The 215046-nt window shown below is 33.8% G+C and overlaps 4 protein-coding genes across 5 annotated transcripts; 2 read left to right on the top strand and 2 right to left on the bottom strand.

The window, feature by feature from the left end:
* Nucleotides 1–36188: 36188 nt before the first annotated feature.
* Nucleotides 36189–105603, top strand: LOC129231149 (glycine receptor subunit alphaZ1-like). The gene is made up of 8 exons (XM_054865396.1): nt 36189–36272; nt 54176–54255; nt 68242–68306; nt 77789–78015; nt 83872–83954; nt 85830–86057; nt 103663–104036; nt 105345–105603. Exons 1-8 carry the CDS (start codon nt 36193–36195, stop codon nt 105528–105530), a joined length of 1323 nt encoding a protein of 440 aa, XP_054721371.1. The 5' UTR covers nt 36189–36192; the 3' UTR covers nt 105531–105603.
* LOC129231574 (glutathione S-transferase Mu 1-like) lies at nt 95899–97084 on the bottom strand. The gene has a single exon (XM_054865931.1). It carries the CDS (start codon nt 97031–97033, stop codon nt 96374–96376), a length of 660 nt encoding a protein of 219 aa, XP_054721906.1. The 5' UTR covers nt 97034–97084; the 3' UTR covers nt 95899–96373.
* An 18774-nt stretch (nt 105604–124377) lies between the features above and the next one.
* On the top strand, nt 124378–154966 carry LOC129231150 (glycine receptor subunit alpha-1-like). Its single transcript, XM_054865397.1, has 8 exons — nt 124378–124559; nt 126905–126990; nt 127922–127989; nt 130228–130454; nt 143198–143280; nt 146739–146882; nt 151393–151724; nt 154799–154966. The coding sequence occupies exons 1-8, from the start codon at nt 124486–124488 to the stop codon at nt 154964–154966; spliced, it is 1182 nt and encodes a 393-aa protein (XP_054721372.1). The 5' UTR covers nt 124378–124485.
* Nucleotides 154967–162664: 7698 nt separating this feature from the next.
* LOC129231797 (vacuolar protein sorting-associated protein 26B-like) lies at nt 162665–204924 on the bottom strand. Of its 2 annotated transcripts, XM_054866173.1 has the most exons (8): nt 204667–204924; nt 194973–195116; nt 190606–190681; nt 179862–180021; nt 179605–179769; nt 176695–176870; nt 171340–171482; nt 162665–164877 (listed from the first exon to the last, which is right to left on the bottom strand). In XM_054866173.1, the coding sequence occupies exons 1-8, from the start codon at nt 204667–204669 to the stop codon at nt 164803–164805; spliced, it is 942 nt and encodes a 313-aa protein (XP_054722148.1). In that variant the 5' UTR covers nt 204670–204924; the 3' UTR covers nt 162665–164802. The 2 variants fall into 2 exon arrangements, with proteins under 2 accessions (XP_054722148.1, XP_054722147.1); XM_054866172.1 differs by lacking the exon at nt 204667–204924 and having other exon boundaries at nt 194973–195125.
* Between the last annotated feature and the right edge of the window lie 10122 nt (nt 204925–215046).

The raw sequence follows: 215046 nt of genomic DNA on the forward strand, positions 1-215046 counted from the left end.
TACACTAGATAACAAAAAATATTGGTACATTTTCGAAAATTCGAAGTTGTTTTGTAACTTTTGTCACATAAAAGGTATGTTCCAGCTGTCATGTTTCAATAAAAAATAAATCACTCGTGCATTTAGGGAACCAGCAACAAATTTTGGAAACGAGAAAAGATTTTTGATCATCCTTCATCGATGCAACAAAATTCAGTATATCATTAGTATTTTTATTTTTAATTTAGAAAAAAATGTATTTGAGTTGCTTGTACTCGTGTTAAAATTTAATCTCTTTAACGAGATCATGCAAGTGAAACGCTCGCAGATTGCAAACCGGGTTTTGCCGTTATTCTACAATTCGCGCCATGTTTACTGTAAACTGAAACAAATTTTTAGCCTGCGAAGCCACAAATCGCAACTCAAGTTTGCAAAAGCTAAAACCTTCTCGTAATGTTCTTAGCGATTAAGAATCATGGCGGACGTTTTGTTATTAAGACTTCAAACTAACAGATTGACATTCGTCGGCGGTTAAAGAATGTTGCAAAACGTTTTTCAAATAAAAAAAATATAATTCTGCAAGCAAATGCCGATTATTTGCATAGCTTTATAATAATTTTGTTCGTCGATTTAAAATGATGAAGGAAACGGATGCAAATGTGTTTACATTGAAGACGACGTGAAGAAAATAGATATCCTATTCCTGTCAAGCTTCAAGTAAGTGTATTCTGCTTTTTTTTTTAACATTAGCAATGTTTAAGATTTACTCTTTTGCCCTTCAACAACAAATAACGCAGTATTACTACAGGCTAATTCATATCAAAATCACTCGAAGAAAACTTTAAAAAAATTTCAAAGTTTTTAATGCTTAATGATTTTAGTTGATTAATGCTTTTCTCTTAAAAATTCTGTTTTCATTTTCAGGCCTTTTTTACGTTTTAAATTATTTGTTCTTGCCATCTCACGTTCAGTTGAAAGTACGCAAAGAGTGCGCTATTTTCTTTAGGGAAATGTAAAGATGTTGACAACAGAAATAGATCCTTTGCTAGAGCTGTATTGCCACTTGGGTACCCAATTCTATTTATATCGCCTTACAGGAAGAGAAAATATATATATATATATAATCTATATATATACAAATTCAGGGCTTAACTTCTGCTCAAAGAAGTGTAGGAGTTGTGAGGAAGAGGCCTTTTTTTTACGCGTAAATAGTCTGAATTTCGCCTAAAATGTTAAAAGTCAGCATAAAATCGAAAATAAGTAAACTAAGCCCTGTGCTAATTACAAATTACAAGGTAAATATATATTTCTTCACACTTACATAGAAATGTATCTCATGCTAGGAATTCTTAGAATGATTATACAGAGTTCAATGTTCCACAATAAATAAACTGTTTTTCAGTTAAACGCTAGTTTAACGTGCTCAACAGCTTACTTCTTACTCAAATGAAATATTTAATGAATGTAAAGTTGCTAAAATGTTTGCACTGCTTATAGTTATTAAAATACTGTATCATAAGTATGTATTGCAGTCTTTGTTTAAACTATTAGTAGTTTCTAAAACATATTAGTGTTAAAGTTGCAAAAGCAAAACCTTCTTGTTGTTCAGCTTGGTACAAAATATAAAAGCAAATGATTATTTACTCTGCCAATCAACTTTTTATCAACCTAACCAGGTTTTTTTTCTTTCTTAAACTAGATTTTTGATAAAAGTAGTTTCGAAAATGATAGTATTTCTTCTTATAGTTAGTTAAAAACCATGACAGTAAACCTATGAATTGCATTGTTAGTTAAAATTAGCTGAAGCTTCTAAAATAGTCCTTTGACGATTTTGCAAAAGTGTATCCAACTTATTATTCTGTTGAAGTAGTTTTCTAGTACCGGTAACTTGTTAATGTATCTTTTTCTATGAAATTGCATCCAGCTTTGGATGAACGTATGTTGAAGAAAGTGCGCCTCTGTAACCCTCCAATACTTCATACAAACCGCTCAAAGTAGAGAAACATAGTAATACATTTTTACTTCCTTTTACAAAAAAGGAAGTATTGTACTCGCGAAAATATTTTCACTCAAAATTCGGCCTTAATTTCCATTTTGCTCACCCCCGAATTGATGTTGAGTTTCTTTTTCAACCCGACCACACGCGGATAAGCGCCTAAGAACGTATAAACACTCGAAATATACATTTTGACATTCCCCGAGTTAACCCATTACCCGCTGGTGTTGCGTTGACGCAACGGTTATAATAAATATCCATAGAAACTAAACTAGAAATCTAATTTTTGTTCTTTTTTAAGCATATTGCTATTATATAGGTTCAGAATGATAACTTTTATGATTTTTATCCAAAAAAAATAACGATTTCGAGTTTCGGCGGTTAATGGATTAATTACAACGACTTTTCTTGTGACGTCCGTACACTGTTAAAAAAAACCTGAAAATTCAGGTAGTTTTCTGACTGATTTTAACAGAATAGTTCCGTAATGCTTCAAAATGTATTTTTTCCTTACAAAAACGTAAACATCCCGACGAAAACGGAATTTTTCCATTTCTAGGGTTGCCGCTGTGCTGTACTTTGCTCCGATTAGTCTTCAAGTCATGATAAACATCACTTATTGATAGTGCTTATTAATCGCACTGTTACATTCTGCTAATTAAAAGCATATTTAGAATAACAACTCAGATGCTGTAGACAAAATACATAGCTTGCTATTTCATGTCTGGAGAGTAATATACTCGTATGTCGAAATTGTTTATAAGCATTTGAACTTTGTAGGTTTGGAAAAATGTTCGCGCCATTTTTAGACTGGCAGATGTGTTTTGATCGCCCTGGTGATTTGATGTGGGTTTTACCGAGTCAGTATTAGAATATTTTTGTGGTTTTAATATTTTGCTCAATACTTTGAACAATTCTATTCGTTAGTCATATTGTGTGCTCTAGCAGTGAGAATAGTTTAAGGATCTCGTGTTATCAATTTAAAATAAAGCCTATTGGATTAGCTGTATCCAGATGCATTTAGCACCGCTGGTCATACGTAAGTGTTGTTGAATATCTTTGTACATGTTAATACAAATGTATTTTCCTTGTTAATATGCATTTGATAGAATTCCGATGATAGTTTATTTAGAATTTATACAACTATTATAGAGTTATTTTTTATTGCTCTTACGCATTCTTGAAAGTTAATACACTAAATGCCATTTCGTATCTATACCGGAGATTATCGTGGTGTGCGAGCAACATAGGAAAAATCACTCTTCTTTGGGGGGGGGGGGGATTCGCTTCACAGGTTTGGAATACTGAAAGTAACTATTTTAAATCTCTAAATAAAGGTGTATTGTTGATCTTTAATATATACAATGAAAGTTTTGGCTACAATAAGTACTTAATTTAATTTATTAAGATCTTATCCAACAACTTATTTGAGATTATTGCAAGTTTCTTGGAAAAACAGTTCGGGTAAAACGAACTGATTGATATATGCTTCAGTAATAATGATTATGTACTAAAAATCTACGTTGCGATTCCAATGAGTGAAAAATTTGGATATCATTGGGGGGGGGGGGGGAATGTAGCATCTGGAACCAAAAATTCTTCACATGCATGTCAATGATTCTGTTTTTAAACACAATAGATATGCGGTACTCTCTATCAGGTATATTATTATATGATAACGTCAACCTGCTTTTAATAGCATTTTATTTGACATATTCTGCAAATAAAAATATCATATTTTTCATGTATGTTTTTCCATGCCACCCCAGACAATGTACGACGAAGGGAATATCGAACAGTATCAGCAGGGATAATTGGTGTCCTATTCAAATCCATCAATTTTTCTGCTAGTACTATTTGATTAATTTGACTCATCTGAAGTTGATATAAAAAGTTTTGGTCAGCAAATGGATGCTTGGTATGTTAGGTAAGTTGTCTCTCCAGATGTTAATTTAAAAAATCTTTGAGTAACAAATGCAAATAAAAAAAAGTAATATTTTTAGAACAGTTAACTATATCTGTATTATATATCATTTTAAAGAACTAAATTTTTAATGAAACGAAAAGTCAATACTTGACATAGCTTTTTAAATATTTTTTTTTAAATAAAATCTTTTTATATAAATACGGGAAAATGAGAAATGGAAAAAATATCGCAATGAAAAAATAAGGAACGTAAATTCTGTTAAAACACAGAAAGATCGTAAATGAACGGAAAAATAAGAAATGGAATTTTCGTTCAGTCACGAGAAATTTATAAACGGAAAACTACAACTACGGAGAAATAAGAAATGGAACTTCTGTTAAATCACGGAAAGTCATTGAACGGAAACGTAATATTTACGGCAACTTTGCTGCCGGTACTTTCTCCGTTATTTTCAGGAAATTTTTTTAACAGTGTATGTACGTACACTGTTAAAAAAATTTCCTGAAAATAACGGAGAAAGTACCGGCAGCAAAGTTGCCGTAAATATTACGTTTCCGTTCAATGACTTTCCGTGATTTAACAGAAGTTCCATTTCTTATTTCTCCGTAGTTGTAGTTTTCCGTTTATAAATTTCTCGTGACTGAACGAAAATTCCATTTCTTATTTTTCCGTTCATTTACGATCTTTCTGTGTTTTAACAGAATTTACGTTCCTTATTTTTTCATTGCGATATTTTTTCCATTTCTCATTTTCCCGTATTTATATAAAAAGATTTTATTTTAAAAAAAATATTTAAAAAGCTATGTCAAGTATTGACTTTTCGTTTCATTAAAAATTTAGTTCTTTAAAATGATATATAATACAGATATAGTTAACTGTTCTAAAAATATTACTTTTTTTTTATTTGCATTTGTTACTCAAAGATTTTTTAAATTAACATCTGGAGAGACAACTTACCTAACATACCAAGCATCCATTTGCTGACCAAAACTTTTTATATCAACTTCAGATGAGTCAAATTAATCAAATAGTACTAGCAGAAAAATTGATGGATTTGAATAGGACACCAATTATCCCCTGCTGATACTGTTCGATATTCCCTTCGTCGTACATTGTCTGGGGTGGCATGGAAAAACATACATGAAAAATATGATATTTTTATTTGCAGAATATGTCAAATAAAATGCTATTAAAAGCAGGTTGACGTTATCATATAATAATATACCTGATAGAGAGTACCGCATATCTATTGTGTTTAAAAACAGAATCATTGACATGCATGTGAAGAATTTTTGGTTCCAGATGCTACATTCCCCCCCCCCCCCCCCCCCCCCCCCCCCCCCCCCCCCCCCAATGATATCCAAATTTTTCACTCATTGGAATCGCAACGTAGATTTTTAGTACATAATCATTATTACTTAAGCATATATCAATCAGTTCGTTTTACCCGAACTGTTTTTCCAAGAAACTTGCAATAATCTCAAATAAGTTGTTGGATAAGATCTTAATAAATTAAATTAAGTACTTATTGTAGCCAAAACTTTCATTGTATATATTAAAGATCAACAATACACCTTTATTTAGAGATTTAAAATAGTTACTTTCAGTATTCCAAACTGTGAAGCGAATCCCCCCCCCCCCCAAAGAAGAGTGATTTTTCCTATGTTGCTCGCACACCACGATAATCTCCGGTATAGATACGAAATGGCATTTAGTGTATTAACTTTCAAGAATGCGTAAGAGCAATAAAAAATAACTCTATAATAGTTGTATAAATTCTAAATAAACTATCATCGGAATTCTATCAAATGCATATTAACAAGGAAAATACATTTGTATTAACATGTACAAAGATATTCAACAACACTTACATATGACCAGCGGTGCTAAATGCATCTGGATACAGCTAATCCAATAGGCTTTATTTTAAATTGATAACACGAGATCCTTAAACTATTCTCACTGCTAAAGCACACAATATGACTAACGAATAGAATTGTTCAAAGTATTGAGCAAAATATTAAAACCACAAAAATATTCTAATACTGACTCGGTAAAACCCACATCAAATCACCAGGGCGATCAAAACACATCTACCAGTCTAAAAATGGCGCGAACATTTTTCCAAACCTACAAAGTTCAAATGCTTATAAACAGTTTCGACATACGAGTATATTACTCTCCAGACATGAAATAGCAAGCTATGTATTTTGTCTACAGCATCTGAGTTGTTATTCTAAATATGCTTTTAATTAGCAGAATGTAACAGTGCGATTAATAAGCACTATCAATAAGTGATGTTTATCATGACTTGAAGACTAATCGGAGCAAAGTACAGCACAACGGCAACCCTAGAAATGGAAAAAATTCCGTTTTCGTCGGGATGTTTACGTTTTTGTAAGGAAAAAATACATTTTGAAGCATTACGGAACTATTCTGTTAAAATCAGTCAGAAAACTACCTGAATTTTCAGGTTTTTTTTAACAGTGTATGTATGTAAGTGCGGATTTGCGTATGTATATCGCATAACTCAAGAACGGTATGTCCTAGAAAGTTGAAATTTGGTACGTAGACTCCTAGTGGGGTCTGGTTGTGCACCTCCCCTTTTGGTTGCATTCGGGTGTTTCTAAAGGGTTCTTTTGCTCCTTTTTTGGGGGAAATCATTGTTAATTTCGATGGATACTCAAGTGGTGTTATAATTTGGCGGACACTTGGCGATTTTTCGCCAGTCGTTTGGTCGCCAAGTTTTGTCGCCAAGCTGGCGACGAATTTGGTGATTTTTTTTTAAAAATCTGGTTTCAATTCGACCACTAGTGGTGATATTTAGAGAGTAAACTATTGAATCACATTAAAATTGCCAATAATGGGAAAATGATATTAAATTGGAGTAAAAGGAAGTTATGTGATGCACACATCAGCTCATTTTTTTTCATTTCATTCTGATTGCGTCTGCGATTTACGATCATAGGGGTTTCTTATTACTTTACTAACTCAATCATTTAGCATAAATTTTACGATGTTTTAGTAATTTCACTTTTATTAATACAACAAATGGATTAGTAATTGTTTAGGAAAAAAATTCAGGTGTTTTAGTGATGGGTATAAACAAGACGTTATGATATCGAACTATCGGATAGTGAGATGTTCGAATAATTGAGTGATCAGCAATGGATTTATTTGAGTTGAGCGAACTTCTCGAGTTGTATATGAATTGAGTAAATCTCTACACCGTTTATCTTCTTGAGATATTTCAGAATTGAGCGAACTTCTCGAATTACATATGAATCGTGCAAATTTCTAGGGCGTTTGCCTTCGTGAGATGTCTTTAAATCAAGCCAATTTTTCGAGCTGTTCAGTTCTTAAGATATTTAGGAATCGAGTTGGATTTCTCCAGCGGTTGATTTCCTAAGTTGTTCCAGAATCAAGTGAACTTCTCGAATATTGTACTTCTTGACTCTGTCATTGAGTGATTTCTGAATTGAACATGCAGCAATGCTCACGAGGGAGGGGGGGGGGGGGCATGACTGTGGCAATAAAGTTTTGAAGATGATTTGTCATACGGGTACTTGATCTCATTTGGGGAGGGGGGGGGGGCTCCGTAGGTTTTGTGGGTGTGCGACATTTCTTTTTTTTGGGGGGGGGGGAATACCCAAAATTTAAAAAATATATTTATGTATTTAAAACTGATCTATATCTGTCAACAAAACTCAAAAACTCTTTTTCATTCATTTTCTAAGCCAGAATTTTCTGCTAAAGGTGGTGAGAAGAAAATCCACCAGTTCGGGGCGATAGTTCAAATAGAATTTGCCCGAAAGCTCTAATCTGAACATTTCTCAAATTGTTCATATTAAAAAAAAAAATGTTAAAATAATAATAACAATAATAAATGATATGAATGAGGAGTCTTGACGCAACCATTTGTTTCAAATAGGACTATTACAGCAAATGTTACTATTCAGGAAGGGGCAGCTTTATGATCAAATTTTCCATATTTCAATGTGTATTGAAATAATCAGTTTATTGATAACTTACGTATGCTCTTCGTGGTATTTCACAGAGATATACAATTCTTCCATGGGGACATTTTAATAACTTAAACAAAAAGTAAAGTAATATCATTTTTGCTTCAGTAAAATTTGAAGGAAAAAAAAAGCCTCACATTTTTGGGGAATTACCCCCCCCCCCCTTTTTACTATTTCCGTAAAACTATCACTGCTATGTAGGGGTAAGAGTACATTTTTAAGCACCTTTTGGGTGATTATTATTTTCTTTTTAGAGACACTAGTCGATTACTATCATAACTTTTTTTACATTTTTCTTTATTTTTTCCTTTCTTTTTCTTTTTGGCGAGAATCATTGCATTTGCATTATTAACCCTTGTTACCGCGATAATTATTGAAAGTTAAATAAGTAATATTTGAAACTAAATGATCGGTTAAAATTGGTGGTTGATTCCTCGCAAGTATTTTTTTTTTTCATAAACTGAGATTGAAGCCTTTTTATGTCAATAATTTGAATCATGCATACTTTCATGTAATCAGTCAATATAAATTTTTCTCTGCCCAAATCCGCCAGGTAGAAAGGACATTATCGCTTATGACCAATTTGTGGACTAGCGAAAAAGCAGTTTAAAATCACAATTCCTAAAGCATTGTGGATTGTAAATTTCTGTGAAATCTTGCCTAGAATTTCTTTCTTATTTAAAGTCAGTACTCACGCAAATTTGTGCATAAATTGGTCATTGTACAAAAAACGTAGGTTTTTGAAATTGAAATTCATTTAAAAAAAAAACTTCAATTTTTTTTTTTTTAAAGTTCATTTATATTGGTCCTTTTAGGCCCCTTTTTATTCTCACATAGTCACATTCTTTTGATTATTTTGTAACTTTTTTTTTGTAGTTAAAATTTTGGACCTGGAACGGAGGGTACCGGATAGTAAATATATATTTTAAATATTATTTTTAAACTTTTCATTTAAATAATCTTGCATCTTGTATGTGGAACATGATTTGAACTGATTAAAATTTACACATCTTTCTTAAAATAGATTTTTAAAAAAGTTGTATGTTCCATTTCTCATTGTATATCCTCCATTACATATATACTGTAACGGAGGATTCATAAACGGAGGATACAAATTCTTATGTTTTGCTATGCACAATGTGTTGATTTACGGTTAACGCAACATGTTACTTAGATTTTACTTTAAAAAAAAAGTGATTCAATTTTAACTATAAAAAATTTAGTACACAAACAATTCTTTCCTTTTGAATTCAAGAACGGAGGATACACAAAGTTAAGGACCTATTTGACTTCAAAGAAAATAGTGCTGAAATTCTTTTTCACTAAATTGTTTAGCTTCACTATGAAGACCCAGAGTTGAAAAGGGCTACTTCTGATTCTAAACCTTTGTAATGAGCTGCAAGTACTGCTGTCCATTGGAAATTCTAATATACTTAATTAGATCGTGAACGGAGGATACAAGAAAAAGACTGTGACAGTGATTCAAAAGATTATGAATGCTATATATTTTTTTATTTTACAACATAATTCTTTTAAACTACATTAAAAAAACATCAAGTGATTCAAATTTCACTATTAAATCTGTTATATATATATATATATATATATATATATATATATATATTTGTATTAGTAAATAAATGAAAAAGTACATGGGAGGAAATGTGTTGGGATATGTAACGGAGGCATATAAGTATCCCTCCGTTTCAGTGAAAAAAACATTAAAAAAATTATAACATTATTAATTTGTATTGATCATTTTCAAAATTTGTTATACTTTTTAAAATCTCATAAAAATGTGTTTCAAAATAAATATATTTGAAACTAACCACCCTTAACCTAAAAAAGCGCGTTTTTTGTAGAATGACCCTAATAATCCAATACTGCATCAATTCTTTTTTAAGTATTCACTCTTTTCTGTAAGGAGCCACATCTGTAAAACATATGCGACATTTTCTTAATAGTCACGTACTTGTCTAGATTTGTTAACTGTCCCGTTTTGAGGGGAAAAAGAAATGGTTATTTTAATTGTCATCTATTTCAAATATTTAAGTTGTACTTAGCTTTCAATTCACATTCCCCCTCAATCACTGGGGAAACCTTGGATCATTGGGATCTCTCAATTAAGGGGGGAACACACTCATTCTACAACCTTTGTTTCCTCAAGCAAAAGTTATATGTTTTTATGTCATTGGCGTTAAATCATTGACGGTTATTGAAAGGGCTTGTTAGTTTCCCTTAGTTAATATAATTGTCTCAGCAATACTACCCACATTAAATATTGTATAACACATTCATAAGCAGTCTTTAGCAGCAGGCCCGAATCTATAGTTTTTGGGTCCTTCCGCAACAAAATCTCTAGGGCCCCTCCCCAGAGGCCAGCAGTGTACATTTTTAACGTTGTTGAGTCTTAGTGCTAGTTTTTTTTCTTCAATTTCTTGGGCCCGGACTTGGTCTTTAGGTTTCCTTTTCGTGATGAATTGCTGCGGGGGTTATCTCCCTAAAATTCTAAAAAGGACTCTCTCCACAAATAAGGCCTCAAAAGCCAAAAGCACCACCCCCCTTTCCGCCCCAGATTCAATGATGCAGTCTGAGCCATGCAATTTCCATTTGTTTGGTCCACTGAAGGAGGCATTACGGGGGAGGAAGTTTCAGGATAACGAGGATGTCAAGAAATTTGTGGGCAATCGACTCCGACACCAACAAGACTGAGTTCTTTTCAGCCGGTATAAAAAAGCCAGTAACCCGTTGGGACAGGTGCATAAATGTTGATGAGAAATATGTAGAAAAGTAGAAAAAAAAAAAAACCTTATTTTGCGGAAATAAGTGGTTTTTTCTTCAGGTCCGTCTTTTTTTACTTCCTTTTACAAAAAAAAAAGGAAGTATTGTATTCGCGAAAAAATTTTCACTCAAAAATCGGCCTTAATTTCAATTTTTCTCACCCCCGAATGAATGTTGAGTTTTTTTTTTTTTTCGACCCGACCACACGTGGATATGTGCCTAGGAACCTACAGACACCCGAAATATCCATTTTGACGACCCCCGAGATAATTACAACGAATTTTCTCGTGACGTCTGTATGTACGTATGTGCGTATGTGTGTATGTATCTCGCATAACTCAAAAACGGTATGTCCTAGAAAGTTGAAATTTGGTACGAAGACTCCTAGTGGGGCCTAGTTGTGCACCTTCCGTTTTGGTTGCATTCTTACTTTCCTAAGGGGGTCTTTTGCCCCTTTTTGGGGGGAAGTCATTGTTAATTTCGATTTAAACTCAAGTGGTGTTATAATTTGTCGGACACTTGGCGATATATCGCCAGTCTTTTGGTCGCCAAGTTTTGTCGCCAACTTGGCGACAAATTTGGCGATTTTTTTAAATTCTAAATTTGGTTTCAATTTGGCCACTGTTGGTGATATTTAGAGAGTAAACAATTGAATCACATTAAAATTGCCGATAATGGGGAAATGACATTAAATTGGAGTAAAAGGAAGTCATGTGATGCACACATCAGCTCGTTTTTAATGACCCTTGTAGCATGTTTTACCATGGACGCCCATATGCAAAATTTAAGGGGGGGGGGGGGGCTCAGATGCTTCCCCGATGGTTTAGCAGGATATTTTTCCCGTGGAAACCGATTTCAATACAGATTAGAGTTGGTAAAATTTGACATTTTTAAAAGCGTGATTTTATTGAATGCAATTACACAGCCCCCTAATTATCTTCCACAAAACTGTAAGTAAGCAACATTGTTTTGATTTGCACAAATTGCAATAACATACCTTCATGAAATATGAATAGTTAAATTTAAAAAATGTAAGTTTTTCATCTGTTGAGCCAACACTGCTTTTTTTTTGTAATTACAATAACTAATTGAAGAGCAATTTCATCAGTAAGTAATTACTGTAGCTATTTGAAAAACTCAGTTTGTTCCATTAATTTGGTAATATTATTCAGTTCTTTTTTATCAAATTTTCAACAATTGGTAACAAAATAAGAACGGTTGTTGATTTGGAAATAAAACATTGCTAAAACTTTAATAAGCATAAGGATTTAGATTGAAGAACACTAATTAGTTAAATATTGATAAGAATAAATTTATAGTTATGTAATACTTTCAAGATCCCTGCTTTTTAATATTGTTGAAATGTTCTACTTAACATATTTATTTCTGCCCAATTTTTAATTGGAATTTCGCCATTCTCCTTTTATTATTCCTCAAATTTGAACAAGCTATAACATCAACTAAGTTATGATATCACATTCCACTAAAATATGCATTAAGTTTTAAATTCGCATTTTCTTACTTAGTTTTTATTTTTAAGTGCAAAAACTTAGAGGCATTTAGGAGGCTACAAGCACAAAATAGACAACCTTCTTCAAAAAATTATAAAAGTGTTGTAATAACCAAAGCCAATTTCTTCCCAAATGCATGTCATAGACAATTAAAAATAAGATGCGAAATATATTCTGAAGCTTCAGGGAATGATATATATTATGTAAAATAATATAATACCTTGAAACAAAGTAAAATTGTGTGAATACATTTTCAGTTTATCCTCCTTTCTGTGCCTATTTGCAATTGATGTCCCAGCAGACGAAAATTACATTTAAAAACAACAAAAAAGGTTTCATTTAAAAATAGGGTTGGTTGGGGTAAGTGGGACCCCTTTTGAGAACAGTTCGTTTTTGAAACCTTATACATAAGTTTTGAAACAATTTTTTTTTTTATCTTGGACATTACTAATAAACATAAGTTTATCATTATTTTCTAAAATATTGCTTTATATTCCTAACAGTTTTAATGGCATTCAGGGTGTCCCACTAACCAGGAAACACTTCTTTGAAAAAATGTTGCTTAAACTGGCAAAAAAAATATTTTTCAGATTTTTTTTTTTTTTTGAATAAATTCTATGATCTAGAAAAAAATTCTACAAAACCCAAATACATGCAAAACCAATCACTGTGATGAACTATGACATGATCAATGTAAAAAAAAGCATAAAAACCATGTATATATTTCAGTTTTAGGGGGGTAACCCACTTCCCCCAACCAACTCTACTGTTTATGAATAAAGTGTAGTCCTATTATGTACAATAAAAAACACAGTATAAAAATGTTTGCACAAAACTAAACATTCATGAGGAAAAATAAATATTTCTTCAAAATTCTTGATATAATTAATAGTTTTATATTTTATCATTTTTTTAAACAATTATCATATTAAATGATGTCTTTTGCATACAAAGTAATAAGTATGTGTCCACTGAAAAGTTCCAACAGAGGAATTGATGGAGTACAACACACCAAATCTCTCTGTTATGTAACCATTCGGTATCAACACATGAAGAAGAAGCAGCAGTTCTTCAAATATTCTTATGAATTTCACACCAACAGCAATTGATGGCCAAGCATGATCTTAAAACAAACCCAGGAAAAGAGAAAATACAGAAATTAGTTGCATATAAAATAAGTATTTTTATCGAAATTATGTACATATTACACAACAAGGAAGCAAATATCCTAACATAAAGAGACTGTCTTGCAAAAAAATAAATAAATAAATAAATAGCTTAATATTAACATATCTTTTAATTAGAGCTACAAATAAAACTCTTGATATTTCAAATTTTCTTTCAAGGTCTCTTGAGTTTTGAATTATTGAGAATCTACTGTCGTAATCTAACATACTTGTGAATATGCATACAAAAGGAAGTTCATCTAATGTAGTGGTACGCGAAAATATCAAACCAGAAGAAGCAGCTCTAAACTACTTTGTGTCCTCTGAAAAGCCACAACAGAGGAATTGATGGAGTACAATAACACACCAAATCTCTCTGTCAACAGCAATCGCTTGCAAAGCACGATCCTAATACAAACATCAGGAAAAGAGAAAATGCTGTCATTAGTTGATTAAAATACATATTTGCTTCGAATTTATGTACTACATTTTATTAGTAAGCAAGCAAACATTCATGCATACAGAGAGATTGTCATGCCAAAACAGTGAATGGTTGCATAATTTGAAAATGATTAATGAATCATTACATACCTACTTTTTGAATTTAACTTTATGACATTAGTTAACTATATGTTCCAACTTTCTATTTTCAATACTTACGATTGCTAGTTGTGACTAAAAATTTTGGATAACATTGAAGATTTTCTTTTCCAATTCATTGTGGTCAGGAAACTAGTGTGGTTAGGACTAGTGATTGACCCAAAACATAAATTTGTAAAAGCAATTTAAAAATGTGACTAATTTTCATTTTTAAAAACTACTTTCTTTTTGTATGTTTTGCAGATCTTCTTAAATAGGCTATCGAGCAGTATGATAGCATTTCTATTTCAGAAATACTAATTTTGTTATAGTAGGAAACTATCTCATCAAAAACAACCCTGTTGTAAAAATTTCCCCGCCAAGAAAACCTTTAACTTTTCCGCACACAAAAAAGGCCTTCATTCTAAACCCCAAAACCCTCAGCCTTAAAAAGTTATGATATTTAGTTTGCCCGCCAAGTATCTGCCAAACTATCATCCTCCCTGTTCTCCTCTTTCATCACATCTACTTCCGTTAGAACCTCCTCCCACCTTCAACTCTTCAGAAATATGGATAGATCCTTTAAATTGTTTATTCTGTTTGACGAAAAGCTTTTTAAAGTGAAGTGGTTGCTTGGTGAGCAAAAAGCTTCTCATTGATTCCAGAAATTTAAATTGGATCAAATCAATTTAACTATAATAACCTAATTAACTGATAGTTTTGAAAGTATTAAATTTTGAAGTGATTTGATGAATTAAATGTTTATTTATCAATGAATATACTGAATCTGTTATAAGGTCAACCTGCTTATAAGGTCAGTTTCGTGAAGTCCCGAGGGGTGACCTTATATCGAGGTTCGACTGTATTATACTTTCCTTCGTGTTAGTTTTTCTAATTTTTTTCCGGCAATTGAATTTCTCTATTTACCATGTTTCTTAATTCCTTACATCTTATAACATGGGAATTTTTTTTAAACAAAATTTCTGCTGATAGACCTTGTTTGAATTCTTTTAGAGTAAAACAGGCTTTAAAGCAGTAGTTAATTTTTTCCTCTCGTCAGGTATTTTTTGCTACACCTTGTGTGAATGTGACTAACTTTCACGGTAGAGCGCGTATTACGTTAGACTCTACTGCTCTCCTGACTGGCTGACATAAACCTTTTAAAATTTTAAGTCAAGTGTTTCATAAAATTTGTGACAAATTTTAATTCACTGTCTTGTCACAGGGCACAAAATTAAATTTTCAGTAAGGAATGAAAAATAATTCCATGTTCATCAGTAGCTCAAAAAAGTAATTATTTTTGCATTGTGTATGCAACGTGTGTAAACCTACTTGCCCCAAAAAAGTTTCCTTTGTCCTCCATTTTTTAAACATGTCCTATATTTCGTGAATCGGTCGCTTTGAGCCCTATGTAGTTTACAACCTTGACTTGGTGCACTAAACCTGAGATCATTTTTGAGCTCAGTGAACTTAAGTTAGTCAAAAACAAGTCAAAAATCTAAGCTAGTTACATTGCTGTTCCTCACTGTAATAGTACAATTCCCTTAATTCCATGCTTCCTTATAACCTGGAATTGGTTATATCGCAGATGACATAAGGATCTCTCATGTGGAAATTGTTCAAAGAAATATATTTAAAAATATATTTTCTTCCATTCGAGAAGACGAATCAATCATCACAACCCTTTTGTACTTCGTAACATCCCAAAATGTCTTTAATTTATAATATTACAATGTATTAACATCACTTTCAACGACTTCAAAAATAGCTTCCCAACAGTAACTTCACATCGCTGAATTTTGCAATTAGCTTTGTAGAATATTGCCAATTTTTTAAGTGAAATAAAGAGTATAGAGAACGCAATATGTCCTAAATGTAAGTGAACATCCCCCCCCCCCCTTTTTTGTAAAATAAAGAGCAGAAAACTTTTTCTTTTTTTTTAATTTTTAATTATTATTTTCAATTCAGGCGTACAAAACAAAAAAATGATGTGGTGTAAATTGGCAGGGCTTAAAAGTTGCTCTGAATGACAGTACGTGAGCATCTTGGTTATTTTTTACTACTTTTGAAAAAAAAAAAGCTATGCCGATACGTTTTTATTTAATTAAATTACTACATTACTTTTTTTTACAGTTATGTGGTGTTTTGCTATCAGCTCGCAGTGTTATTGCTCTAGAAGATAAAGTCGAAGATTTTTGGAAGAATAATAGCCCCCCGAACAAAGTAATTCATCTCATTCCCACTACTCACGTTTATCAAATTCCAGATCCTAACAGCAAGGATAAGAAAGGATCAGCTGCTACTGATCCCCCAAAACCGAACTAAGTTTTAAGTTATTTATATTTGTTTCGTTTGTACCACTACAAAGGAAGATAATAAAGTTGTTGTTGAATGTTAATCAGCTGTTTTTTTATGTAGTAAGTAAAAACCATTACTAAAAAAGCATGTTGGGGCCATTACAAAACTTCCTTCTATACCTTATTTATGAATACGTGGCTCTAACGTAAAATTGCTAAATACCAAATTTTGCTATTCGCGAAAACACAATCAAGACTGGAAATTGAAAATCATTTTAATAGCCTAGATTAAATTAATTACTAACATTTTATTTGTTAACAAATAGAAAATGGCAGCAGATTAAAATTTTAATCCTTTGAGATTTGCCGATCGTCTGCAATAATTAAGTCGAGGGAAAGGCTTGGCTTTCTCGATGCAATAAAAAGTGAAAGTTTTTTAATGTGATTTTTCTTTCAATATTGATTGAATTAAGCTGTATAACTCGAACAAAATATGACCAAAGTCAACCGTCCTTGGAGCAATTGGCGTCAAAATTAAATCAGCTTTTACTTCCATGTAGATTCACTTGTATTCGAAATTTTATCTAAATCGCAACATTACTTCTTGAAATAGAGCAGTCAAAATGAGCAAGAAAAAACGTTTGAGCGTAACATTTCCCTTGAAGCTACACTAGATAACAAAAAATATTGGTACATTTTCGAAAATTCGAAGTTGTTTTGTAACTTTTGTCACATAAAAGGTATGTTCCAGCTGTCATGTTTCAATAAAAAATAAATCACCCGTGCATTTAGGGAACCAGCAACAGATTTTGGAAACGAAAAAAGGTTTTTGGTCATCCTTCATCGATGCAACAAAATTCAATATATCATTATTTTTATTTTTAATTTAGAAAAAATATATTTAAGTTGCTTGTAAACGTGTTAAAATTTAATCTCTTTAACGAGATCATGCAAGTGAAACGCTCGTAGATTGCAAACCGGGTTTTCCCGTTATTCTACAATTCGCGCAATGTTTACTGTAAGCTGAAACAAATTTTTAGCCTGCGAAGCCACAAATCGCAACTCAAGTTTGCGAAAGCTAAAACCTTCTCGTAATGTTCTTAGCGATTAAAAATCATGACGGACGTTTTGTTATTAAGACTTCAAGCTAACAGATTGACATTCGTCGGCGGTTAAAGAATGTTGCAGAACGTTTTTTAAATAAAAAAATATAATTCTGCAAGCAAATGCCGATTATTTGCATAGCTTTATAATAATTTTGTTCGTCGATTTAAAATAACGAAGGAAACTGCTGCAAATGTGTTTACATTGAAGACGACGTGAAGAAAATAGATATCCTATTCCTATCAAGCTTCAAGTAAGTGTATTCTGCTTTTCTTTAACATTAGCAATGTTTAAGATTTACTCTTTTGCCCTTCAACAACAAATTACGCTGTATTATTACTGGTAATACATTGTACGCTGTATTATTACAGGCTAATTCATATTAAAAATCACTCAAGAAAACTTTTAAAAATTTCAAAGTTTTAAATGCTTAATGATTTTAGTTGATTAATGCTTCTCTCTTAAAAATTCTGTTTTCATTTTCAGGCCTTTTTTTACGTTTTAAATTGTTTGTTCTTACCATTGTTCGTTCTCACATTCAGTTGAAAATACGCAAAGAGTACGCTATTTTCTTTAGTGAAATGTAAATATGTAGAAAACTAGAAATAGATCCTTTGCTAGAGCTCTATTGCCACTTGGATACTCAATTCTATTTATATCGCCTTACAGGAAGAAATATATATATATATATATATATATATATATATATATATATATATATATATATATATATATATATATATATATATATATATATATATAATCTATATATATATGCAAATTCAGGGCTTAACTTCTGCCCAAAGAAGTGCAGGAGTTGTGAGGAAGAAGCCCCATTTTTACGCGTAAATAGTCTGAATTTCGCCTGAAATGTTAAAAGTCAGCATAAAATCGAAAATAAACAAACTATGTCCTGTGCTAAATACAAATTACAAGGTAAATATATATTTCCTCACACTTACATAGGATGTATCTCATGCTAAGAGTTCTTAGAATGATTATACAGAGCTCAGTGGTCCACAATAAATAAAATGTTTTTCAGTTAAACTCGAATTTAACGTGCTCAACAACTTACTTCTTACTCAAATGAAATATTTAATGAATGTAAAGTTGCTAAGATGTTTGCACTGCTTATAGTTATTAAAATACTGGATCATAAGTATGTATTGCAGTCTTTGTTTCAACTATCAGTAGTTTCTAAAACATATTAGTAACAAAGTTGCAAAAGCATAACCTACTTGTTCAGCTTGGTACAAAATATAAAAGCAAATGATTATTTACTCTGCCAATCAACTTTTTGTCAACCTAACCAGTTTTTTTTTCTTTCTTAAACTATATTTTTGATAAAAGTAGTTTCGAAAATGATAGTATTTCTTCTTATAGTTAGTTAAAAACCATGACAGTAAACCTATGAATTGCATTGTTAGTTAAAATTAGCTGAAGTTTCTAAAATAGTCCTTTGACAATTTTGCAAAAGTGTATCCAACTTATTATTCTGTTGAAGTAGTTTTCTAGTACCGGTAACTTGTTAATGTATCTTTTTCTATGAAATTGCATCCAGCTTTGGATGAACGTATGTTGAAGAAAATGCGCCTCTGTAACCCTCCAATACTTCATACAAACCGTTCAAAGAGAAAAATAATAATACATTTTTTTTTCATTTCATTCTGATTGCGTCTGCGATTTACGATCATAGGGTTTTCTCATTATTACTTTACTAACTCAATCATTTAGCATAAATTTCACGATGTTTTAGTAAGTTCACATTTATTAATACAACAAATGGATTAGTAATTGACTAGTCGACCCGTGCGGAACTCCGCACTGTGCTTCGAATCGTTTCATAAGGCATTTCGCTCTTTAAAAATTTCAAAGGAAGAACATTATGAAGAAGAACCGAAAAAAAAGTAAGCGCAAAAGAGAAGGCATGTAATTTAAAGACATCAGTAACAAAATCTCCTTAAATACAACATTGTAATAATTTGATCATCGCTCACCTTTTGGTTGTAAGTATTTTCAATGCAAACATAAATTTCAATAAAAGTGTGGCTGAGTAGCAATAATTGTGCATGTGAAAAAACAGGTTGTGGCAAATACAGTCCTGCCCATGTGAGCATCTGACGGAAAAAAAAAGAAACATTAAACATATTTATTGGCACGGATTCGAATTGGCGCCATTCTAATTAACAACCCGACACCCCAACAAACCTAGAAATTGCGCCTTCCTTTTCGAAAGCTATTCATTGAAGGAATGCGTAATAAAAAACAGCAAAAAATCATCTTGCTGAAAAAAAAATTATAACATCATGCTTCTATGTTTTGTCATTGACCAGCATGATACGATTTAAAATTATTCGTAAAGCATGGAATTTGATTAAAGAATGACGAAAATCTCGCGTAGCGATTGTAACAAACATTCAAGAGAAGTAATAAATTAGATTGAAAATACGAGTTTTTATTTTTGAATATTGAACTCTTTAACATAGAAGGTTGTTTTAACCGTTACGGCTTAAATGCCTGCACATGTTTCTCTTTTAATCGAACACTTAAAGTTGAAAACCAAAACCAGTTGAACCGAGTTCGTTTTTTAAGTAATTTTTCGAACGTAGACAAAATGTATTTTTTTTTTCAGCAAAAAGGAGAGGAGTAGAAAATGATTTCTTACTAATGAAGTTGATATTAATTTTAATGGTTTATATCGTATTCGCACGACTAAAAAATTAAATGTTTTTTGGGTGAAACTCGTAGTTTTAATTTGGCGTAGTATTTTTTCATTTGTAAAGGTCGAACACAGCTATTAGAAACATGTACATTTCAGCATGCAATGCAAATGTTTTTCTGCCCAAAAAAGATTTCCTTGAGGTAAATCTAATACTTTTTTATGCTTACATTATGCTGAGTGGTCTGGATGGAGTCAAAGCTTTAAAAAAAAAGGAAGAACACCCTTCGATTAACAGTCAACTTATCCGAATGATAACTGTAGCCTGCATAAAGGAGTCGAAACACCAAGTAGCATTCCCAATGCATTTATTTTATTACGTGTGTTATCTGTTAACGTTGCGTTATGAGCAGGGCTGTGGAGTCGGAGACGGAGTCGAAGAGTCGGAGTCGGATTGATTTTGGGGTAAAGGAGTCAGAGTCGGAGTCGTTAGAAAATGTGCCGACTCCGACTCCGGGCTTCTATTTTTCATTCCTTTTCACTGACTCTCCTTGAAATTTTTAAATACTGACTACCAATTGGTTCGATTACATGTATAAAAAGATACTAATGAGAAAATAACTGCCATTATGGCAACCAGCTAGCTTGAATGCTTACCGAACTTTCTGTAACCGTCCCCTAGTTTGCTTGCTTTTTAACTTAACTAACAGCAACTGTCAGCAAACGGTTTTGTTGCCTAACATTTTCGAGTAATCACTTTCAAATAAAAATAGAAATATAGTGTTTAGTTCGATCTCAGTTATGAAATAGTAAAAGAAACGTAACAAATTAGTAAGTCGAGGCCCGTAGCTAAGGTTGAAACGTTTAAGGGTGATCGGCATATTCAAAGAAGTTCTGGCGCGAAAGCACGAATCCAAAAGATTCGATGAAATAATCTAATGTTTTTTTTTCTTTATTAAGAGTATTTCTATAAACTTGGTTCTCACTAAATAGTATGGAACAAAATAAGTGTAAACGATTTCTTGATTACAATACTCAATAATTGCAATTAACCTTAAAATCTTCATATTAAGGTTAATTCTAAAGCAGCCAATAAAATTTAAATTAAAAATTTAGCGAAGAAGAAATATAGGTATAGTAAAAGCTATTCGTACAAATTTGTATACCGCCGCATTTTGTGTAAAATTAGCTCCTGACATATATTATGACGTATAGTTTCGTTGAAATTTTATTGATGAAATATAATTTAATATATATTAGCGAAAATTTTCAGAATTAAAATATTTATATTTTTTATAAATTCTGAAATTAAATTTGGGTGTCATCTACCAGATCGGTGTCACCCGGGGCAAACCACCCCCTCTCAAGAACTTGGATTTAGAAAAAAAAAAAATTTCTTCTCAAATTACAGTTTTCAAAAATTGAAAGCATACGATTTGATCAATATCTATTTGTTAAACATTAAAGGGTGAAAATTACAGATAATCCTTTTCAAATTTTTTAAAAGGTATTTTTAAGTCATCCCACTTTTTAACTCGTAACTATTGGAAAATTTGATTTTTAAATTGAATTTCCAACGTTGTATGCGTCTTGAGTTTACAATAAAAAACAAAATGCAAAATTTTCATAAAAAGGAATTAATATTTAAATCTCTGTTTAGAGGTTTTCCCCCTTCCCCTGAAGGGAGAGAGGGAGTTGAAAAAATACGATTTAAATTTTTTTTTTTTAAATTCACAGTCGGAGTCGGGCGTTTCAAAATCCATTAGTCGGAGTCGGCCATTTTTCCTTCCGACTCCGCAGCCCTGGTTATGTAATACACATGTAATGTGTAACATGATTCAAAATTTGCTATTATGTCGGACAGCTCGAGCTTGCCCGAAGTTCAGTTAGTTTATAGCTGAACGCTCTACCGAAAATAACTTATCAATTTAACCGAACAACTAAGTCCAGTGCTTTTAAGCTTTATTATAAAAAAAAGAAAAAAAAAAAAAACAGGTCAATTTTAATTTTTTTTCTTGCCGAAAGCGACGCAAAAATTGGAAAATTGTGTTAGAACTTTGCTTTTAAAAAAAAAAAAAAAAAAAAAAAAAAAAATCTGCATAAGAACTTCAGGCTGCATCAAGATTTTGAAACAGCAAGGGGCGTTTCCAAAAACTTGATTTTTCGACCGTAAGTCTATTTTTCGTATTAGCCAGCCTGATAAGTTTTAAAATGAGAGGGAAATAATACATAGATGAGATATTGAAGAGAAATGTTTTTAGTTTTGAAAATATTTACAATTTGTTACCGCGGGCTGCTTGAACCGTTATAACTTAGATGGCAGCACGTGTTCATCATTTAACAGCACGCTTAAATAAAATTAATTTGAACTAAGATCTTTTTTAAGCGTAGCTTTTCGAATGTAGTAAAAATGTGATAGGCTATTTGTTTTTTACAAAAAGAAGAAAAAAATGTAGTTTACCCTTCAAATTAAAGTAGTAATTTTTTTTTATTTGTACAAAGAGTCAAAAACTCATTAGAAGAATCTATATTTCAATATACGATTTATTATTTTTTTCTGAACAAAAAACAATTCCATTTTAGTCCGAAATCTTAAACCTGATACTTATATTTTCGCTTACATTATGCTTTAATTTTCTCACTGGATCCAAAACTTAAAAAAAAAAAAAACCTTACAATTCAGAAGTAATTTAGCACAATATTACATCAACTTTTCATAACAGCAATGAGCGTTTCCTTCTCATTTATTCTATTCCCTCATATTTGTTACGGACTTTATTAAGTGTTTATCTAATGCGCGATATTTCTCTAATTTTTTTGATGCAGATTGTCCGGACGTGGGCCCGAACACTTATTATCCTGGTTACCAGTCGAACGCTCTGCCGATCAAGCTATTCAGCTCTGTCAGTCATCGTGCAAGTTAAAGTTATTAATTTAACCGAAAACCTCATTCTGGTTCTTTAAAACAGGTTTTTTGGCAGAAAAAAACAATTTTTAGATCGTGGGTCTATTTTTCGTCAGTAGCCAGCACGATAAGCTTTAAAATAAGGTGTAAATCAAAGCAATCGATCAAGAATTGAGGAAAATCTCGCGTAGAAACCAAAAACAGGCTACAAAAATATTAGTAATTGATTAGGAAAAAATTTCCGGTGTTTTAGTGATGGACATAAGCAAGACGTTATGATATCGAACTATCGGATAGTGAGATGTTCGAATAATTGTGTGATCTCAGCAATGGATTTATTTCAGAGTTGAGCGAACTTCTCGAGTTGTACATGAATTGAGTAAATCTCTACACTGTTTATCTCCTTGAGATATTTCAGAATTGAACGAACTTCTCGAGTTATATATGAATTTAGTAAATTTCTAGAACGTCTGTCTTCTTGAGGTGTCTCAGAATTTAGCAAACTTCTCGAGTTACATATGAATCGAGTAAATTTCTAGGGCGTTTGTATTCGTGAGATATCTTTAAATCAAGCAAATTCTTTGAGCTGTTCCGTTCTCAAGATATTTAGGAATCGAGTTGGTTGATTTCTTGAGTTGTTCCAGAACCAAATGAACTTCTCGAATAGTGTACTCCTTGACTCTGTCATTGAGTGATTTCTGAATTGAACAGCAGCAATGCTCATGAGGGGGGGGCATGACGTAGACTGCGGCAATAAAATTTTGAAGATGATTTGTCATGCGGGTAGTTGATCTCATTTGGGGAGCGGGCGCTCCGTAGGTTTTGTGAGTGTGCAACATTTATGTTTGGGGGGGGGGAGAGGAATACCCAAAATTTAAAAAATATACTTATGTATTTAAAACTGATCTATATCTGTCAACAAAACTCAAAAACTCTTTTTTCATTCATTTTCTACGCCAGAATTTTCTGCTAAAGGTGGTGAGAAGAAAATCCACCAGTTCGGCGATAGTTCAAATAGAATTTCAATTTGCCCGAAAGCACTAATCTGAACATTTTTCAAATTGTTCATATTAAAAAAAAATTAAAATAATAATAACAATAATAAATTATATGAATGAGTAGTCGTGACGCAACCATTTGTTTCAAATATGACTATTACCGCAAATGTTATTATTCAGGAAGGGGCAGCTTCATGATCAAATTTTCCATATTTCAATGTGCATTGAAATAATCAGCTTATTGATAACTTACGTATGCTCTTCGTGGTATTTCACAGAGATATACAATTTTCTTTCATGGGGACATTTTAATAACTTAAACAAAAAGTAAAGTAATATCATTTTTGCTTCAGTAAAATTTGAAGGAAAAAAAAGCCTCCCATTTTTGGAGGAATTACCCCCCCCCCCCCTTTTTTTACTATTTCCGTAAAACTATCACTGCTATGTAGGGGTAAGAGTACATTTTTAAGCACCTTTTGGGTGATTATTATTTTCTTTTTAGAGACACTAGTCGATTACTATCATAACTTTTTACTACATTTTTCTTTCTTTTTTTTTCTTTCTTTCTTTTTTTTTTTTTTTTTTGCGAGAATCATTGCATTTGCATTATTAACCCTTGTTACCGCGATAATTATTGAAAGTTAAATAAGTAATATTTGAAACTAAATGATCGGTTAAAATTGGTGGTTGATTCCTAGCAAGTATTTTTTTTTTTTTTTTTTCATAAACTGACATTGAAGCCTTTTTATGTCAATAGTTTGAATCATGCATACTTTCATGTAATCAGTCAATATAAATTTTTCTCTGCCCAAATCCGACAGGTAGAAAGGACATTATCGCTTATGACAAATTTGTGGACTAGCGAAAAAGCAGTATAAAATTACAACTCCTAAAGCATTGTGGATTGTAAATTTCTGTGAAATCTTGCCTATAATTTCTTTCTTATTTAAAGTCAGTACTCAAGCAAATTTGTGCATAAATTGGTCATTGTACAAAAAAAAAGAAAAAAAAAATAAATAAATAAATAAATAAAAAAAAAAATAAAAAAATCGTAGGTTTTTGAAGTTGAAATTTATGTAAAAAAACCCCTTCAATTTTTATAAAAGTTCATTTATGTTCGTCCTTTTAGGCCCCTTTTTACTCTCACATAGTTAGTCACGTTCTTTATTGATTATTTTGTAACTTTTTTTTGTAGTTAAAATTTTGGACCTGGAACGGAGGGTATCGGATAGTAAATATATACTTTAAATATTATTTTTAAACTTTTCATTTAAATAAACTTGCATCTTGTATGCGGAACATGATCTGAACTGATTAAAATTAAACATCTTTCTTGAAATAGATTTTTAAAAAAGTTGTATGTTCCATTTCTCATTGTATATCCTCTATTACATCTATACTAACGGAGGATTCATAAACGGAAGATACAAATTCTTATGTTTTGCTATGCACAATGTGTTGATTAACGGTTAACGCAACATGTTATTCAGCTTTTACTTTAAAAAAAAAGTGATTCAATTTTAACTATAAAAAATTTAGTACACAATCAATTCTTTCCTTTTGAATTCAAGAACGGAGGATACACAAAGTTAAGGACCTATTTGACTTCAAAGAGAATAGTGCTGAAATTCTTTCTCACTAAATTGTTTAGCTTCAATATGAAGACCCAGAGTTGAAAAGGGCTACTTGTGGTTCTAAACCTTGGTAATAAGCTGCAAGCACCTGTTACCGTATTAATCTGTTGATTAGTTGATTGAAGCACGTGATCATTAGCTTTCACGTGATCGGTTAACCGGTAGCTACCGGTGAGCTCGTCGAACGCAAGCATTGAGAGCGTTTCAAAATTCGCCGTCGGGAACATTGGGCGCCGAGCATTTTGGGCCCCGGTAATATTGGGCACAATATGCTCGGCGCCCAAAATGCTCGTCGACCAAAGTTCCCGGCGCCCAATCTTCCTAGACCGAGCGCGTTCTAATAGAGTTACCAGTGAGTGAAAATAATTAAAACATCCTATCGCGGCTTTAATTATGGACACTCACCGGAAAGTCATCAAATCAACTAACCGGTTGTTTTATGCGAACATACCCATAATGTCAGCCTGCAGAAGTATTTAATACTTATGGACACGTGAATATTAACTTTCATTTTAGATTATGTAAGAAATAATTTTGGTGAGTTTTTTTAAAAAAATCTTCGGGAAATCATTGTTAAGATTCAAAGTTTTTTTATTGAAATAAAGCCTATAGCCTTTCATTTTCCTTTATTCTTGGAATGCGTCTGGCGTCCAATCGCAGAAAAACAGAATGGGCGCATGCGCTCATAATTAATGATCGCGGTGCTCTTGAATTGATGCGCTACTTTTCAGTTCTAAATTCCAATTTCCTTTTTTTATTCCCTTTTCCGTCAATTATCCAGGAATAGGTATGCTTTTATTTGTTCTACCCCACCTCGATAATCAAGGCAAAAATGTAAAAAAAAAAAAAAACGCACTTTTACCTTATAAATCCAAGAAATAATACTGTGCTCTCTTTAGCTCTTTTTCATAATCATAGATGGCAGCACTACGAAATATGACTTCCTTAGTGGAAACATTTTTTAAGTTGTTATCCGTGCGTGGAACCCCATTTCTTTTTTTATTGCATACCACATATCGTATAATAGTACAACAATTTCAGAAATTTCTAAAAAAGAAAAGTTTGCATGTTATGACACAAAACTCTGCTGGAAATGTAGGTTTTCTTCTTAATATTATTGGTATTGATTGTTGGCAGCGTTGCTAAATGCAAGTTTCTTTGTTGAATATATTACTTTTCAAACTTTTATTAAACTTTTCAATTTTATTTTTTCCCCTCTGAGGATTTTTTTTTTCCACAGCTTACAAAAAACCGATTCTGAGTCGTTAAAAAAAAAAAAAAAAAACATGCATTTGAAACAAAAAATATATAAAGGTGGGTAATATTTTGGTTCTGTTTCATAAGTGTAGATGTTAGCACTTCTAGATTAATTCCTGGGTTTCATGACCTTGCTTTTCAGTTTTATAACAGTTTCCTTTTTTTTTCCTGAGATTTCAAATTTTCATGGAGCTTAAAATGCTTTGTGCTGAAGCTGCCACACCTGGAAGATCATGAAAATAATTTTTGAAATGTTTTTTATAAACACTTTTACCTCGTGAACCCAAAATTTAATGTAGTGTGCCTTTTTTTATAATCATAGATGACAGCACTACGAAGCTCGGATTTTCCGAGAAATTCTAAGGAAATTCCGGACGGTCTAAGGACATGCACATTTTACTTCCTTGCACAATGAATTTAAAACTTTGTTTTCACAAAAAGGTTCAATCAAAAATTTCATTTTTTATTACGCCTAATCAAATTTTATTATTATTTTTTTAATGATGTTGGAGCGTATCTTCACGTCTGTAAACTTGTAGGTGACCAAAAACTGCAGTCACATCTATGTCTATATGTGCCAACAAGGTGGCAAGGAAGTGCACTTCCACCTAATACTTTTAAAAAGTAAAAAATTCTTTATGAAAAATATTAATTTCACTTCTATGTACTTGCAGTTGTCACTAAGGAGGTGCACTTTATTCACTCTCTGGTTTTTAAAAGTAAATTTTTTTTAAAAATGATTCTTTTTTTAATGTTCCTAATATTTCAATTTTTTAAAACTTTTTTTTATTAAATAAGTAAAATTAAATTCATTTTAAGCAAAAGTCAAATTACAAAATTACAAAAATATTTTGCTCAGACGGAAAACAATTCTGAATTAAATAGTATTAACTAAGCTGAAAATACAGCTCAGAATTCGATTTAAAATAAATAAAAAAAACAAATAAAATAAAAATTAATTAATTAAAAAATTTTAAGAAGAGAAAATGTTTTTTTAATTACTTTTTATTTATTTATTTATTTATTTATTTATTTATTTATTGAGCAATCACGAATTGCTTTCTTTTATCCTCATTCGACTAAAGTTGATGTTGCTCTGATTTTTTAGATTACCATAACAACGGTTGTTTTTGACATTTATTTAGGCAGCGAAACTTTCGTCGTCATTGTTACAAATCGCCTGCAATTTGATTTTATTTAAGCTTTTTTCCAGGGCTTAACTCAAGCAGACTTTACATTTAAAAAAGGGTTTTGGTGTAAAATTACGTTTCTTCAGGGAAAAAAAAAAAACTCTTATATGGATGAATTTAAACAGCAAAACTTCATCCCAATACAAAATTTTCAGATTACTAATTCCCATCACTTAAGATTGATAAGAATATTTTTTAAAAAAATTCACAACGTTATGCGCTGTTAATAATCTTTATAGTAAGTGTACTGGTGGATATCGGCGATAGAATTTTTATCTTTATAACTGCATCCTAATCACTATTTCTTTTTTATGGATATGTCTGGTATTACCTACATAATTTGAAATCAAAACATCAAAATTCAAATGAACGTTTTAAATTTATATATATATATATATATATATATATATATATATATATATATATATATACACAATACACTGCTCGACATTGAAAATGCAACACCAAGAAGGAGTGGTCAGAAAGTGATGAAAATTGGAAAAAAGACGGAGACAGCAAGGAATTATAAATGATCTTAATTTCAAAATGATAGGCAGAATACAGAGCGAAAACGGCGTCAGCTCAGTAGGATGTAGGACCACCGCGGACAGTGATACATGAAGAAACACGTCTAGGCATACAGTCGATAAGGGTGCGGATGGTGTCCAGAGGGATGGCTCTCCATTCCCTTTTTCAACCGTTTGCCACAATTCGTCTTCTGAACGAGGCAGGGACAGAGTCTGCAAACGGCGTCCAATCACATCCCACACATGTTCGATTGGTGACAGATCAGGAGAGTATGGTGGCCAGGGAAGCATCTGAGTGCCTTGGAGAGCATGTTTGGCAGATGCGAGCACTGTGTGGTCGGGCGTTATCCTGCTGAAAAACTGCATTAGGTAGCCCTTGAAGGTAAGGGATTGCCACCGGCCGCAGCACATTATCCAAATATCGTTGGGCCGTCATAGTGCCATGAATACGAACTAGAGGTGATATGGAATTGTACGCAATGGCGCCCCAAACCATTATTCCACGTTGTCGTGCGGTGGGACGTTTCACAGTTACTGCCGGATTTGATCTGTCTCCACATCGACGCCACACACGTATGCGGCGAATATCACTGGCTAAACAGAAGCGGGATTCATCCGAGAACACGACATTTCGCCATTCTGTCATCCACGTCGCTCTAGTCCGGCACCATACTAAACGTTGCTGTCTATGCTGTGGGGTCAATGGCAGTCTTCTTAGCAGACACCGTGATTGCAGACCACGTGCGACCAAACGACGGGAAATGGTTCTGGTTGACACGGGAACATTCAGGGTATCTTGCATCTGCTGCAAAATCAAGGAAGAAGTGACTTGTGAGCGGGGCCGCGACAAGCCTGATTGGCGCCGTCGTGCAAATGTCTTTTAAGCGCCTTTATGCACTGGCGTTAAAGCAAAATATAGTTAACTCCTGGAGTCAGGTTTTGTAGACAAATGTAATATGAAAAAAATACGTTTGGCATTTAATTTATTAAAAGAAAAACAATCTGTAAATTTTCAATTTCGGAACACAGTGTATGTTTTTACTGCACATCTCAAAGTTATTTCGAGTAACTTTGTCGGCGGTTGTAAGGGAGGGACAATTGAAATTGACTTTTGGAATCTGACTTTTTCTCTTGGAAACCGTGCATTGATCTGCCGTTAAAAAAGTGATTGCCAGTTTCAGTTAATCAAAACATTTTACCCCAACAATTAAAAAAAATCTTGGAATATGATCGAAATAATTATTGCTTGCAGCTTAAATTTCTAATACTTGATATAGGTTAACTGACCTACTGTCCTGAAAGCAAGATGTCTACTTTTGGACTTCATATTGATCAATATTTAAATTGTTTCAAAATGTAGAAAATTGTGAAAAACCCACTTTACTGAGCGCAAACCTAATTATTTCTGCTCTCGCAAGAGGCCTGAACTTTGAGAATTTTATGCATAAAATTCCTTAAATACCAGTGACACATTACAAGGTAGCTAGCTACATACCTAATACGCTGCAATACTACGACTTTTTAATCACATCAACGCTCTCAGACCACCCCTTGAACCAGGTCCGTCATTTAAGGGGTTGGGGGAAGGGGTCAATGGCCCCTCTTCGTTAAGAAACTAAAGTTTTTACATATAAGTGGGCGTGGTTTCTAAGTTTTAAAAATTAAGTTTTCTAGATCTAGTTTGTAAAACTTGAAAGCTATTTGTAGTTTAAAATTATATTTTGTAAATAATATTTATATGATACTTGCTTAATGCTTAGATGGTATTTTTTAAGGTATTTATCTATTCTACTATTCTATATTTTAAACTAGTCTGCGAAAGTTATTAGTGTATTACTTTAAAGGCTTATTTCTCTTCTACACCTTAGAAAAAAACCAGACTTCTCTTTTGTTTAGTTTTAAAGAGCGACTTAAGAGTTTCTCACCCTGTCATTTTAAAATTTTTGTTATTTAACCTACAAGTCGTTTTGGGGAAGCGAAAAAATTCATTTTTTTTCACTTTTTATTTTAAGTTAAAGCATTTTTTTCATAATAAAAGACTTATTTTATTTTGTACTTCTCGTTCGCGTAACTAACTGCAACAGGAAAAAAAATAGCCTCCTACTGTTAGTCCTACATCGACTTTTTCACCCGAAATGACGAAAACGACCTAATTAAAAAAATTCTGAGGTCAAATCGTGGCTCAAAAAAGTGCCGTTTTCATCACTTCTAGCATAAAAAAGCCGATACAGTAGGAGGTGTTTTTCTGTTCCAGTTTGTTACGCTCACTAGAAGTAAAGTTAAATAAGCAGTTAGTGGCGGCCTTTTATCATGAAAGAAATGCTTAAACTTAAGAAAAAATGAAACAATTGATTTTTTTTTCTTCCCCAAAACGGTCTTGAAGTTAGGTAATAAAAATTTGAAAATGCTAGGGTAAGAAACTCTTACAAGCTCCCTTCAAAACCAAACGAAAGCTATCTTGTTTTTTTCTCTAAGGTATAGAAGAGAAATAAGCCTTTAAAGTAATGCACTAATAACTTTTGTATGCTACTTAATGAGGCTAAGTCGAGTAGATAAATACCTTGAAAAATACCATCTAATCAAATTTATTGTAATATGTTTGCAAAATATAATTTTAAACGACAAATGGCTTTCAAGTTTCATAAACTAGATTTACAAAACATAATTTTTCACCAAAAACAAATATTTTACTTAAAGGCTTACATCTCTTTTACGCATGAGCAAAATAAGACAGTTGTCATGTTTTAAAGGGCAGTGTAATAGTTACTTACTCCAGCATTTTCAAGTTTTTATCACCTAACCTACATTCCGTTTTGTGGGAGTGAAAAAAAGCCCAGTTTTTCATTTTCCCTGAACTTAAAGCATTTCTTTTATCATGGAGGCTGTGCTTCTGGCATGCGTAACTAACCGTAGCAGGAAAAAAAAAGCCTCTTACTGTAAGTTTCTCATCGACTTTTTTAAGCTCGAAATGGCGAAAACGGCCTTTTTTTAACCATAATTTAACTTCGGAAAATTTCTAATTAGGCTTAACTTAAATCGTTTCATTTTGTGCACAAATAAAAGTTAATTTTTCAGCTTTACAATAAGCCATGTTTGATGTTTCTACTAATTTAATTTTTTTAAACCTATAAATAATAGGGTGGTAAGAAAAAAAAACCTTTTTACGGAATACGGAAAAAGTGCCATTGGAGCGGCAAAGTGTGCATAAAGAATTTGAAATTTCTTGAGCCATGTTTTGATTTGCCGCAATTGTGTTTAAGTTTAGACCAATTGCTGTTTTTTGATATTTTTAGTAAAATGAGTAAGAGAAAGGTATTTTCTACTTTCGGTGATGATTAGTGCGAAAAAAGTGCCATTAGTGACTACAAATTTCCATAAAAAACTTCAGTTGTGCTTCCTTTGCCACAAATGCGTAGAAATGTTGGCCATTGCTTGTGTTTTAACATTTTGAATAATGTTTTTCAAAACGCTAAAATAGTTTTTTCGCCGTACTTATCTGAAATAATTACATAGTTTGCTACATATCTGCATAGCTATTATTGCTTTGCGTTCAAAACTGAAGTAAAACAGCCCAAAACTCACCAAAGATGGGGTTGATTACAGAAAACAACTTACTTATAGCTGATGTAGGACTTGTAAAGCCGACTGTTGATGCTGAAATTGTTTTGGACGCTATATTTATATCTAGGATATATATTTGCTGTCTTTTGATTAAAGAGCAATTAAATAAATATTGTAATTAAGATGCATTTTTTGTATTTTATCACGTTTAAGATCTCGCGGTTCGAAAGTGGATTAGCACGGTCTTTAGCGATTTTGGCTTTTGAGCACGTGGTTCAGGGTTCGATACCCGGTTCGGTCGATTTACCTCTCAGTATTTTTTTTTTCTAAATGTAAAATTCCAAAAAAAAAAAAAAAAAAAATCATTTTTTTCCCAGAATTATAAATTTATACAAGGAACAAAGTTCTACAAGGAACAAGGACCTACATGTTATGTATTTTGAGTAAAGAACAATTAAATAATTAGGTTACATTTTTTTTTCATTTTCGACGTTTAAGAACACGAGCTTCGGACCCCGACTAGCGCAGTGGCTTTCGGTGAGGTGCAAAATTTCAGTATGTTAATGTGGGAGGGAAGGGGGGGGGGGGAGAATAAACTTTAACCAGTTGGAACACTTTTTGGAATAATATTTGTATCATAGGCAAGTTTTATCTCAATCTGTGTAGAAATTACAAAAGTGTCCCCGACCAAAAAATGGAGGGCCCCGAAATGGGACTGAACTTAAACTAATTTGATATGTTAATCGGACTTTGTCATTACAGTAATCTCTCGTTTCATCGTGTTTCGTTATATCCCTCATTCGGATAGATCGATCTTCTCTTTTTTTTCCCGAAAAATTTCATTTAAAAAAATGATGCTTTACATATGGCATCACAAAAAAAAACAAAGTTAAATATTTCTCAGAAAAAGTATTTTCTTCTTTATTTTAATCAATGAACAAAACTGACATGTTTTCCATACACATAATTCCTCACAATTTAATCTGCAACTTTCGATTCGTATTCCACCATAAAATAATACAAATATTTTAAAGTAATATTATTTTTATTTTAAAAGACAAATTCGTAGACTAATATTATTTGTTTTTGCCTCGAAAATCGCGTCCTGATATTATACTAAATTCATCTTTTTGTATGTGCACTTGTCGTTAATTTTTACGGTACTTAAAATTGTTACTTTTTATGACATCGTTTATAGCGCGTTTTCAGATACATTGCTCTTTGTTGTTGTCTCTTTATTAACGCGATATAACTGTACAGTTGATTTTGTTTGCAAAAAATCAACTGTACATAACGAGGGGTTGCTGTACTAAGTTTCGATATTTTTTACAAATGAGGACTAATTTATCAAAAGGGGAACATATCCATTTTCCAAAAATGTTCAGGAGGTCAGAAAAATGAACTAGGTAGAATCAAAATAGTTTTATCAACTTCTCTGACTGAGTACAGAATTGAGCACAAAATCACAGCAAATCATGGCATAGAGTAAGAAACGTTTGTGTGAAAAAAAAAAAAAAAAACAAGGAGATATCGCCCTCTTAATTTTGGATATGTGCCCTTTTGAACGAAAACCTGAATGTAAAAAATTCAAATTTCACCAAAATTCTAATATTTCACCTTCTTATATTCTCGTATCAAAGTACATGAACCTAAAAGTAGTGGATTAAAATTTGAGGATTTTGGACATGTGTTCCTTTGGATCTAAAAGTCTTCGTACTACATTTTCTCTTAGGATATGTCCCCTTTTGTTCAAAATAAAACGTGACGAGGATGGATTTGTTACCTTTTGATCAAAAAGCCACACTTTACCCTTAAGTAAAATATGATTTTCCACGTTTGGACTTCTTGAGAGTGAGTGATTCGATAAAGGGCATCTGAAAGATTTAGAAAATGTCATAAAAGGAATTTTTCTAAAAAGTGGATATGTTCCCTTTTTGGTAAATTACTCCTCAAATGATAGATGCTGATAGTATTGACCAAACATGGCCAACGGGGCACTTTGTGTTTCCAACAACATTATTAGCATAAGGTGGCCGGCGCATCCATTTACCGCGTAGGCATGGCAACCTGCCTGCAGTCACTTTCTAGTTTCTTGAGATCGCTTTTGATTCACAAATTTCTGCGGGACACCGAGTTGCGATCACAGTTCACTGCATCGGTCTTCGTTCTCGCGCTTTTCCAAGTTTGTACGATGGGACAAATGCCAATCCTGAAACTTTTCTTTTCCCATGGATTTCGAGTATTGGATGACGGTTCTCCGATACTACCCAAAGGATATAGCTTATAATTAGATACCGAATGCCAGCACTATTGAGTCTCTGATGACTATAAGGCAAGTACGTATTTTGGAAGAAGTACTGGGTAACGAAAATTTTAAATTTATAGGTTTATCTTTCCCCCTGCGTTTCTCAACGTGTTAGCATTTGCGAAACAGTTCACAAACTTAACTCTCATTGCGCTTACTTCCTTATAATTTACAGCATAAATGAAACGTATAGCTGCTGCAGTAAGTATCGCCAAGGGGGGGGGGGAGGAAAAATTCACGTAATTGTTGCTTCAAAATGATGAGATACAATAAATTTTCTGTTTCGTTTAAATTGCTTAGGAGACCATTCGGAAGCTCCCTGACTGCCTCAGGTTCTTAGCCACCTAAGTATTGCAGTGAAATAACTGAAAAATACGCAGTTGCGCAAAAACTGTAATTAGAAATTCCTACTTTTGCAGCTACAACAATGCAATTGGAGTTGGGGCTAAGATATACTGCGATCTTATCTAAAAATCTGCACTAAATCTGTGGAAATTTTGTTTCTTCAGCTAAAAATTGGATTTCCCACACTTTCAATAAATTGCAATAATTTTAGTTCCGTATGAGTTTGTTTCCCTAATGCTAGCGGTCCCCTAAAAGTTATCGCGTTCCCTAGAGGAGAGCGTGCCACAGATTGAGAACCGCTCTCTGCTACAAATCGAATTAAATTAACGATTTGAACTGGTAGTGTATGACAGGTAATGCAAAAGCTTAGACAATGCAAACAACTTTCTGCAGGGGAGAGAGAAATTTTGTTTCCGAAAATTGCAGAGAATGCTTAAAACTGCTTTGACTACGCGTCTACCGTATTTTAAATCCTTTGGCGCTGCCACAGAAACTACCAGTTTATAAAACGCATTTCTTCTGGAGATGGATGACGAAATTTGGATTTATATTATTATTATGAATTTAAGGGAATATGATCTACGGTACAGGTTGCGACATTGAAATATTTATGGCGGGGGGGGGGGGGGTCGAAAGGGTTTTGATCTCATTTGGGGGGGGGAAGCTTCGCAACATATGAGGGGGTACACCACCCACAGGGAGATAGCACCCGTGATGCTTAACTCATACTTTTATACATAGGTAGTAAACACGCTGGCCACATTGAAACTTGACCCCCCTTATAAAAATTTCTGGATCCACCCTTGAACTACAGTGACGCTACATTATGTTTTTACATAGAAAAGAAGTTGGCACGTTCCTGTACTTTTCTTTTCTAGAAATGCGAAGCATTTTTCATGCCTTTGTTTTCTTTTTTCAAAATGTGTAGTCTTTCTCATTCCATATTTTCTTATTTCGGAAATGTGAAGTATTTCTCATCCCATACTAGTCTCTTTGGGAAATGAGAAGCATTTCTTACCTCGTACTTTTCTTTACGGTAAATATGAAGATTTTCTCGTCCTATACTTTTCTTGAAATGTGAAGCATTTCTCATCCCATACTTTTCTTTTATGGAATCGTAAATTACTTCTCATCCTATACATTTCTTTTTAGGAAATGTGATACAATTTCTGGAAAACTGGACAATGAAAAGCTGCACGAAGACATTGACTGAAATATAATCCAAGTGCATTGAAATTGTTCCTAATACTACTTTTAGTATTGTTCTGTGATGCAAGCCGAAAGATCCTCTTCTGGGGCCTGTTTCTCACGCTTCTCTTTGAAGAAACTTTTGTTCCGGATATCGCTGCAATATATACCGTCATTCTTTTAACTTAATGCAAAATGCTCACATGTATTATTGTGCAAGTATTCTGAAAACATAATTAGTGTCGGATTTTTCTGGCTTTAATGTGGATTTTATCCCTGATTGCAGCTTTTTTCTTGAAACTCGAAGTACCAACGTTTGCAAACCCTCAAGTCACAAACAGGTAAGCATTATTTTTTTTAAATTATACTTTCTTTTAGTACTATGGAGAGCATAATTTAAACTTGAAGCTTTAGGTAATGCAATGGAAGCATTTTGTACTAGTTTCATAAATCGGAGTCATTAACTGCGAAGATATATTTACTCTAAGTTCGGAATTGCCATTTTCTGTTGCAGCAATACCACACACACACTGGGGGTTGGGGTACGCCAGGTACTCAAATTGATTCGTTTTTCACTCTGAGGCATTTTCGTGCTGCATTATCGTTCTTTGTTTCATATTATGTTTAGTCAGTGGCGGATCCTGTCGATTGTTTTGGGAGGGGCCATCCGAAATTTCTGAACAAACTCCCCAGGGCCAAATTTAGCTTCATGTCGCCCCTAGGCAAATTTGAAATTTGTCGTCCCCCCCCCTAAAAGAAGCAAAATATCATTGACTTAAAAAAAAACGTTAAAAAGTGTTCCCCAGATTCAAACTGTCAAACTTATGAAGAAATGATGGTGTTTCGCATTTTGATGCGCCCGATGAAATGATCACAGTGATCTCCCAAAAAATTTTTTATTCGGCAAATACCATGATTGAAAAACATTTGACTTTCATAAGATGTGTGAAAGTAATCATTATTAAATTACGAGAAAAAATTGTCTCTGTGGAAAATGAAAGAATGCCAATAATTTACTTTCAAGAATAACAATTTAATTCAAAAAATGTGTATTATTATTATAATAAATTTGCCGCCCCTGAAAAGTTTGCCGCCCTAGTCTACTCTGCCTATTGGGAAATCGGGCCCTGATAACTCCCCATAAATTTTATTAAAATGAAGTTTTAACTCAATTTTCGGGGTATTGAGACAGGTGAGGGGGTGGATTTAGGAATCTCCCTCGAAAATGCTTCAAAATTTAAATTTTCGAGTAATTTTTGAAAATTAGGAAACTAAAAACAAATTTTGTCTATTTTTGATGATGTAGGGAGAAAGGTCAGGTTTCGGGCGCTGGCCCAAAATACTTTTTGAAAATAAAGTTTAGAAACCAAAATATTTTGTCAATATACATTGAGAAGTTAGAAGAGGAGGGGTGCTCTTCTAGCTCTTCAGCTGTCCAGCCTAAAAATGCACCTTTAGGTAATGTTGGCTTACATTAAAGGAAGTGTGAAGGTGCTTAGAATCCTTCCTTCCTGGAAATATTTTGCCTTCGAGGCTCTAAAAATTCGATTTTTAACTATATTTATGCATATTTTAGAAAGGGATGGAAGATTCGTGAGCTCCTCCAAAAAACCTCCTTTTAAAGCTATCATCACGCTGTAAACTAGGGAGGGAGGGGGTCCTATCAAAACTCGTTCGTAATTGAAGTCCCAAATAAATTCAATTAAGTTGCTTTTAAGCAAGTTAAGTGATAAGGGCTGTATAAGCTAGTTTCCGTTGACATTTTTTCCAAATAAAAGACTTAAAATGCAATTTTTTTTTGCTACATATCAAGGCATTTGTGAAAGGGCATGGGAAAAGGGGGTTCTCTTATTAGTTTCAAAATTAAAGCCATAAAAACAAAAATGTTGGGCTCTCTTTGGTCTTGTGAACAATAGGTATACTCTGAGAACAGCAGTATTTAGAGATCGTCCAAGTGTCTGTAGTTGGAATCAAGAAATGAAGTAAAAGATGGAGAAAATTTTTGGAAATAAAAGTTTTGTTTTGAGGATAGGGATATAATTTATCTCCCAATTAAGACCTATACTTCTTTTCCAGTAAAATACATGTGTTAAATTTTGTTATCTTCTCATAATATTTTTTTTCGTTTTTTTTCCTTAAAAAAATTCCTACAATCACAAGGCTTTGGGAGGGGCCATGGCCCCCATGGCCCCCCTCTAGATCCGCCCCTGTGTTTAGTATTAGTTTGGCTCTAATACTGGAACTCCGACGGACGAAGGATTTAACAATTTCATTTGCTATAATAGCTGTAGCATCTCTCAGCGACAGATATATTATTTTTAGCTTTACTTAAAATAATTAAATTTAAAGAATTTATTAGTACACTTTAACTAAACACAGCTTTAAAAAAAATCACCAGTTCGTGATAAAAATTAAAAATGCAATTGAAATAGCATTAAAAAAATGAATTAAAGTCATGAAAACTGCAATTGAAAATGCCGTTGGAACCGAGTTATTCTGGTGAAAACAGTACAAATCGACACTTTTGAATTTTTTAAAACAATTTTAATATTAACCACCAATTTAGCATTTTTTTAAATCCTCCATTAAATTGTGTTTTTACTAAATAGGGCTTTAAAAAAAGTCACAAATTTGAGAACGAATTTTAAAAATGCGTTTGAGATGGCATTAAAAAGTGAACGAAAGTTGTAAATGCAATGAAAACTGCAAATGTAAATGTTACTGGATTTGGGTCATTCTCGCAAAAACAGTGCAAATCATGTCTGACACTTTTGAATATCTTAAAACAATTTTTGTAACAATATTAGGTATCCAAGCTTCAAATTGTTAGGCGTTAAAATGTGATTTAAGATCATGTTAAAACGCCACAGGAATGAAAAAAAAAAAAAAAAAATCAGTTATATTTTTCACACAAAAAGTAATTTTAACGATAGAACTTGAAAAAAACCTCCTAAAAATCTTGTATTTTTTACGTAAGAACATTTTCTATAGTTTATATTTTCCAATTTTACAGCCGTTTTGAAAATGAAATAAACAGTTGAATTGGAAAGTTTTTTTTAAAATTTGTATGTGCTTAGTTAGCCATATTGCATTCTGCAGTTAAGAGACAAGGTAAGTCTTATTTTTTTCCCGATACTTAAGTCGAACTCTTGAATATCTACTACGTTACATTTGAATTAATGATTTAAAAAAAAAATCTTTTCATAAAATCAACAAATGACTGAGCTGGCGGTGTATTTCATGTAAAACTGAATGAGTTTTGAAATCATTATTTCATTTTATGTTTGTTTTGTAGTTGTTATTGTTCTTTATGATTAGAATGTTTTTTTTTTTCATCTCTTAGTTATCCACTCCGTTGCACTGTATAATAGAGTGGACAAAGTATTTTTAAAGTAAAACACTTATGTACAAACCATTGATACTTCATCGTACACAAATAAATGGGAAATCTATCTTTAAAAAAATGCGATAAATTGGTTGTAATTTAGAAAATTGCTGAAAACAATCAGAAGTGTCAGTCATAATCTGTTCCGTTTCCGCTAGAATGACCTATTTATTTAAGTAGACCATCAGCACGAACGTAAATATTTACCAATGTATTTTTATCTTCTCGACACAAGCTGTTTGTTCAAAGGAAGTTGTAAAATAATACTAAAGCATTAGTTTTTCTTGTTAGAATCCTTCTATATATGTACAAATTTCGATTTCTTTTTCAGTTAACCCGAAGTATTCCATACTTCGTCGCGTGCATGAAATATTAATGCAACCTTTTCTTAGAACAACTTTCAATAGCTGTTACATAAAAAAATGTTCTATTCTATTGGGATCCAGTACCATTGTCCTCCCTCAAAATTACCCACAAAACCTATCACGACAGGAAATCAATATGTGAGATAAAATTACGCGCAATAAACGTAGTAAAATATTGTTTGAATAGAATGATGAAAAATGACTTCTTTTCATGATATTCCTTTTATGTTTCAAAAAGAAAAGAATGACGTATATCGTTTCATCATTGCTTACATGGTGTAGCATTTTTAAAACAACTTTACATTTTGAGAGGCAGACCAAAAAGCACCTAGTTTTGAGGGGTGAAACAGCCACTTATGAACTAGAGTGACGTGATCTTCGTGACTTCTCTGATACGAAGATAATTTACTAAGACATTGTCAAAACCATTGCAAAAGATGACTCGACATTCTACAATTAGCACACCCAATCTTTCCTACAGTGTAAGAAAATTCGGAAAGTTACAGAATATTTCTGGGCAACCATCCGGGATTTTCCCGGTTTCCACCAGTTTCCTGTGAAAATCAAGTATACTTGCGACAAATTTTCCTAAATGCTGTTGTGAAAAACCAGCGTTAAAATATATTCAGCTACTTTACTAGATGTTTCTCTTCCAGCGCAGTTACGGCTCTTCCGTATGGACTGAGCCCCAAACTAGGCAAAATTCAGCCTTTGTAGGAGTTGCTGCTTGGTATTTGCTTGCTAATCTGTCTTAGCTTTGTTCATAATTGCTTCAGGAGTTCTCCTGATAAATAAAAAAGCTGCCAACTTATTACTACAAAAAATTTGGATTATTTTTTTAGGACAATTCTTGATTTATTCCAAAAGCGTGACTAGGTTTCATTTTGAGATGGTGTCTGAATTCTTCAGAAATATTCCTGGTTAATTTTAGGATAATTATGCACTTTTAACAGGAAACCGTCCTGTTTTTTTTCCCGAGATATGCTACTGGTAGAAACTAGACACAATAAATGGCCATTATTTTCCATTAACTTTTCTCCCCCCCCCCCCCTTTTTACATTGTGTAGTTTCATCTATTTAGTATCGATTATATTCAGAGACATTGCTAGGACTGTTTTCAAGGTGTGAAAATGCTCCTTGACATTTTGAATAGAAATGAAATTGATTTTAGAGAAGTGAAATATACGTTCATGAAACCCATAACAGTAATCAATTTTATAAAAAAAACTAACTTTCTAAGGATGGAAGATGACAGGAAGGAAGAGATATTCATTGGTTGCAGGGTTTTGCCACGATATATTTTAGAAATTAGCTGAACAATCAAATTTAATAATTCAAAATTAATATTGCTCTTTCGTCCATTTTCCACGATACCAATTTTTTATTTAAGATGCAAGGCGTCAAGATAGGCTTGAGTTTGACAATATTTTTGAGGCGAATTTCTGATTTTCAGTGCCTGAAATCTGCTTGTAGAAGCGTTAAAAAATGATCTGAGTGTATTGTGCTTTATGAACAATTCGCAGCTTCGGACGAAACTTTTTTTTTTGTATATTCGCTGTATTTTCTGTATATTCTGTATTCTTTATGTTTTTTCTGAACGTTTTTTCTGGGGGTTTTTACCGTGTTTTTTTTATTCTGTGTTCCGCTTTTTTTTTTCGGCGAGAAAAAGAACTACCCGTCGTCCCAGAGACTTAATGTCTCTGGGACGACGGGTAATTTTTTTTCTTCGCATTGTTCGCTTTCTAGTACTCTGATTCTTATGAAACTGTTTTGTTTATCTCCATTCAAATAAGATAAAATACAACAGATAAAATATTTTTATTTACAGTGGCGGGCCAAAAAAAAAAAAAAAAAAGCATCACATGCGAAAAATCGCATTTTAAAGAATTTCTCGAAAAATAATAGAACAACTGTTCTGTAACGTTTGTCACATGAAATGCATGCTTCAGCTGACATGTTTAAAAAAAAAAAAAAAGCCATGCATTAAAGGTTTCGGCAACAAATTAAAGGAACCTAAAACATTTTTTGATCATCTTTCGTTGCAAAGTGTAAGTTATAAATTTCAGCAATTAGTTTACACATTTTGTATAATAACTTCATAGATTTTTGTGAAAACATTTCTTTCAAAAATATAAATTTCATTTGCGTGTTTTTGGTTCATAACACGCAGAGTTTTCCAAGAGGGTGTACCAAACTTCCAGAAAAATTACAACATACAAGAGAGTAGTTATACCAAAGTTTGAAATTAATTTTTTGAAAATTTGATGAAAAATGAACAGTTGAAGCAATTAATTTCTCACCGCACATGCAAGAAAAATAACAATTTATAACGTTTGAAATTTCATAACCAAAAGAATTTGGCAGCTTATGAAAAAATTCCTGTTGAATATCATAGAAACTTAAAAATATATCATCAACCTAATGAGCTGCATTTCAATTATTCTCGAATGAACGACGAAAAGTTATAAATTAATATCTATTGAGGTGTGCGGTGAGATATTGCTTTAAATGTTTATGTTTCATCAAATTTTCAGTATTTCATTTCATATTTTAGAGTAATGATTCCCTTTGTGAGCTGCCAAGTTTTCTGAAAGTTTCGTATGCCAGGACGAAAACTCTGCATATTATGAACCAAAAGCATATGAACAAAATTGATATTTTTGAAAGAAATGCTTACATCTTCTTGAATATAAATGATACATTCACGAAAATCAATAAAGGTTATTGTGCATAGTAAGTATAACTTGCTGAAATTTACAGCTCATTCCCAACTATTTACGACGAAGGACGATCGAGAAAAAGTTACAGGACCAATTATTCTCTTACTTCTAAAGAAATTATTTAAAGTAGGAATTCTTGTAACTTCTATAACTTACCCCTAAATGCATGGGAGACTTAACTTTTATTAAAGCACGTCAGCTGAAGCATATACCTTTTATACTAAAAAAGGTAAAGAGCAGTTGTTCTAATGTTTCTAGAGAAATTCTTCAAAATGTGAATCTGTGCAAGCGGTGCAGCTTTTTTTCTTTTGTTCGTCACTGCATTATTCATGCTTAAATTATTCAAGTCTAATAAACTTCTATGCACAGCATCACTCATAAGCCTAACCATAACAGTCTAAGAGACGGACTATGTACCCTTCCGTCCGAATTATTAGTCGTTTTCCACCGTACCAATTACGCGTCTTAAATTTTAATTGAATTTTCACTCTCCTTTTTCACCTGAAAAAACAATATAAATTTCAAGTTTTGTAACTACTATTTAAATTAGTTGTATTGGGAGCGACTACTAAGCATACACTTTACGACCGTAAGAAAAAGATGTTCCGTCCGAAAGAGAATTGTAAAAAAAGATGTTACGTCCGAAAGAGAACCGTAAAAACAGATGTTCCGTCCGAAAGAGAACCGTAAAAAAAGATGTTACGTCCGAAAGAGAACCGTAAAAAGATATGTTCCGTTTACTCTCCAGGGGCACACCGAGCTTAAATATTTGGCAGAGGGAAATTTACAATTTGCCGAATGACACTCCGAATTTTACAGAATGATAAAATACGAGTATACATACCTACTACAACTACACAACACTTGCTGAGAAGAGACATTAGGCATTAAAAAATATTGCAATCTTGTCAATACTGATATCCAAAATTTCCGAATCGTAACACTAAATTTCCTGACCAAGGAACTTTTTGGGAGGTCATGGTGACTTTCCATCACGGTGCCTCTTGAATTTCACACGAATTTTCATTTTGACTTCTCATTTTAAAGATCAATCTAAGTTTCCTATTTTTTAATTGCTGTTTAATATCGCTATACTGAGAGTGAATGAACTGAAACCAGGGCAAGATTAAGGCATGGGCCCAGGGCACCAACATTTGAGGGGCTCCAAATCTGTAGGTAAAATTTTGATTTTGGACTCATTCAATACCGCACGATGTAAATACCGCAAGATGTAAATATTAAATCTAGAAATAAAAATCATCCCTGTAAAAATTTAATCTATTTCGCAAGTCCCAAAACCACTCCAAGTTCGTTCTATATTTACAACACTTTTTAAAGTTATACCATAGATAATTTTGATATTAATGGCTTTTTTCAACGGGCAAAGTTTGATGACAGCTTGTATTATCATGTTTAGTTATCGTAATACTATGTCACTTTTATTTTTTGTAATATAAGGTATCATCAAATTTAGTACAGATATGTCAATATGCAGGTGTTAAGATATATTACTGTTTTTGCATATAAAATAAGCTGAGTGTGCGGGGGGGGGGGGAGGGGCACCAAATAAATTTCGTGCCCAATGTCTTCAAAATCTTTAGTCGAGCCCTGACTGAAACAGTACTACTATGGAATCTTTACAACTCTTGCTACAATTTTCACCTCTTTCTAACCTCCTCTTTCTTTTCTTTTAAATTATAACTTCGACTTATACACGAGATAGTGCTTCATTTTCCCAGTATTTTCATTTTCACCATCATATCTGTAAATTTTCATATTTAAGTTCCTTTAAAAAAAATTAAAAAAAAAAAGTTTTTTTTTTTTTGCCTTTGTTAGGGAAACCTATTTGTTATAGAGTTTACATTACAATTAACCCTTTGAAGACCTATATCTTCAAAGGGTGAGAGTGAAGATATATATATATATATGTGTGGTGAAGATATATATCTTTGCCTCAGAGCAACAGTAGGGATATTTTAATGTTATTCCTGGGATTATATATATATATACATTATAATTTTTTATTTGTTGATTTGTAAAATAACGGTGAATGTAGGGGACATATGTGTACCACAATGTTCCTTTACATGGTTAAGCGTTTATTTAAAAGCAAAACTGGTTTTATTCAGCCGTTTTCTATCAAACTGGATGGAATGATCAGTAGCGGAATGAAGATAAGAGTTTTTGGCTGGGATTTGTGAACTAGTTTCATTATTTCCTAAGCTATGTTGCGCAATAGCAGTAATCTTTTGCAAGAGAAATAATTCCGCAGCTCGAAGGTAACAGCGGTAATAAATAACAGCATCAAGGATCTAATTCGGTTTGTTAAAAATACTGAAAAACTTCTAGCAATGCAGCTCCATAAAAGGACGAAAATGGAAGGAAACTGCAAAAGAAACTCATAATTCATTTGTAAAATTTCAACTAAATTAAGAGCATAGCTGTGGACTGAAAAGGCTGATTCAGTTAAACAGTTTGCAATTAATATTGCTGTTTTTTAGGATAAAAACTCGATTTTATTCAATGTAATTTTAATTTATTTAAATTGCAAAGATTTGAATTATCTTTTTTCTCCTATTTCTTTTGACCAAATCAATATTTGTCTTTTTCTGATCCACAAAAATAGACGTTCATTTTTTTTTGTATGAATAAATGTAGCAATTAAGCATCTTATTTCTGACTTCCATTTGTTTTCCGTTATACTCTTCACACTCCAACACGTGCAGCCAATTTTCATTGCAAATTTACGAGGGGGACCCAAAAGAAACCGGACTAATGGTGCAATGCAAATCCTAGATGTAGTAGAGTGTTCTCCAGCTAGGTGGCTCAAGTAGAGACCTTCGCAAACCAGCTGTGCAAGTGGTGTCAGTTTAAATGATAATGTCTGATCGTAGTGTTGGTTTTCTCAGGTGTTGTTGCTTTCCGCCTGCGAACTCGTTATGGCAGATTTGAAAGAACACAAACTGTAAACTTGAAATTTTACTTCCCGCTTGAAAAGTCGGCAACGGAATAGCTTACCAAATGTTTCAACAAGCTTTCAAGAACGATACTGTGCGCCGTAAGCAATTTTTGGAGTGGTTTGGGCGCTTTAAACGGTGGTAGCATGAGTGTTGAAGATCATGCTCGTTCTGAGCGCCCTTCAACGTCTCGAAATGATGAAAACGTTGAAAAAATCAGCCAAAAAATAAACGAGAATCGTCGTTTTACGATTCACGAAACTTTGGAAGAAACAAGAATGAGTTGGTGGTCGCGCGGGCGATCAGAAAAATGGTTCATTCACCATGATAACGCTCCCGTACACTTAGCCTTCACTATTAACCGCTACTTGGCCTCTCAGGGGTGGCCAGTCGTTCCTCGACCCCCGTAGTCGGCTGACCTAGCCCCCTGTGATCTTTTTCTGTTCTCGAGGATGAAAAAAATTTTGAAATGGAAGCGTTTTGATGATGTAGAGACTGTAAAAACTGCTTCGCAACGGACACTGAACATGGTCAAAGCTAAAGAGTTCCAGGGAAGCTTCTTACAGGGGAGAAAAAGAATTAACAAGTGTATTTCATCTAAGGGTGAATACTTTGAAAGAGACAAAAGAAATTTTGTGAATAAACTAATGTATAAATATTTTAGAACAAAAATCCGGTTACTTTTGGGTCCCCCTCGTATGTCTTATTTAAGTTGGTTTTCTTCGATTGTTCGATTATTTACAATTTCTCACTGTCAAAAATGAAACGCTCAATTTTGACGATTCGGCAATCCTCGAGCACTATTTCGTTATTTTCGACGATCCTTTCGTCACGGAATCACGTGATATTTGACGAAACCAGAAATCTCAAATTTTTCACGAAATTATTTCGTCCCGATTTCGTCACATTGCAGCGCATTCTGGGAGTTTTCGTTTCAATCTTGTACTTGCTCGTTAAATTATCTTACCTCAATTTATTCTAAAGGATTCATAAAAAAGGTTAGTATATATTGAAATTTGTATGTGCAATGTGCCTTCTTTTCTGTATTGTTACATTTTTGCTTAGTGTTGTGTTTATAGTTGTATTTAAAACACATTATAATTGAAAACGAACGGTTCGATTAGGTTTAGAATTCTGTGTGTGTTAACTTTGAGTCACCTCCACGTTAGGCTTAGCTAGCGTTGCTTTTTTTATTTGTAAAAGAAAATGTTGGTTCGTTGACATTTGTTTCCAAAAGCGTACTTCCTTAATTTCGTTACAAAAAAGCTTAACTAACACAGATGATAAATACAACGCTTTTATAAAAGGCATAGAACTTTGAAGATTTTAATTTCAACATGGAATATATTACATGGTTATGTGTTTTCATTCTCCTCAATGAATTTTACAAAAATAATTCTGTTAAACGAAGTGTATTTTTTAGTTTAATAATTCAAATTTGTTTCATTCTGCATTTTTATTTTCTTAAACAAATACTATATACCAATTTCCCAATATGCTTACCAGCTTACCCCACGTTGTTTATATAATCTCTTTCCCTGCGGCAGATGTTTCTAGCAATAGGTGCTTATGTTCATTATTTGTGCAGCCTTTTTTTTTACTTGCATAAAACATGAAGTAAAGTAAATATCAATTTGATGAAATCATTTTAAGATAGAGAAAATATTAATTTCCATAAAGAACTCTATCTTTGTGCTTGATATTTCAGCAGAATATTTTCAATATTTTTTCAATTTTTCCGCAAATTAAAATAAATTATTGAAGTGAAGTTTTAATGTTTAACCTCGATTTAAAAAAAAAAAAAAGAAAAGATCCTATAGCATGTTTGAAAATTGTAATAACAATAATAAGCATTTTTTGTTGTTTATTTTCCCACTTCATGCACTAAATTTATAAGTTTTTCTATATCATTTTGTGTTACATGATTTGTCATAATTATGAATTTTTCCATTATACATAGTTTCTACAGCTACAATAAATGCAGCATTAATTTTATTGCCATATTTGCCGCCTCAAGATATTGTCAACAAAAAGCGAGAAATCCCGGTCTACATTAAATCAGACTAAGAAGCATTTTATAGATGAACTTCCAATAAATCCAAATCTTTTAGTTGGAGTTGTGATTTTGCTGGATATAAAGTAAAATGTCTGAAAATTTAACCGAACTTCAATTGAAAAATTGAAAGGATAATGAAAATATATGATAAGCTTTATATATGTAACAAGTTTAGCTCACCACATTAGTCCCTCTTTTCATTATATGCCTTTGAAAAAAAATCCATTGATATCAGTCAATTAGTTCTCAAGACAAAAACAAACAAGAAAGTGCACTTTGTTATTGGGTTTCCCCTATCTTTGGCAGCTCTTCTTCCTTGGCGTTTTTTTATTTACTGGGTGAAAATTGCATATTTTAAAAATCAAATATGCTCAGCTAAAAAGTGATACTCCCTTCGTCTCCGTCCCAAACTAGTAAGTAGAGCTACGTTTGAATATTTTTGTACTAGTGATTGATTCTGATGATTTTATGATTTTGTTCGAATATTTTTTAAAGATTTCAAGGTACCATACTAACAATTAACAACTTTACTTGGCAAGCATTTCCTCTTAAAATCATTACCAGCTGAGTTAAAAAAATCCGAAGTACACACGCCCTTAAGCTACGCTCCATTTTGTAAGTACTCTATCCCCAGTATAGCGGAAAAATCAGTTTTTTTTTCTACTAAATCCCTATCCATCAGCTAGAAGGTAGCTTTATGTAATTACTAGTTATCTTATGAAATGGAGCGTGGCTTCGAGTGTTGGAGCCCTGGGTTTTTGACTCTAATTTGATAGTGGTTTAAGAAGGTAAAGCTCGGTAAGTAAATGTTGTTTATTGATAACATAGCACAATAAAATCTCTGAAATATGTGCAAATAAAATCATAATCACCAGTTTCAGTACAACTCAATTCATAAGTACTTTATTGAAACTAATTTAGGTAGGGGGGGGGGAGAGTACTTCAGAAAACATTCGTGAAGAAAACGGAACACGAAAATCGGAAAAAAAAACGGTGTATTTTGGCTATCGGTTAAAATAAAAAATAAATTAAAAAAAAATCACAGATCAACAATTTTCGCACTTTTGATTTTTTTATAACTCAAAAAAATGAAAATTCACGACTTGATGTGCAAAAGAATTAACTCGTTTAATGGCTAAATAATGCTGATTCTCGATAAATTGAAGAAACTCTAATTCTAGAATATTATTCAGAAATTAATTTCAGAAACTAACTGAGAGTCTAGCTGCCTAAATAAAAATTTTGTTCATCCGCTGTAAAAATAACTCATTCTTGCAATCTGCTTGAAAAAAAAGCTGTCAGCATTGAAATGATCATATATTTTGAAAAATATGAAAATTAAATCAGATGCTTTTCAAAGTCACAAGCGAATCGTAGCATTTTAACTTAAGAAAAAAAACCCTCAGATTTTGAAAGATATCGTGAAAACATGTTTTATTTCAGAAATAAACTGCTGAATTTAATCATAAAACTTTCCTCGGAATAGAAAAAAGATCCATGTGCATGAGGGCATACACCCATGAACTTGAACCTTTACTTATTATGTATATATTCTCTTTTTAAAACTTTTTTAGGATGGATCCAACATCACGGAGATAATCGGAACAAGGACAGACGAAGACTTTTTCATAATTATAACAATATTCTAAATGTTCGTATATTATACATTGATTTCATGTTACACATGTTTGGAAATAAAAATAAAAACTTGGGGGTAAAAAGCAAAGATATATTTTTATAATTATTTAACAAACATTACACTAAATTAATTTTACCAAAAGATTTATTTCACATCTACATTCTTTTAAGATTTATATTTTCAAATAACTTTTGCAATTTTGGCAGAGAATTGTTTTCAAAGTATGAAGTATGAAATGCATGCAATAATAAAGTTCCTGTATTAAACATAAATTTGGCCAAATAAACATTCTACATACAAGCAAAATTAATAAAACAAATAATTAATTGGAAAAAGAAAAAGGTAAGCTTTTTCTTAAGATTATCTAATTTTATTTTCTGTATCTAATTTTAGAACAAATATGTACTAACTTAAAGTTGTCCATTTTACTGTACTTTTTCTTTGAAATTTGTGGTATAAGTTGGATAAAAATCTTTTTTTTTTCCTGGAATTTTTTCATGCGATGCAATGAAGAAGAAACTTCTCAGCAATTTTCTTTCGAGCATGTATCGATCTAACTGTGCATAAAAGTAGCACATGATTTATTTTTCCAGAACCCAATGTCTGCTGAGGAAGTAGCACTTTTATATTCCCAGTAGGTGCAGGGCGATGTAGGAATTTCTACATCGTGATGCATCGCGGTGTAGCGATGTAGTTCAAACAGTTTGAAATATTCTTTCCCCTTTAGGGGCATCCCCCTCCCCAATTAGGGAAGTTTTTCCTTACAAAAATCCAGGCTTTTGTCAGATCTTTTTCTAATTTGGCACATAGGTTCTTTAATCACATGGGGTAGTACCCCATATGAATACTACCCCATGGGAAACTATCCTATGTGGATTTCCAGCATCAAAGGATATCTGGGCCGAATCTGGAAAAGATCCGACGAAAACTGGATTTTTATAAGGAAAACTCCTATGAAATTTGCCACACATAGCGGGATGAAAACTACACTTAAGAATTCCGAAACATTAAAAGACAAATGTACCAAATTTGGAACAGATCAGACAACCCCCCCCCCCCCCACATACACACACGTGGTTTCCCACTCCATAGCGGGACGAAAACGGGAATTCCCGAGCGTCAAAGGACATCTGTGACAATTTTGGAAAAGACATGATAAAACTGGTTTTTTGTAAGAAAACCCCTCATTTGGTGGTTGTCCCCCATAGCGGGGCGAAAACTACCCTATGAGAATTCCTGAGCATCAATGAACGAACCTCTATGCCAAATTTTGGAAAGATTCGACAAAAAACCGATTTTTTTTTTCAAGGAAAACCCCCATCGGGGTTGCCCCCCCTTCCACCTATACATTGACGAAAGCTAACCTCCGTGAATTCCTGAGCATCAAAGAACCTCTATGGCAAATTTAGAAAAGATAGGACAAAAACTTTTTTTATATAAGGAGAACCCCCAATGCGAGGTTGCGGTTGCTCCCCCCTCCCCATCATGGAGGGTTGAAAACTACCATGTGTGAATTCCCGAGCATTAGAGGACCTCTGTTCCAAATTTGGAAAAGATATGATAAAAACTGTTTTTTTATAAGAACCCCTCCCGTATGGGGGTTGCCCCCCATAGCGGAAAGAAAACCACCCTATGAGAATTCCTGAGCATCAAATAACGAAACTCAGCCAAATTCGGAAAGATTCAACAAAAACTGAATTTTTTGTAGGAAAACTACTATAGGAGTTGCCCCCCCCCCCATAGAAGGCCGAAAATCACCCTGCGTGAATCCCCGAGCATCAAAGAGCCTATGTGTCAAATTTTGGAAAGATCCGACAAAAATTGGATTTTTTCAAGGACCCCCCCCCCCTCCCCTTATAAAGTGATGAAAACTACCCTGCGTGATTCTTGAGCATCTAAGAACCTGTGTGGCAAATTTAAAAAAGATCGGAAAAAAACTTTTTTTAGTACGGAGAACCCCCAATGCGGGGTCGTCTGCCTCCCCCCCACATAGAGGGACATAAACGACCTTGTGTGAATTCCAGAGCCTCAAATAACGAACCTCTGTGCCAAATTTGGAAAATATCCGACAAAAATTTGATTTTTTAAAGGAAAACCCCATTATGGGGTGGGGGGTTAATTAGATACCATGGGGAGTTCAATCTGCAATGATTTGTTTTACCTTTTTTAAGAAGTTGATTGTTTGCATTTTTACATAAATAAAAATTTGCTTGACATATTTTATGTGCCTCTTTTTTTAACAATTACTTGTCTTTTTTATGGGGGGGGGGCTGCAGGCCTGTTGTTTCAATTTTTTCCCAAATATGACAAAGAGCCCGTACTCAATAAAAATTTTACAGAAAACGAACTAAAACAACGGCCAATCATGTGTAAAAACATGAATGTTCAAAAATCAAGACGGGAGGGGGGGGGGTCAATTCACCCCCTGACCCCGTAAATGACGGGCCTGTGAAAGTGACTATACGCAATAAAGTGGGAAACTACGGTGGTAAGATTCTGAAGTTAGGATTTGATCACACGCACACAAATCTTATAAAATACAGTCGAACCTCGTTATAACGAACTTAAAGGGACCATTAAAATCGATTATTATAAAACGTAGTTCGCTTTATCCAAAAAACAATAAACAATAAGACAAGGATTGCAAAAAAGTTCATTTCAGCAGTTATTTGTTTTAAGCGTGTTCGAATTAACGAGGTTCGACTGTATTCTCAAAAAAAAAAAAAAAAAAAAACTAATGTGCTGAAAGGGGAAAAAAAAAAGGAAATAAATTTTCTTAAAAATTTACGAAATTAACGTCCTCATATATGACGAAATTAATTTGACGAAACTAATGCTCTCAAAACTACGAAAATGATTGTTAATTTGACGAAACTAGAATGAAGAAATATTTCGTTACATTTGACGAAATTCGCATCCTCAAACCACTAACAAAAGCAGTTTCTTCAATTTGACGAAATGTTCGCTCGGAGCATATCCCTGGAAGTGGTTTCGTCAAAAACGAAGAAAATTTCGTCAAATTTGAAAGTCCATTTCTGAGAGTGCTTAAGCATCTTATTTTTACACTTTGAAGAATTCATTTCTATAAAGACTAGCTGCATAAAAGTGATTGCCGTTAGGAAACTTTTTACGTCATGGAAAACACTTCCTATAGAAAGTATTCGCCGAATTTATACGTATCGTTTAATAAATTGACGTTTGGAAACAATTTTATGTCAAGGGAAACAGTTCCAGTGCAAAGTATTCGCCGTACTCATACGTATCGTTTACCAAATTGGCACTAGGTAGTATTTTTACGTCATGAAACACACTTCCAAGGGAAACCATTAGCCGCATTCACACATATCATCTAAATAGTAAATTTTACTCGTTAATAATTTTGCTCTATTCTCGTGATTCAAAGCTAGTTTTCATTCTTCCATCTTAATTTTAAAATTCTTCCTTATTTCGTACTTTAAGATGTTAGGATGATTTTTAAGAAACTAAAATAATATTAGGAATCAATTTTACGCTCTATCTTTTCGATGGTATCTAAATTCTCAACCATATATTTTTTTTCTTTTTCAAAATGGCTGCTTAAAAAATATCGGGGCTGTTCCACAAATGATGTCGAGCTTTAATGAAGAGCGGGGGTTGTGAAATTGTGACTGTGACTAGGGGAATGAAGGGGTAAAGAGTGGTTAAAGTGTGACATGACGCATTAAAAAAAAGTGGTGAAAAAATATCGTGACATGTGATAAAGATGGATGAATGAATCAAAATTTTATGCTTTTTGACAAGGGGGGGGGGAGTCAAAAATGTTGAGAAAAAAAATGACATTTATTATATGGGCAGCCTCATAGCCTATTTTGAGATCCAGGATGATCTTTGGCAGGTTGGTTTTTGAAAGGATTGAAAGAATTCATTCCAAGTAGTTACTTAGCGCAATATTATAGACCAAGAAGTACCAAGTAACGAAAGAAAAAACTTTTGAAAATTCATGGATTGAAGTGGTTTTTATACGACACAAATAAAAAAGTTTAGGAGCGTTTCTAGAAAATAATAGGCAGCTAGTGTTCCTAATTTCTGCCAGAAATATATTTGGCAAAAAGCAAGAAAGTTTCCCGCTAAAAGTCAGTTACCTTTCTGAAATTAACCTGAAATCTTTGTAAACTATCTTAATAAAATCTAGTTATGTTTCGGGAATAGATCAGAAACCTTCCAAAAAAAAAAAAAAACAACTCCAAGCTATTTATAGTAATAGCATGAAAGTTCTTCAAAGTGCAAATGACCGAAGCTAAGGCAGAATTTTAAGCAAACACCAAACAGCTTATCTACCTGCAATTCCAATTCTTGCAAAACTACAATATCCAGAGATTTAATTTCCTCCTCGTTTGGGTGAGAACCAATCTGGGGAGGTCATGCCAGTGCTGAAGACAAAACACCTAACACTAAAAAAATTTGACCTAACACTAAAAGCTTAGCTGCCTCCACTGCTTTGGAGTAACTTAACTGATACAACTGTTGTAAAGTTACACATCGCTTGTGGACGGTTACATCATGGTAATGTAACTATAGCTTAACGTCTCACTAATTTCTGCTTAAGGTTACACCAGAATTCTCTGAATGCTTACTAAGAAATGGCTTGAAAGGTTAAAGCTTTCATCTGACTTTCTTGAATGAGTAGTCACTTTTAATTGTAAGTAGACATATTTCAAGTTAACTGCTCGATGGTTTAAATTATCCAGATGCATGTTAAATGATCAAAATATAATTTCTTTCTATGCGTTTTCAATTCAAAGTACAAAAGTAAATTAATAGATTACAATACTTGAAATTTTGTTATAACAGTATTTAAAAAAAAAAACATCCTAGAGCAACCTTCTTTACAGCTCTTGCTTTTTATTATTTGTTTATTCAATATTTTATATTTATAATCATTATGACGATCTAGTGAACTTTTGTTTACCCATATAGAAAAGGGAGGGTGGCGACATTGTTGGTCTACATGACCTTATTTGGCACACCCATCTTAGGCTACATTGTAAAAATAAAATTAATAAATTTATTAAAATAGTTTATACACCACAGAACAAAAACTTATCCAGAATTATAATTTCTTAATTTTGTATATTTTTTTCAGGAATTCGAACGCGCACCGTCTTGAAGTGCAGGACATTATTCCTCCTGATTATGATGGTCTTCGAACGCCCCGAGTCAAAGGTTATTCTCTCTCTCTCTTTGTTCCCTCTTTCTGCTTCTCTATAAACGCTCCTCAAAAGTGAGATTACACCACCAAGAAAGAATAGGCGTAGTGCCATGAAAATTGCAGGAGCGATAGTGATGAGAACGAATGATTAAAAACAGATACAATCATTAAAAATTGACTGCTATATTTAGAACCGTGCCTACCTCCGGAAGCAATATAGGCCTCAATCCGTCGTGGACTGCTGTCAATGAGATCATTGATCGTTTCTTGAGATAACCTTAGCAAAGCTTACATTCACTGCTGTGCGCAGATCATTAATGTTTTGTGCCAGTGGTCCTCTGTTCATGTCGGGTCCAATGATATCGCACAGGTGCTCGATGAGATTTCAATCTGGAGATGCTGTCGCCCAGGGACGGATGTTAAATCCGATCAACCTGTTACAAGTTCGCAGTACGACATGCGGTCTGGCATTGCCTTGCTGCAATACCGTATCAGGGCGGCCTGAGACAAGGGTAAAAGAACAAGCTCCGCAACTTGTGTGTCGTAGGGATTGGCTGTCAAATTGCCGTCAATGTGCACCAAGGACGTCTTGTGTTCACAAATTACGCCACCTTAAGCCATGATACCCGGTGCAGTAACGTGCATTTGTACCAGCCACAGGGGTACCATTGGCTGCTCAACACAGGACCAGACGCTGGCGTGATGTCAGCGTTAGCGTACCACTCATCGAATGGCATCGAGTGTTATTTCGTGATGAATCTCGCTTCTGTTTTTGACGAAATAACAGTCGTCAACGGATATGGCGACAACTCAAAGCTAACGCTTCGAACCAGCCCATTTCGCCGATTGTCGCAGCGGTCCTGCCCGAGGATCGTGGTGGCATTATTTTTTATCAGTAGACGCCTCTGGTACAAGTTGATGTCAGTTTGACAGCCGACCGTTACGTCACACGTGTTGCGGAGCCTGTTGTTCGGTCCTTGTTTCTGGCCGCCCTCAACGCATTGTTACAGCAAGACGATGTCTGACCGCATGTCACACGGCTAACTCGCAACAGCCTGACCGGATTCAACATCCTGCTCTGGCGAGCAGCCTCTCCAAATCTGAATCTTTTCGAGCTCATTGGACGTGGCATTGACCGAGTACCAGTCACAAACCATTGATGATTTGAGCATAGCAGTGGATGTGGTTTGGCTAAGGTGACCACTAAAAACCAGTAATGGATTCATTGATAGCATGCTTCGCCGGATTGAAACCTATATAACAGCCAGTAGTGGAAGCATTAGATAATCAATAAAGTGATTATTTTTTACTCTTTTTTGTCTTTTTTTATTATTTGCATATCACACCACTATTGCTCCTGCGATTTTTATGATGCTGCGCATATTTCTTCTTCATAGTGGAATTTCACTTTTGAGGAGTGTTGTTTGAAATAGTTTGAAAGATAAACAGATTTACCTAACTTTATTTATTACTGTGCACTCGATTGTTTTCCGGGTGGGAAGCTTTCCAGTAGCTTGTATATTAAAGAATTAAGGTCCAACAAACCCCAACATACATAGTACAGAAGCCAATCACGCATGGTTTATCCCTTGGAATCAAGAGCGTTCCAATGGGATGCCACGGAAGGTCGCTGTGACCTCCCAAAAATATAGTTGTTCGGAAAATTTTGTCTGACGATTCGGTAAATTTGACGTCATTATTCCAATATTTAAATGCTCGAATATCCTTCTTCAGTTGATGCACTTACGTGTACATACCCGTATTTTATCATACGGCAAAATTTAGAGTTCCATTCGGCTAATTGAAAATTTCCGCCCTCCCAAAAACTTAAGTTTGGGCCTTCAAATTACAAGCTTTTGTGAGAAACCAACATTGTGCAGCTCATACTGCACTTCAAAATAAACACAGACAAGTGCATGTAAAATACTTTGCAATTAATTCTAAACTACGTTATACTTTTTTTCCATTATATATTATTTTTTCGTTTCTTTCTCATATTTAACGGGCAGTGCGCGTTCTTTTTATTCAAAAAATAATAGTATTTCTTATAAGTGCTCAATTAAGTCATTTTTAGAGCTGAATTCTACATAGCTTTGCTCATTATTTGAATTAATGTTCACACTGTCTTGCCTCCTTCGTAATCGTCTACCTTTTTTCAAATGCCTAGTGATTGCCTCTTGGAAAATTCATTTTCAATTACATATCTATCCAATTGTTTTGTAATGATTTGTTCAGGAACTAAATAACTCCATACACTATAACTAATAAATCTGCCGTGGGCAGGTAAACAGTAGCGTAACTATGGGTTCTAGCACCCCTGGCGAACTAAAGAAATTGCGTCCCCCCCCCCAGGGTCACCCATTAGGAAAGCCACCAAAGGTCATTGTGACCTCCAAAAAAAATTTTTTTTTGAACATTTTTATTAGTTGATTCGACAAATTGGAGGCAGCATTGTAGTTTTTTTTTCTCATTTTCTTTTTAGAATATTTTTCAATGATGCCCAACTTTCCTTCTCAGTAGATGTTACGTATGTGTCTCTAGCACTTTTTCTTGCGAGGTTTTTTCTTTCTTTTTTCTTTTTTTTTTCATTTTTTAAAGCACTTTTCAAATTTTATAGTCACAAAAAAAAATCTTAAAAATATTTTTTTAATCAGTTGAAATGTCCACCCCCCGGGCTGCTGCGCCCCTGGCGAGAGCCACTCCTGCCAACACCTAGTTACGCTACTGCAGGTAAAGGGCAGTAACTGCAGGTTTTTCATTTTTGTTTTATTTATTTAGTTTTTTTGCATTTTTATCATCTATTGTACGTTAGCTATACTGTACAAGCTTGCATATTTGGTTTCCGCTGAAAAAAAGGCACGAAAAAAAAAAGTCTAATTATAACATTTTCCTATTATTAGTATTAAATTAAACACACATTTCTTCAAATATCTCGAAAACTCATTTCTGCTGATACTACCGTTTACCTACTCACGGCAGAAATGTTATCTTATACATTATTTAATTAATCACTCTGTTTTTCTGTCGGTCCGCGAGATCTTCCTAATTCCTTTACCAAATCCCATGATTTACCCCTCATTTTTAAGCTTATCTTGCCGGCAAATGAGCAAAAATAGACCAATGGTCTAAAAATGTACCGCTTCTCTTTAATTTGGTATTTAAAACCATCTAAAAAGAGGTCCTTTAATGGATTACAAATTTCCGCTACAGTTGTCAAGATGGGAAAACCGTGTAGCTAAGTTGATAGAGCATTCAGCTTACAACTGAATGATCCCACAGTCAATCCTCTATTCGAGTGGTCTGGTGTTATAGCATTTTTAAAGTATACATGCAGCGGGAATACTCTTCTCTTTTTTGACTCCTTGATTCAGACTTCATTAAGGATTCTGAGCTATGACAGATTATGCATTTTTATGTCATTATCGCAATGTAGTTTGTGAGTTATTCAATTTGTTAATTTCCTGCCATGTGATGGTGAAGTTTTACATAGAATGTTCTTCCATGATACTTTTACAGCAGGGCTATAAATTCCAAGCGCGAATACTTCCCACGAGTCAGCTAGTTCATAATCATTTCTAACACCAAATATGTTATCGCTGATGTCTTCAAGGATAATTCTGATAAATACAAACAATAGGAGAGATAGTATAAATGAATCAGCACGTTTGATACAGCTTATCAGTTGTAGACTCGGATAACAGCTAAAGAGTTACTAAGTTGCTATCTTTCGCCTGAAAATATCTGACCTTTGAACTAATCGGGTTCAAAAAGCCAATAAACGCGGTAAAAAGTTTCAAACGGTTTTATCCTAGAGATAACTTTTACTACTCATCATTGCAGAAAACATAATTTTGCATAAAGTTGCTCTTGGATATTTAATGAAGAAATTTATTGTGCCGGAACGGACTGATCGCCGTTCTAGTGCTGCTTTTTTTTGGGGGGGGGGGATCCATTTTCTTCAACAATTGCATTCATTTTAATTTAATTTTCATCTTAATTATGATTTAAAAAGGAATTATTCAATCTAGGGGGCTCCATTCCCTGCTCGTTTTGCTCGCCATCCCCCTTTGACACCTGCGGGGGCTCAATGCCGCCTGCAGCGGGGGACAACTGGTGATTTTAATGCTCTACAGTGTGTCAGAACCTCCCTGGATGTCCTCAGGACATCCTAGCAATGGGTGTCCTGCTCCTTAAGGATTAGAGTGGTGAGACAGGGCAGAGGCGCTTTTCGCGGAGGTCCTGTAGCAAAAATTACAAGTATTGATCTTGTAGACGTTGCCAGTCCGAAGATGTTAGTGCTATACACACGCACACACAGACAGACGAGCACAGGTTTTAATAGTAGGGGAGTGTGGGGCAAAGTGAAATGGTTAAAATGACTGATCTTTTTCAAAATGAGCAAATCGGAAATTGGTTTTGAACATTACAGCACATAAAGAAAGAACATTCTATTTTATAATAAAACTTGCGTCGAAACACTATTTTTTATTTTTGGCTGTAAATTTGAGTCTTAAAAAAAGTGGAAATTTTTCACTTTTTTTCAAGGGGCAAAGTGAAAAATAAAATATTTTACTAATGGGTCAATCCATACAGGTTCGACGGATGGGTGCGCTCGACCATTTTTAATTTTTTTGAAACTCATATCCTAAAAGCTGCATATGAAAGATGTTTAAAACTACTTTTATTTTTTCTCTAAACTAGACCTTTGATTTTTTAGAGGTCATCAAATATGATTTTCGCAGTCAAAAAGGGGACTTTTAGACCTTTGCATTTTGGCCGAAATCTTTAGATTTCGGCCAAAATGCAAAGAAGCCTTGAATTGAATGAAGCAATGAATGCAAAATTCATTGAAACTTGAACTTCAAAATTCATTGAAGCAATGAAATGCAAAGAAGCCTTGAATTACATTTATGGCAGTTAATTTTACGCTTTGATGTTAAAGTGCATAAAATGATAGTCTTACATGCTGAGTTACGTGGCTGTAACTTAATAATTAACATAATGGCAACAGTTCAAGATCAAATGTAGAAATTTTACTTAATTCAGAGGGTGATAACTCGCGTAGGGGACGGAAACACAAAATGAAATGTGACAAAAGATTAATCACTGGAGCCTTGCTAATAAGAATATGTAACTGTTGCTTTATGTTTTTTTACCCTTTATAGATTACAGCTCCTCAAAAATCGGAAAAATGACATTTTTAGACCCCTGTAAAAAAGTTTGTAAAAAAGATACAGGTCTTTGAAATTGAGCAATTTTTGCTAGTTAATTCACACACTAAACCAGAAATAAAAAGTGAAAACTTCATTGCACTTTCTTAAAATACGTATATCGTGCTCTATATAATATATTGTACTGAAAAAACATATTGGTAAGTACAAAAATAATTATTTTAATTTGCTAACTTCGAAATATTTGGACATGAATGAGTAGTTCATATTTGATTAGCAGTTTAAGTACAGTAAAACCCCTCCTAACGGACACCCCTCATAGGCGGACATCCCTCTTATGCGGACAATTTTAAATTTCCCTGTTCCAATGCAAATAACATTATTATTGTTAATATTTATTTAACCCTGTCTTGCGGACACCTCTCTATTGCGGACAAAAATATTTGTCCCGTTAGTGTCCGCATTAGAGGGATTTTACTGTAGTTAATTTATAGACTATACTGATAATCTACTCACACAAATTTTCGATACATACAAACATATTCTCTGTACAATAACATATCTAAATTGCCTTAAAAATATGCAAAAACATTATGTATACAAAATTTAAATTTTAAAAAGTGCGTTTTTTATTTCTTGTTTGAGTGCAGTTTTGAAAAAATGAACTCACCTAGTTGTGGTGACACAGTATGTGGCGTACTGAAATACTTTACTCAAATACGTAACAAAAATAGAAAGAACTTTGTTAATTTATGTAATCACGAAACAGATGTCAACTTGAGAGCTGAATGGCATTTCTATGCAATATCACATGATAATGGACAATGCAACGGAATCAGAGGAACCGTAAAAAGAATTGATACTACTAAGACTAGCTTGTAAAGAACTACTAGAAGGCACATTTTAATTCCTACAAAAATGTATACCTTTTGCATTTTTGCTACTAAACTTTGCATGTATCCTTGTGAGCACTCAGTATATTCAACTAGCTGAAAAAATGCTGCAAAGAAAGGTTTGACTCTGCAAATAAAATTCCCAATACAAAATTTAATCACTGCTTTATGTTACCCTATTTAAATATTATCACAGTAAAACTATTGTCCCCGAAAAGCGATAGGTATAAAGAATGGTGTATTACTAAAAAGGATATCAAAAGAAAATGCCCATTATTGTCAAAAAGGTTATTACATAGCTTGTACTGATCACTAAATTTAGAACCCCTGTCATTCTCTTGGTCCTGGTACAGTTTCAAAGTATCAAATAATGAAGGTGCCTCGGTAAAGCATTCTAAAATACTTGATACCATTTATGCCATATACTTTAGTTACCATATACTTTAGTTACCATAGGACTACTAGGTGAGTTAATTTTTTCAAAACTACACTCAAACAAAAAATATGAAACGCACTTTTTAAAATTTAAATTTTGTATATATAATGTTTTTGCATATGTTTAAGGCAATTTAGATATGTTAATGAACAGAGAGTATGTTTATATGTATTGAAAATTTGTGTGTGTAGATTATCAGGATAGTCTATAAATTAACTACTTAAACTGTCAATCAAGTATGAACTACTCTTTCATGTCCAAATATTTCTAAGTTAGCAAATCAAAATATTTATTTTTATACTTACCACTAGGTTTTTTCAGTATAATATACTATGTAGAGCACGATATACGTAATTTAAGAAGGTGCAATGAAGTTTTCACTTTTTATTTCTGTTTAAGTGTGTGAATTAACTAGCACAATTGCTCAATTTCAAAGACCTGTATCTTTTTTACAAACCAAATATACAAAACAATATATATATAACATGTATAGCACTTGAATGGAATATTCAATTGGCCAAGAAATTTTATTTTTAATTCGACCCCCTTTTGGTTTACAGGGGTCTAAAAATGTCATTTTTCCGATTTTTGAGAGCTGTAATCTATAAAGGGTAAAAAAACACAAAGCTACAGTTACATATTCTTATTAGCATGGCTCCAGTGATTAGTTCTTGCCATATTTCATTTTGCGTTTCTGTTCCCTACGCGAGTTATCACCCTTTGAAAAAAGTAAAATTTTTACATTAACCTGTTGCCATTATTTTAATTATTAAGTTACAGCCACGTAACTCAGTATGTAAGATTATCATCTTATGCAATTTAACATCAATGCGTAAAATTAACTGACATAAATGTAATTCAAATAGATTTTGGTCAAAATGCAAAGGTCTAAAAGCCCCATTTTTGACTACGAAAATCACTTTTGATGACGTCTAAAAAATCAAAGGTCCAATTTAGGGAAAAAATAAAAGTGGTTTTAAACATCTTTCATGTGCAGCTTTTAGGGATATGAGTTTCAAAAAATTTAAAAAGGGTCGAGCGCACCCATTCGTCGAACCTGTATGGATTGACCCTAATGAAATATTTTTATTCGATTATAAAACGTATTTTTGATTAAGAGAGTTAGTAAAAAAAGGTTGAATGATTAAATGAATAAGAATATGAATAAATCAATTAATACATGAAGAAAAATAAATGAGCGAGTAAAAGAATGAATAAGAAAATAACTGAATGAATGAATAAATATAAGTGAATTGGTAAATGAAGGAATGTAAATGAATTAATTAATAAATTAAAACGTAAGTGATTTATATTAAATAATGCAGTAAGTAAATGAAAACAAACTATTTCACTTTGCCCCGTATGTACTTGATTAATTGTACAATTTATTTAAAATACAAGTTAGATTAATATTAATTAAATTAATACTGCATTGAATATTAGGAGGTCTCAATTAATATTTAAAATGTTAATAGCGTTAACTTCATCATTTTATAGTAACAAAAATAAGTTGTGACTTACAACAAAATATTACAATATGAGTATCATTTTTTAAAAATTGCCTGTATCACCAAATGCTTTAATCTTCGGAGGTATTTTTTTCCTGACTGGAATCGACTACATATGGTACTATATAGTTAAAATAATACCAGATAGGTGGAGCTGAAAGCAGAGAAAATATTTCACCTTTTCACTTCGCCCCGCCATTTCACTTTGCCCCATGTTCCCCAAATATTTATCAGACAGTTTGTGGAATTTTCTTATAAGAGCAGGAGATTCAATTATTCTTATGTAAATGAAATATTCAGTCTTTAACCCCTGATGATGCTTTTCTTCGTGAAAATTCCATGCTTAATCCATAAGTCGTGACCTGATTATTTTGTTACTTAAGTGGTGAGGAGGGGAGCATGTAACCAAAAAATTATATTTCTTGAGCTCTCCACAAAATTTAGCTAATTAAAGTAGGAAAATTTCCATTGACTTATGAATTATTTACTTATGTAATTGAAACAGTATTATCAGGAACACACATATACATACACAGCCATATAACGTCGCCTTATTACAGTTGCTCTAATTAAAACATCTAATCCTTATAAACAACAGTAAGATATCCTACTCTTGTTCTGAAGCGACCGATATGTGAACATCAAAAAACGTACTAATGCGATTCTTCTGGAGTATAAGACACGCTTATTTAACAGTTAAAGGCCAACTGCTTGCCTTTACAGCCAACATAAATAGAAAGAGGTGCATGCGCAGACAGGTGCATAACGGAACCATTCAATTGTAAAAACGATTAATTTCAAAGACATTAGTTGAGAAATCTGCTGAAGAAGATGGTTTTGTTCGTGGAATTCACTGCGTACCCGAGTTATCTTTCTACCGTCGAGCGGTTAGAAATATCAAAAACTAGCAGATTAATGTACTATAGGTTAATAAAATACTTATAGAGCTAAATAAGTAAATTTTAAAAATCAGTTAGTCTATTTAATCGCGATAGGCTCATTTATCAGCTTGAACTCTTGCACCTGAAACAAGTCCGTCGTCTGCGACTCAGGATTCAGCTGTCAGCAATCAAGTACGGGATAATTTACGACATGTATCCTTGATTTACTGCGCTTCATTTCGGGATATTGCATTTCAAGTTTTAGAGCGCAATAAATCATTGTATAAAATTCACAAGACATATCGTGAATTGTATTACAATCAGTCCACTTGCAATTACTAACGTAAAATGGAACTACAAGTTGGTAGAACAATACAGAGCAAAAGTTGTATTCATTAAATCATAAACAATTTAAAATTATTATTGACTATTGGCGTTATGTTAGAAAGCAAAATGATACAACACGCATAAGGCACGAGCAATGTTGCCTTTTTTTAGCCTACTTTTCCGTAAAAAGGAAAAATTAGGAAAGAAGGTTTAACGTTTTGAACGCCAAGCATGAAAAATAACTTAATTTCATAAAATAAAGGCAAAAAGTATTTCTTTAAACAGTGACAGACGTATTTTATGAAATATATACAGGGTAGTTCTAAATTGTTTTTACAAATCAAGAAGGCTGATACTATCCATCCTGACAACCAATAATTACACAGGAACATTGGACCGCATTCACTCTGAGAGGCAGCAAAGAGGAATATTACAATCCTGTTTGTGAAAATTGCAACGCCACAAAGGACTTACGTGAGTGAGCTGAAAATTGCAGGAAATGTAAAGTAGGGCATGATATGCAAATGACTAGAATTGTAGACCGGTAGCGCATGCGTTTTCTGAGCAGCGCCTTCTGAACGACGGATCGAACCGAATATAAATAGCCGGCTGTAGCGAGGCGTGTATGATTATCGGTGGTTATATGCTAGAGTAAACGTTAACTGAATCTTGACTATGCCTCTTCGACGAAAGAAAGCGAAATTTGAGCAAATTTCGGAGTTCGAACAGGACAGAATCGTCGGCCTTCGTGAAGCTGGATTGTCTTATCGTGCAGTAGCCGCTCGTGTGCAGCGTAACAGCAGCACAACCATACGTGTTTGGAAGCACTAGACGGACGAGGGTCGGACAGCTCGGAAATTCGGGAGTGGACCCCGAAATGTGACGTCAGCTCCCGATGACAGACACCTGGTGCGTATGGCGCTGACGGACCGCACAGCTACTTCTAGACAACTGGCAGCACAGTGGTCAACAGCTACATGTGTTTCATTGTCTGCTTCATCAATTCGGAGACGTCTGCTGCAGCATGGGCTGCGCGCAAGGATTCCTTTATGCAGGATTCCTCTCACGCAGAACCATCGCCGCCTGCGACTGCAATGGGCCGATGTGCATAGGAGCTGGCGTGCTGAGTGGCAGCAGGTCGTCTTTTCTGACGAATCCCGCTTCAATTTGTGGCACCATGATGGCCGAATTCGTGTCAGGCGCTATGCCGGTGAACGGCACATTCCGGAGTGCATTATCGAACGCCACAGTGGACGAACACCCGGAGTTATGGTCTGGGGTGCCATAGCATATCATGGACGATCACAATTGCTACGAATTGTGGGCAATTTGAAGAGTACCCGATTCATAAATGAAGTTTTACAGCCCCGAGCTATTCCTTTCCTGCAAGGATTGCCAGGGGCTGTATTCCAGCAGGATAATGACCGTCCACATGTCGCCAGGACTGTCAAAGCCTACTCTCTTAAAAAATTCCAGCGATTTTAACTCAGACTGAGTAAATTTTCACTCCTTTCCAGTATTGAAAACGCACTTTCCTTATAGGAGTGAATTTCATTCCTTTTGCGGAGCGGTTATTTTCACTCCTTTTGGATAAGCTAATTTCACTCCCTTTTGATAAGTGTTTTTCACTCTTTTTTAAGACTAAATTAATATCCTAAATGAGTGGCTGCTTTCCGTTTTGGAAAGCCGCTATTTCACTCTTTTTTAGAATAAAATAGGTAAAATCATTTCACTCTCATTTGGTGAAATTGTTTTTTAAACGTGTTTTCATGTGCTTATACTGTGTATTTGAATTTAAAACTGCTATATCATTTGAAAAAAAAAATAGTTTTTAAGTTAAAAAAAGGGAAAAAAAACTGTTTTTAGTGTTTCCGAAGAGGATGCACAAAAACTGTATGGTAAGTACGAAGAATTTTCTTTTTTATTAAAACTTTAACTGGTAATATTTCTTGAACTACTCGTATATCGTTACAAATCACCCATGTGCAATATTACGTACAGTTCCCAATCTAAAGATTGAAATAAAATTAAAAAACCCACACAGTTCCAAATAAATAGATTTAAAATTTTGAAACTCTATATTTATATTCTCGGTGTGCCTTTTAACGTTAATAATGTTTTAAAAGTGACATCAGTCCAAATTAATTTAAAAAGTCACAATTTTGGCAATTTTTGACCTTCCCTTCCCCCTATGTAATGGTATGTAAGACTCCCCCCCCCCCCCCCCCCATCTTACGTAAGATTCTTTTTTTTCTTCACAATAATAAAATAACAAATATTGCATCACTGGGATCGTTCTTAAATTAACTATCATTATTTTTTTACAACATTTTTGAGTAAAGAAATGTTTACTGTAAGGAATCTAGACCGAATGTTTTTTCGACAAATAATTTTTGTATATAATGCGATAATAATTAAAAATAAGACATGCAAAACACAGTGCGATTCTTTTATTATATTTTACACGTTTCATTCTTTGAAACACAAGTAAAAAACAGCTCATCCTATAATACATACTTTTACCTTCCTGAAGCAAATGAAATATAATATTTGCCAAACCACTTGACCACGGATTTCTATATAAAATATCAGCTTGGAAAATATTACGTAAGAATGGATCTAACCCCTCCCCCCCTCTCCAAGCAAGGGTATGTAGAGAATTTTAACCCCCTCCCTCTCAGGACCCTTACTTAATTAATGAATGGCCCGTTACACATGAATGAGTGTAATATACAAAGTTCATGATACTCTTTAAAGTTTATTATACACAAAAACAATATTTGATTAATTTAAAATTATGCAGTGGTTGGAGCTCCGACCATCGGGAGCGGATTCGGTATCCGACCTATAGATTTGCGCATGGTCGGGTCTGTAACACCTGCCTAAAATATATATACAGTACACACACACACCAAAGATGGTAACGACTGTTTCAAATGTCATATTTTTGATTCGATGACCAAAACAAAATTGTTGATGAAAGTTTCATTAATTTGAAAGGAAAAGTTACAAAAAGTTCGCCGTAATATTGCACGTGGGTGATTTGTAACGATATACGAGCAGTTCAAGACATATTAACAGTTACAAGTTTTAATAAAAAAGAAAATTCTTCGCACTTACCATGTAGTTTTTGTGCATTTCCTTTAGAAATCTCGTTCGACAACAAATATTGTTTAAATTCATTAAATGAAGACATTTAGATAGCGACATGCACTTGGTATTCGCGACCAACGTTAGTTAAGCCTAACGTGGAGGTATAGAAGATTCTCCCTAAAAAAAATCACGTGACAGAATCGAACCAATGAAAATGCTTTTGAGTCCTTCTTTTAAAGAATTTTTATTTTTCGCTCATCAAAAGGATTTTTTCCGAATTTCACGCGAATAAGGACGAATTTTAGTCTTGGTTTTTTCGTAAAGCGTCTTTTTTCGATAAAGCTAGCACTCAGAAAGAATGAATGCACCCGCAATAGATTTCACTCTTTTTAAGAGTTATTTTTTCGTTCTTTTGAATTAAGAGTGTACCTTGATTCGCAGCTGGTACAGCTTCTTCCTTGGCCTGCATATTCCCCGGATGTGTCACCGATTGAACATGTGTGGGATTTTGTTGGGCGGTGTCTCGCTCGTGATCCTCTTCCTGCTGCTTCGACAGACGAACTTTGGTTGCGCATACAAACAATATAGCAACATCATATATAACAACTCTTCCGCAGGCAGATATTCAAACTTTGTTTCACTCCATGCCGATTCGTGTAGCAGCTCTTATTGCGGCGCGTGGTGGCCACACAAAATACTAATTTCTATCTCTTTTTATTGTTTGTTTGGTTTTAAAATGTAATCATAAATTTGTACCATTACCACTCAACTGTGTATTAAATTTCATTTAACTATGATGCTTCCTTCATGGTGTTGAAATTTTCACAAACAGGAGTGTATTACATAAATGTAGAGAGTAGTTAAAAAAGTTTATACGATTTTTCTTTTTAAATAATGTCAGTTTACATTTGTAGGAACAGCGGATTGCAAGCAACTTATGCAGATTGAGTATCGTTGGTGTAGAGCCTCTTAGATTTTTAATCAATAAGGTATATTTCGGTTATTTACCTACATCAACCTCCTGGTGAAACCTCTTATTCTCTAGGATAAATGGAAACACTTTGGGGGAAATGTAAACATAATTTTTATTCGTTAACAAACAGTCAAAAATTAAAAGTTTTCATCCCAAATTACGCTCAGTATTTAAAGACAGAATGCGAAATATTTTGTCCCTATTTATCTAAAAAAGGGGAAAGATGTAATGCTGAAAAATTGAAATTCTTTTTCATTTTTCTCTAACTGGTCCTATATGTGATACGTTTATAAACCTAAATTTGTGCATTACACTTCAACTCTTTTTTTTTTACAGTACTCCTTTTTGATTTTAGCATTCAATGCATTTTTTAAGAGAAAGATAGTATCAATTTTTCTGTGGGTTAGATTTGGTTGGAAATCTTTTAAGGTGCCTTCATTCTTGCATCATCTCAAAATGCAAAACTCTGGATGCAAGCTGAACATTTCTTTGCTTTATATGCTAGAAATATTTGTTGAAATAAAGATTACATTTCATTGTTATTACAAAATCCTAGTTATCATATAAATATATCCTATTTATTACATGATATTAATTTTTTATTTTATTTCCTTTGTATCGCATACTTTTTTTTTAAACACTTTTAATGAAAATTCAATTTGTGTTCATTTTGTGTATCCAAAAAATAGCTACTTTATCTTTTCCTTTCCTATAACAGGACCAGCAAAAGTGGGACTGACGATCGTTATTATGAATGTGCGCAATGTGGATGTGTCCGAAATGGTAAGTTTAGAGTTAATGTTATGTTTAATTTTAAGTTTAGAGTAGAATGCTTAGATTGTTAGTTAGGGACATTGGTTTTCCACGCCTTTTGTGTTAAGGATTTTTTTTTTTTTTTTTTTTTTGAACAGCAATGAATGGTAAGCATAATTTGTACAAGGCGCCCGAACAACTCAAACATGCAGTTCAGAATACAAAACAAAACAAAACAAAAAAAATCTGTGTTTCAACAGATTTTTTTTTTTATTTTTTCTTTCTAATATGGTATAAACGTCAAGGTGATGCAACGTCAAAAACGTGAAAATAATTAACCAAAATTGCGTATAATCTGTCTCTGATAAATTGACTTCCAATTGGCAGAGGCTCCAAACGGTATAATCACAGACTTAATGGTCAGATGATGCAACATCACTCAAGTGAAAATAATCAATCAAAACAGCGTATTGTCGCCTCAGAGCATCAGTCGGATATTTTAGTGTTATTTCTGGGATTAGATGTTTTACATATAATGTGGCTCTGATAAGTTGACTTCTAACCGGTAGAGGCTTAAACGATTTTATTTGTTAAATTAGGGTCGTGGAAAGCCGGTTTGCGTTGCCGGTAACGATTATAGGCGTTGAGCCAATCTAAAAACTTCTCCTCTTTCAGTCCAAATTTAAATGAGCTCTTCACAGGTCAAGCATGTTTCTATCAGAGCCAAACTATACATTTGCTCCTGGAGCCTCTTCTTAGCGGAGTTCTTGCTTCGAAATGAGGCGTTTTGAAACTAGTGTTTACCAATTAATGCCTATGATCAAATGTATTAATTATAATGCTATTTCATATGAAAACAAAACCACAAAGCTAGAACTCTAAATTGTATTTTGGCTAAATGGGTTACTTGGATTCAGAGCAAAAATGGTAGTTAGGCTAATTTCTACAACAACAAATTTTACTCGCCGGCGAGAAAGTTTGGGGACCCAGATTGCACACGTAACGTTTGAACACATCATAAATGTTTTTAAACGGTATTCGCAACATTTACAACCATTTAAAAACGTTTATGACACGATTTGTGCAACCTGGGGATGAAAATATAGAAATTTGGGGAGAATTTATCTAATTTATCTATGTCTACACTATTAAAACTGCGGGTTGCATATGGCACCTTTCAGGGTGTGTAGCACCAGCATTGTAGCAGTCCTTAAAGGTGCCATTTGGTTCCGAGTCGCACCCTTTGGCACCTCTAAGGGTCCCATTAGCCCCCCTCTTTCATCCTTAACGGTGCCTTAGGGAGTTAAAATGCACCCTTACGAAGGTGTTGCTAGTGCTGTAACGTTTTACCCGAGACGGTGCCATATGCAACCCGCAGTTTTAACAGTGTAGCTGTTTTATATTAAATCCGAACCGGAACAATTTATTAAATTTTTTATTTACTTATTTATATTTTTAAGTGAAAGAGACTGTTCTTATTAAAAACGTTCCTTTCTACACAACACCATTATTGCGTCTCTTAAATTCAATTATCTTTATTGTTGTTATTCAGAAAAGTAATTAGTTTTATGATGCATGACGCATCCACCTTTTTCATATTAATCCGTAGTCTATATCTATAATTACTATTGCACGCATCACCAACCATAACAGTTTTCCAATCTACCTACAGTTCACATTTCATAAATTTAATGTATTGTCATCAGGAAGGCAGGTAACAAGCTCGTTTAAATTAGAGAAAACCTAACGCTTATCACATCCGACCTTCCCCCAAAAAAAATCTTCAGAAAACTTTTTGAAAAACGAACACAAAATGCGTGGTTAATTACCTTTATTTTGAAAACGTTAGACATGCATTTGTCCGAATCGATTTAGAAAGCGTACACTAGAAGACATTACTGTCTGCGTGTATCTATTGAATATTAAATATGAATTTCTGAAGTAGTACAACCCACATAGTTTCCTCTTAATAATAGCGAGGAAACATGATATGTTTTCGTATTACAAAGAAAACAAATAATATTCATCATTGATTAGTAAATGGATACTTTTTATTCATTTGATTAATATTTTAATGACAGCGGTTCTGCTTCTGTGTTACTGCTTTTCGTTCAGAAACATCGTTAGGGCCCGTTGAGGTAAAGGTAAACTGAATTTCAACGTTTCAACTTTGTCCCCTTCCACTTCTTTTGGGACACAGGAGAGTCAGCGTGAGTCACAGGAGGTCAGCGTGCATTCCAAAAATTTCCTTATTCTGCAAATTTTGTCTGACGATTCGGAAAAATTGTCATCATTCGGCAAAATTTGAAGTTCTATTTGGAAAAGTTTTAATCATTCTGCGCAGTGGCGTAGCTAGACCCGACTTTCGGGGGGGGGGTTACTTCTTTTACATATATATATATATATATATATATATATATATATATATACATATATATATATATATATATATATATATATATATATATATATATATATATATACATATATATATATATATATATATATATATATATATATATATATATATATATATATATATATATATATATATACATATATATATATATATATATATATACATATATAATCGCTTGGAATTTTTTCCTTTTCTTTTTTTTTCTTTCTCTTCTCTCTTCTTTTTCTCTTTTTTTTTTGAGACTAACGTTTCGGGGGGGGGGGGGGGGTTTGTCCCCAACCCCCCCCCCTTAGCTACGCCCCTGATTCTGCGGAATTTGGAATATAGTTTCATTTGGCAAAATTTTGATTTTCATTCGGCAAATGGAGTTTCCGCCCTCCTAAAAAGTTGCTCGGATTGAGACACAAAATTCTGAGCATTGTGTCCAAAACTAGGCTCTCTAAGAGTAACTACAAGTAGGTTTGAAAAATTTGACTTTATGACTGTTTGTTGGTAAATGAAGTCATGTTTCCTCTTACCCCAAAGTCTATTAGGTAAATGGAAGCACTTCATTTATTAACCCATTGGTACATTGCTCATTGCATAATCAGTTTAGAAGCTTTAGATGCTTCACACGAACAATACTCAATCTGTGGACTGTATGTGATTGGCTGAGTCCTCCAAATGTAATCTGAAATCCTTTAAAAAGAAACAATCATACAAAATCAATCATGGGCTGAATTTTTGTAAAATACACAAAAAAGTGTAATTTATATTGAAATTTTAGCTTAAAACGAGCTGATGTGTGCATATCACATGACTTCCTTTCACTCCAATTTAATGTCATTTCCCCATTATTGGCAATTTTAATGTGATTCAATTGTTTACTCTCTAAATATCACCAACGATGGACAAATTCAAACCAAATTCGGAAAAAAATGCCAAATTTGTCGCCAAGTTGGCAATAAAACTTGGCGATTAAAAGACTGGCGATATATCGCCTACTGTCCGACAAATTATAACACAACTTGAGTTTACATCGAAATTAACAATGATTTCCCCCCAAAAAGAGACAAAAGACCCCCTTAGGAACATCGAATGCAACCAAAAGGGAAGGTGCACAACTAGACCCCACTACGAGTCTACGTACCAAATTTCAGCTTTCTAGGACATACCGTTTTTGACTTATGTGAGGCACATACACACTACGCACATACGTACATACGGACGTCGCGAGAAAATTCGTTGTAATTAACTCGGGGGTCGTCAAAATGGATATTTCGGGTGTCTGTACGTTCCCAGGCATATATCCACGTGTGATCGGGTCGAAAAAAATACTCAACATTCATTCGGAGGTGAGAAAAATGGAAATTAAGGCCGATTTTTGAGTGAAATTTTTTTTCGCGAATACAATACTTCCTTTTTTGTAAAAGGAAGTAAACGAGCTGATGTGTGCATCACATGGCTCTTCCTTTTACAGCAATTTAATGTTATTTCCCCATTATTGCAATTTTAATGTGATTCAAGTGTTAACTCTCTAAATATCACCAACAATGCTACATTAAAACCAGATTTTTAAAAAAAATCGCTAAATTTGTCGTCAAATTGGCGACAAAATTTGGCGACCAAAAGACTGGCGATATATCGCCAAGTGCCCACCAACTTATAACACCACTTGAGTTTGCATCGAAATTAACAATGATTTCCTCCCAAAAAGGGGCAAAAGACCCGTTTAGAAACTCCCGAATGCAACCAAAAGGGGAGGTGCACAACTAGACCCCACTAGGAGTCCACGTACCAAATTTCAACTTTCTAGGACATACCGTTCTTGAGTTATGCGACATACATACGCACATAGGTACGTACATACAGACGTCACGAGAAAACTCGTTGTAATTAACTCGGGAAACGTCAAAATGGAGATTTCTGTCGTCTGATACGTTCTTAGGTACATGTGTATGTGGGGTTGAGTCGAAAAAAAAAACTCAACATTCATTTGGGGGTGAGCAAAATGGAAATTAAGGCCGATTTGAGTGAAAATTTTTTCGCGAATACAATACTTCCTTTTTTGTAAAAGGAAGTAAAAAGGAAGAATGAAAAACTTATTTGTTTCCATGTACCTAAGAGTACAGGAGTTATGTTGTAAAGGAAAACACTGAAGTAACACATGAAAATAGCTAGGAAAGTAAAATTCATAAACAAGTGTTTTTAGGAACTAGTTGAAAATAGTTACCTTGCATTTATAAACCAATTGCAGAGCAAAATGTAAGATTACTAAACTTTAAAACGCAACTTTTTCCGCTGTGGCGTCTACAAACTATGAGGATGCCTAGCACAATAGTTTGGAAATACGTTATAGCTCTCAGAATTTGCATATTAATTAGTCTTCACTCATTATTAGCTTAGTTAAAGAAATTGCCACCATTCTGGTAACAGCGTTTGTTTTCAAATGCCACCAGTTTCCTTTTTCCACAACTGACCTTACTTCTAATAATAAAAAAAAGGCTTCAAAGACTAGTAGCTATGTTTTAAACATCGTAGGCTATGTAAACACGAAAATCTTAGTAGGGTAATGTGGGGCAAAGTGAAATAGTTAAGATGACGGAACTTTTTCAAAATGAACAAATTGGTAATTTGTTTTGAAAATTAGTTCATAAGGTAAGAACACTGCACTTTGCAATAAAACTTGAATTGAAACATTATTTTTTATTTTTAGCAGAAAATTTGCGCCTTCAAAAAAAAAAAAAAAAAAAAGTGCAAAATTTTCTCATTTTTTTTTATGGGGCAAAGTGAAAAATGATTTTTTTTTCTAATGAACTATTTTCTATTCGACTTTTTTTTTCCTTAAATTAACCAGTAAATAAAAGGTTAAATGAAAAACTGATGAAACAATAAATGAATAATTAAATAAATTATTCAATTAATGCATGAAGAAAAATAAGAGTATATAAGTGAGTAAACGAGTGAATGAATAAGAAAATAAGTGTATGAATGAATAAATAAGTGAATTATTAAATGAAAGATTGTAAATAAATTAAATTAATAAATGACTGCATAAGTAGTTTAGTCAATGATTGAGTATAAACGAAATAAACTATTTCCCTTTGTCCCATCCACTTTGCCCCGCATGTACTTGATCAATTGTACGAAATCTTTCAAATAAAAATTAACTTACTGTAAACTAAATAAATACTGCATGGAATATTAGAAGGTCCCAATTAATGTTTAAAATGTTAATAACAAGAACTTTATCATTTTATAATAACGAAAAAATAATTTTTGACTTACAACAAAATATTACAATATGAGTGTCATTTTTTTAAAATTGCCCATAGTATACCATTCTTTAACTTTCGGCGTCCTTTTTTTCCTGACTGGAATAGACTATATGTGCCACTACATAGTTAAAGTATTGCCAGTTAGGTGGAACGAAAAGCAGAGTTAATATTTCACTCTTTCACTTTACCCCACATTCCCTACATAACAACAAATAAATAAATATACATTAAGGTACCTATTTTAACGCTAGAATGGGATGCTGTTTTTAGAGTAGAAATTTTGAAGACGAAAACCGAGGAAGAAAGTGGGAATTGGAGAGGTTTTTTTTAATGTAACTGAACTTGATTAAATTGCTGTTGGGTGGAAAAATTTCAAAAGTGAAATTGACATAGATTTGGCAAGGATTTTCCGCTACACTGAATTCGGAATATTAATCTCAAGCAACAGGGTCTCCGAGAGTCAAGGCGGGCCCTTTGTCAATGTGGTTGCCAGGTGCCCTCTCCCTATAAACTTATAAAATTTATGCTACTTGGACTCCAAGCCGGGCCCCTAGTTTCCGACTTGGTTGACATGGCCTCTCGTCGGCCCTGCCAAGTGTATCTTCGTGTGAGCATAGAAATCCTTTTACACTCCTAATCACAAATATACACGACTAACAAAGCTGCTTCTACTCGCCACTGGCTACAAGAAAAAATTTCCCTATCTTGAATCTTTACCCTAGAGTCGAAAGTTTTCAAATAACGTTTTTGTAATGAACTAAAAACGGATTCTATAAATAAAAGGAATTCTTTGAAATATGTATCACGAATTGCTCTTTTTCAACGCACTTGAAATTGGCCGAGCCGGTTGCGTGGGTTTTTTTTGGGGGGAACCTGTTTCTGAAATTTAGCCTCAAATCACCTTCTTTTCCATTTACTTAGAATACCCATCGCGTGAAGTCCTCATTTTAGAATTAATCATTCACTTCGCGTGGCGTGATACTTGTTTTCGGTTTCTGCATCGAAATCGAACTGCAAAGTGACGCAGGAAATTGATACACATTTCCATTAATTGGTTTTAAGCGAATCAATGAAACGAGTTATTTATGTGCTTTTGAGAGCGCGCACGAATTGAGTCCACTACCCTCCTAAGGCACTGGCTTCCTACACGGCTTTTACCAATTACTTGTGCTACGTTTTCGGTTAGTTTTAGCTGCAAAACAATTCCATGAGGGCTTAAATGTTATATTAAGAGACAAATCGATTGCGTAGAATTTAAATGACGCCTAAATGTAAACGTACTATTCATAAACACTTGAGTAGCTAAATGGTTTCTTATTTCGTTAAAAGTTTAAAAGAAGGTATTATACGTGACTAAAAAAATCCAATTCAGAACTTGTTGTTTGTACGAGAGTAGGCGTAAAATGTTCAAGCTTCGTCAAAAAAAAAAAAAAAAAAAAAAAAGAAAAAAAAAAAAAAAAAAGAAAGAAAGAAAAACCTCTGCAGTAGTTACTTTTTAAAACTTATTTTTGCAACTCAGAATATGATATATAGGGTGTTATATATTTTACTTTCGGGAAAAAAATATTTTTACTGACACAATACTGAGCAATTTAAAGTTTTAAATTTATTCACAATAATCTGTATCTGATATATTAAAAGTTTTCATTTAAAAAAACTGATGTACCCCAGGTGTATGAACGATTGAAGTTTCCTTTTCAAAATACCATAAATAAACGTAAAAAAAGTGATGAAATCTATGCAGGGTGTTCCAGTTTAACCGGCAAGATTTCTATTTTTGCAACCGTTGGTCCTAGATGCATACTTCCAATTGCAAAAATGTTCAAAATCAAATGCAGAGTTAAGATATTAAAAGTTTGAAGCTAGAAAAATAATTGAGTCAAAAAATACAAAATTTAACTTTTTATAAGGACCCTAGGTCCCCTAGCTTATGTTTAGTGAAATAATCTCCCTTTGAAAAATATTACTAACACAAAAAACATCAAGTTCTGAGTTTTAAGGGACAATATAAAATATGAGATTTGAACTTACAGCTCTTTCACAAGAATGACATGTTGCTGAAGTAAAAAAAAAAAATTATATCTTTTATTGCTGTTTAAAAATAAATGCAAATGTTAGGCGCTGAAACGTAAAAACACACTACAAAACCTCGAACAATTTGAAAAGATACTCTCTATGCACACATATGATTTTAAACCCTTGTTAACCATAATCACTATATTTTCCCCCAAAAGGTGTTATTGACGATGAGTGTAAAGGGGTGTAAGTCACATAACGCTGCATTTCATATCTCGGTGAATATTGGTCGTACTAATGTCAAACTTTTTGTGTTAGAACTATTTTTCAGTGGGTATTATTTCCCTAAATATAAGTTAGGGGAACGGGGGCTTGAATAAAAATTTAAATTTTGTACTGTTTGACTCATTTTAATTTTTGCTTAAAACTTTCAATATATCTTTTACTCTGCATCTGATTTGGAACCTTTTTGAAATTGGAAGTATGCTTCTAGGACTAACGGTTGCGAAAATAGACGTCTTGCAGGTTAAAACAGAACACCCTATATAAAGGGTGTTCCGTTTTAACCTGCAAGACCTTTTTTACCCCTTTAAAGCTCAAAAAAAAAAAAGTTAGAGAACGTGAATTCGTCCACCTATGTTTTTAAAAGACGTAATTCGGTCCTCAGTGATGAAAAATGGCACCCATGACTATCAAATGGTACTTGAGGTAAAAATCAGATTCAGAAGTAAAATCGTTCTTGCACGAAATGTGCAATAGCACTCGTTGCCAGCAGTAATCAATATCCGTTACATACTTATGGCGTCCCCTCTCGAGTAAGTATTCATTGCCTGCGTTCCGGAACAATCCTCCGGTAACATCGCAGAGAAGACAACAAAAGAAAGATTATACAAAGAAAGGATATTACACCCAAAGAAAGACCGGTGGGGTTTCAATTCACAACCTCCTATACCGCAAAAAGGAAGGAACGGAAACTCGGCAACGCAGACCTCTAGCGTAATATATATAACTTGTGATTTCATACCACACACAGACATCAAACTGAATTAAATGTGAAAAATATCCCAAACTGAAATAAGAATCATATTAATGATGAAGAGTTTAATTTAATCAAACAGTGTTCAGCATTGTTGAATTACCGGCAACACATAACTATGACTTTATTTTATGCAAAATTACTATACAAGACGCTGAATAGCTTCATATGCATCATAGGACTGTGAGCAAGCACCTTGTTTCCAACAAATTCACAAGAATAATTGACATCATAAAATTAAGAAAATAACACCACGGCACCGGCGGTAATCGAACTCATGACCTCCTTTACAGCACTGAAGCAGCAGTCAGAGCAAGCGGTTCCTGCCACTTAACCACGGAGGCCACTTATGCAAAATATTTGCGAAAAGTTTGTCTCAAGTGTCAATTTTTGAGATATACTACGACGTCCTTGACGAATTTCTCGAGTTAGTCATTGGTTGTTTTTGACTTGACTTCATTTTTTTTTTCCTCAAGTTCGGTACAGAGTTTATAATAACTCGTAATATTCAGATACAATAGTTCAGTAATTGCCCTTTGTATGGTAATAACCTGTCATGCTGCTCTTGCCTGCTGTAACAGAAACATTTGTCAATAAAACCATTCACGTTCGCACTCAGCAGTCGATTTGAACTTCCGTCAGACGCACGAACAACTCTTCGAAACCTTCTTCAGTCAATAAGGATGGTTTGTTGGCTGTTAGGGTGGATATAATCGACTGCTAAGTATGGCTAATAGTTAAGAAGCCTTCTTCTAAATCTAAGATTCATTCTTTTTACTTCCAGTCGATTCGTTTCGATTTGATGCTAACAAAACGATGGACGGACGAGCGTTTAATCTTCCCTCCGTTTGCTGATGAAGAGAAAGTGGTTCTCGACTTAGAATGGCGAAAACAGATCTGGATGCCAGACGTGTTTTTCGAGAATTCCATCGAAGGTCATGTGCAAGATACCATCATTCCCAACATGTTTATTTGGCTCTTCAGGAACAAAACAATTCAGTTCACTGCCAGGTAAGCAAGCACTTACACTACAAAAATATTTGCTCAGCTTTTACGGTTGTTGTTGTTATTGTTTCTTATCCTCTGGTTGTCTGATGGAGTCAGACAAGATCCTGTAAATCATTGACCCTTATGAAATCAAGGACAAGAAGGGGAGAGGCATATAAATCTTCTTTGGTAAGATCCAAGCAGTCCAGCATGTGTTTGGTTGAGGCCAGCTGCACTTGGAGCAGACAGCATAAGTTTTTTTTTTTGCCCTCAAAGAATGAGACTCTTCGTATGTCCGCTTGCCAATCTAGATATTGCCGATTTAGACGCTCATTCAGAGTTGCATACCAGTGGTGAGAGGAAGGGACCTTCCGCTGTTTTGATAGGTGATGATTAATTTTGGACTGGTGCTCTAAGACTGCTAGGTAAGGGCCGAGAAGGAGGGTTTTTACGGTAAAATGTACAATTAATGTATTGGAATAAGAAAAGAGAACGCTGTGCTCAGTTGCACTGAATAAATAGGACGACATACAATCAGTGGGATTCGGACCGTCTTTCTCATTGTTCGTAGTATGACACGCTACCTGCTATACTTAATGAGACTTGAGAGGAGAGAAGGAAAAAAAGCGAATTATATGCTTCGCACCGATGTAGTATACTATTTGGCGCTGCAATCCTTTATTTTTTCCGGTGCAATGTACTGTAAAAATTTTCTCTGTACTATAAGCACTCCATTTTGCAGTTCTAGTTACTTTAAATTTTTTCTAAATTTTTAACCGTGTATTATTAATTTTCAATCCGAGGTAAATAGCTGGGTCAGAGGTGAGGGTTGCAGCACAAATCTTTCTCTTCTCCATAAATCACATTCCTCATCTCCGCCCATCCCCAGCGGGGCAATGGCGAACTCCTCTCCAAAGTTGTAAAATACCCTACAAAATTAGATCTAAACCTTATAAATTCAGAGTTCAGACTCTAAAAATTTCAAAGGTGCTGTCTGTGTCGTGAACCTTTCCTCCCTCGTGGGCACTCCTGATATAACGCATATGGGATAGTTTGGCCCACCTTGTCATTATGACTTAAACAAATAGCTTCACTTGAGAGTAGTATTGCAAAAGCAGGAAATATAACCCGTTTTTTTTCCCGGGAATAAACCGGTGGGAAATTTAAAAATTTGGGAACTTTTAAGTAGTGTAAAGAAATTAAAATTTTGTTTTTGATTTTAACATTTTTTCCCTCACGATTTCGCCTTTAATGATTTTCACTCATGTAAATGAGAATTCCGTAACTTCCTTATTAAAAACTGGTCGGAAAGTGTAACGAACATAATAAATACTAGGGATAGAGATCTTGTGATGTTTCAACCCTCCACTGGGCTGATAAAATTTGTAATATTTGGCCAATTTTGATATTTTAATGATTTGAAGCAGAATTCACGTATTTTTAAAAATGAAAGTCATTTCAAATGTTTTTTTTCTTTTTACATTAAAACTACCGCCTGTCTCTAAAATACCAATATATAGACAAAACACTCTTTTTACTGTTGTATAGCACTTGTCAATTGTCACGAGAGAGCTTTCCTATGGGACGTTTTAGACAATTTTTAGAACATTTCACGTGACGTAGTAAATATAAATAATTTTGCTCTGTATGAAGTGCGATTACATTTACTGTGCACTGTAAAAAAAAAATTTAAAAAATCAGAAACGTTCCTAGAAATTATTTTCCTGCTAGTATGCCTAATTTCTTCTGGAAAAAAAAAGTGTCCCGCTAAAGGTTAGTAATCTTCCTGCAATCAACCTGGAATCTTTCTGAGGAAATATATCTACAAATTAAAGTTCCATCACAAGCATCAGACCACGAAATGGCTTCCACGGGATTCTCTAAATCCGTTGGTTCCGGTTTCGGTTCCCAGTCGTTCGTGAGTGAGAAGATAACCGAATATAGATACACGAATACATGTATTTGCTTAATATCGCACTTAAAAAGCGAATATAGTTGTTTAGATTTTCGAAACATGTCACTTAATCTTAAGCTTTAACCTTTGCTAAACAATGGCGAGCAATTTAGTGTAACTTCAGGTCTCGTTTTGCATACAGGCAAACTTTAAACATAAACGACTCAATTTTATTTAAAACTAGCTGCGTTGCCCAACATTGCACGGTCTACCTCAAAAATAAAAGTTGTGTCAAGTGACGCATGTTCAGTAACCAAGCGTTAGTAAAAAAAAAGTAAAAAATGGTTCACCAACGGGTTAAAAGGAGCAATTTTATGACTCAATATTTAAATTTAGACCTTTTTTTATTTTTTAAAAATTCTACAAATTCCCTTCGTGAATTCTTGAGCATCAAAGGACTGCTGTACCAAAGATTCAACGTAAATTGTGGACAAAGAACACACACACACAATTTTATATATATAGCTATAACGGCGAATGTGTCAATGAAAATTATCTGCTGAAAAGAAATAAGGGCATATGAACTCAATTTTATGACTTGTTCCATTTTATTGACGAGTCATGAAGCCACTGTTCATACAAAAGGTAATTGTGTAGCTCTGTGCTGTAGTTATTTCTTTAATTGCGAAATCTCGTGCTTGCGTGAAAACCTTTTCAGTTTGAAAATTGTGAAAAGGGTTTTGTTTCAGAAAATGTTTTGTTCTCTACGAAAAGCGCAAGCATCCAATTTCTCGAAGTTATTTTCTCCTGGCTGTAGCTGTGACTGTAGAAAGAAAAGGATATAGAGTACACCACCGGTCATCCACGTACCGGGGGATAGCTCTTTTCATTAATATTTGTGGATTTGATAAATATGGAATCAGAATTTTTTTTTTAATATTAGCAGGACCGAAAAGTAATGTCGTTTAAAAATTTTCTTTTTTAATTAAAAAAAATTAATTTGAATTTTGACATCTTGAATTCAAGTTATGTTTTTCGCAATTACGAGTGTGCGTGTGTATGTAGGCATGTGTGTTTGTGTAGTTAGGCATGAGTGTATGGGTAGTTGTGTGTATGTATGTTTGGGGGGGGTATCTGTGGGTGGGTGTATGCGTTTGTGTGTCTGTATGCATGTGCGTATGTTTTTGTGCGTGTGTATGTGTAGGTGTCTGTATGTATGCGTGTGTGTATGTGTTTGTGTGTGTAGGTGTATGTATGTATATATGTGTGTGTAGGTGTGTGTGTGTGTATGTGTTTGTGTGTGTAGGTGTATGTATGTATATATGTGTGTGTAGGTGTGTGTATGTATGCGTGTGTGTGTAGGATATGGACGCAACCTCGAGACGGCTTTCGCTAGAGGAGCAGCATCGTGAGGAGCCGGTCGACGGTGATGCTGCAGAGGGTGCTGGCGGGAAAATAAAATCATAGGAACGCCAAAAACAGTCAAATAAAAGCAATAAGCAATCGTGATTGCTTAAAAAAATAAAAAATAATAATTTTCTAACGCGTTGTTTAAATTATTAACTATTGCTTCAAATAATATTGTTATTAACAACTTTTGGGTATCTTATATGCAAATTTTCAATTCCAGATCAATAAAAGTCAGTTGATTTTGGAACAAAATACTGGAGTTAGCATTTTAGATATCAGTTAATTTTTGAAGGTTTTTTTTCTTTTTGTCACATAGCGATTGGAATAAAAAGGAATCAGATGATGCAATGTCGGGTGAACATGATGGATAAGGCAACCCACCGCAATTCAGCAACTTTTCCGAGACTCGTTTTCAGTTGAAAAATCTTCCATAATCATGTTTCAGAAACACGATTTTTCTGTTGACAATCGATAAAATAAACCCTCTCGACTCAGCACCATCTGATATCCCTTTAGTCTGATCGTTATGCGACAAAAAACTTTAAAAATTGGCTTATATTTCAAATGCCATCTCCAGATATTCTAATTATTATTATTTCTTTTTTTTTTATCGATGTGGGATTGAAAATAAGCTTACTATAGATTTGCTTTCTTTACTACATTGCTTCACTGATTTAGTTAATCCCGCAGAAACGCATGCTCAAATTTTACGATTTTTTTTCTTTTTTAATGAAATTGTTGCATGAAAAACTCTCCGATTAAACCTTTCGTCAAATCGACGAAAATTTTGGAAGATTTGAGGTTGAGTTTCTGGCCGAGCGAAGAATAAATAATCATAAATAACAAAATTTGTCTTACGATTGAAGAATTCTCAAAAGTAAACGTTATATTTTTTGAGATTGTACTGAGGTTGCATACCAGGGACATTAATAACTAAATTAGTGAGCAATGCTAAATAATAGCAGAAAGGAAAGAAACTAAAAGACTTAAACCCAACTACTTAAAAGAACTTTAATGTTTTTTTATGTTTTCGTCTTACCAGGAAAAAACGCCTGTAGTGTAGAAATCGGTTAAATTATGTTCATTCGTGAGAGCGTAACGTGTTTTCTCTTCCTTCCTTAAACCATTTGCCCTCGTCTGTCCACTCCAGAGATGATTACTAAGTTTGAGAAAAAAATGTAGGAAAGAAAAAGTGAGCGCACACACAGCGAAAGCAATAAAACTTCGTCAGAACAATTTGGAAATACTTTATACTATCGCGTTCAATAATTGCTTCTCATATGCCGTTTCATGTATCTTCTGGGTAAAACCCCTCTATGTCAATTCCTGAGCATCAAAGAACCTCTGTACCAAATTTGACGAAGATCCTACGTAAACTGTAGATCACACCGAAACCTAACCAGTTAAACCCGATTTTTAACACCACACTACTTACCACATATACACTGACGTGGGAAGGTAAAGCGCAGTATCTGCTGAAAATGTTTCTGAAATATTTGAAGAAACGCGGTTTTTATTCAATGCTGATGAAAAGGAAATGTTGGAATTTGACTGTTTTTTCCTGCTTTATTTTCAGTGCAAACCAAATAAGCAAAATTGTACAGTAAAGCTACGTAGAGTAGATGACAAAAATCAGATATTGCGCTTTACCTTTCCACGGCAGCACACAACTTACTGTTTTAGATCTACGTAACTCACTGCTTTAGCTCTACATAACTCACTGCTTTAGATCTACACACTTTACTGATTTTTAAATCTGCACTACTTACTTGCGTAAACGGGTGACCAGACCAATTTCGTTCAAAAAATTCCCTCCCTGCTTCATTTTTGGTGTAACGTTGCTTGATCTGTTTCAGTTAATCTGTTAGCGTGATTTGCTCGCGCATATATACGTTCCGTTCGCAATAAGAAGCAAGCCTTTTTCAACTTTTACATACATTTTTTTCCTACACTCTTATCGTTTTCAACTATACTTAAATGTATATGCGAGTGCTAATGACTTTTTAAAGCTATTCTACACATTATTATCGTTTTCAACCTATTTTGCGGATTTTCCGTGAAATCCGCTTATTGACGGTTACTGTGTCGCCCTACTCTGCGGTTGATCCAGTGTTTCTATCAGTCTTAATCGTTATCTCATCAAGTTTTTTCCCTTATTGGTACAATATTAACTAAAGTCATATAGGTGGCGCTAACATAGGACAAAATTTGCTTACATCTGAAATAGTTTTCTAATGAAATTTCTTTATCAGTGCAAGAGTTTACAAACACTCTGCATTTCTGGCAATCGAACGAGAACAGCTTGTTTAGTAATTTTGAAGTATTAAAAGAAAACGAACGACATTAAACGACTTAAAGCTTGACCTCGGAGAAATAGCGGTTGAACAGGAAGCGGAAATGGACTTCTTCCCTTTATAATTGGTAGGATCAGCGAGAATGCGCGACTTTATTGCTTGATGCGTTCTCTCAATATTACACACACAATCAGGTGGCCCGTTTCCACTATGAGATCATCCGCCATTTCCTCGTGGTCAATCATTACCAAGTCATTTACTGCTACTATTTGTTTTTTTTAGAATTTCAATCGAGTTCAGTTGCCACATGGACTTAAGGTTGTTCCCACACGATACCCAAGAATGTGATATGATCATCATGAGCTGTAAGTATTCAAAATGTTATCTACTATGATTCATGTTCATTAGGGGTTTTTTTTTGTTTATTTTGCACGTAGAACACAGTAAGTGTAAAACACTTTCAAGCAACAAGTCATTGAGTATGATGATGGAGGCGTAAAATAACTAGAGATGAGTTGGGACTCATTTTTGAGAGCCCGGGCCCGCCTGAGCCCGAAAATTTGTAACCGAGCCCGCCCGAGCCCGAGTGATATTGTCTCGGGCCAAAATCCGAGCCCGCCCGAGCCCGAAGGAAACTTTCTTGTTTTAAAAACTGAGCATTCTACAGTCTGACATGATCTCTCTGTTAATGAAAAATGTTACGTCAAATGTTCTTCATTAACAGAAGTTTCTAAATTTTCTTAAAATGCTCCACTTCAAATGCATTACTGTATGACATATTCCAATAGTAATCGTAAAAAAACACTATAAATAAGCGTTAATTTTTTTTTGGGGGGGGGAGGGGGGTAAATTTGACATTGATTGAACTGATTTAAATGTTCCTTTCATTTTCTCACAGTAGATAAAATGTTTATTTGCTTTGAATTTGTATGGAGATTGGCGATTGAATATTTGTGCTTGAGCCCGAGCCCGAAACCTATTTTCGGTTCGAGAGCCTGAGCCCGCTTCGGGCCCGGGCTGAGATCGTCTCATCTCTAAAAATAACCTCCACGTTTCATTTGACCTGAATCTTTTGGACTTTTTCTGTAGGAATATATTAAACAGCGAGTGCATCCAACCCTTCTAACAATATTGGAAGAACTTTGAAACCCTATTACGGATGCTTGTGCCAGTGTGCCACCTGCCATGCAGGGGCGTGCACGGGGGGGGGGGGAAGAAGGGGCCCGAGCATGAAGGGGACCCGAGATTTTTAAAATGAGGAGTGAAATATGTATATGGATGTAGGGGTGAACAATATAAAGGGAAGCCCGTAAAAGTCATTTGTGACGGACCCCGAAATGTCTGTGCACGCCCCTACTGCCATGTCGCACAAGGTGCAGCGGGGAGTGCAGTACCGTCTTCAGGGGTGCATTTGCAGTGAAATACACAATTTTCAGCATTACAGATTAATGAGCATGAGACTCACTTTCAGGAAGAGCAGTTTTGCTTAGAGCGATCAAACAAATGTGCTTTTTTTTGCGATTTTAATTTTGATCATTCTTGTAGGCAGTATATTTTTTGCACTGATCCTATGCTGCTGAATAACTTGATAATTAAAGCAATAACTTGAATTCTGCCGCCAGGTGGAGCTACAACTTTTTTCTTGCATACATATATATATCCCCAAAGAAACGGAAGTCACTGTTTCAAGTCGCACTTCCTTTAATATTTTTCCTCTTAGGTCAAAACAATTGTAAAAAAAAAAATCATTTAATTTAAACAACGACAATCCGAGCTGATTTGCGCCCAAAAGTGTAAACCAGCCCTATATACTAGGCTGTTTTTTTTTTTTTTTTTTTTTTTTTTTTTTTGAAGCTGTTCAAATTTTGTCTTGTTGGGCATTTGGAATAGTTTACTAGAAGTTGCTGTTAGTAAAGCCTGTAAAGTTGACCACACTTATAAGTTGACCAGCTGTCTCAGTTAACCGCCTTTTTCAGACGTTACAGAAATAATTCTATTTTATATAAAACAACCTCTATAAGTTGAACGTAAGTTGAGCGCTAAAGTAGTGCACCGGCAAACGGTCAACTTACACAGGAACACATATTTCAGTGTTACAACAGGGTGAATAGTTCTGAGAAGGTTCTTAATCTTCACTGGGGCAAGAGCTTAATAGGCGCCAAAAATCGACTATGACCGACTTAGCTGGGTGGTAAAGAGTCTGTTGCTGGTCGTCACTTTTGTGTTTGTTTTTGTTTCAGTGGCCCACACCGAAGACGAGATGCAGCTGGTTTGGCACGAGAAAGAGAATATCACTCAGGGAGACAATATCGTCCTCCCACAATTTGAAATCATCCAAGTGGCTAGCGCCGACTGCAAAAAAGGTGAGCTTTTCCCTCGAGAGGTCGCCAGACGCTTATCTTCAGACACCGAACACCCGACAAGCAGCATTTCACTTCTCATGGCTTGCCATTTATCTGAAGGAACTTGTGCGCAATTAATCAGTTTTATGGCCATCTATTTCTAAAGCACTTTTTATCAATTGAGCAAAGGAGAAGCTGACGTTCAAAAAGACTTTAATCGAACACACTCTCACACGTAAGAAAACGAGCTAATGTGTGCATCACATGACTTCCTTTTACGCCAATTTAATGATAATAGCACCTTGGAATAAGCAAGGAAACACTAATTATATTTTCACCCCCAGTTTCTTGCGAACCAAAGCTAAAAAAAAAAAAAAACCGTTTTACACAGATTTATTTCCCCATTATTGGCAATTTTAATGTGATTCAGTGGTTAACTCTTTAAATATCACCAACATTGGCCAAATTAAAACCAGACTTAAAAATTAAAAAGAAAAAAAAATGGCCAAAATTTTCGCTAAGTTGGTGACAAAACTGGCGGCCAAAAGCTTGGCGAAACATTGCCAAGTGTTTGACAAATTATAACACCACTTGAGTTAGCATTGAAATTAACATTGATTTCCCCCAAAAAAGGTGTAAAAGACCCCCTTAGGAACATCCGAATGCAACCAAAAGGGACAACTAGACCCCACTAGGAGTCTATGTACCAAATTTCACCTTTCTAGGACATACTGTTTTTGAGTTATGCGAGATACATACACACATACATACGTATATACGGACGTCACGAGAAAATTCGTTGTAATTAACTCGGGGATCGTCAAAATGGATATTTCGGGTGTCTGTACGTTCCTAGGCGTACGTTCCACGTGTGTGGTCGGGTCGAAAAAAAATCTCAACATTCATTCGGGGGTGAGCAAAATGGAAATTAATGCCGATTATTGAGTGAATTTTTTTTCGCGAATACAATACTTCCTTTTTTGCAAAAGGAAGTAAAAAATCGAAATCGAAAAGGGGCAAAATTTGAGAGTGGGTTATTCTGCAGCCAATTAAAGATAACAATATAGGATAGTTTGTACAAACCAAAAAAAAAAATCACTTAAAATCACATACAGAAAAATATGAACTGTTCTAGAAAGCCTAATCTGTATAGTTGACGAATAAAAGAAAAATGTCGCTGTCTACCGTCACTTTTTCCTGTGATTTGATAACCACAAAACAGTATATTGTAGTATTATAAGGCCATGACTGGCCTTATTGAGACTGCGGTATCCTTATTCAGACTCCGTAAGATTGGGTAGAGGATATGATTCTGTGCTGCATATGCTGCACATATGTGCACGAACTGTGAACAGGAGTAACCAAAAAACAGAAAATAACGACTTATCAGGGTCCACGAATGTGACGATAGATCTTTCTGTTTTCCATTGAAGTAAATATTGAATTTTTGATGAAGCTTTTGAGTTTATCGATTCTGCTTTTACGTTTTTATATTGACAACAATTTTTTTTTCTTTTTTTTAATTCGATAGTACTTTTTTGGCGTTTTTCAGGGCTGACCTTATTGGGAGCATCTGATCCTAATAAGCCCAAATTACCATTCTTTGTTCCAACTGTCTAATATATTACTTTTAAATTAAAAAAAACCGCCTTCAAAAAATACCCAAGAGCAAAAAAAAACAAAAAATAACTGATTACACTTACATTCTATTTCCTACCCAAACATAGAAATGAAATTTATTTTACAATTCCAGTACAAAAATCATGTAAACTAAACACCGAATTCTAAAATAAACACTGATTTTGATTACTATACGATGAATTATTTTAATACCTAACTAATTATGTACGATCTCTTAATTTTTAATAACCATTTGAAGTCGGGGCCTCCTATAAACTATTACCTTACGTAACTGAGTAGGTTTAGTGTTATAGACTTTCGCGGTTTGTTAAATTAGCGTTATTTTCCATGATACAATAACCCTTTGTTTATTTTCAGCCATAAAGAAGTTCTGAGTTCTCCGTGAACTTGAATTTCAGGGATGTAAATTAATGTTAAAAAAGAAGTGAGAACATGTTTTCATATGTTTAACATGTGCAGATTGTAACAACGAAGAAAAAATACATTTCCCTGAAAAATGTATCCATTAAGCCTATATTAATGGAAAATTCTTCACCTCCGTGAATCTCACCTTCGTGACAGATCTTATCACTGTCATTATTTCTGAAGTGAAAATAAATTACTTTTAAATTAAAAAAAACCGCCTTCAAAAAACAAAGGAACTAAAAAGTAAAAAATAACCGATTACACTTGCATACTATTTCTTACTCACACCTAGAAATGAAATTTATTTTACAATTCCAGTACGAAAATCAATTAAACTAATCACCCAATTATAAAATAAATACTGATTTTAATTACTATACGATGAATTATTTTAAATACCTAACTAATTATATACGATCTCTTAATTTTTAATAACCTTTTGAAGTCGGGGCCTCCTATAAACAACTACATAACGTAACTGACTACCCACCGAATTCTGAATTAAACACTAATTTAACTATACGCGAAATTTGTCTTTAAAACTAAACCTACTCAGTTACGTTAGGCAGTAGTTTATAGGAGGCCCCGATTTCAAAAGGTTATTAAAAATTAAGAGATCGTATATAATTAGGTATTTAAAATAATTCATCGTATAGTAACCTCCTTTTTTGAAGTCGGTTAAAAACAGAATTTAAACTTAAATTTTCACATGGATTTATTTTTTAATAAGTCATGTGATAACTGCAAAATTTGGAGCCAATTGACTCATAATTGAGCGAGATAGTAATCCATGAACCTAAGGATGGCCTTATTTGGCGCACTTACCGTATACCGTCAAACATACTTTTAAAAATATTGCAGCCACTTTCCGAGTCTAAAAATTTTCTCCAATTCGGTTTCAAACCGAAAGGGAGAAATTTCATCTCGCATGTCAACTAAGCCAGCACTCTCTTCTGTCGATTAACTACTCTCTTCCTCTGAACTCTTTAATTACGCCGAGGTCATCTAACTCCTGTAGCTGTAGAAAAGTATTAATTGCATCGCTCTTTTGTGAATTCAGTTATAACAAATGCTGAAATTTACTGGCATACTAATGATTTTATTTTTATTTTCAATTAAATATCAGGACGCAAACCACTCGTTTGTTCATTACGATGCGTTTAACTTAGTAAATTTCATCTTTATTGTAATGTATGATGTTCATGCTTCTTGACACTGAGGGTGCTCCAACAAGAGGCCACTGAAGGATGCTGTGACCTTCGAAAAAAAATTATTTCTTCGGCAAATTTTTGCTGACGATTTGGCAAATTAGGAGGCAATATAGCAACAATGAGTTTTTCTTTTTTCCTTTCTTTAATTTTTTTAAATTATATTTTTAATGATGACTAATGTTCTTTCTCCTTAAACGTTATGTATGTATGATATGTGATTATGTGTGTGTGCGTATTAGTATTTTATCATTCCGTAAAATTGAAGTTTCATTCGAAAAATCGAGAATTTTCCCTCTCCCAAAAAATTTATTTGGGGGTACTCTTTCTCAACACACGTAAGAAAACTACAATAGGTGTATATGTTGCTATAAAAGTCCGAAACCTGGAAAACGGTTCAGTCTCGAAATAGGAGATTTCTTCAAAAAATAAAATCTTAAAGCATTATTGTTAGTAAAAGTTTTGAAAAAGGAGTCTTTGTTTAATTAAGTGTCCGGCATATTTTGCCTGTAGATAGCAGAGCTAAATATTTAAAATTTCCTTTAAAAAAAAACATCTTTGCTTGTCACAAACAATTGTCTGACGCTAAAAAGGTGAGATGCTGTTTTTTTTTTTTTAATTTTTCGACAAAAATAATAATTATCTCAGGGGTAGTAAATGTAATGTCTAGATATGTATCAAGCTAAAGCAAAAACATCATTATTATGAACATCAGATAAGTACTAATTACATTCAGGCACATGTGTTTCGGTAGCTCGACTGTTTTTTCAATGGCATGGACAAAATAAATCATGCTTAGGACTCTAGTATCTGTCCAAGCTAAGGACAAAACTTAAATTTGGTCATAAACCAAAAAATAATCGCAGTGCAATACTTCTTTCTGTGTCAGATAAAAATACAAAAGTTATATGAAAATAAGTAAAATATATGTCATCAGATATTTAACTGCTATTCCCAAACTATGACAGGTGCTTCTAATTGCAAACTAATTTTATATAGTTACCTGTTATTGTAATACTAGCTGACCCGTGTGAATTATACAAATACAAATACAAATGTGACGACCAGCAACAGGCTCTGGGCCCAGCTAGGCTGGTCCTAGTCAATTAATTAGTCCCCAATGAAGATCAATGGCCCTCTTAAAGCTATCCACTCCCTTGCTCATTACCGCCTCTTCCGGTAAGCTATTCCAAGTGCCCACGACCCTGCTAAAGTAGTAGTTTTTCCTGATTTCCAAGTTAGCCTGAGATTTAAATAGCTTAAAACAATGACCCCTTGTCCTGCTTTCCCCGCAAAAATTTAATCCATTTACATCTTTCATTTTGATAAATTTAAATAACTGAATCATGTCCCCTCTGACTCTCCTTTGCTCCAGGCTATACATGTTAAGCCTATTAAGTCTGGTATCATAATCTAAATCTGAGAGTCCCCTTACTAATTTAGTTACCCTTCTTTGAACCCTTTCCAATACAAAAATATCTTTCTTCAGATAAGGCGACCAAAACTGAACAGCATACTCCAAATGAGGTCTTACTAAACTCCTATATAAAGGCAGAAGAACTTTCTTAGATTTGTTTGAAATAGATCTATTGATGAACCCAAGCATTTTGTTGGCTTTGTTACTAGCAATACTGCACTGTTGACTAAACTTGAAGTCCTGATTTATAAAGACACCCAGATCCATAACATTTTCTGCCTGATTTATGACTGAACCCTGTAAACGATATCTCATACGCTTATTTCCATGACCTAAGTGTAGCACTTGACATTTCCCTACATTAACTGCCATACCCCATTTATCTGCCCACTTAGTAATATGATCTAAATCCTCTTGCAGCTGTTTTACTTGTTCTTCATTTTCGACAATCCCCATAACTTTTACATCGTCAGCAAAACAATTCATGCTTCCAGAAATATTTTCATTGATGTCATTCATAAATATAATAAATAAAAGAGGCCCTAAAACTGATCCCTGAGGAACCCCACTTAAAACATCACTCCAATTAGAATGATTTCCTCTCACAACTACTCTTTGCTTCCTACCAGTAAGCCAATTTCTAACCCAAAGTAAAGTTTTTCCTCCTATTCCAATGTCAGCTAACTTGCTGAGAAGAGCAACATGCGGTACCTTGTCAAAAGCTTTTTGAAAATCAATATAAACAACATCCACACATTTTTTGTTATCTAAAGCTGAGGTAACCTTGTCGTAGAAATGCAATAAATTAGTAGTACAGGATTTACCTTTCCTGAAACCATACTGCAAACTAGTCAACAGACTATTAGTCTCTAAGAACATCATGATCTTAATTTTGATCAAAGTTTCAAAAATCTTACAAATCACCGAAGTCAAACTTACAGGTCTATAATTCCCAGCAATACCTTTTGACCCCTTCTTGAAGAGTGGCGTTATGTTAGCCAGCTTCCAGTCCTCTGGCACCGTCCCCGAGTTATAAGAAGCATTGAAAATATTCAAAATAACATCCACTAATTCCTCTGCACATTCAACTAAAATTTTTGGATAGATATTATCTGGTCCCGGAGCTTTAGTTGCTTTAATCTTTTTCAAATGAAATAAAACCTCCTCCCTGGAAAATACAAAATCCTCAAGCTGTATAATAGCTTGTGTCTTGTTAGTGTCAACTGTATTCGGGTTTGACAGCGGTAATTCAAAAAGCATCATTTGTGGACTACCCCTAATGCTAAAATAAAATAAAACTGGGTGAACAACGTGTAGCTCTCGACAAAACATAATTCTGACATTGGCCCATATAGTGAATATCCAGTTAGAGGTACAGGGACTTTCAGCTTTTTACACTTATGGGATAACACGCGACACCCCCTTTGAGACTTGTCTTCTTCAAAAAAAAAAAAAAAAAAAATCTCTTCACCATAAGAGCAGAAAAAATAGGAAAATAATGCTTTTTTCCAACTCAAATTCACAAAATTATTGTTGCATTTTTATAACAATAAAAATTTAATAAATAATTAATAGAATACCTAGTTGAGGTTTTCTTTTGGTTAGCTTAAATATTTTTTTAGGAATAATGAACAATATAAAACATATAATTAAAAAATAATAAATGTATTTTTAAAAAATTCAACTTTTACTAAAATACTGGTCTCAGGTTGGGGGCCTCTGCTCTATGCGATTCTAATGGTTGTGAAGTTAATACCCAGACTTCTCTTGTAATAACGAAATTGAAAAAAGCATTTTTAAAATGCATGCTCTTTTTTACCCCTGTGAAGTGTTGTTTCCGGTTTAGTTCCTTCTTCAGAAAAATGACAACTTTGAGTTAGAATGATTTTTTTTCCAATTTTTTTACAACGTGAACACAGTTTTGGATTTCAGAGCTCATACGCGTCATATCTATGTTCTAGTTTTGTGCCGAAAAATAAGTGAAGAACATTGAAAATAAACAAGAAAAAAGAAAGGATTGTTTTGATGACTTTTTAAATACGTGGACGGAGGGGGTATAACTCTATGAGTCCCCAAATTGCTACAAATGTTCATGCTTGTGAACTTTTTACCTCTCTATCACTCCAGCAGATTGTTAACGGTTAATATATTAATGCTCTGGATTTTTTTTTGTGGAAAATCATAAACATTAGGCCTCGTGCGGCATACCTAAATGTTCTTTTATTTGAATTTTAAAAAAAATGTGGTATGTGTGGGTCTACGGGAGTCACTTTTTATCAACTTGACATTTTGAATTTCCAAAAAAAAAAGGGTTTTTTTTTTCGATATACCCTAATGTGCACTCGAGAAATAATGCCCTTGTATCAACTAGATCCGGTCTCCCCTATTTATTAGCGTATTACATGTATTAACGGAAGAATAAATTTGCAATCCTGTCACCAAAACATGCGAAACTTAAAACATTTTTAACTATTGAATTTAATTCATATAAACGATATAAATACAGAATCAACTATGAAAATGCTTATTTAGGGTCACAATGTTGGGGGGGGGGGATGATAAACAAGTAGTTTGAAGTTTTCTTTTGAGAAATGAAAAAATGGGTACATATGACTTCATGGGAGTAAAAACATCATTTTTTTAAAGCCGGGGAGGGGGAAATCCCCCTCCCCCGAATAACGGGAATGGCAGTACCTAAACGGTGTTCCGACACCAGTTCACCCCTGGTATATTCTCATATTCTGTGTGTACTTTAGAGCAAAAACGAATAATGACAAAAAGTTATCAAGTTTCTTATTTTTTTCTGACTCAATGCAATTTTGAAGCCCTAGCTCAACGAAATTTAGATCACTTCAAGAGATTATTTTCTCACGCTATATTAGACAGTTGCATTTGATTTAAAACTAATTTAACTATATTTGAATGACAAGTGACACTGCTTGTTTTAATCTCTTTTGCCAGAGTTGTAGCATAAAACAGGGCTTTTGTTTAAAATTGATAGACCATCCCTACTCAAGCTTCTAGTTCAAAATAAAATGCACGATTGTTGAAAAAACAAAGATTATAGGAACTTGGTAAATGTTGTTATTATGACTCAATGCTAGGACACTGCATCACATTGGTTGTTGTTGTACGGAAAAGTTTACTACCTCGTAGACAGGACAAATTTTTATCAAAAATTATATTTCGTCAGAGTCTGACAATGCGTGTTCTTGCTCCAAGGAAGATACAGTAGCTCCCAAAAGTGTTCGTACACCTTGAAATTTTGTAGTAAAATCAAAACAATGCAAAACTAAATTCGAATATGAAGTCTAATTTTTTTCACACCATTCCTATGTCATTCTGAATAAAACCTAGTAGTTTTTTTCAAAATATTGCCAAATTTTATTTTTGAAGTTTGTCAAAAAACGAAGAGAAAGAGAAAAAATACGCCACAAAAGTCATCGTACACTGAAATATTTTCGAATAAATTCATGATTAAAATTATCACATGTCGTTTTTTTATTATTTTTGTACTGTGTTGACACTGTAAAGTCATTTAGCATTAATTTTATGTTTATTTATTCCCTAATATTCTGCTTATTATTTCAAAATGGCAGGTATGCGTAGAAAACAACAAACACGATTCGAAATTTGATTTTTTTCCCTCACAGTAGCCATAAATTGGTTTGAAATGTCTCTAAATTAGTTAATTTATACCATTCTATAGTGAAGTGCTTGATAAAATGCTTTAAAGACCAAGAATCGGATCGAAAACAAGGTAAGAAAAGGTCAACTGGCAAAGTTATTGTAACAAAGTGTGATCGGAGGTTTACGGTTAAAAAAATTATGAAAAATACTCATTTGATCGCTGAAAAAGTTTCTGCAGAATTGAATGAAACATTTTACGTTTAATTTTCACCTAAAACCGTTCGCCAAGTTCTCTGATTAGCTGGATTAAAGGGGACCTCTTCCCGCAGAAAATTTCTTGTTCGGACAAAAAACAGTAAACTTACGCTTTTCGTCGTAAAATCAATGATAAATAAGCTCAAAACATTTTGGAACAACGTCTTACTTATAGATGAAAATAAATTCAATATTTTGAGTTAAAATGGTTTATAATTGTCCATAGAAGAAAATATGAGGAATTTAATCTTAAGAATTTAGCTGGATCAGTTAATCAGGACGGTGCAGGTTGTGAGAGGGTGCATAACAGCATCAGAACTTGGAAATTTGGAATTTTTTGATGAAATAATGAATTATGCTGTTCATTTAAATATTTCAAAAAACAATTTTAAACTATTAGCCCAAAATTTGGCAATCGGAAACAACTTTTTTTTTTAATCAAAACAACGATAAGAAGTACACGTTTGCGTTTGGTGCCTCAAAAATTGTCCTTAAACTTAGAAATATCTCCTCAATCGCCAGATTTAAAATTAATGGAACATATGTAGAGATATCTGGTGGCTAGATTACGAAAACACACCATTGAAACGAAAAGCGAACTAAAAACAGTAAGACTTGAAGTGCGGCTGAACACTTATTCAGAAATTGCATAAAAAAAGAAAGAAAGAACAATGAAATCTATTCCCAGACGTTTAAAAGCTGTTGTTGATACTGCATGTATTCTACTAAATAATAATTTTGTAAAATTTTGTTATTTACTAATTTTTTTGACATTTTTTCAAAGTGTACGAAGACTTTTGTGAGATAAAATTTCCGGCACTTTTTGGTTATTGATTTAAAAAAATTAAGTTTTAATGTTTTATTAAATTTTCGTGCAGTTTTGTTAAAAATAGATCATAGATCTTATAATTAAATATCTATTCCGATATATTAATTCTAACCAATGCCATAGGGGCCTATTTCATTGAAAGTCGTAGGTGTAGGAACACTTTTGGGAGCCACTGTATATCTTTACCGATAACATTTATCTGTACCATATAGCATATAAATATTTTGCAAATATTTGTATGCACAAAATATCTAATGCAAAGGGGCGACCCGGTGGGAGGTCACCGTGACCTCCCAAAAATGTCCTTGCTCGGCAAATTTTGTTTGACGACTCAGCAAAAGTATCATAATTTGTCGAAAGTTGGAGCTCTATTCGGCAAAATTATCATCATTCGGCGTAATTAGGAGTTCCATTTGGTAAAATTATCATCATTCGACAACATTTTAAAAGTCCCATTTCGCAAATTGAGAATTTCCAACCTCCCAAAAATTTGAGTTCGGGTTGTGCAAAGTACGAAATCTGAAGGTTCTGCAAGTAACTTTTCTGTCATAATCTCTTTTGAATTAAAATTAATACTAACAATATGTTCGAAGAAATTTATTTTAAGCAGAATTACAAAAAATTATCTTCATGTAAGAGATTTTTTTCTGCGATATAGTACTTATGAGTACATCGTTTCATGCAAAACATAATTCAGAACAATAAAAATATTGTGTGGGAATAATGAACACATTTACATTAGTGGAATGCTGTTGGACTTCTTGTTTCCTCCACAAAATACAACTGTCACTTACCTTATATTTCATATTTTTCACAAGCTTATCAACAGATCGAAACTCTGTTTTCTCTTTGGAAAATCAATCTAACACTGACATTACTTTGTGCACAAAATATCAAAATGAATTGCGTTTTTTTATTTCTTTTAGAGTAGTGATAAAATCCTGAAGGTAGTTCCGTAAAATAAATTTCAATAATTGATTGTCTCAAATTCACTGCATATCCACTTTTTTGAAGCACCATTTATTTTTATTTGATTCTTTCGATTACTCGAAAGGGTTCAAACTCGTTTAGGTTCCGTCCCTTTTCCTCCGAAGTAGGCTACAGGCCCAAAAATTGGCCAACGCTTGTAAACTGGGGATTCCAAGTATTGCTGAAGTTCCGGCAACTTCTCGAAACGGTCACAGTATTCTTTTAAGTTTGGAAAGTCATTGAGAACTGAGGGAATGAGAAGGCGATAAAAGTCGAAGGTGTCATATGCCATAAAATCGACATAAGTGACTTCATCTCCTGCAAGAAACTTTCCGTCCCCGAGGAAGGCAGAGAACAGTTTTAGTTGAGCGGGCACATTTTGGACAAATTCAGGCTTTATTTTTTCGTATTCCGGATTGTAGCACGTTCGGATCATGCTGGTACGGAAATCGACGATTTGCTGCTCGGCCAGCTCCGCCCTGACCTTTTCCTCTTCCGTTTTTCCGGTCAGCTCGAATTTCCGGGCCAAGTACCTCAGGATGGCCGTGCTCTGGGTGAGTTTGACCTTGTCGTCGATGTAATAGGGTAAATTGGGAAAGTCCAGGTTGAGAGAAAATTTATCATTTTGCCAGTCATCGTAGTTCAGGTAGCGCTTGTCTTCGAAATCGACCCCCTTGTAGTGCAACAAATAGCGAATCGGCTCTGCCAAGCCGCGGATGTCCCAGTAACCCAAAGTGCTACGAGCCATGCTTCAGATACTTTCGATACTTCCGATGTTCAACGAGAAAGTAATCCGACTCCGCGAGTTTCAACCCAAGGCCGAGAGCCGGCTATCACGTGGGTTGACGTCGGCTAACAGATTTATTTTCACGTCATTTCCTTAATGTCTTATCTCTCCGAAGGCGATAAAGCTGGAAATGGCAATTGAAACAGATTTAGCACATAATTTTTTAGATTTATGTACTTTGCATGCGACAAGAGGGATACACTTTTGCTGAACACTAGTAGAGGAAATGACGAAGTAGAGCAAGCAGGAAAGAAGTTCATTAAAAAGCATTCCGTGTGTGTGGATTTTTTTTTTTTTTTTTTGTCGGAGATATTCCCTTTCTTTCAGTTTTTTCCCCCTTTCATTTCATTTCAAATTGTTATTCAACTAAGTACCAAAAATGCATTATTTTTTCTTCTATGCTAATTTTGTTCAACTATCAGAAGTTTCTTTTTCCTCCCCCCTCCCCCCTCTCTCTCTTTCTACAAATTTTTATATCAGTTTCCAAATTTATTATATTTCTAAAAATGCTTCCTTTCTTTCTTGAAATTTTATTCAACTATTAAAACTGCCTTTTTTTTCGAATTTTTTCAGCTACGAAATATGCCCTTTTTTTTTTTATTTTATTCAACTGGCCAAACTGCTCCATTTATTATTGTAATTCAACCACAAAAATGATTTCGTTTTTTATTTTTTCAATTCAAGCTAAAGAAAAAATTGCATTGGCAACCAGCTGGCAACCTTTCTCTGATAATATCTGCCTACGCAGATCAGTTGATATGCGTATTTTTAAAATTTTAATTAATTGCTCCTGTCAGAAGAATTCGACACCTATCAACATAGTCAAACTTTTCAAAGTAGAAAATACGCTCCTCCCTAATGTCACCAAAATCACTTATATACACTGAATAATTATTATTTGCACTCATTAAATTAATTTTTTAAAAAAAGGACAAACTGCAATACTTAAACTAAAAAGCACATCACGAAAAATATTTAAGTCATGTTTATATCTAATAAAGCCCGGCAGAGGGTGCAAGGGAGTGCATTTTCGCTTTTTGCTTCTAAAAATAAATTTAATTAGTTAGACAGAGACAAACGATGAAATACTTTAAAAACTACAAAATTAATAACGAAATATATTATTCTCACGTTTTCGTACATGAACGCCGGCTGCAAGAAGGAGCGCTTTTCCCCTTGGCTTTTAAAAGTAAAATAAAGTTATTTTTGAAAAAAAATAATTCAATACTTTTTAAATTTTTTTATGAAATATTAATTTTAAATAAGTGCAGTTTATATATAATATATAAATTCATTTCGAACAAATGACAAATTACAAAAACATTGCTATCAGACAAATAAAGCTTATAAATTAAATAAGTTTGACATAGATGAAAATGAATCTTAGAATTCACTTTAAATTAAATAAAGATTTTTAAAAATGTTAAATAAAAAAACATAATAAAAAAGGAGAAAATTAAAATAAATAAATAAGAAAAAAACTTTTTTTTTTTTTTTTTTTTTAGAGAAGGATGATAGTTTTTTTTTTTTTTAAATAGAATGAAAGCTTTGAGAATATTTTTTTAAATATCATTTCTCATAAGATTGCTTAAAAATATCTTTACCAAGAGCACAGATTTTGATGGATGTCTACTAGAATTAAAAGAGTCTTATTACACAAGTCTATTTTCAGATTTAAGAAAAGGGGAGAGGAGTGGGAGGGTTTGAATAATCTCACATCGAAAATAGCAGCTACTGAAACATTTAAAATTTTCAATTTTTATTTCTAACGCTATATGCATCTCTGGCGTACTATAAAATGTGGGGAGGAGTTTTAATAAAAGGAGTTGAGATTTTAATACCTGGCCACATTTCTAGTGGTCTGCGATGGGAGGTTCCGGGTTTGAATCCCGGCTCGGGCATGAATGAACGATGGGAGGTCCCTTGTTCGAATCCCGGCTCAGGCATAGATGTACTGTACACCCAAACCTGTTTTTGTGCGGTGGATAGAGATCGCATAAAAAAAGTTTGTTTTATAAATAACTTCGTTCGTTTTATATATAACTTCGTATATATAATTTAGTCAATTGAGTTCCAATCTGGTTGAAATTTTCATATGCCGCACAAAAAAGTTCGCACAAAAAATGTCGCACAAAAAAAAAAAAAAATAATAATAATAATAATAAAAATAAATCGCACAAAAAAGACCGCACAAAAACACGTTTGAGTGTACTCTCTCTCTCTACTGTTCTTCCTTTCTTTGTGTGAATATGTTGTGCTGTGAATAGGCTGTCTGCTCTATAAACGGATCCTTATGGGCATGTGCGTCTTGTAGAAGTCAGACTTCACACCAAATTACGGTACAGTTGGAAAAGTGATGCAGCGCACCCCAAATTGCCAAGGAAGTTGGCACAAGACAACAACAACACATTAAAAAATGAATTTTTTTCCCTTTGAAAAAAGTAAAAATACGATTTTATATCCTCAGAAAATAATAAATAAATGAAAGAAAAGAAAAAAGAAAAACATGATTTCGTTTCCGACAGATTAAAGTTTTTGCAATCAAGTACTGCATAGAGGTGACTGCTCCGTCTTTCTAAAAGTTATAATTCTACGTAAATTTCAGTTTTCCTTCTCAGAGTTTTAATTCATCACGCTAAATATCAAACAATGCGAATGAGTCGCAATATTTTAAAAGTCATAACATATTATTGCATGAAGAAATCATCAAAAAATGAATGATGTTTGCAGTAAGAAATTTGCGCAATCGTTATGTTAGTCAGGGTAACGTGGTTGTGGTGAGCTTTCGAAAATCTGAACACGTGACTCGCATTTAACATGTAGAAATTATGTTTACAAACTAAAATGCGTACTCATTTATCCGCAAAGCAGAACTGGCTAACATGAGGAGAAAGTGGTGGTCAAATATGGCGAGGGGAAGGGTGTTACAATTGACATCTTTCTCGAACTGAGTATGCTTACTTGACTGATATCTGTCGACAGTTGTGCTCCCCAAACAGTAGTTGACCAAAACCACTTTCATTCTTAGTCAAAAAAATAACCCAAACGTGCGCTCTATTTCTAATTGATACTCTATGGTATCTACCAATCACAATGATAATAGAGTAAACAATATGGCACAAGGATAACAGGGTCAACAAACTTTACTTCGATCAGAAAGATCGAAATGCAATCAATATTCAGTTTGTGATTTGATCGCTCAAAAAAAAAAAAAACCTTTTTAAGTCAACTAGGTTTTCAAAAATATGTCCAAATAAAATGTCTTTTAGTTATTTATGGAAGGATAACACTTGATCCAATCGGTTATGTACTTTTGAAACAGTGTTCATTTCAAAACGAGTGGTTTGCTGACTTCCTGAGTGTGCCCAATTTTGTGTCAGTTAAATTTTAAATAGCAGAAATCGGAGAGAAAAAATTTTTGAAAAATTGTTTTGGAATATTTCAGATGTTCATTAACTGTACTTACAGTGAAATAAGAAAACGTTTGTAGTGGTTATGTAATACTTCAGAGCTGCCTGATTGATTTGAAATAGAATGGCACTATTTATTTTTATATAAACAGAGCCTGATTACCGAAGGGGCATGCGGGGGCACAGGCCCCTCCACTTAGATTTCAGGGGGGCCCAAAATCCCCTTAAATTATCATGCTAATAAAAAATAAATAATTATTTCACTCAGAGAATCTAGAGTAAAATGACATCATTGATATTTATGCAATTGCTAAGACAAGGAAAAAATCTCTTATTTGTTGATTAAAAAAAAAATCCCCTTAAAAACTTGACCTCTTTGCAAATCCTGAAACCACTCTAAGTTTAGTCTGTATTTACTATTAACAGTTATATCATAAATAACTTTAATATTTACGGTTTACTGCAACGGAAAGTTTAACCTCATCTTATATAATTATCGTATACTATATCTCTTCTACTTTTTAAATGTATAATACTATATTCTGATAAGAGGTATCACCAAATTTAGCATGGTTTTTGTAAATACGCAAGTATTGAAATGTTTTATAAGCTTCATTATATAAAATAGGCAGGAATACGGGGGGAGGTGGGGCACAAAATGAATTTCATGCTCAGTGTCTTCAAAAATCTTAGTCAGGTCCTAGGGGGCCCTGAAATAAAACTGTGCCCCATGTCTAATATCTGAATGATCGGGCTCTATATATAAAACAGTCTGAGTAAACGTTGACCATTTTCTTTGCAACTCCGCAACTCTAATTGTCTGTCAAGAAGTTAAAGCTACTGTAAAGTTATCATAACTGTAAGTGATTTATTACATACAAGTGTGTATGCAAGCCTTTGAGGAACGGTGGCTTCGTTTGAGCATATCAATTACACTGTGTGACACGATTTTTCTAACATGTAAACTATCACGTGTATTGAGTTACTTAATTGTAACCAAAATTTCCAAATTATATGGGTATCTAACACGTCACGTTTCTTTTTTATAGCCTCTATAACGTTTTCATGCACCCTCGCTTTTAATGTGATAAAAATAATTTAATTTCATATATAGTTCAATAATTAGAAGTATAAAACAGCCTATTAGTACATAATGTCAAAAAAAGAATCTGCAACTGTCATTGTTTAATACCATATTTTACTTAAATTAGAATTTCTTCAAGTTTCTGAAGTGACAACATTTTTTTCTTAATTTACCTCTTATTTCGAAAAAAAAAAATCTACCCATTCATATGAAACTCGGTTTGACCAAAAATTTTATCAAAACTGTGGAAATGGCAAAGGATTTTGGTATTTGAAAAGTATTTTTCGAAATTGAGTAACGCTAAATTTAAATCAGATTTTTTTATCGACCCACAAATAAGAACGTTTACGAAGAACAATGACCATGATGAAAATCTCAACCCCAAAAAGAACTAGCAACTTGGCTGTCTCTAAAAGTGATAACTCGAGGATTTTTAGTCAGTCATAAAACTAAAAATGCCAAATTTTTAGAGAAAAACCTTTTACAAAATTTTGAAACAATAGGGTGCAGAATTTCTTTGAAGAAACATTTCTTGCATCCTTACTTCGATTCTTTCCTTCCTAATCTTATGATGGTGAGGATAAGCTTTTTTATCGAGATATTTTTTTCCTTACAATGTATGTATAAGTGTATATTATTACTATTTTTGAATTAAGATTCAAAATATAAGTAGATAAACATGTTAGATTAAATTTAAAAAATTCATATTTTAGCCCTTTATAGAAATTAAATTTGTCATAACTTTAAAATGGTACGTGTTACAAGAATTTAGTTCATGTATTCATGTTTAGGAGGTTCAACTAGACATAGGGAAAGGTCGTTTAGTATCGGATAGCGGGTAGTATCGGACAAGGGCTGCTTCTTAATTCTGCCGCCAGGGGCAGCACGTACTGGGTCAACATAGTGTGCCGTATTGAGGAAGAAAGCCACAGACGCCATATTGATTCAAATCAACCGTTCGTTCTGGTGTGCAAAGCTAGTTGTTTGTTTGTTGAGAGACTTGCAGTGCACGAACTTAACTTCTGAGGCATATATTTACACATAGAGTAAGTTATATTGTTTCATTGTTATACCTTTAGACTGATAGTATATTAATCTAAGTATTATGAGCTATAAAAGTGTCTAGATTAAGTAATAACCTAATGGTGGTTAAACAACTGTAGCTTTACAGTCGGGTTGTATCGGACAAAGTTACTGGCACCAAAATAAAATACTGACGGTGTTTTTCTTTGTCCAACAGGTTGAGTAGGAAAAATCACGACATAAATGGGATGAAATAAATATGAAAGAAACCATTGAAAAAGTTGGACTAAATAAAATGACAATTAGCCAACCATAGGCTATATTTTTTCAACTTTTATAAAAAATTATTACTTATTTTCATTTTTAGACTTGTATACAATTCTAAGTAACCAACTACTTTGTTTGTTTCATTTTTTTGCACATTAAAACGTTATTTCTGAATTATTTGTTTTTATTTCAACATTTTAATGTTTTGTCCGATACAACCCTCCAAAATTTAAAATTGGCCAAAAATAGAGTCTGACAAAAATTTGTTTAAAAAATGCGACTCCATGTTTTTTTAACCAAAGTTAACAATTTATGTTAGGTAACTTAGTACAACATAATTTAGTGTAAAAACTAATTCTTTACAAATAAAACAAAAACTGTTATGATTGAAATGGCTTAGGTGTCCGATACTACCCGAGCTTCCCCTAAATTAGCTATTTTTCTCAATGTTATAGAAAAAAAAGTAAAATTTGGTCACACAGCGTTATTTATTTTTCTCAGGCAATTGTTGTCTTAATTTAAAGTCATTCACTGTGTCAGCTGAATGGCTTTAAACTAAGATAGGCCCTGTGAGGCAGGGCTTAATTTTCAGCAAGAAAAGTAATAGCCCTAGGGAGCTCAACTCCTATTTTTGCTCGTAAATAAGCTGAACTGTATCTCAAATGTTAAAATTCAAATAAAATTGAAAAGCAGCATCATCCGAGAGCTCCCATGAAAACTAAGCCCTGCTTTAAAGGTAACTTAATAAAGGCTTTAAAGGTAACTGGAAAATTTTACACTGAAAGAAATCTTTCCCTTCCATACAGATGCTCGTTTCTCTTGCTTGAAAGGCTCTGTGAGCATGAGTCGCCGCTCCGGATACTACATCACGAACGTATACGTACCGACTACATTGATTGTGTTCATGTCCATGCTAAGCTTCTGGATTCCAGCTGAAGCAGTACCTGCCAGAGTCACGCTTGGCGTCACCAGCCTGCTCACCATTGTTACCAAACAGTATCAAGCCTCTCTTCCCAACGTCTCCTATATTGTAGCGCTCAACATCTGGTTGTCGGCCTGCATTGGTTTCGTGTTCGTCAGCTTGTTGGAGTACGCCGCAGTTATTGCTCTCCACACGAAGCAGAAGAAAGCAAAGATCAGTGTCTCAGCCATAAGGGACCATGTTGCAGCGGTTCATAAGGTAAATTACCCTCAGAGGAAATGTTCAAGTGGATGGGGATATTTCGATGGTTAAGAGTTAGGTGCAATAGCAAAATTTTGGTCAATAATCGCTTGATTCTGGCTATATCAGCATGGTCAAAATACGCCTTGTAAATAACATCAAAAACGTGGCAATAATTCGAAAAAAAAAAATTATGAGACTCTCAGTTATCGAAATATTCCCCAACAGAGAGAAAATTCCGTTTTCGAATAGGAGAATAGCTCCTTGCAAACATGTCACGTTCTTTATGCTCACGGGACTAGCAGAAACAGCGCGGCGCTGCGACGCTCGTCGCAGGTTTTTGAGGAGGGCTGCAGGCTATTACTGAATTAGAAAGATTTTTTTTTTTTTTTTTTTTCAGAAAGTGTTCTGCACACATTTCTCAAGTTTAAAGCAGAAAAATACAAACCGAAGAGAAATAAAAAAATATTAACAAAAAAAAAAAAAAAAGACGACTAAGTCTATGTAGGCACCTTTCAGTGACTAAGAGGTGAAAAGCACTTGCTCCCATAGTTAGCTAAGCCTCAATTTTTTATTTTATTTTGATGCTTTTAAGTCTTTGTTTTACTCGTAATTTTTTTATTTAGAATTTTATTTTCAATCTAATGTTAGTCTACGTTGCAGACTGCATTCGAGTTTTTTAATCTCCGTCGCAGACTGCTGAAAACGTTCTGTTACCGGAGTGACAGTCAAATAAAAATTTCATATCAGCGATATGTGAAAAAACTTTGCTCTAAACCCGGTAACTTTAATGAATGAATCCATAACTTTAGGAAACATTGGGAATAATGGGTATAAATAACACCGAGGTTACATTTTTAATTTATTTATTTTTAAGCTAAACAACTTCACATACATAGAGGACTGCGTGCCAAGCGTTTTGCACTCCGAACACACACAGGAAAGATTTGCAACACAAGAGAAGGAAATAACACCCAGGGCACCGGCGGGAATCGAACCCACGATGGCTCAGGTTACACATACTAAAATAATCAGATCATGGTCATGTTTAAGGTATTACAACTCTGTGAAGTTAAGTACGCACACATTGACCACTTTTCAGAAAGTTTGAAGTTTTCCAATATCACTATTTTGAGTAAGTAACATTGCAGAAAATGTGAAAATTTGTTTACTGGGGTAGCATTTTTGCGATATTTTTTTAATTTTATTTTCCTGATTATTTTTTTTTTTTCATTTTAATTGATAATTGTGAAAGTTATTATTTTAACATTACCCTAAACTGTATCACTAAACACCGATTTATTTGGAATATTTCTTTTGTTTCAGATTTATCCTCGAGATACGCGTTCAGTCCGAAATGTTTGGATAAAGAAGAGACAGAAAAGAGAATCGTTTTGGACTAGGCATTCAGAAAAAATCACTCCTGACAATATAGATTACGTATCAAGAATTTTATTTCCATGCGTGTTTATCAGCCAATGTTCAATCTATTGGGCTCTTTATTATCGATAATACCAATACGTTTCAAATACATTTGCTAGACCAGAAAGAGATTTCGACTAAGAGTTTACCTATAACAATCCTTTTTTCCAGCTATGTCTAACCTTTTTCAACCCGAGGACTGAACCTCATATTAAAATGAAGCTCGCAGGGCAGAACATACATAAAATTATTATATGCTTAAGTAATTTTTTCTAGAAAGCATGGAAAGACACGAAAAAGGAATGAACATTATAAACCGACATTTTTAAAGATCATTACTACATGCTTATTTTTCCAATAAAGTTATCCATTTTTCAGAACCATTTGACTCAAAATTTGAAAGAATCATTTTTAATACCGATTGAAGCGGATCGCTTGTTTTAGAATAGTTCAGAACATAGCTTTTGGTTCGTAAGATTAGACATCACAGCGGGTCGCATCGATCAGCGGCCCACTTCGTGGGTCGCATATGATGGGTTGCTTTATCTTTTAATTCATACGTTAGCAACCACTGTGTTTTCTCGTTCACCAATTTTTTTAGGGGGGCCAGAAAACTATGTCTTTTTTTTTTTTTTTTGAAACAAATGAAATTTGAAAAAGTTTTGTTTTTAATCAACGATGTAGTTACCCTCGTTATCAACTGCATTTTGCCATCTAGTGTGCAAATTGTCAACCCCGGATCGAAAAAAGAATCAATTGATTTTTGATCAAACTATCTAGAAATGCCATTGTGGGTGCAAGCCAAATTTTCAAGTTTTTGTCTTATAGAAATTGTTTTAGCGATTAGAAGAAATTGAAATCAGATTGCGCAATCTGTGGCGAGAATATTTCCACTATTATCAACAGAAAAGGAGTGATCATGAAACATGATAATGCAAGACCACACTGCTCAAGGCGATCCTTCAAATAATTTATGAACTGTGGTGGGCTACTTCTTCCACCATATTCACCTGACATCGCAGCATCTGATTTTCTTTCATTTCGATGTATATGTGACAAAAAAAGTAGAAAATTTGTTTGATGTATAAAAATGCCATATCCAGATATTTTACTCAAAAACAGGTTCGTTTCTTTCACTCCAAGGTCGAATATTTGTGTACTACACGGCAAAAGCTTGTTCATTGAAAATAAAGACTTTTAGAAACTTGTCTGTTTGAAAAAAAAAAAACGACATTACTTTCCTGTCCCTTTTATACCAATTGAATGAGAGAAATAAACATCGCCTAAAATGCGTCTAGTCACTGCTATGAAACAAGGCAGAAAAATCTTTTCTACCCGTTATCGACGCAGAGGAGAGATTTTCTGCCCAGCTCAAAGGCTTACAGATCACACCCAGGGCTGTGTAGTCGGAGTCAAAGAGTGGAGTCGGGCTGATCTTGAGGTAAAAGAATCGGAGTCGTCGGAAAACATGCCGACTGCGGCTCCGGGCTTATTTTCCTCTAACTTTTACTGACTCTCCTTACATTTAAAAAAAAACTAAAAACAAATTGGTTCGATTTGTGTATGAGGACCTACTTATTAGAAAATAACTTCCCTTGGAAATTAGATGGCTTCTTTTGTTTATCGAACTTTCAATTTCTGCCGACACTCCACTGATCAACTAGTTTTTTTATTTTTTTCATAACTTTCTTTAACTAATAGCAACTGTCCGCAAAGATTTTGTTCCCTAATATTTTGTAAGTAGATGCAGATAGTTTTTGAATCCAAAGTAATGACTCTCTCTCTTTCATATAATGTTTATTTTACTTTTTTACTTTAATTTCAGTTATAAAATAGTAAAAGAAATGTATCCCTGGGCCAAATCGGGGCCCCGTAGTCTGGGGCTGCGTTCGGAAACGATCCACCGGTTACACCGCGTGGTTAGTCCGGTGTGGTTATGACGTATTTGGAATTTCTCTAGGAATTCCGGTAGAACAGCTGTGTTTCCGAACGCTCGTGGTTAAACCGCGGTAGTTCTAGTTCAGCAGCAAACGACACTCCAATCAACGCGTAACTTTCATAATAGGCAAGTCACGTGCGTTACGATCAAAACATGAAACACGACCGGATTGGCCAACACAGACTTTGTGACGTTTGTGATCTCGCTAACCGCTTCTAGACAGCGGTGCCACACTTTGCTACCAAGTCGACCGCCAGAAAACAACCGCAGTGTTTCCGAACGCGGTTAAGTGACGTCACCGGTTTCACCTCAAGCGTTTCCGAACGCTTGCGGTTGCACCGAGCGACCGATCCGCGTTTCCGAATGCACCCTAAGTGGAAGCTTCTGAGGGACGGTAAATTAGAATAAGTTTTGGTGCGAAAGCGCTAATCCAAAAGATTCAATAAAGCATAACAAATGTTTTTTAGATCTCAAGATTATTCTATAAACTTGGTTCTTATTCAAAGGTAGGAAATAAAATCAGTATATGATTTCTTGATTATAGCGCTCAATAGAAGTTAATCTTAAAAAATCTTTACATTAAGGTTAATTCTAAAGCAAACAATAAAAGTTAAATTCAAAATTGAGAGAAGAAGAAGTTGTAGTTTCAAAGCTATTTGTAAAAAGCTGTACACCACCGCATTTTCTGTAAAATTTGTTCCAGACGCATATGCATCCATCCTCTCCCAGCAACATAGTTCCTTATTTTCATTGTAATTTTATAAAGGAAATATAATTGGTTTATTAAAAAGATTATTAAAAGGAGAACAAATTAATCCTTCTCATTCTTTAAAATAATGGGGTTTTTGAGTAATCTCACTTTAAAAATCGCAACTATTGAAAAATTGAATTTTTAAATTGAATTTCCGACGTTGAATGCATCTTAGGATTTCAACAAAACACGACGCGAAAATTTCATAAAAAGGAACTCATATTTCGATCACTGTTTAGGGTTTTTTTCCTCCTTCTCATAAGAAGGAAAAATTAGAAAAAAAAAAGAAAAATGCCGAAGTCGCAGTCGGACGTTTCAAAATCCTGGAGTCGGAGTCGGCCATTTTGCCTCCGACTCCGCAGCCTTGATCACACAATACTTGCGTCGAATCAGAGACTTTGCCCAGTATGAAAGTGAATGATTAAATATTGTCTGAAGAACTCTTTTGCCTTTTGCGGCTGCCAAGTCTCATGATTTCTGCCCCCCCCCCCCCATTTCGTCATTCCGAAATCTCCTGTAGCCATGAGTCCAACCGTGGGTGGTTCCTACCAAGGATGGTCTAACCAAGGTGGTTCCTACTTCGTTGCAGTAAGACAAAGGATCTTATTATTAGTAATAATTCCACGTGTAATTTAAAGAAAATGCTGACCAAGCTGTTTTTTTCTTTTCTTCTTTTGATTTTGACAAGCATCCAGAACCACTATGAAACCTTTTTTGGACAACTTTCAGGTGTTATTCAAGCTTCATATGAGCTTCCATAAGAGTAACCAAATCATTTTCATTTAGATGCCACCATGACACTGGAACAGTGCAAGCTCGCCGCTCAATACGTTAACTAATAAGAGTGAGAGACACAGAAGGATTCCAATGTACATGCAAAAAATAAATAAATAAATAAAGAGTACATTTTGAGTTATGACTCCAGCTTATTTTCTCTCCCATATCCTTCGATTTGTCTTCAATCATATTTTTTCAAGGCATTTTTACATTTAAATGTTTCATATTTTCTTGCGCATTTTTTTAAAATTATGGATTGTTCTTCTTCCACTACATGAAATTGTGACAGTTTATGATAAGGGGGAGGGGGAGTTGACGCGAACTGGGACGTCACGAATTTTTTAAATAACAATATGATATATAACGTACCGTGACATGTGACGAGGAAGGGGTACAGAGAAGTGTGACACTTCACAAACGGAAGAGTGAGGACAAATATGTTGAAAAAGGTGTGACATCATTTACGGGCAGCCACTTACTGATTATGCAGCACAATATGAATATTTTCCTTCATATCAGAATGCGTGTTTTTTGATATTTTTGACTGAAAATGAAGAATAGGATAAATGACTACTTATGGGCCTGCTTAAGGGTTTTTTTTTTTAAAAGTGCAGAAAAAAATGCTACAGTTCTAGTATCTGGAAAAAACTAATTCCAAAGGTATTAGAGCTTAGAAATTGCATTTTTACAGATATGATATTTTCATTCATTTTCAATTATGATTTCTATACATTTTTGTTAATGAATTTGGATTTAGTGGTTTCACCAGTTATGGGCACACTCGCTTAGTTATGTTCATACCAAAAACTAGTAATGATCATGCTAGCTGAATTAAATTGTTTTTAGAAAACAATGAAAAAGCACTCAAAAAAAAATATTTGAAAATTTCTTTTTTTTTACAAGAAATCAAATTTCAACTTATCAGTTGGAGCAACATTTAAATTAAAAAATTAACTGTCGAATCGCTTTTGAAAGGTTCTTTTGATTAACAAAGACAAGAATAAATAAATAAATAAATTCATGAATCCACTCTACCGCTGCATACTTTAGCTATCGTTTGCCAAATTTAACTTATGTTTTTTCATCAATTCTACACGAAATATTTGAGTAAGAATGCCCAAAAAATTAAGTATGGTAATATGTGCCCATAACTAAAATACTTACTTTTAATTGACCAGTTATGGGTACATCAGCTTGAAAGAATCTTGACAATCGTATTTATTGGCAAAAATGTACCTATATAATAGAAAAAAAAGTTAAAGAGTACGTGCCAATAAAACTTCGATCTGATTTACATTTAAAAAAAATGCTTGCAATGTCAGGTTTTTAAGAGAGAAACCTTCAAAAACTCGAAGGCAAAGAAAATTTACTGTTAGTGACTGAGTATTATAAACATAATAAAACACATAGTAGATAAAAACATGTTTTTAAAAAATGTGTTAGGGGTATTCTTGAATTGTGGTAGGGGCTGTATTTGCGAGTCCACTTACGGTGTTCCTAGAATATCGATTCCAAACTTGATATTGGCAACACAAGACATACCTGCCCATTACTGATGAAATATTCTTAACTAGCCACTTATCCTACGTTATTTTGTTCACTATTAACCGTTACTTGCGCTACTTGGAGCGAATACCGTGAAGGTCATGGGTTTGATCCTCCATGGGCCAGATAACGTCACTTTGGAATGATTTATTTTCCTCAGCAAAATTCTGACCCAGATTTTTAAAAATATATAATCTACACTCTTTGCAGGATTATGAACTACAAGTTGTGTTGTTGGATTAAAATCAGAAATGCAAAAGTTTATTTTATCATGGTTAAACATTTCTAAAGGGTATTTTTTCCTTTGCGAGTGACCATTTTGAAGTTTTTTGCATCACCATCGGTGAAAAATAAACAATTGACATTCTGGCTTTTTTCCAAAAAAATATTTTTAAAAAATTGAGATTTTATCCCGTTGTAGAGCGCGAATGCTTCTTATGAGTCAGCTAGTGTCATAATAATGTTCTCTGTCTCTCTGGCCATGCTATTCGCAGAAAGCCAGTTTAAAACCGGTACGTGGTAATGCATAAATGGTACAATCAATGGCGGCACATCATTAAAATTTTACTATTCAGAAGACTATTTTTAAATCTTAAACTACAAACCCATAATTTAAACTACAAAACGAACCAGCACACATACCACCATACATGTCTTACACATTTTAGTGTTTCAGGACAAAAAAACAGTTAATGTAGTATTATGCAAAACCTTGATTTTGATCCTGCTTCTCATTTTTCGTTTTGAGATGTGCCCGCAATTTTTGCCGATGAAGGATATTTTAAGCTGAAGAAACTTGCATACAGTTCTCAGTTGAAATAATAGAAACTGCACTTACGACAGAAATAAAATTGTCTTTCCCACTTTCCAACACACATAATATTGCCACCACTGAATAAACAGAACACTGTCTCAACAGCAATTAACGTAAAGCTCGTGTTATATTCTCCCATAATTGAGTATAATTTACCAGTTTTGTTGTGGTTACATTAAAAATTAACGAACGAGCGTACCAAAGCAATCGACTGCCAGTCACACTGAGACTTTGTGTTTCACATTAATTTTCAGAACATAGCTGAATTTTAAAAGCAACATGCCGCGCACATCGTTTTTTTTTTTTTTTTCTTTGATTACTATCTGCCTTCAGTGGTGGCAAAAATTTGAGCATTCGCTCTCAATCCCAAATGAAGATGATCGATTGATCTGGAAGTTTCCGGACCATAATTTTCCCATTCGTAACATAGACCGTAACAAGGGCCAAGTAGATCAGCTTCTCGGGCTTCATACGGCCCGCGGGCCGTAGGTTGGGGACCACTGTTCGGGGCCAAAGATCTAATCATTTATTAGTCTTAGCAGAGTAGTGAAAACCGGAGGGGATAAGCGTGCCATAACCCCCGACAAATGCTACATACATGCATATATGGGTACAGTGAAACCTGTGTAAGTTGACTACTTGCGGTGCAGTATTTTAGTGGTCAACTTAGACAGGTGGTCAGTTTACAAAGGGTATGTTATATGATTCTCAGCCAAATTTGGTGTATATTGGAGGTCAACATAGACAGGTAATCAACTTACAAGGGTGGTCAACTTTACAGGTTTCACTGTATATTGTCGCATCAGAGCAACACTAAAACATCTAATCCCTGGAATAACACAAAAGATATCATACTGTTGCTCTGAGGCAACGATATTTAGGGGAACGTGGGGCAAAGTGAAATAGTTAAGATGACTGATCTTTTTCAAAATGAATTGGAAATTTGTTTTGAAAATTACAGTATATAAAGAAAATTGTATTTTATAATAAAACTTCCAATGATACATTATTTTTAATTTTTGACAGAAAATTTTCTCCTTCAAAAAAAAGTGGAAGATGTTACCTTTTTTTATAGGGCAAAGTGAAAAATAAGATATTTTTCTAATGGAATGTTTTTTATTCAAATATGAAAAAAATTTTTAATCAAATGAATCCGTAAAAAAAGGGTTGAATGAACAAATGGAAAGATAATGCAACTATAAACGAATAATTAAATAAATAACTTAATTAAAAAATATAAAGAAAAATAAATGAGTGAGCACAGAGTGGATGAATAAAAAAATGAGCGAATAAATAAATAAAAAAGTGAATTGCTCTATGAAGATATGTGAATTAATTAATTAATGAATGAATACGCTAGAAACTTCGTAAATGCTTGAGTGAGTAAACAAAATAAAATATTTCACTTTGCCCTATACACTGTGCCCCGCATGTAGTTGAAAAATTGTAAAAAATATTTAAAACACAAATAAGCTTAATAATAAATAAATAAATACTACACTGAATATTAGAAGGTCTCAATTAATATTTAAAATGTTAAAAAAAGAACTTTATCATTTTGCAATAACAAAAATAATTTTTGACTAATAACAAAATATTACAATACGATTATCAATTTTTGAAAATTGCCTCTATTATCATATGCTTTAATCTTCAGAGTTTTCTTTTTCCTGACTGGAATAGCTGCATTTGCTACTACATGGCCTTAAAATATTACCAGATAGGTGAGATATCGCTAGAAACAGAGTAAATATTTGATCACTTCGCTTTGCCCCGCTATTTCACTTTGCCCCACATTCCTCTACGTGCGCATTCATGTATGATCTGTTATAAGTGAAACCGCTCTTTTCCCATGAAAAGATTCTTACTACGCCACTGGCAAATTCAACTTTGCTAGGCACAAATTAGTATGTGTAAAAATGGAACTTTATGTGTGTGTGTGTGTGTCTATGTTCCTTATACAAATTCAGTTTTCGTCGGTATTTGCATTCTTTGCCGAATTTGGCGCAGAAGTTCTTTGCACCGAGGAATTGTCATAGAGGAGTTTTCACCTCACAATGGGGGAGGGGGTCAAAACACCTCACGGGGATATTCCTTATGCTTTAATAAAGATATATCTGTCCAAACTTGGATGGGAGGTACAGAACACGACAACCGGCAAGAAGTCGCAAACAGACGAAAGCAAGACACGGACGGATGTAAAACAGCTCAGAAATTTATTACACAAAGACGATTTACATAACATTTTGAATCCTAAGAAAGTTTAAACCAGTTGTTTAAAGTTGCTGCTAGTAGTAGGTCTAATACACGCATCGAACGATGCTTGGCTGAATGGCCCATAGTTGCGACAGTCGGGGCGTTGTCATTGCGACGCATGAATTACAGCTGCAGCAGCATGTATTACCAAACGCTCATCGGAAAAAAAAATATATAATGTAATGTAAAATCTAATTTGTTTTATCATTATTTGCTAGCTGTTTCGCATCTTTCGGTGTCAGCTCTATGTGCATGTAGCGCGTCAGCATTGCATTTGCGGTCACATCTTCCTAAATGATTCTTATTTATTATCGTGTTCTCTAACTCCCCTTCTAGTTTTTACATGGCATTCAGGAACACCCTGTATAACTAAGTAATGGTATTAACACTAATTACACAAGTAATGTAGGAGAAAGTGGGGGCCGGAAGACAAATGCTACTAATATTTTTAGTTGCCTTTTTCTTAGCTGCCACGTGGCAAATTGCGACCGCTAGTTTTGATATTCAGTTGAACTGTAAAACCTTTCCTTCTTCGCTTGACATTTGGAATTTGTTCTTCCAATACTACAGAATTCATTAATCGTTAGTTTTTTGTCAACCAAAAGAGTATTTTAACAACTAATCTGCTGTCAAATTGCTATTACAGCCCAAAAATTCATTTTGAATCTAGATCCAAGTAACCACTTAATGGCATTGAAACTAATTATTACACAGGTGATGTCATAGAAAGTAGCGAGCGGAAGACGAATGCTACTAATATTTTAGTCGCCTATTTTTTATTTAGTCACCACGTGGCAAGTAGCTACTGCTATTCTTGATCTTCAGTTGAACTGTAAAATATTTCAATCTTCGTTTGACATTTGGAATTTGTTCTTCTAATGCCATAGAATTCCATAAAGCGCAACACAAACAGCACAGGAAATTTCTGGTTTATCCCTGAAATACGATAGCGTCCACGAAAAACTCACGAAGTCGAAATAAAATGATCGGCATAGCTAACACTCGTGGTGGCCTTGGAACAGATACCCGTTTGGGAGGCATGTTTCCTTCGCCCTTTAACCTTTTTTCCTCGTAACATGAAAAAGTAACAACGATAAAAATAAGTTATAACTAACTGATCCGAGCGAAGCATTTGCACTCGACGGAAAGAATTTAAAAACCCGTTTTTTTAAGTAATTTTTTGAATAACAGCAAAAATATGACTTGTTGGTTCATTTTCACTGATGGTGGTGAAAATATCCTTAAAATGATGTCTTACTTTTGAAGTATCAAGAAGTTATGACATACCCACAAAAAAAAAAAAAAAAAAAAAACTGAGAAATAACATATAATGCAGTGGATTCACCGTGTTATGGTAAAGGGTATTTTCTGATTTCAGTGCAAATAACAACTGTGGTTTGAAATGCTGTCTCCAATGGGCTAAGATTGCAAATTCAAGGAAATTTGAATCCGGACTCAACTGAGGAAAACTAGTTATTCAAAAATTACATTTTCTGACCTTTGGAGGGTGGGGGGAAAATTACGATTCTGACCGAAGGTTCATGGGACAGAAAAATTACATTCTCCGTTCCATGACCTTCGCGTTATTAGCAGGACGCTCTTACTAATTGAGCTACTGGGTCTCCATCTCGGGATGTTATACACTAAAGCAATGCGTAATAAGGCAACAAAATAAAGTGAAATTGACATTTCAAATTTGTTAAAATATTTTTAAAAAGATTAACTGCGATTTCCCATACAAAATTCAATGTCTTGTTCCCTTATTTTAACAACAGCAGAACTGTAGCTTAGAATCCTGCAATGAGTTTAGATTACATTTTATTGAAAATTTGGATCAAGATTCCAATGAAGAAAATAAATCACGAAAGTGATATGTTTCAGCCCATGGGGAGATAGGATATGTCATTAAAAATTTTTTTTTTGAATATTGACTTGCGCAATTAGGATGCAATGTATTTGCTTCCTAGAAATTCATTTATAATATTATTTTTGAAAAATATTAAGGTTTAGCTACCGGGAAACGAGCTACAAAGATTGAAAAAAAGGTAAAAAATGGTCAATTTCCAAAAATTTTTACGAAAATAAAATGTTTCAAATTATTGTTCTGATATAATTCAAATGCTTCCTTTTGACACTTTTCACACATCTTTATGATTAACTAGATTCCTTCAAAGTTTTTAGTTCGCTAATAAGCCGTACATTTTTGTGAAATTTACCAAAATTCGATTTTTTTCAGCTTTTCTTGTACATAGCAGTATTTTGTCAGAAAAAAGGCCCGCAATATTTATTTCCCAATAAATGTGCACTATGCACGTAGAGTATTTCCTGCATCAATGATTTTTTTTTTTTTTTTTTTTTTTTTGAGCGTTATTTGCTCATATGGGATCTAAACACATGAGATATTCCTTTCTGATATTATTTCTGACAATTAAAAACGATCGTTGATGTTCGTGTTAAGTATGTGCTCGTGGGCGTTTATTTAATGGCTACACAGACATTTATCATCAATTAACTCATTTATTTAATAAGTAAAAAGAACGGTATATATGTGAAACAAAACATACTTAATCTACTGCAAGAAGTGAAATACCAAATAATTACGACGATTTGAATACATGGAAAAGTTTACGTACCGTATGTCAATCTTTCACTCAGGTGCCCAAACACAATACTACAATCAACCACTGATACAGTTATTTTTCCATCAAATTTGGAACATTTTTAGGAAATCTTTATTTGTTCTCAAAGAAGGCATTGCTTCTCGATTACGCAACTGCGTTCGTATAAATTCATCTCCTCTTGGCCCAACCACATACTGATTCTGCAGCCTCTGTCACTAATTTCACCCATTGAGAAGGAATAGATGGAGAGAGTGCAACCCTACTATCCTGATTCGGCAACAGTACCATGTGACTTGGGGAGCAATTTCGAGTTGACCGTAACCGCTGAAGAAGTTTTCATTAGCTGAAGCCATGCATGATAAAAACATTTAACTGTACAAGGGAAAAATTAGATTTATAGTAATAGTGTAGTATTCTAGCATTGTAAACTGTGAGGAAAAAGCCACACCAGGAGGTCCAGTAACTTTTCCCTAGCATGTACGAATGTTTTTTACTTCTAAATAAAGAAAAATAACTTTTATCTGCATTCAACGAGTACATATTCCACAGTTGCCTATAATTTTTAAATTTTTGTACTTATTTTACCTATAAAAGTTATAAGACATTGTATATCTTCAGTGCAAATAACATTTTAGTTCCATAAAAACACTTTTTACTTAACTAGTAATTATTTTAACGGCTCTTAAGCATTTTGTGTACATTTGCTTTGTTGACGAGTATCTTCTCGCCAAGCTCCTGTGAACAGCAGATGCGCAAGAATAAAGGTTTGCTATTTTTATGTTTCAATTTAAAATACTAGTATGCCTGCGTATGAAATCATTTCAAAACATTGATTACAATACATATGAATCCATAAATTTTCAGTCAATAACAGAACACTTTAAACTATTTCTACATGCCCGTCATTTCAAAGAATAAACATCAAAATACATGAAAAATGCAATTACATTATATTTTAAAATCCGGAAAGAAGTGGGGAGAGGGAGTTTGAATGATTGGCCTGTATTTGTATCTGTTATTTATTTATTTATTTATTATGCGGAAAGGAGTTGGAGCCAGAGTTGCTCTGATTTGTAGCCCCGATTTCATAATAAGCGCCGTCGCGTCGTCTGAAAAATGTTTAATGCCAAAAGAGCGATTGCGTGCCAAAATGCGACAACTTCCCAGCCAAACAAGTCACCTGACCTGGGAAACATTGAGTCCCAAGCTTATTTCACTGAGACATTTGCTATAACTCCCTCCATTAGTATTCCTTCTCAATGATTTCACCGTTCTCTCGCAACTTTGAGTGTGTATGGAATATGGAGGAAGTTTCAGTGAGAGAACATTCAATGCTTTAAGCTGTTCCAAAGATAAATTTGCTGTGAAAATTTGTTCAGTGAGGATCTCAGCGACTTAGTCAATCAGTTCAATAAGATTGCAAGCATCAATATTTATCGACTGCGGAACTCTAAAAGACCGTACTGATGTTCATCCTTGCTCATTTCCTACCCTACTGCAAAAGCTCTTTCGTTTGTGTCATGAGAGCAGAGAAGAGCAGCCTTACTTTTATATCGCAATTGCAAAGACAGTGGGCCTGGGCATTACAAGTTTGCTTGTGTGGAGCATCATCTTCACCGCATTAGTACAATTTTACATGTGCACAAAGCTATATTGAAAAGTTTATCAAGTTTAAGCTCATACTGTTTTTTAATAGTTTTCCGTGCTATGTTTCGAGCTTTCTCAGAGAATACTGCCCAGCTCCGGCAAAGTCTTCGTCCTGTAACTTTTGTGCTATAAACAATAGGTTCCTTTAACTCGCAATCAGAACGCAACTATCGTTCTGCAATCTCAACAGCAACACGTGAAAAGATATTTCTCTTTGAAACATTGCGTGGGTCTTGATCGCTCTTGAGCATTTCATCTTGCTGTAACTCGAGGCATCTCTGCAAACAGTCACATAAAATTGGAAACTCAGTTGGTAGGAAATTTTTGGGGCCTCCTAGATACTCACTCAGCTTAGTGCTTAAAGCATGTGTTTTTTTTTTTTTTTTTTTTTTTTTTTTTGTAGCTGAAGATGCCATTTTGACTATAAATAATTATAAAAATAATCTGTGAAGTTTTCTAGGCGTCTTGAGTACCTGAAGTTTGAAATTCACAGTGTAGCATACTGAAGTGGAGCAGATGAGTGTTCAGCTGAGCAGGAAATTTATCAGGGGTAAAACTTAATGAAATATATTTAAATACTTTGTGCCGAAACCTCACAAAACTTCACAGGATATTTTGGAATCATGATATAACACGATAACAGTAGATTTCGGAAGAGTCAAAAGTTACGTCCGACTTCTCCGAAGTTTAAAATTGCTAGTATCTTTCGCTCTCCGGATTTTTGGTGGAAATCGACCCCTCCCTTTAACAAAACACAAAAGAAACATCATACTGTTTTTTATCGGTAAATGCAGCTAGCATTAAAAGCTTAGGAAGGATGAGAGAAATTATTACCAAGTCTAGCCCGCTGGTCAAAGGTTATCTTGGGGGGAGTAAAATGGTGTCGGGGCCGTGGTAGCCCGATCGGTAGAGTGTCGGATTCGGGGCCGGAGGGTCCTGAGTTCGAACCTCGATGGTCTAAGATCCACCATCGTCATTAAAGGGGACTGGGCGACGTTAAATATGCTCGTGGTCTCAATGTCCTCCAAGTGAAACGATACCTCTGGGGGTGCTAGCACCAGGTAGCTATTAGCTCCTGGTCTAGTTCTAAATTCTCATTATCTGTCCGATCCGGTGATGGTGCTGCCATCTATCGGTATAAAAAATAATGGAGGCAAGGCACTTAGTATGCAGTCCTCGACACAGTTGTAGTCAGTTGTGACTCGGAATCGAAATCGAAAAAATGGTGTCGCTGCCAAGATGCAGATGGCTTCAAAACGTCCCCAAAGGTCGGCGAGCTGCGTTACGAAGACAGTGGGGTCAAATGACCGGTCATCGGTTTCAGCAGGAAAGATTATGCGCAGTGCACATTTATTGAGAAATAATTATTTCGGAACTTTTTCTAACGAAATACTGCAATGTACAAGAAAAGCTGAAAACATCGAATTTTGGTTAATTTCACGAAAATGTAAGGCTTATTCGCGAACTAAAAACTTTAAAGGAATGTAGTTAATCATAAAGATATGTGTAAAGAGTGTTAAAAGGAAGCATTTGACAGAACAAAAGTTTTAAACATTTTATTTTCGAAAAAATTTTTGGAAATTGACCATTTTTTACCTTTTTTTCAAACTTTATAGCTCATTTCCCGGTAGCTAAACCTTAATATTTTCAAAAAATAATATTAGAAATGAATTTCTAGGGGGCAAATACAGTGCATCCTAATTGCGCAAGTCAATATTCAAAAGAAATTTTTCATGACATACCCTAATGGGGAATCGAACTCACAGCCTTCGAATTATCAACACAACGGCCAACTGAGCCATTGTGTCTCCATTTTGGGATGCTGTGCATTGAAGCCATTCGTAATAAAAACAGAATAAATCTGTCTCTTGGAGAAAGCATTTAAACTGTTAATTGTCTGTTTATTTTTTGCCGAAAGTGATGCAAAAAAATCTTGAAAATCATACCTTACTTATGAAGTTTGATGAAGAATTGAGGGAGTTATAAGCATTCCCACAGAAAGGAGAAAACCTCCTTTGAGAAATAACAAATAATAAAGACAAAATAAAGTGATTTCTAATCTTTGGGGATATCTCTAGGGAAGTGAAGATTGTTCCGCAGCTTTTGATTTAAAGAAAAAAAAATGGTGTCAGAAAATAACAATCAGTACTACGTCGTCGCTCTGACATTCGGGTTTGCGCGTGCGCACTAAGAGCAACGATTTCTTTTCAATCACACCACGGTTATAGAAATTTTGTGTTAAAAAAGAAAAGAAAAAACTCTCCCATTGCGTTAATATTGCATTAGTATTTGACAAATGTTGTATTTTTAACATTTATTTTTTTGTAACCTAAGATATTTGCTGAAACTCAATACTCACATCCAATCTAACAATGTATAAAAATATGTTTTTGTGCATCAAAGGTGTTTTCTACAAAATACGGAATTGTTTTTTTAACCTAGTGGTGCCCAACCTACAGCCGACAGGCTACATCTGGCCCGCAAAGCTGACCCGTGTGACCAGTTTTTTTTTTTTTTTTTTTCTGTACAATGCTACAAATCAAAAGCCACGATTAATTAAAATATCTTAGATTTGGAGCGAAATATTAGGAATCTGGTTCTGGAAAACAGAGGTGATTAATAAAATAAGCGTCGAGTAATATGATAACAATTCTTGGTTTGCAATTTTCCCTTCCTTTTCATCATTTCTTATGTTATTTAGAAAAGATTGACTGTTTTGCAATTGTATATTTGCTTTTACCCGCAAGAAGCATTTAAATACGAGGTGCGGCCCTCGAGTAAAAAAAGTAATTGTATGATTATTACGAAAATTGAGGGGGGGGGGGAACAATTTTAGTACCAAAAAAGAAGACGCAGCTATAACTGATTTGGGAACCACTGAACTAAATCATGAAGTAGGTTTTGCTTTCCAAAAATAAAACTCATAAATGACAAAGAAAATCAAAAACAATTGTTAGTTGATTTTTGAAATGGAAAAACGCATTGCCGTACTCATCATGCCCTTAACGAACTTGAACGGAGTTACTATTAGGAGAAACCATTTTCTTTGTTCAAATGATCTTTTCCGGTACACCCAATTATGTTTCACGTTTTGATTGGAATAAATTTCACTTCAATTTTGAACAATTCAAGAAGAGAACTTAGGCTAGACGGAAAAATTGGAATTCTTTATAACTTCCCATCAGTCGAACTCGATATGGAAAATTTTAATCAAAAAGAACGTGTAATGCGTGCTAAATAAGACTTTCAAACTATTATTTAGATTTTTATTTACTGATGAAATGCATTAATAAAAATATTAAATAAAAACAAAAAACCCGACTGTATAAAAACCAAAAAAACTAAAAAGAAAAAATATAAGCCTAGTAGAGAGACTTATTTAGTACTACTGAATAACCACACCATTGAAATAATTTTGTAATCGATACACACATAAGACAAATCATAAACTTAAAAGCAGAATAGAAGGATCAACAGTTGGGGCCCATTCCTTTTTGACCAATCAAGGAACCCCGTAAAATTTGAATGGACCCTGACTGTTGATCCTTCTATTTTGCTTTTGAATTTATGATTTGTTTTAGAGGAGAGGAGGGTATTATATGGAATACTATTTACAGTTCTAAAAATAACTGTACTGTTTTTTAATCAAAATTGCCAAAATCATCGTGAGTATATAATACAACTAATTGTTATGAAATGTCACTTGTTAAAAAACGACAATTTTGTTTCGTTTTTACGAAAAAAAATTTATTGAAAATAAATGTACAAATGGGGGTTAAAATGAAACAGTCGGGTGATATGAAATACGTGGTTTACATAATGAAAAAACTAATGAAACGTCGTAAAACCTAGTTAATTTTAACTTTGAAAAATAAAACATGTTTCTAAGATTAATGTGCAAGTCATGTCTGGTTCAGGACGAATTGCAAAAGTCGCAGATAGAATTGAAATACCGAGTATTCCATAATACCCGACACGCCACCATGGAAAGTGAACAATTAAATTGACGGATAAAACATTGTCAGCTTCAAAACGACCACGGTATAACAAACTACAATGCTTTTAGTATACATTATGCTTAACTTGAATGTTCAAGTCACATGTGTGTAAATAGAAGTGTTTGAAAACTTACCGGTAAAAAGTCTTGAAAATAGATAAACAAACTTAGTTCTGTATTGAGTCGTAAAACAACAGCAAGCTGCCAATGCTCACTGCACTGAATCATGGGAGTCTTCCGTAACTACAGTAGTTCGTGCTATTCGCTAGAGACAGTAGCACCAAGCAGAGCCGAAACCTTGGTATTCTATATTTCCCGATTATTCCATAATACCCTCCTCTTCTCTATGTGTGTATCGATTATAAAACTATATTAATGGTACAGTTATTCAGTAGTACTTAATAACATTCTAAACTACTGGGCTTATATTTTTTTTTCTTTTTAGTCTTTTTGGTTTTTACGCAGTCGAGTTTTTTGTGTTTATTTCATAATAGTTTTTTATTTTACACTTTTTAGTTAATTTTCATTGACTTAGTCATTATGATTATAAGACGGTAAATTTCGCGATCTTGTTATTTCATTGAGAGAGTTGATATCGTGAGGATTATTAAGTGACTTGCGGTGGTCTAAACTACTGGTTATTGGCCCCTCTAGGGACCTAACTCGGCTTAAAGCTACATATGCTCGATTTTTAGCAAAAATGCGCGAACTTAAGTCAACCACAGCTATATGAGTTAAACAGCCTGTATAACTCATGATGACGTGAGCTCGGAAGCGACGTCAGTCAAATCTTTCTCGCAAAACTAAAAATCCCGTCAAGAAAGTACACGTCAGTCCCGTACGACAAAAACAAATGCAACATATTATAGATGAAAATTGAATTAGTAGACTTAGTAAACAAAAAGTTCAGGCAATGAAAACGCTACCCACATTTGTCGCAGGCTGTGTCGCACGCAGGTAGCGTGCGACACGATCTCGAACTGACAATATGGCGACTGGTTGTTAAGATGGTGAATTTTGATTACTGTAATGTGCTTAATGACACTCCCAAGGTTAAGACAAATTGATTGACGTAAGAATCATCAAAATTGGCCAAGGCTTTTAGCCTCTACAACGCCACATAGGAACAAACATACATACATACATACATATAATCATAAATACATTACCCTCCTTTGCATCGCTCACGTGCAGTCGAGTAAAAATGTATTTCAGTTCTGCCATCTTACGGCCTAATATTGAATTATGAGTTGTGCTAATATTGCTGCTGAAAATAATGTGTATTTTCATATTTACACCTGTACTTAGTACAAAACGCGTGTTTTTGGAGTTATTCCACTATTGCAGCCCATGAGCGACTTCTTGAACACACACACACACACACACACACACACACACACATATATATATATATATATATATATATATATATATATATATATATATATATATATATATATATATATATATATATATATAATAAGCAAACAAAATTTCAAATATTAAACAATTATATAAAAATAATGATGATAAAAAGGAAAATTGCAAATAGTATTAAATAGGAAAAGATAAAGTATGAATCCAGAGCTCATCAGCCGTGGAGGATTCATTAATTATGGTCAAAAGACCAAAAATTAAACTATGAACTAAAAGAGAATGTTTAAGCTCCAGTACATGCAATATAGAATAACATTGGGCAATTGCACCACTTGCTAAACTATAAACAATAAACAAGAGCTCAAGCCTAATTAATGAATCCTCCACGGCTGATGAGCTCTGGATTCATACTTTATCTTTTCCTATTTAATGCTATTTGCAATTTTCCTTTTTATCATCATTATTTTTATATAATTGTTTAATATTTGAAATTTTGTTTACTTATTTTATATTTACTTGGCTTTTTAGTTTTGCTGCTTTGCGCATCTATGGGCTTTTGGTGTGGTCTTTTCAATATTTTTCACTGGACTTTATATATATATATATATATATATATATATATATATATATATATATATATATAAGTCCAATATACAAGCAGGGGCGCCCCGATGGGAGGTCACTGTGAACTCCCAGAGATTTCCTTATTCGGCAAATTTTGTCTGACGATTCGGCGAATTTGGGAACAAAATTGCAATATTACGATTGTTACTGTCCGAATATCCCTTTTCATTAGATATACATATGTGCGCATTTTCGTATTTTATTTTATCTTCAAAATGTGGAGTTCCATTCGGCAAATTGAGAATTTAAATTTTTTTCTAAATTTTACTTCGGGGCTCCCCTGTGTACTAAAAAATTTGAAGCAGCGCAAATTTAACCAGAATGGCTGAAAGTTACTCTGAATGGCTGCAATAAAATCAAAAGGTGGGACACGCTTTCATTAAAGTTTGAAACAGTAGGGAACGTTAGGGTAAAAATAAAAAAGTGGGAGGACGCTTGCCCCTCGCCCCCCCCCCCTCCCCCTTGACTACACTACTGATTTTGGACGAAATCCATTCCCCCTTCATCATCTAAGACCCAACTCCGGCAGATACTATTTTGCGACTTCATTTTCGTAAGCAGCAGCGTGTTTTTGTTGTGTGGAAAGCGAAACAACACCGATCGGGAATGTTTATGGAAAAAAGCCAAAAGGCGCTCTAGACGCTGTCACAAAACCCAACAATGCCACGGACTTTCAAGCTCTCGCTAGAATGACAGCATGGCTCAATTCATCACACTGACTCTTCTGACCATCACCATGATCGCGCTCTTGCTGCTGCCCACTGCCCTCAGGTAAAAACGCTTTTTTCACAGCTTTTCGTACGCTTGTTTTTTACTTCATTTTTACGTGAGGATTCACACCACAACAGCAATGGTGATACCGGTTGTGTTGGATTTTGTGTCCAAAAACAAATTTATTTCTTTTTCGGTCGCAGAAAAGTTCCGTTTTCAGTTAATTTATCACATATATTATTTCTCAAATGTGTTTTATTTTATTTTTATTTATTTATTTATTTATTTATTTTTTGTGTGTGTGGCAACGCCATAACTTCCTCAATATTTTATCAAATTTTACAAGTAAGCTATCATTTTAAAAGGGTTTTTTTCACCACTTTAGGCAAAAAATAACGAAAAAAATCACATTTCGGTTGTTTTGTCGAAAAGAAATCAATTTATTCTGTTTTCTTAATTATTATTACGCATTGGTTCAATGCATAGCATCCTATAAGGGAGACCCATTGGCTCAGTTGCTTAGAGCTTCGTGCTAATAATGCGAAGGTTGTGAGTTCAAACCCGCCTGAAAATATCGTTTTAATGACTAATTTTCTTCGCCAGAGTTTTGATCCAAATTTCCATGAATATATAATCTGAACTCATTGCAGGATTCTGATTTATAGATCTGTTGTTAAAATCAAGAGACAAGACATTAGTTTTAACATGAAAAAATTAAATCGAAATATAGCTTTTAAAAAATATTTTAACAAAACAGAAGCATCGATTTCTTTTTTCTTTTTCTTTCTTTCTTTTCTTTTTTTTTTTTTTGAGCAATCACGATTGCTTATTGTTTTCATTTGACAGTTTTGAATTCCTATGATTTTATTTTCCCACCACCTCCCTCTGCCATCACCACCGTCGCGTCGACCGGTTTCACGATGCTGCTCCTCTTGCGAAAACCGTCTCCAGGTCGCATCCATATCCTACACCCACACGCCTACACACACATACACACACTCATGCCTGCGCACAGACACAAACACACACTCCTACATACACACACATGAACGCCTACACACACACGCGTACACACACAGCACTGCATACACAACACGCACACATGCATACATACACACACACGCACGCGCGCGCACCCACACACATGCGCCTACGCAAACACACACGAGCATTCATACGCACACACGCTTGTGATTGCGAAAAATATAATTTGAATTCAAGATGCCAAAAATTCAAATTAATAATTTTGTTTTTTGTTATAGATTTATTATGTACTAGTGGTACCCGCACGGCTTCGCCCGTAATAGAAAAATTAAAAGGTTGGTTCCTCTGTATATTTACAAATGTATGGTGAATTTTCTCGCCAGTTGGCTTGTACCCATGTTACGGTTCCACGTTATGATAATTTCGTATCTCGCCAATTGGCTTGTGTCCATGTTACGGGTTCCACGTTATGATAATTTCGTAAATTACTCGTCCATCTTATAATATTTTTGTTCTTAAAATTGTAATAGAAAAAGAACCACATCGAATTTCCAAAAAATCGCTTCGAGGTGCACACCCTATGCTACAAACTAACTTTGCCAAATTTCATGAAAATCGGCTGAACGGTCTAGGCGCTATGCGCGTCACAGACATCCTACTGACATCCTCCGGACAGAGAGACTTTCAGCTTTATTATTAGTAAAGATTGCTTTAGTGTATAGGTTTGTGAGATGGAAGAACAATAGCTCAGTTGGTATCGCTCATGGTCGGTCCTTGAACAACTAATTTTCCTTAGCTGAATTCTCATCCAAATTTCTATGAATATACAATATGGAGGTGGGCCCGTAAAAATCATTTTTGACAGGTCCCAAAATTTCTGTGCACGCCCCTAAGTGTAGGTTCTATAAAGATTATTTTTTTCCCCTTTAATTTGACTGAAGCCAAATAATCTCCAATTAGCTGTATACCGATTAGTAAAATAAATATTTATTGGTCTTAGTTGTAGGCAATGAATAGTAGTTTTGAAAGCATAATTTTAATATAAAACAAAAACATTTGTTTTTTGACTGTGCTAAAATCATTCACGAATTTATTTATTTATTTATTTTCTACAGACAAGCTATATCGGTAGAAGTGTTACTGACCAAGTAACCAAACGGAAAGTGTAAAAATGAAAAAAAAAAATAATAAATAAAAAATAAATAGGATCTCATTTTTTGGCAACAGGGATACGAGGCAAATCATTTATGCGTCCAAAAACTTGTATTACTAGCTCTTTTGGTGGGCTACTTATTCAATTTTGTTTTCTTCGTTTCACTATCTCATGGTAGTGAGTATTAGGAATTATATTCGTTCATGTTCTATTTTGCACAAAATTAAAAGCAACTAGACTTTCTTTTCTAAAGGATCCCCCTTCTCAGTTTCAGGTCTGGAGAACGGCCCCCTATTAAACTCTCCGACGTGGTTGGCCCAGGATATGACAACTTTCAACCCCCGAGGATTGAAGGTGAGTTCTTGGTTCCACTGGTACTGATTGCCTATCAAAATTGATTGTCACTCAACCTGAGGCACGCAGACTTTTCGAAGAGAATGTCTTTTGCTGGAATTTATTCCAACTCCATTTGGTGTGACATCTGCAGATTTTCTGAAGCGATATGCTTGAGTACATTCAGATCAAAGTTGTAGGAGATAGGGTTATAGACATATGCATAGACAGAAGTTCACAGGTTTTTGATAGTATAGATTAGAAGGCTTCACTCGCCAACCCCCGTTTGCCACCTATGGTGGCTTAAAGCCGTCTGCGGCGAGTGACAATTGATGATTTTAATGCTTTTACCTCTGGTTGTCCTAAGGATATCCAGGCTGTCCGGCACGATTTCTTATAGTTTAGGGGGGTGAGACAGAGTGAAATGGCTTCTCCTTGATACTTCAACGATATCAGCATTGACCTGGTAGACACTCACAGTTCGGAGGAGATAGGATTACAGACACACAGACACACGCGCATAGGTTTTAATAGTATATATATAGCTGGCGTAACGAAGCAATACAAGAATAAGTATAAGCATGAACGTGTAGATAATGTGCATTTTCAAAGATGTAGTGAGTAAATTTCATTTGAAAATGCTCAACTTACATTCAAGTAAGATGGCGGCATAATTTTAAAATAAAACAATTGAAAACTTGTTTGAAAAAATAAAGTTAGGTCACAGAAACAGTTCCTTTCAGCAATTACTATATCCTGACTGAACACTTACAATGATTCTTCCATCTGGTGTTTTATTCCATTTCAACATCAACCCGCTCTTAATGAAAGGCCCTTGAGTCCTTTTAGAGATATGTGTTTGAATGAACGAGATTTATTATTATCAACTTTTCCCCTTGATATTATTTTTACTAAATATTGAGATATCACTTAAAGCATTTTCTTTTGACAGGTAAACCAGCACATGTGAGCATTCAAATCGAAATTCTCAATATCAGATCAGTCGATGTAACCGTCATGGTGAGTAGAAGTTTATTTTTGAAATTGTGATATGCATCCAAATTCCAGAATGATTCTGTTTGAAAAATGATTTAATTTTTTTTTTAATTTATGTTTTTGCTCCACCCAGCCCATCGATCGAGACTACTTACGACCAAAAGGCACGACCTTGAGGGTCACGGATTAGGACAAAATTCTAGCTACAGGTCCATTTCCTCTAGGTATGAGCGCAGATAAAGCGGTTTGACTACATAGGCCCTGGTTTGGCTGCAACGAGAGTCCAAAGTTGCTAGAAATGTCGTTTGGCCCTAGAAATGCAATGTCGTTCCCAATGGTATTTCAGGCTTCAACACTATGTTCGATCTCCCAACTAGATTGGCATATTTTGTTAGTAAATTGAGTATCAGGGAGAACACGTATTTATTTATGGGCACTATCTAAGTTATATGAAAAGTCGAAACGATCTTTTATTTATTTATTTATTTATTTATTTTTGTGTGTGTGTGCCATCTTTACTAATAATAAAGCTGAAAGTCTCTCTGGCTGGATGTCCGGAGGATGTCTGGATGTCTATAGGATGTCTGGATCTCTGTAACGCGCATAGCGCCTAAACCGTTCGGCCGATTTTCATGAAATTTGGCACAAAGTTAGTTTGTAGCATGGAGGTGTGCAACTCGCAGCGATTTTTCGAAAATTCGATGTGGATTTTTTCTTTTCCACTTTTAAGAACAAAACTATCATAAGATGGACAAATAAATTACGAAATTATCATAACGTGGAACCGTAACATGGGTACAAGCCAATTGGCGAGAAAATTCACCATACATTATTTGCAAATATACAGGCGAACCAAAAGACCTTTTAATTTTTCTATTACGGGCAAAGCCGTGCGGGTACCACTAGTGTACAATAAATCAGAGCTTTTTTTCCTCTCACATTATTTGCTTGTCAATGTGGGATATCTTTGACAGCAGACGATAAATATCCAGTTAATATCCAAGTAAATGTCTTTATCAACAAATGATAAATACTTTTTACCAGCAAACGATTAATATAAAACGAAAATAATTAGTTTAATTTGCAAACAATGAATATCCTGTAACTATGTTATTCTGGTATTCAAGTTATTGAAATTAAAAGTAGTAGCCAATTTAAATTTGAGAACCACTTATTAAAAATTAGTATCCAACATAATTGATTCAAAGGTAAGCATGCAAATGGCTCATACTGCAGTACAGTAGCAGAAAAAGGGATATAAATGCTAATTTTAAAGGAAACTCCATTGCATCCTGGGTCCAAATTAACAACTTTGGACCCCGTTGCAGCCGAACTAGGACCTATGCAATCAAACCGTTTTACCTGTGTTCATACCTAGTGGGAATTGACCTATACCTAGAATTTTGTCCAAATCCGTGACCCTCAAGGTCGTGCCGTTTGGAAGTTAGTACCACATGTCTTCAAATAACACACACACACACACAAAAAAAAAATTTGTTTACATGCGTTTCCTTAAGTCATTTACCCAATTATTTAAGAATAATTGAAAACGTTTCTGATCAAATATTTGTCATCTGTCCTCACATTTTCAAACAGCAGTTGGTTTGCAAATATTTGTTATTGTTCGGATAAGAATAGTTGTAATACCGAAACTGTGGAGTGGGTTTATAAAATTCATTCAATTTCAAACAGTTTTTCGTTGGATTCGTCTATTCGTTGGACCGGATTTATATAAATTTTAAAAAATGCTACAGGTACTTCATTACTGAAATTTATCTATAACTGATTTCATAAAATTAGTAAAATAATGAAAGATAAGATAGAATATTTTGCACTCACACACCAAGATATATTATACAATTGTTTCCACTGTAGAATCACTACTAACACTGCCAAGCACCAAAAATGTATCGGGCTCTAAAGTAGTTTTTTCTAAAGCATTTTCTCTCGCTAAACACGGAAATTACCATAAAACGTTGAGATGACGTCTTGTTTTCACTTTTCTGTCTCGTTGCTTTAGTCGGATATCTTTTCCTCCATGAACTCACTTATTTTCTACTGAAAAAACCGTTCTTTGTAATACCGAAATACGTGTCTGCAGCAATCTAAATTTTTGCGCGATAAAACGTTGCTGTTTTTAATTTTAGTCTTAATTTAGTTAGATTTAAAACTTTACACTTTTGCGTATGTTAATTGAATGTCATATTTTTCAATGAATTTCCTTTTTGCTGCACCTTTTCTTGTACAATGCGCAGACTTCAGTCTTTCATAGCGGACATTTTCTTGTACAAGACGTGGAAAGACCCTCGGCTCCGCTATCCGGCTTCCAAGAACCTGGAACAAGTGGCTCTTCACCCCGATTGGATAAAACACCTGTGGACACCCGATATTTATTTCCACAACGCCATAGAAGGAAAAGTTCTCACGACTGTTATTCCGTACATCTATATGTTTCTCAAGAATGATTCAACTGTTCTTTTCGGTGCAAGGTAATCATCAATTTATTTTTCAATCATATTTGCAAAATGCTGGAAAAAAACGAGCTGATGTGTGCATCACATGACTTCCTTTTACTCCAATTTAATGTCATTTTCCCATTATTGGCAATTTTAATGTGATTCAATAGTTTACTCTCTAAATATCACCAACAGTGGCCAAATCGATACCAGATTTAACTTAAAAAAAAAAACGACAATTTTGTAGCCAAGTTGGCGACAAAACTTGGCGACCAAAAGTCTGGCGATATATCGCCAAGTGTCCAAGTATCACCAAGTTTACAACGAAATTAACAATGATTTCCCTCCAAAAAGGGGCAAAAGACCCCCTTAGAAACACCCGAATGCAACCAAAAAGGAAGGTGCACAACTAGACCCCACTAGGAGTCCACGTACCAAATTTAAACTTTCTAGGACATACCGTTTTTGAGCTATGCGAGATACATACACACATACACACATACACTGTAAAAAATCTCGGAAAACTCTCCGAATATATAAAAAAGTTTTCCGTAATACACAGATTCGTACGCCCTCCGCAGTTTTCTGCTATAATCAGTAACGTTTCCCGTTTAGCAAGAAAGTAAGAGTCGACGCATGCGCAGATTACACGGCAATTTTATAGTCCAGCAGAAATCTAAACTGAAACTTTCGAAATCACGCAATGAAAACAAGTGCTGACTCATGTATGCGAAGTAACACTCATCAAGGGGATTAGTAGAAGTGTTGTTCCTCGCATGAATTCACTGAAGATAATTTTAAATTCTTATATTTTCTTGCTTATGTATCGTCATGAGATTGAATTTGAAGCTATGTCACTAATTTTTAAGTACGAAGTGCAAATTCTCGACGCATGCTCGCGGAAGGAATACAAACTGAAATTAAAAACCAAATAACTGCCTAGAGGACGCCATGTAAATTCATTGCGTCGCATAACTTGTGTAGGTAATTTACTTTTTTCTTGGATACTTTTCTTCTTTCTACCAAATGGGTAATTTTTGTTGGCAGAATTTTATTCTGTCATAAAAATCACCTTTTTGGTGACCAAAGCCTGCAAAAGACCACCACCGACGAATAGGTAAGTCGCTTTGCAACTCTATTACTTTAAAGAGATTTAGTTCATATAAAAAAATTTAAATAAGTGTTATTGTGTACTTTGTTTTTATGTGTCAATCTCAGTTAATATTTGGCTGAACATTTATGTATCAAGCATTATGAATTAAATGTTATAATATGCAAATTGTCAGGTTTGATAGTTCGTCTTTAAGGTTGCATGTTTTCATTCTCTTGTAAACAGTGTAGCTAGATTGTATGAAGTAAAAAAAAAAAAAAAAAAACTATCTCTTGTAATTAGGAACATAGTGCTTCAGTATTATCTAAATGACGATATCTCTTTAAATATTTGCATTAGCGAAACGCTTTAAATTAGTTAAATGTGTATTAATTTATTTAACAAATAAATACATGTATGTATTTAAAAGTGTCTTCATTTTTTTCGTTTTACGAGCCTCAATTTTACCAAAAGCAAAAAAAAAAAAGACTTAATAAAATAATTTTGTATTTTTACACCATATTAAAGTATTTGACTTATAATTCATATGATACTTTGATTTATAATGTATATGATACTTTGATTTATAATGTATATGATGTTGCTTTTTCGAGGGGGGGGGGGTGCTTCATAGCATTTTATGGGTGCACCATCACTCTTATGGGGGGTGGGGGGGGGATTCTCGTATATATGAAATGGAATGATCATGTAATAGAGTTCAATGTTTTAATAAATAAAATATATAATGCATTTTGCGCACACTGTAAAAATAAAATCAGTAACCTATTTTGAATAAGTATTTATATTTGTGATGAGCTGGAAAGGGCAAGAACAGAAGAATCAACCCGAATGGTTCCAGCAGGGGGACTTGGTGTCATATTTAAATTCATCAATTTCTCTGTTGGTACTTTTCGGTACACTTTGTTCGTCAGAGAAATTGATTTGAGGTGAACAAATTCCGGAACGCGAAGGGTAGGTAAGTCCTGTCAAATTTTATCCGAAGATAAAAGCTATCAAGTTTGATACAAGATATGTTTTTAAGTTCTGCATTAAAAATACAATATGTTGATAGTTTTGTCTTGAAAATATTGAGAGAAAAACTGAAGTTTAAGATTGTTTAACAAACAATCCCCACTTTTCAGAAGGTACCCCCACTCCAATTCCCCGACGATTTTGTGATTAGGAGTGAAACTAGTAGATTATTTCATAATTTTTCAAAAATTTATAACTGTGCATATGTTATGCTGTTAACCATGCTATTTGTCATTAGAAATTCCAAAAAAAAAAAAAATCCACGAATGATTCTAAAATTGCTTGTATTATTGCTCTTAGATATGAAAGAATTGAAACTGATATGGTATGCAATACTATAATAAAGAATTATATTTTAGAAAAAATCACGGAAAAAGGATTCCGAAATTCTCGGAAACGTTTTTGAAAATTGTTTGAAGAATTCCGAAATACTCGGAAACGTTTTCGAAACTTTCATGAACCACAGCTGCACAGAATACTCAGAAACATTTCTGGAAATTACGGAAAGAGGATTCCGAAATACTCAGAAACGTTTCTGAAAATTACGGAAAGAGGATTCCGAAATACTCAGACACGTTTTTGGACATTACAGAAAGAGGATTCCGAAATACTCAGACACGTTTCCGGACATTACAGAAAGAGAATTCCGAAATACTCAGAAACGTTTTCGAAAATTTCATGAACCGCAGCTGCACGATATACTCAGAAACGTTTCCGAATTTTTTTTACAGTGTACGCATATACGCACAACATACAGACGTCACGAGAAAACTCGTTGTAATTAACTCGGGGATCGTCAAAATGGATATTTCGGGTGTCTGTACGTTCCTAGGCATATATCCACGTGTGGTCGAGTCGAAAAAAAAGACCCAACATTCATTCGGGGGTGAGCGAAATAGAAATTAAAGCCGAATTTTGAGTGAAATTTTTTTCGCGAATACAATACTTCCTTTTTTTTGTAAAAGGAAGTAAAAACCAACATTCATTCGGGGGGTGAGCAAAATAGAAATTAAGACCGATTTTTGAATGAAAACTTTTTCGCGAATACAATGCTTCCTTTTCTGTAAAAGGAAGTAAAAAGAGCAATCGCTTTCAAAGTAGGATATTTTCGGATAGCGCAAATCTCTTTGATTCTTTCTTATATCTGCTTTTCTTTTTGAAAGGAAAGAATGAGCAAAATGTAACAATGGATGTGAACTCTGAATGTAAACTCTTTGCAATCACTTGCAATCAGACCGAAGTTGTTCGGTCGATTAGACGCCGTCGAGGCTAACAGCTGAAGAGGTCGTTTTCTCGATACAGGCTTGTATGTTCTCACCATGAAACCATCAATAGTGTAAAAATCAAACGAGCTGATGTGTGCATCACATGACTTCCTTTTACTCCAATTTAATGTCATTTCCCCATTATTCGCTATTTTAATGTGATTCAATATTTATTCTCTAAATATCACCAACAATGGCCAAATTGAAACCAAAAAAAAAAAAAAAACTCCGCCAAATTTGTCGCCAAGTTGGCGACAAAACTTGGCGACCAAAAGACTGGCGATATATCGCCAAGTGTCCGACAAATTATAACGCCACTTGAGTTTACATCGAAATTAACAATGATTTCCCCCCAAAAAGGTGCAAAAGACTCCCTTAGGAACATCCGAAAGCAACCAAAAGGGGAGGTGCACAACTAGACCCCACTACGAGTCTATGTACCAAATTTCAACTTTCTAGGACATACCATTTTTGAGTTATGCGAGATGCATACGCACATACGCACATACATACAGACGTCACGAGAAAAGTCGTTGTAATTACCTCGGTGATGGTCAAAATGGATATTTCGCGTGTCTATACATTCTTAGGCACTTTTCCGCATGTGGTCGAATCGAAAAAAAAACTCAACATTCATTTGGGGGTGAGCAAAATGGAAATTAAGGGCGATTTTTGAGTGAAAATTTTTTCGCGAATACAATACTTCCTTTTTTGTAAAAGGAAGTAAAAAAGAAAAAAAAAATTACTTTGAATTTTGACATCTTGATTTCAAATTATGTTTTTCGCAATCACGAGTGTGCGTATGTAGGCGTGTGTGTTTGTGTGTGGGGGTATGTGTTTGTGTGTACGGGTTATGTGTATGTGTGTGTAGGCATGTGTGTTTGTGTCTGTGTGCAAGCATGAATGTGTGGGTAGTTGTGTGTATGTGTGTGTATGTTTTTGTGTGTGTATGTGTGGGTGTCTGTATGTATGCGTGTGTGTATGTGTTTGCATGTGTGTATGTGTTTGTGTATGTGTGCGTGTGTATGTTTTTGTGTGTGTATGTGTGGGTGTCTGTATGTATGCGTGTGTGTATGTGTTTGCATGTGTGTATGTGTTTGTGTATGTGTGCGTGTGTGTGCGTGTAGGTGTGTATGTGTGCGTGTGTTTAGTTGTGTATGTATGCGCGTGTGTGTGTGTGCGTGTAGGTGTGTATGTGTGCGTGTGTGTAGTTGTGTATGTATGCGCGTGTGTGTGGGACATGGATGCAACCTGGAGACGGCTTTCGCTATAGGAGCAGCATCGTGAGGAGCCGGTCGACGGTGATGGTGCGGAGGGTGGCGGTGGGAAAATAAAATGATAGCACGCCAAAAACAGTCAAATGAGAACAATAAGCAATCGTGATTGCTCAAAAAAAAGTAAGTAGCAGTCGAAAGATCATAGTAAGGCATGTTTCTAGAAGCATAAATTGTTTGGCCTCGTGTACCGTTATCGAAATGTGAGGTCTTAGTCTATCGTAATTTTAAGGAAAGTCGCCAAAGTAAGCAGGTCTCGGTGAGTAACGGGAGACATCTTTCACACGATTTGCAGATGTATGCCCTGCCACATGCAGACGGTGAAGTCGCAAGTATTTTCAATTTTTGAGAAAGTCTTGAAATTTGGAGCTTTTCTTAAAATTTCGGAAGACTTTAAAATCTTATAGCTCGACAATGGGGACACGAGGGCAGATAAAAAGTCTCAACACGCTTTTTCAATTGCGATCTATTTTAACTTTGTTCGTTATTACACTATTCGTTTGGTTCCCTAGTGAGTACCATGACAGGTCATACATACTATATCAAAGTCATTGGACACTTTAACTGGGGGACTTTTATTCTTTTCTTTTTTTAGTTTCTAGAGAAATACTTGATCAATTTAGGCAGTGAGAAGCAAAGGGATGTAAGTGGATTAGTAAAAAGGTTTGAGAAAACCACGAGCAAAGTTCCAGCAGTAGGCAAGCTTTCAATTGAAAAGTTTTCCTACATCAGACTATGAAGCAACATCCCTTCTAGAGATATCGTTACCATCTCTTTCTCCAAAACAGATGATTTTCTCCTACCATTTCTGCTGATTCTCCTACCATTTGTATCCTTTGCTTCTAGATGCATCAACGGCTCAGTAACTATGGTTATATAAAGGTTACGTTTCAGCTCCCATTACAATGAAAATTCGATCATGCTTGCATTCAGGACACCAAAAACAAATTGAAAGGGGATTTTTTTTGAGCAATCACGATTGCTTATTGTTCTCACTTGACTGTCCTTGACGTTACGGTTCCTTTTTCAGCTTGGACCAGGGCTGCAGCACCACCGTCCACCGGCGGCGGCGCGACTGGTCCTGACCACTGTCCACCGGAATCCACTTTTGCTGGGCGGTGGCGTCCATGTCCTACACACGCATGGTCATACACACTCCCCTACGTGCGCACGCCTTTACACACATACACACGCCTACGTGCACACACATAAGCCTACACACACAACTATACACACGTAACCACCCAGGAAAAGGGAAATGCTTGGGGGGGGGAGCCGTTTTTAGAAACAATAACTCTAATCAGTAGGGTCTTGTCGCAACTCGTGATTGCGAAAAACATAATTTGAATTCAAAGTTTTGGAATTCAAATTAGAATTAATTGGGGGAAGTAGGTCACAGATTTTACTTTTTTTTTTTCTTTTTTATCAGCTTACCTCGGTGAACTCTGTAAATGAGTTCTAAGTTTCAAAATAGACTATGCTCTATACATACAATTTTATTCATTTCCGTTAAAATAGCGCTTATATGGGACATTCCACGAAAAAGTCAACCCTTTGTCCAGCAGGTGACGGTTCAAATATTTCATTAAAAAGTAATAATTTTAAAGGGTAATAACGAAACGTTTTGCGAAAGAAATCACACATAAGTTTGTAATTTGTTAAGCAGAAAAAATGTGTTCAATAATATTTTAAAGTATCATTTTAATGAAATATATGAGGCGTCACGTGCAGGACAAAATGACCGTTTTCCATGGAATGGCCCATATTCAATGATAAAAGTATTTCTTTCAAAAACGCTGCTTTATTTCGCTTGTGTTTGGCTTATAACACAAAGCGTGTTCCAGCAAATTTCGCCAAACTTACAGAAAACTGGACAACATGCAAGTGAATCATTATTGAATTCAATTGAAACTTGGAATAAAAACACAGAATATTTTATAAAATATTTTTATTCAAATGTTTTTTTTTTTTTTTTTTGTTACTCGAGATACATCGAAACATCTACCACGTTTCATCTTACGTAATTTTGAAGTCAAACATATTACACGGAAACTAATTAACTAATTAAAGAATTTCCGTTGAACATCGTCAAACTCCAAAAGAATATGACCGATTACATAGAAGAATCATATGGGATTGTTCATAAAATAATCACAATTCGCTCGCACTGAATCAGTTTAGTATACCGTAAGCTCGAGATTATCTGCGGAATTGGGTGGCACAAATGCCGCGGATAATAAAAATCGTGGAAAAACCACCAAAAGACTAAAATGCGGGACAAATAAGGTAAAAATTGTCCTTCCTTAAAAACTTAGTTTTGTTGATGCATAATACTTTCTACAAATATATACAGTACAGTAAAAATGCTTTGTATTTTTGCATAACAGAACTTAACATCAATATAGAGGAAGTGTATACGATGAAGAAAAGGTAAATAAATAAATAAACTAAAAACAAACGAGTTTAAATTTGCGATTTTTCGACAAAAAAAAGCTATTTGTGTTTGCTTTTTTTCTGCGAAAATACATGTTCCTGATTGTTAGTTGACTCGCGGATAAATCGCTCGCAAATGATCGGGAGTTCACTGTACTATGATTTGTGATACCTATCGACTATTTTTATGAACAGTCTCTTACCATCCATGTTCTTTTGAAGAAATATGAAGATACAACTTAGTAGATCGTCAGTATCTGAATTTTCACAATACTGAGGTGTTTTCCCCCCCATACATCTTATCATTTTGTTTCCAATTAATTATTCGTTTGTATTCCCCCTACTTTAATATTTGAGGTACGATGGCTTTGTTTGGGTTCACCATTTTTTTCGCCAATTGTTGAAGTCAGATAACTGAAAAAAAAAAAAAAAAGATGGCTGCCTTAAAACGAAGCCATCGACCTTCGAAAGGAGAATCAAAATTTACATTAATGAAAAAGAGATTCACTTTGAAACGAACTTTTGCAAATCTTTCTAAAGAAGCACGCAACCACGCGAAATAGAATTCATGCTTGGGCAGAAAGGATTAAAAGTGAAGCACATTTTAGCATCGACACCAATACTTTAAGTTCTGTCATTTGCTATCTCTGTATGATAAATGACTCTAGTCCATTGCCTACAAAAATCTAACAATCATTAATCACTGCCAAATATGCAACGGCAAGCGAAGGCCTTCGTTACTATCGCCATAATGAATTGGCCCCAACAATCAGTTTTTAATTCGAAAGTCCTCTTTGACTAGTGCTTTTATCGATTTGTTCATTTGACTAGCCGTTGACTCACGCGTGCCTATATTGAGCCTTTGCCATATCTGTCCCTAAGCATTGTTTGTTCTTATTAAGAATCAAGACCAATGTACTTATCAGCATGCGTAAAGGCATGCTTACGTAGTTTGAGCTGCATTTCTATGCATCGATTACATGACATTTATATGAAAGATATTTATTACATTGTGAACCTTCAGACACATATTCATTGCCACCGATTGAATTTTTAGTAATAGTAGAGGCATTAGCTGGGGAAAGTAGTGTAATGACTCTCACTAAAGGAAAATACATAAATAGCTAGCCAAATTTACACAAAAAATTAATATTTTATCAACGAAGAGTAACTCCAAAATGTTAAAATAAATTTATATTCAATTCATTCCGCATGAAAGTTTTTATAATATCTTTTTTAAAACTACGCTACAGGGATTGAGTGGTAATGTCGAACATGGTAGGGTAACTGTGCTCAAAACTTTGACATAAGATTCCAATATGACAAAAATTGTATATACTGTTTACATCACTACATAATGTCAGTGAGGTAAAGCTTTACCACAGAGAGATAGCAGATGACCTTGAAGCGAAAACATAATTTGTATCATTTGTAATAAGAAAAATCAGCCAGAAAGCGCGTGGTAGTAAGAAGCGCGTTCTCGCTGATCCTATCTATTGCAAAATAATTCAAACAACCTATTACAAATGATGATTCAATTTCAAAGTCATCCACCATCTCTCTGTGGTCAAGCTTTACTATATGAGACTCTCGGAGACAATTTTGCACGCATGGTGCAGCAAAATTACATTTCATTATCTGTCTTGAACTCTCATCAAAAGTAGCTCATTTCAGTCTCCGTATCTTGCCCGATCGAAAGCAAAACATCTGGGTCAGCATTATCATCGCAAAGCTGTCCATTACCTTAACCGCCATAATGGATTTTAATGCATTATAGTTGGCGTAACAAGACATTTAAAAAACATACCAGAGCGTTGAACGTAAAGCTAAATGCATATATTTATAGAAGTAATTTGTAAATATCATTTGAAAGTAAGAGTGTAAACGTATTTCAAAGTAGCTGTTGTAAAATTTTATTGTAAAACAATTGCAATCTAAAAACGTGAGAACACAAAAACACTTTCTTTTCAACAATAACCTTCCCTCAGAAGTTATACTGATGCTATGGGTTCCGTTCCCTGCTCGCTTCGCTTGCCAACTGCCGTTTGCCACCAGCGGTGGCTCAATGCCGCCTGCGACAGGTGACAATTGATAACTTTAATGCTTTTTCTTCTGGATATCCTATAAATTGTTTTATCAATTCATCTCCGGGCCCCTTAAGGTTTAGAGGGGTGAGACAAGACGGAATATCTTCCCCTGGAAGTCCTGTATCCAACGGTACCAGTATTGACCTGGTAAACATTTAAAGTCCGGAGGAAATAAGGTTACTGATACACAGACACAGAGAGACAGGATTTAATACCACATAGACTAGGGGGCTCCACCTCTTGCTCGTTCCACTTGCCAACAAGCGTTCGACGCCTGCGAGGCTGCTTCACCGCCTACGGCGGCTCAATCACCAACTCGCCTTCGACGGTGTGATTCGGAGATTTCGACCCCTCCTGACCGCCTGCGGCTGCTGGGCATAAACCCTGCCTTCGGCGATGCACAGAGTGGACTCTGGCCCTTTCCATTTGTCACTTCGCGATATTTCGCCAAATTTGGCGACAGTAATGGTAATTTTTCGCTAAATTTAGTGACTAAACCGGATAACTTGTCGCCAATTTGACACTACCGTTATGATATTTAAGGATTTTATTAGTCTAGTTTCCGATTCATATCTCCGGCCAGTTAAAGTTTCGAGGAGTAATCCTGGGCGGAATGGCTTTCTCCAGATATCCTGTATCCAACGGTACCTGCATCGACTTGGGAAACGTTGACAGTCCGGATTAGATAGAGATACATACACACAGACTGCCAAGCAAAGATTTTAATTATAGAGACAAGGTGGCTCCACCACCTGCTCGATTCGCTAACCAATTCACCTGTGTTACCTATTAACGTTAATGCCGTTAATTAGTTATATTTACTTTTCTTCAAACTGATAAAGTTCATGTTTTAGCAGAAAATTAGAAGCTAATTTGTTGTTTAGTTACTTTGTTTGTTTCAAAGCTTGTTGTCACCAAATTATATTTATCTACTTCACTCCCCTTATATTTAAATATAGAATCAGAGCCTCATACGAATTTATATTATTTTAATGTGATGACAATTACAATTGCGGTTGAGTTTCAGCAAGAGTCGGTACCAGAAATGTTGGCATCAAAATTTAATAGTGTTCTTCGTCAGAGAGAATTTCTGTTTTTTCTTTCTTTCTTTCTTTCTTTTTTCTCTTTTTAGAGAAGTATATGACAACTTCAGGGGTTCGATTTGGAACCACATGAGCTGAAAGGGTTGAATCTGAGAACGCACTTGGCATTCGAAAACTCGCGTATGGGGTGAGTGTCTGCTCTGTCTGAGGAAAAACGAAAATTTCTGGCACTGTTCTTTAACGACGTTACAATGCAAGTAAATTTAGATTCCCTTCAAATCGGAAGAGTGCGGTCGCTTTTTCTTTTCGCCGTGTCTACGAAAAAGTCGATATGTATGCCAAAGATCGTGCGATAATAGCCCACATTCCGTCCGTCAGAGTATAGGGTTTGACTCTTTGCGTGTGAATAATTTTTTGAGCAATCAAAACTACTAACGCTTATTGGCAACTTGAGTGCTGATTCATCCGTCAATCTGTTCTCGTTCGCAGAGCTTTGAGCAATATAAGCTCGAAATCCATTCTCAGAGTGTAACAGTTTCAAAAGTCTTAAATGTATTATTCTTAGTGAAGTTCACTTACAGCAAAGCACCGACTATTTGTATTTGTTGGCTGGGTTAGTTAGGTGGGATTTCCTACGCTGACCAAAATTTTAGCAGGATTTTTTAGAGTTGAATTGGATTTTTTTTTCCAGATTAATTTATTACTTTAACATTTTTGATAAATATTTATTTAAACAGAATACACGCATATTAAAAAGCACGAAATTTGTTTAATGAGCAAACTGCTGACAACAGGAAAAAGAACTACAATAACAAGTAACCGGCCAAATTAACATTAGAATCTCTTTTAATGTCGGTTATATGAGCAATATTCTTCCTTTAATCGGTTATTTACAAAAAAAAGTGGGCTAATAGTAATATAGTAATACTCTCAATTGTACTTATAAAACGTATGTCAGTGCTTTAAAAAAAATGGTGATCTTGACGAAGATTGTGCTATTTGGTACAACTTTGGCATAAATAGGTTCAAAAATACGTTTTGTTTGGTGCAACTAGAAGCAAAAGATAAGCTCAAAGTTCTAAACGTGTTTGATTGTTCAAGTAAAACAAAAGAATGACGCTATATGATAGCAGTTGAAAAGTATCGTCAGCCAGCTTCTTAAAATAAATTTGAAAAATAGAAAAATTTGAGATGGGAAATTTCGCTATCTTTTCAGCATATTGTTACGTGATCCGTTGCGACTTCCAACTTTCTTGAAAGGACGACACAGTTCTTGATTAAAAACGCAGGAAATTTATTTACACTATGTACAGGAAAGATCGTCAACAACTGCTAAATTAATCATCAGCAATTAAGCAAATATCACACAACACCGTAAACTCAACGGTTACACACGTATTTACTTCCAAATACGAAAAAAAACAACACAGCGAAATGCCTCGCAATAAACAGAGCTAATACACTCTCAGTACAAATTCTCAATCGAAACTAACTCTTTATCATGCATAACGGCTTTTTATACACACCGAAAGAGACCTCTCAACTATTCCAGAAAATGCTATACCTTTCTACACTTTCCTTTTTCATTCACAAATTTTATCAATGAAAAAAAAGAATAGGGGGATCGTATACTTCAGCCAATTGTATAGGGGCTGTATATTCATTACGGGAAACTATTTACAGGTTACGTTACTACAATAATTACTATTTACAGAATTTGTAACAATATATTCCCTAATGGAGAACAGCGGGAACAGCGCCCAAAGCGATTTCTTTTGAGTGGGATTTTAGAAAAAGCTGCGGGAATAACCCTGGCTTGTTGGGAACGAAACATTTCGGATAATTGGACTGCCCGTTGTTACCATTGAGAAGGAAGAAAAGACGGAGAGAGTAAATCCTGCAATTCCTGAAGCAAGGATCCCGTGCAACATGATATATTTGAAAGTTTTGCATTGGAAACAAAATCAGGTTTCTTCTACTTCTTTCACGTAAAAGTCTCATATTCGTCGAAGTTGAACCATGTGACTTGAGATATTTGCCTCAGTATTTCGTAAGCCACAGCACTTGCTCCCTTCAGTTACTAATTCCTGCTCTAAGGTTATCACCCAGAGCTTTTAGAAACATAAGTTCTAAATATATTCTCAGTGTAAGTTTCAGAAGTCCTAAATCCGTTATTCTTACTAAAGTCAACTTGCAGTAGAGCAACGATTATCAGAATATAGTCGGGAAACAAGAGCTCGGACAGTTAGACCAGCAACGTCAGAAATACTTCAGCACATTGAATTCATTAGGAATTGACTATATTCATCTCGAAACCAGGAACTTTTTCGATATTTGTTTACCAGTGTTATTTAGGAGATGTTTCACTTATGATGTGTTTCAACATATAATGTTCGCAATTCATATTCAATGGCAATATGTACAAATTTTGATAAGGATTTTTTAAGTATGTCTCTGTGGACATTTTAAACAAAAGGGCAACAATATATATTTTTTGAATATTTATTGTATATAAAAGTTCCTTAACTAATAATGCGTAATATTACTTACAGGCTTTCCCTCCAATTTAGTTGTGACATGCTGCTCCACAACTTTCCCCATGACACTCAAACTTGTGATATTATAGTAAAAAGTCGTAAGTATTTTCCTTTTTCTTTTTTGGGATTTTGTTATTCAAGTTACTTTACTCAAGTCTAAATATCTGCACTTCACGCTGTAACAACAGCAACCAATGTCAAAAACATTAGTTTCGCAAAAAACGCTTGTAAAAGTTCTTGATTTTCTTTCTTTCTACAGGGTTACTACAAATTGTTCATTCGTTTTCTAAATGCTAAATATTCAAAAGTATTGCACGTACAACAATGAGGAATATATAAAAATAACCACCAACTCGTCAAAATTGTAAATTGCGTTAACCAGGTGTTGATACCAGTACAGTATATTTTTTAAATGACGACAAAAGAAGAGAAGCTGTTTTTTTTTTCTTTTGTGTGAGTGTTACAATTTACAATATGCGTGGTTAGGGATTGCAATACCGGACCAAATATGCAATACCGGTATTCGGTATTTTCAAAACGTGATACCGGGATACCGATATCAATACCGGTACTTTTTCCGGTACCAATTTCTCAATAAATGATCAAAAAATATTGTTTATTTGCCTTATTTCATAATTTCGTGTAAAAAGTGCTCTATTTAAGAACATTTATTTTGAACCACTATAAAATGAAGGAACAAATGTTATAATAAGAAATCATTAGTAAGAAACATAATGCATACATTGAATTGTCACTAAGCCTAGAACTCGCCTTAGTGTACCGATTTTCTGCAGTTGAAGATGCTCTTTCAGAATTCCTGCTGGTTGGTGGTACAGTTAATAATGTACGTGTTTCTTTTCTATTGTGTATAGAAGTTTTTTATTTTGTTCTTAATACACCCAGAGTCAGATGGTAATTTCTCCTCACCGAGGCAATTCTTTTCGAATAATAACATCATCTTCAACAAGTTTCCTCTTAATCAGGAAAGGCTTGTGCTTTTGTTTTATTAACCTTTTTTTAAAAAAAAAATTATGATTAAATTAACTTTTTTTTTGTCTCTCTTTTTCGCATTCGTTTTCTTTTAAAAACTCTTTACAGTTATGTAAATATCTGAAAATATGTTCCCCCCAGTTGATTATGCATTTCCTCTATGTAAATTTTTTGGTACTATATAATTGCTAAGTGTTATCTCGCCAAGTATACAGCTAAATAGCAAGAGAGAACGGCACCTCAATACTGGTGACAGCAAATCAGCACTTGTTACACTAAAAGGGAAAGGTTTTTCTCAAAATTCAGTGCAGTTAAGTCAACTATAAAATATATATATATATGTTATAAAATATTGTTGCAACTGAAGGTTGCAATATAATTATTCATAGCACAAATACATGTACTTTCTACAAATACTCTTGAAATTAACTTTTACAAAAGGGCAAGTGAGCAATCAAATAAAAGCATGGTGCACATAAACGCTCGAAAAACTTTCGTCCATTGGTATTCTATTAATTCGTGCTTTTAAAGCCAAATTTTAACATCAATAGATTAATTTTGGTACTGTCTCATTTAAAGAGGTTTGTACCTTTAAAATAACAATAGATATCTAATAAGTTAAATTGAAAATTCATTAATTGAAACAAATTTATTATTTATAGCTAATGCCAAAAATACCGGTATTTTACCTCAGCAAATACCGGTATTACAAAATTGCAAAATAGCTCCAAATACCGGTAATCGGTATACCGGTATAGCAACCACTATGCGTGGTGTTTTCATCCATCAGTTTTTTTTCGCCGCTATGGAGGCTCCTTAATGACCTTCTTTATGTACCCTCACTACCAAAAGCGTTAGAAAAACTCAAGGATACCATTCATGAGGCAGTGATGACGGACCAGAACATCACCAAGACAAGGCTAGACGCTACCAGAACTCATAGACAAAAATAAATAAATAAACTTTTCTTGTTTTGTCGCCATTTTAAAAATACTACTCTCGTATTATCAACTGTTTAACACAATTTCAAATCTTGATGAGTTTGTGGTTATGTTTATATATTCCTCATCGTTGTAGTGCAGTACTTCTGAATGTATAACGTTTCGAAAACAAATAATCCTATGTAGTAATCCTGTATATCTTTTTAAGTCCAAGCCCATGCAAAATTTTGAACATTCTAAGAGATTGTTATCTCGTGCTTCATTAGTAATGTAGAGGAATGTGGGGTAAAGTGAAATAGTTGAGATAACTTACCTTTTTAAAATGAGAAAATTAAAATGTTGTTTTTTAAATCACAGCGTATTGAGAAAGAGAAATGTACTTTATTATAAAACTTGCATTGAAGCATATTTTTTTATTTTTTGGCAGTAAATTTTCTTATGTTTGTCATTTTTGAGTATCATGAAAGTGAAGTTGAACATTTATCAAGGCCGACACAGTCACTATATCTGAACATTTTTTATCCAGTTTTTAATGTTTTAGAGCAGCTAACTAGGAGTTATTTTTCTCCTCCAGCTTGACGAGATCTAGCTAATGTTTTACAAGAGAAATTGCTCAAAATTCATCTCCTTTCTGTTTAGAGCTTGTAGCTGTGGTTTTCAAAACGAGTGAATATTGTATCCAGGGTACTGCTAACCAGGAGACATTTTAACCCACCAGCATGAAGTGGTTTAGCTAATGTTTTAAAAGAGAAATTGCTTGCAATTCCTCTCGTTACTGTTTAGAACTTGTAGCCATGGTTTTCAAAATGAGTGAATACAGTATCGGCCTCTAAGGGAGACCCTAAATGGTGTTAATGAGGTGTTTTGGCATAAACACAAGTATTTTAGTTTGGTTGTACAATCCTTGCTTATATGTAAGGATTCAGTGCAGTGCTAGGATTTTCAAATGATTGCAATTAAATTTCCAATAAATAAATATGCAGTATTTCTTTCAATCGTTTAATACAGAGTTTTTTTGCGGTAATAAAATGCAATTAATACGTAAAATGTGTTTTACTCTTAGTTTTTTTTTTTTTTTTTTTTAAATAATATCAAACCTGATTGTGTCATAATTCCTACGGCACATCTAATATATTTTATTCATTTTTTATTACAATAACACACTAAATAAAAAAGTGCATAAAAAGTTAGTCTAACATATTATCTCATATGTGTTGCTGTGAAAGTTCGATTTCTCGTACATTTAGACATTAGCTGGTGCATTCACATACCGAAGACATTGTCGAAAGACCGAATATTTCCGATGAACCACGGTGAAAGTTGAAATTCTCCAATTTCGGTCTTTCATGATAACATATAAATTTCATGAAAAGTTTTAATAGAAAATTACACAATTGAATTAAAGAAAATATATGCCTTAGAAAGAGTGTGAATTAACCATCACATACGTTGCACTTGTTAAAAGAGAGCAACTAATTCAAAAATTGTTTTAATAATCATATTGCTTTTACATTTCTAATCAGGTATTTTCTTCATTGAAAATAAATTGGAAGAACTGATTGACATTTTTACTCCTTTTTTTTTTTTAATTTTTATTTCTTTAGTTTTTTTATAACTTTGTTTAGTTACACACACTCTTTCGGAAATGGAGTTGCACTGGAACGAAAAAGATTCTATTTCTGTGGGAGACTACATTATTCTGCCTCAGTTTGAATTCTCTGAACCTCATCCAGCCGCCTGTGATGAATACTTGTACGTAGGAAAGCACGGTAAGTATTTTTCATTCTGAGTGCATTGAGTAGGCAGCATACTAGATAGTAGTAATAAGGTACGCTCTTTGTGCAAAGTATTTAGAATGAATAATTGCTTGATTCTATAGTTCGCACAGGAATAATCAAATTTTAATGTACATAAGATTGTTTTTATTGAATCATTTTCAAATTGATCTATACGGGACTTAAATAATGTCTATAAATATAGTGGTGTCCCCCCTATGGGTAAGGGCGTCCCCCCCCCCAAATATCAAGAACCCCCCCCCAAAAAGCAAGAGCCCCAACCCCCCAAAAAATGAAAAAATACCCTTCAACACCCCCCTAAAAATTTAAATGGCGAAGTCTGGGCCACGACCCCCCCCCCTCCCAGGTGGGCACTCCTGATAAATATTTAGCTCGATTGACAAAGAGGAACAAGTTGACTGCTTCCTTTCGTCAGAGAATGTTTTTCTCAGTTTGAAAGGTGAAAAACTTTTTATGTTCAGTTTTATTCTCTGATTCTGTAATACAGGAATACTATGTTCAAAGAAAAAATAATGGGACGTGGAATTGAGCAAAATATATTTACAAATCATACAATGAATATTTTGCCGTTTTCATTCCTTTTGTCTCTACATCTCCCACCCCTTTGTTTTGAAAAGAATTATTCATATGCTGAAGATACGAATGAATAATAATCAATAGAAACTATTGATGTAAATATGTTCAATAAAATTTTCATAACTTGAAATTTATGGAAACGGAATCTTTAATTTATTTTAGAGCACCCCCCCCCCCTCAACGTTCCCGAGAAAAATTTCTCTCTGCAATTGCTTTGCAGATTGAACCTATTTTAGGAGTCTGGTAATGATCAAGATTAGCGGTCACCAGAAGTCATATCGTGTATAAAAATGATAGTATCATACGTCAAAGTTCTCAACCCCTACTGTGCTACGAATCAAATTTAAAGCCATTAATTCGTTATACTAACCTTTGCTCAAACTGATCATTTTTATGTCTGAAAAGAATTTTAAAAACTCATGTTGTTCAATTACTTTTTTGGTCTTACAAAAAAAAAATAATAATAATAAAATGCAACTAGAAAGAATAAATAAATAACGACTAGTAAATTTCCTTCTACTTGCCTCTGACAAATGAGAAACTTTCTCGATCTTGACCTTTGGAGTCGGACGGAAGCAACATGAAATAAATACAAAATAGTCGGGGGAAAAAAATCCCAGAAAATTCAACTTGCTCATTGTTCCACGAAGAAGAAAACATTCCATCTACCCATGTGTAGTGCAGCAGCATAGGTTTGGTTGGGAAGTTTAGTTGATTCCGTAATGATCTGAACAACACTCCGAGTTTTGGAAGCTTAATTTTGCTGCCACTATGGATATTAAAAATCGTCGCGATATTATAGAAAGTGGTTATTTTATATGGAAACCGAGATTTACTGCAATTAAGAAGAAAAAAAAAAAAACTTCCTGAATAAGGGCGCTATTCCAGAAATAATCGGTATCATTCCGCTTCGGATTGCCGTCATAACTCCCTCAATCCGTATCCGTTTGCAAGATAACTATGATGAGACGGTTTAAGAAAGGAGCTATGACTTCAAACCTGAGCGGAGTGATTCCATGCGAGTGCCGTAGTTAGCCTCTTAGAGCCATATTACAGAAAACATTGGTAGCATTCCCTTTTGAACTGACTTCATAACTCCTCCTTCAAGCCGTTTCCGTGTAGACGGCGCAAAGGAGGAGTTATGGCGTTAATCCGGAAAGGAATGATTCTTTCTTTTTAAAAATAATTTCAGAAGAAAAAAGTCAGTGGCTATAAACTCTAATGATAAAGTTAAATAAATCATTCGATTGTCGCTCCCTTTTTTGCAAACCTGTGTTATATAGCCCACCTCAGGACTGTTGACACTCTTCCGTATACGAGCCCACTTCCAGAACGGTTGGAAACTGGTGATGCAAAGGATGATGTACCGTAAAGTGGGGCTACTTGGACCAGAAATTTCATATTGTTTGCGAGTTTTACACTGAATGCTTTGTTAAACCATAATATGAACTGATAACCTTGTTTTTACCACTTTTCAGACGTTCTGCTACAACCTAAAACCTTTTTTAAACAATAATTTTAACTCTTTATACATTTTTTTTTTCTATTTTTAAAAAATGAGTTCAAGTAGCCCCACGCTGGGGCTACTTAGTCCCTCTCAGCAAATCCATTAGAAAAAGCTGTAAAACAGGTGGTGGTATCAAGAAGGACCAATGATTTTGAAAAATAAACTCAAAACGTACATTCTAGTGAGCAACTTATACAAATTGAAAATATTTATACAGGGTGTTCCGTTTTAACCTGCAAGACCTTTATTTTCGCAACCGTTGGTCCTAGATGCATACTTCCAATTGCAAAAACATTCAAAATCAGATGCGGAGTTAAGACATTGAAAGTTTGAAGCAAAAATAAAAATGATTCAAAAAATAAAAAATTTAACTTTTAATACGTGCCCCAGGTTCCCTAACTCATATTTAGGAAAATATTCTCCATTGAAAAATAATTTCAACACAAAAAGTTTTAAACTAGTAGGACCAATACTCACCGAGAAATGAAACGCAGCGTTTTGTGACTTACACCACTTTACACTCGCCGTCACTTTTGGGGGAAAATATAGCAGTTAACAAGTGTTTAAAATTGTATGTGTGCATAGAGTGTGGTTTTCAAATTGTTCGAGGTTTTTCAGTGTGTTTTTGCGTATCACGGCATAACATTTGCATTTATTTTTGAATGGCAATGAAAAATATAAATACTTTGTGTTTTTTGCATTCCAGTTTGTGAAAATTGCAACACTACGAAAGACTTACGTGAGTGAGCTGAAAATTGCAGGAGATGTAATGTAAGGCATGATATGCAAATGATTAGAATTGCAGACCGGTAGCGCATGCGTATGCTGAGCAGCGCCCTCTGAACGGCGGATCGAACCGAATATAAATAGACAGCTGTAGCGAGGCGTATATGATTATCGGTGGTTATATGCTAGAGTAAACGTTAACTGAATCTTTACTATGCCCCTTCGACGAAAGAAAGCGAAATTTGAGCTTATTTCAAAGTTTGAACGGGGCAGAATCGTCGGCCTTCGTGAAGCTGGATTGTCTTATCGTGCCGTAGCCGCGCGTGTGCAGCGTAACAGCAGCACAACCATGCGTGTTTGGAAGCAGTGGACGGACGAGGGTAGGACAGCTCGGAAATTCGGGAGTGGACCCCGAAATGTGACGCCAGCTCGCGATGACAGACACCTGATGCGTATGGCGCTGACGGACCGCACAGCTTCTTCTACACAATTGGCAGCACAGTCGTCAACAGTTACAGGTGTTTCATTGTGTGCTTCATCAATTCGAAGACGTCTGCTGCAGCGTGGGCTGCGCGCAAGGATTCCTTTATACAGAATTCCTCTCACGTAAAACCATCGCCGCCTGCGGCTACAATGGGCCAATGTGCATAGGAGCTGGCGTGCTGATTAGCGGCAGGTCGTCTTTTCTGACGAATCCCGCTTCAATTTGTGGCACCATGATGGCCGAATTCGTGTCAGGCGCTATGCCGGTGAACGGCACATTCCGGAGTGCATTATCGAAAGCCACAGTGGACGAACACCCGAAGTCACGGTTTGGGGTGCCATAGCATATCATGGACGATCACAACTGCTACGAATTGTGGTTTATTTGAACAGTACCCGGTACATAAACGAAGTTTTACAGCTCCAAGCTATTCCTTTCCTGCAAGGATTGCCAGGGGCTGTATTCCAGCAGGATAATGCCCGTCCACATGCCGCCAGTACTGTCAAATCCTACCTTGATTCGCAGCAGGTACAGCTTCTTCTTTGGCCTGCATATTCCCCGGATATGTCACCGATTGAACGTTTGTGGGATTTCGTTGGGCGGCATCTCGCTTGTGATCCTCGTCCTGTTGCTTCGACAGACGAACTTTGGTTGCGCATACGAACAATATGGAATGCTCTTCCGCAGGCAGATATTCAAACTTTGTTTCACTCCATGCCGAGTCGTGTAGCAGCTCTTATTGCGGCGCGTGGTGGCCACACAAAATACTAATTTCTATCTCTTTTTATTGTTTGTTTGGTTTGAAAATGTAATCATTTATTTGTACCATTACCACTCAACTGTGTATTAAATTTCATTCAACTATGATGCTTCCTTCATGGTGTTGCAATTTTCACAAACAGGAGTGTACTTTGACAACCTGTCACTCCTCCGAAAGGGCGTTAAGTTCCAATTTCATCTTCTGTATGGTCCCTTAAAACTTTAAACTGGAATAGCTCCTTGAATTTTGGTCGCACAAATGTCAAGTTTTTTGTGTCAGTTATAGTTTTTAATGGAGAATATTTCTCTAAATACACTCCTGTTTGTGAAAATTGCGTACTTTCACTTTTCCACCGAGTGCCAACAATTCTGAGGTGGACTACATTATTAACTATTTAATTAACTTTCATGCTGTTCATTTCTTTGTTTAGGATCTTTTGCTTGCTTACGTGGAGAAATAAAACTGTCCCGCAGAGCTGGCTACTATGTCATCAACATTTACATTCCAACCATTTTGATTGTGTTCATGTCGATGCTGACCTTCTGGATTCCCGTGGATGCTGTGCCAGGGAGGGTGACACTGGGTGTTACCTCACTCTTAACCATCATCACCAAACAGTACCAGGCATCGCTGCCGAGCGTTTCCTACGTGGTCGCACTCAACGTCTGGCTTTCAGTGTGCATCGGATTCGTCTTCTGCAGTCTTTTGGAGTATGCGGCGGTTGTCGCGCTACTCAATCATAAAACACGACTGCAGAATAAGGTAACACTTCAAAAACTAATTGATGGAGTTAAAAGGGCGTAAATGAATCGAAAAAGAAGTATTTGAGGTTCGAATCCTGTGTAAAAATCCTTAATGTACCATCAACCGGGACAACACTATCAAGTGAGAAATCTTTAACAGTTTTTGTAACGTTGATATTTGGCGCTCGACTACGCTCCAAAATTAGCTAATAGATGCGGTAGTTTCTTAGTGCAATGCAAACACTACCATATCTGTGAGCTGGTTTTGGAACTTAGTAGAGCTTTAAATATCGTTTTCAAAAACCGGCAAAGATGTCCCACGTGACCAAGTTATCCCACTTTTACTGTATAGGTACATTTTTCTAAATCATGCAGGATAGAAGCACCTGTTAGGGCTACCAGTAACATATTATGGCACAAAAGTGTTGTCGATTTTTCCTATAATGTTCACACATTTTCAGTTTTGTAACTTAGATCTCTTGATTTCCAAGTGCCTTACTTCAGAAACATCTATGCCTCTTTTGTGGGTTCGGAGAAAAAGTAAAGAAAGAGATCTCTCAAAGAAAATGAGAAAACTTAAAATTAGAGCAATCAATGATGTTAAAGAAATGAAGGGCTCGTGGAAAGGAATGTGATAAGCCACATGATGTGAATTTTCAGTAGGCAGATTTCAACTTATAAGAAATATTTGAAGAATTTTTCAAAGGTATTACAAAGGTATTATTCTGCAATACTAAAACCAGATATGTTTTTCTCCAAATGACGTAATCCATTGTCATTTTTATTTCAATTTCAGTTATGAGAAACAAAAACTTTGATCAAAAAGCCACTCTTTGTGGCTTGCCACATTTCTGCTCGAGCCTTTCAAATAATATACATTCTATTGTATTTGTAAAATTAAATTACTCGTCGTTACATAATTTCACAAGTACGGAAAAAAAAAAGTATAAAAGTGTTTCTTTTATTCTGAGGCTAAAGTTGTGAAGCAAAAACCGCTTTTTCAATACCTACGTTTTTAATTAAAAAGTATTCCCTAAAAAACATTAAATTTTATTCAGTTCATAATAGATAGCTCGTAAATTACTTTAAATTAACTTTAATTTTAAGAAACTCCATTCGTCTACTACAGTTGTGATACAGTTTAACGTATTTAGGTCAGTGTTTGGGGAGTAAAAAAAAAAGAATTCGGAAGTAATTGGTGGAAAGCTGGAAATTGTTTTGAAATCTTTCAGTATGAGTCCGGCATGAACATAATAAGTCCCCCCCCCCTCCCTTCCTCCTCTTGTCCCTCTTACTAAGTGAGTTTTAGCCTCTACGTACCGATTTCTGACAAAAACACGTATTTTTGAAGTAAGATAACACTATCGTTCACAATTAATATATTTTTCGCAGCAACCACGCTGTTGCAGGCAAGTGTTGCAAATTTGCGATCCCAACGATTCGTCATCTATCCGAGAATAATTGCAAATCGACTCATTTAGTCGCCGATATCTTGTTAAGTGTTCACGATGTTCGACTGATTTTTTTTTTTTTTATTATTTTGCAAAGTCTATTTGACCACGAACTTTTGATAACTGTAAATTACTATCCTTCGCGAGTGAGAAATTAATTGCTTTAAATGTTCACATTTCAGCAAATTTTCAATACTTTTATTTCCAATATCAGTGTAAAGATTCCCTCGTATGCTGTCAAATGTTTTGAAAATTTGGTAAAGTTTGACGGAAAACTCTGCGTGTTATGAGACTGTAATTGTCTAGTCTCAGCATGTGTAATCTGTACACGTTTTTTTCATAGACGAATTTTTTTTCCATTTTAACTCCAATTAGAATCAAACGGGCAGTAAGCTTTTACGACACTTTTTTACACAATTTGTATTTGTTCCCATCCCACAAACATAGGCGGCTGATACAGGGGGGCAACTGGCCTCTCACTTTTCAGAGTTAAAATTACCGTTTTATTGGAAAATAAATTTTTACAGACAGATTGATTTGTTTTACGAAAATAAAACTAAAAATTCCAAATAAATGGACTTTTCTCATGTTATTTCTTAAGGTTACACGTTAAAATTACTATTTTTTACGAAGTTGTACAAATTTGTACTAAATTAATCGGATCAATCAATGCCGGAGCTTAACAAAGCTGCTCAATTTTTGTTTCAACGTTCATTGGAAGCAAAGATACTGGTCTTTGAATGTGCATAGTGTACGGTTAAAACATTGAAGTTTTAAACTTGAAGTGCATTTTTCTCGAAATGAGTTTTTGATTCAAATTTGCTCAATTCAAAGATAACTTAAAATATTATCATCTAATTTTTATGAAACTTTGTACACTTTGTCACTATACTGTTCTCTAGAGAACATATCAAAACAGCAATACTTTATTAGTTATGCTTTTTTCTTAAAATATCAAGGTAGTAAATTTGGCAAAAATCATACAAAAAAGGTTTCGATTTAAAAAAAAATATGTCCTCAAAATTGCTGGTACATTTACTAGGAGAGAGTCCGTAAAAATTCGGTGATACTTTTATTCTTACATGGCAAAAAAAAAAAAATATTTTAGAGCTCTTTAGAAGATTTGGGATATTTTGTTGAAAATTTGGCAAATAATTAGCAATATTTAAAAATTTTTAAGCAAATATTTTTAAAAATACTATTTAATTACAAATTTTTGCTAAAGCTATATCAAACGTTTCTGAATGTAGTGTTTTTTTTAAAGAAAAAGAAATGAAACTTTAAACTTAACGGAAAAAGAAATGGGACTTTTAATTGGAAGAGGAGAATCTACATTGGTCATCCTTTACGATTTTCTAGGCCCCATTCCATATTTTTTGGAGTTCATTCAATGAGTTTGGTGAAAATCCAATGACAATATAGCTCAATTTTATGAAAAAGGGGGGGGGGGCAATTTTCGATGGGCCGTCCCCTAATCTCCACACTTCTTTTGACCCCCACTTTTTTGACGAACCAGCCGCCTATGCCCACAAACATACACAGCTTGAAAAGACTTTTCATTTAGTTATTTATTTTTCTTGTTGAACTATACAAAAGTAGTCACCCAATTGCTCAAACAATTTCCTTTTCATTATTCTTCCAGGTTCGAGGGGATGAACCCGAAGTTGGCGGATGGAAGTGGGCTAAAAGTGTCTTTCAATCGAGCGTCGATAAAATTGACGTACACAACATCGATAGACTTTGTCGAATCATATTCCCTGTCATTTTCTGTCTACATTGTATTACTTATTACAGTTTATATGCTAAATGAAATTTTAAAGAGCAGATTAAAAGGCAAACATATCGGAAATCATCCGCTCATCTTCTGTTCGACATGGGACATTCAGGATATTCAGAGTTCGATCGAGCCAAGGGGATGCCGTCTTGGTAACGTTTGATGCACCGCTTGACAAGAAAATCTACACAATTTCAAAGCAAAAGTTTTTAAAAAGGAGAAGAAAGAAAGAAATTTAACATATTTTTGGTGCCCATAAAATTATGGTATCTCAATCAACGGACTTGCAGGAGCGGGCGTTAATCAGGCCCTGAGAATATTATAAAAGAATTAATACGAATATTGAGCTAGTTGTAATACACATATTTGTTACGGCTTTACTGATCAAACACATTAGATGATACAGTCTGAAGTATGTAGTGAATTAAATAATGACGTTATATGGTGAATAATTCAAGAATCTCTCGAAAAGAGAAAATTATTGTATGTTATCCCTATTCTTTAAGGGTTTTAACTTTTCAAAAACCACGTCTACAAAGAGGCTATTATTCAGCAACCAACAAAAAATACCTATACCTCACAACAAAGAGCCATTTCTTCAACAAATATAATTAAAGTTAATTCATTAACTTATAACAAACAATGTTTTTAACCAATCACATTCGTCGTTCTTGAAAACACATGTCAACCATAACACTTAAACAGTAGCTCTTTCACATTTCACTATGCAGACGGCAAAATTTTGAATTTTTGAGAAGAAGTATTCTTTCTACACTGTAAAAGATTTTGAGAAACCTTACTCCATAAAATCGGTGGCAGCTTAGCTGCCTCCACTACTACTCTGAAGTAACTTAACTAATATAACTGGTGTAAAGTTACACATCGCCTGTGGAAGGTTATATAATGGTAATGTAACTATGGCGGAACATCGCACTTATTTCTGCGTAAGTTTACACCAGAATTTTCTGTATGCTTACAGACACATAGCTTGAAAGGTTACACATTAGCAAAAATTAAGCTTTCATCTGACTTTCTTGGACAGGTACTCATTTTTAATGGTAAGTAGACTTATACTTCAAATTAATTATTCAATGGTTTAAATTACCCAGATATATTAAATGATCAAGTAATAATTTCTTTCTATACGTTTTAAATTTAAAGTACGAAAATAAATTAGTAGGTTGCAATACTTGAAATTTCCTTATAACAGCTTTAAAAAAGAAAAAAAAAAACATCCTAGAAACCCCTTCTTTACAGCTCTTGCTTTTAACTATTCATTTATTTAACAGTTATCAAGTTCATGCTTTTTCACAACCAATATACATCTACACCAATTATTTATTTATTTTAATATACAAACAAGACAGTTTTGTTGCACTTAAAGAGGAAATAACCCGAGTGGTGTCCGAACCCACAACGAGAATCTCACCAACAGATCCCAAAGCAAGAGCTTTTACGACTAAGTCACAAAGACCGGTTTTCGTTTCGCTAATAAGAGTTTACCTGCACTGCAACGACTCTGATCATTACGCATACGCTTTGAATTCTACTGAAACCGTAGTGCGAATTTCCTCGAATAATTTGAGTTTTAAAGCAATGATACTACACACTTCACAATTTGTGTAACGTTACATCCATGAATACTGGTAACATTACATATTTTTTTACAGAGTAGGAAAATTAGTGTATTTTTCGTAAGAGACATTTTTAAACAATATATTTTGACACCTGGTGTGGAAAAAATTTCAATTTACTAATTACTATACGAGCTATTAATTAATTTTTTTGAATTTACGATGGATGTCCTTGATGCAGAGAAGGTAGCAATATAGAACACATACTCGTAGAACTAAACAAGTCAGTAGAAGTGTTTTGAGAAAAACCTTTTAATTATTAAGATTTAAAAATTGAAGAAACAAATACCCAAACCAATAAAAAGATATTTCAACAATAAAAAATCATTTTCCCTTTTCAAAAAAAAAAAAAAAACCCTCAAAATAAAATATTTTTGAAACTTATTCTACCAACTTTAAAAAGATGTGTTTAAAATGGGGGGGGGGGGGGGAGAGATCAGAGCAATTTTTTACCATTAATCGATTTCGCTGAAGTTTTATAAAAGGAAGTTTTCATGAAGCATTCTCCCTAATCAGAAGTTAATAAATATTGTGTGGTAAAACAATGTTTATTTTCACACACACACACATTTACTATTCTCCCTTACCTTCAAATGTAATTAATAAAATAAATAAAAAATGTATTTAGAGCAATTTTCTACTATAAAAAAGTCATAACTGAGTTAAACTAAAATAATTTAGCCAATTCCTTAAAGTGAAATAATTATGAAAGTAATTTCATCCAACTTTAAAAGTGACATTTCTAAGATGAATAATGAATCTTTCAGAGCAATTTGCCGCTACGAAAAATCCTTTTTATCTGAAAAAAAAAGCAAAAAGGAAATTTATTAGAGCAACAACACGATGTTTTCATGAAGTTTTCCTTTTTCTCACAAGGCCCTGAATAAATATTTACTGTAGGCGCATTTTGCTAAGAAAAAGAAAAGAATCTTTATGGAAAACAAATACAAAGAAGATATAGAGAATATGAAGACCCAGAAAGAAGCACGAAAATTTTATCAATTGGTTAATATGATATTAGGAAAGATTTTAACTCTAGAACTACAACTATCAGAAAGAGAAATGGTGAATTGACATGTAATAATACAGAAACAATGATTAGATGGAGAGAGCACTTTAAAGAGGTGCTGTTTGGTAATGACAGCCCGGTTGATGAAATTGTTACCATTGAAGTACCTAGTACTCTTAGACAAACACAAGATATGCCTGTACCTACCTTAAGGGAATTGGAGTATACCTTAAAAAATCTTGATAGAAACAGGGCCCCTGGCCCAGATGGCATTAAAGCCGAACTATTTATTGTCAATGCACCAGAGTTGAAAAATGAGCTTTTAAAGATCATTAGTGATGTCTGGAACCAGGAACAGATGCCCATTGAATGGGAAGAGGGTTCAATTTTCACCATCCACAAAAAAGGAGACAGGCTGGACTGTCGCAACTACCGTGGTATCACACTTCTGAATGTGGCTTTTAAGATTTTTCCAACATCCTACTTCGTAGATTTCTTCCGTATGTTTCAAAAATTGTAGGAAACTATCAATGTGGTTTCCTGGAGGAGAAGTCTACCATAGACCAAATTCACTCTATAAGACAAATCCTGGAAAAGACCAAAGAGTACGGAATTGATACCTACCATCTGTTCATTGACTTCAAGGCAGCATATGATTGTATCAACAGGAATAAATTGTTCGAAGTGATGTACGAATTCGGAATCCCTCCTAAGCTTATCAATCTTGTCAAAATGACTTTGCGAAGCGTAAAATGCAGAATTAAGACCATGTCTGAAGTATCGGAGGTTTTCTATACAGAGAGTGGCCTTAGACAAGGAGACTGTCTTGCATTTTGTTCAATTTAGCCCTTGGAAAAGGTTATACGAGACTCAGGTATCAACACTAGAGGCACAATCCTGCAGAAAACTATACAGATATTGGCATACGCGGACAATATCGACATCGTTGGGCGAAGAAAACAGGATGTGGTTGAGGCATTTGTTGCCCTTGAGAGCGCTGCCAGGGAGTTGGGCTTGGCTGTAAACGAGGAAAAAAAACTAAGTTTTTGGTTGCGAGCACTAGAATACATGATGTGCAGCCGCTTATTATTAGAAACTATACTTTTGAAGGAGTCACCCAGTTTAAATACTTGGCCAGTAAGAATGAGTTTAAAGTTGAAATTGGAAATCGAATTTTGATGGCAAATAGATGCTACTTTGGCTTAAAGAGCCAATTAAAATCTAAGCTCCTTTCCATTAATACAAAAATAAACCTATACAAAACCCTCATAAGACCGATCATTTTATACGGTAGTGAGACATGAGCAATAATAAAACAGAGGAAAACAGACTTCTCATTTTTGAAAGAAAGATCCTTCGGTCAATTTTTGGAGCAGTAAAAGAAAATGATGCTTGGAGAAGTTTATATTACTTTGAAGTATACCATAAATACAGACAACCCAATATCTTAAGAGTAATTAAAGCCAATAGTGCTGGGGCACGTATTTAGGCGTGCAGATCTGGACCCGGTTAAAAAGCTAACTTTTTCGAAGATTGAGGGTACGAGGAGAAGGGGAAGACCAGCAACAAGGTGGCTGGATAGTGTTGAGAAGAACCTAAAAATTTTGGGAGTGAACAGGTGGACAAACCTGGCAACGTGTCGTACCGCCTGGTGGAAGCAAACGGAGAAAGACTTGGCCTGCACCAGGCTGCTTGTGCTGATGAAGAAGAAGGCGCATTTTGCAATTGAAATGAGCAACCCGAGTTCAAGTAAAATATAAAAATCATTTTAAGCATAGATTTGATGTAAATGACATTTAATTATTGCTTATGCTTTGAACTTTAAGTTTCTGCATTCTTTCACTGAATTTTAAATTTTTTTTCTAGCTGAGCCTAATTTGAACTCTGCATTGAACGGCCTATTACGTTCATCACGAAACATCACATTTTCTCTTCCACACTTTTTACAGCACTAATATAAGGAAAATTGTGCTTTATTCTCTTCCCAAGAGCTACGTGGAATGCATTTAAAATATTGAATTTTAATTAGCATATTTATACATTTAGTTATCAGTGTGACGAGCATAACATTGTTTGTGTCGGACGCAACCACATGAAACAAACACTGCATTTTTTGAACGTTTAGTTCAATGAGAAATAAATGAAATGTGAAGTTTGAAATAAGTTATTAATGTGACCATAAAATATTTTGTAATTTGTTAAAGAATAATCTCGATTTTTTAGCATTAATTTTGAAATTTCTTGGGTGGTATACTATGAAAGAAACAGTAGCTCAAATTATGGGTTTAAGCTAAGCAATAATGGCAGATCAACAAAGAGAAAATGACGAGAAAAGCAGCAGAACGTATGCGAATATTAGGACAAAGTAAAAATAATGATAAGAAAATGATGAAGAAAAAGATTGAGGGATCAAAAATGTGAATTTAGAAGATGAGAAACAATCACAGCAAAGCTAGTAAGTTGACTTGTTTGGAGTTGAAAACCCATGTAACTTCGCCTTTCTCAAAATACTAAGTACACAGAAGGGTCATTATACAAAAAATGTAGGTTTTTGAAGTTCAAATTCATGTAAAAAAAATAATCTTCATTTTTTTAAAGTTAATTTATATTGGTCCTTTTAGGCCCCTTTTTACTCTTGCATAGTTAGTCACATTCTTTATTGATTATTTTGTAACTTTTTCTTGTAGTTAAAATTTTGGACCTGGAACAGAGGGTACCGGATAGTAAATACATATTTTAAACATTATTTTTAAACTTTTCATTTAAATACACTTGCATCTTGTTTGAGGAACATGATTTGAACTGATTAAAATTTACACATCTTTCTGAAAATGGATTTTTTTAAAAAAGTTGTATGCTCCATTTCTCATTGTATATCCTCAATTACATCTACACTGTAACGGAGGATACAAAGTCTGATGTTTTGCTATGCACAATGAGTTGATTTTATGGTTAATGCAACATGTTATTTAGAATTTACTTTAATTATTAAATCTGTTATATTTTTTTGTATTGAGTAAATAAATGAAAAAGTACATGGGAGGAAATGTGCTGGGACATGTAACGGAGGCATACAAGTATCCCTCCGTTCAGTCAAAAAAACATTTAAAAAAAATTATAACATTATTAATTTGTATTGATCATTTTCAAAATTTGTTATACTTTACCAAATCTCATAAAAAATGTTGAAAAATAAAGATTTTTGAAATTAACCACTCTTGATATAAAAAAGTGCATTTTTTGTAGAATGACCCAGGAAGACTCAGGAAACATGTTCTTCCAAGTAGTCCCAGTAAAATATATGCTTGGTAGTTATCTTTTGTGTTAAGACTCGGATAAAATCAGCAGTTCAAAGATGTAGCTGTCAGAGGCTGGAGAGACTCATTAGACAAGAATTGAGAGAGCCTCATTCCGGAAGGTCCCCTTCATCACAATCTACCCCATGCAGTTGGTGTGGAAGATTTCAGGATGAAGACAGGGTATGATTATCTTGCTACACACCTCCACGGTATTGGTGTCTTGACATCACGGGAGTGCCAGCTATGCGATTGCGGAACCATGAATGTGGAGCACCTGAGGGCAGGGTCAGACTGCAATAAGTTCTAATAAGTTGATTGACAAACATTACTCTATTTATTACCTCAAAATTAAGTTAAACAATGTTGGGCCTTCTTGAAAATTCCACATTGGCTGAACAATGCTCTTGTTACTTGTTTTTTGATAGCTGAAGGTGAAGAACCAGTTACTGTCTACTCTTCAACAACTAAAGTGAATGGTGAAAGTTGTATGAACCGTAGAATTTTTACAAGTGGGTAGAAAAATTCAAAAGTGGACAAGAATCGGTGTATGACGAACGCCGTTCTAGCTGGCCCATTGAAGTTTCAACTTCCTAACATCAAACTCAAACTGATGTAATTATTCATGAAATGATGGCTGAAAATGTTTACATCAGTGTTAGTTCATTTCAATACTCAGAAGAGAGGTGTGATTCTATAACCCTTGTCTTCATGTTGCCTCTGAGAAACCATTGACAAAATGGGTTGGGATGTACCACCTTGTCGCCTCCACAGGCCTGGCCCGTGTGAGAAATTCCCTCGGACACCAAGACAAAGAGTTCTTTATGGAAAGGATAAAAAGCTAGAAACCCGTTGGGACAGGTGCATAAATGTTGATGGGAATTACGTTAAAAAGTACAAAAGTCTTATTTTGCAAAAATAAACAATTTTTTCTCCATTGATGATAAGTACTTATTAAAAATGAGTTGCATTTAAAAGAAAGTACTTTTAACATAGTTTTGTCATGTAACTCATTACTGAAATGCTCAAATTGCATCAATAGCTGCTTTCAATCAGTGAAAAAGTATAAAAATACTGACTTTAAGTTCTATATAGCAAACCTATTACCCAAATTCCATTTTTCATTTCCTCTACGTAACAAATTTCCATGAAAATGAACAATTCTGAAATGAGGTGTGGTAAAATGGCAATGCCTGATAGTAGGGCTGAATAAATTTTTATACAAGTAAAATTTCTTACAACGGTGGTAGGCAAGTAATTTAAGTTGAATATGGACATTTCTGAAAATATTTATCAAGGTACAAATTCTCATATCCTACACTTACCATTAAAAACTTGAATCAGTTCTGGCAATTACTTTTAAAATGCAAGAAAAAGCTATAAAAGTTAGGCCTAAAATATTACTTCCACATAAAATTATTCTAAATAATTTACTTGTATAACTTTATATTTTAAAAACATTTTTGTGGTTCAGTTTTTAACTTTCAGCAGTCTGGACCTAGGCTGCAGTCTGCCAGTTGCCGACTCAAGCTTACAACATTGACCTCGAGATGTGCCATTAGTCCACATCATAGCAGAAGATTTATATAACATATGTGATTGATCATAATACCAGGAGTTATTGAATTATTATCAATTTTATTATTTGAGCTAAACATTGCAATTCAGAGAGCGAAAAATTTTGTAATTTATAATTCTAAGAGCTTTGTGTGTGTGTGTGTGTGTGTGGTTTTTTTTTTTTTTTTTTCAATAATAGTCATTTGTTCATGATTCAAGTGAAATATAAAAAAATATTTCAAAAGCAATCTTTATTATTCACTTATAATACATTTAAACTAGAACAATGTTTAGTAAAACCAGTTTTTATTTAACAATGTTTACAAAATATCTGATTTTATAATTATATAGTACAACTTCAAGACATTTACATTATGTTTTCCAAAAATTTATAGAAATGGAAACATGCTTTCAATTAGTAGGCTCAAAATATTTTTTATTTCTACCAGTTTTTAAAATCAATCTGCTTGAAGCATCACTTCAAAGTTATTTTCAGGAATTAACATGGCAGATTAGTTTCTCTGAAACAAAACTTAGCATTGTGGTTTTGTTATAACTATATAAACAGCCCTTCAAATTGCCCAAGCAAAGTTTTCATTGACTTTTTTGACTGGGAAGCTAAATATATCATCTATTATAGTATGACTATTGAGATACATGAGAATTTACAAGTGCCATAAAATATAATAACTTAGTTTTTTAATTAAACCCTAGCATTTTCATTTGCAAATGTAGTTTATAAGGAAACAAACTTGCATAGCTTTCCAAAACTTCACCTTAACATAAAATATATATTTAAATATAATAAAATAAATAGGTAATTTATACAATAAAAACATAAAATAACAGCTGTCTCACAAAACATATACGCAACTAAAATACATATTCACAAATGTTACATGATTTTTCATTCAGATTTTGAAACAGATTTTTAAAAAGTGTACATTATTAATAAAAATCACAACAGTAAGTTCATTTTAAAAATTCTGAATTTAAAATCAACTTGAAGCAATAAAATTTTAAAGTTATACTCAAAGTAACAAGAATAAAGGTGCACATTAGTAATTTTAAATTCTTAATATACATGTATGGTGTACATTTAAGGATGATACATAAATCGTGTAACACTACTCCCTATGCTGTTTCTTTTTCCCATATGCTAATGCATTTAGATGCTTATGTGTGTATGTCTTCGAGCTATATTTTAAAAGTTTAAAATAACGTTTCAGTCTTGTAATGACCAAGTGGAATGTCTCCTGTAATAATGGGAGCAAATAAACATTGAACACAACAAATTAAAAAGGTCAAAAAATGTCACTTAATTAGTTGTTTTAAATAGAAAATAAATATTTGCCTGCAAATAATATAGATTCTATAATTAAATACTGAGCATTAGAAACAAGTCAAAAAAATGTGAATACAAAAAGATAGTTTTGTGCTGAAGTTCAACACATTAAAACAATTAATATTTATGATTGCTGTAGGGGGGGGGGGAATTGAGCTGATTTCATCACTAGGAAAAACATTTTAATTGGAAAAGATCCCTAATTTGATCATTTTAAATAATATTTTTAATAAAAGTTTTTTGCTTATTTTACGATTATACAGAAATTCTGAAATAACAAGCTAAATGATTGAAAACAAAGCAAGAGCAATTTTATACTAAGTCCATTGGTTAACAAATAAAAGTGATAAAGTGTCTAACTCATAACTAGATTTTCTTTCTTATGATGATTATCTAACTCAAATTGGATTCTGTAAGAGACAGTACCAAGATTGCAGAATTTTGTTTGAACATTGATAAAATGAAATTTAAAATATATTTTTCAGATTTTATATCTGTAACATTTTGGAAGAAATAGCATTTACTGTTTCTTTTCTATCTTCTGGTGTTTTTGAAATTGTAAACATTTTTTGAATTTCCGCAGATGTATAAGCAACTCTATACTCAGTAAAAGCCGCTAGAAAAGAATCAAGATAATAAAGAAATTTATAATTTTCAAATTAAAAAGAAAAAATACATTTAGCTAAAGATGAAGAAAAGCAGTTGAAAAAAGAAGGAAAAAAAGTGCAACAATAACAAAAAGCAGAAAAATAGGTTTTTTTTGTGAAATAACAATTGGATAATATGCATAAGTAAAATATCAATTTGTGTTCGAGCATTCATATAAATCTTATTTCAAGAAAGTTTCATTGCTTGATTCTTTACAATGTAAGGTCATACATCAAATCAAATACCCTCTATGGATTTTCCTTTTAAAATGCTGCTTATTCTTTGAAGGTGGACGTCAGATACCTCATGCACTCAAACCTGTCTCGGCCCTATTGGTCCAAATTCTGATGTAAAAAACAAATTAGAATGTAGATATTTTACATTTATTTGTTTTCTGGAGGCACAGACTGCTGTATAGTTTTCCTTGTTAGCTCTCCCTTTCTCCACAGAACAATCTCCTATAAAAAAATGTTCATGAAATTAATCCTTTTATTCATAGAAATAAATTAACAGGAAATAAATCTTTTTCCATTCTGGACTATTACAAACTTTATTTTCTCTTTGAATTTCTTCAATTTGGAAAAACATTGACAAAGATATTCAAATTATCATTTTCCCTCAGTGTTCTCACTCTATTAGTAAGACAAAAAAAAGGAGACTTATGAAGGACCTCTGATAGTTTTATTTTAAAGACTGTTAGTACAAACTGTGTATGAAAGTTGGACAAGTAAGTGCGTTTAGCACATCTGTAAATATTAGAAAGTAAAAATTATGAAGATTAGAGTTCAAAAATAGGAAGAATTGGAAAGCCACATACTTTTCAAATTAATTGTATTTCACCATATAAGTAGGGGTAAGCGGGGAAAATGAAACAGCGGGGCAAAGAGAAATAGCGAAATATTTACAATTTTTTTACAGACACCTATTTAGTAATATTTTAACTATGTAGTAAATCATGTAGTCTATTCCAGTCAAGAAAAAAGTACCTTGGAAAATCAAAGAACAAAATAGGGGGGTCTAGGTACACTTGATTCCTGGAGATACATGATCCTTCAGCCAAAAATATACCAAAATCATTAAGCAGAGTTTTGAAACCTAGCAACAATGTTAAAGTTATACTTGTACACAAAAACTGGTTAGACTTGTGCACAAAAACTGGCAACACTTAGTCTTTTTCAGTCACTTTGCTTTAGCTCAAGAAATGACCCTCTGAATGTTCTTTAAGGAAACTTTTTTAAGGAAAGCATTCTGAAGTTTACATTGTCTGTTATATACAACTTAAAAAAATTAGCCTAGTATAATTTTAAAGTAGTCTGTAATAGTTAAGATGTATTTTTAGTAAACAGCCACTGATTGTTAAAAATAGAACATGTTTGTAAAAATCTCATATTAGGGATCCTTGATCCTTTTGTTTCAGGGATACATAATCCCATGGATCAAGTATTCCTATAACAATATGAACACAATAAAAATATAACTGTAGTTTACTTAGTTGACCTTATTTTTAAATATTCAAAACCATGTTAAAATGATAAAATTTATCATAGTATAAGTGATAGATATAAACAATCACTGCATAGTAAGTCTCCAAAGTAATTAAAATATCAGCTCATACACATAACCAAACTCAATATTTTTATTTACACATAACACCTCAAACATATAAAAATAAACTAATTTTACTGATGAATTATGTTCAGATCAGTCAAATGAGCTTGAACAAGTTAAAATGTCAAGGACCGGGTTAAGCACTCCCCAATGTGCCAAATGCAATAAAATCACAAATTCGTTTGAAAAAACTCTAATTTGGAAAATTGTGATTGGCAAATAGGAAATTCTCTGAAATTCTATAGCAAAAAAATATTTCCCTTCAGGTGTCAATCTAGACAGAAATTAGGCCCATTTACAATATTCGGACCCCTAAAATTGAACCCTTCACAAAATTCCGACCTCTAAAAATGGAACTTTCACAAAACTGCTAGACTTTATCAGTCACTGAAAGTTGTTTTATCCTCTAACCATCTAGCCACTCCAAGTGAAATGAGTTGCGAGCATGCGCGTTAGTGTTGGAGGAAGGATGAAGTTTGACTTGCACCTCTCACTGATTGGAGGAATTTCGAATGCACAGCAAGCCTGTTGGTGGTTTTTGTTTCATACTGCAGGCAACAAGACTACTGAGTAGAAATTGTTGAGTTGGCAGATGTCTTGTTGGATGGCATGTTTGTTTCATTGTGTTTGACATCTTGAAAGATCAGACTAAGAATGCAGTCTTTACTTTATTAAAAGCTTTTATTTCTACTCTCAATTTCATTAAAGAATGATAAATATCACTTTGAATTGTTTTTAGCCATTTTTTCCTTTTTACTGTACTAGTCTGAATAATCATGTTTCTTAGCCATTTTATAACGAACAGAAACGCGTGAGGAGCGAGTAAAATCAAATACTGTTGCTCGATTAAATCACTTCTTCTTTACTAACATTCTTAAAAAGTATCCATTATTATTACTCATAAAGGAAAAGTATTTAAGTTTTTTTTTTTTTTTTTTAATTACATACGATTTGTCAAAAAAGGTACTTAATTTGCATTTTTTTCTACAAAACTCCAAAAAACGGGCCCTGACAAAAATTCCTGGATTGACCCCTGCCCTTATCCTCAAAATATTGTCAAAAATTAAGTTATACTTCATTCTCTGATTGAAACTTTTCTACAGACAAAAATACATTAAAATCAGTTAAAGTTAGGGTTTGGCTAAGACTTTTGAAATTTGGATAACACTTAAAATCTGGCTAATTTACTGGCTAACAATTCGAATCCTTAGTGGGGTCCCTGAAGGTGATCCTTGTCTGAATAAAAAAAATTATTTTGCTATGGTTAGATTTACAACAAAAAAGAGAGTTACCCCATTATGCAGGTCAAATAGAATGCAAAATTAGTTTTCCAGAGTTTGAAATTGTTTTTCAAAACGAAAAGGTAGCATGCCTAACCAAAACATTTTCTAACAAAATCGACAATAGTGTAGAAGATGAGAATGATTGTGATAAGTTGACAGATCCAGTTAGGTTGTGTGGAACTTTAGGAACTGCAACAACTGTAATTTTCGCATTTGACTTTTCTGGTTTTGAAAACATTTGATAAGCTTTCTTTTAATTTTCAAGTATACTGATATTTACCTTTTTCTCTTTATTTTCTTTTTCATTAATTCAATTGATAAAACTCTTAATTTAACTATTGCAAGACAAGAAACAAATAAGTTGATTTTTTTAGTTATCTTTCTTTTTATCTTTTTTTTTTTTTTTTTTGGTAATTTTAGTTTTGTTATGCTACTTTTAGAAAATATACCAGTTTTATTTATAAAATACACTGTTCATAACTGTATTGGAGAATAAGTTGCTGATCAATAGCATTATAAGGTCATTAAATTGGTGTACATTTCTCTACAAATTTCCTGGTTAAATTTAAAACAATGTTATTTTTGGGTTCATATTACTATTATCAAATAAAGAAAATTTGAATTGTAACTTTTTAGAAACATTATGTAGAAAACTAAAATCCATAGGTAAATAGTTAATACAATGAAAAGCCTATGTATTTTTTCGGTGGAATCAAGTATCACCCATGAAGGGATCATAAATTCCTTGAAGTAGGGACACAAGATCCCTTTATAAAAAACATTGAAAAAAAAAATATTTTGACAAAATAATGTTTATTTTCAACTAAAAAAATACTGTCAGATAGAGGGAAAAATTACCATAGTTTATGCTTTCTTTTTAATTTTTTTTAATCTTGATAATTTGCAGCAGAGAACAAAATTGAAAACTAAAATGGGAATCAAGTATCCCCAGTCTTCCCTAATAAAAACAATTTTCAAAAATTGATACTCATATTGCAAAATTTTGTGATAAGTAGAAAATTATTTTTGTTATTAATAAATCATAAAGTTCTTGTTAATTACCTTTTAAATATTAATTGAGACTAACTAATATTCAGTTCAGTATTTATTTGTTTGATATTAAACGCATTTGTATTTTAAATTTTTTGTCCAGTTAGTCTAGAGCATTTGGATCAAAGTGAAAGAGTTCATTTCATTTATTTATTCAACACTTTATCAAATCACTTACGTATTCATTCATTAATTATTTCATTTATATTCCTTCATTTAATGATTTCCTTATACTTATTCATTCATTTACTATTTCTCCTATATTAACTCTTTATTTATTTGCTTATTTATTTGTTTATTGTTTCATTTCCTTTTCATTCTTTCTTTTATTTACTAATTTATTTAAACAAAAATATCTTTAACAGTCAAATAGAAAATATTTCATTAGAAAAATACAGGGTTAGCATAAAAGAATATCCCAGTTTGAAAAATTTATATTTCAGAAACTATTACACTTATCCCTATAAATGATACATAAAAATAAAGATAAAGTTTTTTTTTAACAAACATGATTACTTAAACGTGCATGTTCCGTAACCCTGGATGGCAATGCAGGTGTTGCTGATTTACCCTTCCTGCATTAGCCAGCCAGATCCTCAGACCAAACCCCAAGTGAATTTTTTTATGGGATTTTGTCAAAGAGTTTATACACCACCACTGCCTACAACATTTCAAGAACTGAAAGATTGCATGTGTGTAGCATTACGAAAAATTGATAGTGAAACACTCGAAAATGTATGGAACAAACCAGAATTCAGGTTAAATGTGTGTCCTGTTATGAAAGGCTCACACATTGAATCTCTATGAGTGAAAAGGAACCTGGAATGTTTATCTTTACTTTTAAGTATCATTTATAGTGAGAAGCGTAGTAGTTTATGAAATATAATTTTTTAAAAACAGGATATTCTTTAATGCTAACCCTGTATTTTACTTTTCCATTTCCCCAGTGAAAAAAATGAAGTGAAAAATTTCTACTTTTTTTTTTTGAAGGTACAAATTTACTACAAAAAATAAAAATAATGTTTCTGTCTAAGTTTTATTTAAAATATTATTCTTCCTTTATGTACCATAATTTTCAGAACAAATTTCCAAAATGCTCACTTTAGAAAAAAGTAAGTTATCTCAACTATTTCCTTTTGCCCTACATTCCCCTACTTATTATTTGTTTTCAAGTACACTTAATGATGGCTCATAAAACAATTTTTTAACTGCTAAATATTTAGACAAGAATTTTAAGCAATTTATTCACTTAAATTTTATTGAATAACAATGAAATCATAGCAATATATGATAGAGGTATTTTGAACTATCTTTCCCAAAAAATAGGTTAGCCAATACATGCACACAATATGACAATGGTTAGATATTATATATTGAACTTAAAACTCAAACTGTTACATTAAATTTAGTTGAAATAAAAATACTATTTAAATTAAATCATGCTTATTACTATATTTATTTTAACGCTGCAAAAAAAAAAAAAAAAAAGGGTACAGATGTGATATACCCCCCCCCCCCCCATTTGGCGACATCCGATTTTTTGCACAAAATTGAAATATTTTTCTAGCCAGTGAGGCGATAAATTTTTAAGCATGGCATCCCTGGTGAAACTAACCTGTGGTTGGCAACGCGAAGGCAAACTTGTCCGAACTTGTTTACTTGGGTTCTTGGTTTTACGCAGGAGAGATACGTGTTGTTTTGTGCAATATACCTTACAGGAATGCTTATTTTGTGTTAGTTTAGATTCAGTAGTTGTGTTTTGAAGTAAAAACATTAGAAAATGCCAGTTTCTTCAAACTTGAAGGTTAATTAAAAGTTAACTCCAACGTGGTGTGTATCTATAACGCGCCATTGTCAGATGATGTTTTGTTTTGGACTGAGTGTGAGGATTTATACCATAAAAAGGTAAGTTCTTTATTTTAGAATTCACATAAAAATTCTCACTTCGGAAATTCTTTGTTTTTTACAAATCCTTGAGGGGTTCTTGTAGCTTTTAACTTTATTTTTACTGTATGTTAATTAATTTTACAAAAATAGTTTGGTTATTTTGTTCTAAAAGTTAATCCTTATCGATGCCACGAATTATTTAGACATTAACGTGCCTCCTTTAGGTACTGAATTTTAAGTTAACAATTGAAAGTTCTTTCGGTTGTACTCTTAAAAATGCTGAATTTTATTAATAAATCTGCACAATAATGGTGCATATTTCACACTTAAAACTGTCATTATTGTACACTGAACGGAAGGAGCCACCCTTGGGTGTACATACACATGAATATGCATAATATACATAAATATACATAATTGTGACCATACTCCGACTGTAATGTATATTAACAGTCGGAGGGATAACGGACCGAGCGAAGCGAGGTCCTGGCGAGCCCGAGGTCTCATAGTACTTTCGTAATGAGACCGAGGCAGGGCCGGCGAGCCGAGGTCTCATTACGAAAGTACTATGAGACCGAGGGCTCGTATCCCGGAGAAATGATGAAAAAAAATTAATGCATTAATTTCGACTTGTAATTAATACAATAATTTATTTCATTGTATTTTAATATGTTTACAAAAAACCCCGGCCCTGTACATTTTTGAAGCATATATTCGTGATATTTTTTGTTGTGCTTTTATGCTGTTTTTATATATATTGTGTTCTGAAGTGCTTTGATCATGTTTTTTTATCTGATTTTTTCCTGTTGGCGCTAAAAAAGCATCGCTAAGAACGATGTATGACGTATGTCGTCATACATCGTTTTCTTGGCGACGCTTTCTTGGCGCCAACAGGAAAAAGTCGCCAAGGGTGGGGTATATCACATCAGTTCCAAAAAAAGTTTTATGTTTCATTAAAACTTAAAATTTGCAGTACTAACACTGTAGGTTTTTTTTTTTTTTTTTTTGACCATCAAAGGACTTTCTTCATTTTCCTATATATACTGAAGAATTTATAACTCAAATCAAGTAATTTAATGGTTCGAAACATACTTGTTGTTTGAAATAACGCCTATCTTCTGTATCAACTAGGACCAGATTCAAATAATAACGTACAGAAAACTTCTTATTGATATCTTTCATTGTGGGTGTTAGATCATATCCAGCAAGAAAAACACGAATTGGAATGCTTTCACCTGAAGAAAAGAAAAAACTAACTATATTGTTTCAAATGCATAATTTTTCACAGCTATTCATGACAATATCACTAAAAACAAACAAAATAAAAATAAGTCTAGATAAACAATAAAATATTTAAATTTTTATACCTTGAAACTAGAAGTGATAACCTTGATATCATGGTAAAACAATGTGAAGGTTATTTAAATTACTGTTCAATATTTTACCATCAAAATAGTCAGATAATGCTTCTGAAAATACTAATTAGATTCCCAATCACAAACAGTTATGAATAAAAATGCTAAATTGCTTTTAATTCAAAGACCCTAAATCAAAGGAGGGCTGGGCGGAGAGAGAAGAAAATAATAAAAGTTTAAAAATTGAGAGAGACTGCAGTAAATTTAATAATTCTGAAGTTTAACTGCCAAGTTATTGCTATTTTTTTAAATAACCAAAAGAGTACAAAAAAATTGAAAATGCATAATCTATCAAATACATTAAAACCCCTCACCTCAAGTGCAAATATTCTTCTTATGCGGACAATTTTTAGTTCCCTGATTCCAATGCAAATAACCAGGGTTGGGTTTTGGACTGTCTGAAACTGGTTTAGGATAGGACAGGTGGTTTTTACCATCCAAAACTGTCCGAAAGTGTCCTAAACTGTCCAACAGTATTAAAGCTAAAATGGTGTAATCTAATCAATTCATAATTACTGCAATATCTGTAATGCATGAATTTAAATATTAATGAATTTTAATCAATGAGTATTTGATAAAAAAATTTCTCCAAAATGTTGATTTAAAAAATATTTTACTTAAATGTATTACATAAAAACTTCCTTGTTTATCTTACAGTTGGTAGAGTTATGAATGGAAATTCACAACACTACCAAGTCAACTAATTTCAGTATCATTTATAACTCAAAGGAATGTTATTAAATGTGCAATATTTGGGTACAAAAAAAAGCTTATTTTTTTTATAGTTTTTACAAATAAGTTTACATGATGGTTTTATGAAACAAAAATTATTTTTTAAATTACAGATTAAAGAACAATAAATTGATGTTTAAATAGATGCACTTATATTTAAAAACTTGTTTCATTTTTAGTTCATATTCTTAATATAATACATTCTGTAACTACAAAGAATTGTAATTTATTGTATTTAAGTCAATTGTTGCATTATATTTTGAACACTTTCTTTTGCACAAACGCATAAATGTAGAAACATTTGGTTACTATTATAGAGGGGGGAAAACTCATGATTAGAAATTGAAATTTTTAATAAAGAATTCAACTTCTACTTAACTAGATTAAAATCAGCTGTATAAATAAGTTACATACATATTTATTCTTGAATAATCACATTGAATAAATTTTCCAAAAATAAAAAATAGAACTCATTTTGATCTATTTTGATATTTGCTCACAAAATATAGTTTCTCAAAAAATAGTTTTAGACACTTTCAGACAGTTTTGGACACAAGGGTTTTGAACAGGATGGTAAAAACCTTGCCAATCCTACTTTCATTTGCACACATGTGTAAATATAGGGAAATTTTGTTACAACTATCAAAAAATAAATAAATAAATAAATAAAAACAACAAAACAAAAAAAAACAAAACAAAAATTACACTCATGCATACAAACGTAAAATTTTAATCAAGAATTCAACTTCTATGTAACTAGATTAAAATCAGCTGCATAAATAAGTTGAATGTTCACATTGAATAAATGTTCAATAAAAAACATTACTTTAATACATTTTATTCTGTTTTTGATGTTTTCTTACAAAATACAATTTCGTTAAAAATATAGTTTTGGACACTTTCGGACAGGATGGTAAAAACTAGGGCTTAGTGTCCAAAACCTTGCCAACTATGCAAATAACATTATTAAACCCCTGTCCTGCGGACACCTCTCTATTGTGGACAAAAAAAAGTGTCCCATTAGTGTCCACATTAGAGGAGTTCTACGGTATATGGCTTTTAAGTTTATTAATTTTTTTTCTCTCTCTTCCTTAGCTTAAAATCTATTGAAAAACAACCACTTTAAAGCAGTAAAATAAAATCTTCTTTCTTTTAAAGTACATGCATTACAAAATAATTTTAAAAATAAATATTTCAACAAACAAATTTAGAAAAAATATCTCAGTTTTAATCACCAAGTAGGGGGAAAAGGGGCACATGTGAGCATAGGGCACATGTGAACATGGTATGTTTTACTGGGATAACGTCAAACAAAAAATCTTTAAAAGTTCTCAAGCACTGGTAGTTCCAGCCCTATTTCTTAACCAAACTTTCAGAGCAAGGAGTCAGTTTATGTTCTTGTGGTGATATCTTATTTGTTTTAGCAGATGCTGATGTGTTTTTATCAGTCTTCTTTGTGTTAAAACAGTGAAACACCGTTTATACGTTTCTCTTTTATATGTTTTTATCAATTACACGTTTTTAAAATTAGTCCCTGCAAAGTCTTATACACATTAACCTATACCTATTATACGTTTTTTCGTTTGTACGCTTTTTTTCATACAGTCCTTTCAAAAACCTATAAACGGTGCTTCACTGTAGTTTAAACTAATTAATAAGCTAAATTTAATTACTAAAACCATTGTATGAACATTCACTTAAATTTATGCCAATGTTTAAATTTTGTGATTCAATTAAAAATTCTTTATTTTTGAAAATTAGTTCAAAGGTAGATGATGGGGCACTTGTAAAGACAACATGCAAGGGCACATGTGAACAGTTTTCATATCCTCTCTGTTATGTAAATATTAGTGTAGACTTATAATACATAAGTGTTAAAAGATATGTAACGATTTATAATTATAACTCTGTTGCAATCAGATTGTAAATTTATTGTTTATAATTATTACATAATTATTAATTATTTATTTTATTATTTTTTACTTTTAAAATCCTTTAATCACTAAATAGCTGGCCAAAAATTTAATGGTATATAATATTTGCAAATAAAATAAAGACAAAATATTTTTCTTTAACTAAAAACTGAATTCCAGAATAATTTTAAAATTCATCATCATATTCTGTATGAAGCTTAAACACACTATATAACAAGAATAAAGTTTACATAATAAAATATTCTTTGTATTGTTTAGTCTCATAAGATTTTTTTTTTTTTTTGTCGATCCAGGGGAATAGAACTTGCTATTTATAAGGCGTTTTTTGATGAAATATAATGCTCGTCCTGCATTTTTCAATCGTGTTCAAATGTCCCCTCTATAGGGGCACTTGTGAACAATTGAAGACATTTTTAAAAAACTCCTTAAAAAAGACTAGTCAATCATGGAGATCCTTTTTCTGTGAGAAATTGATAATATTTTCTGAGAAACTAGGGAATGATAAAAAAAAAATGCTCACATGTGCCCCACTTTTCCCCTACCATTTGAAACTTAGAAATTGGCGAGCAAAAACTGCTATGATGCTGCTATTTAAAAATTCAAGAAAGGGAAAAAAATTAATTTTTTATTTGTTCATGATGAAGCAAGTCAAAATAATTTTGAAAGTTTTTGTTTTTTTTCCCTTGTTAATTTTATATATACTTGTAAAAAAATTATTTATTTAAATTTGCTTTTTTTTTTCTTAATTACAGGAATTGTTAGAGGATCAAACATTGAATTTTAAGTAATAAATAAAGTAATAAATAAATTAAGTTTAAATAAAAAGCATAAAGTGTTTTGAGGAAATTATAGTACATGATGAAGTTAATTAAGTGAGACAGAAAACAAAATAAGGCATTTGAACTTGTTTATCTGTTATTTGAATGTTAGTAATGTTACACAGGATCTATTTCATAATCTGTTTTTATATGTGACTAATTTTTGCAAATTTAATGAGAAGAATTGAGAGGAAAAGCCCATAAAATGCAATGAAAGAGCAATAAGTACACAGACTTTTAAAAATAAAATAAAATTAAAAAAAAAAAACATTGCAAATTTTGTTGCAGGGTCTGGTTTTGCAAATGTTCATCCTTGAAGGAAGTTTTTGGGTTAACTGAAATTAAAAACCTTAGCAGACCTTTGGCTCTGCATTTACCAATCCATAAGAAAAACACTGGATGGATAAAAGGCCCAAGAGATGCAATTGAGACAATGCTTCTTCTATGATATTACCAAGGTTTATTTTAACTAAGATTATGCATGCATCTCATGTGCAAGAACAACAAAATCTTAATTTTGAACTGATTCAAATGAAAATGTATGATTATTTCTCTAAATTAAAGTTTTTATATACAGAAGCATATAATTCTTTTTTAGATATTACTTCAAAAATAGGTTTTAAAATCTATATGAACTTGAATTTCAAAAATCACAATATATACAAATAGTCTTGTTGCTGATAAAATTAACTAAGCAATTTGGAAGAGAATACATAATATACAGTAGAGTCTCGAAAATCCAAGTTTCAAAAGTAAAAGGTCCCATAGAATTTGAGGTGCTTTATTTGTATTTAAGGGTACACTTTTTTTAATAGCTAAAAGATAGTTCGCATGAAAATCTGAAAGTCTATCTTTTCGCTATAGTAAAGCATTTATAGCAGCAAAAAGCAAAAGAAGATGTTGAGAGGTCTGTATCAACAACAATCCAAGTGACAATAAATACTTTTTAATTACTAAAGATGCTTTGGAGCTACTACCTTATTACAAAAAAAGGACTTAAAATTAATTTTGTTTTTTCACAAAGAACAAAGAAGCAGCGCTTTTGGAATGTACAATTTCAACCAACAAGAGAAGTACACAACTTGATGCCATGTGAGTTGTATACACGAAATTTTAATCTTGTATGACTAACAGCATTTGTGTTATAAGATGTACATACACACGCCCACACATACTTTCAAATGTCATGACAAAGCCTATCAAAATGAATTCAGAGACAGTCAAATTGCATTTTTTTGGGTTGAATACAAATTTACACACAACAATACATTTAGACATCTTTAGAAAAACTTATCAAAATTCGTTCAGAGGTAATTAAAAAGAGAAATACATGTTACAATTTGAGTGAAACTCTTTGTAGAGACAATATATTCCTTTTAATGTAAACTAAGAAGCAAAAGGTGCACGAACCTACATCTTTCGAACAGTGTAAAATTTTAAACGCTAAGAATTTTTCAGATAATCCGAGTTTTCAATAATCTGAGGTGGCTTGAGCCTCAATTACCTTGGATTTTTAACACTCTACTGTATAATAATATAAACATTAACCTCTAACAGGTGCCCCATCCATGATCTCATATTTTGCAACCGTATCATTATCGCTGTAAGAGTTGGGTCCAGAGCCAGTAGTTTCTCTCTTTATTATAGCTATTTCCATATGCCGAATTTTGATACGAACTAAAAGGAAATAAATTTTTCCAACGATGACATCCTTTAAATGATACCTGAAAAAAAAATGATACATAATATATTAGATTAACATGAAAAGCTTTTCACAATTTTATACTTTAACTATTGTTATAATTTATTTATTTATTTATTTATTATTACAATGGACTCTTCATCTGAAAACTCTCTAATGAGCAATTACATTTCAGATCAATTAAAAAAAAGGAAGTTTTTGACCTCAGCATTTTGGATCTTCATAAAATTTGGTATAAAGGACACATATGACAAGGTAAGTAATCCTGCCAATTTTTAAATTTCTATTTTGAAAATTGCTCAAAATATAGGACTGTAAAAAAAAAGTCAAAATGTGCACAAAAAAGGGGGGGGGAGTGTTCTTTCAAACGATTAACTTCTCTCTCAATTATGATAGAATAAAAATTGAAAAACCATTGTAAACGTAAGGAATAGATCTTTCTTCTAATATATTACAAGAATTTCTTACAACAGAATTGAGTTTCAATGTCATTCACCGTGACTTTTGACCTTGAATATCACAAAACCCTTAGAATTTTTTGAAAAAAAAAATATTTTACTGCCCCAACACTTTTTTTCCACTGTACTAAAAATTAAGCACCGCAATGGCAAGGCACCGCAAAAAACCTTACATACTTACATTTCTTAGACAATATTTAGAGGCACAGTAATTACATTCAATAAAATGGTGCATGGGATATTAAGATAAAAAAAACTCACAGACCCTAAAAGAAATGGTAGGTTCAATTAAACATTGCCATTCCGCAGAGAAGAGTATTTTCTGTTCCCTGAAAGTATTATGTGCTCAACTAACACCTTTTATAGAGTATTATTGCCATGATTTGCAGTTGTAGTAGTATTCACACAAAAATTCAGGATGCTTACAAAATTATAAAAAATAGTTCAAGTAGAGTTATACTATACCATAATATGTATGTACTTATTTTAAAACCCCTTTCATAATGCAGGGTGCCCAAAAAGTCCTTGACACATTTCAAAAATTCATAGAAAATAAAAAATTTACGGTTTTTTTGCATAATACTTCATAGAAAAGAAAAAAGTGCAATAAAACATAATCAATGAATCATCACAGTAAGTAAAACAAATGTCATGTGAGGCGTTTAATCATTTTATTCAACAGAAAGCAATACCTTTCATTACTAGAGTTCAATGTGTGCACTGTATGTTGCTCAAACCATGCCTAAACCGTACTCAAGTTCATCCCATGTCAACAAAAGGTACACACATTGAACTTTGTTAAAGCAAGATACTGTGATGATACAGCAAATACATATAATTACTTTTTTCTCTTTCTTTTTCTTTCCTTTTTTCCTGTACAATGTCATGAAAAAATCTTGAACTTGTGAAGTATTATGGGGCAAACCACATATTCATACGAGAAATAGTTACTTTTCTATGAACTTTCAAAATGCATCAAGGACTTCTGGGAAACCCTGTATCTGAAAATCAGAGGGACATTAGGGTTGCCTAAATGAAAAATGCACATGTGTGATTGCATTGGTTTGACGGAAATTATAATAGTGGCACTGGACAGGGATATAAAGGGAGGTAGAAAGTTTGCCCCTCATTGGCTATCAACAGTGAAACCTGTTTCTGGAAGATATAATTAAACGAAAGTTAAGTCGTGCTGTATGTAAATGCGTCCAGGTCGAAACAAGGCATGGTATTAGGGTTTCTGATTGCAGAAAGTGAGCATATTTTGGTCATCTATTGGTGAAACATGACAGTCTTTGTCAAACAGTATTCAGGTCAAACAGCTACAATCATGTCCAAGGTTTTCGGAAGAGTGGCAAACCTTACCAACCTACCAAAACTGGGCCAAGCAATCCTCATGAACACCAATTTAAGCATATTTTGTTGAGGACAGTTTGCACACCTGCCGTGCTTCAGATTTGACACCCTTTCATCTTTAGATCACTTAACACTTCTGATAATGAAGTGTATGAAACTGTAGGACTTTCTCAAGCATCAACCATGATCTTTTTACAGTAATGGCTGTAGACTTCTGCTGAAACAATGATACCTATGTTACATCACCCATGGAGATTTCTTTTGATTTTAATAAAGGCATTATTTTTTATTCAACCTGTCCACTTTTCATTTGCACAACCCTTATTGTAAACTTACCGAAAAGTTAATGTGTGTTGGACAAGGGACAGTAGTGACATTTCACCTGCATTTTATTTTTTTTTTATTTTTTAAATAAACTTTAAAAACAAATTGAGAATGATACAGATTTTATTACTCCTTTTAGTAAATAATCCAATGGATGGATGAAGGATCATTTTGGTTTTGTGAGTATTTTAAACAAATCATATCATGAAATAATTGGAATAAATGTTTCAATGAAAGATTAGGAGACAAAAGTAAACAAGTTGAGAAAATAACCCAATAGTGCCATTTCACCTGCATATTTTTTTAAATAAATTTTTAAAATAAAATGAGAATTTTTATAACTCTTTGTGACATATTTTAAGCAAATCATATCCTTAAATAATAGGACTAAATATTTTCATGAAAAACTAGGATGCAAAAAAAAAAGAGAGAAAAAATAATCTCTATATTACTAGCAGCAAGAGTGTGCCTGCAGAATGCTAAACTCATAACATCGGCTTGAATACATTTAAAGTCTGTAGTCTGAGGGGTTAAAGAACACATAAAAACAGTACTTTTTGACTGATAGACCCACAAAAAATCCCATAATGTGTTAACCCAAATAAATGCATTCACTCATACTTTGACTTGTTGTACTCAAATTCAATGTGGAGACAATCCTCAATTCCTACTTCCATTTTGATCGGCGAGTTTATACTTTGGTATGAAGAAAGTGTATGAACAATAATCTCCATCTCCTTCAGAATGTCAGATAATCTTCTCACAATGGTCACACGCAAAAAGTACCTAAATTAGAAGTTGGAAATTTTTTTTTTTAATTAACATACTTTTAAAACAATACAGCAAACACATGAGAAATTCTTAATACGTATTCTCACCTTAATCTGACATTAGCCCCTGTATAAGATTCATATGGCTTTTCAACATTTACAAATTCAAAAGAATAAGTAGTGGTGGTCTGTGTTAACTCTCCCGGACGTGCAAGATCCTTGACTAAAGAAGTGAACTCATGATGGTTACCTTTGTCATAATAAAGTTCTGAAAAATAAAAGAACAAAAAAGGTATAAAAGAGAGAGAGAGAGACAAAAATGCAATTGTAGTCACATACAAAACTTATTTATGACAACTTTTCATGTGACAGTGCAAGCACTATAAAAATTAACTGAAACCAATCTTTATGCTTTGATTATGGAAAACTAAAAGAAAATGACACTAAATATATCTATTTTGGTTTTCTGCATTCAAAACATAGAGAGACCATCAACTTTTGCATTGAAACAAGTCAACAAAGCAGTCCAAACAACTATAAACATACCATAAGTGTCGAAAAATATTTCAAGAGTGAGGAATGGTTGCTTAGTGTAACAAGGATCAGACCTCTCTCACTTACATACTTAAACGCTTGGATTTCATATAAAGAAACAAAACAAGATTTTAAATGATCTTATGCTGTTTTTAGATCTTTTGGAGATCCTTGATGCCATGGAAATGGTCTAGCTTAACAAGACCATCTATGTATTATGAAACAACATAACCGTATGCTTGAAAATTTTCAAACATAACTGGAAAAGCTAGCTATGTAAGTACGTTTCTTGCAAATCAATATTTAAAGGAAAGTAGATGTTGAGACTAACTTTAACTGTGGCTGAACCGCGCGGAAAACGATACGATTGCAGCTCTGACGAGCGAGCAGATGCGTTCTGATTCTCCTTGTGTATGTACTTGTTCTGTGTCGTCTGTCTAATAAAGTGTTGTGATCCTCAATTATGCAGTTTGGAGTTCTTGACCCTTCCCTTCTGACAGGTAGGAGCATTTTCTACTTTTGAACTTGATCTTTATCTTGATATTTAACATTTTTGGTTCCGGAAACCCGGGACTAGGTCTTTAGATTTGAAATTGAAAGATAGATTCAATACGAAATGGTTATCGACACTTGGAAGAAAATTCGAACCCCTGTCAGAAGGGCAGTGACAGAAGCGAGCAATTCCATTAATACCGAAATTGCTAGAGGAGAAAATATGTCTATTGATTTTCTAGAAGAAGCATATGCCAAATTAATAGACAAAGAACAACAACTTAAAGAATTGGATCAAGAAATTATGCGAAACAGACTACCTCGAAAAAGAAATCGAAAAAGAATTAGAATATCGGGATTTAATAATTACATGCAAGGTACGTGTTAACAAAATTCTACAAAGAAAGGAACTTGTGACAAGAAATTCAACGAATGAAGCTGATAAAAATGATCACCAATGCAGCATAAAAATTCCGCAGTTGCAGATTCCTCAATTTGATGGGAATATTTTAAAGTTTAACGATTTCTTTTCCCAATTCGAAACCGCGATTCACAATAATGGAAATTTGAGTGACGTAGAAAAATTTAATTACTTAAAATATTATTTAACTCACGAAGCCGAAATAGCTATAAGAGGTTTAACTTTGAACTCTGACAATTATAAAGTAGCCATAAACATACTTAAAGAACAATTTGGTAGAACCGATATAATTGTTGACACTCACATGTCTAAATTACTTAATTTAAATCCTGTGCGTAAATCATATGATGTTTTAAGTCTGCGTAAATTGTATTCAGAATGCGAAATTCATATTCGTGGGTTGGAAAATAATGGAATAAATACTAATACTTATAGTTCTTTAATTTATCCGATATTGTTAAAATCTATTCCTCGGGACATATCACTAGAATTTACTCGAAAGTCATACGGGAAAAATGAAAATTTGATTTCAGAGTTATTGAGATTTTTGAAGGTTGAAATTGAGTGTCGCGAAAGAAACACGCATTTAATGAATTCATACGATTCGGATCCACGTAAAGAAACTAAAAATTACGCTTTCGAAAGAGCTAATCAGAAGCATGGAACATACTATAACAAAAAATCAGATTCTACTGGTAATAAATATAAAAATATTTCGAATATCCCCACAACTTCTGCGTTTGTCGTAAATGTGAATAAATGTGTTTTTTGTTTGGCGGAAAATCAAAATGATCATAGCTCAGAATGCTGTCCGTTATCTATTGAAAATAGGAAATTATCATTAAGAAAAAATGGCCTTTGTTATCTTTGCTTATCTCGTGGTCATATATTTCGAACTTGTAAAGCAAAAAAGGTTTGTAGTAGGTGTAAAAAACGCCATTCGGAATTAATTTGTGAAGGGGATAAAGTAGTTTGGCCCTCTCCGGGCACTGGCGCCTCTGGCTCAGCGGCAGACAAAACAAGCGAATCTGAAATTCCTTCTAATAAGATCATTTCCTGCTCGAATGTAAACACTTCTAGCTGTGATGAAGTATTATTGGAAACTTGCAATGCTCTTTTAGAGCATGAATCATATAAGAGGGAAATAAATTTATTGCTTGACAACGCTTCACACAAGTGTTTTTTGAAAAGGGATTTAGCGATTGAATTAAAATTGCCAGTAATAAGACAGGAAGATTTATTGGTGTATACATTTGGTTCCAGAGAACCCATGCATAAGAAATATGATGTTGTGCAATTAACTATTGCAATGCTCGTGACCCCGAAAAGAAAAAATGCATAGAAGCTTTGCTCAGCGATATCATTTCTGGTACGCCATTTAGAACTTCGACGAATAAATTAAAACAGGCGCTTATTGCTAAAGGCATTGAAATGTCTAGCATAAATGAATCAAATGAAAGTGAAATTTCCCTATTGATAGGCACGCAATATTTTTGGCAAATTCATACAGGAAAAAAGGAGAAGATAACAAAAACTTTGTTTGCAATTGATACCATTTTTGGTACAGTAATTCAAGGTAGAATATCTCCGGTAGACGCAAGTTATAAACAAAACACCTCAGTTTTTAAAGTTGAATGTTGTTCCGATTTGAATAAAAATTTGACCCAATTTTGGAATTTAGAATCCATGGGAATTCTTGATATCGAAAAAGGTTTGTCGGATTGCGATAAAGATTTCATTTCGGATTTTGAAAAAAACTTAAAGTTTAAAAATGGGATGTATGAAACAAAATTATTTTGGGGAGAAAAGCCAAGTGAATTGCACAATAATTGGGAAATAGCGAAACGAAGATTTGATAAGTTAAACATTAAAATGAAAGAAAATGACTGGCTGTATAATGAGTATATCAATATTGTTGAGGACCAGCTAAAAGGGAATATTGTCGAAGAATGTCCTTCAGATTTTGAAATGAATTCTTATTACATGCCCCATTCTGCGGTAGTGCGAACCGATAAAGAAACAATAAGAGTGCGTATGGTTTTTGACGCATCGTCAAAGGATGCAAATCAAAAATCTTTGAATGCTGTCTGTACTCTGGGCCTGCTTTGAATCCTCGCATTCTTGATGTGATTTTGAGGTTTCGCGAATACGAACACACGTTTTGTAGTGATATTCAGGGTGCATTTTAGACCATCGGTATAGCTGAAGAAGATAGAGATTATTTAAGATTTTTTTGGTTTCCGAAAGAAGGGGACTCTAAGTCTTACAGAATATTACGTATGGCTCGTGTGTCCTTCGGAATTACGAGCAGTCCATTTACATTGGCTGCTACGATTAAGTACCATATACGAAAGTACAAAGAGGTAGAGAAGGAAGCTTACGAATTGCTAAATTCTTCTCTTTATGTAGATGACCTGTTCGCAGGTTCATCAGAGTCCGTTGGTAAGGCGTTCGATCTATCTAAAAGCGCGGTCGAGATTCTTAAAGACGCAAATATGAAATTACGTAAGTTTAAAACTAATTCGGCGGACTTAAGAAAATTATGGAACGACAATGGTATTGAGATAGAGGAAACCGATAAATTAGGTGAGCGTCCTTCAAAAGTTCTAGGCCTAATCTGGAATTTAGACAATGATACATTCAAATTAGATGTGCAACCATTACTTGACATAATGAAAAATTTAAAGAATTCAAAGCGATGTGTTCTGCAAACGGCCGCGAAAATCTTTGACCCCGTAGGTTTTGTATCCCCGTTCATTTTAATTATAAAATGTGTGTTGCAAGAAATTTGGGAAAGTGGCTTAGGATGGGATGAGGAATTAGCTAGTGAGTTAACGAAAAAATGGAAAGCTTGGTGTGCTCAAGTTTATCTTTTAAAAGATTTCACCATCGACAGAAAGTACATTCCGTATCCCGAGGATGAAGCGAAAGACTTGCAGATCCATATCTTTTGTGATGCAAGCCCCAAAGCATTTGGGGCAGTTGTGTATTTTCGTTATGTGAGTAAGGATGGAAACATATCCACAAGTTTCATAACTGCTAAAAGTCGAGTTGCTCCTCTCAAGAAGATAACACTACCTCGACTGGAACCATGGGTGCAAGTTTGGGGATGTGTTCAAGACGGAAAATATTTTGAGTCCCCCCCCATACACACATGCGTACTTAAGGAAAAATTTACGATGTTGTAGGTTTTGAGTATGGCAGTTTTGGAATCTGTGTTTACTTTGAATTTTTCACTTTTGACTTTTCTAACAATATGGACCTAGTAGTTTTAATTGTAATATTTAAGAGTTTTGATATCGTAGTTCCAAAAAACACCAATAATTGGGGGTCTGGGGGCTCTCCCCGAATTCAAAAACTTCAATTTTTTTTAAATTGAAGTCTAAAAAGCGCAATGATAGGCCATTTTGGTAAAGTTCAGGGAAAGGGGAGGTTCAGGGTACCAAAATCACAATATTGGGTGATCTTCAAAAATATTATAGAAAGAGGGAGGGGGCGCTGGTTCTCCCCGAAATTGAAGCTTTAAAAACGAAATTGTACTCCCTCTTTCATAACATTTACACGCTTTTTGAATGTATTATCGAAGGGACGGAGTTCAAGAACTCTCCTTCGGCAATATTTCGAAATTGAAGTTCCAAAAACGCAATTTTAGGCAATGTTGGATGATGTTAGGAGTAAAAGCAATCGGGGCTCCAAGCCATTAGTTTTTCTGCCAATCTGAAATCTTTTTATTGCAGCAATAAAATCGCATTTGACATAAGATTTTCACTTTTGCAACATAAACCAATTTTGATCGGAAAGTCTCCCCAAGATAGCGCGAACAAACCAGAAAAGAATGAAAGGTGGGGGAAGGGTATGGGCGATTAATGAACTGGCAAATGAGAAAAAAAAAACGAAAGGACACACACCTCCAAAAGCACATTGTAAACAAAACAAGCTCATGGCGGAAAATCAAGAGAATGTCCATGTAAATTCGTGGTTATGGAAAGATCCTGCAATTAAAGCATATTTTTCGAACACTCAATTTTTCTTTTTTTAGTAAAAACTGAAGGAAAGTAATAGAATTTCTTTCCGTCCCGACCTCCGTCTCAGAAATTTTGTCCAAGACGGAAATCCGTCCTGAGACGGAAGGTCTTGCACCCATGACTGAAACTTTTGGGTGCAGTGTTAGGCTCAAGAATTTTGAATTGTTTAAAAAATAGTTTCAATTTCCCAGTTTTGAAAGTTTACCTTTGGAGCGATTCTTTAATTACCCTGCATTGGATAAAGGGAAAAGCTTCAAAGTACAAGCAATTCGTATCGAATAGAATAATTGAAATCCAATCAAACACTGACCCAAGAGACTGGCATCACTGTAACAGCAGAGATAACGTGGCAGATTACGTTTCGCGTAGAGTTTCAGTCGAGAAGATCATAAGTGATGAAACTTGGATCCATGGCCCTGAGTGGCTTCGCATGGCGGAAAGTAATTGGCCAAAAACTACGAATTGCAATTTTTCTCCAGAGGAAAGTTGTGATGACAGCGACCGTAGTGAACAAGTAATTGCTTTTGCTTGTGAAATTGAAGCAAATACAACCGCAATAATCGACTTGACAAAATATAGCAGCTTAAGAAAACTATTACATGTTACCGGTTGGGTACTTCGTTTTGTCTACAACATCCGAAAGGGTTCAAACAAGCGAAGCGACGAATTAACTGCAGAAGAATTAGATGGTGCCGAAAAATATTGGATTAAAGCTGTGCAGAGAGATGTTTTTTCTGAAGAAGTCACTTGTTTGAAACAAAATAAACCCTTATGTAAGACGTCATCAATTTTAGAATTCATCCCGTTTCTCGATGAAGATGAGCAATTACGGGTTGGGGTATGACTACAAAATTCTAAGTTTACATATGTACAAAAGCATCCTGTTCTGTTACCGGCCAAGCATCACTTTGTGAATTTATTAGTTCGAGATTCGCATAATAAAGTGTTTCACGGTGGAGTTAATGAAACTCTCTTAGAAATCCGAGAGCAATTCTGGCTCATTAAAGGGAGGCAGACTGTGAAAAATATCTTGAAAAAGTGTGTGCTGTGTAAAAGATTCAATTCGTCATCTGGTGTTCAAATTACTGCACCATTACCGACTGTTCGCGTTGAGCAATCAGATGTGTTTGCCACTGTAGGGATCGACTTCGGAGGACCTCTCTACATAAAGAACAGCGACGAAAAGCACTACATAGTTTTGTTTACGTGTGGTGTGACTCGAGCTCTGCATTTGGAACTCGTCAACAGCTTGACTAATGAAACTTTTCTTTTGGCGCTTCGGCGTTTCATTAGCCGTCGTGGATTGTGTTCTACAATTGTGACTGACAATGCAAAAGCCTTCAAACGAAGTGAACTTGAGCTCAAAAATCTGTGGAATGTCATAAGCCATCCTATGGTTAAAGCTTTCTACGCTAAACACAAAATCCACTGGCAGTTTATAGTCGAGCGAGCAGCTTGGTGGGGCGGCTTCTACGAAAGGCTTATTCGATCAGTCAAACTTGCTGTAAGAAAGACTGTTGGTCGGACAATACTATCTCGTGAAGAACTGGAGACACTTTTGATTGAAATAGAAGGAGTGCTTAATTCTCGGCCTCTTACCTATGTATTTTCTAGTGTAAACGAACCTCAACCCTTAACTCCATCCCACATGATTTTAGGGCGTAGAGTGAGTAGTTTACCACCTGCCAGGCTTGATTTTGATTCTAACTTGTTGAACAGGAAAATTTTGATTAGAAAATTTAACTTTCGGGAAAGATTACTAAATATGTTTTGGTATAAATGGGCTAAAGAATATATTTTACTGTTAAAATCTGCTCATTGTGTTTCACCAACAGGTAAAATTAAAGAATTTAAAACTGAGGATGTGGTTTTAGTTCATGATGAAAAACTTCCCAGGCATTTTTGGAAATTGGGAAAAATTATGGAGGTATTTCCTGGCAGGGATGGTAAAGTACGTTCTTGTAAAATAAAAACTCAAAATTCAGTAATTAAAAGACCTGTTCAATTGTTATATAACTTAGAACTTGATGAGTGATTATTTGCTAAAGAATGTTATTGATGTTTGAATTTATCATTTCTTTTATTAATATTTTGTTCCTGGATGTTATTTTGAATTACATAACTGATGGTAATTTGTGATTTGCAGGATTCGACTGGCTGAGATCGAACCCAGGGCGCTTCGGTTACGAGTCTGATACCTTACCAATCAGGCCACCACAACCTCCCTGGTAGATACTGCTATACAGCATGGTTTAGAAAAACTTTTCAATGAAAGCCTACCTAGGGCCTAACTTAACCTAACTTAGCATACATTTTACTCAAAACTTTAAAAAGTCAACTTAGTATATCCCTTTTTCTTTCACTGCCCTAAATGTTTTTTTGAAAAGGAGCAGCTTTTTCACAAAGTGTTTTTGGCTCTGTGGCTCTTCATTCTAGATTCAACACTGGCTGATAAATATACATCCTTTTCCTAAAAGTTGGTCCAAAATTTAAGGACTCTCCCCTTCTCTATTCAGCGGCGCTAGTGTTGCGCCTTTTCTATGTATAGTAACTTCTATGTTGTGCTTCCGGAAAGCAGAGCAGCAACATGTATATTCCATTAAAGTTAATTAAGTGTTCCTCTTATATTTGTGCTATTAAGTAACGTTGCCTCTCTATGACAGCCACCACACAAAACATGTTTTGAGATTAGTTAAAGCTTTTCTACATAGCATGAAATGCAACTAATTACATTCATAAAACAGTAATAAAAATTAGGAATGTGCTCATCAGTGAAATCTATACACATTGTGGAAAGTAAGAACTGTTCCTTAAAACTTTCAAAAGGTACAATCTAGGGCTGGGCGATGTAAGAATTTCCACATCATGATGCATTGCCAACCTTACATCGCAATGCATCACAATGTTTTTTTTCCCTTAACTTAAGCTTGCTTGTTTAAATTTACAATATATATAAGGTATGAAAATTGTTTATCAGGCCAGATATGAATTACCAGATTCCAGCACCAGAAAGAAATTATTTATATTGTAAAGCAGTGCTAAAGGCTCAAGTTAGTGCAAAATATTGAAGACAATTTTCGAGATTACAATGAGCCTGTTTTTTTTCAATGCAAAAAAGACGTGAGCAAATGGATACTAAGTCATGCATTCCATTCAAAAGTTCACATAATCTTGCACTGAAAAGAGGTTCCTTGTAATCAGTAGCAGATGGGGGGGGGGAGGGATCTGCACTGGGTGATACACTAAAAGAGGGTTTCATAGTTTATAAAAAATATATACTGTAATTCTGAAAATTTCCACTGGTATATCTTAATATATATATATACTTAATCTAAGGAATTTAACACAAATAGAGTGTGCAATACTGCAGGAGGAGGGGGTAGGTTACATATGGCACCTAGGGCAAATTTTGCATAAAATAAATTAGCAGTTTATATTTGCTTTTCAAACTTTTGTTATGCCACAAAAATAGGAATGAGTTTTTCTTAAAATTTCATATTTACATACAACATTAAATTATTATTTTGTTTGGGGGGGGGGGGGGAGAGGGATCGGTGATACTATGAGTTACCTATCTGTGTGACACTTGTGCTAGGAACTCCATACTTGTAACACCAAAATACCTGGCTGCATTTTTTGTTGTTATTTCATTCTTTAAATTAAGCTTTTTTATTCTGGCAAGTGACTATATGATAAACTTACTTATATCTTTCGTCAATAACGAAAAACATGTGCATTTCTTACATGTTTTGGGAGAAATGAAGGTCTAACTCTTCACACATTCATTGTTAAGCCGGATGGGATTGACACACTGCTAGTTTAACATTAGTGTGCAAAACTTAAGAGATTAAAATGGCAGCAACCATGGACTGGTGTCTGTACATTGGAGTAGTATCAATGCATCGGTTTAGAGAAAAATTCTAAACTATTTTAACGATGTGGGATACACCGGGCCTTGGCGATGCATCGCATAAAATAAAAATTCACACACATAAAACTTGGGACTCAAGGACACAACCATTGTTATAAACCTGGATCTCTTCAAGAAAAAATAAGTTCCCAAAAATCAAAACAGCAATAAGAAGTTTTGAAATTTGCTCAAGCATTTCTTATTGCTGTTTCTTAGGCAACATGTTGGGATCGGAAAATAAATTACACAGGGTTTGAGAAATACTATTTTTTTCATATTTAATTATCAATTAACACTGGATTGAATAAGAAGAATGAATCACACACATACAGTACAGACTTTCCTTTAATTGACCTCCCTTCCAAAATGTCGTTAAATTAAGATTTAACAGTAAATAACTTGAGAAATAATGCAATGATCGATTGCTGTAAGGGATAATTAGAACTTCAAACAAAGAGATTTGGAGGAGTCATTTTAGGGAAAAAAATTTGCTTATCCTATGCAAGGATGTATTTTTTTTTTTTTTTCCTACCTCTAAACTTTAGGGATGATAACTCCCAAAAAACAATTCCTTCAAGTAAGTCATTAGGAATATGTTTCGAATAGATTTAGTAGGTATTAAAAAACTATTATTATTATTTTTTTAATTTGAATTGTACATTGTAAATAAATGCAAAAAAGCCATATTTACAAGACATTATAACTACATAATAGACGCACACGCCCATGCCATGCGCAGATACAATTGCTGCTGCACATTGATATTTGTTAATTGATATCAATGTTAAACACTGACTATCTTAAAAATATGTTGATAATTTAATGAAAAAAAGTTATTTTGCTTTTATGAATACATGATTGAAAGCAAATGGCATTGTCTAACTCAAAATGTTCCCTACCCTCTGTGTAATGATTTTTATATCTACAGATAGTTTTGAGTTGTATGCGCAGATACTTTATAGTTTTATTTTACAATGCTAGATATGTTAATAAAGTTTTGTCACTCACTCTTGAAGTTTTATTACAAGCAGAAATATACAAAGGCATAACCAAATACAAACTTTTGAATTATATTTTATTCTGTCAACACCAATACTGATACATTTGCAATGCCATTATACCAATTTTAAGAAACCATTGAGGTAAAATTTTATTAATTCTCTAGAAGAAATTACTATTTCTTCTAGAGAAATGATAAAATGAAGCAGAAGACTGAGTGAGCTTTCTGAAATAGCTTGGCAACAAATTTTACCAGGATGATTTCTTTAAATTTATTTCACAATGCAAGTAATAGATAAATGTAGGTGGTGAATATGCGGAAAAATAATCATAATTTATAGTTTGTAGTTCAAATGTGTGCTTCTTTTCGTAATAAAGCTTACTTGGAGAAAGGTATGATATAACTTAATTTCAGAATGTTTCTTGTAATCAAAAATGTTTAACACTTTGATAATTAAAACCATACCGTACCAATTTGTCCCAGAAATTCAACTTTTATTCCTTGATGTTCCAACTTGGTTCCAGGCTTTTTCAATGCAATATTTATCTAAAGATGTACAAAACATGTATTAAAATTAATCGAAATGCAATTTAAATATCAAGCAATTTTAAATAATGTATTGCATGAATAATGATGAAATATTGAATGGGAAAATGAATTTCAAAACATTCCTCTTTTTCTATATCAAATTCAAAAAAGTATTTTAAGCTAACTTTTAGTTTGTAAAAGCAAGCCAATTACAATACAGATACTGGTGAGTTCAAAGCATAACAAAGGGGACATCAGAAACAGATTTTGCAAAATACAGTAAAACCTGTGAAGTTGACCACTCTTGTAAGTTGACCACCTGTCTAAGTTAACCGTTTTTTTAGGGCACAGAATTAGCCCTTATCATATAAATAAACCTTTGTAAGTTGACCATTTGTTTAAGTTGACCTAGAAAACAAAAAAAATATAGACAAATCTGTCATTCTAAGGAATAATGCTTGACAAACTGACCTAAAGTCGAAATTACATTCTTATTTAACCTAGATAACTTAATTAAATGTATATGTAACAAACATTTGGAATTGTTTCATGTGAACCAATGAAGGAAAAAAATCACCCTCCCCACAGAAAATATTGACGCAACTCAGCATAATAGTGACATATGCAGGGCTCCCACCAAGAATGAGATGCAAAAAAAATTGACTTTTTTTTTAAGTGACCAACCGAAAATCAACTATTACAACTAGAACACCAAGTATACAGTTTTATCATTTTTTAAAACTTTATCTGCAATGTTCTGAACATTAAAAAAAAAAAAAACATTTTAATTTTTAATCTAGTTATAGAAAATTATATCTACCAAAACTGCTCAAAATTAAAGACAACTATCAAACATGAACACACAGAATAGTAAATATGTTTTTTAGTAATTGAACAAGATACTACATTCCTTTTGAATGTTCAAAGATACAAGAAGTGGAATTTCCAATCCTTGAGTACTCTTCCATAAACTAACAAAATCAGTTAAATAATTAACAAAAAAAAACAACATTTTTTCAGCAATCACAACAAGAAAATAGCCAGAAACATATAAACCGGGGGTTTGAACTACACTAACAATTTAGAAAACATTAACTTTTTTTTGGAATCTGATAGCAAGAGAAATATTATGTAAAATGCTTCATCACAAAAAAACATTTAAAAGTATGAAAACCATTTAGATAACACACAGGGTTCGTTGATTTAAATCATGATTAAAATCAAGTGATTAAAAAAAAAATCATTGATTTAAATCAAACTATTTGAAACAAGTGATTTTTCAAACAAAATCATTGATTACAATCAATTGATTCTATTTTTATGAATTAATTTTATATTTTTAGAATGTGTGGCTCTAAATTTAACTATACAGCATTATATAATCTTAAATTCAACTGCCAAAACTACATATATCCTTCTTTCTGTGTGTGTAACAGATTTTCAGACTCTTGCAATATTGATTTTACTCCAAAATTAGAACAAAATAAAAACTAGCAGCTTTTCTTATACACTATGACTATAGTTAAGAAAAGTAATTGTTCAGCATATTGTACAATATAAACGTACATGACATTGGAAACCTTATCTGAAAGGAAAGCATAAAACAAAATCACATCTTATTTAAACATTATGATGTATTTACAAATCTTTAAAAAAATACTGAAAGTTTAGAGAAGTTATCCTAATTTTAAGAGTAAGCTGAATGGATTCATTAGTTTAGATTGCCTTTTTATCAAGGTTTTTTACCTTCATCCCAACTGAACAATTGAATCCATTTCAGAAACTATGTTGACTAAGCTGATTAACATGGAACTCTGCCAAATTTTTGAATTTTTCTTCTAAAAAGTATGAAAATTATTATTCTGGGAAATAGTGGTACCACTGTGTCCAAGAATTATAATTGAAGGATTGGTGGTTGTAGCTGGGGAGGAGAGATAAACTTAAAATTTAATTTTAATCATTCATTTGTATTTAAACTCTCTCTCTGGTCTACTTATACCTATTATTAAAAAATAGCTACTCTCTTAAAGTGAAAATAGCTAGTTGTTTTTTCATCTATTGTATGAAATATGCCATGTTTATAAATGTAAAGTAATTAATATCTATTCATTTTTGAAAATTTTAAAAAAAATTAAAAAATCCGATTCAAATTTTAAAAATCCAATTTAAGTAAAAAAAATCACACCCTAATAGAAGAGCATGAGCCAAAAGCTTAAAACAATCAGTCAAATTAAAGGTATACATATATGCAAAGAATATCATAAACATTTCCTAAAATAACTTAACTTAGAATGTTCCCTGATACTAGAAGTAAAATTCAGGAAAGCTATGGTTTCAAATGTGTGCTTGTCCAGTAGGATAAGCTTTTAAAGAGAAAAAAAATACTATTTTGCTAGCACATTCATACCAAAATGCTACTGAAAACAAAATTACTGAAGAGAAACAGATATAGATGGGAGAGAAGAAAGTGCTAGGAAGAGCAATCACCCCTGGTATGTAAAAAAAAAAAAAAAAAAACAGAATTTTATAAAAGTTTAAATCTCATCAGACTTTGATTTCTTCTGAAAACATGTTGTGAATATACTTAATCTAACAAATTTAACAAAAATAAAGTGTCCAATATTGCAGGAGGAGGGGGAGGTTACATAATGGGAGAAGAGAAGACTTTCTTTTTTGTAGTTTTTGTTCTATTTTATAAGCTTTTGCTCTATGCTCATCTTCATCAGCTTTGACTGATTTTGAACCCTCTATCTTTGAATGAGCAAGCTGTATTTTTGTAAAAGCTTTGTTTTGAATACCTTCTTTTAATCTTTCATTTGCTTCTGCTAGCAGCTTTGTGGAAATCTTCTTTTGCAAATTTTTTTATCTTGCATTTGAACTGAATTGCTTTCTAGTTCCTCAATGCTTTTTAAACTTTCTTCCATCTTTTTCATTTCATTTTGTTTTTCTATAAGTATCCTTTCTTCTTCATCTTCTTCCTTTTTCTGCTGTTCTTTTTACTTTTTCTTTTTCTTTCCTTTTTGAGATGTTCCTGCAGCTTTGCTCACGAAAATGAGTGCTTTTACAGCAAGTGAGTAAAGAAAGAAAATGTACTAACAGCAGAACTATTCAAAAGCAGCTGCAACTCTTCTACTTTAAAACAGTGTAATGCATAGACAAAACCTGTTCTTCATTCTCCACATCTCCCTGCCAGGGTTGCTACACTTTCGGGAGACTTTTATAGACTCAAAAACTTCACGACCTTTTATCTTTTGTTTTTATTTTAAAACTTCATTAATTGACAATAAGACTGCTGTGTGAGTGTGATCTAGATAAAGATTTTAATATTTACAGCAAAGACAAATGTTTTATCATTATTTAATACATTTGAACTAAATATGAATAATTCATTTTCTTATAAACATCTTACCATGAAGCTTCTATTCTTTTTAACCCATTCTCACTTAAAGTATTTCACATGCAACTTTGTATTTACACTAATCTATGTGCACTATTTATATTTAAAAAATGTTCCTTGAGTAAAAAATTGACTTATTTATTTATTATATTCAAGTTCAGCAGTTAGTAGCGTCGGTAAGAAGTATTATTCAATTTATTCAATTACATTTTTTTTTGTCATAAAAAACATATGGAAATATGCATATCATATATAGGGTACCTAGTTTTCAAGGCTTTTTGATTTTACGAAATCTCGTTTCTGCAAACTTATTTCATGGTGTCAAAGATCTTGAAAAAAAAATGAGTGTCACTCTATTTTATGCATCGTAGTTAAACTATAATAAGTTTTCACCATGATTGCACATGACATATTTTAGGGTATGTTAAACCAGGAGGGAAAATTGTTTTAGAACTAAGTTTTACAAGAAATTTCTTTAGGAAGTGTGAACCAATGAAAGACAAAAATAAACTCAAGGAAGACAAAAGATTTACTTAACGCTTCCTATATGCATTAGTTAACTCATAATAGAGTTGCTCTTCATCTCCACAATATCAATTTCTCGTGGTTTTTTAGTTTTTAAATAATATTGATAAATATCATTTGATGAAAATGAATTAGAACTATGTATACATCATTTTACAAGCAAATTCAGCTTAATTTATATATTCACAAAATCTGTTAACAGCATTTGCAGTATCACAAAAGTATAATCTCTAGCATTAAGACGTTGAGAACATTTTGCATACTATTATTTAAATGGATAAACAGCTAAATTTTACTGGACACAGAAGTTTAAAGGTAGATAATCAACAATGTTCAAAAAATAATGATAAATAAAGCTAATTAAATAACAAAGTTCTGACCAGTTACCTTTCCTGAAACAGATTCACCATCATAGAACACATAGTAACGTTCTTTCTTTCCCTCATCAGTCTTGATATCGGCCATTTTTCGAGAATCGGCTCCATCAAGAATAATATCTATGTCTGCAGTTTGTCCGAAGCCAAATAAACTCTGAATCATAAAAACAAATAAAAGAAATGACATTATCTTCCAACAAAATTAACCAGAGCATTTTGAAATTAATGCAACTTTTTTTTTTAGATTTTTCTCATGAAAAGTAAATTGTATTTGTTTTGTGAAAGGCATGATAGTAAGCATGAAAAAGAAAACTTTTGAATGTATGAGCCGGAAAAAAACACAGAAATAAAAGAAAGAATACAAAAAGTGGAAAATTGCGGATCCGTGGAAGATTTTCATCCCTGCTACTAAAAGAGTAAAAAATAAACTATTTTTAAATAAAAAATTAACCAATTTCAAAAAATGAAGAGGATCTAAGAAGTAAAAAATAATTGGGCTTACTTACATATGATTTCCTACCCGAAGATATAAAACAAATTTATTTTACAATTCCAGTACGAAAATCAACTAAACACCCAATTATAAAATAAACACTGATTTTAATTACTATACAATGAATTATTTTAATACCTAAATAATTATATACGATCTCTTAATTTTTAATAACCATTTGAAGTCGGGGCCTCCTATAAACTACTACCTAATGTAACCAAGTAGGTTTAATTTTAAAGACTTTCGCGTTTTGTTAAATTAGTGTTTAATACAGGATTTGGTGGGTTGTCTGTTACTTTAGGTAGTAGTTTATAGGAGGTCCCGACTTCAAATGGTTATTAAAAATTAAGAGATCGTATATAATTATTTAGGAATTAAAATAATTCATCGTATAGTAATTAAAATCAGTGTTTATTTTAAACACTGGTGGGGGGCTGTGGGGGGAGCCCCCGCAGCCCCCCCAAAGCATTTAATGGCCACCCTCAGTGCTCCTTTTAGAAGGCACCTTTTAATGCTTCGGGAGGGGGCCTTTTCCCTCCCCTGCATACATGCCTGATTACCGGTTCTGTCACAAATTTTGCAACCAAATGAGGCATGTGTGTAAAGAGTAGTTATTAATGGACAATAAACCAACACAATGTGCCCTAACATTTTATTTTTCTTGAACTATACTGTGCTGTCGGGAAATCGGCACTTACTTTGATAATTGAACATTAAAAATTCAGCATATTTATTTGACGTATTATAAGTTACCTTGTGAGAAATTCTTGAGGAATTTTGCTTGATTAAAAGAACTATATGATGCCACCTGCGGCCGCCCCTTTACTTTGGCCGCCAGTGTGCGGTGCACACTCTGCACACCTGCTTGGATTGGCTCTGAGCACAAAGTGGAGTAGCTACTGTTCCTGCTCCCTAGGGCGGCTTCTCTATTTGCCGCTCGTTCATTAAGACATTACTAATATATTAAAACCATTGAAAATTATTAAACTGTTAATTGATACAAATGTTAAAAATTGCTTAAATTTACGGCAAAAACTATTAGCAATGTTAGAGAGAGGGTTCTCTCCTGAAACTTCTCTAATCATTTTTAGCCTTTGGTGACATTTGGAGGTTGGGGCTATTCTAGAATATTTTCTGAAATTTAAGTTTTAAAAATACCATTTTAGTCTACTTTTCAAAGGATATTAAGGAAATGAGGAAGGTTTAGGGGCTCACAACGTAAATTCTTTAATTTTGAGCTCTGAGAAAGGGTATAAGTGGACTTATTAAAGTTTCATGAAAAACGCATTTAAAGTTCAGACCCTAGGTAGGCTTTTATTGACTCTTCTAAATCATGCTAAATAAAAGCATCCATCAAAGCTATCTACAACTCAAATTCAAAATAATAGAATATCAGAACTGTTTGAACAAAACTTGTTCCTGAGTCGAGAAAAATGAATGCTTGCAAATTAAACAGACTAAAACTCGTTATTCATGAATGGGTAAATCAGTTTAAACAATTTTTCAGATATTATTTTAACAAATCATGGATCATTAACACATTGGAAAAATAGATACATTTTTTTATATGAGGCAAAAAATTAGAATAATTTATTCATTCAATGTGAACTTTAAAAAAATAGCGAAAATATTTGCATACCTGCTACTCTATAGTTTGTCACTAGTATGGAGCTTGACGCCCGGATAATTTTACGCACTTTTAAAAGCCTTTTATTGCTCAAAATGGGTCGTCAAGGTGATAAATAGGAAAAAATGAACTTTCATATTGTATCATTTCTTAAAGTTAGAAAAAAAAAATACAACTCAATTCAAATGAACATTTTCCAATCTATGGCAGGTTAAGATTTTAAAGGAATAGAGAAGGACTGACCAACTAAAAAGTAACCGAAGAAAACGAGGTAGAAAAATTGTAACACCTGACAGAGATGAAAGCCACATTAAAGTAAATTGTTCAAAATAATCGTTGAAAAATGCTTCTTACGTCCATAAGTGTTGGATAGAATGTATAGTTATCTTATCCACGCCAATTACACTTGGACGGTTGCATAAACTGCAGTTTTAATTGCGGGTCTACGAAGTAAGACCAAAGATAAACATGAAGCAGAAACATGCACGACTCTCCTGGAGCAAACAGAAGCTCATACAGGGGCAACAAGGTTGGAAAAGTATTATATTCGGTCATGAATCTTTTTTTGAAATATCTGTGAACAAAAAAAGTGTTTGAGTTTGACGTTTAAAAAGAAAAGCGTATGAGAAATCTTGTGTAAGACGTTATCTCCACTTTGACACACCCTTCTTGGTTTGTGGGTGCTTAGTGTGGGGCTGCTGGAATTGGGAAGTTGTATATGTCTTAAAATAAAACAATGTGTGACTTCTGCTGTTTATCAATAACACTACATGATACTTTATTTGAGGCACAGCAGTTACAGGTTTAGAGAAACAATTTATCTTTCAGCAAGATTCTACTCTGTGTCACATCTCTAAATCAACTCATAGATTTAAAACAGAAATATGAATTTTGGTATTAAACAGATCAAGCAACTCTACCAATCTCAATACGATCAAGAATTTGTGGTACAGTCAAATCTAAAGAAAGCGGTTCAAGACCTGGTGCCCGCCAACAAAATTAAGCTTGTTGCCGTATTGAAGAAGGTATGGAAAGAGTGCCAGAAAGGATTAATGTAAACAGGTGGTAGAATCCACGTAAGAGTAAGGATTGAAGCATTTTGAATCCAGCAAAAAATGATGCATTCTAGTATTGATATTGTTTTTTTTTTTTTTTTGAAAGTGCTTTTTCCCCCCTTTAATTTGAATATTCTAATTTTTTGACTCAATGTAAATCTTCATCACTATAAACTTTTGGATTATTCTAAGATCATTTTTGAGTATATTTGAAATGAAATGCACACTTTAAGGTCTGAGAAAGGTGGCACGTTCATTTAAATGCCTATAATTTGCACTTATATTTGTTTAGGATAAACTTTTTTTCCAAAAAGTGGAAAGTTTATTATTTTGAATTTGGGTTGTACTACCATTCGTACTGATTACCTACAAATTTTTTATTTCATCACTTACATCCTTTAGTTTCTAACTGCCTCAGTTGTAGTCATACCAAAGCCTTACATTTCCAAAGGGGTATTTTATTTGCCACCAGTAGTTGATTTTAAGTATGATTCTTACCTTTTTTTCCCACACGGAAGGCGCTGAATCGCCGGCCCCAAAAGTACGCCGCACAGGGCAGACTGCCTCCTCTGTCCCACCTTAGCTACGCCACTGGGTGCACACATATATTCGACTCGCGCGAAACAACTATAACGCGAGTTTTTCACGAGTAGCAAATTTTAGAGCGAACTTGAATTTCTTGCCCGCAACACGAAAATTTTCGTAAAGAAATCGCTGGGCATAAGAATAGTCTTCAATACTGACTACTAAATATTGGTTTCGTGAATATCCTTCATCCTTTTAGCATCACTGAAGTGCGAAAGTTCACACACTGTACCAGTCGAATCATCGCTTTGCTAGTGTATATAAATAACCACTCCCCATATTTTGGGGAGTCTCTGGAGAAGAGAAAGTTAGTCAAAAGTGAAGATCCTTGATATGCAGCAGAACATTGATAATAATCGGATGAGTGTCGGTCACACCACCAACCATCATCTTCAGTTTTTTAGTTATAATAATTATTACTTTAATCCACTGTAGAACAGTGTAGTAGTGTTGCATTTTGTTATTATTATTATTGCTTACTGTACATAAGTGCATACAGTATTGTACTTTGTATCACTCTTCCATTGATCATTGAGTTTACGCATCATTGACTTTATATTAGGATATATCAGGGCTTGAAACTCAGTCCTCCGCTGGCTCTAGACCAAAAACATCCATCGGACCACCAGAATATAAATAATTGTGGTTCAAGTGACAGTTTTATTCCTGTTTTACTTTCAAGAAGTTTAAGCATCATCATTTTTGAAACTGTTCAGAGCAAGTTTGCACCTTTGCTTTGTGTTAGGCTTTGTTTACAATGGCAAGTCTTAAGAATATAATTCTTCTGTCACTCGCTGTAACTAGAGTCCCTGTAGTTACGTATCTCGCTGTAACTAGAGTTCCTGTATAGAAGCAACGCTTCAGAGTCGCCCAATACAAGACCCTGCGCTCATTGGTCAAAGCCTCCAGTTTACCCCTGTAGACTTAATATGGAGCGTCCAAGGAATGCAAGCAATCAAGAATACGTAGAATCCGATAAAATACAGGAATGAATAACATTTTTGCTATTAGTTATCAATATATGAATGTTTAATCTACATACAGAAGGTGTGAAAATTACAGTAGAACCTCTCAATAAAGGACACTAAGGGGACCAGACATTTTGTACCTTAAATAGAGGTGTCCCTTATTCGGAGGTGGATGATTTGATGCATGCCGTGTACTAAGTAGTATAATATCACAATAGGCATTACCTATTAACACTTAAGATTAAGTACTGAAAATGTGTCATTATGTTAAATAAAATTCATAATTATTCAGATGTCTAAGTTTATATTCTGTTATTAATTAAAATTTAATCAAAAATTTTGTAATGGCAAAGTTTTGTAGCATACAGAAATAATTTTGAAGTAATTCATTACATTTACTTGCTTTATGTTACGTAATTTATAATGTAATACTATGTGAATTACAATTAATGTCCAAATTTTTAAAGTTTTGTATACAAAGCTAATTAGTTACTGGGCATCCTCCGTCGGCCCGGAATCTACTTGAATAAATTGTTGAGAGGGCAAATGATGCATGTTAATTTCAGCAAGTGTTTTTTTTTACAATTCATTATTTGTCTCCTTCACATATGTTTATGTCAAACTTACCTCAATAAATTTTTAGAGGAAAAGTGAAACTTGAATTGCAGTAAATTCACTATTTCTTATGCTCTTATACATTATTTTTTGACTTTGTGACTGTCCCTTAAACAGGGTGTCCCTTAATTAGAGGTAAATACATGGAAGTCCCTATTCAAAGGGACTGGGACCAGAAAAAATGTCCCTTAAATAGAGGTGTCCCTTATTCGGAGGTGTCCCTTAATGGAGGTTCTACTGTATTAAAATAATTCTGAAATGTATAGTAAAATCTTGTAATGTTACAGAAATAGTAGTTTATTTTAGAAATATTGATACATTTAATTTAGGTGGCATCTTCTTGTTTTCTATTTAAGATTTGATACATCTTGGCATACTTTTCATAAGTCATATCAACTAATCTGTATTTCCTCGTCACGGTGCCAAATTTGTATGCGTCCATCTGTCGGACAATTCTTGCTTGTTAAAGTTCTATCTCTTTAATTTTTTCTTTACAATGATTTAAATATTCTCTATTGGGCTCATACCTGGACTATTTTCATATCATGACATTTCATGGTTCTTCCAAACATCAAAGAGTTCCTAGTGTTTTCACACCATTCCAAGTATCTAATCGCATTCGAAGTGGTGTTTTTCTTCAGAATAACAGCACATGGCCAATAATGGGATCAAGAGATAGATAGCTATTTGTTACACAAAGATATTGAATGGAAGTTGTTTGCCCTTACTCAATCATTATCAGAGCGGTCTTCCAGGCAAGGATGTGAGTGGTCAGAGAGCCAAAAAAAAAGAAATCCAAAAATTAAATGCAAAGACATGCGTAAAGGATGATACCTAAAAGTGCAGGGTTTTGCACTTTCTGTCAAGAAGGTGTGCCTGAAATTCATGCTTTTTTTACAGTAAGAGTGTGTACTGAACAAGCAAATAAAATACATGAAAGACACAGCAAGCTCAGTCAATTCCAGCCGAGGACTGCAGTTTCGTGCTTATTAGCACTCATCAGCCCAGCATAGGAGTGACTGAGCCAGTGGCGGATCCAGCCGATTGTTTTGGGAGGGGCCATCCGAAATTTTTGAACAAACTCCGAACTCCCCAGAAATTTTATTAAAATGAAGTTTTAATAACTCAATTTTCGGGGTATCGGGACATTAGATGAGGGGGGGGGCTTTAGGAATCTCCCTTGAAAATGTTTCAAAATTTAAATAGCCGAGTAATTTTTGAAAATTAGGAAACTAAAACCGCATTTTGTATATTTTTGATGATATACCGAGAAAGGTCAGGTTTCAGGTGCTGGCCCCAAAATACTTTTTGAAAATAAAGCTTAGAACCAAAATATTCTGTCATTATACATTGAGAAGTTAGAAGAGGAGAGATGCTCTTCAAGCTCTTCAGCTGTCCATCCTAAAAATGCACCTTTAGGTAATGTTTGCTTACATTTAAGGAAGAGTGAAGGTGCTTAGAATCCTTCCTTCCTGGAAATATTTTGCATTTGAGGCTCTAAAAATTCGATTTTTAACTATTTTTATACATATTTTAGAAAGGGATGGAAAATTCGTGAGCTCCTCCAAAAACCTCCTTTTAAAGCTATCATCACGATATAAACTAGGGAGGGAGGGGGTCTTATCAAAGATCGTTTGTAATTGAAGTCCCAAAAAATTTCATTTAAGTTGCTTTTAAGCAAGTTAACTGATAAGGGCTGGATAAGCTAGTTTCCGTTGACATTTTTGCCAAATAAAAGACTTAAAATGGAATTTTTTGCTACATATCAAGGCATTTGTGAAAGGACATGGGAAAAGGGTTCTCCCCCTAGTTTTGAAATTAAGCCATAAAAATGAAAAATTAGGCTCTCTTTGGTCTTGTGAACCATAGGTATACTCTGAGAACAGCAGCATTTAGAGATCGTCCACGTGTCTGTAGTTGGAATCAAGAAATGATGTAAAAGATGGAGAAAAATTTTGGAAATAAAAGTTTTGTTTTGAGGGTAGGGACATAATTTATCTCCCAATTAAGGCTTATGCTTCTTTTTCAGTGTAACACATGTGTTAAATTTTGTTACCTTCTCATAATATTTTTTTTTTCTTAAAAAAATTCCTACAATCACAAGGCTTTGGGAGGGGCCATGGCCCCCCTCTAGATCCGCCCCTGGACTGAGCTGGAGGTGGAAAACCTCTTAAGGAAGCCTAGAGTACCAAACAAACTGGTAGCTAATACAAAATTAGCACTAACCAGACGAGTGACCGAAACAATGGTTTGGTTCAACTCGAATATTGAAGGCAAGGCAGGTATATTCAGTAAGTTACCGCCCTATAGCCAGGGCTAAGGCAGAAATACATGAAAGACACCGCCAGCTCAATCAATTCTAGCCGAGACTAAATATACCTGCCTTGCCTTCAATATTCGAGTTGAACCGAACCATTGTTTCGGTCACTCGTCTGGTCAGTGCTAATTCTGTGTTATCTACCAGTTTGTTTGGCACTCTAGGCTTCCATAAGAGGTTTTCCACCTCCAGCTCAGTCACTCCTATGCCAGGCTGATGAGTGCTAATAAGCACGAAACTGCAGTCCTCAGCTGGAATTCACTGAACTGCGGTGTCTTTCATATATTTCTGCCTTAGCCCTGGCTATAGGGCGGTAACTTACTGAATAAAAGCAAATAAAATGTTCCTTCATATTCCGTATGAAATGATTTTCAGTTTCGGAACCTGATTTTTGGAAAAGCTTACGTTTCTATGTGTACAATGCTTGAAAGTATGTGAAGAACAATTTTGTCCAATGCTTTAAGTTGCAGAACATCATAAAGTATTCTACTTTTGGTCCAACTACGAGGTTCCTTCAATTAATAATACTGAAGAATAGGTATCAATATAATCTTTTAAAAAGATAAAAATCACTGTGGTACTCGAATAGCTTTCAACTTAACATTTATGCCTTTGAACGTAACAGAAACCTTGGGAGGAGCACCTAGTCTTTTTAAGAAATTATTTCAGTTTGAAGACAGTTTTAAATTTTATCTTGGTTTGGAAACATTATCTTTAGAAAGTTGTGCTACCAAATTGTTATTACCGTAAAGCACACATAACAAGACTCACTACATTCCTTGGGAGTATATTTTACTTTCAAAAAAAAAAAAAAATCCTAAGTAATTAGTTTATTCTGAGATGGAAAATGAGATGCTCATTGACAGGGTTCCCACTCTTCTAGTACATAACAAAATAGGGCCTTTATATGGCCTTTATCCAGCACATTGAGAACTACATAGAACTAGTTCACGGCAGTGGCACAACAAGATTTTTTTTTTCATGTTGAAAAGTTCGCTTATAAACATGCACACACACACACATTGCCGTGTGCAGGTAAAGGGCAGTAACTGCAAATTATTCTTTTTTTTTTTTTTTTTTTTGCATTTTTGTCATCTATTTTACGTTATCTTTATTGTACAAGCTTGCATATTTGGTTTCCACTGAAAAAAAGACGTCTAATTCCAACATTTCCCTATTGTTAGTATTGAACCCAAAACGTGTTTCTTCAAATATCTCGAAACCTCATTTCTACAGAAACCTAAACACGGCAGCATAAATGGGTATACAGTTAGACTTCGTTATAAAGTCACTATGTGGGATTTTGGGAAACTGACCTTATAAGCGGGGTGTCTTAATAACCAATTTATATGCATTTGTTACTGAATAAGCATGTATATAAAAAGCAAAATTCTTCACTAAATCCAATGTGTTAGAAAGTACCAATTTATTAGGTTGTAGCTTTTTAGCAAAAGTCTTTTCCTCTTTATTAAATGTCGAATGGTTTATCAAATCCTGAAAAATAGGGCCTTTGATTAATTTGTAGGGCCTCAGAGTACTAAATATGGCCTTTAGAGGGGCCCCTACAAACAATACTTGAAAATGGGGCCTATATAGGGGCTTTTGAGGGCCTGTGAGAACCCTGATTGACTTGTGCCAGCCAAAACCTACCAACAATTTGATAAGCATTCAATTTCAGTAGCACTTTTTCGACAGTAGTGTAAAGATTTTTGAAGTTTCCTGCAAGACATTTGACACTGATACTGGATTGAAGCCTGTAGGCTACACTTACAAAAATGAAAGGAAGGAGCAATAAAATCACCAAAATAAGGAAACACATAAACAATCAAACATCTATAAAAAATAAATGTGTACTTTCAAAGTAGAAACACTTAGAGAAAACAACTGACTTTTACCTGTGGTGTTCTCACTAGAATCGTTTAATTGACATAATATCGAATAACAATTGACAGACAACAAACGACACACTCGTGTTTTCAGAAACAAGGCATCGTGCGAAAACATAACTACAACAGACAGACACGAGGATCAAGTACATACTTACCATTTTAAATTTGTATGGAAACTAATTTCAATAAAAGGTAGGCGTTTCTAAAACGAAAGCAATATATTTTATCTCACTGATCGTTATTAAAATAACATATCGTTTTTGAACATGCGGTACATTTATACTCAATCTGAACTGCTGGATTCCACCTCGAAAGAAAGAATAAAAAATAAACACGCTAACAAGTTTTAATCACGGTTCTCAAGCATTCGATTAATCTGCTTTTAGACCAAGAATACGTGAATCGCGAGAGGAAACTACTCAACAGCATTTGCGATCAACTTGACACACGTGCGGTCATAGATAAATAATGAAATGGGAGAAAAATATTCTCTACACGGATGGCTCTGCCTAGAGTCCCTATATTGGGAACTGAAAGTAAGCAACACGCCATCTGGCGCGGGAACCGAAGTAGGAAAAGATGGCGATTCCCCGTTGTTCGGTGCATTAAGCTTTTAAGCAAAAGAAATAAACGTCAAATGTCATTCGTTTATTTTAACTTATTGAACGAAAAAAAAAGCTTATAAGCTGTTATAATTATAGAAACTCTTGTTTAACCGTTAATCTTTTTGATAAATCTGAAAAAGGCATCATAAGAAAACTTGTCTTGTCACTCATACTACTCACGATCATCCTAGTTATCCAAGAGTGATAATGTGAATTACGAAAATATTTTGCAACATAAATCACTCGGGAAACTGTCCCTGAGTAGGAGTAGGATATATTGTATATATTGCTAGATTACTACGATCTGCTATGATACAAGTATGTTCTAGTTCTAGCTACATTTTTAAAGGAAACTTGGTATTTATCGGTACGAAAACAATTAGATCAATCAGTGTAAGTAATAATAGGCAATCTTCCTGTGTAGAAATAAACGCCAACAGTTAAAAAGGGAAGATAGTAGACAATAGTAGATCAAAGTTGAAATTTGAAATGGAAAAAGATATGAAATGATGGTAGCAAAGAGTCAAAGAATGGACGTGCAACAAATACCAAATCTACAAATCAAAATATGAAAAGAAAACCAATAAATCTTCCGTTTTTGAATAATTAATGCATTCAGAATAACCACATCCTCACAAACCATGCACAAAATCTTGAGACAAGACAAGAATATTACTAAAAACAATTTGAAAAGTAATGATTTATTGCTAGCTAAATACCGTAACACAGCGGTTCCTAACCGGTTGTTCGCGAGAGGTTTTCAGGGGGTTCAAAAAAAAAAAAAAAAAAACCTGTAATATCATAATAGTTTTAACAATACCTGTTTCTGATGAAGTTTGAAGTTCAAGCGGTTTCAAGCAAATTTTTGCTCTTTTTTTATTTATTTGTCTTTCGCACATTCGAAACTCTTAGCATAAAAATATTTTTATACTTGTTGACACATTTTACACTTTAAGAATTTTGTCTGTCATTGAAAAACGCCGGTTTTAGCGCTTGAGAATGATAGTCCTGAAGCCAAGCTGAAAAAGTTCTACTTATGAATACGATGTCCTCAGATGAAAGAATTTGAAAGAATTCGTTTCCTCAGCGCTTTTGATCGGAAAAGTTGATTAAACGTGATAAAAACATGACATGGAGCATATGCGAGCGTCTCAAATATTTTGATGTTTAGTTTCTTTCCTATGTGAGTTCGACGAAGAGCTATCACTCTTCTCGCGTGTTGAGTCAAAAATGCATAGAAGTGAGATCGCGCTGTTACTTTTGTTGCTATAATTTTCACACTAGACTACAATTTGCTTCTAGTTTTATAGTCGAAAAAGAGAAAGAAAGGCTAGCAATCCAAAAATACCACGGAAAGTATGGAAAATTAATTACTTTAGTAAAATTTCGTGAGTGTGTCCGTGAATTAAAAACTGATGAATCGTCATATCGTGCATAACGGTTTAGCTAATAAAAGTAGTTGAGTGGTATCACGTAGGCGAAGAGTCTATTCATCATGCTGCTTTTGGCATCATGTAGGGGTGGAAGCATAAAAGGAGAGAACAAAAAGTTTTTGAAAACATGAAAGAAAGCTGATTTGACGGTTCGAAGAAGGAATGGTTAAGAGATAAAATATTTCAAAATACATACAGTAGAATACGCCGACCTTTATAACGCAATTCTCTATAAAGAACTTTTCAGAAGTAAACAATAGGTTTTGAAGTTTAAAAAATCCCTCTGTTTTGCCTTGCAAACATAAAAACTGTTAGGTAAATTAAATTTTGAAACAGTTTTTCATCTTTCCATCATAATTCAAAGCTTTTAAAGGAAAATTATTATTCACCGTAAAAAGAAAATATATCAGATGGCTCTTGAAAATGCAGCTGTTATGCAAACCATAAAGCTACCAGAAGTGCAAGATAATTCATTTTCTTTTGATTGTGAAACATATTTACCATATTTTAGGGAATAAGTGCCACGGCGCATGCAAGAAAAAAGTAAAAAAATTGCTGGTGCGGCGCATATAACGGGTGCGGTGGATACAGTGTCTATTTTTTATTTTTAAGTTGAAAATGCTGCTAATAGATGGCACCACATCGTTTCCTTTCATTTTGCGAAATCCTACGACCTTGGGCGACAAGTAAAGCAAAGAACAGAAGATGGAAGGTGAGTCAGCGATTGCACGTGTTTCACTGAGGACAAAAACGCTGATTCACGTGGGCGAGCAAGCCGTAACACATCGGAGCGAAGGAGTCAGGAAATCTTTCGACCTTGGGTGACAAGTACAGCAAAGAGGGGAGAGGGAAGGTGAGTCTGATTGCACGTGTTTCACTGAGGAGAGAAACTCTGATTCACGTGGGCAAGCAATTATCGCGTCGGAGCGAAGGGGTCAGGGAGAGGAGACAGCAAAAGTACTAGTGGGAGGGGGATGGATGATGTCCAGTTTTGTAAAGGGAATTTACCACCCCCTCACAAAAGTGGGTTGCTCGGTCAAGCAACCTAATTGGAAACTTGTCTCCCAACTCTAATTTTATTATTCACTCACATCGACCGCGTTGCATCCTTTGGTGTCGTTCGTGCGTTTTCTTGGTTTCTTTTTTTACGGAATTTTTCACCGGAGTTGCTTTTAAAATGGCTCCTAAGCGATTGAAAAGTTATACTGCAGCCTTTAAGCTTAAGATAATAAAGGTAAGCAACTGGAAATCGTTTTGCTGCCAGAGTTTGGCATTGACGAGAGATGCGTTTGCCGTTGGAAATCGGATAAATTAGCGATCGAAAGTGATGGCCAATCGAGGCATGCCGAAGGCAAAAAGTGCAAAATGGGGATTTTTTAAAAATATTTCATTATCATTAATTAAAAATATTATCGAGAAATAAAAAATATTTTTATTTACATTTAATCCAGTTTTCTTGCTACTGATTGTGCTTTAAGTTGATTAATTATGGGTGCGCGCTTATGGAAGGTGCGGCGCATACATTAAAAAAAAGTTCTTTGACAATATATTACGATGCAACGCTTACACCGGGCGTGGTGCTTATTCCCGAAAATACGGTATTTGTGATTGACTAATTCTATAATTAGTGCTTTACTACTCATTGCAGATAAAACTCATTCTGAAGTGCTAATATATAGATATATTCTGACTATTACTTTCAAAATTTCTTGAATGACCTATATAATGCCAAAACCTGTAAAATGCAAAAGCTCTGGTCCCAAGGTGTGGGTTACAATGATCTTCTACGTAGTACTATTCGAACACTCAATAATCAATAACTATCACTTTTATGCTCAAATACTGTAGAAAAATAATAATTTTGATTCAAGAAATATAAAACCAAAATTAAGAGATTTTTAACTTTTTTTTCCAATGATTCAACCCTTTTGCGGCAGTTCAAATTTTAAGATTATTTTTTAAAATTTATCTTTCCTTTTAATCTCTATGCCATAAAACATCTTCTCTGCATACTAGGTAGAGCAATTTGTGTTTTTATATTTAAATGAAAATAGGTTATTAAATGCATTGTTAATGCTCACTAATTTGAAAAAAATAGCAGTTTTATCGTCAAAATATGATAAAAGGTGTACTTTTTAGGGGCTTGTATCTCAGTGCACTGAGGGTCAGTATAGAACTTGATGCCTGCATTTCAGACTAGAATGTGTGTCCTTTCACAAACAAGTGACACAACTATGGGCTCTGCAAGCTCAAATGCACTTCAAGATGAGAAAATTGCATGCGAGTTAATGACGCACACAGTTAGTTGTACTCATTAGCATTTTTTAACTGTCCCACTAGTCTGTTAGGCAACCATACCTTTGTTTTATAATGTCATAATATTGCTTTTATCATAAGTAATTAAATATGGCTCAGTAAATGTTTGCTATCATGGTAATTTAGTGCAGAGGAAATAATTTTTTGTCATGGCTATATTGAACAGCCTAAAATGGAAGAAAATAAATAATTATCAAACCAAAAAAAGCTATCTTAATTAAAATGTTTAAAAATATACCTAAAACACCTTCGAAAAAGTGTTACAAATGACTTATGTTTTTACCGCAATGATAACCTTTTTTTTCACTTAGCTTCCAGTTATAATATAAAGTATGCGAGTAAGCCTAATCAGTCTACTTGCAAGTCTATAACTCTTTTATGGTAAGTTTTTCATCATACTAGTTTTTTAAATAGTATATGGAATTCCACGGGGGAAAATTTAAACACAGATATGTTGATTATATTGAAAACCGAAGAGTTCATTTTTCTGTTTTGAAATAGATATTGTGTTCTTGAAAAGAATTTGCCTATAGTTCTGTCACTTGTTTGTGAAAAAACACATACTCTAGTTTGAAATGCAGGTATCCAGTTCTATACTGAACCTCAGTGCACTGAGATAAGGCTCATGAAAGCTGCACTTTTTAGCATTATTCGATAGAAAAACCGCCATTTTTCGGCAGTGCAGAGGGTGAGCCATGCAAATAATGAGGGCATTGAATAATTTATACATGACACAAATTACATACAAAAACCATGGTTGATTCTCAATGCAGGGAGCCAGAGGGCCACAAACATGCCACTTTTTAATTTTTTTTCAACAAAGTTTGGCGACCTTTGAAAGGCTGTACTGTAGGTCAGTCACAAAATTTACGATATATTTCAATTTAGGTACTAAATGTCATATTGTCAATACAAGAAGTGTTTTGGCTGATGCTCAATATACAGAAATAATCGAATTTTTAAAAATGCTGATTTGGAAAAACCTGTACGTCAGGCTCCACTTTATGAGTTTTTACAGGTCCCCCAAAATTTTTTTGGAGGCAAAGAAAAAATATGTGTTTTCTAAAATATTTAAAAGAATCAATCATAAAAATTTGAGCAAAATAAAAAATGGTGCATATCCGAACACCCAATTTCTTCTCGGTTCTTATAAAAACTGGCTCTTAACATCAATTTTCTAACAAATGTCTAGTTCATCTTTTCATAGCCAGCAGGAGATTTAATTAAAATTTAGACCAGTGGGTGCCTAATAAGTCACTTTGAAACTAAAAAATATCAAGTCTGTTACCAGACAAATATTTGAAGTTTTTAAATGAAATTACTATTTGTTGAATTAGTAAATCAGCTTAAAATACAGGTTATTAAAAACCTATCAATTTAAGGAATGTTGTTTTGGATAACACCTATTGGGGACATAATGCTAAAATTGTCTTTATTATTTCATTCTTCATTATTATAATTAATACTTTTTATTAGGAATGCATACATGTGACATTTTAAGAAAATTTATCTATACATTTTAGAAGTAAAAAGTGTTTTTCAAGAATCATGACAGGTCTGTTACTTTTACCAGGTAACAGAACTGACAAATTTTTATACTATTGTTTTTTTTCTTATCATGTTCACTTTTTAGGTTCAAGGCATGTCTCAAATATAGTTCTCAAAGTTAATTTGTCTGTTGCAAGTAGTTAATGAGTCTTGATTAATTAACTGGAAAAAAATTGGTAACACGCCTGACACCATAAAAAGCACTCACCTTGTGGAAGAAGCTTAAGTCCTTAAAAGTATCTTTTGAGCCAAGATGATTACTCAAAATGGTTCTGTCCCCATACTAAACCATGAAAGCCATATTTATATATCGTCGCTTCAGTGCAACACTAAAACATCTAATCCCAGGAATAACACTAAAAGATATCCCACTATTGCTCTGAGGCGACGATATAGTGATGAAGCTATCTACAGGGTAATTGTTTTAATGATTAACCTTGGTAACAGACCTGATACTAACAGATATGACATTTCTCTAGGACCACATAAAACATTTAATATTAATGAAAAAAAAAAATAATTTGAAATCTGAAATTTTGAATTCAAATTATGTTTTTTGCAATCACGAGTTGCAACAGGACCCTACTTATTGGCTACTATCCTAGTCACTTGCTTCTGGAAATGGCTCCTGTCCCTTCTCTTGGGCAGTTACGTGTGTACAGTTGTGTGTGCGTAGACCTGTGTATATGCCCATTGGCGTGTGTTTATGTGCGTAAAGGTGCATGTGTGTGAGTGTGTAGGACATGGATGCCACCGACCAGGAGAAGCGGCTACCGGAAGGAGCCGCACCTGCAGAGGACGATGAGGTTTGAAAAAGGAACCATAATGCCAAGGATGGTCAAGTGAAAACAATTAGCAATCGTGATTGCTCAAAAATAAATAAATAAAGAAAGAATTCAAAGCTATTTCATAGATTCATTCCAAAACATGTTTTGAAGCATACAAAGGTGATTTAATGTAATTTTATATTTTAGAAATAGGTGAAATATCAAGAAGAACTTCTACTTTGTTATTCTGGACAGCCTGTTTTCTAGGGTTGCACCCTATTAAAAAAATCATATAAAAACAGTTTAAGACATATCCTTATAATATCATATACCATAACTCTTGACAGTATATATTCCTAGAAAACACAAACACCTATGTTTGCCCCCTATAAGTTTTTTAATTTCAAAATAAAAAATTCTTTTGCCGGACATCAAAAATGCCTCAAATTTGAAATTCACCCAGGAATGCAGAGTAAATCAGGCTTTAAATGAATCCCTTTTTGTTAAAAAGGTGCAAGTCAACGCTATTCGCAACTGGACTTAGGCCTTATCAACAAAAAATTATTGGAGTAAAAAGAATGTTACAATATATCCAAAACATTTTTAAGAGCTATTGTTGAGTTCTATTCTATATTAGTAAATGCGGTTGTATGTAAATTCATGTTCTATATGTATGTGCAGTATACAAATTTACAATTTACTTGGTAACATTGTCAATATCAATGTTTGACAATGATACCAATGATACCTTGGTATCATTGTCAATATGGAGTGATGTTTTAAGAGGGGCTCCTCAGGGTTCAGTTTTAGGGTCTCTCTTGTTTATTGTTTTTATGAATGACATCAATGAGAATATTTCTGGAAGCATGAATTGTTTTGCTGATGATTTAAAAGTTATGGGGATTGTAGTAAATGAAGAACAGGTAAAACAGCTTCAAGAGGATTTAAATTATAATAATAAGTGGGCAGATAAGTGGGGTATGGCAGTTAATGTAGGGAAATGTCAAGTGCTACACTTAAGTCAAGGAAATAAGCGCACGAGTTATCGTTTACAAGGTTCCATCATTAGTCAAACAGAAAATGTTATTGATATGAGTATCTTAATAAATCAGGACTTCAAGTTTAGTCAACAGTGCAGAATTGAAAGTAACAAACCCAAAAAAATGCTTGGGTTTATCAATAAATCTATTTCAAACAAATCTAAGAAGGTTCTTCTGCCTTTATATAGGAGTTTAGTAAGACCCCATTTGGATTTTTTTTTGCAGTTTTGGTCACCTTATCTGAGGAAAGATATTTGTGTATTGGAAAGGGTTCAAAGTAGGGTTATGAGCACTTGGAACAGCTTATCAGAAGCGGTGGTAATGAGAAAGTTGGTGGATAGCTTTAAGAGGGCCATTGATCTTTACTGAGGACTAATAAATTGACTAGGACCAGCCTAGCTGGGCCAAGAGCCTGTTGCTGGTCGTCACATTTGTATTTGTAAACTTGGTACAGGATAACATTAATGCTCCAAGTATTTATCATAGGAGGTTCAAAAACACCCATATAGTTCTAAATCGACTTGCATAAACGGTGCGAAACATCCTATAGGTTACGATTCAGTGGCATCCTTCCTGATGCAAAATTCTCCGACATGTAGTCACACCAGATTCAATCTTGTAATGATATTTCTTAAAATTTGAAGGCTTTTATTACTATCTTAATAAAAATGTGCATTTAAGCTTAAATGTTTTAAAGCTCCAGCTTTCAAATGAAGAATAGTGTGTAAAACATAAGCCAAAGAAACTAATTTAGCACAGATGCAGTAAAAACATCTCTATGCTCATATGTCGTTTATAGACTATAACGAGCTTGACTTTAAATTATACAGCATTATAAGCAAGTCTACTTCAAACTTCACCCTCTTAAAAGAAAGGTGTTCACAAAAAGCAATGAACATTTGTATTTTAAACCGCCAAAGAAGTAAGTTCATATGGTACTGGTAGATAAAGCATTAACGCAAATTGAGTGAAACAAGCCTGAAACGTTCTATTTGTTTTTGCTTCTAAAAAAATATTATTTTAAAATCACTAATGTTACATTGATTTTTAATGATGAAAAAACTTGATTATTTTACCATTTAAAAAAGTCTGCATGAAGAAATTATAAAAATTAAAAGCAGGAACACAAAAAAACATGTGATTAGTACAAATGCAAAGGAGACTAAGTTTACCATCTTCTGTATGACTTCTAAGGATGTGGTAAGAAAAGAGATCAATTCAAACTTTCTAAGAAGTTAAGGGTTAAATAAGAATTTTATAGAATTACTAGCTGACCAGTGCTCAACAGAAAGAATTAAAAAACAGGGCTTTTAAGTAATTTTTTGAACAACAGCAAAAACATAAGAATTTTTTAAATTGATGTTTTACTATTGAAATTTGACCAAGCATTAAAGAAGTTATGGTGCACTCACAAACAATTTTGAGAAATAATACAGGGTAAATGTGGGAGAAATGAACCACTTTGTGAGATGGACCAGTCAAAAATTTTGTTATTGCGCCTCTCAATAGATGAAACCACTATTTCAGTAACGTACGGAAAAACATTTTGTATGACATGTTGCTGTTTTCTTCTCAAAAAAGAAAATATTTTTTTAAAGATAAAAATCACCGTTTCTTTCAGTAACTCAAATAATATTTTTTACATAATTATAACTATACAATCTAAGCTATTGTATTAAATGTTATCCAACTGCTTTTGATGCTGTAATTCCTGGGTATTAGAGAGAGCTAAGATTATATATTCATGGAAATTTGAATCAGAATTCAGTTGAGGAAAATTAATCATGCAAAAACTATTTTTGCACAATTAGTAGGATGCTCTTACCAACCAAGCTTCCATCTCAATATATAATAAACTCCCGATCATCAGTGGAATTGGGAGGCACAAGTGCCACAAATAATAAAAATTGCGGATAAACCGTAAAAATGCTAAAATAAGGGACTAATAAGGTAAAAATTGCCCTTCCTCAAAAACTTAGCAGTTTTTTGCAAAATACTTCCTCTCAAAAAGTGCAAATATATATAGTACAGTAAAAATGTTTTGTATTTTTGCACAACAGAACTTAACATCAATAAAGAACAAGTGTATGTACGATGAAGAAAGCACAATCAATAAATAAAACAAGTGTTTATTTACAATTTTTCAATGAAAAAACAGCCATTGGTATTTGCTTTGTACTGCGAAAATACATGTTCCTGCCTGTTAAATGACTTGCGGATTATCAGGAGTTTATTGTATGCTATACACTAAAGTAACGCATAATGAAGCAACCAAAATTGATGCCTCTATTTTTCAAAAAAGTTAACTGCAATTTACTATGCTGAAATTGAAGCCTTGTTTCCAGATTTTAACAATAAAACTGTCTCAGCACCCTGCCCTGAGTTTAAATAATAAATTCACAGAAATTTGGATCAGAATTCTGTTTAAGAAATAAATCACTAAAGCAATATTTTTTTGGCTCATGGAGAAACTCACGACTTTCCCTTTATTAGCATGAGCTCCAAGTAACTGAGTCAATGGGTCTCTAAATGAGAATGCTATGTATTGAAACAATGCAAAACACAATAAACCTGTTTCTTCAACAAAACAACAAAAATGTGAAATGTCTTTTATTTTTCACTGAAAGTGGTGATACAAATCATTAAAATGATGCTTTACTTATGAAACAGGATAAAATATTGCAGAAGTTACGGGGTGCTCGCGAAAAAAAGAAGAAAATCCTTTGAGAAAAAATATACAGTAGAACTTTGATTTAATGATACCAGATTTTCTCAACTTAATGATACATTTCACTGGGCTGCATTTTATTGCATTGAATGTATATG

The sequence above is a fragment of the Uloborus diversus genome, chromosome 10, assembly GCF_026930045.1.
Source record: "Uloborus diversus isolate 005 chromosome 10, Udiv.v.3.1, whole genome shotgun sequence".
In the NCBI taxonomy this organism is placed as follows: domain Eukaryota; kingdom Metazoa; phylum Arthropoda; class Arachnida; order Araneae; family Uloboridae; genus Uloborus; species Uloborus diversus.

What these genes read in the sequence shown, in the direction of transcription:
- LOC129231149 (XM_054865396.1), top strand. Translation starts at nt 36,193, where the DNA reads ATGTGGATTTTATCCCTGATTGCAGCTTTTTTCTTGAAACTCGAAGTA. An exon ending in AACCCTCAAGTCACAAACAG is followed by an intron (nt 36,273 to 54,175) that starts GTAAGCATTATT and finishes TATTTTTTTCAG; the next exon opens with GAATTCGAACGCGCACCGTC. An exon ending in TCGAACGCCCCGAGTCAAAG is followed by an intron (nt 54,256 to 68,241) that starts GTTATTCTCTCT and finishes TTCCTATAACAG; the next exon opens with GACCAGCAAAAGTGGGACTG.
- LOC129231574 (XM_054865931.1), bottom strand. Translation starts at nt 97,033, where the DNA reads ATGGCTCGTAGCACTTTGGGTTACTGGGACATCCGCGGCTTGGCAGAG.
- LOC129231797 (XM_054866172.1), bottom strand. Translation starts at nt 195,125, where the DNA reads ATGATTCAGAGTTTATTTGGCTTCGGACAAACTGCAGACATAGATATT. An exon ending in TGAATTTCTGGGACAAATTG is followed by an intron (nt 180,022 to 190,605) that starts GTACGGTATGGT and finishes TTTATTTTTCAG; the next exon opens with AACTTTATTATGACAAAGGT. An exon ending in GGCGTTATTTCAAACAACAA is followed by an intron (nt 164,878 to 171,339) that starts GTATGTTTCGAA and finishes ATTTTTTTATAG; the next exon opens with GAGATTGTTCTGTGGAGAAA.
- LOC129231150 (XM_054865397.1), top strand. Translation starts at nt 124,486, where the DNA reads ATGGCTCAATTCATCACACTGACTCTTCTGACCATCACCATGATCGCG. An exon ending in TCAACCCCCGAGGATTGAAG is followed by an intron (nt 126,991 to 127,921) that starts GTGAGTTCTTGG and finishes TTCTTTTGACAG; the next exon opens with GTAAACCAGCACATGTGAGC. An exon ending in CAGTCGATGTAACCGTCATG is followed by an intron (nt 127,990 to 130,227) that starts GTGAGTAGAAGT and finishes CGCAGACTTCAG; the next exon opens with TCTTTCATAGCGGACATTTT.